This window comes from Crotalus tigris, unplaced genomic scaffold (assembly GCF_016545835.1).
Source record: "Crotalus tigris isolate CLP2741 ecotype Arizona unplaced genomic scaffold, ASM1654583v1 scf7180000017916.3911339, whole genome shotgun sequence".
Classification (NCBI taxonomy): Eukaryota; Metazoa; Chordata; class Lepidosauria; order Squamata; family Viperidae; genus Crotalus; species Crotalus tigris.
In genome coordinates, this window is record NW_024096718.1 from 2,993,045 (window position 1) to 3,281,402 (window position 288,358).

General features: G+C 39.9%; 1 protein-coding gene across 6 annotated transcripts; it reads right to left on the reverse strand.

Annotated features, from left to right (window-relative positions):
• Positions 1-5,772: 5,772 nt before the first annotated feature.
• CNOT2 (CCR4-NOT transcription complex subunit 2) lies at positions 5,773-122,110 on the reverse strand. 6 transcript variants are annotated; one of them, XM_039344488.1, is made up of 17 exons: positions 121,703-122,109; positions 72,963-73,030; positions 42,157-42,279; positions 40,421-40,487; positions 37,138-37,285; positions 36,077-36,259; positions 34,373-34,452; positions 31,852-31,977; positions 29,864-29,988; positions 28,734-28,854; positions 28,488-28,644; positions 19,787-19,848; positions 19,628-19,677; positions 18,280-18,380; positions 17,533-17,677; positions 10,747-10,854; positions 5,773-9,989 (listed from the first exon to the last, which is right to left on the reverse strand). In XM_039344488.1, exons 3-16 carry the CDS (start codon positions 42,265-42,267, stop codon positions 10,768-10,770), a joined length of 1,563 nt encoding a protein of 520 aa, XP_039200422.1. In that variant the 5' UTR covers positions 42,268-42,279; positions 72,963-73,030; positions 121,703-122,109; the 3' UTR covers positions 5,773-9,989; positions 10,747-10,767. The 6 variants fall into 6 exon arrangements, with proteins under 6 accessions (XP_039200422.1, XP_039200423.1, XP_039200417.1 ...); XM_039344489.1 differs by having other exon boundaries at positions 9,706-10,854; positions 40,463-40,487; positions 121,703-122,110; XM_039344483.1 differs by having other exon boundaries at positions 9,706-10,854; positions 121,703-122,108.
• Positions 122,111-288,358: the final 166,248 nt, after the last annotated feature.

Sequence of the window (288,358 nt, forward strand, 5' to 3'; positions counted from 1 at the left end):
AAAAGGACTTAAATAATTGGAAAAAATTACAATTATCGTTGTTGGGGAGAATCTCGGCAGTTAAAATGAATATACTTCCAAAGTTTCTTTTTTTATTTCAGATGATATCTATTTTGAAAAAAGATGCTAATCTGGAGGAATGGCAGAAGGGGATTAACAAATTCATTTGGGCAGGGAAAAAGCCAAGAGTTAAATTCAAAATTATGCAGGATACACAGGAAAGTGGAGGACTAAAGGCGCCTAATTTAAAATTGTACTATGATGCGGTGGCTTTAACGTTGATTAAATATTGGCTCAACTTAACAAATAAAAATATTGTTTCTCTTGAGGGATGGGATTTATTATATGGGTAGCATGTGTATTTAATTTATGATAAAAAAGTTGATCAGGTTTTTAAAACCCATATTTTGAGAAGTGCCTTGTTGCGTGTCTGGAAGAAATATTATTATAGGTTAAATTATAAAATCCCAATTTGGGGGATTCCTGGACACGTGATAGAGGGAGTATCTAGGGGAGTAAATTTGGATAAGATTTCTTACAAGGAATTACTTAGTTTGGTTGGGCAGCATTGGCAATTAAAGCCCTTAACCGAGTTGAAGCAAGAAAATATTGTATATTCTTGGTTTTATTATAATCAATTGTTAGTGAGGTGGAGTATAGATCAAAAGGTTGGTATCACTTTAGAGGATGTGAATTTGGTAAAACAGATTAAAGATCAAAGTCGAGCTCATATAAAAAGAATTTATAGTGCCTTAATAGAATTGGACTCTGAAACAGAGTTAGTTAAAGATTGTATGGTCAAATGGGCTCAAAATATTCAAGATGTGATTTTATTGGATACATGGGAGACAATTTGGGTTAGAAATGTAAAATTTACTCAAGCACAAAATTTAAGAAAAATTTTTTATAAAATGTTTTATAGATGGCATTTGAATCCCCAAAAGTTGTCTTGCATGTATCCGAATTTACAGCCCAAATGTTGGAGATGTGGAAATTTAGATGCAACTTATTTTCATATTTGGTGGACCTGTAGAGATATTAAAGCTTTTTGGATTAAGATTTGGTGGAATATTCAAAAGAGTTTTAAGAGAAAGATAAAGTTTACTCCGCAATTATTTTTGTTGGGTATTATTGTAGATTTTGATGTTAAAGAAATCAATTTGATGTTGAATCTTATAACAGCTGCAAGATTATTGGTGGGGCAATATTGGAAGAAAAACTCACTGCCTACTTTGGAGGAATGAATACTTAAGGTGTCTAATTTAGCAGAAATGGCAAAAATCTCCGCCTACTTGAAGGACCATTCACAAAATAGATACATTATGGTCTGGAGAAGATGATTGATTATATTCAAAAGAAATATGAAACTGAAAAGTATTACCTTGCTTTTGAGTAGATTTTAGATAATTATTAATAGCTTTAATTATATTATTATTTTTGTTTTAATTGGTTAGTATTTGTTTTGAGAAGGAGTTAAAGTGTGTTATGGTTTTGATTGATAGTATAGTTGGTTTATGTTAGTTAGATTATGTTTGTTTATTTGTTACCCTGTAATCAGCTCTGGGAAGTGGGGGAGGGGGGAAGGGGCGGGGGGTTTATATTGTAATAAATTTGTAAAACTTTTAATAAAAAAAAGAACTGTAGGGACAGTGTTAGATGACGTATGAATCAATGGTAAATATAGCCAGCTCCTTTACTTTTATCCACGGTGGTGAATGTAAGTTGTGTCTCGGTCTTGTAAGTTGTGCTGGTCTAGAAATCAGGAGGTACCTCCATTAGGTATGAAAACCAGCTGGGTGATATTGGGCCAATGACTCTCAGTCCAATGCATTGCATGGAGTTTTTGTCGTGGGAAATATAGGAAAAGGAAGGGGTATTGGGTATGCTCACCACCTTATAAAAAAAATGGCAAGATAGAAATTTAACAATAAAAAAATTATCCTATGTATTCTGTTCTTTGTATAGTTATTTGCTATAATTGACTGGATTAAGGAAAGAGACCATGCCCTTATTTGAGTAAAGAGTAAATGCCACCTGTAATAATAATGTTCTTTAATACATTTAAAGAACATTCAGGGAGATATGAATGCTTTTATATTTACTGCTATAGCAATCCCTCATTTTACTTGTGAATGTTTTGTCCTTTTGATATTCCAGGGATGGCACAGAAATCCAAGGTACCTATAAATGATCCATGGAAAGAAGTGCTATTGTTTCTTATTTTATTCAGCACATTAATATTGATACATTTACACCATCAAAATCCATGTCTTCAATCTTCAACACAAACAGAAAAAGTAATATAGCTTCACTGATACACTTCTTGATATGCAGGTCTTCCTAGAGCCTTCTCAATCTTCTGTTAGATCATAGGTCCTTGTCTACTTCTAACAGGTAGTGTATCATGACCTAACTGGTCTTTAAAAGTAGAGATATATAGCAATGCACCTGGAATGTAGAGACTGAACTATAGACTTTATATACTCTAGTGTCATCTCATTAGGATGTGGGGCAGTTGGAGTGGAGTGATGGAGTGACTGAATCTCTTTGAACTCAAATAAGTGAAAATAATTTTGGTAGCATTACAATATGCCAACAACAAAGGGGGATTTACAAATAAATCCCCTTACCATCCAGACAGTATAACTATGGAAAGCTCTGTAATAATGAATAGCATTACCATAATACTTTATCTGATGTCTTACTGAATTCAGTAAATTACCCAGCAAGTTCCTCCAGATTTAAATGAATAAACCTCTATAGCAGAAAAATACCATAAGGAAATTGAGTTGCTCCAAAGAACCTTTTATAAATACAAAGGTATTTATAAGTATATATTGAATGTGCCTTTAAGTCAGTGATGAAGCCGAAAAACTGCCTGGACAAGTCCCTGGAGTTTCCTTGGCAAGATTTCAGAAGTGGCTTGCTCTTGTCTGCTTACCACAGCTGAAATAGTGACTGGCCCAAAGTCACCCACCTGGCTTCATTCCTAAGACAGGACTAGAACTCAGTCTGTAGGCTTCTACTCCCGAAGACTTAACCACTACACTAGGGGTCTTCAAACTTGGCCTTTTATGACTTGTGAACTTCAACTCCCAGAATTCCTCAGCCAGGCATGAGGAATTCTGGGAGTTGAAGTCCACAAGTCATAAAAGGGCCAAGTTTGAAGACTCCTGCACTACACCAAACTAGCTCTTAAATACAAATGCGTCTATACAAAATTGTGCAGGCAGAAATTTTCGAAGAGCTTTTTATTCCATTTTCCCTGACAATCCTCAGCAACTGCCCTGTTTTTGAATTGAGTAGGATTGTTGGTTACCTAACAGGTTGGCATGTCTTCCATACATTGCTATTAAGAACATGAGTATGAATACCTTGTTTTAAGAAACATGTTCTTTAGGTCAACTCCACAAATTGTAAGATTGTATATTGTGGAACAACTGTTTTTTTTGCTGGTTATATACTGTAAGTTATAGAAAAACTTCAGGTTTTTGCTGGCTTTATTATGACCAATTAAAACTGTTCTGCTTTGAGAAATATTTAAAATCAGTTTTAGAATGCTACTCTTCATGAAAATATGGATCTTATATGTTTTATGACACTCTGTAAGTGAAGTCCAGAGAAATGAAGTATGTTTAAGTCCCATATAAATCAATGAGATAAAAGTCCACTGCTAATTGACCAGAAACAATTTAGAATTAAACCCTGTTTCCAAATGTACTGGAGAATCTTTTCCATCAACTACAGCAATTCTTAGTATGTTCTACCCAAAAGGCAACATTACAGCTTATGGCTGTTTGTATAATGAATATTCAAAGTCATGACAGACTTTTAAAAAGCTAATTATAACTCACCCTCAATTTAGGATGCCCCACAGTCACATGATCACATTTCAGATACCAACTTGGATCTGTGACAGACTGTAATGTTCCGCAGTCACATGACTAGGGTTTGCAATGGGTTGTTTGTTTTTTGCCATTTTCCAGCAGAAAACAGAAAAAGAAACCCATCTACTGAAAAGGCTGAATGAAAGTTCAGATGGTTCACTTAAGAACCATGTGATTTGCATAACAACCACAGTGACTTACTTTACAACCACCATAAAAATGGTAAAAAAAAATCAAGTCTATTTGTGTGGTATCTCAACTTATGACTGCAACAACTTATGATCAAAATTCTGGGCTCTATTGTGGTCTTATGTTGAGGATTATCTGTATTTACTCCTGTATAAAATATTTTGTTTCCCATTACCCCAGTTATACTTGCTACGTTACAGATGTTTTACTGTAATAAATCTCTATGAAATTTACCAAATACATTATTGAGGTTTTGAATGTAATACAGAAAATCTTGTTTGAAAAAAAATGATAAATCAATAAGGTTTGATATTGTTCAGGTAATTTTATTCAAAATTGATTTTTATCTCAAAATTGCTATTTTGATTCAAACTTTTTTTAAAGAAAAACAAATACTGAAATACAGTATTTTGCATTGCCTCATGAATACTTTAAGAATTCAGTGAATATAATCCCCAAATAGCTTTAGTTCCTAAGTGAAATTATGAAGAAATACTTTCAAAACATTGTTTATTGCATACAGCCTTTTCATTTATTATAAATGACATTGAGACATGAATGTCTGATTCTATAGTTTTAAGTGCAAAAGGCAGGTGTGATTCCATTGATAAAATATGTTCAGTGTAGAATATAAATAATCCAGTTTTAGGTCAAGCATAATAATCTAACAGCTAGCTTCTTGCCAAGCCTTTTGGTAAGATCCATGTCCTTCTATTGTTTGTACAACTGATACAACTACAATTTGGAGAACTCCTTGCTCAGCTCTTGATAGTTTTGCCCTCCATCCAATCCCCTTTTAAACCCAATCATTTTATGAACATTATTCTGTTTAATGGTATGAAGGATACCTTGTTTCCTGAATTTATTTTAATTTCCTGCCTGAGCAAAATCAGCATGGCCTATCTCTAGCTTACATATTCCCTTCAGGAAATAAAGTATTAATTGATGCAATTTCTACATCATCCTTAAGCCTCTCTTTCACTTCAATATTATTTAACAGTCCACCCATTTTCCTGATTTTTTTCTTGAAATTATAAGTTTCTCATTGTTTCCTTCTTTTTTGGCCATATACTTCTTGTTTTGCATTCCACTGTGACACTTCTGTCAATGCTTTGTTCTTCTTGTTAAGATTGATTTTCTTGGGGAAGGGCTTAACATTTATAATCTCTTTAAAAATACTTGATGGCTAGGTCTCTTTACAAACTTAACATCCTTTCTTACACAGTGGAATACCTTCCAACTGACCTTGTGTTATTGTGGTTTTCAATAACTTTCAGACAATCTAAATATATGACCTTTTTCAATCATTTTTAAAAAGTCTTTTCTGACATAAATGTGACAGTGTTGGACTCTGCTAGCATTTTCTCTTGAAAATAAGCTAAAATGTAATAGCATTATGCAGTTACAATTCCACAATTTTTACATCTCAGATGATAGATAATTCATCTATTGATCTACAGTAATGTATATTTGTCACTGGGTATTATGTTGATATCATACTCTTTTATAAATAGGAACAAATCTGCCCGTATGCTTTTCTGTCTCAGAATGGGACAACTCGCCACAACCAACTCACTGTGACTAACTCGCTGTGGTGCAACATGCCACGGTCAACTCACTACGGGACAATCAACCATTCCATTAAATTATTTAAAATAATTTAAAAAATATTTTAATTTTTATTATTCATATTTCATTTTGTTTCTCCTTCTTCAGCCTTTCTTTAACGATTCTATTCCATTTCTTCTACATTAGTGTAACTCTTGTCCTGTGGCAAGTTGTTCCACAGCGAGTTGGTAGCACCAAGATCCTCTCTGTCCTTTCCATTGTTTAAAATGATGGACACAGAGTAGAAAACACTAAGAACAGGGGTGTCAAACTGCCGGCCCTTGGGCTGGACACGTCATGCGGAAGCCACGCCCACCCCATTGCTGGCAATGGCAAAACACTCCCGATATATTGTGCGATGTCATGTCACGTCGCAAGCTTGACATGTCTAAGATCAACACTAAATTGATAATGGAGCTTACATGGTAACAGTTATTTGGTGCAGTAATTATCTCTAACTAACCACCATTTACAGGGCTGCTACTATTAGAATAAAGTAAGGGAACATGTAGAAGAATCAGTCTCTAGCCAATGAAATGCAAGATATAATGTATAAATATGGCAGTAAGGTGTTTTTCAGAGAAAGGGGAAATATAAGGTAAGAACAAACTGAAATAAAGGACCATACATACAAAACTGAGAGACACAAATCTTCTGATTTATCTATCCCAACATATGTTTTAACAACATTTACCCACCAAATACCTATCCAAAATACCACAAAAAAAAAAAATGTTGTAGAAAGACAACAATCTAGAGCAAGAGACAAGCACACTTCCTATTTTGACCCAACTATAATCTCAGATCTTAGCCATAATCAAAACTACTATCTGGGAAATATGCCCCCACAAACTCAAATGGAATTAACTTATGCAGATCCCAAAGGTGCTTTTTCACAAGGCAACTGTACTTTGTTTTTCTTTGAAGGCATTTCGTTTCTCATCCAAGACGTTTCTTCACTATACCATCACCAACAAGCAACTACCAAACGATCAAACTATAGGCTAATTGTGTTTATAACTGCCAATTTCCAAATTCATCCCAAATTGAGGAGGAAGAATTAACTTTCCCTTGCTATCTTGATTTTGAAAGAGGAAAAAAAACACAAGTGTTTTCTGAACCAGGTTTTTTCGTTATAGATTCTGGCTCTGACTTCCAAACACTGGGCTGGACTCCTCTACATTAATTAAAAATATAGGAAGGCACATGAATACTTCTCAAAACATAAACACACATGCAATATTTTTTTAAGTCTTGAAATTATTAGAAAGCACTGTAAACTAAAATACACAATTTAAAGAGGCTATGTGAATATCTCAGCAGTTCTATTCTGAAGATATGCCAACTAAAATATTTCCTTGGAAAAAAGTGATTGTTAAGAAAAATCAGCTTGCAAAATGCTGTGTAAATTCCCTTTAAAGAGAAGAAATGTCATCCATTCCTCTATGCTGCATAAATGTGAGGATAACAATAAAAAAGAGATTGTAAGGATAGAGAGCAATATAAAATAACTATAGGATTTCTTTAGAGCCCTGGAATTAAATGCACCACCCTAGACAGTGTCACTGGCAAGCTAGTGTATACAGTGACTCTTTTGCATCAGATTAAAATGTTTGTATCTTGTGAAATATGTTTACATACAGAATGAAATAAAAACATAAGGGAATGTTACAATGAATTGGAAATAAAATTATTTACTAATCTGAGAATATATATTTTAAAAAACTTACTTGAGGTATTTCAACTACTTACTTGGATTAATGCAATGTAACCTATATAGGGATGACTCTGAAGACTGCTCAGAAACTGCAACTGATATAAAATGTAGCAGGTCCTAGCTTAGCAAATCAAATTATCTATATTCTTACAACATCTGTTCTATAGTCACTACAGTGGTTACCAATGTTTCCTGGTGCAATTCAAAGTGATGGTTTTAACATATAACCATGGCAGCAAGGAAGAACCATCTTCTTCACACAGAAGTAGCCTACCTAACTTACCCTTTGCACACATTCTTCCACCATCTTTTAATGATGCCTCAAATACATGAAGAGACAAGAGTGCAGGTAACATTTTTGCTTAGAACCCTCATATTCCAGTTTTCTTCTGGAAATTAGGCTGATGCCTTCTTTGTCAGCCTTCTGGAAGCTATTAAAGATAAATCTTTTCCAAAGTGTCATTGGATAATGAATTGCAATCTCTGTGCCTAATGTATTATGGTAGATTTGTGTTTTATTTAGATATTTTATTTTTACCTTATCTTTTCATGATGTAAGCTGCCTTACCTTGCTTTCTCAGTCCAGGGGATACAAATGCAATAAACTATTAAAGAAATATTAACCCTTATAAAGTTAAGGAGCCATGGAAATCACTATGGAATTATTACTTATTTGCTGTAGGATGCAGTTTCAGTATAGCCTACTAATGCTATTAGAGCTATTCAAGAATAAATGGATTGTAAACACTCTCTTACTTCAGTAAAAAGGATTAGTTTAATTAATATGGCTTTATAGAATGCTTCCAATTTAATTGTATTTTTCATGCAAAAACCTAGTCTTTTCTGAAATTTTCATAAAAGATTGCTAGAACAGCTCAGTAAATACTATTTTTCTTATACATACATATTATTCACAAAATTATGAAATTCAATGTTTAAGTAGATCACATGTAATAGGTTGAAGTGCATGGTTGTTTGATAAATCACCACTGTCAATTCCTGACTCCATATTAATGACAATCTAGGTAGAATTTCTTTAATTGATAGCATGTAATGCTTTATTTTGTTAGCATTAACATATAATGGATCCTGTTCTTGTTTTATTTAACCAAAAGGTTTGTAAATGTACAATATTGCAAATTAGACCACAATAAAGTGCATCTAAAGTTGTATTTCTTTTTTAAAAAGCCATGGCCTTTTGATATAGCAACATTCTTAATTAAGATACATTGCTTAGTTGGGTATGAACTTGTCCTGCAATCATCCCATAACTTTAATTTTAAATAGCATTTGACTACAAAGCATACAATGTAAAAAATCAATTTAAGAGATCACAGCTGTATTAACAGAATTTTGATGACTTATCATGTTTCTAGGTCAAGGTTGTAAATATGAAATTTTGAATATTTTTTGGTCATTACTTTTGAAAAACTTATAAATAGTAAATTTATTTAAATAATGGAGCATTTGCATGATATATGTTACCAGAAATAACTGTGCTCAGACTGAGGAAGTGTTTTGCTTTAAATAATAAAATGACAGTTATCGTTTTTATATTTTTATGTCTGCCAGTTAACCCAAAATACATATAAAATGTAGAATTTTATTTGCTGTACACCTGATATAGAAATATAATACTAGCAGCTGATTTCCCAAAGTTTTTTTTTTAAAAAATCCAACAATTTTCTTTTATACTACATAGAAAAAAAATTAAAATTAAACATTTCACTGACATTATTCTGCTGTATTTTCTTACTTTGGTAATGTCAGCTAAATTGCACCAACTTTTAAGATCTGATTGCAATATAATAGCTGACTTAAATTTGCAACAGTAAAGGGATATACACTTTCCTCTACCCACAGTCTAAATAATATAGTTACAATGCCTTTCACAAATAGAATGTATTCATGTTGGTTTGGTTTTGAACCTCCAGGAAAAAAAAATCAAGCATCTAATGAAATGGTTCTTCTCCTCTCAAAAGTTTAAAACAACATACCGACACAAAGTTATTTCAATGTGAATTTTTGGACCTCCCTTAATTGCCCAGATAATCTATCCCAACTGCTTAACATACATTATTTTATTATGCTAATCTGTTTGGACATGACAATGTTTAATCAAGCATTTAGGCCACAGTGGAAACGTATGCAGCTCTTATTCATGAAATGTCTGTAGCAAAACTACTCTTCATATTAAGTGCCACAATCATCTTATAGCTTTGCATTTTTAATACTTCAACTTTTTATATATTTTCATTGTTGAAGAAATGATATCACAATTTCAAATCAAAGTCAACACTGCAGTGAGGAGAGCTTTTCTACTTTATTACAAAGAGAAGAAGCCTTTATGTGGTCAGAAAATACAAGATTGATCTTTTTTTTTTTTTTCTCTTCCTATGAAACGCTGCTGTTCAAACAGCCAGAGTGAATTGTCTCAGTTCACTTCGTTAAGTCCCATCACATTCACTTGGGTATGGATGTCCTTGGCTGCTGAAATCTGGCCCTTTAGTGCACAGGGCGACATAGACGTCCCCTGACCAGCAGTTCCAGAATGTCCCGTTTTCATATATTGCATCCATGCACACCTCCTAAAAATGAGGTACAGCAGGGCAAACATTTTCCAAAATAGATGTCATATATATAATATATACACATTCGTACATACATACCTTTATTCATGTGATGTCCAAAAATTTAAAAAAAATGTACACATTTATTACAAAATCGTAACAAAGACTGGACAGTGTTTTGCTCATTCTGGAAAGATGAAGCTCAGTTAACACACAACTTTGGAAATGAACCATAAGTTGTGGCAATATCTTTCTTCTAAACAGATATTCTTGCATTAAGTTGGCGAAAACTGCCTTTTCAAAAACTGAAGGGGAAGTAAAATGAAGGAAGCAGACCTTGCTCATCTTTCCAAATGAAATACGAGAAGGATCTTCACATAAAAATGCACAAACATTTTTTTTTATTACCAAGAGTGTTACAATGAACAATGCAAATTTTATTGTCTATTTTGTTTCTTTTTTCCTTTTTTTTTACATTTTGGAAACTAGTAAACTTTTGTCAGTGTACTTGCTTGTCTTTACAGACCCAAGCTTGTCTGCTGGCAAAAAAAATAAAATAAAAATAATATAAAAAAAAAATCCGACCCTGCACAAACTAAAGGAAAACAAATTATAAATTTAGTTGTTGGGCAGCACATAATTAGTAAGGCAGGACTTCAAATGGTGACCCTTTTGCATGAACCAATTGCCAGATCCTCAAAAGGAATTAAAACCGGGATGCCTGAGCCACTTCAGTTTTGCAGTTATGTTGAGTATTGTGCTGAGACAGCCATACCCCAAGACAAGAGGGAAGTCTTCAGAAGGCTTGCTGAGCAGGGTTGTAGTTGAAAGTGGATGGCAGATGAGGCCGTTCTTCTAGTTTATCATATTCCAGATGGAACTCCTACAACCCAAACAAAGGCAATTATTCTACTATGGGCCAACAAGTCATTAGAATGAATGATTTTGCACATTTAACCAAAAGAAAACACTGTTTCTTTCAAATAAATAAAATAAACTTTCCCTTAGGACAGCCTTTTAGAAATTAAATTTAATTTTAAAAAGTCACCATTTTCGACTTCCGGTGGTTAAGCGACGATGATGGCGGCTACTTTGTAGCCGTCCGCCTGAGACGGTGTCAGATCTGCGGAGCACAGCGTTCATCAGCTGGCCCGCAGTTCGAAATCCCCTTCCCAGGCGAAGGGAAGGGGTAGAGACTGCAGGAATAGAGGTAGAACCTCCGAACCTCCTCTGGATTTCTTCTTTGAGGGGGCAGAAGGAGTGCTCCCTCGGAGTTCCTGCCTTCTCCGCCTCTCAGCTGTCTTTGTTTCTTCGGAAGCAAAGTGAAACGCCGCTGCCATCTCCGCACTTAAAGTTTTCTGGTGAGTGATTTTTAAAGCGGACAGAACTGTTTAAAGGATTTTACTTAGAGTTAGAGATTTATTTTTTTTTTTAATTCTTTTCTTAGCCTATGCTGATTTTTTTTTGATTTTTTTTTTTTTTTTGGGCGGAAAGTGAGAGTGAAAGTAAAATGGCGCTTTGAAAGTTTTTTTTTTCCTATCTCCGGAAAGAAAAGACGGACTGAATGAAATGCATGTTTAGCATTGCTCTTTTTTTTCCCTTAAGTTTCTTTTTCTTTTTTCTTTTAAAGTGCTTTGGAAGTTTTTATTTTTATTGCACTTTTCTTGGTCTTTTTTCATTTGTAAAGATTTAAGCATTTTTTTTTCTTTTTAAGAAGAAAGAAAGAGAGACTATTTTTTTTTTTAAAAAATGGCGGAATATTCAAAGAATTTTTAGAAGGAGGGTAAAATTTACCCCGCAATTGTTTTTATTAGGTATTGTTACTGACTGTGATGCTAAGGAAGTTATATTGATGTTAAATTTGATTACAGCCACAAGGCTGCTAATAGGACAATATTGGAAGAAGGAATCTTTGCCTACTTTGCAAGAGTGGTTTTATAAAGTTTATTATTTGGCGGAAATGGCAAAGATTTCGGCTTTCTTAAAGGAGCAATCTCAAGAGAAATTTTTTGTTGTATGGGAAAAATGGATAAATTTTATACAATATAATCTGGATATGGAAAAATATCATTTAGCTTTTTTATAGCTTGTATAGATTGTTTTTTCTTTTCTTTTTCCGTCTTTTGTTTTTTCTTTTTTATCTTTTTTTTCTTTTCTTTCTCTCTCTCTTTCCTTTCTTTCTTTTTTCTTTTTTAAGTATTTTTTTATTAATGCTTACATATATTTTATTATTATAAGATGTAAAATTTGTTTAGATATTTTAAAATTTTAGATAAGCCTATATTCAGTTCTGGGAAGTTCGGGGAGGGGGGAGGGAGGGGTGGGCTTGGGAGGGATGGGGTGAGGGTTGATTTGTTTATATTTGTAAAACTTAAAAATTTTCAATAAAAAAAGTCACCATTTTCCAAAGTTTGCAATATATCTTACATTTATTTTATACCAACAACATGAGATCTAACTGCAGCTAGATTAAGTTTTTAAAAATGAAGAATTCAAATAGGAAAGATTCATGTTAGTATTATCAAAATACAATTCTGTTAAGAATGCATTTTCCTGTTCGATTTTCTGATTTCCTGCATATTTTTGCCAATGAATGTTATCAGAATTTAATGTGGGTCCTATAAAGAACTAAATGTTTGGAGCTTATTTCAAGAACAAGACAATCCAATATGATATGTGGCAGTATGAAAAGTAATCACACCCTTATATTAACTAACTGGTTATACCACCTTTAGCTGTAAATATTACTTCCTGCAATTGGTGATCAGTCTCTCACATCACTATATCCTATTGGCCTGCTTTTTATTTTTTTTTAAATAGAGAAATATTTTAAATTAGTGACATGGGAGTTTTCTAGCATGAAGTCCCATTTCAGATTGTGTCACAGTATTTCTGTGATGCTAAGGTCTGGATTTTGACTTCATCATTCCAACTCACTGAATTTATTCTCTTATTCCATTCCACTGTAGCCTTGCTTATTCATTAGGTATCACTGTCTTCCCTTGGCAGCCTGGCCCAGCACTGGGAGGCAGGGCATGTTAGTGGCAGGCGCACACACATGCACATAGCTCCATTTGTGCAAGCGGTGTGCACACAGAGATTCGCGCATAAGCGGAGGGCACTTGAGCATAGGGCTCTTGTGTTCACGCGCAAAGCTCCACTCATGAGCAGAGGGCGCTCATGCGCAAGGCTCCATTTGCATGAATGGAGCTTTGTGTGTGGGCACAAGCACTCTCCACTCGCACGAATGGAGCTTCATGAGTGCAAGGGCCTTCTGCTAGTTTGAGTGGAACTTTGTGTTTGTGCACGCACTTGCCCACCACTTGCATGAGTGGAGCTCTGCATGCATGCTTGCCCATTTCTCCCGAAGCCTGGTTTCAAACAGGGCACGCTCGGTAATGGGCCACAACCCAGGGGTTGGGGACTCCTGTTTTACATGACTCACCAATGGACAGAATTCTTTGTGGAATTCTGACCAAATTTTAAGGTTTCTGTAATAATGATAAATTCTTCAAATTCTGAGGCAGTAAAACATACTCAAACCATGGCAGGTCCACTTCCATGCTTGACAGCTGTGATATTTTTATTATAGAATACAGTATTTCATTTCTGCAAAGTGTAACTGAATTGACTGAACCAGGGAGGCAATTATTTTTCATATTTGTAATGCATATTGGATTATGTTATTTATGAAATAAAAAAATCAATAGCAAACAACCTTTAATTAACAATAATCCCCCATGAAGCTTGGATAATATTTAGCAGCAAAGATTTTATAAAATCCAAGATGGATGACTATTTTCTCACAGAATTGTATTTATAAGTCCAATCAACACTTTTAAAAATACCTAGAAAAAAACAATCAATAAAAATATTAATTGCTAGAAATTAGACAGAAGATGATGCTTTCTGAATGCAAACATTTCTCTCTTTACTTCGGAATCAGGGATGAATTTCAATAGTAGATAATACTTGTAGCTTAGGTTTGAACTTTGGAGTCCTTGCTGAAAGCTGATTGGCTCTGGTAAGATTTATTTTTGAAAAAATCTCTGGTTCATGAAAAAGAATTCCTCCCTATGTTCAGTGACTCTTGTGATAGATCAGTCAACAAGTAGTGAATGGTACATATTATGCAACTATTTGCAGTATTGTTTTTACACATTTGTTATGCAAAGAACAAAATCAATTCCATCTTTTCTTCCTAAAAGTAAAGTAAAACATTTATCTTGAGTCATACTTGAAGAAGCAGAGAAAGGTTCTAATTATAGTTGAATATCGCCCTATTAAGAGGCATAGCTCTGAATGGTAATTAAGTAAAATGGTTTTCACTATTATGTTGTTTCAAGAATATTACTAATTTTCTCCCCTTGACAATACTACATTTTTATTACTTACAATTTATTCATTTTATTAGCACAACTTATATGCCTCTCTATTTCCAGAAACTGAATGGCGTATGGTAGTAAGTAATAAAATAAAAAACAGAATTAAATTGATCCAATTACAATAATTCAATCCAATTGATCATTATTTAGGAGTAGTGTGATCTTATTAATTTCCAAATTGTTCTCAAAGAGCCATGTTTTTTACAATTCTCCAAAAATGTAGTAAGGAAGCAGTGGACCAGTATTCCTTAGAAGAAAGGAGGCCTTCATCAAGAAGGCTGAAATTCAAAGTCCCTGAAGATGGCATTCTCTTTCTCCCAGATATTGCCAGAACAGCAAATTCAGTTCAGAGATATCCTAGGCCCTAAGCCAGTGTTTCCCAAACTTGACAATTTTAAGGTATGTGGACTTCAACTCCAGAATTCCACAGACAGCTTTGCTGGCTGTGGAATTCTGGGAGTTGAAGTCCTCATGCCTTAAAATTGTCAAGTTTGGGAAACACTGCCCTAAGCCATTGGTGGCGAACCTATGGCATGGGTGCCAGAGGCGGCACTCAGAGCCCTCTCTGTGGGCACGTGCGCCATCGTCCCAGTCCTAGGCCTTCAGCTGGGTTTTATAAAATCTTTTCGCTTTAGGCCTCTGCCACCGTGTGCAAAAAAAAAAAAAAAAGTTCAATCAATCAGTCAATTTCAACTTCTTGTGGAGGGAAAAAAGATCTTGCAAAGTTGGAATTGACTGATTGAACTTTTTAGTCCCACCCAATCTGCAGTTACCACTGCAGCCACGCCCCAAATGAGTCACACCCAGCCAATGGGCCACACCCAGCCAATGGGCCACACCCACCCGACACCCGACGATGCGTAAGTGGGTTTTGGGTTGCAGTTTGGGCACTCGGTCTCTGAAAGGTTCACCATCATTGTCTTAAGCAATGTAAGGCTTTGTGACAATTCAGCATATTAACTTTCATCCAGAAAGTAACTAATAGCAACACAACTTCCACAATACTGCTGTGGCATGGACACTCATAACCACCTAATCCAAACTGTTTTCAAGGTAGCTCCATCTACAGTTAATTGTAATAATCCAGCTGGTGACAAAGTGGCAAGAACATGAGGATGCCATGGTTCTGACTAATGGAACACTTCAAAGAACTTCCAGGCATTGTTTATCCTAAAAAGTCTTTAATCAGGTAAATACAGTGTTGGCAGGGCATGAAGGATGCCAAGATCTGAATTCCCCTCCCCTGCACATAACATTCCAGCCTATTCCCCTCCTCTATTTTGCAGTCATAAATCACGTTCTCCAATCAGCCCAAAGGGGAAAGGTTCACTTCCTTCTGTAGCCAGTATTCCTTATCTTAATTACTCCCTACATACATTCTTTCTCCTCCCCTCCCAGCATCATCTAAGTTAACTCTAAAAATGCCAGACAGTTCTGCATATTTTGTCAAAGCAAGAATATCCAATATTAGCAGCGTTGACAGAGTGGCTACAAAAACTACTAATCGAGGAGAGACCACAATTAGTAAACAAGATAAAAATGTGCAGTTTCTCCTGGCCATAAAATACATATGTTCCAACTAGAAGTTATGATTCCAAGAGGACCAACAACTTGTAGGCCAGTTCTATCAAAGGCAATCCAGAATAAAAAATGAACTATTTGTATATTCTGTCAGTTTCAGTCATAACCATTCTCTCTTTGTAGGATTTAGTCCAAGACTATTTTTCCTCCTATTTTTCCCCTAATAATCCTCAAGCACTGATCAGAGCCTTTGGTCACTACATCTCTTGCCTGGCTGAGGTGGAGACACATAATGGCATATTATCAATATCAATTTATAACTTTTTTGAAATGCATTTTTTGTTGTTATTCTGTCTCTCACTGTTAAAATAAACCTACCATTAAAATTATAGACTGAACAATTCTTTGTCAGTGGGCAAACGTACAAAATCAGCAGGGGATCAAAAATTTTTCCTCTCACTGTAGGAAGGATGATACCCATTAAGGGCATGATAAATGATACCAAAAGCTGCTGAGAGGCCCATCAAAGCAAGTCATATCCCTCTATCCCGATCCTACCAAGGCAATATAGTTTCAATCTCACATGGCAGTCTGGCTTGAATCCTGACTGAAATTAGTTGATTTGATATAGCCAGGTTCTTCGTAACTATGGTTCAACCACTTCTAATAAATGTTTCTAAAAAGAGAATGGCCAATGGTGGTCTAAAATTGCTAGGTTGAGCTATGGTTTCTTGATATATCATCCCCTCTTTCAAGTTGGAGGCACCTTCACTCAAGGATGCATTTACCCAGCATTTTCTCACCTTCCTACATTCAGCAAGAAACTAATATATAGGTGGAAGCTAAGAGCACAGAGGATCCCCTTTACTTATTCAGGGCTCACAGGTGCAAATCAATCCCTGGTAACTTCACAACACAAAGCTTCTATTACCTCAGCTGAATTTGCTCATCCAGTATCTGTTTAATTTTTTTAAAAAAACCAAAGCAAATTGAAAACAAAAAAACAAGCTTCATTTACTAGGGAGTCATGACATGTTTCTGACCCATAGAAATAAAAGATCAGTTACAGTTGAAATAAAACACAATTAATGGGAACTCACCCAAGGCAACTGACATTAAATAAATTTAAAACATTTTTCTTCTACCATATATACACCTTCATTCACCTGGTATGAATTTTTAAGTCTCAATAAATAGAGAAGCCCGCAGAATAGCAGTAATATTTTGCAATTATCCATGTATTTTCTAAACTTCAAGCAAGTTTACTAATCCAAAAGATTTCATACTCCCGAATAAGAATTTGTAATGAAAAAACCCTATAGTAATAAAGAACATGCATTTTAAAGATCTATCTAAATATATATATATATATATATGTAGGTCTTTGGTTATTCGGGTTTTCTCCTGTGTCAAAGTGGAAGTGTCTTGGCGACATTTCGACGAAGTCTCATTCGTCATCTTCAGGCTGGTGTTTTTGGCTTCGTGCTTCTAGAACGAAGCCGAAAACACCAGCCTGAAGATGACGAATGAGACTTCGTCAAAACGTTGCCAAGACACTTTCAGTTTGACGCGGGAGAAAACCCGAATAACCAAAGACCTACATACAAACACCCGTGAAAACCTCAGAAAACAAATATATATATAGATATATATACCTTTGCTACTTTTCTCCAGTTAAGACAATCAAAGAAATAGTATGTTCCTCTCTCATATGTATTGGTTTTCATTGTTGGCTCCATGCCTGGTGCTCTGGTAATCCATACTCTCTCTTCTTTGTGGTATCTCCAGTCTCGGTTAAATCTTTTGTCATCCAATCAGGAAAAAGAAGATTCTATTAGTTGGACTGATTTAAATTTTTTAAAAAGTAAAATTAGAATTAACAAAATACCTTTGCCTATAAAACTATATTATGTGCTTTTATGTGCACATAACTTATAAAAATATTTTTATACTGTAATTTTCGTTGTAGCAAATAACCTAAATTAAATGGTAGATTAATTGAAGGAAATATTTACGTATTCAAAGTGAAGTTGCTTGCCTTACAGTATTTGGGAATTTTATAGAAAAAAGAAATACTTATCAAAACTGACCATTAATAAATAGAGAAGCCTGCTGAATAGCAGTCATTTTTTGCGATTATCCATAATAATCTTTTCTAAACTTCAGACATGTTTACTAGTCTAAAAGATTCCATACTCCTGATGTAAGAGTTCTGCACCATGTAAAGCATGAGAGAAGAAAGTCCAACTGGAAGCTTTTTTTTTTTTTTAAAAAAATGAATAGTTGTTGCTTGAACTTCCCCTTCAGATAGCATACTATGGTTATTTGTTTTTAAAACGGAAGCTATTCATAATTTTAAAAACCATATATTTTCTTATAAAATCCACTAAAAAATGACATACAGCTCTACTGCTGCTAATAGTTGTAATACATCTCCTCCATTCATATAATAGAGATAAAAGAGTAGATCTTCCCCATAGCGACCAAGCTTTATTGCAGCCAACTGAAAAGGAAAAAAAAAGACTTTCAAAATCCAATGTAAGTTTTATTTATATTGATAATAGATGATTAACAAATAAAGATCTCAGAAATGAATTAATTCTTTGATGTTACACATATACATCCATGTAGTTGGTAAGAGAGAGAATGGTTGCCAGCATTTTTAATTGGCTTCCCTAAATTTTCCCAAATGTTTATTCTGACATCTACATCCAGTAAGAATGGTAAAACAAACCAGGAATTCTCTGCCTATTAGCATTAATCCTAAACCAGAAGTACTATTTCTCAATAAACCAGAATTATGACCATACATACAACTTAAAATTCTTGACAGTTAGGAGATTGAAACCAAACCTCTTAGTACTGATATAATAACAGACAAACCAATGGTAAAGACTTCACAGTCTGTTTAGCTATTCTTCTGTCAGGCATAACTAAGTAGAGGTGACTAGCAGCCTCCATACTTGTATTATATTTGAACAGGATCAAAGAGAATGTGGATTATAAACCACTGTCCAGGTGTATATTTTTCTTGTAGGACAATAATATAGTCATTAGAGTGCGAAGTATCCTATTATAATTTACCTATTTAGGAGAACTGAGTGAAGAATTAGAAAAAATTTACTTTAGAATTTGTTTTCTATCATATGCTTATAATTCTGTATTCTGTATGTAATTAGAATTCTGGCTTTTGATAAAATAAATCTTCTGCAAATAAAATTGTTTTGAGCATTCCATCAGACTGCCATTTTTTTTTACAATCATGCACACTTCCAAAACATAGTAACACTTTTTCAGAGAAATACAAAAACTGTACAATATATAGATTGATTATACTGTTAAAGTAGAATTTATTATGTTAATAAAAATGTCCATCTATCCTCCCGAAATATAAACTGAGAACTGTAGTGATTTTATTTAATAAAACTTTTAAAATATGTAAAACTATTTATTAAGATACCTTATATTTTAAACAAACTTTTCTAAAATATAAAATAAATGCATACTATAATGGAGAAATGTGTTTCAGAAGGAATAATAATATTTAGCAATTATATAGATTTTTTTTAGCATTTTATATATCTTCAACTGAAAAATAACTCATTAAATTAATATTACTGTAGAATGACACTTCATTCAAGCAATCTGATGTTAATACCACTATATATACAGATTGTCAAAAATATAACAGCCTGAGAATTTTTCTTTAGTTCTATTGTATTCTGTTAAGGGACCATAAAGTATACTCACCTTATCCCTAATGTGAATATTTGTTAAGTATTCAGAAGGAACATGGAAGTCTGGATAAGGGAATGAGACGTGATTTAATTCTTAATCCATGATACTGATTTTCAAGAATATTAAGAGTATAGTAAGTTAAATATAGATATATTAATCGATCAACCTTACCTATGTCTTGAGGTCGACAGGGTGAAGAAGCCCAAGGTGATGCAAATTTGGGGTAAAGATTTCTGTACAGAAAAAAAAGATACTTAACTGCGAAAGATTATTCCTTCCCAAAATGCTGTTATTTCAAATACAAAAACAGAGGCTGGTTTGTACACCGTCTAGCTTAAATAAATTACCTGGATCTAGATTAATACCAAGAATTAGATAATACAATAAAATAAACACAAAACATTGTTTAGAAAATGTGAGAAAACATTTTAAAATATGCAGTACTAGAAGAAATCTGTGATGATCTTAAACAATATAGAATATTATAGCAATATTTACATAACATTAAATTAGAACCTAATGCCCAGTATACAAAGATATGCCAACACGTCTTAATTATTTTCACTAATTTCTATATACTGTAATCCTCTCTTATCAATACTACCAATACTTTATTAATAACAAGTAATTTTGTTAAATCCAAAGTAACCCAGACGAAGCAATTAAATATAATTCTACATTTTGGTGTAATGTTGTCATTGAAGAAATGATGCCATTATTCATTTGCCTCAATACAACATAATGCCAACTTTTGGCAATCATAATTGTCACAAATAATGTCATATTGTTTTGATTGTAACTGAATTAATATTTCAATATTTGAAAAATGTATATGCTTGCATTAACTATCAAAACATGAATGAAATTTGTGTTTATTAATCTGATATAAATTTAATTGGATCAAAGGAATGCTGCAAGCATACCATACATGTGCAAAACCTTTGATAGTCTCATTTTATTCATAAAATGATAAAATATGAGCACAATAATTTTTGCTGGGCTCACAAATGGCTGAGACACAGAAAGTGCCCATTAATAGCTTCATTTTAACTTGGAAGAAAGTCTCCAAGTGCTACAGGACTATTGCTTGGGTCCTGTACTATTCAATATTTCTATTAACTAACTTGGATAAAAGAGATGGGAAAATACTTAGCATGTTTGTAGATCATACAAAGCTAGAATGACCAGAGCCAGAGAGTAAAAACTACAACTTAGATGCAATATTACAAATAACTTCCTGACTGAATATGTTGTCAGCTAGTGAAAAAGACTGCATACATGACTTGGTGATTTCTTTTTCCCTACAAATCTTCAGAGACTACATAATCAACTGTTAAAAAATGTTCTAGTGGATTATGCACTGAGTAGGGAGGTGGGGTGGCTCTGTGGTTAGAATGGGGGAATGACTATTGGCAAGCCCAAGTTCGAGATCTGAGTACTGCAGAGCAGGATAAGCTCCCACCACTTGCTCCAGCTTCTGCCCACCTAGCAGTTCAAAAGCATGTAAAAATGCAAATAGATGAACAGGTACTACTTTAGTGGGAGGTGAGCTTCCATTTGGGCATCCCCTGGCTAATACCTCAAGACACGAAAGTGTTTTGGTAGCTGCTTCTGAGTCCCATCGACTGCCAAACATCTACTGTCTCTGATGCAGTAGACTCTTGGCTTTCTGTAAAATTGCCATTTGCTAAATACATAATGCATTGAGTAGAAAGTTAAGCTAGATGATTTCTAAGTTCCCCACCAAATATTTTGATTTTATGTTTGGGGATTTAAAAACCTTTCTGTGATCAGGAATTACATGGCTGAAAATCACACAAAATGTAATAAAGATGTAAAGCAATATTACTGTGGTTGAATTCCCAGCTTTCCCTAATCCCGTGTGGCGAACCTATGGCACGCATGCCACAGGCGGCATGCAGAGCCATTTCTGTGGGCATGCGCACTGCTGCAGCCAGCAGCTCATGCAGGTCCATTAGGCTACTGCCGCCCAGAGCGGCAGTCCCGCCCAGCACAAAGAGGTGAAGCAGCTGGCTAGCAAGCCCTGTGTAGAGGTGGTAGAGCACGCCCACGCCCAGCAGGCAAAAGGCCACCTCAAGCGGGGAAAGCCAGATCCCCATCGGCATCACGGCCGCCCAGGCCCAGCAGAGATAGGGGTGAGGCACGCAATCCTGGCAGGGACTGGGGGGCCATGGCGCCAATAGAGATCCGGCTTTCCCCACTCAGGGTGACCTTGCTGGGCATGGGTGTGCTCTACCACCTCTACGCGGGGCTTGCTAGTCAGCCATTTTGCCTCCTTTGTGCTGGATGGGCCAGGCACTCTGGGTGGAGGCGGCAGCCTAATGGACCTGTGCGAGCTGCTGGCAGCGCCAGCCTGAGGCATAAGGGGGGAGGGGGAGGCAAGCGGTACAGACTCCCCGTGCATGAGACTGGGATTTCCCCCCGCTATTGAATTTTCGCTACCAGACTGTTTAACTTGATGCAGAAAGAAAAGGATATACATTCTACATCAAATAAATTTTTAAGAAGTTAAAGAGTTTAGCAGTGAAGATTCTCCTCCTCCCCCATGCCTTGGGCCGGCGCTGCCAGCAGCTTGCTCAGGTCCATTAGGCTGCTGCCTCTGAGAAGAGTGGTGAAGTTTTGTGCCACCTGGCCAGGCAAAGAGCAGGTCAGGGGATGGTGGCTGGCTGGCTGGCTGGGGAGAGGGAATCATGGCTGCTTGGGGGGGGGGGATTTGCTAAGCCTCCGGGCAGCAGCATTGGCAGCTCCCCCACCCGGACCATTTCCTCGGCTCCATTACCGGCAGCAGCTCCCTCAGCAAGTGCTCCACAGTCCTCACCATCAAGGTTTCATTGCACAGGCTTCCTGGAGCTGAGAAGTGCAGTTACCATGCCGCCAGGCGAGTCTGGTGGGCGGCATTGCCTTCCGCTTTCCCTGCTGCAGCATTGGCTGCTAGTGTTGCCCTCCTCTTAGGTGATTGGTTGGCGGCCATGCCACAAATGGGGATTGATCATCCCCCAAGCCCCACCACTGGCAGAAGAGAAGGAAGAACAGGGAGAAGAGGGAAATTGGCTAAGCCGGCCAGGCACTGAAACCCCGACAAAAAAACTGAAGTCTCTTTGTGAGCCGACCTAGCCCGCATCTGCCTTGCTCTCCACAGCACGCTGCAGCTGATCTGAGGCATGGAGAGCACGGCTGATGGGTAAGCACATAGCAGACACGCTGTTTTTGGTGGCGGCGCTTCTGATCAGCTGTAGCACGCCATGGAGAGCCTGGCTGATATGGACAAGGCAGGAGCGCACACAGACTCCAGTTTTTTCCTTTGACAGTGGTAGGGTTAGGGTTGCACTCAAACAATAAGAGCTCGGATGGAGCTGAGGAGCTGCTGGTGGCCGCTTGAGTGGGGAGGACAAGCTTTGCTGCTGCTGCTGCTGGGCTACGCCCTGCTACTGCCTCCCAAACTCCACCTTCACCACTGGGTGAAGCAGTGGCGGGGCACTCCATTCTGGGGGGAAAGCAGTGGCGGCCTAACCCTAACCCCTGCCCTGCCCCCTGCCTCGCCTCACCCCGCAGGACAAGCCTCCTGCCCACCGCCCCACCTGCCACAGTCCCTTTGGATCTCTCCCAACCCTGCCAGGCCCCCACAGGCATCCCTCCCCACAAGCAACATCAAGGTGGCCACGCCCACCCAGTCTGCCGTGACCACTGCAATCATGCACACCCAGTGGGCCACATCCACCCGGCGATAAATAAATTGCTTTTGGTTGCAGTTTGGGCGCTTGATCTCTAAAAAGTTCGCCATCACTGCCCTAATCTGTCCATTTAATGGAGTTTTGAGAAATGCAAAGGCAATTTTTTTTTTTAGCTTCTCTGGACTCCAACCTGCAGAAAACTTGTATTATTGGTCAGTTAACTATTAAATATCAACTGCACAAAGTTAGAGATTTCAGAAAGTATATGTGACTTGTGGAACATAAACTTTCCCCCATTATATGTAAATTGGATTATATAAGCACTCTTTTCTCAAATTAATGAAAACTAAGCATTTAATCATGGTGCCATAATGGTTAGAATGCAGTATTGTAGGCTAATTCTGCCAGAAGTTTGATTCTCACCAGCTCAAGGTTGACTCAGCCTTCCATTCTTCCAAGGTCAGTCAACTAAACCCAGATTGTTATAAGATTGTATAAACCGCTTAGAGAGGGCTGTAAAGCACTGTGAAGTGGTATATAAATCTAAGTGCTATTGCTATCTGTATAGGAATGAGGGTGGATTTGATTTAAATCATGATTTAAATGATTTAAATTATGATTTAAATCACTAGTAAAAAGGCTTGATTTAAATCAACTCGATTTAAATCATAATTTTTAAAGAGCAACTGTTATCTCTGTCCTGCAGCGGCTCCTCCTCTGACCCGCTATTGACTCACTGATGGTCCCATTCACGTTAATGGGACAGCTGGTGATGCGGCAATGACACAACAAGGTGAGGGACATGGCAGGCAGCAGGTGAGTGGATGCCCGCTAACAGGCACTGCCATGATGGATCTGAAATGACAGGTGCTCTTTAAATATAAGGACTCATTCTTGCTGGTAATTAGAATCTTTAATATTATTATTTGCAAACAAAATGAAGGTTTCCTATTTAGAATAATAAACTGTCAGGTTAGTAAAACAGTGATATCAGAACTGAATTTAGGTTAATCACACATACTGTGTTTCCCCCAAAATTAGACCTACCTCAAAAATAAGATCTACCCTGATTTTTTGGGGGGTGAGCCTAATATAAGCCCTATCCCCAAAATAAGCCCTAGTTAGGACCCAGTCCACTCCGTCCCACCTCACTGCCACAATGGGGTAGGAGAGCGTGTGTCACGACGCTGCTGCCACAACAAGGCAAGGCAGGTGAGGGAGGAGATGGAGCTGTCCCATACCTACTTATTTCAGGGCCCCCCAGCCAGGTCACTCCTTGCTCGGCGACCTTCCCTTTCACTCCCCTCCCAAGCCAGACTATCATGCTATGGAGGTTGGGCGTGATAGGCCTGGTCCCCCTCTGCCGTTTCGGAGCCAGGGGAAAGTGATGGAGAAAGGCTCTGCTGCCGCTGCACTTCACACTTTGCCCAACAGATCATCTGCCCAACAGCAGCCTCCTCCTCCTACTCCACCAACTCTCCTGTGGCCAGAGTTTGTGGGACTAAAAAAAGTTCAGTCAGACCTTCCAACTTCTCAGGGACAAAAAAAAAAAGATCTCGCGTTTCCCTGCAGGAGAGAAATGCGCCAGAGCTATAAAGCAGGTTAGTTAAGAAATGCTTTCGGGAAGAGAGAGGAGCTGGGCAGTGGTGCGCCAAACTCTATTTCCAGAATGGAAAAAGGAGACATGGGGTGATGTGGGTGGCAAGCAAGTGCTCTTCTCTGCTCTGCATTGCTGTGCAGAGCCACTCTCCTCCCCGTTCTCTTTTCTCTCTAGTGGTGGCGATGGAGGGGTGGTGGAAGAAGGCGGCAGGGGAGGTTTGTGCTGCCCAGTCACAGTGCAAGCATGGGAGAGTTGGTGGTGGATGCCGCTGGGCAGATGCTCTGTGGGGGTGACACACGAAGAAAGCACAAAAAATATTCCCCCAAAATAAGACCTAATGACACTTTTGGAGGCAAAAATAATGTCAGACTGGGTCTTCCTTTTGGGGAAACATGATAGTTGGAGAACTATTCAAATTCTTTTATTTAATTAAAACACTTAGAGCCTGGTACAGATGCATTTGTCTTCAAATCATACAGTTTGTAGTGTACATAGATTTGCAAAACAATAGGTTAAAAGAATATTCCTGAACTTTTTTTTTATGATTTATCTCATGGTTACTGTGAAATTGTGTAAATGCATCAATGCAGTGCATGTTATCTTAGCTTGTAAAGCTTGGATTCATTGAACGAGTTACAAAATATATTGCCTCATGCTACATAATTAAGCTCCATTTCATGCTGAATAAACTAAATTATTAATGTATCTTAAATAGAAAACTATATTTAGATAGAGTTTTACTCCAAAAAGCATTTTATTAAAATAAATTTGATAAAAATAAAAAAAATCTGATTTAAATAAAAAAGAAATCATTTTATTTATTTTTAAAAAAATCATTGATTATTATTCACCAATAGGAATATGATATAAGACTGACTACTTTTCCATTCCAGAACAGCTTATTTAACTATTTTAATTGGTTTTTTCCATATACCAATATGATTAGGCAATTCATACTGTTATCTGATAAGTAATATGAAATTCAATGTAAACCAATAAAACAAATATTAAAACTAAATATGAAAGATGTAAGACTTTATAAAGTTTTTCTGCAATGCAAATAATCATAGACTATACTGTCAACAGCTGCAGAGATATATCATAAATTTGTGGTTTTTCTGATGTGTTAAATTATTTTTATGAATATTATTATTCATAAAATAATATTATTATTCCTGATTTGAATAATATATGAGCCGAGGTGGCGCAGCAGTTAGAGTGAAGTACTGCAGGCCACTTTAGCTGACTGTTCAGCAGGTCAGCGGTTCAAATCTCACCGGCTCAAGGTTGACTCAGCCTTCCATCCTTCCAGGGTAGGTAAAATGAGGACCCAGATTGTTGGGGGCATATATATATATATATATATATATATAATATATATATATATATATATATATATATATATATATATATGTCTTTGGTTGTTCGGGTTTTCTCCCGCGTAAAATTGGAAGTGTCTTGGCAACGTTTCGACGAAGTCACATTCGTCATCTTCAGGCTGGTGTTTTTAGCTTCTTGCTTTGAGCAGCAATGTGTGGTTTTAGCTGTTTCTTCCTTTTAACTGCCAGTGAGGGTATGAACTGATTGGATGGGAGCTTGGCTGTGTTCTGATTGGGTGGAGGTGTGTTCTGAATGGTTAGGGGCTTGGCTGTGCTCTGATTGGCTGGGGGAGTGTTCTGTTTGGTTGTGCTCAGGTTAGTCTGAGTTGCAGAGGGGTTTAAGATTTTGGGGTTAGGGAGTCGTTTGTCAATAAGGGCAGGTTTCCAAATGGCTGGTAGGCGGGAGGTATCATCTCGCTTGTTCATGCTGTGTGGGCGTTTTTCTATCTCGATGGCTTCTCTGATTATTCTGTTATTAAAATGTTCACTTTTGGCAATGGTTCTGGTATTTTTAAAGTCAATTTCATGTCCTGTGGCTTTAAGGTGTTGGACCAGGGAAGATGTTGGTTCCTCTTTTTTGACTGAGTTCTTATGTTCTTCAATGCGTGCACTTATTCTTCTGTTGGTTTGTCCGATGTATGTGGTGGGACAAGTGGTGCATGGGATTTCGTATACTCCTTGATTTTCTAATTCAATTTTATCTTTGGGGTTTCTAAGGATGGTGGATATTTTTCTGTTTGTGCAGAATGCTGTTTTGATGTTGTGTTTATGGAGGATCTTACTGATTCTGTCTGTGGTGCCTTTTATGTATGGGAGGAGGGCTTTGCCGTTTTCTTGTTCTTTGTCTTGGATTTTAGTGGGGGTTTCTTTTTGGATTAGGTTTGTAATCTTATTTCTATGGAATCCATTGGATGTTAGTACATTGGTGAGAGTCTACACACTCTCACCAATGTACTAACATCCAATGGATTCCATAGAAATAAGATTACAAACCTAATCCAAAAAGAAACCCCCACCAAAATCCAAGACAAAGAACAAGAAAACGGCAAAGCCCTCCTCCCATACATAAAAGGCACCACAGACAGAATCAGTAAGATCCTCCATAAACACAACATCAAAACAGCATTCTGCACAAACAGAAAAATATCCACCATCCTTAGAAACCCCAAAGATAAAATTGAATTAGAAAATCAAGGAGTATACGAAATCCCATGCACCACTTGTCCCACCACATACATCGGACAAACCAACAGAAGAATAAGTGCACGCATTGAAGAACATAAGAACTCAGTCAAAAAAGAGGAACCAACATCTTCCCTGGTCCAACACCTTAAAGCCACAGGACATGAAATTGACTTTAAAAATACCAGAACCATTGCCAAAAGTGAACATTTTAATAACAGAATAATCAGAGAAGCCATCGAGATAGAAAAACGCCCACACAGCATGAACAAGCGAGATGATACCTCCCGCCTACCAGCCATTTGGAAACCTGCCCTTATTGACAAACGACTCCCTAACCCCAAAATCTTAAACCCCTCTGCAACTCAGACTAACCTGAGCACAACCAAACAGAACACTCCCCCAGCCAATCAGAGCACAGCCAAGCCCCTAACCATTCAGAACACACCTCCACCCAATCAGAACACAGCCAAGCTCCCACCCAATCAGTTCATACCCTCACTGGCAGTTAAAAGGAAGAAACAGCTAAAACCACACATTGCTGCTCAAAGCAAGAAGCTAAAAACACCAGCCTGAAGATGACGAATGTGACTTCGTCGAAACGTTGCCAAGACACTTCCAATTTTACGCGGGAGAAAACCCGAACAACCAAAGACCTATATACAAATACCCGCGAAAACCTCAGAAAACATATATATATATACACATACATACATACATACATACATACACACACACACACACACACACACACACACACACACACACAAACATACATTGCTTACTGGTGTATACCACTTAGAGAGTGCTTGCACTTAAGGCGATATATAAGTCTCATAAATAAATAAATTTATTAAAATCTTGTTGAATTACATATTAACATCCTGAAGCTAACTGCATAAATGCGTATTTTACAATAATTACATTTTTAGTTTACTTTAGTACATATTTTGGAATATTCAAAGATACTATAGCTAGTAATTTATATTAAATAATGATATTAATTTGAAAACACTTACTCGGGAGAATTGAGATTGAGACCTAAAGTTGTCAAGTCACTTCCTAATGCAAGATGTACCATGCCAGGGTCTGTCTCTGCTGCCCTGATGAATGTTAACAAACCAATCATTCCAAACTGGTCTGTCACCATCCCTTGTGGAATGTTGGTAACCCGACCTACAGAAACATAAATCAGAGTATTATCTAAATAGAGAATCAGTGTCTTCTGAAACATTAGTAAAAAACAGCAGGTTTAACAAACATACCATCAGGTAACACCTGAATCCCCTTTTTCTGCTGGTTATTGTTTTGCGTTGTTGAACTTTTATCTCCCGGAAATTTTGGACCATCTGCACTAGAAGATGTTTTGCCTGATGTATTCAAATTCTTAAGCGGTATAAAGAAAAAAAAATCAGTATAAAAATATTTTTAAAAATACATGACCAGCTAATTTAGTTATCTGGTGTTTACAAAAGAGCATCCTCCAAGAATTCTCTCCCTTACGTTGGTATATTTATATAGACTTGTGAAGTGAGATCATTCATGTATCAATACATTATTAGTAACAAACAGCTTGTCCATTATGTACAATTCAAGCGGGACAGCAGATAAAAAATATTGTCTGGGATCACTAATGGTTTTAACGACAATAAACCTCAGTCCTCCCAATATTAAAGTTCTGTTCAGGGAGATGGTGTACAACCATTTGACATATAGGTTTCTAATCTAGGTTCTGTGCAAAGCCATGCACAGCTAAGGTAGACATGCCAAACATGTCTTAAATTCTTAAGTATGATTGCGGACTCTGAAGACCTTAGATTTACATGGGTTATATCTACTAACAGTACTGTATTAGAACTTAAAATTAAGAAATATTAATATATTTATTTGACTTTGCAGACCCCAAAAGGGTCTTGGGGACCCCCAGAAGTCCCCAGTCCATACTACGAGAATTGCTATCCTAAAGTATTTCTCTGAATGCTTCCCTTTAACCAGAAATGAAGCAAATGGAAATTGGGCAATTTCCATTAGCAAATATAGCACTGCATTTGAAGAATGTTGTCCCTAATTTTGCTAATTACTTGTTATTTGATATGGATGGACAAGAAGGACTAGTTTGCTTTATTTATTTATTAATTTCCCATCATTATTTTTACAAATAACTCAAGGCGGCAAACAGGTCCAACACACTTTCCTCCTCCTATTTTCTCCACAACAACCTTCTGAGGTGGGTTGGGCTGAGACAGAGTCAGCGGCCCAAAGTCACCCAGCCGGCTTTCATGGCTAAGGCTCTCACCCATGATCTAACTGCCTTCTTAAAGATAAATACATAGATACATACATGTGTGTGCGCGTGCGTGTAAATTGTTCTCTCTTTAAATTAAGGCAAACTTACAGGTTTACTGTCATCATTACTTGATGTTGGATCTTTGTAGTTGGAGCCTGGTAATGCTGGAAAATCTTCATTGTGTATTGAAAAGTCCTGGGTTTGCTCATTTGTTGGTTTTGTTACCATCCCAACTATATTGGAAGATAAATACACCACACTGAATTATTTAAATTGTAATAGTTTTCATTTTCATTTTATTTCAATTTATTTGTATTATTTTATTATTATAGATTTTAATTTTCATGTTGAAAGTAAGCCTCAAAATATTTGTAAATTAAAAAGACAGAAATTGAGTAAATAAAAATGTACAATTTGATAGTTAAAGTTTTTACTAGCATATGATTTTACTTTAATAAATATAGAAAAAGTAATATCCATTTCAAACCTTCTGTTTGTAGAAACAATAATGAATTTAGATACATAGATTGACTATTTAGTTTTTTATTTCTTTGAACAGTCAAAAACATTATTATAATCTTTAGCTATGAAGCCAACAAGATTTTTAAAGAAAAATATACAATTAATGTAAATGTATGAATTAGGTTTTAAAAAGCACTAGCAGTTAATTATTTTTCAAAATGGTTTTGTTATATTTGTTACATTTTTACTCAAATATACTCAAATCATTTGTAATATTCCAAATTGCACTAATGATTTATAATAACTAAATACAGGCATAAAACTGTAAGAAAATAAATAAATAGTTGAACTACTAAAACTAAGTATATCTAAGACCAAAGGTATAGTTTGTGCATGCATATGGGATATACAAGATAGAGCTGGACAAAAGGCTATATTAGCCTAGTCTCCTTATGCTGAACCTTTGTAAATTCAGAGGACTGTGTGATTCTTATTCTGAAATTAGCTTGTTCCTTATTCTAAGTCTTTGCCTTCTGTTACTGTTCCTTGAGGAGAAAAAGAAAAACTATTTATATTTACCTTTTAGTATTTCATATGCTTTACAATAGGATCTTAATATATTCTGGGCTCCTACTTTTATCACCACTAGTCAATATAGCTATGCCATGATAACATCTAGATTTCACTCCTATTGTTTCTCTAACAAGTCCCTGCAATTTTTTGGGCACAATTTCAGAAGTGGTTTGCCATTGCCTCCTTCCTAGGGCTGAGAGAGAGAGTGACTGCCTCAAAGTGACTCAGCTGGTTTTGGGCCTAAGGTGGAAACAGAACTCAGTTTTCTGGTTTCTAGCCTTGTGCCTTAACTACTACACCAAATTAGTTTTCTAGGTGCTGGGGTCACCTTTAAAGCCCCACATGGCTTGGGGGTGAGTTACTTACCAAACCATTTCTTCTTTCTACGTGTCCTACATTCCAGGAGAAGAGACATGCTGGGCACCATCGGCCAAGGAGTGTCAGACAGCAAGATCTTGAAAAAGATCCTTTTATGCCATGGCATCTGACTCTGGAACATCATTCCTTATGAGATTAAGTTGGCCTCCACCCTGCTGGCCTTTTGTAAGGCCTGAAGACATGGTTCAAACTTGAGGCACCAGGTATGTGACAGAGCCCATGCCCTGGTTGTGTTGAAGGTTTTTTATGATTCTCTGACAGCTGTATGTTTTATTTTTGATACATTTTTAGAAATGTATGTATATATTTTTATTTACTTAAAAGTTGGGTGCTACCCAGAGTTACGCATATGATGGGAAACCGTATAAACCAAATAAATAATTGGGTTATGAAAATTTTGAGAAAAGGTGAAAAGAATAAAGATACTAAAATAAACCCTCACCATTTTATTCATGTCTGTTCCAAATTCCACTCAGTTCTATGTGTTTACTATCGGCAAACAGATTTTGGGTGGCAGCTGAAAAACCTACAGACAATTTTCTTTTAGGAACCTTCATTTCTCAGGCAAAAGACAGATTAAGTAATAACAACATGAGGCCAAAGTTTAAGTTCAGCAAGAGCTGTTTTTTATGCCTAAGATATCATATGATCAAATTCTGCAAAGCCACCAGATTCACACTCACCATAGGGTGCCCTTCCAGCTAGAGGGTTTATCAATGGAGTTGGATTTCCACTTCCTTCCCTTCTATTTCTGTCTGCTAGTGCTGGAAAATCTGAAAGATCCAGTCCAGTAACATTTTCACTGCCATCTAAAAGAAAATACATGTTGTTTTCAAGTTTATAAACGTCCAATAATATATTTGTAGAACCATGCATACATATCATAAACAGACAATTCTGTAGAAACTTAATGATAATTATATTCCATTTCTTCCAAGTTACGATACTTGTAGCTTGGGAGAAAGATGGGTTAAAGGAGAGAGAAGGAAAGAATAAGTAGCGTTTTAGTCCTCTAAAACAAGCTTGAAAGGTGAGTATTACCTTTTGTGTAAGCAGGTGAACAAAAAAGATGCACATGATATGGAAAACAGGAGAGTTCAAATATGCTTATATCTGCTAGAAATCTATCTATGCCAAGAATCAGAGGTCCAACAAATCCCTGTCCTATCTTGCTGCCAACTTCACTTGTCAGAAGATGGTATAAAGAACAAAGGGGTATGATATCCCAGATATAATCCTTACCAACAGAGAGGAATTGAAGAAGTGAAGGTGACAGGAACTTTGAGAGAAAATGGCCATGTTATCCTTGAGTTCATGATATCAAGGGGAGGAGGAATAGAGAAGAGTCAGACTTGTATACTGGATTTCTTGAATTCAGACGGAAGGTAGGAGGGATCAGGCTTGAAATTCTGAGGAGAAAAGTGTCTGGAAAGAATGGGAAATCCTACTAAACAAGATACCGAAGGCACAATTACAAACAATTTGTACCAGAAGGAAAAACTGGAGACATCTTAAGAGTACATGTGGATACATTTATACTTTCTAAATGTTGAAAAGAAAAAGGGATATGGATAGAAAGTGGAAGGGATGGCAGTAAGGAAGGATACAAGTCAGTTACCAGAAACTGTAGGGAATGTGACAGAAAGGCTAAAGTGCAGAATGAATTGAGACTTGCAAGGAAATACTTCAAACAACAAAAAGGGAATGGGTTATACATCGGAAACAAAAAGGCAAAGTTAGGTCTGCTGTGAGCAAGATAAATTGGTGATGGATGATGGAGAGAAGGCAGAACATCTTAGCTCATATTATGTATGTGTCTTCTTTCAGAAGGGAAATTAGGCCTTCATTATGTCTATATTAGATTGGAGTGTAGTATCAAATAGGCTCTGTGCTGGACAATGGGCTTTTCAACATTTTTTAATGACTTAGATGAAATTGAGGGAATGATGATCAAAATTTTAGATATCACAAAACTAGAAGGAATGGCTAATACTTCAGAAGAGAAAGAGAAGATCTAAACAGGTTTGAACACTGAATAAGAAATAAAGAGGATGAAATTTAACAGGAAGAAATGTAAAAACTTGCATCTGAGAAAGGCACAAAAATGTAAGATGGGAAAGTTTCATGTGAAAAAGACCTAATAGATATATTACATAAGCTAGCTGTGTGATGAAGTGTGGCTGAAAAGGTAAATGCTATTTTGGAATGTATTAACAAGAGCATGTAGTCCAGATCAGGAGAAGTACACTATTATATTTTGCACAGTTTTGGGCGTCACAGTTTTTTTAAAAAAGACTGATATATGGGAGTGCATCAGAGGACACTAAGATGATGAAAGTACCAAGCCCTGTGAGGAACAGTTAAAAAAAACTGTGCATGTTTAGCCCACAGAAGGGAAGACTGAAGTATATAATAACAGTCTTCAGGTTCCTAAAGAGGAAATCTATTATCCCATATTCAGACACGATCTGAATCAATGACTTGAAAGTACTGGAAAGGAGAGTCAGATTAAATATTACGAGAAATTCCCTGGCAGTAAGAACTGTGAACCAGTGGAATAGTTGCCCCAGTAAGTTGTATGTTCTCCTCGCTGGAGGCAGGATAAGCATCTGTCTGAAATGCTTTAGCAGATCCTGCTCTAAGCAAGCATAGGAATAAATGACCTCAATTATCCTTTCCAAATCTATGAAAACCAACAAATAGTTGTAATCCAAAAACTACACGATATACACTCTAGGCCTCTCTGTTCCTGACTAGTGTGAGAATATCTACTGGTTGGGAATAAGCAGACACTTTTTTTGCTTAAATTGTAGGTTTTAATTGTAATTTGAATTTGCCTTTGGTTTTATTATTGTATACTGCCCAGTAACATAATCAAATGAGCTGGGCAGCTATATAGGTATCTAATAAATAAATCTAAAAAGCCTGTGATTCCAGCACTTACATTCTACTTTTTTCAGTTTTGCAGATACTGAACATCTATGACCACATATGAATTAGTGGATTTGGTTCATAATTAAAACTGGAGGGCAAAGGACACAAGGGGCTTTGGAGAAACTGGGAGAATCTCCTCTTTCACTTATGAAAATGAAGTCTACTGAAGACCATGAACATCTATACAAATACTGGGAAAGGAACATAAAATACACACAAAATAAGCTACCAAAGGAAACCCTAAAGAATGAAGATTTAAAATAGGCTTACCTGTTCCATTAAAAATATTACTTGATAAAGAGTTATTCATTCCAAATGCCTGATTCCTGTTCATTCCAAATCCAGACATGCTAACATAAACAAAAACAGAAGAGTAAAGAAAGTTGACATATATCCTCTAAATAATCCTCTAAATAAATATAGATCACCTTATTTTGACCTGCAGGAGATGAAAAAATTATACAAAACTAGCATATTACCCGTGTTGTCTGTTTTTTATATGCTCACTCCTTCTCAATGAATCAGTTTAAACATAACATAAAAGAATAGCTTGGCTTGATAATAGCGCCAACCAGCAATAAGTGGTGGTCATATGGTTGGAAGCAATTGCTTCTCATTTATGAATAAACACTCTGGCTAAAATAAGAAGTGAGTTACTGACTCCAAATGGAAATTAAATTCTCTTTTCTAAACTGGAAATAGGCTGATATGAACTCTTAATGACTATATCCCAAACACAGATAAGAGCCTGATGGAAGAGTCGCCCATAAATGTGATCCAGGAAATATAATCTCACCATTATGACCTCTTAACAGGACATAGCTACATATTGTTATGTTTAATGCACCAAAAGATGCAAAGAAATATAAACTGAATTAGATATAAAGCATTTAAAAAATAACACTGTGTATTCCAAGACCATTGTTTGAAACAAACTGTTATTTAAAAAATGTTGGGCTGATACTGCTGATCTGTTACAAAACAGAATTGAATTGAAGGTAAAATGTAGCTCTGAAGATATGTAAAGCATGATCAGCCCCACAAGCCTTTAAGAATCAAAGAAATCCAAAATTCTTCAGGAAGTTACAACAGTACGTATCATCTTGTGTACCACAATCTTCACATGGTTTGCAAACAATGAAGACACTTTCTTATTGTCACATCTCATATAATTCATAAGCATAATGCTATTTCCACTTTGTCTTTCTTCCTGTTTCTCACTGTCACCAACTGTTTATTTTTTTCATTTAACCCTTTCTTTTTTATATAAAAAACCAATTCAAGAGGAATATACCACTGGTTTATTTGTGCCACCTTTGCTTGTCATTCATAACAGATCAGATGCAACACAAATATTAATTTAATTACTTTAATTGAAAATGGATCTCCAATTGGTAAATTCACAACTTATTAGAGACTCTCGGTAAAAGTATTAAGAAACAAGAGTAACTCTAACACCATTCACCTGTTTCTTAGAAACATTGTATTTGATACAGATATTTTCCTAAACAAATGTTAATAGATGCTATTTTCAGTCAACAAGTAACAAAGACTGATATACTGAGTCAATATAAGGCAGGAAAAACCTGCCTTTTACTTAAGGGATCTAAAAGAAGAAAAATTAAGACCATGAATTCCTATATAATATTTGCCTTTTTTCCCCAAAATTTTTTAAGCTCGGATTGGAAAAAAAAAATAGAGAATCTAATCCAAAACAGGCTTCAAAAGTCACATATGACATAGCAAAAAAAAATTGGAAAGAAGGTTAGTTTGTAAAACATGAGGACTTTGCTCAGAACTAAAAATATATCATTCCAGTGATGAAACCATAGCAAAATACAATGTACCTGCCTGCTGTAAATCTTGAAATATGCTCCGCTTCTTTATCAGAAACGTAGTGTGCATAGGAATGAAAAGGGAAGCTCTTTGTGTGATTGAATGCCCCTTATATAACATGGGATATACTTATCTTACCTGTTCACAGTAAAAGGTTGTCGAGAGGGTTGTTGCTTTGGCATACAGATTATGCTGGGTGAACTTCGATTAGGACTGCCTAAACCTGAACTGCTCATGCTGTTTGTCCTGCTGGGAATTCCAATGCCCTGACCAACCTGAGTGTGGTTCATCATATTTCTAGGATTCATAGGCAATATACCCCTGAAAAATATGATACAACAATAACAAGTATGTCAGCATATCATTATTTTCACTTTGTCCAAGCCAATTTGTTTCTAAGTGGACATTTTATATATACATGAAATGAGTTATTTTATAATGAAGACCACCAGTTGCCCATCTTTATTATTTGTATCATTCAATTGTGTGAATTTCAGATTCACACAATTCCCAAGTTCAATTAGGCTCGTATATTTTTTAAAAAAATTAGTGCTCAAGATTCTTATGTTCTAGGAAAGCTCTATACTGACTTGGAAAAAACAGTATGGGCTTAATAGGCTAATACTGCAGTTCCCAGATTGTGCCCTATGGTGCCCCAGGATGCTGCAGCAAACTCACTGGGATATTTTATTACTTAATAAATAGAACTGTTAATAAGTTCACTGCAGGGCCCTAAGCTTCTGGTAAGAAACCGCCAGGGCCACTGAAATTCAAAAAAGTCTGAGAACCTCTAGGCTAATGCACAAAATTACAATTCCTACTTGAATTTGGAATCCTGAGGAATGAGAGACTATCAAGTAATGCCAACAATAACACTTTTGTTTGCTATATAAAATGTATTTTACTTATTAAATTTATATAGTTGCTCACTCGCCAAGCAACTATTCTATCAATGCTGCAAGATTTTCCTAAAAGGTATCCACCTATCTACCTCAACAGAATGTATACATTATTTTCTGTAGTAGAACCAATACTGCATTAGAAGTTTTTGTCCTACATGTTCGCAAAGCAGAAGCAACAATCCAGGAAACAAACATCTGGTTCATTATTTCAAAATATCTAGAATGCAAACTACTTCTAAGGAAATAAAACAGTATAATAGAAAATGTCCTGGAGAAGTATTTGTTATCAATAAATACCTGCTTGGAGATGGAGGCGTGTGAAGTGACATTGTTGGTACCCCTGTTGTTGGTGTTACGTGGCTTGGTAACTGAGTACCTTGTGATAAGCTGCGATTTAACTGAGGGGTATTGTTACTTATCCCCCTCATTGGAAGGCCTAGTGCACCTATTGAAAAAAAAATCAGAAGAAGGGGAATGGAGAAAATTAAGGCATAATCTTATCTGTTTGCTTTAACAATAAAATATCTTAATAAATATTTAAAAAAAAATAAACAAGCAGACCACCATTTTATGAAAACAGTTTTTAAATTCACTGTTTTCTATTTCCAAACTTTATTTTTTATTAAATGAAAGGATTTTCGAGTAGGAGGATTATGGATTAAATATGTAGTTTAGTGTTTTTTTCCCCAGAAACACTTGAGAATCAAAAATATTTTTTAAAAATAAACGAATCCAAGCTAAATAGTTTCTATGTCTGGAGGAATTCCCTAAACTTCTTAGTCAATAATCTACTTCATACTTTAAATATTGTTTAATTAATTGTTGATTATCAATTATCAACAATCAATTGCTAAAGATAAGGATAGTTTGCAGAGTACAACACAACTTTGCATTTCCAACATTTATTAGTAGATATAACACTTACACTCCAATAACAGTCACAGCTGAAATCTATGCCAACTTACTAAACAATGACAGTAGACTTGCATCAAATGTATTATTTTGTACTAATAATTAATACAATGGGTGTCCATCTCCAAGTGGAATGGATATTGCTGGCATAATGGTTTTTTCTATTTCCCCCTTAAAATAATTCTTCAGGGAGCTTCTGGAGAGGGGAAAGGCAATGGGAGTTATAAGATGGGAAGAAACAAAGAGAAAGGAAGAGAAACAGATGTGAAATTCCTCTTCCCCTATGTTCTCCTGAGTAATATGAGTAGGACAGTGCTGTGTTTTGGTCACAAATATAAACATTTAGTTTTGATGCAAGCTATGTTTTAAAATCTCAATTTACAAAGGCCAAATGAAGATTTCCTGGTGGGATCTGAGATTTAGTAGCTTATGTATCATATAGTCTGCTTTTTTGGAGACAGAAAAATAATAGACAAGGCAATATACATTTGTGATCCAAAACTACATTTGAATTTATGTAACAAATCAAACTATTCATATTAATCAAAAGTTACAGAAATATATAAATTGCTTTCTTAAAATATTTAAAAACATATTCCTTCTTTCAGTTTTTTATGTATTAAATATATGAAAGATGTCTATTTATGTTCATGGATGTGCACCTTTGAGTGTAAGACAAAAAGAAGATCACATGAAAATATTATAGACAATAGTAAATAAAAACATCTAATATATTGCTCATCCTAATATCCAAAACAGGACAAAGAATTTAGAACTAGACTTCAAGAACATATTTCAAAAATCGGCTTATGCAGAATAAGCAATTAAAAAAAGAATGACTTTTTATGCTCTATTTTAAGACAACTATAAAGTACTATTTAAGGTAATACTATAGATATTTATACCAATACAAGCCAGCATACAACAAAGGATAAATAAGATGAAATGTTTATCAATGCTGAGATGGGAAGGACTACAACTATCACTATTTGTCTTGAAATTTTAATATACATATACCCACACGCACATATATATACGTGTGTGTGTATGTGTGTGTGTGTGTTAGTTATTTGGTATAATGAAAAATGTTATGCATATTACCTTCTCTATAAATGAGAAGAGAACACTGCCAACACTGTCTAAAGCAGAGGTTCCCAACCTTTTGGGCACCAGGGACCGGTTACATATGGAGACGTTTTTCCGCGGACCGGAGGGGGCGTGGTTTTGTGTGCTGACTGCGTCCCATGGATGGGGCTTTGCTTCTTTGTGCAACCCGGTTGCTGGTGTGCTGTGGCCTGGTACCAGTCCACGGACCAGGGGTTGGGGACCCCTGGTCTAAAGGGGCAAATTCATTTATCTGTATCTGAGAGTTCAGCTCCCCAACAGCTTTGGATGTTAAGTTCAGCTGCTAGGGATAAGATTATTCTTTGTTGTAAACAATTCTTAGAGCTATCACTTTATACGTCAAAATCATAATTTCCCCTTGAATGCTCTGACCAGACTTTCTATTCTCTGCTAGTCTTCCATGCAGTTCACAGGTCTGAGAGAAAAAGGCAATTTCTAAAATATATTACCATGCTCTCCTACACATGAATATGAACAAGAGAAACAAGGCATTCTGAGGAGCCACTTAACTGGCATTTTGGAATTGTAAGGATTCCTAAAGCACCCTAGTCAAGAGCTGCAATATAAACATACAAATAAGAAAACCTTCAGTTTCACAGTTCAATTAGAGAGCCATGTAGGATAGTTGCAGACTTAATAATGTACACAGAAATTCTTAAACAGAAGCAGAAATAATTTAGGAGCAGTTTAAAATTTACCCATATCTGGAAACATTTCTGAGCCATTTTATTATAAGGAAGGGGCCAGCAAAATAATACCCTAGGTACTGATGTTTTTTATTTAAAATCCAAGAGGATATTGTTCTTCCTGGAATATGATTCATGAATATTCCCTTTGAACTAATAAAAGTTTGCTATTCATTTATAGAAAAAAAATACTGCCAGATATAAGATTTTTTGTGAAATATTGACAACATAAACTGAAACAGCAAGTTAGACAAAGTCTAAAACATAATCTAGTATTATTATTTATTCTCCAGTAACTTAAGTGATAGGAATCTAATATGAACAACTGAATGTTCTGTACAAGTGCTAAAATTAAAAAAGCTATTTATGAATTGTTCATTTTTAATGCCCTCAATTGAAACAATGGCTTGAAAGCATATTATAGGAAAAAAGTTTGCATCATATTTTAAGATGCAGTTATACTGAAATTATTAAGGATGTACAAAGCAATTAAAAGAGGTGTTTTGCAAAGCATGCTAACAAGAGCGAAACACCTGTCTTCAAAGCACAAAAATAGTAGTGGTTTTTGGATCACTTCTGCATCTGCTCTGAAACTTGTTTCTAGTTGTCTGCACGTGTGCACACAAGAACAGTTCTGCTGACAAAGCAAAACAGCTGACTATGATATATATGTACAGATAACTGAAGATAGTTTTCAAAGCAGCTGTGCTGGACTTCCAACACTCTATCTTTTTAAAACACTTTGAACAGCTTTAAAAACTGTATCAATAGAAAAAAGGCTACATTAAATGAATCTAATTTAAGGTAACTTACAAACACATACAACCATTGGCCTATTATAAAAATAGATTTCTTACTTTGTTGCCCATATAAACTTGCCCCAAACTGAGACAGCTGACCTGATGTTGATGGTGATGCCAGCATCTAAATTGGAAATCAAATGTAAAACAAATTAGTCAAGGATAAAATGTAGTGGTTATGAAATATTAAACACTTTAAAGATAAGCACTATAATTTGTTGAACATTGATATTATGGCATTATGTGACAAGGAGGGACTTTTAAATTAAACCAAGGAGTATGGTAGCCATAAAAGCTGGGTGACCTCATTTTCTCTCAGTCCAACTCACTTCACAGGGTTGTTGTTGTGGGGAAAACAGGAGGAAGGAACGTTTGATATGTTTGCTGCCATGAGTTATTTGTAAAAATAATAAAGGTAGGATACAAATAAATAAAATAAAATCTCTTATTATTAAATGGAATTTTGTTCATTATATGCCCACTGCTGTGAAAGAAACTGCAGTTTGTTCTGTCCTTGGGGTTCCCTGAACATTCAGGATGTGAACAACTAGTATCCTGTTATAAATATCACTTTCTTGAGCAAAGTAATAGAAAAAAATGATGGCCAGCCAGCTACATATGCACTCAGAGAAAGCCTATTATAATTTCAGTTTGGCTTCAGGCCTCAAATCATCAGTTCAAGTAACTGAAGAAATTTAATACAGGTAGTCCTCGATTTATAAGTTTATTTAATGACTATTCAAGGTTACAACAGCACTAAAAATGTGTCTTATGACCATTTTTCACACTTACAACCATTGCAGCAATCCCCATGGTTCATGTGATCAAAATTCAGGTGCCTACCAACTGACTCATATTTATGGCAGCTGCAATGTTTCATGTGATCCCCCTTTATGACTTTCTGACAAGCAAAGTCAATGGGGAAGCAACAACCCTAACTTAACAACTGCAGTGATTCAATTAACAACTGTGACAAGAAATGTCATAAAATGGGGAAAAATTCACTTGACAAAGGTTTAGCTTAGCACAAAAATTTGGGGCTCAATTATTGTCTTAAGTCAAGGACTACTTGTAGTGTAAAAATCCTTAGATACCCAAACTGATTAATTTTACACACAGATAATACAAGTGCTACCTTTAGATGTTTTAGATATCTTAAGTTGAATTTGTTACTTGTTACCAATTGTTACTTGCTAAAGTGGGACAGTAGGAAAGGAAATCGAGATGTTGTTTGCAGTCCTATTTGTAGGACTACTACTGGAGAGCATTTGAGTCAAAACTCCATCCCCCTTCTTCCTTGTACCTATACAAAGCCACTGAGGAAAGTTATCCAGTAACTGAGAACATAGTATCTTCAATAATACAACCATGCTATATTTTTACAAATTTGCAGAGTGCTCTGCTGTTGTAAGAGTAAGAGCAGTAACTATGGCACTTAGCAATAGCTCTTAGACTTATATATTGCTTCACAGTGCTTTACAGCCTTCTCTAAGCAGTTTACAGAGTCAGCATATTGCCCCCAACAATCTGGGTCCTCATTTACAGACCATTTTACTGAAGAAAAGAAGGCTGAATCAACCTGGAGCTGGTCAGGATCATACTCCTGGCAGTAGCAGAGTAAGCCTGCAATAATGCATTCTAACTACTGCGCCACCATTCTGTAAAGTGTGTGGTATAGTAAAAGTAATTGTGTTTGTCTGTCTATGTGTGGGGTGTAATTCTGTATATTACAAAAACCTACTCTCATTAAGCCTAAACTTTAAAATTAAATGTAATATGCACAAAAAACTTACATCTTTTTCTGATCGATGTGGGAACATCGATGACTGGCTGTAGTACATATTTTCATCATGGTAGTCACTGTCGACCCCCTCTACAAACTTCTTTCTTGAAGCACCAAACATGCTGTTTGTCACCTAGATGATAATATATACAGCATTGTTCCCTTTAATTATTTATAGAATAAAAAACCTAGGTATTCAAGTTGCATAGATTATATTTGTATACATTTAGGCACCTTTGGTCTAACGTAATGTATTTCTGTATGTCTTAACATTATAGGAACAAACTTTCAGTTTTTGAACTCTGTAACAGTGTAACACCCACAAGGTCTTGTTTTATGTTCAACTAATCAGATTTGCTCATTTCACCTCTCTAGAAATTAGTTTTAATTATAATGGAGATAAGCAATTTCAGACTTCATGATTCAGGCTTTTTCCCCCCCTAAATTATAGTTATATTACCATTGTTCCAGTTTTAAATGTGAACGATAAACCATAGCTAAATTGAAACTAGAAGCAAAACCCCATGAAAAATTGCTCTATAGAACTGTCTATAAGTTTCTTTCAAACCAAATTCTACAGTAAGAAGCAATTTAATTCTTTAGCTACAGTTTTTAAAAGTACTCATACTTGTATGCATTTTTTAAAAACCCATCATATGCAGTTAGTAGGCTATTTGTGCATTTTGTTACTTTTAATATTTGGTTGGTTGTTGGATTTTTACTACTTTTTAACAGCTTCTCTGTATTGCGTTTATATTATAGAACTAATATAACCTAGAACCTAGGTTATTAGACAACAAACATAACATATATACATGTATAAGCATTCTAATCATCTTATGTTCTTATAACATGCTACTGAAGGTAACTATCGCATCTACTTTGCTGATGAGTAATGGAGATACGTGTGCAAAATTTTGCCCAGTTTACCAAGAAGGCTATATGTTAATATATACATCTCTGTAGTACCACAATCAGAAAAACCAAGTCATGGAGCCAAGCCTACAGTAGGATGGCTCCTTTTGTGCCTAGCCACTACGACATTGAGTTTAATTGAAGGTATTGTTCCTTAACTTCCATTTTATAGAAAACCATATTCCCATCTTCCTCCAATGCATTTAACTAATGTTCTCACTTTATGATTACCACATCCCACTGCACAAATGTAATTATTGCCTACAAAAGGAAATGCTTAAGACCACAGGGATTATCTTCTCCTTTATTCTAACTGACCAAAGTAATGAGAGGAGAAATCTTTAATGGCAGGGATGAAAATCAGAAACAACTAAAGTACTATCCTGTATATATTAAGCTAGAGGGAACATTCTGTAACAGGTAACTCTTTCCTATTGCTTGTAATTTGGGAACTATCACAACTAATGCCAAGATAGGAAAAATTATATGATATTTTATTCAGATATCTGAATTAAAAACAAGCTGCAACTGCTCTCATGTATTCAGCCTTGATACATAGAATCCCATTTCCACTCTATCTAATTTGTCAGATTTACTACCCACCTTCCTTCAGAAATTCAAGACATCATATAGTGCTCCGTTCTCCAATTTCTCCCCCCCCCCCGCGCAATTCCTATTAGTAGGTTGGATTGAGACATAATAACTAGCTCACACGCATTCACTCAGTTTCTTTGGCTGAGGGTACACTTCAACCAAGGCCTCTTCAGTGGCAATTTAATATTTTCATCAATAGAACACAATAGCACTTTATGACAGCAGACTGAAACCTATGGCTTAACTGTCAGTCGAGCCCATCATTTTGTCTAACCATTAAGACTGCTGAGACCAGTAATTCTTAAAATAAAGAATGCCACATTATGTTAATTCCAAGTATGAAGTCAGAAATATTACAGATATTATTAAACCAGCTTTTATGAGTTGATTGAGTAATTTATTTATCTATCTTTTTACAATCTATAATGTGTACAAGATTCTTATATGACAAATCGATATTTTCAATTAGTGGCAGAAAAAAATACATTTTTACCATAAAAGTAACTAGACTTACATCTGCAAACAGAATTAAACCTGGATCATGTTTCTAAGAAAACATATGGATTGTGAATCGAATGCACTTAATGTAAAAAAGTTGATCTCTTTTACCTTACACACCTGAATAATATATAAAGAATGCAATTAGTGGGCCCAAAATTATAATTTAATATATGTACAGTGAAGAAAAAATTATTTGATCCCCTACTGATTTTGTATGTTTGTCCACTAACAAAGAAATGATCAGTCTATAATTTTAATGATAGGTTTATTTTAACAGTGAGAGACAGAATTAACAACAACAACAAAAAAATCCAGAAAAAGGCATTTCAAAAAAGTTATAAATTAATTTGCATTTTAATGAGTGAAATAAGTATTTGACCCCTTTGCAAAACATGACTTAGTACTTGATGGCAAAACCATTGTTGGCAATCACAGAGGTCAGATGTTTCTTGTAGTTGGTCACCAGGTTTGCACACATCTCAGGAGGGATTTTGTCCCACTCCTCTTTGCAGATCCTCTCCAAGTCATTAAGGTTTCAAGGCTGATGTTTGGCAGCTCGAATCTTCCCTCCACAGATTTTCTAGGGGATTAAGGTCTGGAGACGGGGAGTTGTCTTACCTGAACGCCTTTTCTCAGCATGATGATGGAGAATCCACCAATGGATTAGCTTCGTCTTCTGCCCAGATAGACTAAGTCAGCCAAATTGCCACGCTCCCTCCCTGGAGCAGGACCCCAGTCTCGATTGAGATGCAGCTGTTGGCTAGGATTCAAGTGTGTTGGCTCAATTATTTCTGACACAGGACCTGACAGACCCTAAGGGTAGGAGTGGATTCTCTATCATCATGCTGAGAAAAGGTGTTCAAGTAAGACAATGCCCCTTCTCCAGCATGACGAGTGGAGAATCCACCAATGGGACGTACCAAAGTCTCACTGTCCCTGTGGGTGGGAAGCAGTCTGGGCCTGTGTCCCACTCTTTGATACTACGCATTGGAGGACCCTCCTGCCAAATGAGGCCTCCGCCGATGTGAACTTATCTAATTTATAGTCTTACAAAAGGGGAAAGCGACGCCCACGTCGCCGCCCTACATATTTCTTCAATCGGCGCCTGAGTCGCCCAAGCTGCTAATGTTGCAGTGCTGCGAGTGCAATGGGCAGTGATTTGATTAAGGATTGGGAGCGATTGCCTCTGGTATGCTCCTGCTAGGCAATTCCTGATCCATCTGCCGATTGTGGATGCTGTGACCCTTCAACCCCTTGAGTGAGACTGGAAGGATACGAACAGGGCCTCAGACTTGCGGAAGGGTGCAGTTCGCTTTATGTAATGCCTTAAGGCCTTGCAAACGTCTAAAGTATGCCATTTGCATTCCAATTCATGGGAAGGCTGAGGGCAAAAATCTGGTAGCACCATTTCCAGCGTCCTGTGAAACCTTGGGAATGAAGGAGGGATCCAGTCATAGGATCACCCTATCTGCGTGGAAGATGCAGAGGTCTTCCCTAACTCATAGTGCTGCGAACTCTGAGATGCGTCTAGCCGAAGTTAAGTGACCAGAAATGTGACCTTAAGTGTCAGGTATTGTAAGGTGCAGGTCCGGATAGGCTCAAATGGAGATGAGGTGATGGCCTGTAGGACCTTGGATAGATCCCAGGAGGGATATCTGTGGACCACGGGTGGTCTGTTGTTCGTTGCGTCTGTTGTTCGTTGCGCCCATGAGGTGTCTGGCCAGTGGTTCAGAATTGCCATACGTGAGGATAGTGGACAGGGTGGCCACCTGTCTGCGAATTGTGTTGGGTGCTAATCTCCTTTTAAGCCCCTCCAACAAGTAGTCTAAGATCCTTGGAATAGTAATTCTAGAAGGATCTAAATGTTGTCTTGCACACCAGCTACAGTAATTTCTCCACGTGCAATCGTAAATTCTGTTAGTTGTAGGCCTTCTTGAGGCCTGGATCGTGGTAATGACGTCTGATGAATAAGACTCCCCTGTTAGGAGGCTCCATTCAAGTGCCAAGCAGTTAGTTGGAGCCACTGTGGCTCTGGGTGTTGTAGGGCCCCCTGGCTGAGGGAGATTCGGTCGTGTGGAATCCTCCACAGAGGAGATACTGAAAGACTCACAAGGTCAGCAAACCACGGCCGTCTTGGCCAGTTGGAGCAATAAGTATCACCTCTGCTTGTTCCTGCAGTATTTTTCTGATGGTTGCTTGCATCAGACGAAGAGGGGGAAAGGCATATAGCAGCCCCCTGGGCCAAGGCCCCCAGAGCGCATCTGCTCTCTCCGCCTCTGGTGATGGGAAGCAGGAGAAAAATCTCGGGAGCTGGGCATTCCTGGGACTGGCAAATAGGTCCAGCACTGGATGGTCGAACCTCTCTGATGCCTCTCTGAAGAGAACTGGATGCAGGCTCCATTCTGAGTGGTCTACTATTGACCTGATCAGGAAGTCCGACTGCTGATTTGCTTCTCCTGATACGTGTTCGGCTCTGAGGGAGACAAGGTTGTTCTCTGCCAAGATTCCTGATTGGGCCTTGGCCATGAGAGATCTGGATCGTGTACCCCCATCGGTTGATATGGGCCTTTGCCGCCTCATTGTCCGTGAGAACTAGAACGTGCTGATCCGCCACTGAGTTGCAGAAGTGGCAAAGGGCCAGGTATATGGCTCTGAACTCTAACCAGTTTATGTTGTGTCTCAGATCTATTTTGGACCATTGGCCCTGTGCCAACTGTGATTGCAGGTATGCTCCCCAACCGAATAAGCTGGCATCTGTGGTCAGGATGACTCGGGTGGGTTCCTTGAACATGTATCCTTTTCCCATCGCTGGGGATGACCACCATTGGAGACTTCAGGACTAGTGGTGGGACCCTTACCTTCTGGTTGGGGGGGGCCTGGTTCCTATTTTCTGAAACGGGAGCAGGAACCATTGCAAGCTTCTGGAATGTAGTCGTGCCCAGAACATGATTGCGATGCATGAGATCATCTTTCCCAGTGTGGTGGCCCGTTTCTTTTGAATCTGACTGACCAGACCTCGAATGCTGGTTCGACGCTCTTGACATAAGTAGACCTCACATTTCAGTGTGTCCATCACGTCTTCCAGATGAAGAAGGCGGGTCGATGGAACTATCTGACTCTTCTAGAAATTTACTGAGAACCTGTAGTCTTGAAGGGTTCTTAGGGTCAATGACAGTTCTGACTGTGCCGCTTGTACGGATGAGGATTATATGAGAATGTCGTCCAGGTAGCACTGGATGCGCACGGGGATGGTTCGTAAATGTGCAGCGAGTATCGCCAGTACCTTTGTGAACACTCTGGGGGCCGATGAAAGTCCAAAGGGTAGAGCCCTGTATTGAAGATGTTGGCCTGCATAATAGAACCTGAGAAACTTCCGATACTCGGGAAGTATGGGGATGTGAAGGTAAGCCTCCGTCAAATCTATGGATGTTAGGAGGTCTCCCCTTCTGATGCCGGCTAATATAGACTGGAGAGTCTGCATTTTGAATTTTCTGTATACCAAGTGATTGTTCAGACTTTTTAGGTCTAGAATTGCTCTCCATTCCCCCGAACTCTTTGGGACTACGAATAAGATGGAGTAGAATCCCTGTCCCTGTTGCCCCGTTGGAACTGGTATAGCCTGAATGTCCAGGAGATCCTGGATGGCCTCCTTGATGAGGCCCCTTTTGATCGGATCTTTGGGTGATGGGCAAGGGACGAAGTGATCCGGAGGCTTGAAGGTGAATTCCAGTGAGAGGCCGAATCTGATGGTGTTTAGGACCCAAAGGTCCGTGGTGATGGCTTGCCATCTGTGTGCGAAAAGGGCCAGCCTGCCACCAATGAGGGAGCTTTCCTGCCGTCACTTGGATTTACGAAAGGAGCGGCCCCCCACTCCTCCAAAGTTCTGCTTTGACTGGAATTTCTGCCTATATCTGTCCCTGTTACCGGATCTGTTGACCTGTCAGTCTGATCTGGGCTGATAGGGACGGGAAAAAGAAGGAGGCTCTGGACCTTGACAGGTGAGCCAGGACCTTGCGTTTGTCCTTGTTTTCTATTAGATAAGGGTTTAGGGCCTCACCGAAGAGTAGGCCACCCTTATAAGTCGCAGCAGCCAACCGCCACTTTGCCTTGATGTCAGCTCGCCATTGTCTGAGCCACAGTAATCTATATGCTGTGATGTTGGACGCTATTGCTCTGACAGAGTAGTTTGCGGCGTGTAATGATGAATCTGCCATGAATTCAGTTGCCGCCACCAACCTCCTTAAATCATGATGGGTTCTCTCCTCCTCTGGGGAAATCCTGGCCTGGAGTTGGCGCAGCCAAAGCAACAAAGCCCTAGCAAAAAAGGAGTTAGATATGGCTGCCCTGATCGCCCACACTGAGGCCTGTTGTGTTCTGTGGAAAGTCAGTTCCACCTTCCTGTCTTCTGACTTCAGGGCCTCCGCCGTGTCCCGGATACCGTGGAGGTTGAAAATAGAGCCGCCAGTGGTTCATCTACTGCCAGGACCTCTATTACCTCTGATAAGTCAGGATCAATGTTGAACAGCTTCTTATCTGTCCCCCCCATTGAAAGGAAAGAGTCTAGTGTCCCCCACTTTTTCTGAATTGTGTTAAAAAAGAGGGGAGGGCAGGGGATATATTGTTGTGTGTAGGTGGGTTCCGAAAATACCCCGCTTTTCATGTCCTGACATGTAGAGGGTCCCTCTTGGGGGATCCTTGGCCTCTTAATCTTTGCCATGCTGCTGGCCTTGTGGAGCAGGGATTTAAAGAGGGTCAGATTGAAGAGGCCTATGAACGGGGGGTCTGGGGATATATCTTCATCCTCTGACAGCCCCAATCCATTTGCTCGTAGTCCCCCGTGGAGGACCTTCTGCTTCTGGAGGAGCGAGATTGTGAAATTGATCCCTGGTATTCCATAGCTTCCTCTTGGGAAAGGTAGGATCGATCTCGTGAAATAACTGACCCGGTTCTGGACTTGTGATGCATTGTAGAAGCAATGCCCTGTGTGACGGCCTGAGATATCAGGGACTGTAAGTGTTCTGATGATAGGGCTCCCTGATTGTCTGTGGGGCAAAGCCTCTCCACTGAGTGTGTACCGGTGCCCCTGGGCTCTCACGCCCCTCACTTAAGGGGGATCTGTCTGTTCTGCCTCGGCCTCTGATTCCAGAGGTTCCTGAATAGACTGCAGCCGGCCAAATATCTCATTCTCTGTGTAAGCAGGAGGAACTAGTCCATCTCTTGCTTTGTTTTGTCTCTTTTTGGCTCTAGAGAATTGTTTCTCCAGAGCCTGGTGTCTTCGTTTGGCCTCCTTATCAGCGGCCTTGGAGGATCTTTTGCCAGATATTGCTTTGGCCTTGATCCTTCCCGCTGCTTCCTGATTGGATAATCTTGGCCTCTTATGTCCAGGAGGACTAATGGAGGAGTCCTGTGCTGCTTGAGCAGCGATGGTATCTGCCATTGACACAAAAGATATCTCAGCATAGGGACTGAGAGGAATCTCGAGGTGAGAGGCCTGGTGATAGGTCAGCTTAGACCACAGAGGAACCTGGTAATGACTGGAATCAATCCAAAGTGGTACGGCCAATTAATGGTACAGCCACACCTCTGTGCTCCTTTAATCCAACCCTCTGTTGTATTGCTGGCAGCGGCAAGATCAAATTAATGATACGACCCGCACACAAATGTTGGGCAGACAGCTCAGATTGTCATGACTCTTCCTCTTCTCTCTGTCTTCCTTTTTTTTATTCCTTTAAAAACATGGCAATTGAATTTGTGCTGGATTGTGAATGGCTCAGCAGGTACGGGGAAATGGCATTATCCTGTACTGGGAAGTTTTGTAGCTGAGGAGGGGCGACACACGCTTCTCTTCCCTTCCCTCCCCCCCATTCAGGACTTCTCCGGCCTGATCCCCTTCCTGGTTCAGTTGGAGAGAGAAAATTGAAATCATCCACCTTGTGCCGGTCCGAGCCAGCTGCGGCCTACCGGTGCTGTGCTTCAGGGGCAATTGATGTCCAGCCTTTTGGAATCTGAGCGGGAGCTGGCTAGCCGGTTGTTTTAAATTTTGCGGCTTGAAAATGGCAGCTGCAAGCCTGTCTTATCAATGGTGGCCGCTCTGAATTCGCTCCCTGCGGCTGGGATGAGGTGAGCTAATATCGAGCGGTCTGGCTGTTCTGTGGAGGCTAGGTATGGTTTCTCTTCACCCAGGGGGAAGATTCTTCCCTCCCGCTCTGCAGCCCACGTGGTGCCAAAACGGCGACTGGCTCCTTTGTTATTCCTCTGATGACCAGCGGGGTTTCAATAAAGCCCTGTAGATCCGCTCCAATCGGCTGGAAACAGCAGCGAACGAACGGCTGCTCGTTTTCCACTCCCCGCCTTAGGTAAAAAGCAAGAAAACTTAAATATGACCTGATCTAATGATCTGATCCTAGAGCCAAGTTGTGTGTCCTCTCGGGCGAAAGACCAAGTCGAGACTGGGGTCCTGCTCCAGGGAGGGAGGTGTGGCAACTTGGCTGACTTAGTCTATCCGGGCAGAAGACAAAGCTAACCCATTGGTGGATTCTCCACTCGTCATGCTGGAAAATGGCTAGGCCACTTCAGGACCTTAATGTGCTTCTTCTTGAGCCACTCCTGGCCATGTGTTTTGGATCATTGCCATGCTGGAATACCCATCTACGACCCATTTTCAATGCCTGGTTGAGGGAAGGAGGTTCTCACCCAAGATTTGATGTCCCTTTGATGTGATGAAGTTGTCCTGTCCCCTTACAGAAAAACACCCCCAAAGCCTAATGTTTGCGCCTCCATGTTTGACAGTGAGGATAGTGTTCTTGGGGTCATAGGCAGCATTCCTTCTCCTCCAAACACAGAGAGTTGAGTTAATGCCAAAGAGTTCGATTTTGGTCTCATCTGACCACAACACTTTCACCCAGTTCTCCTCTGAATCATTCAGATGTTCATTGGCAAATTTCAGACGGGCCTGTACATGTGCTTTCTTGAGCAGGGGGATCTTGCGGGTGCTTCAGGATTTCAGTCCTTAATGGCGTAGTGTGTTACCAATTGTTTTCTTGGTGATTATGGTCCCAGCTGCCTTGAGATCATTGACAAAATCCTCCCGTGTAGTTCTGGGCTGATTCCTCAGCATTCTTATGATGACTGAAACTCCACAGGGTGAGATCTTGCATGGAGCCCCAGACTGAGGGAGATTGGCAGTTATTTTCTATTTCTTCCATTTGCAAATAATTACACCAACTGTTGTCACCTTCTCACCAAGCTGCTTGGCAATAGTCTTGTAGCCCATTCCAGCCTTGTGTAGATCTACAATCTTGTCCCTGACATCCTTGGCAGCTCTTTGGTCTTGGCCATGGTGGAGAGTTTGGAATCTGATTGATTGCTTCTGTGGATAGGTGTCTTTTATACAGGTAACAAGCTGAGATTAGGAACACTCCCTTTAAGAGAGTGCTCCTAATCTCAGCTCGTTACCTATATACAAGACACCTGGGAGCCAGAAATATTGCTGATTGATAGGGGGATCAAATACTTATTTCACTCATTAAAATGCAAATCAATTTATAACTTTTTTGAAATGCATTTTTCTGGGTTTTTTGTTGTTGTTATTCTGTCTCTCATTATTAAAATAAGCCTACCATTAAAATTATAGACTGATCATTTCTTTGTCAGTGGGCAAACGTATAAAATCAGCAGGGGATCAAATAGTTTTTTCCCTCACTGTAAAATTTGCTTTATAAGGTAGCCACTATGCAGTCTGTACAGTATTTGAAAAGTGGTATAAGTAAAAAAAAAAAAAAGTATGGTTTATCTACAAAAATATGATCAATTACAGCTTTAATTCTAAGAGTTATATGTTGTTAATCCTTTAATCAAGCTTTGTGATCTTCAAGTTTTATTCAATCTACTCTTCTAATTTAGACAATTTGTTCAGATAATTTATAACCAGCTCAGTAACCAAATATGCATATTTACTTATGAGGTCTTTCAAAACTCATAGTGAGAATTCAAATCTGGTACAAACCTGATATAGATACAATAAGAAACCACTATCATTTGTAGGAATAACCTTACTTGAAGGGAAGAAAGTATTTTCCTTGTTATATACTTTGCTTTTGTTTCTCTTCAAATAATGTTTAAGCTACATTAAGGTAGCTTACGTACTCAGCTACCTAAGTCAGGTCATGTTTAATGTGAATCCAAATAATACAATATTTGATTTAGTGCAAATTATAAATTGATACCAGGTCACTCTTCTCCTTTCCTTCTTCCCTTCCTTTATTTCATTTATGGAGCCCCCATCTTGTCAAGAGACAAGTTTGGACAGCTTACAAACATTAAAGCCACTACACATTAAAATAATAAAGAAAAAAACCCCTAACAGTAATAAATATTGTTGAATGATGGGGAGAAGGGGAACACAAAGTACATTTAATAAAAAAAATCAGTTAATGAGGCTAGCACGTGCACAGTCATATTTGGGATTTTGGACACTGCTAATCTTCATATGTGCAAATTGGAGAAGATTCTTTCAGAGAAAAACAATACAATTTAAAAAAAAGAAGCCTAGAATGTTAGAGCAAAAATCTGATAAATTGAACAAGAACGTGTTGTTAGGAACACTAAAATAGAATAAAATGTTATAATGCCTGACTGCAGTTTGTTGTTCAGTTGCTAGGTTGTGTCCGACTCTGCGACCCCATGGACCACAGCACATCAGGTCTCCCTATCCTCCACTTTCTCCTTCACTTTGTTCAAATTCATATTCCTTGTGTCAATGATACTATCTAATCATCTCATACTCTACAATCCCCTTCTCTTTTTGCCCTAACTACAGTAGAATGTATTTATTTTAATTTGGCTTTCTAGAACTACTTTGCTAATAATATGTTTAAATTATAAGTACATTATTGTTATCCTTTATTGTAAAATTTCATTAATATAAATATAAAAATGTATGCCTAAAACTTTTCATTGCTTATTTTTAACGAGCTGGAACCAATTACCGTATTTTCCATAGAAATATTACTTTGAATAATGCAAATTTCAATAGTGACCATTTCAAGGGATTTATTGTTTTTTTTTTCAAAGATAATTTTTATTAAATTTTCAAAATTTTACAAAAACAAAAACAAAACAATCTCCCCCCCCACCTCCCCAACCCTCCCATTCCCACCCCCGATCTTCCCAGAGCTGAATATAGGCTTACTTAAAATTTGACCAAAAAATCTTAAGAAAAAATATAAACCATAAATGAGTCTAACTTTAGTTAAAAATCTAAATACATTAATTAGAAAAATTATAAAATAATTAACAATAGTATATAAATAAAAAAAACAAAAAATAAATGTTTAACAAGGAAAAGAATAGAGGAAGAGAAAAAATATAAATTATTAAAAAACTAAATGATATTTTTATATCCAACTTATGTTGTATAAAATTTATCCATTTTTCCCATACCGCAACATACTTCTCTTGCGATTGATCCTTCAAGAAAGCCGAAATCTTTGCCATTTCCGCCAAGTAAGAAACTTTGAGAAACCACTCTTGCAAAGTAGGCAAAGATTCCTTCTTCCAACATTGCCCTACTAACAACCTTGCAGCTGTAATTAAATTTAACATCAGTGTAATCTCCTTGATATCACAATCAATAACAATACCTAGCAAAAACAATTGTGGGGTAAATTTTACCCTCCTTCTAAAAATTCTTTGAATATTCCACCATATCCAAAAGGCTTTTATATTTTTACACGACCACCAGATATGATAATAAGTAGCATCCAGACATCCACATCTCCAACATTTAGGCTGTAAGTCAGGATACATACGAGACATTTTTTGTGGATCAAGGTGCCATCTGTAAAACATTTTGTAAAAATTCTCCCTTAAATTCTGAGCTTGTGTAAATTTAACATTTCTCACCCAAATAGTTTCCCAAGTATCTAATAAAACTGGTTCACCAAAATTTTGTGCCCATTTAATCATACATGCTTTAACTAATTCTGCTTCTGAGTCCAATTCTACTAACACCCCATAAATTCTCTTAATGTGTGTTCGTCTTTGATCTTTTACTTGTTTAAAAAAATTCTCATCTTCTCTAAGCAAACCCACATTACAATCTACCTTCCATCTATGCACAATTTGTCTGTACTGAAACCATGAATATATAACATTTTCTTGTGCTAAATCTTCCAGAGATTTTAACTGCCAATTTTTACCATCCCATCTAAGTAATTGTGCATAAGAAACACTATCTATCTTAACTCCTCTCCTTATCCCATCTATCGCATGCCATGGTATGGCCCATAATGGAATTTTAGAATCAATTCTATAATATTTCCTCCAGACCCGAAGTAGAGAAATCCTTATAATATGAGATTTAAAAACCCTGTCAACCTTTTTATTAAAAATTAAATAGGCATGTCATCCAAAAAGTAGATCCCACCGCTCCAAGAGGAGTATTTCTACATTTGTTAAGTTAATCCAATCACTAATTAATGTTAAGACCACAGCATCATAATACAATTTCAAGTTCGGTACCTTGAGTCCACCTCTCTCACAAATATCTTGCATAATTTTAAGTTTTACTCTTGGTTTTTTCCCTGCCCAGATAAATTTGTTGATACCTTTCTGCCATTCATTTAAGTTAACCTCATTCTTTAAAATAGGTATCATTTGAAATAAAAAAAGAAACTTTGGCAGAACATTCATTTTAATCGCCGCAATTCTTCCCAAGAGGAATAATTGCAACTTCTCCCAATTTTTCAATTCTCTTTGTATCTTGACCCACAGCTTTTCATAATTATTTTTATACAGTTTTGCATTAGAGACAGATAAAATAACCCCCAAATATTTTACCTTATCAACAACCTCGAAATCTGTCAAATTAACCAAGGTCTGCTTATCAAGATTGGTCATATTTTTGGATAATATTTTAGTCTTATTGTTGTTAATTTTAAAACCTGAAACCCGTCCATATTGATGTATCAATTGTAGTAACTCTACTACAGAATGAATAGGTTGTGATAAGGTAACCACCAAATAAGGGATTTATTAACCACACTAATCAAGACTTACCTGTATCTTATTTTTATAAATTTAATCTTTACAATCAAAGATAATTTTTTCAGTGAAAACTGTTTTTTAACCTCCCAGTTTTTATATGTTGTTTTGGGCTGGCTTTTCTTATTTTTTTAACCCTATATGCACAATATTTTCTCAAATGCACTGCAGATTAGATTCTCTTTTACAGTGCAAATAGACAAATAACAAATAATCCCTGCAAATGATAAAACTAGACAATAGTTGTATGATTAGATGGTCAATAAAATGAAGCTGAATCCTAACATGGTAGAGGCATTGTGAACTTGTAGTTTATGGGTCTGGAAAATTAAAGGGCCTTTGTCTTTGAACAGGGATGCAAGTGTACAGACAGGGTAAATTTCTGAATGTATCTTTATTACTCAAGGTCTAGGTGACATACATTGTCTGGAATACATTCAGCAAACTTCCCTTGACAGGGATGGTCATGTTTTGGATTCTTGTACTAATACATTCTACATACATTTGTCCTTGAAAATTATTTGAAAATTGCAAGAAATACAGAATGTAGCTGTGAAGTTATTTCTAGAATACCCTTCAGAAACCATATAGCACTGGTTTAAAAAAAACTCTATTAGCTCATAAAGACTATCAGTTTGACTTCACAGGTCTAGCAGTGACGTTTAACAGTTTACTTGAAGATGAACCGACCCAGAAGTTAAGCTCTGCAATGTAGGCATCCCTATTTCTCACAGCTAGAAGAAATATGTCACTCTTTTGTTCTGCTACCCTGGCCTTGAAATTCCCTTCAACAGTAACATTCTATTCCAGATGAAATGGGGCGTTGTCTTACCTGAACGCCTTTTCTCAGCACGGAGATGGAGAATCCACCAATGGGTTAACTCTGCCTTCCTGCCCATTAGACCAAGTCAGCCAAATTTTCCACGCCCATCCTCAGGTGACCACTCCCCATTCTTGACGAAGGCGAAGCGGCTGACTACAATTTGACATGTTGGTTTCTTAATATGAACTAATCATTTTTAAGGGTGGGAATGGATTCTCCATCTCCGTGCTGAGAAAAGGCATTTAGATAAGACAACGCCCCTTTTCCAGCAACGGAGATGGAGAATCCACCAAAGGGACACACCAAAGCCTCTCTGTCCCAATGGGGGGGGGGGAACAGGAGAGGACAATGTTGCATCCCCAGTGATTACCTGCTGGAGAACCCTCCTTCCAAAGGAGGCATCCGCCGATGCAAAGCGGTCTATCTTGTAGTGACGGATGAATGGAGAGGGCAAAGACCAACTCACTGCCCTGCAAATCTCCTCGATAGATGCCTGTGTGGCCCACGCTGTGGAGGCTGCAGCACTGCGAGTGGAGTGTGCTGTAATCTGCCCTGGTGCTGGCAGAGAAAGCGATCGATACGCTTCCGCAATGCAAGCCCTGATCCACCTGCCTATAGTTGAGGCAGACACCTTCTGTCCAATAGAGGTGTGGTGAAAGGAGATGAAGAGGGCTTCCAACTTGCGGAAGGGCTCCGTTCACTTGATATAGCGTCGCAACGCCCTACGAACGTCCAGTGTGTGCCACTGTCGCTCCAGGGCATGGGACAGATTGGGGTAGAAATCCGGTAGGACGATTTCTTGGGCCCTATGATACAGAGTGTTGACCTTGGGGACGAAGGTTGGATCCAAGCAGAGAACCACTCGGTCTTGATGAAAGGAGCAGAGGTCCTCCCTGACCGACAGTGTCGCAAGTTCAGAGATGCGCCTGGCCGAGGTGACCGCGAAAAGGAAAGTTACCTTGAGGGACAAGTCCCTCAGAGTACAAGACTTGATGGGCTTGAATGGTACCTTGGTGAGGGCCTGGAGGACCCGTGGTAATTCCCAGGTGGGTTTCCTGTGGACTACAGGTGGTTTTGTGTTAGTGGCTCCCTTGAGAAAGGCGCGGATCCTGGAGTGTTGTGCCAAGGGAACTGAGTTGGCGCATGTAAGTAAAATGGATAGCGCCGCAACTTGTCTGTGGATGGTATTGGGAATGAGGCCCCTGTCCAGGCCATCGAGCAAATATTCTAGGATGTTTGGGACTGTCAGGTTCGAGGCATCAAGTAGCCGCCTTTCACATCCAACTGCAGAAGTTCCTCTATGTGGAGTCATAGATGCGGTTTGTCACCAGTCGGCGGGGTGCCTGAATCATGGAAATTACTCTTGACGGGTATGATTCCCTGCTCAAGATCCGGTGTTCAAGTGCAAGGCGGCTAGCTGAAGCCATTGAGGTTCTGGATGTTGTAGGACTCCTTGGCTGAGTGATATTTGGTCCGGGGAAATCCTCCACGGGGGAGATCTGGAGAGATTCACCAGGTCCGCAAACCACGGTCTTCTTGGCCAATGTGGGGCCACGAGTATGACCTCCACCCGTTCCTGTAGTATCTTGCGGATGGTTGCCGGGATCAATAGAAGGGGAGGAAACGCGTAAAGTAGACCCCTGGCCATGGGCAACGCAGGACGTCCACTCCCGGCAGTGGGAACCTTGAGAAAAACCTTGGTAGTTGGGCGTTCTCCGGAGACGCGAACAGGTCTACTACTGGCTGTCCAAACTTCCTCATGTCCACAAATAGGTCTGGATGCAGATGCTATTCAGCGTGGTCTACGGTTGACCTGCTTAGGAAGTCCGCTTGTCTATTCGCTTCCCCTGAGATGTGTTCGGCCCCGATGGAGGTGAGGTTTGTCTCTGCCCAGGATCCCAAGGCTTGGGCCTTGGACATGAGGGATCTAGACTGGGTGCCCCCTGTCGGTTCATGTGTGCCTTTGCTGCCACGTTGTCTGTGATGACTAAGACGTGTTGCCTCGCTACCCTTTTGTGAAAGTGGTGAAGGTCCAAGTGTATGGCCTTTAACTCCAACCGATTGATGTTGTGTTCCAGATCCACCTGGGACCATTGTCCCTGTGCCCACTGAGACTGCAGATGCGCTCCCCAACCAAACAGACTGGTGTCCGTCGTATGAGCCAGTCGGGTTCCTTGAAATGTGACCCTCTGGCTACTGCTGGTGATGCCCACCATTTGAGGGACCGCATGGTTTCGGGTGGGACCCTTACTTGCCTGTTGGAAGAGCTGAGTCTCAGCCTCTGGAATGGAAGGAGAAACCATTGGAGTTCCCTGGAGTGTAGCCTGGCCCAAGGACCTATTGCAATACATGATACCATCTTCCCCAGGAGCTGGGATAGCATGACCAGTGGAACTGTTTGGTCCCTGCGTACCCTTAACATTAGAGACCAGATGCTGTTGCGACATTCCTGTGATACGTAGACCTGCCCCGATAGTGTCTATAATGGCACCCAGGTGTAGGAGATGGGTGAATGCATTGGTCTGACTCTTTCGGAAGTTGATCAAGAACCCATGTTCCTGGAGAACCCTGATTGTCAGCACTAAGTCCGATTGGGCGACCTGAAGGGAGGGGGACTGGATGAGGATGTCGTCCAGATAGCACTGAACGCGCACAGGTATCTTTCGTAGGTGGGCAGCCAATACCTCCAAGATCTTGGTGAAAACCCTTGGGGCTGACGATAGGCCGAATGGGAGGGCCCTGTACTGGTAGTGATGTCCCGCATAGCAGAACCTGAGGAAGTGCCGGTGGGTGGGAGTGATGGGAATGTGGAGGTACGCTTCGGTGAGATCTATGGACATCAGGAGATCCCCGTGTCTTATGCCACCCAAGACTGGAGGGATTGAACTTTCTTGAAGAACTTTCGATAGGCGATATGATGGTTCAGACCCTTGAGGTCCAGAATCCATCTCCAACCCCCTCCCGAGGTCTTGGGGACCATGAAGAGGATGGAGTAGAATCCCCGCCTCCGGTTTCTGGCCGGAACCTGTTGTATGGCCTTTATCTCTAGGAGGTGTCGGATAGCCTCTCGCATGAGGTTGCTTTTGGCGGGATTCCTTGGGGGGGCAAGGGATGAAGTGTTCTGGGGGACTGGATACAAACTCCAGGGGCAGGCTGTAACAAATAGTTTGGCGAACTCAGGAGTCCGTGGTGGTGGCTTCCACTGGCGGGTGAAGAGCGCCAGTCTGCCACCTATGGGGGGAGGTTCGGGAGTCATTTGAACCTTCTGTAGGGGCGCCCCCTCCCCGAAAAGGCCGTTTTTCTGGTGCCTGGGTACGGGCCTGTCTGGTTGGCAGTCCTGCCTAGGTGTGGGGGCCCGGGTTGGTTGAGGAAACCCTGTGCCCGTTCCAGACCGAAAGGGCTGTCTACAGGTGTACAGGTTTGAGGGTCTGTCGGCCCACCTGCTTGAGTGGGCCAATACCTTATGTTTGTCCTTGTTTTTGGTCAAGTAAGGGTTCAGTGTCTCTCCGAATAGCTGTCCACCCTGGTAGGGGGCCATGGCTAGACGCCACTTGGCCTTTGGGTCGGCTTGCCAGTGTCTAAGCCATAGCATCCTGCGCGCTGAGACGTTGGATGCTATCGCTCTGGATGAGAACCTGGCCGCATGTAGCGTGGCATCCGAGACATATTTTGATGCTGCAGCAAGCTTGCTCAGGTCTTGTTGTGTATGTACATCCTCCTGGGGGAGTCTGGCTTGTACTTGGCGAATCCAGAGCAAGGAGGTTCATGCAAAGAAGGATGCACAGGTGGTGGCCTTTACTGCCCACGCCACTGCCTGGTGGATCCTGCGGAATGTGAGTTCCCATCTCTTGTCATCAGACTTTAAGACTTCCGCCATGTCCACCGACACTGGAGATGGGGAGAAAAGGAAACCGAAAGGTTCGTCCACCTTTGGCACCTCAAGATCCTCTGACTGTTCTGGTGCTGCGCTGAACAGCTTCCTGTCTGTTTCCCCCGGGGGGGGAAAAGGTGCCCGGTGATGACCATTGTTTCTTGATGGCATTCTGAAAAAGTGTTGGATGGAACGTGGTAGTGAGCCACAACGGGTTCACAGAACAATGGGTCTGCACCGGGCAGTGGTTCTGGCTGTGGGGTATGGTCCGGTCCAATGTTGGCCATAGCACTGGCTCTATGGAGCAGGGGAAGGAAGAAAGACGGGTTGAATACCCCTCCGAATGGAGGGGTGTCTGGAGTAGGGTCTTCCTCCTCCCACTATGACAGGTCCTGTTGGTCATCCTCTGTAGGGGAGGAGCCCCTGCTTTGAAGAGACCGTGGTGTCCAGTTTCCCCTGGTTGGAAGCAGGTTGGGGTAATGGCCGTCACGGATTCGGTCCTCGACCCATGGTTAGCCCTAGTGGTCAGTATCCTGTTGAGTGCCTGCTCGATTAGAGTTTGGATCCGATCCTTGGAGAGGAGACCTTTGGTCTCCGCCCTCCTTAGCCCTGCCGCTGTGGGGGTGAAGGTGGCCTCAGGTGTGGTTGCTTGGGCTTGTTCCTCCTCAGGGACCTGGAAAGTCCCTTCCGGGAACGATACTCCTTGGCTAGAGGGTCCCAAGGGCAGATCAAAAGGTGCCTCCTCCATTTGCTCTGCCTTTGTCCTGGCCTGCTTTTGTGCTTTGGAGAATTCCCTCTTCAGAGCCTGGTGCCTTCTGTTAGCCTGTTTCTCTGCCAACTTGGAAGGCTTCCTTCCAGAAATGGACTTAGCTTTGGCTTTCATCCTGCCTGCTGCCTCCTGCTTGGAGGATTTCTGTCTTTTGCAGCTCGTGGGAGGGGAGGCGTTGTTCTTGGATTGAGACACCATGGGCTCCTCCATCCTGAATTGAGCTTTCTCAGTGGCATCGAGAGGGCACTCTGGCAGGGGATCAGTTGGCAAGATAGGCTGAACAGGTACAGCAGGGAGCGGTCATCCTGTTCTTCTGACCACTTGACCGGTGGTAGCAGGTTGTCCGGTCTGTCTACTGTTGCGGCAATCCTGCTCGCTGTAGACTGCAGATATGCTTAATGTGGTCAGGTTAACAATTTGCACCAGATTATTGCGCAGGCGTTTCTAAGAATGGATTGTGTAAGACTGAGTAGATTTTATTTATTTATTTATAAATTTTGTTATTAATTAATTTCCTATTAATTAAATATCTGTTATTATCTATTATCAATTACTACGTCTTTATTATTTATTGTTAAAGAACAATAGGAACTAAGGAGGGGGGAGAAGGAGTGGATTGTGTGTTAAAGGAGAACACCGGCAACGAGGGTCGTTTCTGTGCAGCTCTCCCCTGCTTATATGAGAGGGGGAGTGAAGGCATAAAGTTAGTTTAGGAATCCCTGTGAAGAATGGGTTAAATGATGGAGTGGCTGCCGTGTCTTTTTTGGCTTTAAAATGGCAACCAGAACAGTTCCTGGAGAGAAAGAGGGGGTGGTGCTTGCCTGGCTGCAGTTTCCGTGGCAGGAAACTTGAGACGGAAAAAAAAGGTTGCCTCCTGCGGCGTGCTCCGGTTTCCAAAATGGCAGCCGAAACAACAAGAAGCAACAGAGGAATGATCGCTCCGTTTAATCCAGCGATCACTCAGGACATCTCACAAGCCGAAGATTCTGTGTGCCACTAGATAACTCCCCCCCCCCGTAACTAAAAACGAGGAAAGAGAAAAGAGAAATCCCGGAATGGCAGCTGCCGCTCTGACGGGTGAGCCCAGCCAGCTGCCACGCTGAGCCCAGTGCTTAGCAGCTGATTCGCTCCTTCCCGAGGATTTTCCCTTTTCCCTGGTTGCTGTGAGCCCTGCCGGCTGCCATGCTGAACCTAGCACTTAGCAGCTGATCCGAGCCTTCTCGGGCCTTTCCCTTTTGGCCTGGCTGCTGTGAGCCCTGCTGGCTGTAGCACTGATTCTACTGCTTAGCAGCTGATCAGGGCTTTCCACAGGGCTTCCCCTTTCCTGAGTTCTGAATTCCTAGGGACTCCCTCCGGTGAAAACAGCTGCTGCGCTGGTCCCAGTGCAGGCAATTGATCTGTGTCTTTTTTCCCCTTCAATCAATTAATATCTACTACCTGCCTTAGACCGGGAGCCAAATTTGTCATGTCCGTCTGGGCGAAGACCAAGTCAAGAATGGGGAGTGGTGACTTACGTTGGCACACGATATCGTCTTAATACAATTTCAAAAGCACTATTTTAAAAGGAAGTCCACCACAATCTCCAAGATCAAAAAAAGATGAGAGCAAGGCAGAAGCACAGTTGGCTGTAGGTTCAATGCCATTACTGGTTGAATTACTGGTTGAATCTATGCAACAGAATTTGCAAATAATGGAAGACCCACGGGAACAGAGAATTATACGTGCTGCTCATAAAAGCAGAGAAAGACAACAACAACAACAACAACAACAACAACAACAACAAAAGGTAGCATATCCGAGAAGGAAGGAGAGACATTGAACAGCTTCTTTTCCGCGCTATTAGGTGCCGGTGGGCTTGCAAGGAAAGACCATTGTTCCTCTACCGTGGTCGGGAATACCTCCGGACAGGGAATGTATTTGTCCTGTGGAACTTTTTTGGCAAATAGAGGATTGGCCTCCTTGCTTGTAGAAGGATTCTCTTCCTGTACTGATGTCAAGTTGACCGTAGAGACTGCCTTTATCAGAAGTGATTTGAGTAGCCCTGGATCAAAGAGGCCAGAGCTCGTCGCCTGTTCAGGTGCGGTGCCCTCATCCTCCGAAAGGGGCATGTCTGACATGTCAAGGTCTAATGAGTCTCCCTCTCCTATCTGAGAGGAAGTCTCAGAAATGTTAGTAGGGGGCGGCCTAATCCGTCCCTTATGGGGTGTGTGGAAGGCCATCTGTCCCCTAGAAGCCATGAACTGGGAAAAGGCATCCTGCATGAATGCCTGAAATTGTGCTGACCATATGTCCTCCTGCGCTCTGTCACTGGACGTGGCTGCAGTGGGAGTATGATCAGATGCTGGTGAGGAGGGATTGGAGGAATCCAACTGTTCGGTTTCCCCAGGAGGAGACCAAGTTTTGAGAACTTCCTGGGCAGAAGGTTCTGCCGTGGATGCGGCCAATGGGACAGGGGAAACCATACTTGTCACATTGGAGTTGGACCTCTGTGCCCTGGCAAATTGTCGTTCTAGAGCCAAATGTCTCCTCGAGGCCTCTCGCTCAGCCGTTTTAGATTGTCCCTTTTGAGTCAGGTGTTTTGTTTTAGCCTTCTTTTTTCCCCCCACCTCCGGCTCAGAGGATCTGCGTTTTTGTTGTTGTTGTGGAGGGGATAATTGAGGGATCTGTATGGCTGAATACGAGACATTGTCTGCCATTGTGCCAGGTACCCCGAGTAGGCAATACCTGGAGTGGGGGAATAAGATACGCAGATCAGTTGCAGATAATTGGGACTAATGTCCTCTTCTGCATGCACAAACAATGGCCGGACAGACAGGATTCTTTGGACCGGAGATCCTGCAAGGCAGTGAATAAAGGTCACTATAGGAACAGTTAGAGAGAAGTTCTTCCTCCTCACCTCCTCACCTAATCCAAGGACAGTGTCCGGACCTAATATAAACGCGATATAACTGGTGATTTTGTCTCCCCCAATCTGTGACTGTGAAAACAGACCACGCTCAATTGATGGCAGCTTGTCTATTTCCCCCTCTTCCCTCTTTGTCTGTGATCTCCGTCAATTGTTAAGATTTTTTCTCTTCGTAATCAAGGGAAAACAACTCCGGGCGTAAAGCCCATCCACAAGGGAACGGCGGGATGAGTCCGCTCATTTAAAATGGCGAATTAGCGGAAACCACGCCCCCCAACCGTAGCCGATGGAAGCCACGAGGTTCAAATGGCGGATCTTAACTGCCGGCTCTGTGGTCTTTCCTATCCTCCCTGGAGCGCCGGTAGGAGAGGGGAAAAAGATGCCGGTTAAACGGCCCTTTCGGGCTTTAAAAGGGCAGACCCTCTCCGCTGAATCGGCTAACGGCGCCGTGGCTCTGTCGGCCGATCAGGCCGCCAATTTCTCGCGCCGATCCGCTGCTGTAGGTTTTTCGCGCCGATCAGCTGTTTGGCGCCGAGCGGCGCCGCGGCTCTATCGGCCGATCGGGTGTTTTAGCCTTCTTTGATTTTATCTCTCCTGTGATCCCCGCACCGCTCAGCTGATCAGCGTGCTGGGGATTGCGAGCGATCCGGTGAGTAACCCGAACCCCTTGGCTGGCCGCCCTAGCCCCTGGGGATACGCTCATCGCTCCGACGATCCTCCGGTGGATGGAGATTCGGCAATGGCTCGGAGCCCCGAGCCAGCTGTTAAGGGAGAGATTTTCTATCTGCCAATTTAGTGAAAACTAGGAAGAGGGAGAATTTGTCTTTTCTATGATGGAATTTTTCAGGAGCTGATTCTCGCAATGCTATCGGGCTCGAGACTGAGTCAAAACTGGGGTCACGCCCAAAGGAAGGGGTGTGGCCAAAGTTTTTACCCAGTCTGCCGGGCAGGAAGGCTGTCATAGAACCCATCCATTGGACTCTACAGCCATCCTGCTGGAGAACTAGAGGTTTTGTTCCAGAGGCTTCAACCTGCCAAGAATGGCAAAGCTTCTAACATGGAGTGTTAATGGGCTTAATTCACCACAGAAGAGAAAGAAAATCTTTCATTATTTGAAACAACACAGAAATGATACTATTTGTTTACAAGAGACTCATATTATTTCTAAAGATCAAAAATATTTGTTTAACCCCTGGCTGGGGATACATTTCATAGCTCCTGCTTTGCAGAAAAAAGGAGGTGTAGTTATCTATGTGAGAAAGGAGCTTTCACCGAAGTTAATTGATTCTGATCGACAAGGAAGATGTGTTATTTATTTATTTATTAATAAATGATAAGAGAACTCTTCTTGTCGGGTTATATGCTCCCAAACAACAACAAAAATATTTTTATAAGATGATTCACCAGAAATTAACTTCTTTGGATTACAAGTCAGTTATTATGATGGGAGATTGGAATGGTGTTTTAGACTGAAGCAAAGGTAAGAAGGGTTCTTCTAAAGTTTCTAATCATGCAAGACTTCCTAAAGCTTTTTTTGATTTAAAGGATGATTTGGAACTTAGAGACATTTGGACAGAACGGAACATTGAGGAAAAAGATTTTACCTTTTTTTCAGATAGGCACCAATCTTATTCTAGAATTGATTTTTTTTTTGGTTAATGATTTCCTTTCTAGGGTGAAGAATATCAAGGTATTTCCTAGAATAATTTCAGATCATAGTCCTGTATGGTTGGAAATTTCGTTGGAAGAAAGGACTAGAAGGTCTTGGAGATTGAACGAGAACTTATTTAGATATAAAGAGAATATACAGAGATGTAGAGGTTATTTAAAGGAATTTTTTGCTTGGAATATGAATAAGGGTACCTCGATGCCAATGGTATGGGATTCTAGTAAAGTATATATGAGAGGGATTTTGATTTCTATGAACAATGCCCATAGACATAAACAGACTCAGAAACGTAAAGATCTTGAAGATAAGATTAAATGTAAGAAAAAGATTTTAATATCAAACCCAATGGATAATAATTTAAAAGTTTCTATTACTCTGCTGAAGGAGCAATTTAATATGTTATTAGCGGATCAGATGGCAACTAATTTGAGGTATGTGAAACATAATACATAATGCAAATAAACCTGGTAGATGGTTGGCTTATCAATTACGTAAGAAACAGAAATCGAGGATTATAGATAAAATAATTTATAAAGGTAAAGAAGTCTATCAACAAAATTTGATCAAAAAGTCTTTTTTAGATTTTTATTCAAAGTTATATGCTAGTGAAATTATACAAACTTCATATATAGAAAAATATCTACAGGAAGCATATTTTCCTAGACTTACGAGTTACCAACGTGATGAGATTAATGGTTTAATTACCTCTGAAGAGATTATTTCTGCAATTAAACAATTGAAGGTTGGTAAGACTTCAGGTACTGATGGGCTAACGGCAATTTATTATAAGATGCTATCTGAAGAAATGATAGAACCATTAAAGGAACTCTTTAATGATATCTTGTCCAGAGCAGAGTTACCTCCATCTTGAAGAACGGCCTTCATATCATTGATTCCAAAGGAAGACCAGGATCTGTCCCAACCTAGAAATTACAGGCCTATATCTCTTTTAAATACAGATTATAAGATTTTTGCAAAGATATTTGCAAATAGATTAATGCAGGTTTTGAAACAACTGATTCATACTGACCAATCTGGATTTATAATGGGAAGATATATGAAAAATAATGTAAGACAAATTGTCAATTTAATAGAGTATTTGGATAAGAACAACCAAATCCCTGCTGCTTTAATATTCATAGATGCTGAGAAAGCTTTTGATCAATTAGATTGGAAATTTCTATTGAAAGTCGTAGAGGAAATGAACTTTGGAGATAAATTTTTGTGTGCTCTCAAGGCCATATATCAGCAACAATCGGTACAAATTATAATTAATTGGGGATTAACAGACGTATTTAAAATAGGAAAAGGTACAAGACAGGGTTGTCCTTTATCCCCCTTGTTATTTGTATTAACAATGGAGATTTTACTTATTAAAATTTGAGATTCATCTAGATTAAAAGGAATAAAAATAAGTAAGATTGATTACAGGCTGAGAGCTTTTGCTGATGATTTGGTTGTGACGTTATCCCATCCAACAGATTCGGTCAAAGATTTGGTTGAAATTTTAGCACAGTATGGACAGGTCTCTGGTTTTAAGGTGAATAAGAATAAAACTAAAATATTATTGAAAAATATGTCTATGAAGGGAAAAGATTTTATAGCTGAAGCAACAGGTTATGAAGTAGTTAATAAGGTTAAGTATTTAGGAGTATATATTACAACATCTAATGGAAATTTGTATAAGAACAATTATGAACGCTTATGGGTTAAAGTTCAAAAAGATTTAAATGAGTGGCAAAAACTGCAACTATCGTTACTGGGGAGAATTTCAGTAGTAAAGATGAATGTTCTACCAAAGTTTCTTTTTTTGTTTCAGATGATACCTATTTTAAAGAAGGATGCTAATTTGGATGAGTGGCAAAAGGGTATCAATAAATTTATTTGGGGTGGGAAGAAATCAAGGGTTAAGTTTAAGATTTTACAAGATGCTCGAGAAAGAGGTGGACTTAAAGCACCTAATTTGAAATTATATTATGATGCGGCCACTTTAACTTTAGTAAGTGACTGGCTTAATTTAACAAATAAAGATATTCTTGTTCTTGAAGGGTGGGATTTATTAGATGATTGGCATGCATACTTAATGTTTGATAAGAAAGTAGATTGGGTCTTTAAGTCACATATTTTAAGATATGCTCTACTTCGAGTTTGGGAGAAATATTATTATAAGTTAAATTATAAAATACCTATTTGGGGGATTCCTGGACAAGCAATTTAGGGGGTCTCTAAGGGGGTGAATTTTGATAACATTTCGTACAAAGAGTTACTTATTTGGTCGGATACTGATTGGCAACTAAAGTCTTCAGATGTGTTAAGGCAAGAAAATATTTTACAATCGTGGTTTCAACATTTGCAAATAGTGCAGAGGTGGACTTTAGATAAGAAAGTGGGAATTACTTTAGTAGATGAAAATTTGGTAATTCAGATTAAGGATCAGAAACATGCTCATATTAAAAGAATTTACAATGAGTTAATAAAATTGGATTCGGAAACAGAGTTAGTAAAAGATTGTATGATTAAATGGGCCCAGAATATTCAAGAACCTATTTCATTGGACCTATGGGAGGTAATTTGGATTAGAAATGTTAACTTTACGCAGGCTCAAAATTTGAGGGAAAATTTTTATAAAATGTTTTATAGATGGCATCTGGATCCTAAAAAGTTGTCTTGTATGTACCCGAACCTGCAACCTAAATGTTGGAGATGCGGTTGCTTGGATGCAACCTATGTTCATGTTTGGTGGACTTGTAAAAATATTAAAGCCTTCTGGATTATGATTTGGTGGAACATTCAAAAAGTTTTTAAAAGGAAGATTAAGTTTACTCCCCAGTTGTTTCTTTGGGTATTTTTGTGGATTTTGATGCTAAAGAAACTATTTTAATGTTGAATTTAATAACAGCAGCAAGATTATTGGTGGATCAATATTGAAAGGATACTCTGCCTTCTTTAGAAGAATGGGTATTTAAGGTTTCTAATTTAGCAGAAATGGCTAAAATTTCTGCTTATTTAAAGGACCATTCACAAGAGAGATATTTTAATGTATGGAGAAGATGGATAGAATATGTTCAGAAAAAGTATGGAACTACAAAGTTTCATTTATTTTATGAGTAATGAATTTGTTTATAAACTTATGATGTTAAAGTTTGAAGAGAGTTAAGGGTTAGTATGATTTTGGTTATTGTATAATTAGTAAACTTAAATAGATTATGTTTAATGTTTGTATAACCCTGTACTTGGTTCTGGGAAGTCGGGGGGGGGAGGGGATGGGGGAGGATGGGTTGAAGTATAAGTAGTTCAGATAAGTAGAAATATTGTATTGTATATAATATTGATGTTTCAATTTGGAGAGAGGAATTGCTCGGGCATTTCCCCTGGATCGCATCCGGAGCGAGAAGATAGAAGAAGGGGAGAAGTAAGTAGGAAGGTTGAGGAGAAGGAGGAGAGGGGGAGAGTGAGGAAGAGGAAGAAGAGGGAAAGAGGCAAGTTGGTTAGAGGGTGGATGGGGTTTGTGGGGAAATGGGTGAGCAATACCGAAAGTTGTGTGTATCAATTTGTTTTATTTTTTATCTGAAGTATTTTTAAGAATGTAATGTATTGTAAAATTGAAAATAAAAACTTTTTACAAAAAAAAAGAATGGGGAGTGGTCACCCGAGGACGGGCGTGGAAAATTTGGCTGACTTAGTCTAATGGGCAGGAAGGCAGAGTTAACCCATTGGTGGATTCTCCATCTCTGTTGCTGGAGAATTAGCTTTTTATCCTTGCACTTGGGATTTAGCAGAGTTTTGCCCCTGAAATGCCTCTCTGTATTATTGCTTGACTATTTTTAATTAGTTGTGTATATTACAGAATTTTATTGTTTTTATGAACTATAACTGTAAGTGCATTTATATATACTGTTCAATGGAAAAACTCTCCTCTCTATAACTGTAAGTGCATTTATATACACTTTTCAATGGAAAAACTCTCCTCATTCTAGAGAAAAACTAAGATTTCAACAAATCTATTAATTGTATTGGTGAGCAAAGCTGTCATAGCCTTCAGTAATCTTTTTAATTCCAGATTACATATAAATGGATTATCAATCTTTGTAAACAGGAAAAGTCCCTGAAAACCTAAATATCAGTAGAAATTATCCAACCATATTAAAGATATATCAATACACCAATACCTATCAGTTCAATGAAAAGACACTAGTCATGATGGCAATGAAATCCTGAACTACACTAGATAATACAGTTCTGGAATTGGTACCGATTCCTTAGAAACTATGGGAAGAGAGAAAGGGAAATGAACCTGTCAGCTGGACCCTGAAACCCAACCAAAGACATCTCCATCTCTGCACCTACTTGATTTGACTTATATTCTTTTATTTTAAAAGTACGAAGGAAACTACCATGCTGCAAAGCACAAACACAAAGAATACTTTTTAAATATTATTTTCAAGAATAGGACTGGATCCCCAAATACAGTTGAGGCATTTTAAAAAGACAGCTATGACGAGCCTGTGGCCCAGTTTTATACTTGAACTCTAATCTCCTGCTGCACCCCCAAAATGAATTTAAAAAGCATCCAACAAGAATCAAGGAAATGATGGGGCATAATCTTATTATTTTTCTGGTAAAAAGCCATCATATGACTTTCATCCAATCACAGCAATTGTTTTGTGAGAATGTCTGTAACATGTTATCAACATTTCAACTACAGTCCCCAAATGTTAGCCAGAAAAGCTCAAATACATTGACCCCAAAATCCTGTATCAATCTCAATCTCAAAAATTTTACGATCCAATAAATGTTTGCATTTTGTGGCAATTGTGACTTACACCCTCACCACTAAAGAGGATGGACTAGGTAATATGCCACACATTGATCTGTGTTTAAAAATTACTTGAAAACTATAATTAATTTAGACTGATGTTGCTCATGTGCTGGTGGACAAAGACTGCCATAACCATGTGACGATAGTAATACTAGTTTTATTTAATTATTTCAATTTTTTATTGTTTTCTTTATAATTTTTGCTATAGTGGAAATATCTTTAATTGCCAAATGTTGCTCTTCAGTTAGTGCTACCCAAATAATGTAATAAATGCATACAATCAAATTACATATATTCTGAATTGATATTTGTCCAGATCAGAGACCCAGAGCGATTGAAAGAGCCAACATGGATGATCATAATTTTCTTCCCCAGCTTTCAGGCTACTGCATTAAATATCCAGGTAACTATAGATAGAAGAATCTTCAGCTTCAGTATTGGTAAGCTAAACTCTCAAATCTACAGTTACAAAGATGGATTTATGAAACAACAAGTAGATTGTAACAGGGCTTTTCAACCAGTGTACACATTATCACTTGTGGTACTTTGACACATGGCAAGTGATACACGACCATCCTAGAGAAGTGTAGTGGGGGAGGGGAATGAGCCGAAGCTACCCAAGCCTGAGGTAGAGGCAGCTGCAGGACTGTCTGGGCTCGGCAGAGGCCCCAGGAGCCGGCAGGGCTCCAGCTGATTGGCGCTTCCAGAAGCAGCTCAGAGCTGGAGGTGAACTGAAGAAAGGGGGGGAGGAGAGGAGAGGCTATAAAAGGTGGTGGTTTGGACGGGAAAGGGGGGAAAAAGATAACAGGGAAAGTTTTAATCCCTTTAAACAAATGTAATTAATTTTACCCCCTTTAATTGAGTCTGTCTATAGCAGGCGTGTCAAACTGCCGGCCCATGGGCCGGATGCATGATACTGAAACCGCGCCTACCCCATTGCCGGCAATGGGGAAAAAGTTGTGATACATTGTGCAACGTCACGAGTTTGACATGCCTGGTCTATGGCTTTTAGAAAGTTTTCTTTGAAGGCAAATAGGCTTAATTTAAAGCTAAAGCTTTTTGCAATTGCCAGAGCCTTTCAGTTTCGAATTGCAACACTGTGACATGTGACTTGCTTGAGACAGCTTAAAGAAGAAGAAAAAACAGAGTTTATTTTGTGAGCCTTTTTTGCTTTGCACTTGATTTCTGTGTCTTTAAGGGTACAGGGAAGGGTATACGTATGTGCGCATTCTTACTATACTCAGAAGGGAGAGAGGAAGAAGGGCCGACCAGCTAGCTCAGGGGTCTACAAACTTAGCAACTTTAAGACTTGTGGACTTCAATTCCCAGAATTCCTCATCCAGCCATGATGGCTGAGGAATTCTGGGAGTTGAAGTCCACAAGTCTTAAAAGTGCCAAATTTGAAGACCCCTGAACTAGCTGGTAGTGGTGCATATTAAAAAAAAAAATGGATAAATTCATCATACATTTGTCAGTGCAAAGGGAAAGTGATTCAGCAAAGGAACAGCCACCAAAGAAATTAAAACTGGTACTTTTTCCCTTTTTTCTATAGTTTGTAATATTTTATTAGGTTATAGAATAAAATACAAAAATACAAAAGCAAATAGCAGGACACAGTAGGGAGGAAAAAGGGGGGGAAGTGAGGGGGAAAGGGAAAAAGAACAGACTTCCTCTGTTGCAGTAAAAGGAAACATTAACATTGAATCTCAAGTTCTTACTTTTCTATAATATTATAAACTAGCCATTTCTATAACAACAAATGAATCTTATCAGTAAACCCCAAAATCCCCCCCCTTTTTTTTAGTCATCAAGTTTCTGAAACCTTGCTAAAGCACTGGTGGTACTCAAATATTGTCATGTCCTAAAAATGATACAAGCTATGAAAAGGTTGAGAAGCCCTGGACTATAAGACAACCTGACAAGATAATTATGAAACAGCCAATAGAGAGACGAGATGCAAGATTTTCTTTCTCCATAATTCTCCAGATTATCTAAATCATTCAGTCAAGGATTAAAGATCCAGTAAAAACAAGTAACCACTTTGGAAGTAGCTTCTCTAGCATTGGACTTGTCAACCAAGACAATGCTTCTTTCAAGGTACTATATAAAATATGTAATATAACTATTAAAAAGCCAGGATATTTCTTGAAAATGCTGTCACGTCTGGACTGCTTTGGAGGAAAAACTGTTTATACATCGTGACTCTCTCAGAATTTACAGATAAGAATCCACATTAAATACAGGGTGCTCCAATTAGAGAAGAAAAACTAGTATCACATGATTGCAATGTTAATTTCCATTCCCAATCACTCTTTCCTGACCAACTATGATGTGCAGTATGAAACTGCTATTCTATTGGGCAAAATATATAGGGGAGGGGAGACTGTTTTTTAAAATTTTGATACTGATTTTACAATTTACCAACTCCCCTGCAATAAAGAAATCATCAACTCAGGAATTTTAGCAAATATGACTAGACAATTAAATGTTAAGATTAAAATAAATATTCATTATCTTGAAAAATGGGCATTCGGGAAAGTTTAAGCTTTTCAATATATTGTACAAAAAATGCTGTAAGTTAAAATTATTATAAATATTACAATTAATTGCCATGTATGATTCATTGAGAATGCAAACAGCAGCAAATAAGATATTGCCAATTCAATTTAAAGAGAACTAAATTTTAGTATCATGGCCTTACATTAAATCTATTTCAGGAGCTACATTCCTATTTAGACATTATTTTTTCAACCTTACATATATTTAACACAAGAAATAAATATACAACATATCTATCTTATTATTCCTAAACTTCTTCAAATATTTAGCAAAGAAATACTTTATCAACCACTTAAAAATCTTCCTTAAAAAAATCACCTAACACACACTAGGAAAATATCTACCTACCTAAAAACCGTAATTTTGCCCATTAATTTTTTTGTCTGTTGAAGCAAGCAAGCTTTGATGGATACTTCCTGTAAATGAAGTAGATTGAGTTATTAGTAAAGTTGTGTGAATTCACAACATTATCAAATACATTATCAAATTATTAAAAAAAATCAAACATCAAACTAAAATCAAAGCCCAATTTATTTGTTATAGGAACTCTGAAAGTACAACTCAAACACTGTAACAATTTCAAAAAATATGCTATCTATGAATTTGTCTTTATCAGTCTCTGTTCCAAATTTAATCACCAAAGGTTAATTATACTTTTTTTTTTTAAATCTAATTTAAAGAACTCTCAGACTTCTAAATCTGTTACTTAGGATGTACTCTTACTATCACTGTTAAAAAAAAGCTATTCTCCAATCTTACAGTATACTGAGGAATAAGTGTATACGTGTTGCCATAATTTATAAATACATAAACTACAAAAATATTTAATGCAGGTAGTCCTTGACTTAACACTTCAATTGAGCCCAAAATTTCTGTTGCTAAGTGAGACATTTGTTAAGGGAATTTTGCCACATTTTGCGATCTTTCTTGTCATAGTTGTTAAGTGAATCACTGAAGTTGTTAAGATAGTAAGATGGTGGGACTTCCAGTGGTTCCAGCGACGACGAATGGCGGCGTTTTACAAAGCCGCCCGTTCCTGGTGCGTGTAAAAGCCGCGGGACTTTGACAATCAGCTGTCCTGCGGCTTGAATCTCCTCCCTGGGAAAAAGGGAGGAGGAGAGCTCTCAGGTAGAGGTAAGAGTTCCCCTGGATTCCTGTTATTTTGGGGATCGGAGGGTAGAGCTCCCTCAGAGCCTGAGCAACTCCGCGTTCCAGGGAGACTTCATTCTGAAGCTTTTGGGATGAAGCAAGTTGCCGCTTCCACATCTGCTTTTTTTTTCCAGCTGCTTGTGAGTATTTGAAAGCAGACGGAGCAGACCAGGAGAGACTGTGCTCAAGTTTGATGGTGCCTTTAACCTCGGCAAGTTTCCTCTTCCTCTTCTTTTGTTCACTTTCCCTTTAGAAGAAAGGGAAAGTGGAAAATAAAATGGCGATCGTCTTTCTTGCCTGATTTGCATTACAAAGTTAAACTTGGATACAGATTAACTTTTTAAACACAGAAGTAAGAATTTGGTTTTTATCCTTTCTTCTTTTTTCTTCTCTATTTTTTTTTCTAAGAATATTTAAAAGAACTGTGTCTTTTTTTTTCAATAAGAATCTTTCTTCTTGGAACTTTAGAAAATGGCTTCAAAACATCTGCCTCCCGCCCCTAAGGTTCCTATTTCTTCTCCAATGCCTCAGCCTGCATCTCAGAAACCAAAATCACCTCCACTTTCTCCTCCTCCTCCTGCAATTTCTCTTAATGATTTACAAGATGCTTTAAAACAGCATGCCTTGGATATTAAGGAGGAGGTAAAAGATCTTATAATTGCAGAGAGGGCTAATACAGAAGAATTATTGGAGAAAAAGAACAAACAAGTAAGAGACCATATCCTTCTGGCCTTTCAGGGCTTAGCCCTGCACATAGAGAGGATTGATGACCAGATGGAAAAGATTACTGAAAATGCATCAAGGATGGAATTTAGAATGCAGGAGGTAGAGAACAAGATAGAAATTACACAGGATGAACAAATCATTTCACAATATAGGGAAATGGAACACGCATTGCGTATCAGAGGCCTGAGAGAGAACTCTCAGGAGGACTTAAAGATGCTTATTGTGAAAGATATTGCTCCTAATATTGGCTGGCGGCCTGAAATAATTGAGAAGGAGATAGAAAAATTTTTTAGAGTTAATTCACGGGTTGCTAGACAGAGAAATCTACCAAGAGATGTGGTTATTTATTTTTCCAGAAGATCTATCCGTAATGAAATTATACAGGCTTTTTACAAACAAAAGTTTCAAATTGCTGATCAAGATGTGATTATTTTAAAAGAGATACCTCCCAAAATTTTAAGAGCCAGAAAAGATTTTACTTTCTTGTCTGATGAGCTAAAACATCGTCAAATTTAGTTCAGATGGGAGATTCCAAGAGGAATAATAGTAAATTGTGAAGGGATACGTCATAGATTAACTACTGTTTCCAAAGCAAGAGATTTTTATCAGTCTATCTTAAAAGCAAGATTGTCACCACCTCCACAAATAAGGATGACGGATGAGTCTCTTATGGCAGGAGCCTCATCAATGATGGTTATGGAACAAGCTGCACAGAATTCTGACATAAAAGAGCAAAGGATGACACGAGCTGCCCATAAACGTAAAGAAAAAGAGCAGTTGCAGAAGAGTGGTGAAAGTTTGGTTGCTACAGAGCCTGTGGGAGGAGCAAGACCAAAAAGATCTTCGACAGCAGATTTGCAGGCTATGCTCCAGAGGCTCCAGGCCAGTGGAGATGGTCAGGTTCCTGACCTGGAATGTTAATGGCTTAAATGTGCCACAGAAACGAAGAAAGATATTCCATTATTTGAAACAACATAATAATGATTTGATATGTTTGCAGGAGACTCATATAACTTTAAAGGATTCTAAATTCTTGATGAATTCCCGTCTGGGCTCACATTTTACTGCTCCAGCCCCTGGGAAAAAAGGGGGAGTGGTAATTTATGTGAAGAAAACTTTTTCAGCTAAACTAATTGAGGCTGACTCTGAAGGAAGATATCTTTTTGTGGAATTATTATTACAAGGCCGAAAGGTTCTTATTGTTGGACTATATGCTCCCAATCAACAACAGAAACAATTTTATAAGTTGCTGCATGGCAAGATATCTCAGTTGGATTATAAATCGGTAATTTTGATGGGTGACTGGAATGGGGTTCTAGACCCAACCATAGACAAAAGAAGTTCCTCTAAAACTTTTATTCAAACTAAACTACCTATGACTTTCTTTGATTTGAAGGAAGAACTGGAGCTTATTGATATTTGGCGAGAAAGGAATACAAGTGACAGAGACTTTACTTTTTATTCTGATAGACACCAGTCATTTTCAAGGATTGATTTTTTTTATTACTAGTGACTTCCTCCCTAGAGTGAGGAAGGTGAAAATTTTTCCCAGAACATTGTCAGATCATAGTCCTGTGTGGATGGAGTTATATTTGGAAGATGGGAATAGAAGATCTTGGAGACTGATTGAGAACTTATTTAATCGGGAGGAGTTCGTACAAAAGTGTAAAGAACATTTAAAGGACTTTTTTATTATAAATATGAATAAGGGAACATCGATGTCTATGGTGTGGGACGCTAGTAAAGCATATATGAGGGGAATCCTGATTCAATTGAATAAAGTTTTTAGGGAAAAAGGGTTACAAAGACGTAGAGAAATAAGCCGTCCTCCTGGGTAAGTGTTTGAATCGCTATGAACAGCGGCCATCAGCTGTTCAGCAGTTCAAAATCCCCCTCCCGGGCAAAGGGGGGGGAAGAGGGTTGTCTGAATAGTGATAGAGCCACTCTCATGCACCCCCAAGGCTTTTTGGGGGGGTGAGAGGAGTGCTCCCACGGAGTTCAGACTGTCTCCGCTTCCCAGCTGCTTTTGTCCCTAGGGACAAAACAAGCCGCTGCAACCACCTCCGCGATTAAAGTGAACTGGTGAGTTTTTTTTAGAGGCGGACAGAGCTGAGTAGAGGATTTAGCTTTTGCTTTCTTTGATTTTATTTGGATTTTAAGTTTAAAGATTTACTTTTACTTTTATATTCCCTCTTTTTATTTTTTTTCCTTTTGTTGAAAGGGAAAGTAAAATGGCGATCGGCAAGCCTTTCGGTTTTTTGTTTTTTTCCTTTGGGAAGGTAGAATGGCGATCGGCAGGCTTTTTGGTGTTTTTTTTATCCTTTTCCTTTTTTTAATGATTGGAACGGAATGTGGATTTGATTTTGATGTTGGGTTTGGATTTTAGAAGCATTATTATTTTTGTTTAACTTTTTTGTTTTGTTTTGTACTTTTAAAAAAATGGAATGGATTTTTTCTATTTAATTATTTTTTTCTTCTTCCCTTTTCTTTTTTTAACTCCTTTCTTTTTATTATAATGATCTCCTTTTGAAGGATTTTTTGATTTTTTGGAGTTAATCTCTCTTTTTCTTTTGTTTAATTTTTGTAACTTTTAAGAAGGAGTAAAGATTTGTCTAAGATGGCTCCAAAGCGTTCAGTATTTTTTTGTTATAATGATCTCCTTTTGAAGGATTTTTTGAATTTTTTTGGACTTAATCTCTCTTTTTCTTTTGCTTAATTTTTGTAATTTTTAAGAAGGAGTAGAGATTTTTTTTAAGATGGCTCCAAAGCGTCCAGTAATTCCTACAGCTCCTAAGGTGGTTTCTTCTTCGGTGTTATCATCAGTGCAACATCCTAAATCAATAGCTTCACCCTCTTCCTTGGTACAGCCAATAATTGTGAAGGATTTGCAAGATATGATGGGAAATGTTATATCTCAAATTAGGGCAGAAATGAAAGAGATTTTAGAGGAAAATAATAAGATTTTGAGGCAAGAGATAGTTTTGGCTCTAAAAGGAGTTGCCTCTGTTCTTGAAAAGCTGAACTCTCGTGTAGAAGAGGTAGAGAAAAAGTGGAATTGATGGAGGGAAAATTTGAAAGCATGGAAAAAGAAATGGAAAATGAGATTCTTATGCTTCAATATAGACAAATGGAATATGCCTTAAGAATCCAGAGGTTTGGGAGAGTCTGTGCAAGGAGATCTGAGAGAGATGGTTGCAAAGGACTTTGCTGTGATTTTGAATAAAGAAAAAGAGGAAATACTTAGTGAAATTGAAAAATTATTTAGAGTTAACTCTGTGGTGGCAGTGCAAAAGAATTTGCCAAGAGATGTGGTAATTTACTTTGGGAAAAGATCCCTGCGCAACGAAATTATACAAGCTTTTTATAAGAAGAGATTTCAAATTGCTTCACAAGATGTTATAATTCTAAAGGAGATCCCATCTAAAATTTTAAGAAGAAGAAAGGAGTTTGCTTTTTTAGCAGATGAACTTAAAAAGAGACGAATCTTGTTCAGATGGGATGTTCCGATTGGAATGGTGGTGAATTACCTGGGGATATATTATAGACTTAATACTGTTTCTCAAGCAAAAGACTTTTATACTTCGGTCCTGGGGGTATGCTCATCGCCATCTATTAAGTTTAAAGCTTTGGAAGAAAAGAAGGTAGAATTGCAGTCTGAAGAGCCTATACTTATGAAAATTGGGAAACCTCAGTTTGAGGGGCCTCAACAAGTTGAGATGGAGGAGCAAAGGATAACCTGTGCAACATATAACTGTAAAGAAAAGGAGCAACAGAAGAAGGTTAAGGAAGCCTCACAACTATTGGTTTCTGAATCTGCGGGAGAAGTAGGATTTATAAATTTTTTGGAGCAACCTTTAAGGGTAGAATTGCAGTCTGAAGAGCCTATATTAATGATAAATGGGAAATCTCAGTTTGAGGGGCCTCAACAAGTCAAGATGAAGGAGCAGAGGACAACTCGTGCAACATATAATCGTAAAGAAAAAGAGCAACAGAAGAAGGAGTTTAAGGAAGCCTCACAAGTATTGGCTCCTGAGTCTGCGGGAGAAGCAGGATTTATAAACTTTTTGGAGCTACCTTTAAGGGCAGATTTCAAAGCACTTCTTTCGAGATTTATGGATAAGAGAGACTGACAAGGATGGAGATCGAATGACAATTCTAGATAAGAAGTTTAAATTTAAGTACTTAGTTTAAGTATTCAAAAGAGTACTGAGTCTGTGGGAGAAGCAAGATTTACAAACTTTTTGGAGTTAGCTTTAAGGGCAGTTTTCAAAGCACTTCCTTTGAGGTTTATGGACAAGAGAGACTGATAAGGAATCTGTTTATTGTGGATGGAATTTGTTATTGGTAAAGATTTAAATGTGTATAAGGGAATTTTAATGGTTTATGGACAAGAGAGACTGATAAGGAATGTGTTTATTGTGGATGGGATTTGTTATTGGTAAAGATTTAAATGTGTATAAGGGAATTTTAATGTTTTAAGTAATGTTTAAATTTGTGTTTTGGAGGGAGTTTATAAAGAATGATGGATAATAACATAAGTATGATATGAAAAGGTTCAGAGTATATTATAATGTGTTTAATGATTGGGTTTATTATTATTATTTTTAAGAGAAGATAACTTGTTTAATTAAATGTACCTAGATTTGTTTAGGATTTATATGTCTTTTAAGTTTTTTTTTTGATAGGAGAGAAGATTATGGAGATTGAATGAAAATCTTAGATAAGAAGTTTAAGTTTAAGTATTTAGTTTAAGTATTCAAAGAGTATTTAGTTTTAATGGTATAATGAAGGTTTATATGTTTATTTTTGTGTTCTAGGATAAAGAAAGAGGGAGAGATTAGATTTTATATTGTAGGTATAGATATTCAAAGAAAGTAATGTTTAAATTTGTGTTTTGGAGGGAGTTTATACAGAATGATGGATAATAATATAAGTATGATACTAGAAAATGTTTAGAGTATATTATAATGTGTTTAATGATTGCAATTATTATTTTTTAGAGAAGATAACCTATTTAATTTAATGTATTTAGATTTGTTTAGGATTTATATGTGTTTTAAGTTTTTCTTTCCTTTTTCTGAAAAATTTTAATTAAGCCTGTACTCAGCTCTGGGAAGGTTGGGGGAGGGTTTGGGAGGTTTGGGGAGGTGGGGGAGGGTATGGGAGGGTGAGGGGGTTTGGGGAGGGGATTTGTTTTGTAAAATTTAAAAAACTTTCAATAAAAAAAAGACGTAGAGAAATAGAAGAGATTAAATTAAAAGAACAAGAGTTGGTTGTTAACCCTACTGATAATAATTTAAAGGTATCCATAAAGATGCTTAAGGAACAATTTAACATGTTGATGGCAGATCAGGTGGCTACCAATCTGTCGTATATGAGACATAATACTTTTTCCAATGCGAATAAGCCTGGGAGGTGGTTGGCTTATCAGTTACGAAAGAAACAGGAAGCTAGAATCATAGAGAAAGTAAAATATAAAGGTACTGAGGTTTTTCAGCAAGATTTGATTAGAAAAAGCTTTTTGGACTTTTACACAAAATTATATTCAAGTGATAACATAAGGGGTTTGGATATAGATAAATATTTACAATCAGTACATTTTCCTGGACTTTCAGAGGAACAACAAAATGGGATGAATAGTTTAATTACTGTGGAGGAAATTGGTTTAGCTATTAAGCAGTTAAAGGTTGGAAAGTCTCCTGGAACAGATGGACTGACTTCTAGGTATTATAAGATCTTATCTGAAGGAATGATAGAGCCATTAAAGGAACTTTTTAATAGTATTTTGTTGGGTATGCAAGTTCCTCCTTCTTGGAAAAGAGCCTTTATATCACTGATTCCGAAGGAAGATCAGGATCTTACAGAGCCTAAGAATTATAGGCCAATTTCATTATTGAATGTTGATTATAAGATCTTTACAAAAATTTTGGCTAATAGACTAATGCAGGTTATGAAAGACTTGATTCATAGTGATCAAGCAGGATTCATAATAGGGAGATATATGAAACATAATGTTAGACAAATTATTAATTTAATTGAGTACTTGGATAAGAATAATCAGATTCCTGTGGCTTTTATCTTTTTGGACGCTGAAAAAGCTTTTGATCAATTGGACTGGCAATTTTTATTTTCTTTGGTAGAGAAAATGAATTTTGGGGATAATTTTTTACATGCACTTAAAGCTATATATCAGCAGCAATCTGCACAAATTCTTGTAAATGGGGGATTGACTGAGAATTTAAATATTCAAAAAGGGACAAGACAAGGATGTCCATTATCCCCATTGTTATTTGTTTTAACATTGGAAATTTTATTGATTCAGATTCGGGAATCAAAGTTAATTAAGGGTGTAAAGATAAGGAAGAATGAGTATAAATTGCGGGCATTTGCGGATGATTTGGTTTTAATTTTGGAACAGCCGAATCAGGCGATTGATGGTTTATTAGAACTTATAACACAGTATGGGAATGTTTCTGGTTTTAAAGTTAATAATTATAAGACTAAGATATTATCTAAGAATATGTCAGTTAAAGATAGGGAAAGTTTGATTAAAGCCACAGGTTTTCAGATGGTAAAAAAGGTTAAATATTTGGGAGTATATCTAACTGCTTCAAATGGAAAATTGTATAAGAACAATTATGAACCACTATGGGCAAAAGTCCAAAAGGATTTAAGAGATTGGAAAAAATTGCAATTGTCATTGTTGGGGAGAATTTCAGCTGTAAAAATGAATGTTCTACCAAAGTTTCTTTTTTTGTTTCAGATGATACCTATTCTTAAAAAAGAGGCAAATTTGGAGGAATGGCAAAAGGGTATCAATAATTTTATATGGGCCGGGAAGAAACCAAGGGTTAAATTTAAGATATTACAGGATGCTCGAGAAAGAGGGGGACTTAAGGCAACTAATTTGAAATTATATTATGATGCAGCCGCCCTAACTTGGTTAAGTGATTGGCTTAATTTAACAAATATGGATATTCTTTTTCTGGAAGGTTGGGATTTAATATATGGTTGGCATGCATATTTAATTTTTAATAAGAAAGTTGATCGGACTTTTAAATCACATATTTTGAGGAATGCCTTACTTCGTGTTTGGAAGAAGCATTATTATAGATTAAATTATAAAATACCTATCTGGGGGATTCCCAGACATGCAATTGAGGGAACTTCTAAGGGGACAAATTTTGACAAAATCTCATATAAAGAATTGTTAATTTGCTCTGGTTCGAATTGGCATTTGAAATCCCTAGACCTATTAAGGCAGCAAAATATTCTACAGTCATGGTTTCAATATTTACAAATAATGGATAGATGGACTGTAGACAAGAAAGAGGGAATAACACTAGAAGATAGACAATTGGTCATTCAGATTAAAAACCAAAGTCCGGCTCATATAAAAAGAATATACAATGTTTTATTAGAGTTAGATTCGGAAACAGAATTGGTTAAAGACTGTATGATTAAATGGGCTCAGAATATACAGGAGCCGATCTCATTGGATTTATGGGAGACAATTTGGATAAGAAATGTTAAATTTACACAAGCTCAAAATTTGAGAGAAAATTTTTATAAAATGTTTTATAGATGGCATTTAGATCCTAAAAAATTATCTTGTATGTATTCCAATATACAGCCCAAATGTTGGAGATGTGGCAATAATGATGCGACATACTTTCATATTTGGTGGAATTGTAAAAAAGTAAAGGCTTTTTGGATTATGATTTGGTGGAACATTCAAAAGATTTTTAGAAAAAAGATAAAGTTTACACCTCAACTATTTTTACTTGGTATTTTTGTTGACTTAAATGAAAAAGAAACTACTTTGATGTTGAATTTATTAACTGCAGCAAGGTTACTAGTAGGTTTATATTGGAAGAAAGATTCCTTGCCTACTTTGGAAGAATGGATATTTAAAGTATCTACTTTTGCAGAAATGGCAAAAATTTCTGCTTATTTAAAGGATCATTCACAAGAAAGATATATTACTGTATGGGGAAGGTGGATAGATTATATTCAGAAAAAGTATGGAATTAAAAAGTTTCATTTATTTTATGAGTGAATATTAAATATTATAGAGAATTGTTTTATAGGTTATGGAGTTAAAGGTTAATTATGATATTTTTTTCTTCTCTTTTTTTTCTTTTTTTCTTTTTTCTTAATTATTATAATTTTTTTCTTATTATTAACCCTGTATTCTGCTCTGGGAAGTGAAGGGAGGGGGGCTGGGGGTGGGAGGGAGGGCAAGGGGGGGGTTTTCTACTTTAAAATTTTATTGTATTTTTATAAATGATTGTATGTTTTAAAAATAAAAAAAATTTAATAAAAAAAAAGATAGTAAGATGGTAATTAAGTGAATTTGGCTTCCCTATTGATTTTGCTTGTCAGAAGGTCACGAAAGGTGATCACATGACCCTGGGACACTGCAACTGTCATAAATATGAGTCAGTTGCCAAGCGTCCGAATTCTAATCTCACGACCATGGGGATGGTGTAACAGTTGTACAGCACTTTATTCAGTACTATTGTAATTCTGAATGGATGAACTATTATAAGTCAAGGATGACCTATACTGGATAATTTACTTTCTCAATTTTTCCCTTTTTAACTCTCCATTTATGAAAAATGTTAAAGGTTGTACTATCATGTTTCCCCGATAATGAGACCGGATCTTTTTTTCTTTTTTTTTTTTTTGCCTCCAAAAGAGGCACCAGGTCTTTTTTGGGGGGGTATCTTTTATACTCACCTCCAGCGACAGCCCCGCCCAGCCAGTCCACTTCTAGGGTTGAAGGAGCAGTTTCATTCTGCAGCTGCATTCCAGCCTGCATTTTGTACTCAGGCCTTTCCGGAAGTCCTCTGCAGCCGAGTATTGAGCTATGCTGAGTACCAAGCTATGGACTGAATCCATAGTTCAGTTCTCGGCTGCAGAGAAACTGAGAAATGCAGGCCTGGCTGCAGAAGCTGGCGAGGAGAAATGCAGGCCTGGGCTGGCAAGGAGAGGCTGCAAGGTAAATGGGTGTGGGGCATGTGGGACAGCTCCACACCCTCACCCCAGCTTGATTTTTAGGTGTGTGCCTCACCTCAAAGCCAGGGCTTATTTTTGGGATAGGGCTTATTTTCGGGGAAACACGGTATGTTCCTTACATGTCTTAAAAAGCAGATTCTAAAGCAACTCATTTCTGACAGCTCTCTGATATCAATTCTATCACCACAGAACTGGATCTTTTTTAGCATAAACAAGTGAATCAAATTCACTTGTTTTAATCTTTTTAACTGCATACACAGGGAATGCAGGCCATAACCCAAAAATAATTCACACTGCATAGAAAGAGGCCATAAACTCATACACAGTTAAGGTTGATTAAAGCCTAGGGAAATTGCATCCCAATTCTACTGATATAAAAATGTAAAATCTTCTTCCAGGTGAACTCAGTTCCTGATAATTTCATACATATGTCAATAAATATCCATTGGTAACAATAGAGAACTGATTTGCTAAAGCCTCATTTATGATTACAGTATGATCACCCTTGTGACTTGATGCCAGAAAAAATGGCTACTCTTCTAAAGTGCAATTGTTGGAAAACTTTTTTCTATTCTTAATACTTTTATGTTTTATGGATTAAAAATCGCAAACATGCACATACACCAACTTTTGGGACAAGTTACATTAACTTTTTCTTTTTCAAACAACTTCCTAGCTTGACACTTGACACTCATCATTTTCCAAAGCAGAGTACTTTGGGAGTTATACAAGTACTGTCCTATCACTATCACTATTTATTTTCTAATTCTGAACTTTTTTCTTCAGTAAAAAAGACATCGTGAATATGATTATTACAGCAACAGTACCATATTGCTGCAACAAACAAACATGACTGACAATTTTCCAAGATACTTATATTAACAGACATAAAGAAGTTTCATTTCTTGTTTCTTGTCATTTTCTCTTAATGAGGAATTGTAATTTGTGGATTTATTCCACAAACTCCTAATATCATTCAGACAGCAGAAATAATGTACATTAAAAAAAATGGAAGGACATTTTAAAGTAGTAAAAAACTGAAACAGATTCCCCCCTCCCTTTTTTGTAGAGCTGAATTCCCTCTTAATTAAATTTTGGAACATATTGCTAAGGCAGCTTGAGTCAAGAAAGCTAAACTATAGGGGTGAATATATAACGATGTAAATTTGAGAATTCTGAAATTAGTTAAATAGTTATATGAGAAAAACAGACACAAAAGTGATAAACTCATAGCTGAAATAGCTTACAACTGAAACAGCTAAGTAACAAACATCCATGCTAGAAGGTTGAGCTAAAAGGTCAGGAAAAGAAAGCTAATAAAAACTAGCTATGCCAAGTAACTATAAGAATAATAGGCAATTTTAAATTATGTTAGACTTCCAAAAATGGATGTGGGGGGGAAGTCAAATATTTCATGTATTTAAAAATGATGATGATGATGATAGTTGGAAGGGACCTTGGAGGTCATCTAGTACCAACCACCTGCTCAGGCAGGAAAGCCTATACCATATTCACACACTAGATCTACATAACAAGTAAACTGAATAAATTAGCAATGCAGAGAGCCCATTTGGTGCAATTGGTTAAAGTGCTGGTCTAGAAACCATGAGACTATGATAGTTCTAGACCAAACATGTCAAATACAAGGCCCATGGGCTGGATCCGGCCCAGAGAGGGCCCAGATTTGCCCCCCGGGCTGTCCCAGAAATGGCAAGGGACTGGCTCCCGCTGCCCCAGCCCTGGCCCACCCCAACCTGGCTGGGCACCTTCCTGGTGCACGCACAGGAAACAGCAAGCGCTCAGGGGCTGGTGGTATGCAGCAGCAGCTGCAGCTCATTTGCCTCAGCCTACCCCTCCCAGTCTAACCCATTATGCCTGGCCATGCCCCACTTTGCCGGGCCTCTCCTTATCCGGCTCTGCTTTGCCGTGCCACGCCACGCCTTTCCTCGCTTGGGCCATGGCATTCTGTAAGCCTAGCACCCATGGCACGCCCGTCCTGTGGGATGAAAGGTGTGGAGATGGGAGTGCGCGGTGGCACAAGTCGAGCATTGGTTGGCTCCCAGTCGCCCTCTCTGCCATGTGCTAGGGCTGGAGAGAACGCAGCAGAGTCGCAGCCTGGAACTGCGGGAGCCCAGTTACCTGTGAACCTCTGTCGTGGCTGGAAAGAAAGGGTGAGGAGAACGCAGGAAGGGTTTCTGTGTGTTTGTGTGAAAGAGAGAGAGGGGGGGGAGAGAGAGAGAGAGAGAGAGCGCCAGGAGGGGAAGAGGAAGCCAAGGTGTTACAAAAAAGGGGAGCTTCCCCCTTTCTCCCCTTCTCTTTTTTTAACCTCCTCCCACTCCGTTCACGTGCAGCTAGAGGAAAAGGATAAGAAGGGAGAGAAAGCAGGGAGAGGGAGGGATGGAGGGAGGGAGAGAGACTGAGCTAGTACGGAACGAAAGTATAGAGAAGGGGCATTGTCTTACCTGAACACCTTTTCTTAGCATGATGGAGAATCCACGAATGGGTTTAGACTGTCTTCCTGCCCAATTAGACTAAGTCTGACAAAGTAGCCACGCCTCCTGCTGGGTCCTGTGCTTCCCAGACATGATGAAGGCAAAGCTATTGATAATGACAGTCCAATGTGTTGGCTCCCCTACCCCTAACACAGGCCAACGGACCTAAAGGGGTGGGTGTGGATTCTCCATCATCATGCTGAGAAAAGGCGTTCAGGTAAGACAACACCCCTTCTCCTGCATGAGGATGGAGAATCCACCAATGGGACATACCAAAGTTACCCTGTCCCTATGGGAGGGAATCGGTCTGGACCTGTGTCCCGCTTGATGGCACCACTTGCTGGAGCACTCTCCGGCCGAAGGAAACTTCCGTGGAGGCAAATCTGTCCAGCTTGTATTGCCTCACGAATGGGGAAGGTGTGGACAAATATCCCCAATGGATGCCTGTGATGCCCACGCTGCTGATGTTGCAACGCTGCGGGTGGAGTGAGCGGCGATATGGCTTGGAACTGACAGGGAATGCGACTGGTATGCTCTTGCAATGCATGCTTTGATCCACCTGCCTATCGTTGAAGACGAGACCTTCTGTCCCATGGAAGAAGATTGAAAGGAAATAAAGAGCGCTTCTGACTTCTGAAAGGCTGAAGTCTGCTTGAACGTCCAAGGTGTGCCACTGGCGCTCCAACGCGTGGGATGGGCGAGGACAAAAATTTGGAAGAATCACCTCCTGTGATCTGTGGAACAGAGACTTTACCTTCAGTATGAAGGAGGGATCCAGTCGCAGGACCACCCTGTCATTGTGAGAAACGCATAGGTCCTCTCTGACAGAGAGAGCACCAAGTTCCGAGATGCGTCTGGCCAACATGATGGCTATGAGGAAGGCTATCTTCACGGTTAAAAACCGTAGTGAACATGTCTTGATGGGCTCAAACAGTGGCAAGGTTAGGGCTTGCAAGACCCGCAGGAGTTCCCAAGAGAGATAACGATGAACCATGGGTGCCCTTGATAATGGACCACATCATTGGGTGCTGAGCCAATGGCGTTGAATTGTCACATATAAGCATCATGGATAAAGCTGCCACCCACCTGCGGATGGTATTGGTGCCAAGCCTTTGTTGAGCCCCTCCAGTAAATATTCAAGGATTTTCGGGATGGTGATGGTCGATAGATGAGGTGGTTCCTTGCGCACCAGTGGCAAAAGTTCTTCCACGAGGAGTCGTAGATCCTGTTGGTTGAGGGGCATCCTACGGCCTGAATCATGGAGATAACGCCCCCTGGATAGGACTCTCATGACAGGAGCCGCCGTTCAAGTGCCAGTCAGCTAACTGGAGCCACTGAGGGTCCGGGTGCTGAAGGGCCCTCTGAGTGCCACACGATCTGGAGGAATCCTCCACTGCAGAGAGATGGAAAGGCTCATGAGGTCAGCAAATCATGGTCATCTCAGCCAGTGTGGAGCAACTAATATCACCTCTGCCCGTTCTTGTAGTATCTTCCGGATAATGGCCTGGAGCAAAGGGAGAGGGGGAAAGGCATAGAGCAGGCCCTCGGGCCATGAACTGCGGAGGGCGTCTGCCTGCTCTGCCCCTGGAGATGGGAACCGGGAGAAAAACCTCAGGAGCTGGGCATTCGACGGGGAGGCGAAAAGGTCCAACACTGGGATTCCAAACCTCTCCGAGATCTCCCTGAATAGATCGGGATGTGGCGCCACTCTGAGTGGTCCACTATCAACCTGCTCAAGGAATCTGCCTTCTGGTTTGCCTCTCCTGAGATGTGCTCTGCTTTGAGGGAGGAGAGATTGGTTTCTGCCCAAGAACTCAGCAGTGGGCCTTGGTCATGAGGGACCTGGACTGAGTACCCCACTGCCGGTTCACATGGGCTTTCGCTATCACATTGTCTGTGAGCACCAGGACATGTTGTCTCGCCATCGTCACTGAAGTGACACAGTGCCAGATGTATGGTCTTGAGCTCCAGCCAGTTTATGTTGTGTTTGAGGTCCGATTGTGACCATCAGCCCTGAGCTAGCTGTGAGTGTAGGTGTGCCCCACAGCCAAACAAACTGGCGTCCGTCGTTAGGGTAAGTCTGGCTGGTTCCTTGAATAGGGATCCTTTGGCTACTGCTGGGGAGGTCCACCACTGAAGAGACTCTAGGGTTTGAGGGGGAAAAATTACTGTCTTGTTAGAGGAGCTGGTGCCCTGTCTCTGAAATGCGGGTAGGAACCATTGAAGGACTCTGGAGTGTAATCTGGCCCATGGCACTATCCCCATACAGGAAACCATCTTTCCTAACAGTTGGGAAAGTGTGTCCGTACTTGATTGTGCTGAGCACCCAAATATCTGTGGTGGTGGCCTTCCATTCGCGAATGAAGGTGAGTTTGCTACCTATGGGGAGGACCGTCCTGGAGTCACTTGTTTCTTCGAGCGGGGCGTTCCGATTGGCGGTCAGGTCTGGAGTGGAAAGTGTGAGGAGACTGAGCCCATTCAGATCCTGATCGAAACGGCGGCCTATGTGAATACGGGTTGGACCGCCTGTCCGCCCTTCTGTCAAGGTGGGCCAACACCTTACGCTTGTCCCTGTTTTCCATCAGGTAAAGGTTGAGCGCCTCTCCAAATAGTTGCCCGCCTCAATAGGGGGCGGTTGCCAGAAGCCACTTTGATTTTAAGTCCGCTCGCCATTGCTTGAGCCATAGGAGACTGCAAGCTGTGACGTTAGAGGCTATGGCTCTGGATGAAAATCTGGCAGCATGTAGTGATGCTTCTGCCATGTATTCGGATGTGGCCACTAACTTTCCCAGATTCTGATGAGCACAAACCTGGTCCAGAGTAATCATGGCTTGGAGCTCTTGGAGCCATAAAATGGAAGTCCTGGCAAAGAAGGAGGTGGAAGTGGATGCCTTCACCGACCATGCCGAGGCTTGGTGAGAGCTGCGTAAGGAAAACTCAGATTTTCTGTCCTCTGCTTTTAAGGCCTCAGCCATGTCTCCTGACACCATGGAAGAAGAAAAAATTGGTGTTAGTGAATCATCAACAGTTGGAACTTCCAAGAGTTCTGACAAAGCCGGGGCAACATTGAATAACTTTTTGTCCGTCCCACCCAGTGATGGGAGGGTGCCAGGAGTCCCCTATTGCTTTTGAATGGTGTTCAAGAAAAAGGGGGGACAAGGGATATGTCTTTCCGTAATCGTGGGCTTGGAGAAGAGGGGCTTTGAGTCCTGGCTGGTGGAAGGAACCAGTTGGGGTTCCTGATCAGGGGAAATCTTGGCCGAGGTAGTTGCCTTCAGTAGAAATGACTTAAACAGGCCTGGGTCGAATAGGCCAACGAAGGGAGAGGGGTCCGGAGCAGACTCATCTTCGGATAATTGGATGTCCATTGACCCGTATTCCTCTGGGCCTGAGTCTCTGTCTTAGACGAGTAATCAGACGAGACAGATTCAGGATACCCCGGGGTTTCCACCCGGTAGTGCTGAGGAGTCATGTGAGTCGATTGGACCCTGGGTGAAGAGGCCACACACTGGGGGCTTGTCCCCTGATTGAGAGGTGGGCCTTCTCCTTGTCTGGCCTCACCTACCGGGGACCAGGCCCGTTGAGCTAGGGAGCTGGATGGGGCCAGCTGGGGTTAAATATTGAACCATCATGTGGGACCTGGGGAGCATGGACCGTCTCACTGGTGTTCAGTTGTTGAGCCTTGGAGAATTGCTTCTCCATGGCTAGATATCTCCTGCTGGCTTCCTTCTCTGCTGCTTTAGATGGCTTCTTGCCAGGAACAGCTTTGGCCTTGGCCTTAAGCTTTCCTGCAGCCTCCAACTTGGAGGACTTGGGATTCCCTGAGGTGCCACGTTGTCTGCCATCGCAACTGAGATCCTTCGATGATGCTCTGAGAAGGATCTCAGGATATGGGAGCAGAGCGCTGGGTATAGTTGTGATCACAGATACTGGCAGAGCCAGTAATTGCTCTAGTCTATGGTGGACGCTGGACTGGTAGGCCTCTCTCACACCAAAATGTTCCTGATGGCTTTTTATCGATGCCTGAGAGCGCACTGATAGTGCAATGATCAGGTGGACGGGGTGGCCAAAACCACAATTTGGCGAGCACCGGTACACACGTCCCTTGTTAGTGGTAGCAGATCACCCTGGTGATAAGTGTCTGCCCTCCTTTGATGTTGTGAGGTTTAGATGTGGCAATTTAATAATACTGATTTATTTAATATTAATTTATGTAATTAATTTAATTATTAAATTTATTTGATATTGTTAATCTAATACTGGCCTGACTAGCTGAAGATCAGGCTGGCTTGGGGCAGATCATCTGATTTGGACCGAGGGCTAGTGTCTCCATTGCTAATTCTTGCCGATCAGCTGGTCTCCAGTTGAAGCGGCAAATTTGAAACTACAAAACTGTGCTGGCTGCGTGGTCCAAGATGGCAGCCATGAGCCAAAGGCGGATGCGCAAAGGAGTCCTTAGGGCTGAGGCTCAGCTGTTGAGCCTCCTCTGGCCTGAAGACTAGTGTCCCTGCTGTTGATTCTGCCGATCAGCTGGCCTCCAACTGAAGCAGCAAGTTTAAAAACAGCAAGGCTGCATCGGCCACGTGCTCCAAAGTGGCGGCCGCGTGCCAAAAACGGGAGCGCAAAAGAGTCCTTGAGTCCCCTGGCAAGCCTCCTCTGACCCAGATATATCACTCCCGTCCCTCCTGGTCTCCTGCAGGCGTTGGCTAAGAGGGGGCTAACCATGGAGTTCAAAAAGATGGCGGCCGTGATTGGCGCGCCAAAACGGGACCGCCGCTGCAGCCTGATGCTGTGCTTAGCCGGTCAATTCTCAGCTGTCTGGCCCTCAGCTGGCTTGGCAAGGGCCTCCGTTCCCTGCCGGGAACGCTGAGCCAGGGCTTTAAAATTTAATGAATTTTAAATTAAATTAAGTATAAAACTAAAATTTGGATTAAATTTAGTCCTGATCTGGTTGGGAATAGGAGACCCTGGGCGTTGGGGCAGCGCTTATCCCAGCGCTGGAATTAAGGAAGAGAATCCACGAAGGGGAAAAAAAGAAAGTTACAACCTGTCCAGAAGTCTGATAAGGGAGCCAACCACAATCGTGTCCTACTGGGCTGAAGACTAAGTCATGTCTGGGAAGCACAGGACCCAGCAGGAGGCATAGCTACTTTGTCAGACTTCGTCTAATTGGGCAGGAAGACAGTCTAAACCCATTCATGGATTCTCCATCCTCATGCTGGAGAACTGGGATCATTGCAGAGTAAGCAAACTTACAAAGAGGGGATCTCTCTGTCTGTCTCTCTCTCACCCACAAATGTGCTGCATCAGGGAGATGGTGTGCAGACAGGCAAGAGCAACCTTTGTGGTCTATTCTTGCCGCCTTGCCTCCCTAAAATCCAGGCAATAATAGAAGTCTTTGGATTGAATGGGAAGTTAAGAGGAATTGGTGTCAGTTGAAATTCAAAGGCTGAGTCAACTCCCTCCCCCCAATTATTTTGTCAGAGATGTGGAAAGTGTTTCTTGCTCCTACTTCCCCTCATCAGCTCTTTTATCATTTAATCCAGCCTTACCCAAACTAATGTCTTTTGGGTGTCATGGACCACAGTTCCCATCATCCTGTAGCTATGCTGGCTAGAAATGCAATGCTTTCTCTGCAGTATGCACCTAGGAGGCAGTAAGTCTATGGGATTTAGATGTATTTAACATTTGTTTCTTCTGCCTAATTTATTAAATCAACATCTAATTCAAAATTAAGTTTCTGAGAAATCCAGGGTAGTTTACAAGAACACTCTCAAAGACAGCTGATGTAAAGCATCACTAGCACTGCTTAAAACAATAGTTTATTTTAAGTGTGTATTTTAAGAAAGAAAAATAATAGTAGTAATTTACTTAGTGCTGTTTGACCATAAAATGTGTTGTTGTTCTACATATGCTTGGCTGAACAGTGTGTTTGGAGTTGCCTCTAAATGGGTGAGGGATGCACTGTTCAAATTTTCCTTGGGAGAAAGTTCTATAATTGGGGTGCTCTGAGAAGGCTCTGCTGGTGGCCACTGTTCTATAAACCAAACCAGGGGGACCATCTGTTCTGAATAGATGGTAAACAAAGATGATTAGGGGGCTGGAGGCTAAAACATATGACAAATGTTTGTAGGAACTGGGTATGTCTAGCTTAGTGAAAAGGACTAGGAGTGGTGACATGATAGCAGTGTTCCAATATTTGATGGGCTGCCACAGAGAGGAAGGGGTCAACCTATTTTCCAAAGCATCGGAAGGCAATAATAGATGGAAACTAATCAAGAAGAAAACCAGCATAGAACTAAGGACTTGTGAAAACAATTAACCAGTGAAAAGGCTTGCCTTCAGAAGTTGTGGATGCTCCATCACTGGAGGCTTTTAAATAGAAATTGAATATTCCATTGTCTGGAATGGTATAGGTCCCCTGCTTGAGCAGGGGCTTGGACTAAAGACCTCAAAGGTCTCTTCCAACTCTTTTATTCTTTGAGAGAAGCGCTATCAACCTCTCCCCTTCCTCTCCTCCCTTCCTGGACACAGAGAGAGGGAAGGGGGAAGGAAGGAAGGAGGGGAGGGAAACAGGAAGAAAGGGAAGGAAAGAAGATAAGAATGAAAAGGAGGGAGGCAGGGAAGGAGGGGAGGGAGGAGAGAAGGAAGGAAGGAAGGAAGGAAGGAAGGAAGGAAGGAAGGAAGGAAGGAGATTGGAATAAGAGGGAGGGAAGGTCTGAGGAAAGTCCTGCCTTACCACTTGACCACCAGCAGCCATGCTGCCCTTTCGCCATCCCCTGGTGGTCTCCCATCCTATTGCTGCGGATGCTTTGGTTACAAAGCCAGGTCTCCTCGCATGGAGGAGTGGGCCTTCCTCTGACCCACGCACTTTGCCCTCCTGCACCCACCATGAGCAACCTGGCCATGGAGAGCGAGCACAGCAGCAGCAGCAGTCTTGAGGAGGAGGTAAGCACAGCTGGGCATCCCCTCGGGGAAGTGCGGCTAGGCTAGGCAGGGCTGTGAGGTCCTGGTGCCATAGGAGCTCAAGGGTTGAGCTGAGCGCTATACCTCCGCTATCCAGGGCTCCGGGCAGTCCATGCCACCATCCAGGGGCCCCCTGCACGGCCTGAGGCTCAGTGAGGCTCCTCCAGTGGACCATGCCCCGGTGCTCGACCCAGTCCCACCCTTCTGCCAGAGACCCTTGGATCTGTCCCATTCCTGCCAAGCCCTGCACAGTGCCCGACGCAAGTGACGTTGAGCTGGCCACGCTCACCCAGTAGACCACGCTCATGCCAGCCATGCCCACCCAGCCCCCAGAGGGCAACTACAATGCTGATGCGGCCCTCAATGAAATTGAGTTTGACACCCCTGTTCTAGACCTTTCTTAGGCGTTGAGCCAGTCATTCTCTGTTTTCATCTTAGCTTCAGAGAAAATCATAGTGCTGTAAATATTGTGACATACAGAATAGCATTATGTAATACAGTTATAGTATGGTAAGAATATTAGAGCATTAAACATGGTGGAATTATATTTAAGACACTGTAATAAGAAGTATTTAGGGGGGAAGTGTTCCGAGTTATCTCTAGCTGCTATATGATCTGAACAAGGTCATGCAATTAAACTAAACAAGGTATGTTATTTTAAAAGAATTTCGAATTGACGCATTTAATTGATTTTGCTAACAGGTTGTAAAACCTTTATATTCCTCTGAAAGAAATTACAATTCATCCATTTTATACTGATTTCCTCAAGATATAAATACAAAACATAAAGTTTAATGTAAATCAGTATGTTAGATTTACAATTTTAGGAGGGAAAATCCCATGATTAGGATAAGTAGAAATGTTACTAAAAATAAAAATGCCAATTTTATAATGCTCTTTTACAAACACATGGTTTGGCTCAGGGCCTAGGTGGGCTGTGGATGTGACCTTGCGGAGCAAGGTGACAAAGAAAGAAGGATTGAAGAGACCACTGAACGAGGGGGCTTCTGGAGTAGGATCCTCCTCCTCAGACATTGGAATCCCCTGTTCGGTGTCATGTGCCTGAAGGGAAGAAACCTCAGAGCAGGTGGACCCAGACGGGGAAGATGGAGCATAATAGGTCTGCGGGACCGAGTGGTGTGCAGTAGGAGGAGGGACAGTCCCTGAACCGGTAGCTTGCGCCCTGGCATCGAGAGCGCGGTCTACTGCTTATGCTATCAATATGGCGAGGTGGTCCTCCATAGGGAGGAGAATGGGCTCGCTTGGTCGGAGGCTGGCCGCAGTGGAGGTGAATGTCGCCTCTGATATTCCATGAGGAACCCGTGAAGCCGTGGTTTGGGAAACCGACAGAATTCTGCCACTTCCACTCCGCGCTGGAGACTGTAATGAATCCCCCGTTAACCATATACCCAGGGGGGAGGTTGGGGGACCTAAAGGTAGTTCCAAGGCCAACTCCTCCACTTGGGAGGCCTCTGTCCTGGCCCTCTTCTGTGCCTTTGAAAACTCTTTTTCCAGGGCTTGGTGTCTCCGGCTGGCCTGCTTTTCTGACCTCTTTGAAGCCTTGGTGATAGTTTTGTCCCTGCTTTTAGCCATAGGCTTGTCAGCGTTCACCAGGCCAGGAGAGATAGGATTCAAAGGAGTCACAGAGGATGGTAGAGTGCCCTTTGAGGTTGACATAGACTCCTCCATTCTCTGATACTGCAGGGACACGATAGGGGGCCCCTGAGATGCAGAGAGAATTAAACACTGGATAAGAACAGGCGCACTAATGGGGACGCCTGGAATTCAGGTAAGTCAGCAGCGTGGATAAGAACAGATGTACGATGGGGGACGCCTGGAATCTGGAAAGGGCTGTTATGGGTAAGCACAGGCACACGATGGGGTACGCCTGGAACCCAGATAAATCTGTGAATGATTTGGAGATTTCTAATCCAATGAGTCAGTGTCAGCAGAGCGGCCAGGAGACACCAAGCTTGAACAACCCCTAAAGGGCAGTGAAAACAACTAGGCCAACAGTTTATCATATATAATAATTTTTATTTATTTATTGTTATTACTATTATTTATTTATCTATTTCACAAAATAATAATAATCATCATCATCATCATCCCTGTGTAACTCCGAGTGGGTCTCAACAAGGAGCACCTGGGAAATTATCCGGATTAAATGTGAAACTGAAACTAAATCAGGATGGCAGCCGTTCCCAGGTTGACGGCCTGTTTAGTGACGGTAAACCTGAGTGCTCCCTTGTAGCATGTCTATCCAATTCCACCAGTTTTAATTTAATCCTCTTGTGATGACTATGTAAATTTAGTGTGGAGGAAGAGGGAGCCCCTTCCTCCAACTCAATAACTAGAATTCCACCAAAATTTGGGACGTGGTCCAAGATGGCCGCCGCGCATGAAAAATGGGCGCCTGCCTCGTTTCGGGAGGCTTCGTGGGAGGAGAATCGCTTGGCGCAAGAGCGCTCCTGCCTTGCGATCAATGTCTCCCAAAATGCAGGAAATTCAGTGAAATTGAGCTGGCTGCCTCCCTCCTATGCCGCCTACCAGCTGATTGGCGGCAGCAGCTGGGCATGCAAATGCGCCTGCGGCCCGAGAGGAATGGAACGAAGAGAACAAGCCACCGAGACAAAGAAAGGAATTCCGGCTTGAATAAGTTTCAGAGCTGCAGCCGCAGCTCCCAAAATAGCAAGGTTCTCTAAGGATTGCCTCGAGCAAAGGGGAAAGGAAATCCCCCCACCTACTTTGCAATAAATCACCAGAGCTGCAAGCACTCTCAAATCCCAAGGGAGACCGATCTGAGGCCAGTTTAGAAATTAACCCCTAATGCACCGGAGCCTTCTTAATTCTGGGGCCCTTGGGTAAGAATTATTTCTCAGTTTGGAAGGAGGAAGGAAAGGAAAATGGAGTTCCCTCCTGGGAATTCAGTTTCTGTTCCCCCCCCCTCCTGAATTTTTGGGATTTAGGATGTTCCTGAACAGATTAATTAATAATAGGAAACACAATTCTATACTAAGTACAGCCTAGCTCAGCAACTGTGAGAAAAATCCACCAATGGAGACTGTGTACTTGCCTAAGAGCCAAATCTGCACGTCTGTCCAATGGACGAGATCAAGTCAAGAATGGGATCTCTATGGTCCAGGGCGGGCGTGGCAACTTTGGCTGACTTGATCTGATTGGGCAGGAATACAGTCTAAACCCATTGGTGGATTCTCCATCTCCAGTGCTGGAGAACTGGTAAAATAATGAATATTTGACAGAGCTCAGCCTCAATCTTATCTTACACTTCTAAGTATTAATTGCAATGGAACAGTAAAAAAATATGACTCCATCTCCTCCTTTTGAGCATATGAGAAGCGCATGGGTGGCCACTGTGAAACAAAGTGGTGGGCTTAAAATAGGTCTTGGCTGCATCTAATGCAGCTATTCTTATGTACTTCATTTATAAAACAGTCACATTCAAAACCACAAATAAACAAAAACTCAGGAACTGAAAAATTATTCAATGAGAAAATATTACAAAAATGTTATATCTTTTGTAACATTTTCCTTCTGTTCATCCTTATGTTTGAAAATTTAAGCTGTGTTTCTAAAATCTGCCTATTCCTTATTTTGAAAAAAAAAATGCTAAAATATACTAATTACTGTAGAACCACCAGAAAAATATGAGCATCAGCAAAAAATATCTGGAGGAATCTTATCACTTATTTTGCAAAATTCAAGAGACCAGGATTTTTTATTTTTTTAAAGTTTTTATTGAGTACAAAGGAAAAAAGGATTAAAAACATTGAACATGGTAAATCATCTTTGACTGACATCTCAGTCCATATTGTACATTAATTACATATATCTATATACAACTGTACATTTTTGGCCTCTATCTTATCTCTTTGCTGTGACCTCCAATTTTTTTCCTTCCATCTATAAAATTTATTCCATATTCGATAAAATTCTGTTTCTTCCTGATTTTTTAATCTTTTAGTTATCCTATCTAGTTCTGCGCAATACATAATTTTCTTTATTAGTACTTCCCCACTCAGTACTTCCATTGCTTTCCACTTCTGAGCAAATAGTATCCTTGCCCCGTAACCATGTGAATAATTAGGTATGTGTCCTCTTTATTTACATTTTTCTCTAGTATTCCTAACAGTAATGTCTCAGGTTTGTATTGAATGTTTTGCCTAGTCATTTCTATTGCCCAATCCCAGACCATACACCAGTACATCTGTGCTTCTCTACATGTCCACCATACATGAAAAAGGTGCCCTTTTCTTTTTTACACTTCCAACACATAGGTGAGTATCCGTTATACATTTTGGCTAATCTGGCCGGAGGGAGATGCCATCTGTAAACCATCTTATACAGGTTTTCTTTATATGAAGTCGCCAATGTGATTTTGTTATTCGCTCCCATACTTGCTGCCATTGATCCATATTTATATTGTATCCTATATCTATAGCCCATGTCACCATTGTTTCTTTAACCTGCTCCTCATATAGCTTATATTCCAACAGGTATTTATAAATATTCTTTGTTTTCTCCGGGCCTAGCAATATTTTATCTAACCCCGTATCTTGTCTGTTAATACCCCATTCTTGCTTATCCTTCATGTATCTGGAGATAAGAACACCACTCCATGTCTATTCCTGTTTTAGTTCTTGTTTTTGTTTTAAATAACCTTCTTCTGTCAAGATGTCTATATATATAATAGCCTTGTCTTTCCTATACACATTGGGATAAGTGACTGCCTTCAATGGCGATAGCCATGTGTAATATTGACATTTGACTATATTCCAGCTTTTTATTAATTCTTGCCAAACCTTATGTCTTAAAAAATATTGGTAGTTTCTGCTTTTTCCCGTCCATATGTGAGCATGCCAACCCTGCTGAAGGTCATAACCCTCTAAATGTAAACATCTTTTATTTTCTAAGGTTATCCGGTCTCTAATCCCTGTCAGGGACACTGCTTGGTAATATAGCTCCCAATCTGGGAAACCTAAACCTCCCCTCTCTTTGGCATCCTGTAATGCCTTTAATTTTATTCTTGCCTTCTTACCGGAGAGACCAGGATGTTTTATGATAGGAGGAAGACTCAGCTTGCTTCTGAAGTACAAGGTTGACTGTGATTCTATTATCTTAATATATCAAAAACAATGGAAGAGGGGAAAAATGAAGAGCTATATAGGAGGATCCACAGAACAAATGTTATGTGTATCTATGTTACAAAAGCCCTTCAAAATTTACTGGTTTGTGCTAATCTGTATAATGGAAAGCTAGCAATTTATCATAACTTCAAACTAACAAAATGTTCTAAAAGGGGCGTTGTCTTACCTGAACGCCTTTTCTCAGCATGGAGACGTAGAATCCACCAATGGGTTAACTCTGCCTTCCTGCGCAATAGACTGGGTCAGCTAACTTGCCACGCCTGTCCAGGGGTAGCCACTCCCCCATTCTTGACGAAGGCGAAGCAACTGACTACAATTTGACGTGATGGCTCCCAGTTTTCTAATATGAACTTTAATGATTTTAAGGGTGGGAGCGGATTTTACGTCTCTGTGCTGAGAAAAGGCATTCACATAAGACAACACCCCTTCTCCAGCACTGGAGACGTAGAATCCACCAATGGGACATACCAAAGCCTCACTGTCCCAATGGGTGGGAGACAGAAGAGGATGAAGTTGTGTTTGTGGAGATTACCTGTTGCAGGACCCTCCTTCCGAAGGAGGCGTCCGCGGAGGCGAAACGGTCTATCTTGTAATGTCGGATGAAAGAGGAGGGCAAAGACCATGTCACCGCCCTGCAAACCTCCTCGATAGAGGGCTGTGTGGCCCACGCCGCGGAGGTCGCAGCGCTGCAAGTGGAATGTGCTGTGATTTGTCCTGGTGTTGGTAGAGAAAGCAATTGATACGCTTCCGCAACACAATTCTGATCCACCTGCCTATGGTTGAGGCGGAACCTTCTGTCCACTAGAGGTGTGGTGAAACGAAATGAAGAGGGTTTCTGATTTGCATAAAGGTGCCGTTCGCCTGATGTGTCTGGACATCCAGTGTGTGCCACTGTCATTCCAGGGAATGAGACGGGTTGGCACAGAAGTCCGGTAGGACGATTTCTTGGGCCCTATGGAAGAGGGTATTAGCCTTGGGGATAAAGGTTGGGTCCAATCGGAGGACTACCCGGTCTTGATGGAAGATGCAGAGATCCTCCCTGACCGACAGGGCCGCGAGCTCAGAAATGCGTCTGTCCGAGGTTATGACGACCAGAAAAGTAACTTTGAGGGATAGGGCCCTCAGAGTGCAAGATTTGATGGGTTCGAATGGTGCCTTGGTGAGAACCCGAAGGACCCGTGGTAGTTCCCATGAGGGATACCTGTGGACCACGGGTGGTTTTTCCTGGGACGCGCCCTTTAGGAAGGCACGAATCCTGGGGTGCTGTGCCAGGGGAACTGTATTGGCACAGGTGAGTAGAGTGGATAACGCCGCTACCTACCTGCGAATGGTATTTGGTGCTAGGCCCCTGTCCAGGCCGTCGAGCAAGTAGTCTAGTATATTAGGAACTTTAGGCCCAAGACATCGAGTGTCCACTTCTTGCACCAGTTGCAGAAATTTCTCCATGTGGAGTCATAAATGCGGTTGGTTGCCAGTCGGCAGGATGCTTGGAACATAGAGATTACTCTTGGCAAGTACGGCTCCCCGCTCAAGATTTGGCATTCAAGTGCCAGGCAGCTAACTGCAGCCATTGGGGTTCTGGGTGTTGTAGATCCCCCTGGCTGAGTGACACCTGGTCCGGTGGTATCCTCCATGGCGGGGACCCAGACAGATTCACCAGGTCCGCGAACCATGGTTTTTGTGGCCAATGTGGGGCTACGAGTATGCCCGTTCCTTCAATGTCTTGCGGATGGTTCCGGGATCAGCGGAAGAGGAGGAAACGCGTAAAGTAGTTCCCTTGGCCATGGGCAATGTAGGGTGTCTGTTTCCTCCATCCCCGACGATGGGAACCTTGAGAAGAACCTTGGGAGTTGGGCATTTGTCGGGGATGCAAACAGGTCTACAACTGGTCACCCGAAGCTCTGTGTTATCTCCGCGAAGAGGTCCAGGTGCAGACCCCATTCGGTGTGATCCACAGTCAACCTGCTTAGGAAGTCCGCTTGTCTGTTTGCCTCCCCGAGATATGCTCGGCCCTGATGGAGGTGAGGTTTTCCTCTGCCTAGTCTTCCAGTGCTTAGGCCTCTATCATGAGAGCCCTGGATTGGGTTCCCCCCTGCCTGTTCAGGTGTGCCTTTGCAGACACGTCTGTGAGGACTACTATGTGTTGTCCCGCTACCCCGTTGTGTAAATGTCGGAGAGCTAGTTGATGTTGTGTTCTAGATCCCTCCGGGATCATTGGCTCTTACCCACATGGCGTCCGTCGTGTGAGACGGTTGGGTTCCTTGAAGTGTGATCCTCTGGATAGTGCTGGTGAGGACCACCACTTGAGGTACTGTAATGTTTCTGGAGGGACCATTACCCTTCTGTTGGAGAAGCTGAGTTTCAGCCTCCGGAATGGAAGGAGGAACCATTGAAGACTCCTGGAATGTAGTCTCGCCCAGGGCACTATTGCTATGCATGATACCATCTTCCCCAGCAGCTGGGAGAGTACGACCAGGGGAACTGTTCGTTCCCTCATACTCTGAGAACTAGGGACGCAATGTTCCTGTTACAGGTAGACCTGCCCCAAGTGTGTCTATGATTGCGCCTAGGATTAATATGTGGGTGGCTGGGAAGGTCTGACTCCTTTGGAAGTTGACCGTGAATCCGTGTTCCTGGAGGACTCTGATTGTCAATGCTAGGTCCGATTGTGCTACTTCTGGGGACGGTGATTGGATGAGAATGTCGTCCAGGTAGCACTGAATGCGCACCGGTATCATTTGCAGATGCGCACCAAGTACTACCAGGATCTTGGTGAAGACTCTTGGGGCTGACGAGAAGCCGAATTGTAATGCCCTGTACTGGAAGTGGTGTCCCGCGTAGCAGAACCTGAGGAACCGACGGTGACTGTGGGCAATGGGAATGTGGAAGTATGCTTCCATGAGATCTATGGATGACAGGAGGTCACCGTGTCGTATGCTGCCCAAGATGGAGTGGAGGGTTTGCATTTTGAACTTTCGATGGGCGATATGATGGTTCAGACCCTTGAGGTCTAGGATTGCCCTCCATCCCCCTGAGGACTTGGGAACCACGAATAGAATGGAGTAGAATCCCCGTCCCTGGTTTCCAACTGGAACCTGTTCTATGGCTTTTATTTCTAGGAGGTGTCGAATGGCCTCTTGCATGAGATTGCTTTTGGTGGGGACCCTTGGCTGAGGGCAAGGGACAAAACGTTCTGGAGGATTGGACACGAACTCCAGGAACAAACTGAGACATATGGTTTGCCGGACCCAGGCGTCCATAGTGGTGGCTTCCCACTGGAGAGTGAAACTTGCCAGTCTGCCACCTATGGGGAGGGTTGTTAGGGAGTCATTTGAACCTTCTGAAGGGACAGCCTCCTCCTCGAAAGGGCCGTTTGCTCTGGTTTTGGTGTCTGGACTTGGGTCCGGACATGTCCGGTTGATGGTCTTGCCTGGGAGTGAAAGGAGTGTAAGGCCGGGATGGCTGGGAGGGGTGAGAGAAGCCCGAGCCCGTTCCTGACCGAAAGGACTGCCTGCAGGCATATGGGGTTGAACGCCTGTCAGCCCACCAGGTGTGGGGAAAGTGCCTGGAGATGCCTATTGTTTCTTAACGGTACTCCGGAAGAGTGTCGGATAGGGAACGTGGTGTTGGGCTATAACGGATTCTAAGAACAATGCGTCTGAACCGGGCAGTGGTTCAGATTGAGGGGTATGGTCCGGGCCAATGTTTGCCGTTGAGCTGGCTCTGCGTAAGAGGTAGGAAAAGGTTGGGGTTGAATACCTCTCCGAATGGAGGAGGGTCTGGGGGAAGAGTCCTCCTCCTCCCACCATGACATGTCATGCTGATCATCCTCCGTAGGGGAGGACTCCCTGCAGCGGAAGGACCGTGACGGGGAGGAGGAGCTCTGGAACATGGCTTCCCCTGATTGGGGCCTGGGTGGGGCCCTGTCCATCACAGGCTCAGTTCTCGGTCCGTGGTTAGATCTAGCCGCCATCATTCTGTGGAACATCTGCTCAATTAGAGCTTGAATACGGTCCTCATAGGGGTTGATCTCGGGTTCCGCCCCGGAGTCCTGCTGCTGTGAGAACGTGGCCTCAGGTGCAGGTTCTGTTATCCCTACTGTAGGAGAGCCCCTCTCTGGTGCCTGGGGGAACCCCTCTGGGAACTAAACTCCATGGGTAGAAGGTCCTAAGGGAACATCAAAGGATATTTCCTCTATTTGTTCCGCCTTTGCCTTGGCTTGTTTTTGTGCCTTGGAGAATTTCCTCTCCAGGGCCTGGTGTCTTCTGCTAGCCTGTTTCTCAGCCAACTTGGAAGGTTTTCTTCCAGAAATGGACTTAGCCTTTTCTTTGATCCTGTCTGCCACCTCCTGTTTGGAGGATTTTTGTCTTTTGCGGTTGGTGGGAGGGGAGGTGATGCTCAGGGATTGAGACACCATGGGCTCCTCCATCCTGGTTGAGCTATCTCAGTTACTCGAGAGGGAATTCTGGCAGGGGATCAGTTGGTGAGGTGGCAAGCAAGGATAGCAGGGAGTGGTCTTCCCGCTCTACTGACCGACAAAGAGACTGCTGTTTTCCCACCCCTTTGGGGTCCGGTCCTTCTTGCGTCCAACCGGTTGTAGTGGGTGGTTCTGAGATACTGGGGGGGTATAGTCAGGGTACAGCACACCAGGGTTGGGCCTCAAGCCTTTCTTTACTTACTTACTTACTTAATTAATTTTATTTGTTTCTGTTGGAGCCCCAGCTGATTCCGTGTAAAAACGAATCCCGTTGTGGAATCAAGAATGGTAATGGAAGGGTGGTAGGGGGAGGTCGCTGTCTGAGTGTGCCCACAATTGAGTTTCTCTCCTTCCCCTATCCGGTGAGGAGAAAGAAACCGAAGAGACCAGGCAAGGCAAATAGAAGAAAAGGAACAGAATTAGACTGTTCCCTCTGTGCCTAGGTCTTCACATGTTCACAACCTGTAATCTCTCTCTCTCTTGGTAAGAGGGTACAAAAATGGCAGCCGGGAGCTGCCGGACGCCTGGAGATGAGGGAGATGGAAGCACGCCTACGATCTGCGCTTCCTGTCTCTTGGCGGGAAATTCAATAAGGAAATGAAGACGGAAGTCCCCTCTGGAACCTCCATGCGTCCTGGTGTCCCAAAATGGCAACCTGTGCAGGAGAGCTAGCGCGGTCCCCCGGTGCTTTGAAGCCCAAACTGCCTTGGCGTCTATTGCCCTGATGCCTCAGCCAGCGTTTTCGCCACGGCCAGAGCTGGCGCTCCATCAACTCTCTTGCTTGGGGCCGAAGAGAGACCAATGGGGATATCCCCCCTCTGGAATGGTGTGGGAAGTTTCAGCTGCAGCGTAGAGCCGCGACCGGTGCTCAGCTGATTCTCCCTACTTGCGAGCGTAAGAAGAACAACTGGGGAAAAAAACCCCGCTCCCCTCCGGAGATGCGGAAAGACTCAGCTGCAGCGCTCATCTAACGCTATGCTGGGGATTCCCCTTTGAAAACCAATCGTAGGAGAGGCTGTTTAGGAATGATGAGCCTGAGAGCGTCCTTAGGACCCCGGCTGCAGTTATCTCTGGTCAGCTGAACCCCAGGTCTGGGGAGGGAAGTCACCCCCTACCCCAGGCCTTCCACAAGCTAATCCTCCCGGTGCTGGGTTCAGCGCTGTTAGGGTAGTTGTGATAGAAATAATGGAATCCACCAATATTTTATCTCTATTACCTGCCTTAGACCGGGAGCCAATCTATCATGTCCGTCTGGGCTGAGACCGAGTCAAGAATGGGGGAGTGGCTACCCCTGGACGGGCATGACAAGTTAGCTGACCCGGTCTATTGGGCAGTAAGGCAGAGTTAACCCATTGGTGGATTCTACGTCTCCAGTGCTGGAGAACAACAGAGTCCTTCATTGCTGAATACAGTATACCTACAACTATCTCTAAAAGATGCTACGATTACAAAGCTACATTTGTCATAAATAAATAAATATATATTACTGGCCTTGAAAACTTTTTACAGCAGAAAGTATTGGAGGGATGTGCATTATCTTAGAGCAGCGGTTCTCAACCTGTGGGTCGCAACCCCTTTGGGGGTCAAACAACCCTTTCACAGGGGTCGCCTAAGACTATCGGAAAACACATATTTCCAATGGTCTTAGGAATCGATTGCCGTGGCTCGAGCCCGATTTTTGAAAAGCACTCAAATCAAAGGTGGCGACGTCACGAAAGCAAAGGTGGCGGGGGCTGGGAGAGGAAGAGTCAGCGAGCCCCAGCCAGCGAGTAAGCCGAGCCAGCCAGACGGGCTGAAAAAAAAGAGGCAGGGTCCCCCGAACCCCGATTTTTTCTCCCTCCCCTCCTTTCCTTTGCAACTTGCAAAGGAAAGGGACCCCCAGACTGAAGCCGGGGAAGGCTGAAGAGCTTTGCACGGGGTCCTGATTCCCCTTTGCTTCACTACCAGCACTGCCGCCAGACCAGCCAGTTGCTGGGGAGAATTTCCCTTTTTTCCCTTCCCTCTTTTTTTAGTGCAGAAAAAGTCCTAGTCTCTTTTTTTTTCTTTCCCTCTTCTCGGCTTTTTAAAAATAGCAGCCGGGGGATCTTCAAGCCAATAGTTGTTGCTGGGGCATTTAAAAAAAAAAGTCCTTCCCAGGCGGGAAATCTTTCTGCGCTTCTTCGGCTTTTCTGAGCCAGGGGAGGGGAGAGCTGATTGGGGGGGGGGGTCCTAGGAAGAAGGGAAAGACTCATCAGAGAGGTTCAGCTGCTTTTCTTGCAGCCGGCAAGGAAAAAGCCCCGGAGGATCGGGTGTCCGGGTTTTTCAATCCCTTATTAAATAGGCAAAGGCTTGGCCATTTAATAGTTTGCTCAAACTTTTTAACCTCCCGGATTTATTACCTTCAAATATCAATGAATAAATGGCATATTAAAAAAAAAGAAAGAAGTAAATCATAAGAGCCCGTTTAGGAACGCGAGAGAAATAATATTCAAGAGAAGATCGGGTGAATTTGATGCCCCCTAACAGAAGGTGGGGGGAGAAAAGTTGGAAAGCGACTTGTTTTATTTGCTCAAAATGCTTTTCAAAGGCTCCAAAGAAAGAAGGGGGAAAAAAGAGATGTAGAGGCCTAGGACGGCTTTGCAGAAAGAAAATCTGATCACCTATATGCCATCGCCCTTAGTTACAGCCCTTAGTTACACATCTACAGGAAGCAGACAGAAGGTGCAGATCTGGTGATTTTGATTGACAGCTCCTCGCATTGTTGGGCAGCTTTAATAAAATTTATCCCCGGCCCCTCCAATACGCAAAAGAGGGGAGGGGGGGTTGTCAAAAGAAGGAAGCATACCCAGACTTCTGCCAGATTCAGACAGTGTGATCCCCCTTGTTTTTTCCCATCCAGGCTTTCCCCACCTTACTTTTTCTGCAGAGAAAAACCAAGCCTACTTTTTTTAGAACATAGTTTCTTTCCATCAGGAAGAGAATGTAAAATGAGAAAAAGATCTCATTTCAGGAAAAAAAACCCTTTGGAGAGGTCTGAGGGTTTAAGATTGGGAGGCTTTTGTTGAAATTCCCTCTCCAACCCCCCCCCCAGCCAAATCTATCCCACCTGGAGATCTATACCTAAGGCAGAATCTCTTTATCCTTGAGGATTCCCTGGTAAAAACTGTCTTTCACATTAACCCAGTTGGTCTCCATCCGGGACAGGATCCTGCTGACTCTGTTTGTGTTATTTGCTAAAGTTATTGGCCATCATTTTAGGCTTTGGGGTTTTTTTCTTTTGCAGGGAGGGGATTAGATGCCTTGCAAAGCCAGCCCCCTCCCCTGCTTTAGTTTACTGCTGGATGCATTAAACCAGCGGTTCTCAACCTGTGGGTTGGCTTTTTACGCATACTGTCACAAAATGTAGCAATGTAGTTTACTGTTGTTATTATATTAAGACTGTTACCCATGCTATACCATGTTTCAAGACAAAATTTCATTTATTTGTAATTAGAAATAAATATTTCACAATATATAATTACATACTGGTTTTGTGATTAATCACTATGCTTTAATTATGTTCAATTTATAACAATGAAAATACATTCTGCATATCAGATATTTACATTACGATTCATAACAGCAGCAAAATTACCATTATGAAGTAGCAACAAAAATAATTTTATGGTTGGGGATCACCACAACATGAGGAACTGTATTAAAGGGTCGCGGCATTAGGAAGGTTGAGAACCACTGTCTTAGAGTCATATTCTTCCTATCTGAGGGTTCATTTTTGTTTAGGGAAATAGATTAAAGCTTCATAGGAGCTTTAATATTGGATGTACAAGAATTGGCACTTTTCTTGCTGTACAAATACTTACATGAAGCTGCTTGGAGAGGTCCATCAGCATGAGGTGAAATATCATCAGTATACAGATGATACTCAATTATATATTTCCATCTTAAGCCAAACAATGATGCAACAGTGGCCCTGATCTGTTGTTTGGGAACTATGAGAACCTGAGTGTTGGAAAATATATTCTGGCTAAAACATAGCAAAATGGACTGAGCTGGAAATACTTCCACTCTAGATGGAGGAATCACAATCCTGGGAGTTCTTCTGGACTCAGAGCTAGCTTGTGGAGAGCCTTTGCACAATTACGTTTTATGTGCCAGGTCTGACATGGTCACTCATGTCGTTATCAACTCACAGCTGGACTACTGTAATTTGTTCCACATGGGGCTGCCCTTGAAGATTATTCATATTGGATAACTTCAATTTTCATCTCCCAGCCTCCGGAATTTGCTTCACTAGTGGGTTCATGTCGTCCATGGCAACCATGGGCTTGCCTTAGATTACATGTGCAGTCATAGTTTGGACCTTGTTTTTGAGCAAAGGTGGGTTCAAAAAGTCTGAGTAAGAAAAAAAGGTAAACAGGAGACCCTATACCATTTTAGATAAATGACTGATCCAGTCCCTTCTTTAAAGCCTCCAGTATTGGAACACCCACAACTTCTGAAGGCAAGCTGTTCCACTGGTTCAGATGTCATAATGTGTCTACATCTAGTAATATCAGAATTGTGCAAGGAATGATATTCCCTGGGATAGTCTATGGAAGTGAAAGTTGTATTTTGAAGAACCAGAATATTGACACTTTTGAACTCTGGCATTGATAGCATCCTGAGATGGCCACGGACAGTCAAGAAAATAAAATAATGGATCATCAAACAAATTAATTCATAGTTCTAAGTCAAGGCATAAATGACTATCTTGAGCTTTTATGGCTGACAGTGGATTAGAACCTGGGGCTTCCTGTTTTAGTCCAGCATCTTAACCACTATACCATTAATTACTATAACCATTAAGATGCTGGACCAGAGCAGGAAGGTCCAGGTTCTAATCCATCCTCAGTCTTGGAAGTTCATTGTGATCCTGGGCCAGTGACTACCTGATAGAATTGCTCTAGTAGAGATAAATAATCCTTTCTCATTTTTTTCCAGTCCACCAAAGAGATAAACTGTTTATTTTCAAACTATTAGACACACCTATTCTTATTGTAGTAGATCTTCTAAACACCATGGCCTCAATAATGATCATTTATATGTGAACTTGAATCTAGGTTTTCAAATCAATATTCACAATTATAAAAGTTTTTTGCTTTGAAATAATCCATTCTGCTTTGTTTTATTTTAAAAACTATAAATAACACAAATATTTTGAGATGAAAGGCTGTTTTTTTAAAAAAAAATAGGAGAAAAAACAGTGTTAAACTGGCAAGACCTCATATTCTTCACCGCACATTACAATGGCACAATTTAAAATTCTGTCATACAAGACATTCAGGTGTCTTATTCATTTTTTAGCTTCTTTGAAATAGAATATGAAGTAAACTCTTCAGAACAGTACTGAAATTTATCTTCCTAATTCCACTGCTAAAAAGCAGTTTTAAAGAAATTTGCAAAAAATAAATTTCATATTACACAAATAACAATTACATTAAGTCTCTCTTAAAATACTAAGAAACCACTTTTTACATTTAAAAAAAATTACATCAGCATTACCTTAGAAAGTAAAATAAGATTCTCTTGTGTTGCAAAAACATTATAGTCTTTTTCTCTCTAGATAAATGGGAACGAAATTCTATAAAGCAGTTTACAATGCTGTTTTCTATCTCTTTATGGAAGATAATTGATCAGGTTAAAAAAAAGAATAATTACAAAGTTATTATGCATCCCCTTTGACATCATGGGAGGGTCTTGACTCTACATTTAGTCACAACTCTACAGTATTGGATTTCTACTGTACATAAAAGGCTACAAGGTACATTTAGCAGATATTGGGACAGAAGTGTAATTTTGACCTTTGCTCACGAGATAAAACTATCCCTTGGGACAGCCTGTGCCTGAAAATAGCACTGGGGAGAAGAAAATCCAGGATAATTAGTCATATATATTTGTATTATGAGCTTATTACCATTGTTTGCTAACCATATGATTTATTACAAGAGGAATTTGGACTGCATAAAATTTTAAACCAGATCTTTATTATTGAATTTATCATACCTTGATTTCACAATTCGGTCTTAATGCAGTAGCAAAATTTAAAATTCTTCAATTAATATTAATATGATTCTGAAGAATACTGTGATTGCATATATAGATAATACTCATCTCACGGCCACAACTGAGCCTAGAATTTTGGTCATGTCAAGAGACACTTGAGTTGACTTGATTTTATGACCATTTTATAATGCTTGTTAAGCAAGTCATCACAGTCATTAAGAGAATCATGTGGTTGTAAGTCCAAATCCAGCTTATTTAATGGCATGTTCTGCCAGAAAACAGTAAATATCATCACAAAATTCAGTCACATGACCAGGAACATTACAATCAGTTGTCAGTTGCCAAGCACTTGAAATGTGATCATGTGACTGGCAATGGGGCAGCAGTCTTAACTTCCAAGTCCACTGTAACTTTGAATGGTTTTTAAGTGACCAATCATAAACTGAAAACTACATGTATTATCTGCAGGTAATCCTTAATAAAGAATTAGAATATACATATTAACAAATCTATGGCTAAATACCTTTAAATTATTAATAATGTTCTTTATGATCTAGAGGAGTCTAATTCAACTATTTTTTCATTGTTTAGCCATATCAGAAAATGTTTTAAAAGGACTTGTTATTAATTTCATTATGCGAAAGTATAACATGGTTAAGGAAGCACTTTCTTATAATATGGGCTTGTATTATAATTACCCTATTCTGATTTGAAATTTCATTAAAATTTGTTAATATGGTCTTAAAATGATTGATACAGTTTAAATAAATGAAAGTATATTTAAATTATATACTGTGTTTCCCTGAATATAAGCCCTAACCGGAAAATAGCCCTAATACATCTTTTGAAACAAAAATTTATACTGTATAAGACCCGGTCTTATTTTCGGGAAACATGGCATTAAAAACTTTTACCATATGAATAATTACTGGTTTATAAAGCACAGAAACAGAAAAATAATTACTCTTCAATGTTGGAAAAATAATTTGCAATTCCAGGTTTACATCCTGAATCTCTGGTGCGTGTTCATTTTATTTTTTATGAGTTAGTTGTCTATCAATGTAATACAAGACCAATCAATATTATTTTGTGTGGTCATAGTTTAATGATGTGTTAAAATACTAAACTGAATGACTTCTTGTAGGTAACATGTTTTTATTATTTTTTTTCTTTTTTCCTTTCTTTCTGTACATTAAGATGACAAACAGCAAAATTAGAAGATTCTTAATAACTGTAAGATAAAAATACTATTTCCCTATCTATTTAAATTTCACTGAAGAAGAAGGGAGGTTATCAAATAGAACCAAATGAAGAAATCTGCTCAAGACCAGAACTGATAGATGCAGGTGTTCTGTTCCACATGGAAATGAGAAAGACAAGGAAATTAAATTTGATGTTATTGGGAATGTAACATAAACAAAAGTTTTATTAGAGGTAATGAGGCAGTCAAAACATAAAAGGAGAAAACTCAGATATTCATTTACAATTTGTATTATTATTAAATGGATTATCATTTAATTCAACAACTGCCTCAATAATTATATATAAAATTAACTGACTTTATTAATACCCCACTTCATTCCAGCAAGCAAAATTTGCTTATTAAAAACTAAATAAATGTAAATAAAAATTTCTAGTCTAATCAGATTTAATAAGTTTAATACATTTTCAATTTTGAACTTCTGCTAAGAATCATCTTCAGAAAGTTTCCTGCATTATTTTTTAATCTTTTGATCATATAAATTTTATCTTTGAATTCCTCCATTAGATGAAAAAGATATAAGTACCTAAAAAATGAAAAGCAAGAAGAGATTCTGCTACACATGTGCTTTATTATCATGTTACTGAATGTTTGGCAGATTTCCAGATTGCACTTGTAGAATCTAAATATATTTATAATTGGCAATTTTATTACTTTTTTCCAATTTTTACAAATGTTACTTAATAGATCCAGTGACAGAATTACTACAGCATTTGGATACCATTTCTGCTTTAGATCTAAATCTTCAAAGATATCTGCAGCAATATAAAAGATATGCAATTTTAAAAGTCACTAAGTATTTTACTCTTCAGAAGTGTTTTTTTCTTTTATTTTTTACACTTTGGGCCTCAAATAAAAAAATAGAATATTTCCCTCCTTATTCTCATATTTCAAATATTTACTGAGAAATCCTTAAGAGATAGTATTTACTTTCTTGGAAAATGTACTCGTTTCTACAGATGAAACATTATATTTTCAACTATAGTTTCAAGATTCCTGTTTATAATAATGGTTTATATCACTTTTAGCTCAGAAGATAGAAAAACAGAAAACTGACAGCAGAAAAACTGACAGCAGTCCATCGAGTCTGCCTTTGAGTTTTATGTAATTTTTGTCAGATGATGGACATGTGTGTTTATCCCGAGTATGTTTAAACTCAGTTACTGATGATTGGGCCATTACCTCCGCTGGAAATTGGTTCCAAGCTTCCACTACTCTTTCCGTGAAGTAATACTTTCTAACATTAATTCTGAACTCCTGTCAATTTGAGGTTATGTATCTGAATACTTCTTTAGAAATAGCAGGTCACAGGATTCCAAAGATAAACACATTTAAGTACAATCAATTTTAATATGAAAGTTAAGGATATTCTTACATATCATTACCTGAAATATATATACACTTGGCTCAAACATGTTAATATTACAAATCAATGTTAAAGTGTAGATGTGTGTAGAACTGTGTAGAAATATAGAAAAATGAAGATTTTTAAGCCATTATATAATTTATACATACTTATATAAGGGTTTTCTATATCGCTCTAGGACAGTGGTTCTCAACCTTTTTCATGCCGCGACCACCAACCGGTCGTAAGTCAAGGACTACTCAACTGGTGCAGCACCGTTTGCAGAATGGCCCCCTTTTACTTACATTTTTAATAGTTGCTCAGCAGGTAGGGGTGGAAACAGCTCGCCTTCGCTGCAGACAACTTGCAGCACCGTTTGCAGAATGGGACTTTTGGCGGGCTCAGCAGGGCAGAGACAGCCTGGACAATTCCTATTGGCTTTTGAAAGCCAATAGAATTAGACTCTATTCAAGAGAGTCTATTCTATTGGCTTTCAAAAGCCAATAGAATAAAAGGGAGTAGCGCAGCTAAGGAAAAGGGGAAAAAAATGGCGGACTGCGTTGTTTGGCGATCCCCGTGAAATGGTTGTTCGACCCCAAATGGGGTTCCGACCCACAGGTTGAGAACCACTGCTCTAGGAAGTCAAGGTTCATACTTATTGGATATACATTTTTAGATCTCATAAATATATTCAACAAGATTCTGCAATACATCAGTTTCAATTCCAAAAATATGTTTTAGAGTGTGGGAACACAAATGTAGCACTTATCTAAACTCTTCAGTTTTAAATTTCTCAATATTGTACAGTAACCTGTGGAAATCAGTCATTTTATCCTGGGAAAAAATGTAGCTACTTCAAAGAATCAGGGTAGAATAAGGTGCTCTAAAACAAAACCCTATTGATAATATCAATGAGAAACAAATATAAATAAGCAATTAGTTTATTTCTATGAGAAATGTCTCAACAAATCAAATGCTTTCCTAACTACTGTTCATAACAACTACCTTTCACTAAATTAGCAGATTTATTTAATTATTTTTGTTGAATCCATTCTTAATTCAAGATCTTATGTAATTTACAAAAAGTGCTATTTTAATTAATTAAAATTTTAACCCAACAGCACTCTCTGGGTGATTTACAGTAAAATCTACAGCATCAAATCTGTGTTGTGCTTCATATACCGTGTTTCCTCGAAAGAAAGACCAGGTCTTTTTTTTTTTGCCTCCAAAAGAGGCACTAGGTCTTATTTTGGGGGGGGATCTTTTATACTCATCTCCGGCACCGACAGCCCTGCCCAGCTGGCCCACTTCTTCTGCAGCCGAAGGAGCAGCTTCATTCTGCAGCTGCATTCCGGCTTGCATTTCAGTCAGGCTTTCTGGAAGGCCAATGCAGCCTTCCATAGCTCGGTTCTCGGCTGTAAAGGCCTTCTGGAAAGGCCTGTGACTGAGAAATGCAGGCCTGGCTGCAGAAGACACTACAGAAGAAGTGGGACAGTGAGGCCTGGCTGTGAGGTAAGAGGGTGTGGGGCACGTGGGGCAGATCCACTCCCCCACCCTGGCTTGATTTTTGGTGTGTGCCTCACCCCAAAAGTAGGGCTTATTTTCAGAGTAGGCCTTACTTTGGGGAAAACAGGGTACTTTCTTGGATATAAGCAGGGTTGTCAGCTATCTTTACTAGCTGATTTTCTATAATTTACAATGATTTGATCAGCAAATGGTAATATATATGTAAAAAGCTCTTCCTAATGATTACTTCAAATCAAAAGAAGTGAAAAATGACTAGGCAGGTGGTGTCCTATGGCAACTCATCTCTCAGCCAAGATAAGGCAATCATTTAACCTACTGAAAAAAAGTTCTCATCAAATAGCATCCAGGCCCTACAATATTTTTTTTTAGTTCAGAAAGAACATCCCTTCATCATGGCCACCTTTCAAACAATTCCTGTAGAAAGTGTAATAAACTTTAATAAATTAAATCAATCAATTTAAATAAAATGCCCCAGATTTACAATATTTTTTAAAAAAGAATGAATAAACTTACTTTAAAGATACATTTCCTCTTTTTTTTAAATGTAGCTGTGCTCAATTTTAGGTTAGCTTTTTGAAAAATACTCTGATTTTTTAGTATTGAAATATTACCAGATAAAATATGAATATTTTAATAAGTAAAAAGGAAGATTTGAACTATAAAAGTAGGATACGCGTATACTGTAGTTACCACAGGATCTGCCAGAGCTTTGTAAGCTAAATTATTAACATATAGATAACAGTCTTCAACAGAAATCTTTTAGATAGGGAAACTACATATGCACTTGATTGTGTGCAGAACATCAAATCACATATTTTTCAACTATCTGCAAATCTAGAGTCAGCACAGAATACCTAATCATGAAGTTTAATAATATTGCTTCAGAAACTCATCAATAAATGTTGTAAGATCTGTTAACCAGTATCTCAGACTACAATCCTAGACTGAATTACTTGAAACTAAGTTCCATTTAACTACCTATAGCAGTGGTTCTCAACCTTTTTAATGCTGCGACCCCCAACCGGTCGTAAGTCGAGGACTACCCAACTGGTCATAAGTCAAGGACTACCCAACCGGTCGTAAGTCAAGGACTACCCAACCGGTCGTAAGCCGGGGACTACTCAACCGGTTGTAAGTTGAGGACTTTCCCTGCCCGGGAGCGACGTGCATGCGTGGTGCCGCCCCCTGCGCCGGCCGAGGCATAGCTGGCAAGGGGCAGCAACGGCGCAGGGCGACCACCGGCTGGGCCACCAGCTGGCCCAGCCCAAGGGAGGTAAGGCACCTGCCGGGCCCCACGCGTGCCAGCAACCCTCCCTGCAACCGCCGGCCTCCCACCTCCCACCCCTGGCCCTCTTTTACTTACATTTTTAGTAGTTGCTCAGCAGGCAGGGGTGGAAACAGCTCGCCTTCGCTGCAGACAACTTGCAGCACCGTTTGCAGAATGGGACTTTTGGCGGGCTCAGCAGGGGAGAGACAGCCTGGACAATTCCTATTGGCTTTTGAAAGCCAATAGAATTAGACTCTATTCAAGAGAGTCTATTCTATTGGCTTTCAAAAGCCAATAGAATAAAAGGGAGTAGCACAGCTAAGGAAAAGGAGGAAAAAAATGGCGGACTGCGTTGTTTGGCGACCCCGTGAAATGGTTGTTCAACCCCAAATGGGGTCACGACCCACAGGTTGAGAACCGCTGACCTATAGGATTGTACTACTAATTCTTTAAAACTCAAAAAATACAATATACTTGATCAGCTAATGTACTCTGGCAAATGCAACTAAGAGAGAAGCAATTTAAAACATTAAGATATTCCGGTGGCGACAGCCACGCCGATGGCTTTTTTTTTAAGCCGTCCGCCCTGGGATGTGTCAAAGCCTGCTGAGACAGCGAGCAACAGCTGTCTCGCGGCTCGGAACCTCTCTCCCCGGGGAAGGGGAGGACGTGAGCTTTCCTCAGATAGTGGTAGAGCTCCCCGAGACCCCAAAGGTTTTTTTGGGTGGTCGGAGGGTGAGAGCTCCCACAGAGTCTGAGGTGTTCTCCACATTCCAGGATGCCTTTGCCTTGATTTTTCTTCAGGGCAAAGCTAGACACTGCTTCCACATCTGCGCTTAAAATGAATTTGTGAGTAAAATTTAAAGCAGACAGAGCTGACCAGGAGCAATTAAAATGGTGATTATTTTGAGACTTTAACTCTGGAAAAGAATTTATCTTCTCCTTTTTTTCAATTAAGAGTGGTAAAAAATGGCGCTGAGATGTTGATTCTTTGAGTGAAAGGACTGGAAACAATGTAAAAGATTTTGTATTTATATAAAATGCAAGAATTTTCTTTTAAGGGGGCTTTGTCTTTTTTCCTCCCCTTTTTTTTCTTTTTTTTGGTATTTGTTGATTTATAAGATTTTAGCAGATTTTTTAATAAGTGGTCTTTAAAAATAAAATGGCTTCAAAGCGTCTCAGAGCTTCTGTTGTTTCTAAAGCCTCGATCTTCCCGGTAATGCAGACAGCTCAGCAAGCTAAGTTTAAGGTACCACCACTTTCTCCATCGTCATCAGCATGTACACTTAAAGATTTACAGGATGCCTTGGGAAATATGGCACGACAGATTAAAGAAGAGATGGAGGAATTTTTTGAAAATAAAATCAGAGAAATGAGAGAGGACATACTGTTTGTGTTTCAAAAGTCCGTTGGTCATATAGAGTGTCTGGATGATCGTATTGATGATGCTGTGGAAAATTTTGAAAAACTGGAAGATCAAATTGACAAAGTAGAAAATAAGGTGGAAAGAATACAAGATGAAATTACTATATTACAATATAGAGACATGGAATTTGCTTTAAGAATAAGGGGAATGAAGGAAAACATGCAAGAGGATTTGAGACAAGTGGTGGTAAAAGATATAGCTTTCATTTTGGGGGCTGAGCCTGAAGAAATACTGAGAGAGAGACGGAAAAAGTTTTTTTTTTAGGGTTAATTCAAGGGTTGCGAGGCAGAGGAATTTGCCACGAGACGTGATTATTTATTTTTTTAGGAGATCACTTCGTAATGAAATTTTACAGGCTTTTTATAAGCAGAGATTTCAAATTGCAGCTCAAGATGTTATAATTTTAAAAGAAATACCTTCAAAAATTCTTAGAAAAAGAAAGGATTTTGCTTTTTTGGCTGACGAGCTCAAAAAACGACAGGTCTGGTTCAGATGGGAGATACCAGCTGGAATAGTGGTGAATTATGCGGGGATATATTATAGACTTAATACAATTTCAAAGGCTAAAGATTTTTACACTTCTGTTTTGAAGGCGGGCTCTCCATTATCTTCACGACCTGAGATAATAGAAGAAAAGTTGGAAGAGCAGCCGGCTGATGTAGAAGACATACAGGGTGAACCTCTGCAACAGTCTCTTGTGACAGAAGATTTTTTAAAGAAACCGAGAATGATTCGTGCAGCCTATAGACGTAAAGAAAAAGAACAGCAGAAGGTGGATGTTGGAATAAAGAAAAGGAAATGATGAACTTTTGTAGTAGTTTTTTGAGATAGAAGATGTTTTAAAGGAATAGTGAATGATTTGTGTAATATGTAGACGTAAAGAAAAAGAACAATAAATGTTAGTTTAGCTGGTAGTTTGATTTAGTATGTTTTAAAGGAATAGAGAATGACTTGTGTACTATGTAGATGTAAAGAAAAAGAATAATAGAAGGTGTTGATTTAGTGGAAAAGTTTAAATATTTGGGAGTATATATTATAATTTTTTTAATTTAAAGTGTATAAAAATAATTATGAGATATTATGGGTAAAGGTGAAAAAGAATTTAAATTCTAATGATCTCTGTTGGTGAGAATTTTAGTGATTAAGATGAATGGTTTGCTAAAACTTTTTAAGTAGGAGGGTATTAATAAATTTACTTAAGGGTGGGAGGAAAAAAAGCAAAGAGCCAAGTTTATTGAATGTAAGTTTGTTGGGGGGGTTATATTGGAGGGAAAATCTTGTGTTTATTATGGATGAATGGTTGTTTAAAAGAAATATACACCTTGGCATGGAGAAGATGGATAAATTACATGTAGAGTAAATATGGGATTTAATGGATAAATTATGATTAGAGTTGATATGGGATTAAAAAGTATTATTTAGGTTATGAATAATTTTTAGTTTTTAATTTGGAATTGCTTATATTATTATTTTTGTTTTTTTTTAAATTTGCTTAAATTTGTTTTGTATTCGAGTTAAAGCACATTATTGATTTTGTTATTTGTATAGTTGGATAAGTTTATTTAGAATTTGCTTGTTTATTTGTAACCCTGTAACCAGCTCTGGGAAGTGAGGGGGGGAGGGAGGGAAGGGGTTATTCTAGGGGGGGATATCGTTAAAAACTTGTATAAAACTTTTCAATAAAAAACATTAAGATATTCTTCTTTAATTATATGTTAAATGTTGATATTTCCCAAATTTTTTAATCCCAATATTCAAATAGCCTTATCTGTTTTATACTCAAAATTATCTCTATCACATCAAATGTATTGTAGAACACCCTCAGCAAGTTAGAACTCCTGAGAATCTGGAGAACATGTACTGTTTCCAACTTATATTTACAAAATTTGAGCCACATTAAAAAATTGTATATAAACCACATAGTACAAGCGCCAAATGCATATACAGTACACATAATTGTACTGACAGAATGTAGCAATCTATGTATTAGAAATCATAGTTATTAGATACTAAACTGCCTTAAATCCTTTTTACAAAAAGAAAAAATACAATAGGAGTTTTAGAAAATATTGTGAGGAATTTATCAAAATATCACAGAATCCTGCTTTAACAAACTGGTGTGAATAAGTCCATACTCTTTGCTCATTATCTGCAAACAGAAAAATGAAATAAAAAAAAGCTTCATATGCCAAACAAATCAAGTCATGTTGGTTTTGTTTGTAATATTTAAATATTCAATATTCAATAATTAAATGTCAATGTAACAGAGGAATGCACAGAGAAATGCATTTATGTTGTGTTTCATTAAGCAAACCTCTTACTGATTAGATTCACAACTTGCAATACACATGGTTAAAACAAATCATAGAGTACCATGGTATGTGAGCTAGTTAATATATTCAAGCTTCATTAAAAAAAAATATGTATCTGAACCATTCATATAAAATCAGTTATAGTAACTACATCTTCGTACCCTATTGCAGGGGAAACAACTATTTGGTGTCCCATTGTTACATTAACATTTAGAGCAGTGGTTCTCAACCTGTGAGTCGAGACCCCATTTGGGGTCGAACGACCATTTCACGGGGGTCGCCAAACAACGCAGTCCGCCATTTTTTTCCTCCTTTTCCTTAGCTGTGCTACTCCCTTTTATTCTATTGGCTTTTGAAAGCCAATAGAATAGACTCTCTTGAAGAGTCTAATTCTATTGGCTTTCAAAAGCCAATAGGAATTGTCCAGGCTGTCTCTCCCCTGCTGAGCCCGCCAAAAGTCCCATTCTGCAAATGGTGCTGCACCAGTTGAGTAGTCCTCGACGTACAACCGGTTGAGTAGTCCTCGACTTATGACTGGTTGGGGGTCGCAGCATTAAAAAGGTTAAGAACCACTGATTTAGAGGGACACTGACACTGAGAACCATATTACAAATGGGTACAAATGAGAGTAGTAGTTTTTAATTTAGCAACATTACATTATGCAACACACTTTTTAGGTTGGACCATTTATCACACTAAGTTATGATTTCTTTAACTTTGCTTTGTCAAATTAATCACAACAGGCTAGATTCAAGCAACATACAAAGAAAAAGTATAGTTTACACATAACAGCGCTCCTTCTCTGTTTTGGCACCCATGTTGTAGAATCTTCTCACCCTGGAGTGATAATAGTGATAATAGTCCCATCTCTTCTGAGCTTCTCAAGATCTCCAAAGATGGTTATGTTAGCAGATCTGGGACACCAGGGGACTGACTGATAAAACTAGTGAAGTGGCTCTATTATTATTAAGGTGTCTTTATTATTAATGCTTTAGCTCTGTTCTTATAGTTTTTAAATGTTTTTTAATTATTTAATGATAAAGGTTTTAGATATTTATTGTTTTGTTGTACACTGACCAGTCTCGTTCATGAGATGGACGGTTGTATAAATTAGATAAATGAATAAATAACACAGAAAACCAAAAACAAAGCAATCTACTATATATTGTCTTAGCATGAGCCTGTATTTAACAAAAAACTTAATGATATGAGTGTTCTATCAGTATTAACACAAAATGTTTAAAATACTAATCAATCTTTGTACAGTACTAAACCATTCCTCATATTTCCAACAGACTAATTTTATAAAATGTAGCACACAGTAACAGACAATACATTGCACTCAAGTATCACAGTAAGCAGAAAGATAATAAATTCTGACTATAGATTCCTCAAGGTAAGACTTGGTGGAAAAAATCATGTACTCAATCTACAGAAAAGCCTCAAAGAAAAATCTATGTTTACAGTATAAAAATTTTAAAATGTAAGAACAGCCTAATCAATAGTTGACATTCACTAAAAATTTTCTGCAATGTTAGGTTGATAGTTTTTCATGTGTTGTTTAAAATTATGAGCTTTACATATTTTTAAATTCTTATTTAATTATATCTTCATCCATGTAAACAGTAATTCTAATTACAGATATGTAAGAAATATAAATATTGCTGAACTGCCATTGAAACTATACAATTAAGAAAGACTGGTTAGATTTCCATCCTGGCTTTATTTTGTTCCAACTCAAGGCAGAATATACAATCCTTCTTTCCATTCTCCTCACAACTATGTGAGATGAATTGATTTGAGAAACAGTGCTCAAAGTCACCCAGCCAGGTTCCATGCCTAAGGCAGGATTGGACTCACATTTTCTCATTTTCTTGTCTAGTACATTAACAACTACAACTAAACTGCTTTTAAACTATTAGAAGTCTAAGGAAGGGTGCTTAACTGTTTAGTTCAGATACTGAAAATCCGTACACCTTACAGCTGAAAAATAATAGTAACCACAGAGCCTCTGTACCTGTCCTAAAAATAGATTTTCTCAAGCTGTATGTTCACAGATTAAAAAATAAATTCCAAATGATCAACCATCATTCCCATTTTCCACTACATAGTACCAGAACTGAACAAAGTTTTAAAAACTGGTGGTGTGATTTTTAATCAGTTTTTCAATTTGACATTATGGGGAAACCCTGTTTGTGGTTTAGCTATGGGGGGGGGGGAAGAGTTTGAGCAACTAAAGAAGAGATGACTACATTTCTTACAAATGCTTTGCTAAATATTTACAAACCATAAAGCAATTCATATTTAATATTATTTATACCTCACACTTCCTGGAAATTTCAAACAATAAAACAAAGATAGGGATACTACAAATTGCTGTTAAGAATACAGCAAGCTCCTACAGGCACTTCAGAATTATACAGTTTACATTTACAGGGTACAAGGTTTTGTGAACTGCAATTCACTTCTTCATTTGCAACAATAGTTTCTTCCCCCAAAAGCAAAAAAAAAAAAAAAAATGTTCACAGCATTAATCAGTTGTCTAGGATATTTTGAAAATATATTTTGACTCTTTGAAAACTTTCCAAGAGTTTAAGAGGCAAAAACTAACAAGAACACTACATGACATACCTACTTTTAATTTTAAAAGGCACCTTATTATTTAAAAAGCAGGGAAAGAGTGGATAAAGTTTGTATAAAATACAGTAATACGTACAGTTGTCCATAGAACTGCAATGTAGAGAGTAAATTTCTGTTATATACAGGGTATTAACCTTTACTTACCTGCCACATAAGAAAATGATTACATCACGTTTTAACCTGAGTGGATGCACTGAACAATCTATCTCACCAAAATTTAACTCCTATTCCCTAAAATGTGACATGTCTGATCACGTCTCTATATGCAACAACAATGCAAACAAAGGATCGCTTTACATTTTGCAGCAAGCAAGAAAATGTATTAAATTTGGCCATTTAAGCGTACTCCAGTATCAGTTTATCACCGAGGAGCTGCAGTGCTTATTGCAGAACGAATGCTTTCAAATCAAAACAAGACCTTCAACACCTCGTCCCGAATAAGAAACCGAAACCGATCAAATAGAAGTTGTCCTGCAAACATCGCTGGGCCGGAAAGAGATTTTTTACAGCTGTCCGACGAAGTTCTTGAGGCAACAGGGTCTAAGGGCAACGAGTTAGGGGCCTTCTTCACTGGGAAAGCAGGCCCTGAAAGTAATAGTCCACCTACGAATCAACTCTCTCTCTCTCTCTCTCTCTCTCTCTCTCACACACACACACACACACACACACACACACACACACTTATAAGGAGAAGTAGATTCTGCGCTATCTGTTCCTTACCCCGAGTTTCAGGCATCAGGGGGAACGCGATGCTCCGACGCGGACCCCGCACGGCGCTCGCACCCCGGAGGCATAAAGGGCAAGGCGAGATACAAGTAGGCCGAGCGCTGCTTCCGTAAGCGATGCAGACGAGGGGAAGCTTGTGGCGGGAAACGCAGCTGGGGGGGGGCGGAGAAGGAGCTAAAGCAGGACCACAACCCCAAAGAGCGCGGCTCCCCTGTACTGCCTCCCGCGGCGGGGCCTCCCCCTTGCTCCGAGCGCCGAGGAAGGAAAGGCGGGAGGACGCAAGCGGGCTGGGCCTCGGGGATCCTGCACTCCCGTGCTAAGCGTCGCGCCACCGCCGCGACGTGTTCTTCCCCCTCCTATTTCCCTCACACATCTCCCCCCCCCTCACTCCCTCACAGAGACAAAAGCAAACGGAAACCGAGGGGATGAGACAGACCGCAAGGAGCCCAAACCGCGCCGGACCCAACCGAAGCCCTTCCCCGACCGACCGCGGATTCCCGGCAGATTCGAAGTTGGGCCTCAGCAGAAGAGGTAGCGGGGGAAGAATAATAGGGCCGAACTCACCGCATGAATTTTCTTGTCCCGAGGATCCAAGATGGCTGAGCACCCCGCACGGAGGATGCTGGGGGAGCGACCTTTACCCTCTGACCCCACCACTGCCGTCGTGACCCCGCCGCCGCCCGGCAGCGGCTACGGGACAAGGGGGAAGGCAGATGCGGTAGGCTGGTCTAAGAACTGCTTCCCCGACCGAAGACTCTCTCCCGTCGGGGATCCTGTGGGAAACGAGACCTCCTGCGTGCCTGTTTCGCGCGCGGCAGGATTCGGGTCTCGTTCTCGCCGAGCTTTGTCCTGCCGGAGCGGCTGGAAACGGCAATGGAGCCGCCACCGCCGGGATCTCGGGGCCCAACTTCCGAGAGAGCGGCCTTGCATGAACCGCGAACTGATTCTGAGACATCCGGGGAAAGGGGGAGGGGGACTTTTTTACACGGTGGAAGGAGGAAGCTGCTGCACTTAACGCGCACACGCTCATTCGGGCCGTTTGGAAGGCATAGACACGGTGTCCGTAGTTTTGAACCATGTTTACAGTTGAAGTTGGGGAGAACTCTCCTTTCCCCCCACCGCCAAGCTGTAATGTTTTGCAGTTCCTATTCCGCAATCACTTGGGGATGTTTTCCAAAGTGACATTTCTGAACATATAAATAATGATCCTGGACTCCCTACAGGTGTATTTCAAGAGGCGTATAGGCTGCTTCCTCATTTTTGTTGTGTGAGAATGTGACCACGTTGTGCAATCCTCAGAATAACAGTTTGTTAATCGAAGAATGTGTATTTTCTATTTCTAAATACAGGAGGGATAGATTTATTTTCTAACTAAAAATACAGCAAGTCCTGTAATACAGGGGTCCCCAACCTCCGGTCTATGGACCAATACCAGGCTGCAGCATGCCAGCAACTGGTCCGCACAAAGCCCCATCTGTGGGATGCAGGCAGCACACAAAACCACGCACAATCCGGTCCATGGAAAAAACCTTTCTCCACAGAACCAATCCCTGGTGCCCAAAAGTTTGGGGACCTCTGCAGTAATATGCTTTCAGCATTGATTAAAATAGAAGAATCTCAAAGCTAAGTCACTGTTGGGGATAAGTTCCCTGTGCCAGTCTATTTTTCACCTCTCACACCATTGGTATTTGTTGTGAGAATAAGAAGGACAGGAGTATTAAATATAACATCCTGGGTTTGGAAAACCTTCAGTAAATAATAAAATTCTAGAATTGGGTATGGTTCCCTGACACAGGACATCAGCTACAACACTATATACCCTAGAAGTTGTATTTAAACTAAGGTCTTGGGGCCCATGTATGTGGTGATAACATTTTAGTTCCACATAACTGCTAATACTAAAAGCAAGCAATTTAATTTTTTTATTATATCAGGCATCTCTATCACATTCTTCAGTTCATAAGCTGACATGTTTAAATCTGGCTTTCTTTCCCAATGAAAATAAAAATAGTGCACAAATCTATAACTGCAGCATCTCTTGTACAGGTAATCCTTGACTTACGACAGTTCTTTTAGTGAATGTTCAAAGTTACAACAGCAGTGAAAAATGTGACTTATGACCATTTTTCAGAGTTACAATCTTTGTAGCATCTCCAGAATCATGTAATCAAAATTCAGATGCTTGGCAACTGGTTCATATTTATGACCTTTGCTGTGTCCCAGGGTCATGTGATCCCCTTTTACAACTTTCTGACAAGCAAAGTGAATGGGGAAGCCAGATTCACTTAACAACCAGGTTACTAACTTATCAACTGCAGTCATTCACTTAACTGTGGCAAGAAAAGTCGTTAAATGGGGCAAAACCCATTAACAAATATCTCACTTAAGAACTTAAATTTGTTTGGAATTGCAGATTTTAACTGCTTGAATTTTATTTGTGTTATCCATACCAAAATCTTTGCATCAAATTAAAGTCAATATTTTTTATAAAGGAAATTCCTTTCAAGTCTCATGTAAGCATTCAGCTTTTAATATGTGTACAAAAGATCATCAGCTGCCAAAAACACATTCAAACGATTTTCTAGTGGTGTTTCATCCAAGTATTACTGGGTCTAATGTTGCTTTTGAGATTAGCTAAAAGTATTGCCACACCCTATGTAGAAAATGTGTAGTACTAGAAATAGCATTAATTGACAATTATGTTGGGAAATTCCCTTACTGAATTTACTTTTTATGGAATTATAACTTGTTCTACTTGAATTAGGAATCACAAGCCTTTTTTTACTAGACAGTTGTGAAGCACTACCTAACAATTGGCAATAAAGACAACAGCACTTAATTGACCATGGCTCAATTTCCAAAAGCTGAACAGTGTATGGATGAGAAATCACCAGGAAATAAGACTGTAGGCTAGACAGATGTTGAAAAATATAATAATAATAATAATAGTAGTAGTAGTAGTAGTAGTAGTAGTAAAGTTGGAAGGGAGCTTGGAGATCATCTAGTCCAACCCCCTGCTCAGGCAGGAAACCCTACACCAGTGGTTCTCAACCTGTGGGTCGGGACCCCATTTGGGTCGAACGACCATTTCACGGGGGTCTCCAAACAACGCAGTCTGCCATTTTTTTCCCCTTTTCTTTAGCTGTGCTACTCCCTTTTATTCTATTGGCTTTTGAAAGCCAACAGAATAGACTCTCTTGAATAGAGTCTAATTCTATTGGCTTTCAAAAGCCAATAGGAATTGTCCAGGCTGTCTCTGCCTTGCTGAGCCTGCCAAAAGTCCCATTCTGCAAATGGTGCTGCACCAGTTGAGTAGTCCTCGACTTATGACCGGTTGAGTAGTCCTCGACTTACGACCGGTTGGAGGTCGTAGCATTAAAAAGGTTGAGAACCACTGCCCTACACCATTTCGGACAAATGGCTGTCCAGTCTCTTCTTAAAAACTTCCAGTGTTGGAGCATTTACTGCTTCTGGAGGTAGGCTGTTCCATTGATTAAGAGCCGAGGTGGCGCAGCAGTTAGAGTGCAGTACTGCAGGCCACTTTAGCTGACTGTGTTCAGCAGGTCAGCGGTTCAAATCTCACCGGCTCAAGGTTGACTCAGCCTTCCATCCTTCCGGGGTAGGTAAAATGAGGACCCAGATTGTTGGGGGCAATGTAAATATATATATATATAATTGCTTACTGGTGTACACCGCTTAGAGAGTGCTTGCACTTAAAGCAGTATATAAGTCTCATAAATAAATAAATAAATAAATAAATAAATAAATAATTGTTCTCACTGTCAGGAAGTTTCTCCTTATTTCTAGGTTGCTTCTCTCCTTGATTAGTTTCCACCTGTTGCTTCTTGTCCTGCCTTCAGGTGCTTTGGAAAAAAGCTTGATTCCCTCTTCTTTATGGCAGCCCCTGAGATATTGGAATACTGCTATCATGTCCCCCCTTGTCCTTCTCTTCGTTAAACTAGACATACCCAATTCTAGCAACCGTTCCTTATATGTTTTAGCCTCCAGTCCCCTAATCATCTTTGTTGCTCTTCTCTGTACTCTTTCTAGAGTCTCAACATCTTTTTTACATCGTGGTGATCAAAACTGGATGCAGTATTCCAAGTGTGGCCTTACCAAGGCATTGTGGAGTGGTATTAATAAAGTAATAATTATACATGACATTGACAAGCCATTTCTGTGCTACCCACAAAGAAACTATGTAGACTTGTCCTTGTTGCTTCCAAAAACTGAACTGAACTTGAGTCTTAATTCCTGTTTTGTTGCTTGATCATCCAGTTCTTTATAATTCTTTGCATACAGTGAGCTAGTGCAACATCGTAAGATGTGGAGAGAACCAATCCATGGAATTGCCAAGAGTGAGATACAACTGAAGAATAACATCACCATCCTACAGTTAGTAGCAATTTTTCAGGTTTGTCTGTCATTATCTGCTTTTCTGAGTATTTGTGAGCTCATGCTCATGATATTAATGATAATGTCTAGCCATCTTTTCATTTGCTGGCTTCTTTCTAAATTGCCTTTAATTTTTCCAAACATCACAGTCTACTCCAAAAATTCTTGCTTCTGTGTTATGAATAAAAAAAAAAACCTTACCTTCACTATCAGGTTATATATGTATGCAACGAAATTTCATTTTAATGTATGCCGATTAGCGTACATTCAAAGTGACAATAAAGTTATTATTCTATTCTATTCTATTTTCTAATTTAATCATTCTAATGAATGATTTATTCATCATGCTATTGAAAAAAAATCCTCTCAGCAGTTTTCTCCAGCACCACTGAACAAAGGCATCAATTTGTAATTTTTTCAGATTTCAGGTTTATAACTGGAAAGACCATATCTTTAGAAATCATTGCTGTCAGTATATTTTTTGAGCAGATTTCTAATGGTCTTTCTCTCCAAAAAGCAGATGTCACTCTGTTTCGTGGGTACAGTTTCTGTGGCAGCAATTTTTGAGCCCAGGAAGATAAAGTCATCTCTTCCATTACCTCTTCATGTATTTGCACTGGGCTGGTAATAATAGCTAACTTTGTTTGCCTTCAAGTCAATCTTAAAAACTGCCTGGACATGTTCCTTCAGTTTTCTTGGCATCATTTTGGGAACTGGTTTGATATTTTAGGTCTGAGAGAGAATGATTGACCCAGTCACCCACCTAGATTTCTGTCTAAGGTAGGACTAGAACTCATGGTCTCTGAGTTTAACCATTACACCAACTGACTCTCAACAGCTGACATGACCCTATTTAAAAAAAATACTGAACTTAAGAGCATCTTTTGTAACTTCTACTTTGATCTTCAATAAGACATTACTTCAACACAGTTCATCACAATCTTGAATTATTGTTCCATGTTCTATTGCTTCCTAATCAACATACATATAGATGAAGTGCTATAGTCTGATAACATCTGTTTTAAAGAATAATTTACAATACATTATAGACTGCAACACCTGCAATTTAAATTTTTAGTGTAATCAATACAGCAAAAATAAATATATTTTAAATCTTTTACCTTTTTAACATTTACTTTTTACCATTACCCTGTGGAAATTTGCAATGTGATCATGGGTACCTCTGCTTTCTCTGAAATCTTTTACTACTAATAGTTCTTATTTCATATGTTGTTTATATATGTGCAATTATTTAGTAGTTGAGCATTCTTTAGAAGTGCCTTTCACTCTTGAACTATATAAATTAGTCTGTTCCAGTTGTTTGGTCAACACTGTTTTCCATAACTGCTTACAAACTATAAGTAGTGCTTCAAAACACTTCTACCAGTATTTTAGCAACTCCTATAAGGAGTTTTTGTTAGCAATATTTTCTAGAGCTATTTAATTTACTTTTCAAAATGCCTGGTTCTAGATTGGAGCTCCAGAATTCCCTCAAGCCACAACTGGATATGTATCTATGATACATCTATTCACTTCATATGCTAAAACTTGTATTAATTCTAAATAAAAGTATTTATTGGTAGTGTTTTTTTCTGACCCATAAGTTTTAGACTAAATTTTGTTATCTCAGATGTTCACTTCAAGTCTTTCTTGAAATGTCCCATTTTTCCATGCTTGAAGCATTGAAGGGCTGGTTTGTCAGGAAATTAGTCCCTGGTTGCAGATTGGGTAGAATCATAGAATCATACAATGTAAACCTGAATAAGTCCACCATGCAATGTGCAATAGAACCAATTAAAAGTCCTATGAGAGGTGATTGTTCAGACTTTTAAAATTCTCCAGAGTTGGAATCCCCACCTGCCTATCTAGGTAGGCTGTTATACTTTGTACAGGTGTCATTTTCTTTAAACAAATCTAGTACAACTTATATCTCTTATTTTTGGTCCTAGTTTCTATGGCTATAGGAAATAAGTAGTTCTTGACAATCTTTCTTGTAATTTCCTTTATGTGCTTGAACATGACTGTTGTATGTCACCTCAAGTTGTCCTTTCTCTACACTAAGAATTGTTCAGCTTATTGTCACAAGGTATGTTCTGACATCCTTGTATCAGTTTTGCTGCCCTGCCTCTAACCTGTCAATATCTTCCTTGAAAACTGGTACATGGAATCTACAGTGTTCTCCATTGTCGAATATAGAGGAACATTAACTTTGTATTTTTCTGATACAGTGCTTCTTTTAATGTAGCTAGATTTATGTTAACCATTAACAATTCTGGCAGCTGTCTCATACATCTTGTTGTCAATGACCGCACCACATCTTTTTTGAGATAGCATTTTCAGGCCACTACTCCTTCTTATTGAAACTCAACATTAAGAAAACCAGAATCATGGCATTCGGCCCTCTTACTTCCTGGCAAATAGATGGGGAAGAAATGGAGGTAGTGACAGATTTTATTTTTCTGGGCTCAAAGATCACCTCAGATGGGGACTGCAGCCAAGAAATTAAAAGACACTTGCTCCTGGGGAGGAAAGCTATGGCAAATCTAGACAGCATACTAAAAAGCAGAGACATCACCCTGCCAACAAAAGTGCGTATAGTCCAGGCCATGGTTTTCCCAGTTGCAATGTATGGCTGAGTGCCAAAGAATGGAGGCCTTTGAACTCTGGTGCTGGAGAAGATTCCTGCAAGTCCCTTGGACTGCAAGGCGTTCAAACCGGTCAGTCCTAGAAGAGATCAATCCCGACTGTGCTTTAGAAGGCCAGATCCTGAAGTTGAAACTCAAATACTTTGGCCACCTAATGAGAAGGAAGGACTCACTGGAGAAGGGCCTAATGCTGGGAAAGATTGAGGGCAATAGAAGAACGGGACGACAGAGAATGGGATGGCTGGATGGAGTCACTGAAGCAGTAGGGGTGAACTTAAATGGACTCCAGAAGATGGTAGAGGACAGGAAGACCTGGAGGAACGTTGTCCATGGGGTCGCGATGGGTCGGACACAACTTTGCAATTAACAACAACAATAACAATCCTTATAGCAGTCATAGTATGGATCCCACTTGATAAAAAGTGTCCACAAAAGAGACCTAAAACAAGATGGATGGACGACATCAGCAAGTATTGCGGGCCCAATTGGTAAAAGAAAACTCGACACCATATTAGTTGGAAACATATGGAAGAGGCCTTCATCCTTCAGTGGACAGACAATGGCTAAAATGATGAGGATGATGATGATGATGATGAATCCCTCTTATATACATGTCCTTCATTGTTTTCTCACTGATATTTCCCCTTGTTAAATGACATCCTATTCATATGAGCCCAATCCTCCAACCTGTCCAGGTTGCAATATTGCTATCTGATCCTGGGTTTTGGCCAGATTTCCCAATTTTCTGCAAACTAGAAGTTTAATAAGCAGCCCATCAAATCCATCATCCAGATCCCAGAAGAAGCATGAAGATAAATATTCTGCAGCTTGATGTAAAACCATTTATGCTTATTGTTTGAGTCCTATTAGCTAGTTGTGGACTCACTGCAGTGCATTTTAAACCACATCTTATCTATTTTGTCTACAGCTTATTAATAATAACATCATTGTGTAGAGAACCCATGGTATGTCCTGGAGGGAAATGAACAAAATCAAGAAATTAGCAAAGGAGACTGAAACATTCCTTTAAGATCTTGGAAACTTGGTAGTATTTAGAATAGATTTAGGTAGGGTTCTCCCTAATTGACTGAGATATATGAGGGAAGGTAGGTAAAGCACAATCAGACTTGGCAGATTCTGTTGTAGCCTACCTCAAAAAGTAGTTTTATTCTTCCCTATGGAATCTTATTGATCTGGTCTGATACATTTGAAATCTTGTTAAAAGTTTCCTGAAATCAAGGTAAGTTATATCCAGAGCATTATGGCTATCTGCTAGAATAATTATGCTGTCAAACAAGGAGATAAATTTTTTTTACAAAGCCATATTACCAGGGTGAGGGACAGAAGGATAAAGAAAACATGAAATTTAATTAGTAAGAAACAAACTCTAAAAAAATTCCTTTTAGTTCTAAATATTCAAATGAAGGAAATCTGTTGAAAAACATAATTTACACTGCAGTTCTAATATGAAGATCCAACAATTGCAAGTGAACAAGAAAAAAAGTTCCAAAATAATATATAAAAGTAAATGCTAAAAATTAGATATGAGATATGAATTCCAAGAGGAGGAAGATACTGGACTGAAAACATGGAGACAAACAGAAGTAAAAATCAGAAAAGCTAAAAGTCCAAGAAAAGAAATTATATATCCCAAAAATCCAAATCTACTATTAAGGAATGTGAAGAATAGATTATTCAGCATGAGGGAATCGTTGTTGTGGGCTTCTGTAAGAATCTGAGGATTAATCAAAATTATAAAATATGATGCAAACTCCTCCCCAATACAATGTTTGCATAACACACATTTTATCATTTGCAGTTATTATTATTGTTATTAGAAAGTTATCACATACACACACACACACACAAAAAGAATTATGAAAGGAAAAATGAGTCAACAACCCATTCAATTTAAAAATGAATGAAAAGCAAAAGTGAAACAATTTAATCCTTGAAGACTATACAGAAAGCATTGTTATTTAGTAGAAGAATAGCATACTATTCAAGTGAAAATGGAAAATAATGGAAGAGAAAACGTGATCATAAAACATGGTTATTAATGTTCCCTGTCAATCTTGGAGATCAGGATGGCGATTTAAGGAACCACTGGATGTTACGCAATATAGTGGGTGATCCTAAATTATCCAGAGATGTAAGAATTAGCTTATGGGCTAGAAGAACAAGTTTTTTATGGATATTTCTACTTCTCAAAACAACTTAAGTGCCAATCAAGATGGACACATGTTGAATATAATTTTTATCCACCTTATTAAAAATGATTACCTAATCCAGAAACATGGACAGGAAATAATTATATTGAATATTTTAAATAACAGTAATAAGAAAGTTTTTAAAGAATAGAATGTAATACTTTATTTGGCCAAGTGTGATTAGACTTATTAGCAATACATTTAGTAATTAGTAATAAGTAAGTGGTAATAAAAGTAGAAATATTATAAATTGTGTCTTGATTCCTAAAGGGCTAAATATAGTATGTGACTTGATTATTTAATCTGTTATTTTTTTATTTCAGTTTATCTGCCATGATCCTTGTAGAATTAGTACATCAATGTATTCTTATTTTAATATATTAATATACCCATATTACACAAAAGTTGTCAATGTTTTACTGATTTCATGACACACAGACCATCTTTTTTTCCACTAATGCTACATAATCCATAAACTCCTTAACTAGCTATTTAATTAAGGTTCTAGGGCAGTGGTTCTCAACCTTCCTAATACCGTAACCCTTTAATACAGTTCCTCATGTTGTGGTGATCCCCAACCATAAAATTATTTTTGTTGCTACTTCATAACTAATTTTGCTACTGTTATGAATCGTAATGTAAATATCTGATATGCAGGATGTATTTTCATTGTTACAAATTGAACATAAAGCATAGTGATTAATCACAAAAACAATATGTAATTATATATTGTGAAATATTTATTTCTAATTACACGATCCATGGTTTTAAGCCCCTGAAATGGAGCCAAACCATTCACTTCTCACTCTTAAATGGAGCCAAACCATTCACTTCTCACTCTTAAATTGACTACATATGGGCAGCCCATGATTTATGGAAAGGGGGAAAGAAATCTCCAATCACTACCACTGAGTGATTGTTATGCAATCCTAACTGTATAAAGAAGGTATTATGTGATAGTTCATAATATAAAGCATTTCTGGTAAACTCTGTGCTGCAGTGACCAGAACCACACAGGAAAAGAAGGCAGAAACAATTTAAAAGTGGAGCCTTCAAACTACACTTGATAGTGAAAACATATTGAATTCAAATCAATTATTGAATTGAAAAATAGCCACTTTGGTTTGGTAGTGAAGGCATCAGGCTAAAAAGCAGGAAATGGCGAGTTCTAGTCCTGCCTTAGGTGTGAAAAACCAGCTGGATGACTTTGGACCAGTCACTCACTCTCTCACAGCCCAGCCCACCTCAGAGGATTGTGGTTCTGAGGAAAATAAGAGGAGTATTAAGCACGTTTGCACTTTTCGTATCCTTTTTTTCCTCTATGCATCGTGGACTTATCATCTTCATGTGGTTACTTAATGTTCGTTAATCACCTTTCAATCAAACCCCCGGGATTCAAGCCAGCGCGGCCGAATGGGCAGCCTTCCTCCCGGGCAGCTGCTGTGGCGGAGTGGGCCGCAAGGCTGCCAAATGCCAGCCTGGATTCGGTGGCATTTCCACCTCCCTCAAAACGGGCAATGGGAGCCAGCCCGCCCGGCTGAGGGAGAGCTGGGGAAAGGGGGAAGTCCTTGCGGGGGTCCCCAAGAGCCCCCCAACAGATGCCCTTCCCAGTGGGAAGGAGACGCGGCTTCCGAGGCCGCCTGAAGAAGCTCGAAGCCGCCGGTTAGTCCGAGGGGTGCTGCGACCAGGTCCCTAACCCCCGCAAAGACGTCGGGGAAGGGAGCTGCGGGGGGCTGCAGGGGTCGCTCGCCCCTCGTTCTCTGAACGGCTCCCCCTCCTGTCTGGGGGGGCGAGCGGGCAACGCGGGAAGTTGGGCTGGTTGGCTGCTCCATTCGCCTGGTGCGCCCGCTTGCCTGGTGCATCTGCCGGTCCCTTCCCTGCAGCGGTTCCTGGGCCGGCTGGGCAGGCGAAGGCGCTCTTGCGGTGTGGTGCCTCGGATCATTGGCCCGGAAGGGCACCTCGCATAGCTCGAAGTGGGCAGGCCCGACGCTGCCCTCCCTGCTCCCTCCTTCCGTCTCGGGGATGCGCGCATATGGGGCTCCTCACCCTTCCTGCTCCCTTCCCCTCCTGGGCCTAGCGGCAGAGGCAGGCAGGCGAGGAGGGAGGAGGGGGCACGTGATGAGGCAGTGGCGGTCTCGGCAGTGGCGGTCCCGCTCGCGGACCTGGAGAGCTTTTCGGCTGGAAAGTGACTCCAGTTCCCGGCACTAGCTCTGCCCTCTTAAAGCGCCGGTCCGGCAGGAAATGGGAGCATGGCAGTGTAAAAGGGCTCCGGTTGCTGGAAAAGAAAGCGGGGCGGGGCGTTATCGGTTCCTAAGACCCATCAGAAATATGTGTTTTCCGATAGTCTTAGGCGACCCCTGTGAAAGGGTCGTTTGACCCCCAAAGGGGTCACGACCCACAGATTGAGAACTGCTGTTCTAGGGTTTAGTTCTGCAATTGAGATTTGTGTGTGTGAGAGAGAGAGAGAGCGATTACTTGCAAGAACGTTTTTGTTAGCAAATTAGTATTTACTCATTTAGTGACTATTAGGTAACCTGAAGTAAGATTGTAAGCACAGTTGCAGGTTTTGCTTAGCAGCGGCTTTGCTTGACAATCAAGTTGCCAGTCCCAATTGTGATTGCTAAAAGAGGACTACCTGTATTGTCAAACCTCATGCAACTGGACAAGATTAAGGAGTCAAGAGCAACACAGACTTCAGTAAGGTATGTTTAGTGCTTGTGAAAGATTAATATAGATTCCTAGAAATTCTTAAGAAGAATTTTCCAGTTTCATTTATAGTAAATTAATTAAGGTAGAATCTCTTTGAGAGACTTCTTCTTTCCAGATTTCTCACCACTTAGGTAAAGTTGCCATTTATGAGATAAATGAGAACAAAAGATATCTACAACAATGTAGAAAATAGTTCATGCTATGGCATGGTCTTAAAAGAAAAAAAACGTTATGGGTTGTGAGACGGATTTAACAGCAAATAGTGACAGTACGATTATATTTATAGCATAAACATACAAACTTCTCAAGAGGCTTCTAATAATCCTATATGAACAGCAATATTGCAGAAGGTGTACCACCATGCAGCTAAAACAATAAGTGTGATAAGTACTTTCTCAGATACTCAAAAGGTATAAAACACTGGAAACATAAAATTATAATCTTTTATTGGAATACAGATACTTAAAAATAAGCTACTTTGGTCATGAAGATAACAGCACAACAGTGCTTTATAAATCTCTACAATAAAGAACAAATTCAGGAAATTTGGTCATTATTATATTAAGAAACATTTTTTCCAAGACTTCATTGTATCATTTTGGGAATTAATATTGAATATGGATGTTTAAAATGTATTTCTTTCCAAGAATACTATTTATATTTACATATTTGCTTTTATTAATTTGTTGCTTTTTAGCTTCCTATTTAACTAATGATGCCTTAATGATTGTTATAAAGTAAGAATTTTCAAATTCAGAATGTCCAAAAACACAAAAAGAACCAAGACAAAACAAACTTACTATTTTTTCCCTTATGTTATAAACTTAATTAACGTGAATGCTTCTAATATAAATATCTTCAAAAGAAAATTAAATTATAGCTCATGGATCCCACTGGCTATTAGCAATCATGACAGTTTTTCCTCAAACAAAAGGCCATATAAAATCCTGCAAGCAATAATATTTCCTGCATGAAAGCAAAAGTTGGATTTTGAAGAAACAGGATAGTAAGATGATGATGATGATGATGATGATAGTTGGAAGGGACCTTAAAGGTCATCTAGTCCAACCCCCTGCTCAGGCAGAAAACCCTATACCATTTCAGACAAATGGCTGTCCAATTTCTTCTTAAAGACTTCCAGTGTTGGGGCATTCACCGCTTCTGGAGGCAGGTTGTTCCACTGATTAATTGTTCTAACTGTCAGAAAGTTTCTCCTTAGTTCTAGGTTGCTTCTCTCTTTGGTTAGTTTCCATCCATTGCTTCTTATCCTGCCTTCAGGTGCTTTGGAGAATAGCTTGACTCCCTCTTCTTTGTGGCAACCCCTGAGATATTGGAACATTGCTATCATGTCCCCCCTCGTCCTTCTCTTCATTAAACTAGAGTTACCCAATTCCTTGTAAGTTTTAGCCTCCAGTCCCCTAATCATCTTTGTTGCTCTTCTCTGTACTCTTTCTAGAGTCTCAACATCTTTTTTACATCATGGTGACCAAAACTGGATGCAGTATTCCAAGTGTGGTCTTACCAAGGCATTGTAAAGTAGTATTAACACTTCACATGATCTTGATTCTATCCCTCTATTAATGCAGCCTAGGCTGTGTTGGCTTTTTTGGCAGCTGCAGCACACTGCTGGCTCATATTTAAGGACTCCCAGATCCCTCACACAGTTACTATTATTGAGCAAGGTACCTCCTAAACTATACCTGTGCATTTGGTTTTTCTTGCCTAAATGTACAACCTTACTTTTTTCACCATTGAATTTCATTTTGTTAGATAGTGCCTAGTGTTCAAGTCTGTCCAGATCCTCCTCTATCCTAAGCCTGTCTTCTGGAATGTTGGCTATTCCTGCCAGCTTGATGTCGTCTGCAAATTTGATGAGTTCCCCATCTATCCCCTCGTCCAAATCATTTATGAAGATGTTAGATAAGAAGAAGAAGAAGAAGAAGAAGAAGAAGAAGAAGAAGAAGAAGAAGAAGAAGAAGAAGAAGAAGAAGAAGAAGAAGAAGAAGAAGAAGAAGAAGAAGAAGAAGAAGAAGAAGAAGCTGTTGCAAGAAGATTGCACAGACTGACTACAAGCAGCGGCATGACAAAGTAGCAACAATGGTGCATTGGAAGATCTGCAAAAAATATCATTTGCCTGTAAGCAAAAACTGGTGGGATCATAAAATAGAGAAAGTCATAGAAAATGATAAAATTAAATTGCTCTGGGACTTCAGAATTCAAACAGACAAGCACCTGCAACATAACACCCCAGACTTAACAATTGTCGATAAGAAAGACAAAAAAGTCTGGATAGTGGACGTGGCAGTGCCTGGAGATAGCAGAATAGAAGAGAAAGAACTGGAGAAGATAACAAAATACAAAGACATAGAAATAGAAAGACTGTGGCAAAAGCAAGCAAGGGTAGTACCAATAGTCATAGGCTCCTTGGGTGCAATCCCAAAACAACTGGAGCACCACTTGAACACCATTGGCATTGACAAATTCGCTATTAGTCAATTGCAAAAGGCGGCCTTATTAGGAACTGCTTCCATCCTGCGACGATATCTGTAATACCATCAAACATCCACATCTGCCTATCCCAGGTCCTGGGTAAGGACTCGATAGGTAGACAAAATGCCAAATCCAGTCTGAACATCTGGCTGACTGTGCGATGATCGATAATAATAATAATAAAAAAGTTGGGAGGGACCTTGGAGGTCATCTAGTCCAACCCCGTGCTCAGGCAGGAAACCCTATACCATTTTGGACAAATGGGTATCCAGTTTCTTCTTAAAAACTTCCAGTGTTGGAACATTCACCACTTCTGGAGGCACGTTGTTCCACTGGTTAATTGTTCTAACTGTCAGGAAGTTTCTCCTTAGTTCTAGGTTGCTTCTCTCCTTGATTAGTTTCCATCCATTGCTTCTTGTCCTGCCTTCAGGCACTTTGGAAAATAGCTTGACTCCCTCTTCTTTGTGGCAGCCCCAGAAATATTGGAACACTGCTAGCATGTCCCCCCTCATCCTTCTCTTCATTAAACTAGACATACCCAATTCCAGCAACCGTTCCTTATATATTTTAGCCTCCAGTCCCCTAATCATCTTTGTTGCTCTTCTCTGTACTCTTTTCAGAGTCTCAACATCTTTTTTACATTGTGGTGACCAAAACTGGATGCAGTATTCCAAGTGTGGCCTTACCAAGACATTGTAAAGTGGTATCCCTAGGGAATTGGGCAGCATATAAATTTTACTAATAAATAAATAAGTATTAATACTTCACCTGATCTTGATTCTTGTTGTTATTGTTAATTGCGAAATCGTGTCCGACCCATCGCGACCCCATGGACAACATTCCTCCAGGTCTTCCTGTCCACTACCATCTTCTGGAGTCCATTTAAGTTACACCTACTGCTTCAGTGACTCCATCCAGCCATCTCATTCTCTGTCATCCCCTTCTTCTATTGCCCTCAATCTTTCCCAGCATTAGGCCCTTCTCCAGTGAGTCCTTCCTTCTCATTAGGTGGCCAAAGTATTTGAGTTTCAACTTCAGGATCTGGCCTTCTAAAGAGCAGTCGGGGTTGATCTCTTCTAGGACTGACCGGTTTGAACGCCTTGCAGTCCAAGGGACTCACAGGAGTCTTCTCCAGCACCATAGTTCAAAGGCCTCAATTCTTTGGCGCTCAGCCTTTCTTATGGTCCAACTTTCACAGCCATACATTGCAACTGGGAAAACCATGGCCTGGACTATACGCACTTTTGTTGGCAGGGTGATGTCTCTGCTTTTTAGTATGCTGTCTAGATTTGCCATAGCTTTCCTCCCCAGGAGCAAGTGTCTTTTAATTTCTTGGCTGCAGTCCCCATCTGAGGTGATCTTTGAGCCCAGAAAAATAAAATCTGTCACTACCTCCATTTCTTCCCCATCTATTTGCCAGGAATTGAGAGGGCCGGATGCCATGATTTTGGTTTTCTTAATGTTGAGTTTCAAGCCAACTTTTGCACTCTCCTTCTTCACCCGCATCAAGAGGCTCTTTAGTTCCTCTTCACTTTCTGCCATTAGAGTGGTATCATCTGCATATCTTAGGTTGTTGATATTTCTCCCGGCAATCTTAATTCCAACTTTTGATTCATCTAGCCCTGCCTTTCTCATGATGTGCTCTGCATATAAGTTAAATAGGCAGGGCAACAGTATACAGCCTTGCCGGACTCCTTTTCCAATTTTGAACCAATCAGTGATTCCGTGTCCAGTTCTCACTGTTGCTTCTTGACCCGCATATAGGTTTCTCAAGAGACAAATGAGATGGTCTGGTACTCCCATCTCTTTAAGAACTTGCCACAATTTGTTGTGATCCACACAATCAAAGGCTTTTGCATAGTCAATGAAGCAGAAGTAGATGTTTTTCTGGAACTCCCTAGCTTTCTCCATGATCCAGCGTATGTTGGCAATATGATCTCTAGTTCCTCTGCCTCTTCGAAATCCTGCCTGTACTTCTGGTAGTTCTCAATCCACATACTGCTGGAGTCTAGCTTGTAGGATTTTAAGCATAACTTTACTAGCATGTGAAATGAGTGCAATGGTGCGATAGTTTGAACATTCTTTGGCATTGCCTTTCTTTGGAATTGGAATGTAAACTGACCTTTTCCAATCCTGTGGCCACTGTTGAGTTTTCCAAATTTGCTGGCAAATTGAGTGTAGCACTTTTACTGCATCGTCTTTTAAGATTTTGAATAGCTCAGCTGGAATACTGTCACCTCCACTAGCTTTGTTGTTGCTCAGATTTTCTAAGGCCCATTTCACTTCACATTCTAGGATGTCTGGTTCGAGGTCAGTGACCATCTCATTGTGGTTATCTGGGATGTTAAGCTCATTCTTGTATAGTTCTTCTGTGTAGTTTTGCCATCTCTTCTTAATCTCTTCTGCCTCTGTTAGGTCCCTGCCATTTTGGTCCTTTATCATGCCCATCTTTGCATGAAACATTCCCTTCATATCTCCAATTTTCTTGAAGAGATCTCTGGTCCTCCCTATTCTGTTGTTTTCTTCTATTTCTTTGCACTGTTCATTTAAGAAGGCATTCTTATCTCTTCTAGCTACTCTCTGGAATTCTGCATTCAATTGGGTGTATCTTTCTCTTTCTCCCTTGCCTTTCGCTTCCCTTCTTTCCTCAGCTATTTGCAAAGCTTCCTCAGACAGCCATTTTGCTTTCTTGCATTTCTTTTTCTTTGGGATGGTTTTAGTTGCTACCTCTTGTACAATGTTGCGAACTTCCATCCATAGTTCTTCAGGCACTCTGTCTATCAGATCTAATTCCTTAAATCTATTTGTCACCTCTACTGTATATTCATCAGGAATATGATTTAGTTCATACCTGAGTGGCCTAGTGCTTTTCCCTACTTCTTTCAATTTAAGCCTAAATTTTGCAACGAGAAGCTCATGATCTGAGCCACAGTCAGCTCCTGATCTTGTTTTTACTGACTGTATAGAGCTTCTCCATCTTTGGCTGCAGAGCACATAGTCAATCTGATTTCTATGTTGATCTTGATTCTATCCCTCTATTAATGCAGCCTAGCCTGTGTTGGCTTTTTTGGCAGCTGCAGCACACTGTTGGCTCATATTTAAGGACTCCCAGATCCCTCACACAGTTACTATTATTGAGCAAGGTACCTCCTAAACTATACCTGTGCATTTGGTTTTTCTTGCCTAAATGTAGAAACTTACTTTTTTCACCATTGAATTTCATTTTGTTAGATAGTGCCCAGTGTTCAAGCCTGTCCAGATCCTCCTTATCCTAAGCCTGTCTTCTGGAGTGTTGGCTATTCCTGCCAGCTTGATGTCATCTGCAAATTTGATGAGTTCCCCATCTATCCCCTCATCCAAATCGTTGATGAAGAGGTTGAAGAGCACTGGGCCTAGAACAGAGCCCTGGGGCACCCCACTACACACTTCCCTCCATGTAGATGTGGTTCCATTGACGACCACATGCTTAGTACGGCCGGTCAGCCAGCTACGAATCCATCTGGTGGTGATCATATCTAACCCACATTTTTCTATCTTATTGAGTGGTAGGTTGTGATCTACTTTATCAAATGCCTTACTGAAGTCCAAATAATTATATCCACAGCATTCCTCTGGTCCACTAATTTTGTCACTTGGTCAAAGAATGCAATAATATTTGTCTGGCATGATGCTTTTGAACCTTGGTATGGAAGAAAACTCACAAGAATAATGTAAATAGCCAAGCAAACAACCAAATGAATCATCAGACAAATCAACCCAGAGTTCTCAAATGACCAGGCCCAAATACTTTGGACACATTTTGTGAAAACTTAGCTTCCCCAAGAAGGCTTTAATGCTGGGAAAGGTGGAAGGAAAGAGAAGAGGTGACCAGTAACTAAGGATTTGGTTAAAGTGATGATGGGTGTGCCACTGAAAGATCAGGTTATGGATACATCATCATGGAGAAAATCTACCTATGAGCTCACTAAGACAGTGACTTGATAATAGTTTTAAAAAATCATACTCAAAAGCAATGATATTTTTAATTTAATAATGCTCACTGTTGCTGATCAATTTTGCAATCCAAAATCTCTGCAGAAGGGTCCACAAAGGCACAAACAGACAATTTGGCAGTTTTTTTTTTATTGAAAATTTTTAAAATTTTACAAAATAAGAAAAAACAACCCTCCCCAACCCACCCCAACCCTCCCACTCCCTCCCTCAACTTTCCCAGAGCTGAATATAGGCTTAATTAAATTTTCTTGAATTCTTAAAAAAAAAAATATAAACCATAGATAAGTCTAAATACATTACTTAAACTACTAATAGAATAATTAACAATAATATATATATAAAAAAGAGATAACTATTAGAGAAAAAAAAAGAAAATACCTAAAAAAAGAAGAATAAAGAGAAAGAAGAAAAGAAATATAAGAAAGTAAAATAATAATAAAACATATAAAGAACAAGAAAAAATAATACAATCTATAAAATATTAAACTTTGTATATAAATTATTGATAAACTAAATAATATTTTTATATCCAACTTATGTTGTATAAAATCTATCCATTTTTCCCATACCACAAAAAACTTCTCTTGCGATTGATCCTTTAAAAAAGCCGAAATCTTTGCCATTTCCGCCAGATAGGATACTTTAAAAAACCACTCTTGCAAAGTAGGCAAAGATTCCTTCTTCCAGTATTGCCCTACTAACAACCTTGCGGCTGTAATTAAATTTAACATCAATATAACCTCCTTAGTATCACAATCGGTAACAATACCTAGCAAAAACAATTGTGGGGTAAATTTTACCCTCCTTCTAAAAATTCTTTGAATATTCCACCATATCTTAATCCAAAAGGCTTTTATATTTTTACACGACCACCAAATATGGTAATAAGTAGCATCCAAACAACCACATCTCCAACATTTGGGCTGTAAGTCGGGATACATACGAGACATTTTTTGTGGGTCAAGGTGCCATCTATAAAACATTTTATAAAAATTCTCCCTTAAGTTTTGGGCTTGTGTAAATTTAACATTTCTCACCCAGATGATTTCCCAGGTATCTAGTAGAACTGGTTCACCAAAATTTTGTGCCCATTTAATCATACATTCTTTAATTAATTCTGGTTCTGAGTCCAATTCTACTAGCAACCCATAAATTCTCTTAATATGAGTTCGTCTTTGATCTTTTACTTGTTTAACAAAATTTTCATCTTCTCTAAGCAAGCCCACATTACGATCTATCTTCCATCTGTCCGCTATTTGTCTGTACTGAAACCATGAATATATAATATTTTCTTGTGCTAAATCTTCCAAAGATTTTAACTGCCAAATTTTACCATACCATCTAAGCAATTGTGCATAAGAAACACTATCCATCTTAACTTCTCTCCTTATCCCCTCTATCGCATGCCAAGGTATAGCCCATAATGGTATTTTAGAATCACTTCTGTAGTATTTTCTCCAAACCCGAAGTAGAGAAATCTTTATAATATGGGATTTAAAAACCCAGTCAACTTTTTTATTAAAAATTAAATAGGCATGCCATCCAAAATATAAATCCCAACCCTCCAAGAGGAGTATTTCTACATTTGTTAAATTAACCCAATCACTAATTAATGTTAAGGCCACAGCATCATAATACAATTTCAAATTCAGTACCTTGAGTCCACCTCTCTCACAAATATCTTGTATAATTTTAAGCTTTACTCTTGGTTTTTTCCCCGCCCAGATAAATTTATTGATACCTTTCTGCCATTCATTTAAATTGACCTCATTCTTTAAGATAGGTATCATTTGAAATAAGAAAAGGAATTTAGGCAGGACATTCATTTTAATCGCCGCAATTCTTCCCAAAAGAGATAATTGCAACTTCTCCCAATTTTTCAAGTCTCTTTGTATCCTGACCCACAACCTTTCATAATTATTTTTATACAATTTTACATTAGAGACAGATAAAGTAACCCCCAAATATTTTACCTTATCAACAACTCAAAATCTGTCAGATTAACCAAAGTCTGCTTATCCATATTAGTCATATTTTTGGGTAATATTTTAGTCTTATTGTTATTAATTTTAAAACCCGAAACCCGTCCATATTGATATATCAATTGTAATAACTCTATTATGGAGTGAGTAGGTTGGGACAGGGTAACCACCAAGTCATCTGCAAAAGCTCTTAGTTTGTATTCTTTATTGTTAACTTCTATTCCTTTTATTTGCTGTGATTCTCGAATTTTAATCAACAATATTTCCAAAGTTAAAACAAACAGCAAACGTGACAATGGACATCCCTGTCTAGTCCCCTTTTCTATTGTAAAAACCTCTGACAAGCCCCCATTAACTATAAGTTGTGCCGTTTGTTTTTGATAAATAGCACCAAGAGCTTGTGAAATTTTTTCTCCAAAGTTCATTTTATCGCTTAGTCTTAACATAAATTGCCAATTCAATTGGTCAAAAGCTTTCTCAGCATCTAGAAATATCAATCCTGCAGAGACTTGATTATTTTTATCTAGATATTCTAATAAGTTAATAATTTGTGTGACATTATTCTTCATATACCTTCCAATTATAAAACCCGTTTGATCCTTATGTATAATCTGACACAAAACCCTCATAAGCCTATTAGCTAATATTTTTGCAAAAATCTTATAATCTACATTTAAAAGAGATATAGGTCTATAATTCTTTGGTAGAGTAAGATCTTGATCTTCTTTTGGAATTAAAGATATAAAGGCTCTGCCCCATGACGGGGGAATCTCTAAACCCTGTAATATATTATTAAAAAGCTGTCTTAAAGGTTGAATCATCTCTTGTACCAAAGTTTTATAATAAATAGATGTCAAACCATCCGTACCCGGTGCTTTACCTAATTTTAGTTCTTTAATCACTGTCTCAATTTCCTCACTAGTAATTGGACTATTAATTTCTTGTTTCTGATCTTCTGTTAATTTAGGGAAGTTGGCTTCATTTAAATAATTATCTATATCTGAGACCTGTATTTTAGTACTCTTATATAATTTTTGATAATAATCTAAAAAAGATTTCTTAATCAACTCCTTCTGATATACCAATTTACCATTATGATTTATTTTATCTATAATTCTCTGTCTCTGTTGCTTTCTGAGTTGGTAAGCCAACCATCTCCCTGGTTTATTAGCATTACAAAATGTATTTTGTCTCATATACAGTAAGTTAGTTGCAGTTTGATCAGCCATCAACATATTAAATTGTGATTTAAGCAATTTTATAGATTCTTTAACCTTTTCATCTGTAGGATTTGAAATCAAATTTTTTTCTTTTAATTTAATCTCATCTTCCAAATCCTTACGTTTCTGAATCTGCTTTTGTCTGTGAGTATTATTCATTTGTATCAAGATCCCACGCATGAAGGCTTTACCTGCATCCCATACCATTGACATTGATGTTCCCTTATGCATATTTAAAACAAAATAATCCTTTAAATGCTCCTTTAATTTTTGAATATTCTTTTCTTGTCTAAATAAGTTCTCATTAATCCTCCACGATCTCCTCTCCTCTTTTTCATCCGCCAACTCCATCCAAACTGGACTGTGGTCCGTCAAAGTCCTAGGAAAAATCTTAACATTCTTTACCCTAAAGTATAAATCAGTTGTAATCAAGAAAAAATCAATTCTTGAAAAGGATTGGTGTCTGTCTGAAAAGAAAGTAAAGTCTCTCTCCTCCTGATTGCGTTCCCGCCAGTAGTCTCTCAGCTCCCAGTCCTCTTTCAAATCAAAAAAGGCTTTAGGTAGTTTAGCCTGTTTAAAAAAAGTAGAAGATCCTTTTTTGTCTCTTTGTATATCTAACACACCATTCCAATCACCCATTAATATCACAGATCTATAATCCAACAAAGTTAATTTCTGATGTAACAATCTGTAAAATTGTTCCTGTTGTTGGTTTGGTGCATACAACCCCACTATAAGTATTTTCTTCCCATATAAACCAACCTCAATCATAACATATCTCCCTTGAAGATCAGATTCTACCAAACAGGCTGATAAGTTTTGCTTAACATAAATGACTACTCCCCCTTTTTTCCCAGGAGCAGAAGATATAAAATGAGATCCCAAACGAGCATTGGCTAAATGTTTTTGGTCTTTAGATAAAATATGTGTTTCCTGCAAACAAATAATATCATTATTATGTTGCTTTAAGTAATGAAAGATTTTCTTTCTCTTTTGGGGGGAATTAAGGCCATTAGCATTCCAGGTCAGGAGCTTTACCATCTCCCTTAAGCAAGAGCCTGGAGAAAACTGCTTGAAGATCTGCCATAGAAGAATATGCTACAGAACTCTTGGATCTTGCTCCTCCCACCGGCAACGAAGCAATTTCTTGAAGAGATTCTTTAACTTCTTTCTTCTGTTGTTCCTTTTCCTTAGGTCTATGTGCTGCACGGGTCATTCTTTGCTCTTTGATCTCTGTTTGTCGCGACCACTCCACCTGTGGCTTTCCAGCAACCATCACACCTTGTCCTTCAGACTGTTGTTCCACCTCTTTACCATCCAAAGCTTTCTGCATCATAAATGATGGTGAGCCTGCTCCCAGGACCGAACTGTAAAACTCCTTTGCTTTAGTAACTGTATTGAGTCTGTAACGCGTCCCCGCATGGCTCACAACAATACCCGTCGGAATCTCCCATCTGAATGGCATCATTCTTGTTTTAAGTTCATTAGCTAGAAAAGCAAAATCTTTTCTCTTTCTTAAAATTTTAGATGGGATCTCCTTTAAGATAATGACATCTTGAGCAGCAATCTGAAACCTCTTATTATAGAAAGCTTGTATAATTTCATTACGCAGAGATCTCTTTGCAAAATAAATCACCACATCTCTTGGTAAATTCTTCTGTTTTGCGACTTCCGGTGGTTAGCGACGATGATGGCGGCTACATTGTAGCCGTCCTCCTGGGATGGCGTTAGATCTGCGGAGCACAGCGGACATCAGCTGGCCCGCGGCTCGAAATCCCCTTCCCGGGTGAAGGGAAGGGGTAGAGAACTACACGAATAGAGGTAGAACCTCTTAACCCCCCCTGGAGTTTTTTTTTTGGGGGGGAAGAAAGAGCGTTCCCTCGGAGTTCGTGTTCTCTCCGCCTCCCAGCTGTTTTTGTTTCCTCGGAAACAAAGTGAAACGCCGCTACCATCTCCGCGCTTAAAGTGTTCTGGTGAGTGACTTTCAAAGCGGACAGAGCTGTTTAAAGGATTTTACTTGTAGTGTTTCATTTCTCTTTTAGTCTATGTTGATTTTTTTTCTTTTGTCTTTGCTGGTGCGGAGAGTGAAAGTAAGATGGCGATTTGAAAGTGCCTTTGCTTTTTTTTTGTTTGTTTTTTTCCGGAAAGAAAGCATTGATTTAAACGGAACGTAATGGACTATATAGTTCTTTTCTTTTAAGCTTTTCTTTTTTTTCTGAAAGTGCTCTAGTGGCTTTGAAGCTTTTTTGCACTCTCCTTTGCTTTTTTTTTCTTTCAAACTTTGAGGATTTTAGTACTTTCTTTTTCTTTTTAAGAAGGAAGAAAGAGAGAATAAGATTTTTTAAAAATGGCTTCAAAGAGGCAACCAGCTTCTACAGTTTCTAAGGTGGCTTCTTCTCCTGCAATTCTACCAGTACAACAATCTAAAGCTACACCATCAGTACAGCAACCTAAAGTTACACCCCCACCTTCTCCTCCTTTGCCAGTATTATCTGTACAAGACATGAAAGATATAATGGGAAATGCTGTATCCCAAATCAGAGAGGAAATGAAGGACCTTCTTGGACAGAATAAATCTGAAAGTAGAGAGGAAATGAAGGACCTTCTTGAACAGAATAAATCTGAAAGCAGAAAGGAAATGAAGGAGCTCTTAGAGGAGAATAATACTATTTTGAGAAAAGATATAGTAGCAGCTTTATCAGGATTGGCTTCTGTGGTCAAGAAGCTTGATTCCAGAGTGGAAGAGGTTGCAGATAAAGTAGATCTCTTGGAAGATAAATTTGAAGATATGGAAAAAAAGATGGAAATTTCACAAGATGATATTCTTATGTCTCAATACAGGGAAATGGAATATGCCCTGAGAATCAGGGGTTTGAAAGAAGATATGAATCAAGATTTGATAGAGATGGTGGTTAATGATCTTGCTCTTGTTTTGAATAGGGATAAAGATGGATTACGTAGAGAAGTGGAAAAAATTTACAGAGTTAACTCTTGGGTTGCGAAGCAAAAGAATTTACCAAGAGATGTGGTGATTTATTTTGCCAAGAGATCTCTGCGTAATGAAATCATACAAGCCTTTTATAATAAGAGGTTCCAGATTGCTGCCCAAGATGTCATCATTCTAAAGGAAATCCCATCTAAAATTTTAAGAAATAGAAAAGATTTTGCTTTTTTAGCTAATGAACTAAAAACAAGATTGATGCCATTCAGATGGGAGATTCCGATGGGTATTGTTTTGAGCCATGCGGGGACACGCTACAGACTTAATACTGTTACTAAAGCAAAAGAGTTTTATAATTCGGTCCTGGGAGCAGGCTCATCTTCACTCATGATTCAGAAAGTTTTGGATGGCAAAGAGGTGGAACAGCAGTCTGAAGGATTAGGTTTGATGGTTGCTGGAAAGTCACAGGTTGAATGGTCTCGACAAACAGAGATCAAAGAGCAAAGAATGACTCGTGTTGCACATAGACGCAAGGAAAAGGAACAACAGAAGAAAGAAGTCAAAGAATCTCCTCAAGAAAGTGTCTCGTTGCCGGTGGGAGGAGCAAGACCCAAGAGCTCTGCAACACATTCTTCAATGGCAGACCTTCAGGTAGTCTTCTCCAGGCTTTTGGTTAAGGGAGATGGTAAAGTTCCTGACCTGGAATGTTAACGGCCTTAACTCCCCTCAGAAGAGAAAGAAAATCTTTCATTACTTAAAGCAACATAATAATGATATTATTTGTTTGCAGGAAACACATATTTTACCTAAAGATCAAAAATACTTAGACAATTCTCGTTTGGGATCTCATTTTGTATCTTCTGCTCCTGGGAAAAAAGGGGGTGTAGTTATCTATGTTAAACAAAACTTACCAGTCTGTTTGGTAGAATCAGATCCTCAAGGAAGATATGTTATGATTGAACTTGGTTTATATGGTAAGAAAATACTTATAGTGGGATTGTACGCACCAAACCAACAACAGGAACAATTTTATAGACTGCTACATCAGAAATTAAGTTCGTTGGACTATAGATCTGTGATATTAATGGGAGATTGGAATGGTGTTTTAGATACACAAAGGGATAAAAAAGGATTTTCTACTTTTTTCAAACAGGCTAAATTACCCAAAGCTTTTTTTGATTTGAAAGAGGACTGGGAGCTGAGAGATTATTGGCGTGAACGTAACCAAGAGGAGAGAGACTTCACCTTCTTTTCAGATAGACATCAATCCTTCTCAAGAATTGACTTTTTCTTGATTACAACTGACTTATATTTCAGGGTAAAGAATGTAAAAATTTTTCCTAGGTCGTTGACGGATCATAGTCCAGTTTGGATGGAGCTGGCTGATGAAAAAGAGGAGAGGAGATCGTGGAGGGTGAATGAGAACTTATTTAAACAAGAAAAGAATGTTCAAAAATTAAAGGAGCATTTAAAGGATTACTTTGCTTTAAATATGCATAAGGGAACTTCAATATCAATGGTATGGGATGCAGGTAAAGCTTTCATGTGTGGGATTTTGATAAAAATGAATAATGTTTATAGACAAAAGCAGATTCAGAAACGTAAGGAACTGGAAGATGAGATTAAATTAAAAGAAAAGTCTTTGATTTTAAATCCTACAGATGAAAAGGTTAAAGAATCTATAAAGTTGTTAAAAACACAATTTAATATGTTGATGGCGGATCAAACCGCAACTAATTTATTGTTTATGAAACAAAATACATTTTGCAATGCTAATAAACCAGGGAGATGGTTGGCTTATCAATTAAGAAAGAATCAGAGACAGAGAATTATAGACAAAATAAATTATAATGGTAAATTAGTTTATCAGAAGGAGTTGATTAAGAAATCTTTTTTAGATTATTATCAAGAATTATATAAGAGTACTAATGTACAAACTTTAGATATAAATAATTATTTAAGTGAGGCCAACTTCCCTAAATTAACAGAAGATCAGAAACAAGAAATTAATGGTTTAATCACCAATGAGGAAATTGTAACAGTTATTAAGCAATTAAAATTAGGTAAAGCACCGGGTACGGATGGTTTGACATCCATTTATTATAAAACCTTGGTAGAAGAGATGATTCAACCTTTATGTGAGCTTTTTAATAATATACTACAGGGTTCAGAGATTCCTCCGTCATGGCATAGAGCTTTTATATCTTTGATTCCAAAAGAGGATCAAGATCTCACTTTACCGAAGAATTATAGGCCCATATTTCTTTTAAATGTAGATTATAAGATTTTTGCAAAAATTTTAGCTAATAGGCTTATGAGGGTTTTGCATCAGCTTATACATAAGGACCAATCGGGTTTTATAACTGGTAGGTATATGAAGAATAATGTTAGACAAATTATTAATTTATTAGAATATTTAGATAAGAATAACCAAATTTCCGCAGGGCTGATATTTTTAGATGCTGAAAAAGCTTTTGATCAATTGAATTGGCAGTTTATGTTAAGATTAATTGAGGAAATGAATTTTGGAGAAAAAATATCACAAGCTTTTGGTGCTATATATCAAAAACAAACGGCACAACTTATTGTTAATGGGGGTTTGTCAGAGGTTTTTACAATAGAAAAAGGTACAAGACAGGGATGTCCATTGTCACCGTTACTGTTTGTTTTAACTCTGGAAATTTTGTTGATCAAAATTCGAGAGTCGCAGGAAATAAAAGGAATAGAAGTTAACAAAAAAGAATATAAATTAAGAGCTTTTGCAGATGACTTGGTGGTTACTTTGTCTCAACCTACCTATTCTGTAGTAAATGTATTACACTGATTTACCAATATGGACGGGTTTTAAAATTAATAATAATAAGACTAGAATATTATCTAAAAACATGACTAATTTGATTAAGCAGATTTTGGTTAATCTGACAGACTTTGTGTCACAAGTTCCGACTAATGAAGCACTTCAAAGAACTTTCAGGCATGTTTCCTAAAGTCTTTATTTGCAGAGCTACAAATTATGCCGGTCACCATTGGACTAATTGATGCCAGAATCTGAACTTCCGGGCGCTGGCATCAAGCTTTCCTTGCTCAACCCCTCCCTTCTCATGCAGTCACAGGTCACATTATCCAATTAGTGAGAAGGTCAAACGTTTACTTCCTCTTTCTTTCCCGGGCTTTTTTCCCCCGCCCAGTCTAAGCTAAGTATTAACCCAATAAATGCCAGACAGTTTTGCATATTGTCAAAGCAAGAATATACAGTATTTGCAGCATTGACATCCGGCCCCCCTTACAAGAAGGACAGATCCTGTAAGGAAACAAAAGCATATGTTAAGGGTTATCTTTCGGTTTGCTGGGGTGTTTCACATGAAACTTTTCGATCAATCTGTCAGCGTTCACTTCACTAGATTTCACCCAGGTGGCTTCAGACAATGGGTATCCCTTCCATTGTACCAAGTACTGTAATTTCCCTCTAAAGATTCTGGAGTCAAGAATACGTTTCACTTCATAGTGGGTCTGCCCTGCCACTACGAGGGGTCCAGGTGCCTTCTTTGGAGGAGGTCTCAAAGTGGAGCCCCGATAAGGCTTCAACAAACTACAATGGAAAACTGGGTGAATTTTCCCTAACAGTTTAGGGAGTTTTAGTTGTACTGTGACTGGGTTGATGACCTTTACTATGGGGAAAGGCCCCAAGAATTTTGGTCCCAATTTCTTGCTGGGCAATTTGAGGCGTAGATATTTAGTTGACAGATAGACCTTTTCCCCAACTTGGAATGTTCTTTGGGGAGCCCTCTTTTTATCAGCCTGCTTTTTATAGGTTTCAAAAGTCTTTTTTAAAGCAGTTTTTGTGTTTTTCCAAACTTCTTCCCATCCTCTCACCCATTGATCAAGTGTCTGTGAAGCGGAGGGCAACTGAGGATATTCAGGTATTGGGTTGAATTCTTTCCCTGTGGCTACTTTGAAAGGCGTGTAGCCGGTGCTGCTGTGCACGGAATTATTGTATGCCACCTCCGCAAAAGGGAGGAGATCAGTCCAGTTCGTCTGTTGGTAGGAAACGTAGCACCTAAGATATTGCTCCATCATTTTGTTAGCGGCTTCAGCGGCCCCATTGGTGGCTGGATGAAAAGCAGATGATAACCCTTGAGATGATCCAATCAATGTAAGGAAATTTCTCCAAAACTTCGCTGTGAATTGCACCCCCCTGTCTGAGATTATTCGCTTAGGGGCACCATGCAGCCAGTAGATATGTTTCAGGAACAATTTGGCCAGGCGTTGGGCGGATGGGAGTCCTTTGCAGGCGATGAAATGAGCTTGTTTCGAGAACAGGTCTATCACAGTCCAAATGACAGTATTTCCCTTACTTTCAGGTAGGTCCACTATAAAGTCCATAGCTATTTCTTCCCGGGGTTGAGAAGGGTCTCTGGCTGGCAAAGGCAGGGTCTGACAGGCTTCCTGCTGGGCTCCCCATCGCTCTTGTGGCCACCCTGGCTGCAGATTTATGCCCAGGGGTTGCACGTTTGGGGGCTGTGGCCAACCTCCTTGCTGTGGCTGCTCTCCCCCCAGCTGCTGATTTCCTGGCTTCTGTACCACCCCAAGACATTGCAAGGCCTCTATTGGCTGTGGTAAGTTCAGAGGACATGGATCAGCCACTTGCTGGGGAACCCAATTTCCCCTTTGTTGCAGAGGATTCAAACTGGGATTCTCTCTCTTAGGGATGAAGGTTTCACTTTGTAGGGACTGTTTTCTGTTTCTCATTTCTAAGTTTTGAAATCTTTCCAATGACTCACCCATAACTGTGTTATCTGTCCATTCTGCTTTTGAAGTCTTCGCTCTCAGCTGGGAAATCTGCCAAATATCTCTCTCCCCCGACTTGCTGGCTGTCGCTTTCCCCCCCGGGGAAACTGCTGCAGCTACGGGGCTGGTTTCAGGCAATTTTTTTTTCTCCATAATGAGATCTCCCCCGAGGCTGCTGTTGATAAATCGGGACGTAGATCGTTTGAAAAGAGTGCGGATTCTGGCATGATGTCACAAGTTCCGACTAATGAAGCACTTCAAAGAACTTTCAGGCATGTTTCCTAAAGTCTTTATTTGCAGAGCTACAAATTATGCCGGTCACCATTGGACTAATTGATGCCAGAATCTGAACTTCCGGGCGCTGGCATCAAGCTTTCCTTGCTCAACCCCTCCCTTCTCATGCAGTCACAGGTCACATTATCCAATTAGTGAGAAGGTCAAACGTTTACTTCCTCTTTCTTTCCCGGGCTTTTTTCCCCCGCCCAGTCTAAGCTAAGTATTAACCCAATAAATGCCAGACAGTTTTGCATATTGTCAAAGCAAGAATATACAGTATTTGCAGCATTGACACTTTGAAGTTGTTGATAAGATAAAATATCTGGGGGTTACCCTATCTGTTTCTAATGTAAAATTGTATAAAAACAATTATGAAAGGCTGTGGGTCAGGGTACAAAAAGATTTGAAAAATTGGGAGAAGTTACAGTTATCTCTTATGGGAAGAATTGCAGTGATTAAAATGAATGAACTGCCAAAATTTCTCTTTTTATTTCAAATGTTACCTATTTTAAAGAATGAGGTTAACTTAAATGAATGGCAGAAAGGTATCAACAAATTTATTTGGGCAGGGAAAAAACCAAGGGTAAAGCTTAAAATTATGCAAGACTTCCGTGAGAGAGGTGGACTCAAGGTACCGAATCTGAAATTATATTATGATGCTGTGGCTTTAACACTAATTAGTGATTGGGTTGATTTAACAAATGTAGAAATACTCCATTTGGAGGGTTGGGATTTACTTTTTGGATGGCATGCCTATCTAATTTTTAATAAAAAAGTGGATCGGGTTTTTAAATCTCATATTATAAGGATTTCTCTACTTCGGGTTTGGAGGAAATATTATAAAAGTGAGTTTAAAATACCATTATGGGCTATACCTTGGCATGCGATAGAGGGGATAAGAAGAGGAGTTAAGATGGATAGTGTTTCTTATGCGCAATTACTCAGGTGGGATGGTAAAAATTGGCAGTTAAAATCTTTGGAAGATTTAGCACATGAAAATATTATATATTCATGGTTTCAGTATAGACAAATAGCTGATAGATGGAAGATAGATCGTAATGTGGGTCTGCTCAGAGAAGATGAAAATCTTTTTAAACAAGTAAAAGATCAAAGGCGAACTCACATTAAGAGAATTTATGGGGTGCTAGTAGAACTGGACTCAGAATCAGAACTAATTAAAGAATGTATGATTAAATGGGCACAAAATTTTGGTGAACCAGTTCTACTAGATACCTGGGAAACCATCTGGGTGAGGAATGTTAAATTTACACAAGCCCAGAACTTAAGGGAGAATTTTTACAAAATGTTTTACAGATGGCACCTTGATCCACAAAAAATGTCTCGTATGTATCCTGACTTACAGCCTAAATGTTGGAGATGTGGTTGTTTGGACGCTACTTATTATCATATTTGGTGGTCGTGTAAAAATATAAAAGTTTTTTGGATTAAGATATGGTGGAATATTCAAAGAATTTTTAGAAAGAGGGTAAAATTTACCCCACAATTGTTTTTGTTAGGTATTGTTACTGATTGTGATGCTAAGGAAGTTATATTGATGTTAAATTTGATTATGGCCGCTAGGCTGTTAGTAGGGCAATATTGGAAGAAGGAATCTTTGCCTACCTTGCAAGAGTGGTTTTTTAAAGTTTCTTATTTGGCGGAAATGGCAAAGATTTCGGCTTTCTTAAAGGAGCAATCGCAAGAGAAATTCTTTGCGGTATGGGAAAAATGGATAAATTTTATACAATATAAATTGGATATAAAAAAATATCATTTAGCTTTCTAATAACTTGTATATAAATTTTAATATTTTATAGATTGTACTTTTTATATCTCTTTTCTTCTTTCTCTTTTTTTTTCTTTTTTATTATCTTTTTTTTTCAAGTACTTTTTCCTTTTAATACGTATGCTTTTTTTACATATATTTTATTGTTAATTACTTTATAAATTGTTTATGTAAGGTATTTAGATATATTTATGACTTATATTTTTTCAATTTTTTTAAGTTTCTTAAAAATTTTAATTAAGCCTATACTCAGCTCTGGGAAGACCGGGGGGGATGGAGAGGGAGGGTTGGGGTGGGTGGGCGAGGGTTGGTTTTTTTTTTTTTTTTTTTTTGCTTTTTGTAAAAATATCTAAAAATTTTCAATTAAAAAAAAATTCTTCTGTTTTGCGACCCAGGAATTAACTCTGTAAACTTTTTCCACTTCTCTAAGTATTCCATCTTTCTCCCTATTCAGAATAACAGCAAAGTCATTTACCACAATTTCTGCCAGATCTTGTTGCATATCCTCTTTCAGACCCCTGATTCTTAAAGCATATTCCATTTCCCTATACTGAGACATAACAATGTCATCTTGTGAAATTTCCATCTTTTTTTCCATGCCTTCAAATTTATCTTCCAGGGTATCAACCTTTTCTGCAACCTCTTCAACCCTTGAATCAAGCTTCTCAACCACAGAAGCCAGTCCTGATAGAGCCATAACTATATCTTGCCTCAGAACAGTGTTATTCTGCTCTAACAGGTTCTTCATTTCTCCTCTGATTTGAGTTTTATTCTGATCTATAAGCTCCTTCATTTCCCCTCTAATTTCAGTTTTGTTCTGATCTAAAAGGTCCTTCATTTCCTCTCTGATTTGAGATACAGCATTTCCCATTATATCTTTCATGTCTTGTACAGATAATACTGGAGAGGAGGAGAAGATGGTGGTGTAACTTTAGGTTGTTGTACCGGTGTAGCTTTAGGTTGTTGTACCGGTAAGATCGCAGGGGAAGAAGCCACCTTAGGAACTGTAGAAGCTGCTTGCCTCTTTGAAGCCATTTTTTAAAAAAGGAAAAATCTTATTTCCTCTTCTTCCTTCTTAAAGAAAATACAATAAAAAATCCTCTAGAAAAAAAATAAAAAGCAAAGGAGAGTTTAAAAGCTATTTCAAAAACACAAAACCACCTTCTAAAAAAAAAGTTTAAAAAGTTTAAGTAGAAAAAACTAAATAGTCCATAACATTCCGTTTGACTCGCTTTCTTCCGAAAAAAAGGCACTTTCAAATCGCCATTTTACTTTCACTCTCCACACAAGCAAAAAACAAAGAAAAAGAAAAGAAAATCAGCCTAAACTAAAAAGTAAATAAAAAATCAATGTCCAATCCTTTATCCAGCTCTGTCCACTTTTAAAAATCACTCACCCGGTCCTTTTAAGCGTGTGGAGATGGTAGTGGCGTTTCGCTTTGTTCCTGAAGGAACAGAGACAGCTGGGAGGCGGAGGCAGCCCGAACTCCGAGGGAGCTCTCTTTCTACCCCCCAGAAAAAAAATCCTGGGGGGTTTAAGAGGCTCTACCTCTATTCAGGTGATTCTCTACTCCCTCCCTTCACCCAGGAGGGGGATTTCGAGCCGCGGGACAGCTGATCTCTGCTATGCTCCGCGGTTCTCACGCTGTCCCAGGAGGACGGCTACAATGTAGCCGCCATCATCGACGCTATCCACCGGAAGAGCAATTTGGCAGTTTTAATATTGTGACTGAAGCCCTACTTTGTTGTACATATAAAGGGGTATGATTTTTATTGTAACAGAAAAGCCTGTATGTTCCATGTTTTGACATTCAATACTGAACCCAGTGTTGTAGGACACATGGTTCAAGAAAACTATATTAAGTGTTCAATGCCTATCTTAAAAAAAAAAGAGCTGTTCTTTGGGAACCTGTGGCTAAACTCAATTGAAATAGAATGCTGGACTAGCCAGATTTGATGAAATAAGGGTAGACAATCTAGCTCTCCAGATTTGAACTTCCATATCTATTGGCCATGAGGATTGTAGATAACAAGCATAACATTACAATCCCAACATATTTCCATTAGGACATTGATTGAGAATATTTGATAGGATAGAATTTTTAGGCAATACCCTCTAGAGCCCATGTACATGGATATGGTTTAGAATCTGGCATTTGTTAAAAAAAGAAAATTGTAAACTGTTTGATTCAATAAGTATTTTTTAAAGTACTGCAAAGCCTTGATTTCACAGGCCAAATGCAAGTGGCATTATTAATGGGGATTTGTGCTATTTGCAAAATGGAACCATAATGCAGATGAAATAATTTGCATCATTTGCATAATGTAATTATGTTAATAATTAAAATTACTGCAAATTATGTAACATTAACATCTATTTAACTACCTCATTAAAGTTATTTCAGATTCAACAGATTAATCTGTTATGGGGGAAGGGGAAAAAACAGAAAAATGATCCCTTGCATCTAAAGTCTAAATGTTTTCTGAGGTTTTCGCGGGTGTTTGTATGTAGGTCTTTGGTTGTTCGGGTTTTCTCCCGCGTAAAATTGGAAGTGTCTTGGCGACGTTTCGACGAAGTCCCATTCGTCATCTTCAGGCTGGTGTTTTCAGCTTCGTGCTTCGAGCAGCAATGTGTGGTCTTAGCTGTTTCTTCCTTTTAACTGCCAGTGGGGGTATGAACTGATTGGGTGGGAGCTTGGCTGTGTTCTGATTGGGTGGAGGTGTGTTCTGATTGGTTAGGGGCTTGGCTGTGCTCTGATTGGCTGGGGGGTTGGCTGTGCTCTGATTGGCTGGGGGATTGGCTGGGGGAGTGTTCTGTTTGGTTGTGCTCAGGTTAGTCTGAGTTGCAGAGGGGTTTAAGATTTTGGGCTGCCTTGCTATTTTTTGGCTTCGCGTTCGTGGTCGTGCCTCCTCTTCATGGAGGGTGTCAGTTTGCTTCATGTATGGATTGGAGGGGTTTAAAGTGGCTAATGATGCAGCTGTGGTCTGGCTTCTGGTTTGTGGTCGTGCCTCATCATCGGTGTGGCTTTGGGTTTGTTTTTTGCGTGGATGTGTGGTGGTGACATCCTGTGTGGTTTTTGTGAGTGTGGGTCTGGTATCATTTTTTGTGTTAGGGAGTCGTTTGTCAATAAGGGCGGGTTTCCAAATGGCTGGTAGGCGGGAGGTATCATCTCGCTTGTTCATGCTGTGTGGGCGTTTTTCTATCTCGATGGCTTCTCTGATTATTCTGTTATTAAAATGTTCACTTTTGGCAATGGTTCTGGTATTTTTAAAGTCAATTTCATGTCCTGTGGCTTTAAGGTGTTGGACCAGGGAAGATGTTGGTTCCTCTTTTTTGACTGAGTTCTTATGTTCTTCAATGCGTGCACTTATTCTTCTGTTGGTTTGTCCGATGTATGTGGTGGGACAAGTGGTGCATGGGATTTCGTATACTCCTTGATTTTCTAATTCAATTTTATCTTTGGGGTTTCTAAGGATGGTGGATATTTTTCTGTTTGTGCAGAATGCTGTTTTGATGTTGTGTTTACGGAGGATCTTACTGATTCTGTCTGTGGTGCCTTTTATGTATGGGAGGAGGGCTTTGCCGTTTTCTTGTTCTTTGTCTTGGATTTTAGTGGGGGTTTCTTTTTGGATTAGGTTTGTAATCTTATTTCTATGGAATCCATTGGATGTTAGTACATTGGTGAGAGTGTGTAGTTCGGGTTTTAGGTGTTGTTCGTCAGCTAAGCGTTTTGTTCTGGAGATGAGTGTCTTGGCTACAGAGTTGATCTGTGCTGGGTGGTGGTGTGAGAGAGCGTGCAGATAGCGGTTTGTGTGTGTTTTCTTCTGGTAGATGGTGTGTCCTAGGGAGCCATTGGATTTCTTGTAGACTAAGACATCCAGGAAGGGAAGTTGGTTGTTAGCTTCTGTTTCCATGGTGAACTGTATTTTGGGGTGTAGGCTGTTGAGGTGTGTGAGGAAGTTGTCCAGTTTTTCTTTCCCATGTGGCCAGATTATGAAGGTGTCGTCTACGTATCTGAGCCAGAGTTTGGGTTTGTGATCCGATTTTTCTAGAGCTTGGGTTTCAAAGTGTTCCATGTAGAGGTTGGCAATGACAGGTGAGAGGGGTGATCCCATGGGTGCTCCTTCTGTTTGTTTGTATTTTTGTCCATTATAGATGAAGTATGTGTTGGATAGGCAGTGGTTGGTCAGATCTAAGATGTGTTTGGGGGGGTTATATTTGTTTTGAATAGCTGTCAAGGCTTCTTTGATAGGCACTTGGGTGAAGAGGGATATGACATCGAAGCTCACTAGTAGGTCGCTGGGCTGTAAGTTTTGTTTCTTTATGATCTCTATAAACTGGAATGAGTTTTTTACGTGTGAGGTGATGGATTCTGCATAGGGCTGTAGTTGTTTGGCGAGAAATTTGGCTAGGTTTTGTAGAGGTGAGCCTATGGAGCTGACTATAGGTCTGAGTGGGGTTCCTTCTTTGTGTATCTTGGGGAGACCATAGAGTTTGGGGCATCTGGATGATTTCTCTCTGGGAATGATTCTTTGCTGGATCTCTTCGCTAATGGGGGAGGCTTTTATTTTGGATCTGGTGGTTTTTTCCAGGTAGGTGGTGGGATCTGTATTTAGGGGTTTGTATGTGGAGTCTTGGAGTAGGTTGGTTAATTTGGTTTGGTAGTCAGATGTGTTCATAACCACCGTGGCGTTGCCCTTGTCTGCTGGTAGGATTATTATGCTGGTGTCTTCTTTCAGGTTACGTAGTGCTGTCTGTTCCTCTTTGGGTAAGTTGCTTTTGGGTGGCTTGCTGGTGCAGAGGATGTTGGTGATTTCGAGTCTGATTTTGTTAGCGTCGTCGGGGTTGATTTTGGTCAGGCTGGTTTCAACTCCACATATAATGGTTTCAGTGGGGATATGTTTGGGAGCGACTGCAAAGTTGAATCCTTTGGAAAGGACATTGGTTTCGGCTTTGGTGAGGATCCTATCTGAGATGTTATGCACTGTTTGTTTCATGTGTGGCTGTGAGGGAGGAGGGGTTTGTTTCTGGCGTTCTTGTAGTCTTCGGAGTTTGTTGGTGTGTGTATCTGTCTTGAGGGTGGTCTGTGTTTCGGCTCTCCAGACGGCGAGTTGTTTGGATTTGTCCCAAAGTGCGGGGTGGATCTTGTTGCTGAGTTTGAGGTGGAGTGTGAGGAGATCTTTGTTAATTCGGTCTAGGAGGAATCTTTTTGTGTGAAGTTCATTTCTGATTAGGGCCAATTCTGTTCTTTTCAGGATCCGTTTGGTGGCTGCAGAGTTGGAGTGGAATTTCAGTTGGAAACATGTGGGGATTAGATTTTGATCTCGGCAATTGCATAGGAACGCGAGGTCGCATAAAATGGAAGCTCTTTGGACTTCAAGTTTTTCATAGGTCCTGGTCAGATGGTGGATTTCCTCCCCGTAGAGGTTCGATATTGTTTTCTGAGGTTTTCGCGGGTGTTTGTATGTAGGTCTTTGGTTGTTCGGGTTTTCTCCCGCGTAAAATTGGAAGTGTCTTGGCGACGTTTCGACGAAGTCCCATTCGTCATCTTCAGGCTGGTGTTTTCAGCTTCGTGCTTCGAGCAGCAATGTGTGGTCTTAGCTGTTTCTTCCTTTTAACTGCCAGTGGGGATATGAACTGATTGGGTGGGAGCTTGGCTGTGTTCTGATTGGGTGGAGGTGTGTTCTGAAGATGGGAAGATGTTGATTCCTCTTTTTTGACTGAAGACACGCATTGAAGAACATAAGAACTCAGTCAAAAAAGAGGAACCAACATCTTCCCTGGTCCAACACCTTAAAGCCACAGGACATGAAATTGACTTTAAAAATACCAGAACCATTGCCAAAAGTGAACATTTTAATAACAGAATAATCAGAGAAGCCATCGAGATAGAAAAACGCCCACACAGCATGAACAAGCGAGATGATACCTCCCGCCTACCAGCCATTTGGAAACCCGCCCTTATTGACAAACGACTCCCTAACACAAAAAATGATACCAGACCCACACTCACAAAAACCACACAGGATGTCACCACCACACATCCACGCAAAAAACAAACCAAAGCCACACCGATGATGAGGCACGACCACAAACCAGAAGCCAGACCACAGCTGCATCATTAGCCACTTTAAACCCCTCCAATCCATACATGAAGCAAACTGACACCCTCCATGAAGAGGAGGCACGACCACGAACGCGAAGCCAAAAAATAGCAAGGCAGCCCAAAATCTTAAACCCCTCTGCAACTCAGACTAACCTGAGCACAACCAAACAGAACACTCCCCCAGCCAATCAGAGCACAGCCAACCCCCCAGCCAATCAGAGCACAGCCAAGCCCCTAACCAATCAGAACACACCTCCACCCAATCAGAACACAGCCAAGCTCCCACCCAATCAGTTCATACCCCCACTGGCAGTTAAAAGGAAGAAACAGCTAAGACCACACATTGCTGCTCGAAGCACGAAGCTGAAAACACCAGCCTGAAGATGACGAATGGGACTTCGTCGAAACGTCGCCAAGACACTTCCAATTTTACGCGGGAGAAAACCCGAACAACCAAAGACCTACATATATATATATATATGTATATGTATATGTATATGTATATGTTTATGTATATATATATATATATATATATGTGTGTGTTTTCTGAGGTTTTCGCGGGTATTTGTATGTAGGTCTTTGGTTGTTCGGGTTTTAGTTTAAGTATGGTTGATGAAAGGCAGGAGCAATATGTTAATCAACAGGTGGGAGGGTTGAAGGAAGGGGGGGAAGGATGACAGGAATGGATAACAAAGGGTGCATGAATCGGCAGGCTGGGAGAGGAGGGGGGTTGGAGGAGGGAGTTGAAATAGGAACCGGCAATGGTATGCAAAAACGGCAGGCAGATCAGCAGCCCAATAGGATTCGTGTAGTGCCGAGTCGGAGGAGGCACCTTGCATTGGATAAGGAGGAGGGATTGGGGAGTGTGTTAATGATAACAGCGCAGGGAGGGGGAGACAACACAAGGATGACAAAGCAGGAAAATACAATGTTAGAGTGCAAAAAAGAGAGGGCGGAACAGGCAAGGCAGTCACAGGCAATCAGGAAGAGTGGCCCTGTCACGAGGGCAATGAGTAGGCAATTGGATCAGCAAGGGGATAAAAAGAACTTCCCACCCCCTAAGCCCCACTCTGAGGACGCTGGCAGAGGACCAGCGAAAGCTAAGTTGTTTTAATTTTTGTATATAACTGTTTTTATTGTTTTAAATGTTATTTTAACAATAAATAACTGGAGTATACTCTTCCCGGAGATCGAAGATTGCATCATTGAACAATATGCCCGGGAATCGTATTTTTATAACCATTAAGGACATATATATATATATATATATATATATATATATATATATATGTATATGTATATGTATATGTATATGTATATGTATATGTATATGTATATGTATATGTGTGTATGTATGTATATGTATATGTCTTTGGTTATTTGGGTTTTCTCCTGCGTAAAATTGGAAGTGTCTTGGTAACGTTTCGACGAAGTCCCATTCGTCATCTTCAGGCTGGTGTTTTCAGCTTCGTACTCCTCAAAGCACGAAGCTGAAAATACCAGCCTGAAGATGATGAATGGGACTTCGTCGAAACGTCGCCAAGACACTTCCAATTTTACATGGGAGAAAACCCAAATAACCAAAGATCTACATACAAACACCCGCGAAAACCTATATATATATGTGTGTTTTCTGAGGTTTTCAGAAAACACAGACATGCACTGCTTGTCCCAACACATACTCGGATAAACCAACAGAAGAATAAGTGCACGCATTGAAGAACATAAGAACTCAGTCAAAAAAGAGGAACCAACACCTTAAAGCCACAGGACATGAAATTGATTTTAAAAATACCAGAACTATCGCCAAAACTGAACATTTTAATAACAGAATAATCAGAGAAGCCATCGAGATGGAAAAACGCCCACACAGCATGAACAAACGAGATGATACCTTCCGCCTACCAGCCATTTGGAAACCCGCCCTTATTGACAAATGACTCCCTAACAGAAAAAATGACACCAGATCCACACTCACAAAAACCACACAGGATGTCGCCACCACACATCCACGCAAAAAGCAAACCCAAAGCCACACCGATGATAAGGCACGACCACAAACCAGAAGCCAGACCACAGCTGCATCATTAGCCACTTTAAACCCCTCCAATCCATACATGAAGCAAACTGACACCCTCCATGAAGATGAGGCACGACCACGAACGCGAAGCCAAAAAATAGCAAGGCAGCCCACCATCTTAAATCCCCCTGCAACTCAGGCTAACCTGAGCACAACAAAGCCCCCACCCAAACAGAACACTCCCCCAGCCAATCAGAGCATAGCCAACCCCCCCAGCCAATCAGAGCACAGCCAAGCCCCTAACCAATCAGAACACACCACCCAATCAGAACACAGCCAAGCTCTCACCCAATCAGTTCATACCCCCACTGGCAGTTAAAAGGAAGAAACAGCAAAGACCACACATTGCTGCTCGAAGCATGAAGCTGAAAACACCAGCCTGAAGATGACGAATGGGACTTCGTCGAAACGTCGCCAAGACACTTCCAATTTTATGCGGGAGAAAACCCGAATAACCAAAGACCTACATATATATATGTATCAGATAAAAGAAAAAACTAACACCAGGATATAATAAACCAGCCTTTTAATATAAACAAGACTGTGGTTAAAAAGAGTTACTAAGCTTTTGGGATAGCGCCAAATTCTTGGGAGGAACTGAACTCAGTATATCCAGACATCTGCTTCAATGATCATCTGTCAAAGATCATCTGTGGTTTACAGAATTAATTGCAAGGACTGTGCAAGCAATTTCATTGGGGAAACCACTAAAAGACTGAGGACCAGGGTTCATGAGCATGAACTGGCTATTAGAAGGCAGGAGCGATGCTCACAAGTGTGGGCTCATATGTCCAGCTCTGGCCACACTTTCAATCTAGCTAACGCAGAGGTTATAGCTTGTGAGACTATCAAGGGTGGCTGCCTACTTAAGGAAGCCTGGCTCTCTAATGAAAATTCCATCAACCGGCATATAGACCTTGTGCCGGCCTACCAGACGCTTAGGAGATGGGAACAACAGCACCACAGCCTACTGAGAAGACATTTAACTCTTTCTTGGCAGGATTGGGGTGGTAGAATGATGGATGAGACAGGCACGATCTCCAAGGAAGAAGATGACAGCGTTTTACATAATTGGGACGATGGCTCTATAGATGGGATGACCACGACTCACATGGACCGAGATGATGGACCAAATGGCCTTAAGCCAGGGATGGAAGTGCTGAGGCAATCTGGAAGGAGGGGGAGGGAGGGGGAGGGAGGGGGGGAAGACAGAGAGCAGGAATTCCGGAACAGCTGCTTGTTGCAGGACTGGGGTGGAGGAATTACGACAACGGCTTTGGGAGTGGGGGAGGATAATGGCCCTAGGAGGGAGGGGGACTGGGCACAGGGACGGATTGACAGCTGCCCTCCAAGTGCTTGCACACACTCAAAAAAAGCACTTGAGGATCGTAAAACAACCAGTGGAGTCAAAGACAGTTTGCCTGATGCGGAACAACTCGGTGTGATAAGGATTAACACAATCAATGGGCCGATGACGCACTCAAGGAGCCGGGCACAGAGGCAGGAAGCTATATGAGCTGCCTTCCCAATCTCCTGCTATTCTAACTCTGATGACGCCGGCAGTTTTTTGGCCGGACGAAAGCTTAGTAACTCTTTTTAACCACAGGCTTGTTTATATTAAACAGGCTGGTTTATTATATCCTGGTGTTGGTTTTTTCTTTTATCTGTTAGCATAATGCCCAGGATTGCATTTTTAGTATTTTAAAAGACACATACACACACACACACACACACACACATATTTGTGTAATTATGTAGTGTTTGGGAATAAAATGAAAATCATTATGTATTGGAATTGAAAAAATGATGACTGTTTAGATTGGATGCTGCCAATAATTAATGGAGTGTTTTAAATTACTAGGATGACTTTTCTGTATGACAACAAAGATGTGATAAGGCATGATAAGTAATTGGAGAAAATTTGAATTTTGTTTGATGAATCTGAATGAATTAAGGTTTAATATTATCTAGTTATTTTAAAGAGATGGATTGATTCTGGGATTACATATGTATAGGGCTGATTAATATTTTATTGCTATTAGGATAACTAGTGTCTAGTGGAAGAAGAAATAAATGAGATTGGTGATAAAATGAGGAATGTGAGAGATTAAGAATTAGAATTAGAATTGATAATTTATTGTTTTAAACTTAAACTATGGTAATTGTAAACTGATAAAGTTATAAAACAAGTTTAGTAGTAATAGAAATTTAAAATAGAAATGGAATATTTAAATGTATTATGTTAATCGAGGGAAATAGAGAGGGGATAGTGAAATGTATTGAGTTGAGTTGTTTATATATGTTTTTTACTTTTGAATGTTGGACCACCCAACCACCACGGTGGGTCCTGAGTACTTTTTCTTAAGAATTTAAAAAAACCAATAAAATGTGTTAAAAAAAAAAAAGAAAGGTACACTATAATCACCAGAGTTTCCTACCAGCTAAAATATAGAGTTTGAGTAAAATTGTAGATGGGAAGTGAGAAATGCATTCAAAATTACACTTGAGTATTTGAATCAGGTTAGTTATCATATAACATATAAGGCTTTAAAACAAATTTAAGCTTTATATGTTATACAGTAATTTATCTGATTACTAAGAGGAAGGAAGTGCAATGGTATTTGTATTAGTGGGGCAGCCATTAAATCACAGCTGTTTTAAATTGAGTGCTCCTGGTTAAATGGCCAGGGATACCTGTTTAGTTATACCTGTTATAAAACTTCCAACATCATCTTTATAATGCCTAATACAACTGTATTTTTGTTACAAATATATATACTGAGGGCAGCATTGTTCCAAACTATTTACTATTGTAATGCTGATGTTTTAATATATGTCAGTATAGGCAAAGATTAACATCCAAAGCATGAGCTTTGCTTGTAGAAAAAGGAATCAGATTATTTCAATAAATTTCAACAAATTGATATCTTGCACTAATCTGCACAGAGCTTGCATCAAATAAAAATATGTCATTGGCTAAATGTGAGGTAAAACACATTTCCATTGTACTGAGAGAGAAACAGGAAGAAATGGTAAAACACATTCCCCCATTCAAGTTTAATTTTCAATAGTTCTTTCAGCATCCTATGGGATCTCAACAATTGCACATTATCTCTTGTTTGACAGTTTGATACAGAGATTATTTCATAATGAGAGTGTAAATTATGATTGTTAATAAACCATATGTTGCCACTTAGTACATGTATGAATTGAGGCCATGTCTTGTTATATGCTTGGTTTTGTTGCCTAACATAATAGATAGCATAGTATCTATAGTATGTTATGCTTTCATAGGTAGATAGTAAGATGGTCACTGAGCTGGAGAACCACATAAACAAGGAAATGTTCCAAATATGATTGAAGAAAGATCAAGACCCAAATAACTGGAGATAATACAAATGGGAGCGCTGACTACACTATGCAAGAGGCACACATGATTTTATTCTTTAAATATTTCTTTAAATTGTTTTTATAGTTTTGGAGTTATAAACTGCCCAGAATCATTGTTTGAGATGGACAGTTAATAGAAAATGAATGTTTGAATGAATGAATGAATGAATGAATGAATGATGCAGCATCTACCACTAGGTATACATTGAATTTTAGGGAAAGGCAGACCAAACCTGAACTTATGAAGCTGTTTCTGAATCAGTAAAATTGTACATTTTAATTGCTATGTTTGAAGCTCTGCCTAAACCACAAGTCCTTAGATTATATTTGAACTTCAAAGCCATTCATCTTTTGAAAAAAGGGAGAGAGAAATACGAGTTCCATTTTTTGGTCCACCATCTCACTTGCTAGTGTCTGCTATAAAACCCCACTTTTCTGAAAATGCAAGTTTTATTGCCAAATATATCTTAACATCTTGTAGTTCTATTTGTTTGGAAGGGTGTGTGGTAAATCATTCTTCATGACAAAATGTGACCATGTGAAATGTTTCACTCAATCATTTAACTCCATAACATTTCCTTTCTTTCTTCTCCCATCTGTAGACATAATATACCCCCCCTCTACAAACACAAACAAACACATACATGTTCATTATCAATGGTACCATCTCAACAATTATCTTCAGCCTTTCTTAACCTTTCACATTTAGAGTTGCTGTTCTTTTGGCTACTTAAGCAATGATGTTCTTGCCTGTGTGTCCAAATCAGAAAGAAACCAAAAGCCATTCAATTCCTCAAGTTCCCACTGCTACAATACAAAAAGCCCAATTCTGATTTATGGATACACGAGTAGTTGTACTAACATTGTGTAGTTTGGAAATAAGGATAAAGAGCCAAGAGATCAGAACAGTACTGTAGTGCACTATTCAGTCAATAAATGAAAAGTGTGCTGCTGCTATGCCATATGAAGACTGACTCGGAATCCATCCACATGGAGCTTTTGAAAAAGACAAAAGGTATTTGATCTCCTTCCAACCCTGCAATAGAGGCAGGGGGATACAGCTGCTGTTCTGTATAAACCATGAATTACATCATCTCTGCTATTGCTCTATATCACCAGAGAGAAATTTGCAGGTTATAAAGAAACAGAAAAACATGCAGCTGCAGAAGGAAGAATGCCAGGACAGATGGAGTAATTTCTGTTTCATTACTATGAACCTATGTTTCAGCAAAGATTGCTTTCTGTATACATAACATCAGGGCTTTTTTTCTCATAGAACGCCCAGAACAGAGTTCTGGCACCTTTTTGGGATGGAACCTTGTAGGGTGGGCAAGGCAGGTTGTATGAAGTGTGAGTTACGGCACTTTTTTTTTTTTTTTTTTTAGAAAAAAAGCACTGCATAACATGTCAAGCCAAACCCTATTTCAAAGGACTTTCTTCATTGTGCCCCATTTGATGGGAACAGTACTGCTCTCAGAGTTGAACAAATGGCTGAACCTCTGTGTGGAAAATGAAGGATTATCTCTATATGTGTCTGTTGTGTTGGTTTCCAACTGTTTCACTAATATAGGGCTCTGAGTTACCTCCTGCCCGGTCTGTCTCTGCCTTCTTTTAAGGATGCTTTAAAAAGTCCTTCCCTAAGATTGTGTATCAGATGCAGAGGGGAGCTTCATAAACCCTGGAAAAGATGCAGTTATGTTGAGATGTTCTTGAAAAGATATTGTGTGGGTATTTGAAAATGCCTTTTGCCCATGGAAGACTTCTGCACAACCCGAATTTTATTTGACATGCATATACTCATACACTAACATTAAAACTTAATCTATTGTTAATAAAATTTCCCTTTCTATGCAGCATTAGTGCACTTTATGAGACCACAATTCCACACCTATAGTTTATAGGATTGGAATAAAAATACCTAATAAGGCTTCCTCAGTACAATACATTTCTAATGGTACCCCCAAACCTGGAAGCTAGTTAACTATTGAAAAGTTATAGTTCTAATTTACACAATAACAGGATTCTGGTTACAAAAGAGGGTAAAGAATGTTATATCTTAAACTAATCAGCAAGTTCACACCTAGGATTTATGCCACAATAAGCTATGTCATGTGAAGGTGGAAATACCATCTGATTTTTGTTCTTTCATTCTCTGTTGGCTTGTTTGCTAACTTCATCAACATTTGCCTTTAGTGTGTCTTTAGTAGTTGCATAAACAATGAGAAGGGAATATCAGGCAGTTCATGAGCTTTCTAAAGATATGTGTGATATGCATAATAAACAAAAGAAGTGTCAATGCTACTAACTTTGGATGTTCTTGCTTTGACAATATATGAAAATGCAGCCATTTCCCCCTTAACTTGTGTGTTACTTTTAGAGTTCAAATTAGATGATGCTGGGGGGGGGGGAGAAGGAAGAATGTGTATGGAAATTAGTTAGACATAACAACCTCATAGAAGAGTGTTTTTTCAAGGCTGTTTGAAAGAGGAGATGATAAGGAATGGTAGGTTGAAGAACTGGAGGGAAGGTTGGCATTTCAAACTAATTGGAGAATGTGATTTATGACTCTTAATTAAAGGAGGGAATTGTGCTTTGATATTATGTGTTTAGGGGAGGAGAATTCAGATTTTGGCTTCGACCATGTATGTGCGGATTCCATGCAACTTGAATAAAGATTCTTTAAGGTAAACAATGCCTCAAAGTTCTTTGAAGAGTTTCATCTGTCGGAACCATGCCAGGAAGTACATTAGAAAATTCCAAATATTTGTCCAATACAAGAAAAACTTGCTCATGTAAATAAAGTATAAAGATTCAATTCAATTCAGAATAGAGCTGGAAGGTACCTTGGAAGCCTTCTAGTGCAACTCCCTGTTCAAGCAGGAGACCCTGTACCATCCCAGACAACTGGCTGTCCAGTCTCTTCTTAAAAACCTCCAGTGATGGAGCACCCACAACTTCTGAAGGCAAGTTGTTCCACTGGTTATATGTCCTTGCTGTTAGGAAGTTTCTCCTTAATTCCAGGTTGCTTCTCTCCTTGATTAGTTTCCATCCATTGTTTCTTGGCTTCTGATGCTTTGAAAAATAAGTTGACCCCATCTTTGTGGCAGCCCCTTAAATATTGGAATACTGCTATCATGTCACCCCAAGTCCTTCTCTAGACTAAAGAAAAGAAGGACTAGTGGTGACATGATACAGTATTCCAGTATTTGAGGGGCCTAGTGATGCCTGTATTGATGCCAATATTTGAGGGGTCTAGCAATACCCTAGTGATGCCTGGTGATCACATCTTTTACTTTTCTGGCAGTGTTATGAAAGTGGTTTGGCACTGCCTTTGCCTGTTTTTTTTTTTTCTTCACAGACCAGTCTACAACTGAGAAATATTCCCAGCTTGTATACCATCTAAATTCTAACCTGCTTAGCTTCCAAAGTCAGCCAAGATTGGCAAAGAACTGCCACTTACAGGGGTAGTATTATAAATAGAATAGCTCATTTTCATTAAGATTAGCTCAAATGTCATTAAGGAAATGACATTTCAAAAGTTTAACAACACAATCTGATGTACTGCTGTTGTATTGAGTTCAGTGAGAATTACTGACATCTTATTAACATTAGGAAATACACTAAAGAGTTCAAGTGTATTTAGGTACATTTGTATGGCTTAATTGCATACCATATTTAAAAAATACTTTTTCACCAACACTAAATCGAATAAAATCTGTACAGTGCTTTTTTGGATCAGAACTGAAGTGCTGGACATTGTATACTAAGTTCTGGACATTGTATACTTAGTGTGATATCAGAACTAAGTCAGTCTTGAGTGGAAGGACTTCACAATGACAGATAACATGTGCTAAAGGGGTTTAATTTCCTGCAAAAATATAAAACTGGGTAACTGCTTGATAGCACTCATCGTATTGCTTCTTTTTGTCACATATTCTAACTTGAGTGAGGTAATCATTTGGGGGAAAAAAACTATCTATAGCCTAGAATAATAAATTGCACAATGTGATATGTGTCATAGTCGCATTGATTCAGATTATTTAAAAATCCAAGTTAGAGTATTTCATGACAAGAAATATTTGTCAACCTTTAATTAGCATTGAATAGAACTGAAAGCGGCAATTAATATTTTTCTTGTTTCTCCACAAAGATTAAATTTTCTTTTGCTTTTCAAAGGTTTCAGAGTGTTTTGCTTTTGTTTCATTCTAAAAGTGAATGTTAAATTGCTTTAACAAGCACTATTTGTTATTATAAAGTGTATTTGATTATGATAAATCAAATTGCCACATCATATCATGTATATATTATCATGCTAAAGAGCAGCCCAAAGTATTAAAGGCAGAATAGTAAAGAAAAGTTTGTTAATTTGGCATGTTGAATGCAGGGTGGGGTGAAGATTAGGATGGTACTCACTTGTATAGGGTCTGAATGCACAAGACACAAATTACGTGTATGCTTTGCTTCTACTAATATCTGCAGATCTGCAGTGTTTCCTCCATTCTATGCACTTTCTCCTCATATGATAAAGGCAGAGTTTTTTTCACTGTATTAAAAAGCATGAGTCCTGTGGAGCTAGGCACAGATCAGACATTATTGCATGTGAAAATAAATCAGAAATATTACTTTAGGAATGTTTCCAAATAGATGCTACCAATGAAGAAGCCATTCTGCAGCTATTCCATTTATTTTTCCTTCAAGTGATTTTCAATATTTTAAAAAAAGAATGATAGAAACACAGTAGACTTATGAATGGAAAATGCTGACATTAAAATAAATAAAACTTCTGCAAACCTCTATGTGAATTTAGCTTATATGCTATTCCAGTTCATGATGAATTCTGAATATAAGATATCTGAAATAAAGCAGGTTTGCTACAAATAGTCAATCATTAAGATTCCCCCAAATTATACATGGATAGTATACCATTAAGCTAGAATAATATAGAATAATGTGGGATAATAATAATAATGAAAAATCATTAAAATAATGATGTGTCTGCATTATTACTGGAATAAAGCTGTGTTAGCAATCTGTGACTAACCAAATGCACATTGCACTTGGAAACAATGTAACTGTCCATTGTATGCCTGTGAGAAACTAACCTAAAGTAATACAATGTCTATCACTAATGTGTGCCCGTGAGAATGAATCTAATACGTGAGAAATGGATCTGATGTATTACAATGTAGATTTGTCCTTCTGTCCTAAATAAATCTATTGGCAAGCAATCAAACCAGACCATCCAAATTCAGGGAGTATCTGGAGATACTCAATCCAGACCACTCCTGGAACCCCTAACATGCCAAGTGGGACAAGGAATCATTAAACATCAATTTCTATATGCCCCAGACTGCCCAATTCCATTACCGGGGAGGGACTTGCTTACCAAGTTGAAAGCAACAATATCATTTGACCATAGGAAACAATTAATGCAAGTGCACCACCCAGTGGAAGAAATATGGCATTTGATGATAGTGACAGAAAAAGAGAAGGTAGAAGATAATACGTGGCAGCAGCTTAATGTCCCACTCCTGTGGGTGGAGGATAACCCCCCTGGATTTGCAAAATATGCCACACCTGTTATGGTGGAACTGAAACCCCAGGCATATCTTGTTAGAATACCCCAACGATATTGTACTTCAGAGGCTGCAATTGCCATTCAAGAATTAATCCAAAAATACTTGATAGCAAAAATCATTAGAAAAATTCAGTCACCCTGGAATATTGCAATTCTACCTGTTCGTAAGCCCAATGGACAGTGGAGACCAGCATAAGATCTCCGCCCCAGTAATAAGTTGATCTTGACCCTACACACGACTGTTCCTAATCCATATATTCTTTTGAGTACAATACCTGCATCTGCTAAATGGTTTTCAGTTGTGGACTTAAAGGATGCATTTTTCACCATACCTTTAGCTGAGAATTGTCAGCCAATCTTTGCATTTGAATGGGCTAATCCAAAGACATAAGTTAAAACTCAATATACCTGGACTAGACTACCACAAGGCTTTAAAATTCACCTACGTATTTTGGTCAAGCTTTATCCCAAGATCTTGCATATTTGAAGTTAGTCAGACAAGAGGACTGTTGCCTTCAATATGTAGATGATATTCTGATAACTGGACAAAGCAGGGAGGATTGCTTTAAAAACACATCCAGACTGCTTCAAATATTACAAGACTGTGGCTACAGAGCATCCAGAAAGAAAGCACAATTAGTTCAAAAGACTGTAATGTATTTAGGCTATGAACTGTCACAAGGACAAAGAACTCTGGGCCCCCAGAGAAAGCAAGCTGTGTTACAGATTCCCATCCCCAAAACAAAACAGGAAGTTAGAGCCTTTTTGGGAATTACAGGCTTCTGTAGAATTTGGATTCCTAACTTTGGTCTCACAGCTAAACCATTATACCAAGTTTTAAGGGGACCAGAAAAGGAACCTCTTTTGTGGCAACAAGAACAGACCATAGCAATGAGACATCTTCAACAGGCTCTTACCACAGCACCAGCTCTAGGTCTACCTGATATATCTAGGCCATTCTCACATGTGAGACAGAATGTGGCTTTAGAAGTCGTTACCCAAAAGCAGGGAAATTGGAACCACCCAGTCGCTTATCTGTCAAAACAACTAGATATGGCCTCACAGGGTTGGCCACAATGTTTAAAACTTCTAGCAGCAGTTATACTGTTACTACAAGAGGCAAATAAGTTAACCTTTTCAGCTTCAGTGGCTGTTTATACTAGTCATGCCCTGCAGACAATTATTGACAATAAGGGACATTTATGGATCAGCAATCAGAGGATGCATAAGATACAGGCCCTTTTATTAGAAAATCCACAAGTTACACTGCAACAGTGCTCAACTCTCAATCCAGCCACTCTAATGCCAATACCAGATTCAACTATGCCTGTGCATAACTGCATGCAAACAATAGAACTACAATATTCTTGCAGACCTGACCAACCATTGCATAATCCAGACTTTCAGTGGTTTACTGATGGATCTAGCTTTATGGATCAAGGAATTTAGATACTCTGGTTACGCAATTGTTTCTCAAACTGCAACTATAGAGTCAGCACAGTTACCTAGCCAAGCAAGTGCACAATTTGCAGAATTATATGCCCTGACACGAGCATTTGAAATAGCTGCAGGAATGACTTTAAATGTATATACAGACAGTAAACATGCATTTTTGACAATCCACGCACATGCAGCAATCTACAAAGAGAGAGAATATTTGGACTCCACAGGCAAGATCATCCAATATGCAACTTTGATTAAAAGACTTATTAAGGCAGCTCAATTGCCATCCAAAGTTGCAATAATCCATTGTCCTGGACATCAAAAAGACTCAAGCCTTATTACCCAGGGCAATAGGAAAGCAGACAAAGAAGCCAAAAGAGCTCCATTGGAAGGGCCCCCACTCCAGTCAGATGTCACCAGGTTCATGTATGTAGATACTTAGTTAGAACAACTTGATCCTACATATACAAAAGAGGAAAGCCAAAAGTTGAAGCAGGATGTACAAGCTGAACTAGTTAAAGGCTGGTACACCCTTCCCGATGGGTGCATTGCTGTTCCTCTGGCGCTTGCTCGCCCCCTTATTTTTCAAGCCCATAAGCAACATCATCTGGGAAAAACTGCATTTTTACAACAGCTTGAACAATTTTTCTATCTTCCCTTTGCTTCTTTGCTAACAGTTCAAGTATGTTCTCAATGTTCCATTTGTGTCCAAACTAATGCACACCAAGGACCGATAGTACCACCTGGTTGACAACCAATCGTTTATTTTCCAATGGACTATGTCGTTGTTGATTTTACTGATATGCCTAGGAGTAAGAAATATGTAGCCCTGTTAGTAATAATTGATACCTATTCAGGGTGGATTGAGGCCTTTCCAACTGTAAATAAGAAAGCTATACAGGTTGCCAGAATATTTCTAAAAGAAATTATTCCTAGATTTGGTTGCCCTTCTAGGACTTCATCAGATAATGGCCCTGAATTTATACACCAAATTAACAAGACTTTAGCCCAGGCATTAGGAATCAAGTGAAGATTTCAGTGTGCCTTTCACCCCCAATCGGCTGGAAGGGTGGAACGTGCTAATCGCACAATTAAAACCCTCATTACGAAATTTTGTTTGGAAACTCATCTCCATTGGCCAGATGTTTTGCCTATGATTTTGTATGCAGTCCGACTGCCCCCCCACATTAAATTATAACTTAGTCCTTATGAGCTCATGTTTGGGCGTCCCCCTTGTCTATTTAAACCTGATAGTCAGGGCTGGCTGGACTTGGCTCGTAAGGAGGGAATAGACCAACATAAATTGTTACATCAGTTACAGCTTCATAATTTAGCTGTTTCAAATTTGCGCCATTATATGATGGAACAACAACCCCCTCCAATGGTCACGGCAACACATGGGTTCAAACCAGGAGATAGAGTATGGGTGAAACACTGGAAATCAGACCCCTTGAGCCCAAGATGGAAAGGACCATGTACTGTTGTTATGTGTTCTCCTCTGGCAGTGAAAACCTTGGAGGGAAAGTCCTGGGTCTACTGGAGTAGATTGAGAGCAGCTCCACCTGCCGATCCAGTAACTTACAAGGTGGAGAAAACTGACAAACCTTTGGTGTTGAAATTTACAAGAAATACACCCTGCCGAACCCTACCAGTAACGGGTTCTCAACACACGGTGTGAACAACGAACCCTGCTGAGACACCCCGGAAGCTGTCTCTCTACGCATGGTGGAAGATATGAGGATTCTACAGCTCGTAATATCTGTTAATTATTTAATATGGGGAACATACACACACAAAGAAAGAACAAAAACACAGGGGAACCAGGGTTGTCGAAACTGCATCAAAATTACAAAACAAGGAAACCAGATAACTAAGACTTTGATTTATTATACAATGAAACCAGAAGGGTGCCAAGATAGTTCCCCTAGCTCCTGTACATACAATAGAACTACATATAAAGTTTGTAGAAAAGGGGTCCAAGATCAGTGTTATAACCCGAAGTCTGATCCTGACAGCTGGGCCTTGCAGATCTGAACACATAGAACAAGAAGTAGCTCTAGGGACCAGGCACTATTAGGGATCTCCCAATGGAAATCCAACCCACACTCCAGTTTTAGCGTCACCTTTGATGTTTGTAAAGCAGCTAATTATTGGGCTGCAATATATGGTTGTGAAGGGATCGTTCATATCCACAGCTATATCCCAAACCATAAGTACTTGTGCCCACCGGATGGATGTGCAGTCTCCACAGTCAAATGTAAGTGGTGGTCATATATTAAGTGGCATACCCAAGACCCGAAGGAGATGGAACACATCTTGTTTGAAAAGAATAATACAAAAGCAGACTCCTGTGGAAGGGACAACTGTAATTTGGTGACGTTCACAGTCAAGAATGGCAATTGGTTCCTGGAACAAAATAGATGAGAAAGAAAAAACTGGATGTTTGTGATTGGAATAGATGCCAATAGCTACGACCCAATATCAGAGGTAGAAATCAAAATTATAACTGCAATCAAAAGATCAGAACAAAAATCATTATTCTGGTCTTATTATGAGGAAATGGAGAAAACAAATATTCCTGAAATACCTAGACAGGTAGTCAATACCTTTGTCAAGTTAGCTGAAGATATTGCCCATACTTTAGGCGTGTCCAACTGTTTTGTGTGTGGTGGAACAAATATGGGAGAAAAATGGCCATGGGAGGCACAAGAGTTAAATTATACCAAGGTACTAGAAATGTCTGAGAATAATAGTTTAACCTATACAAGTGGGAAAGATGGTGATTGGACTCTCACTTCCAACTTGGTAGGACATGTATGTTATTCAAGAAACAAAACAGAATCCTGCGTAGCAGTAGGTGACCTCCTATGCACAGGGACTTGGGAAAACAGTAAATGGTGGTCTGGAACCAACGAAACACTACTATGGATTGTTATGCCCTTACTAACGTATCTGGGATGCCATATCTAAAAGACCCCACAAATACCAGTCTCCTTTGGCTAGCCCCAGATGGAATGTACTGGATTTGTGGAAAAATGGCATACAGACAACTACCTAAGAACTGGTGTGGATCTTGTGTATTGGGAATAATTCGACCAGGATTTTTCCTGTTACCATTAAAAACTAAGCAAATTCTTGGAGTTCCCATCTATGATGAAGTTGGCAATATAAGACAAAGAAGGGAACCAAGTATATACACCCCATGCGCAGGAGTCACTTGGCAAGAATATGAATGGCCACCTTGCCACATTATCCTAGTTTATGGCCCGGCTACTTGGGCTGAGGATGGAATGTATGGATACCGTACCACTATTTATATGCTCAACAGGCTCATTAGGTTACAAGCAGTGGTAGAGTTAATCACTAATGAGACTGTGAAGGGACTAACTGAATTGGCCAAAGAAAATGTGAAATCAAGGACATATATTATGCAGAATAGGTTAGCCTTGGACTATCTGTTGGCCAAAGAAGGAGGGGTATGTGGGAAATTCAACCTAACAAACTGTTGCATTGAAGTAGATGAAAGTGGAAAAGTGTTGAAGGACATAACAGACAGAATGGTCAAACTAGCTCATGTTCCAGTGAAAACCTGGAAAGGATTTAATCTGGAAGACATATTTTCAGGATGGTGGCCAAAGTTACCGGGCCTACAAACCATCATAGTTATAGCAGTATTGCTAATTCTAGGATGTATTTTGATTCCCTGCTTACTCCCTTGTGTTATAATGATGATTTGAAGAATCTCAGAAAGTACAGCCCAATTAACTGCAAAACATGAAACAATGTTAGCTTTATGGGAATACAAAATGGTGCCCACTAAAGATTCTGAATCAGAGGTAGAATGATGGAAGTTTAAGCAAGAAAACTTCCAAAGGGGGAAATAAGGTAGAATAATATAGAATAATGTGGAATAATAATAATAATAATGAAAAATCATTAAAACGATGTGTCTGCATTATTACTGGAATAAAGCTGTGTTAGCAATCTGTGACTAACCAAATGCACATTACAGTTGGAAACAATGTATGTAGCATAACTGTCCATTGTATGCCTGTGAGAAACTAACCTAAAGTAATACAATGTGTATCACTAATGTGTGCCCATGAGAAATGAATCTAATACGTGAGAAATGGATCTGATGTATTACAATGTAGATTTCTATGTGTGTCCCTTTGTTCCTGAGAAAAGAAATGTATAAAACTGTAGTTTGAACCCTCCCTCGGTGTCCAGAATTGTTTGTCTTCACTGCTTCTGAACCTTGCACAATAAATCTCTCTGCTAAACCCTTTGGAATTTGTAAAAGTCTCTTTCATTTTCTACAAGACCATTATTTGCAAATACTGTAGGACAGATATATCAAACACAAGGCCCAGGGGCCTGATGCGGCCCGCGAAGTGGTTTCATGTGGCCCGCGAAGCCATCCTGGGAACAGTGAGGGAACGGCCCCCGCTACCTTGGCCCTGGCCCAGGCTGGCCGGGAGCCTATGTACAATTTTGTGGTGGCCATCTATGCTGAAATGCATTCAGTCTTAGCTCCACAAGGCCGTCTGGAAACAGTGAGGAACCAGCCCCTGCTGTGTCAGCCCCGCCCCCTGGGTGCATGTTGGGGAGGTGTCACCCTTTGTGAGGAATGAAGAAATGGACCATGCCTTGGCACTTGCCCTGGTCCCACCCCCTTCTGCCAGAGACCCTCAGATCTGTCCCACTCCTGCCCAGGCCCCTACAGGCACCCTTGATGCGAACGATGTAGAGCTGGCCATGCCCACCCAGCAGGCCACACCCACTCCATCCATGCCCACCCAGTAGGCCACACCCACCCTGGCCACACTGCCCGACCCCCCCCCGAGGGCAACCACAATGCTGATGCGGCCCTCAATGAAATTGAGTTTGACACTCCTGCTGTAGGACATTTTAGGATTGGAAATATATTTCTGCTTTGGTTAGATTCAATGGCAAGCATAGAATAAGTCAGTGTCAGCCCAAATCATTTCATCATTTTCTTGTTAATTCCATTTAGTCCCCTGGAAGCTCTTCATCCAGTTTCAAAATATTTTTTCCCATCATGATTATTCTGCATTTTCTTTATCTCTTTCACTCTTAAGCATTCCTTGCCCCATTTGACTTCATCTTCTAAACCCTTTTTTCTTTTGCCACATTATGAAATTTCTTTCTCTCATCCTCATTTTTTTCCAGCTATCATTGGCTCATTTTTTTTCTCCCATATGGCCTCTTTCAATTCATAATTTTACCAAGCATAATTTTTTGCAGTTTTCATTACTGTAACTCCATGTATTTCTACAGCAAAGAGTTTTGGAGCTCTTTGTTGTTACATTACTTTTCTGGTAGGGCAATTAGCGTTCTTTTCAATATTGTATGATCTAGGCCACAGGTCGGCAACCTGCGGCTCCGGAGCCGCATGCGGCTCTTTGAGCCTTCCCCTGTGGCTCCCAGCCTCCTCTGCCTTTTCAGACAGAGACAGAGACAGAGACAGAGAGAGGCAATTGCGCTTCCCTGCTTTTCTCTCTCTCTCTCTTTCTCTCTCTCTCTCTCTCTCTCTCTCTGTGTGTGTGTGTGTGTATAAAAGATAGTGCACTCACAGTGTTCTCTGAGGAGCTGAAAAGCTTACTGTGCGGAGCTCCTCCCTTTGCTGCATCTCTGCAGGAAGCAGGAAGCAGGAAGGGCAGGAGAGAGCTAGCTAGCCCAGCTAGGCTGACTCAGGAATTCTGGGAGTTGAAGTCCATGAGTCATAAAAGAGACGAGGTTTTCTACCCCTGAGCTTGTTGGACAACAGCTTGAAGCTTGCCAGGTGAGCAGCAGATAGGAGAGGGGGGAGAAAGAGAGAGAGAGGGAGGGAGGGAGGGAGGGAGAGAGAGAGAGAGAGAGAGTGTGTGGGGGGGGGAAGAGGAGTGGTAGACCAAGGGCAGATAGAGAGGGAGGGAGGGAGACAGAGAGAGAGAGACCCTTTTGACATCTAAAATGAAGATAACACTGCATATATCCTTTTTTTACCTGTGTGTGTATGTAATTTTATTCTCTTAAAGCATTCTCTTGGTGATCATTGTTTTAATAGTATGGATATTCCCAAGAGTCATATTTTTACTTTTATTTTTAATGTGTGTGTGTGTATATATACATACACACACACACATACATACACAAGACATCAGCATATTCCTGGCAAACAGTCATCAGGTCCGCTGCTTGCCTTTTATTTATGCCAGTCACATGGAGGCCCAGGACATCAAACCAGTCTAAACCAATGAGGCTTGTGCGGTGGCCTTCAACTACTATGATGTTGAGGGAATCTTTAAACTCTTTGAACTGTATTGATAGTATAGCCTCCCCTTTAACTGCTACACAGGAATTTTGAAAATCCGTCAACACTAGATTTGAGTTTGACTCTTTTGCCATTGCGACTGCAGATGTAGTTAAAAGTTCTTTGAGAAACTATGGACAGGGCTGACCCGGTGTCCAATTCCATGGAACATGGAATTTCTTGAAGCTTGACTTTAAGCCTAAGCTTTTCTTTAAGGGGGTGATGGGCTCCTGTTCTAAAAATGCTCCTTCTGCTGGAGCAAAATCCAACTCTGTTTTGCCCTGGGGCCCTGTACCTTTCCTGGAAATTCTTCTTGTACAGCATTCCTCTGGCGACCTTTAGAGATGCTGGTGATGTGGCCTTGTTTGCCACATGCTCGGCACTCTGCTGTATGAATCTACACTCTGAGTGCCGATGTCTGCCACCACAGCCCACACAGCTAAGGAAGGGCACTGCCTTATCCAGCAACCGCCGCCCTCTTTCTGGTAGCTTCTGCAGCCGGTCAACCTCATTGTCCCTGTCTGGGTTGTCGGCTCTTTCCGCATCCTCATGGTGGAGAGCTGCTGGGCTGGGAATATTCTTGTATTCTTTAACAGCTCCCCTGGCAGCTTCTTCTGCTATTACCTTTCAGAGCATCCTGGAACGTCAAGGTCTCCTTCGCAAACAGCTTCCGCTGAAGGTCCTTGTTCCGCAAACCACATACCAGACGGTCTCTTAGCCTCTCTTCTAGGTCTGTGAAATTGCAGAGCCTGGATGCCTGTTGAAGTGCGGCCACAAATTTGGCAGCTGACTCTCCTGGTTGCTGTTCTCTTTGTTCGAAAGCATGTCTCCATGCAATGATGGAGAGCTTAGGCTCGAAATGCTCCTTGAGCTTTTTCTTGAGCTGGGGGTAGGCGATCGACTCTAGTGTAGCTGGAGAGACCAAGTTTTCGGCTATATCGAACATCGTCTGGCCATACACGCAAAGTAGCATTGCAGCCTTTAAGCCATCTTTGCTAACTTGGTTCACTCTTAGATACAGTAGTTCTTGACTCGTGAAACATACGAGCTCCACCTCTCAGGGTGCGACATGTCGAACTCCAACAGCTTGCTGACCTTGGCCATGGTTAGCTGTTGCTGACCTCTCAATGCCTTGTGCTGCTAAGGGCTTCTCTGTTGATCCTAGGGACGGGTCCCTTAGGATGCGATTGCCTCCAACGTGGCTTGCTGGCAGGCAGAGGGGAGAAGGAGGTTCCCACCAGGGTGCTGATGCCTGGTCTTTACCCCTAGTGACTCTTGGCTCTCTCTTCCTTAGCAGTACATCCCATCCTCGTTGCCACTATTATGTACTGGGACCTTTAAGGCATTGAGGAGGCAAAGGTGAAAATAACAACATGTTTATTGGTTAACACAGAAGCGGCTCTAACAGCTGCTTAACTTCTATTTATACAGACTGCCGATAGGCGGCGGCCAATGGAATTAAAACAGTTATTCCTGCCCAAAACACAAACTTACAATTCTGCAGACAGGCAGTCTGGAGTTTAAACGGACACAGCACTGATTCCAAGTAATTTACATCAATACATAACAAGTATATTGCTCATTTTAGATATTTACACTGCTTCTTTTGAATTAAAAAAAGTTTTGCAGGAGCAGTTTATCCTCTTTGTGAATAGTGCGACCTAATGAAAATATTCAACTATTTCCTATTCTAATGGTAACCCTCAATGCACAGTGGTAGCCTTTTTTTTTATTAAATTTTTTATTTTCAATTTTACAATGCAATACAATCTTAAAAATACTTCAGATAAGAAAATAAAACAAATTAATACACACCATTTTCGGTATTGCTCACCCATTTCCCCCCAAACCTCATCCACTCTCTGACCAACTTGCCTCTTTCCCTCTTCTTTCCCTTCCTCCCTCACCCCCTCTCCTCCACCTTCCTACTTGTTTCTCACCTTCTTCTATCCTCTCACTCCAGATGCGGTCCAGGGAAATGCCCGAGCAATTCCTCTCTCCAAATTCAAATCTCAATATATATATAATAAAAACTATTTCTACTTATCTGAACTACTAAAATTCCAACCCATCCTTCCCCCACCCCCTCCCCCACCCTCTCCCCCCTGACTTCCCAGAGCTAAGTACAGGGTCATACAAATATACTAAACATAATCTAATTAAGTTTACTAATTATACAAAAACCAAAATCATACTAACCCTTAACTCTCTTCAAACTTTAACATCATAAGTTTAAACAAATTCATTACTCATAAAATAAATGAAACTTTGTAGTTCCATACTTTTTCTGAACATATTCTATCCATCTTCTCCATACATTAAAATATCTCTCTTGTGAATGGTCCTTTAAATAAGCAGAAATTTTGGCCATTTCTGCTAAGTTAGAAACCTTAAATACTTCTAAAGAAGGCAGAGTATCCTTCTTCCAATATTGACCCAGCAATAACTTTGCTGCTGTTATTAAATTCAACATTAAAATAGTTTCTTTAACATCAAAATCCACAAAAATACCCAAAAGAATGTAGCCTTTTTGATTAATATCATGTCTTCATAGAATATTTTGGTAAAACAACAAATTCTCCAGTCCTCTTCCTGATTCTCCTATTCCTCAATAAGATAATTTAAACTCATCCCCGAGATTTAATTAAAACAGCTTCTTTTGAGATGAAATGGCAGATACAATGTCCTGAATTCAGGATAAGTCTAATATATATGGAAAGCCAAGAATAGCAAAGATATTGCCAGAAAAAAAGCCACCATGTTATGTATTTTGGTAAAACATAGTCTGTATTTGTTGCTGCACTTAATAGCATTAAAAAAACACTCCACTTATATTCAGTCTATAAAATATAATTTTATAGCCCTGTTATAAAGCTGTTTGACCCAGTTAATGATATATTAATAACCACACATTTTAGCCAAATCCCTAAATGTAGATTCTTACACAGTTCCATTATGAACTTGCAAAGGTTGGATTGGTGCTTTGGGAAACTACTGTAAGGTACACAAGAAATGTACATGTTGCAATTTTCCATTTCTGCTAAAAGAATAGGCATATAGAGGCAGTTAGCTAAGGTATTTTTAGGAAAAGAGTTGTAGTAAGCTGGAGGAATAGAGAGAAACTATATACACTAAAAGTATACTTTTAGAATAGTGCACACTATTGTAGAATAGCATATAGCTTATGAATAACATATTATTCAATTTATATGTTATTCTTATTCTTTATAAAAACTGCTTAGAGTTAGTATTTTAAAGTGTAACTATGAACCAAAGTGCAGCCATGTTTAACTGCAGCATGTACTCTGTTACACATATAGCTTCTAGATGCAAAGCAGGCATTCTTATAGAAAAACAAGGGAAGACATAAATCCTTTATAATTGCAATTATTCAGTTTGGGTGGCAATTCACCTTGTAGATAAGGCTATACGCCCCCCCAGTTAGCAGGATGTTATAAATCATGTCATAGAAAAGGGAGTGAAGATAAGACAGGAACAAAAGGGGCATTTGATCTAATAATTGGAGGGTCTAGTAATTGTAATGATTACTGGGTGATTGGAAAGCATGTGACCAATTGAAACCTATCAAATGAGTTTCAGTTGGAAGGATGTGGCGTGAGGGGACAAGGTATAAAAACCTATGCAAACATTGATTCAAGTGTGGACTCTGGGATTTGCCATTACCAAGAGTTCCACCGCTTTTGCAAAAGCTTTAATAAAACTTGTTTTGTTATGCAACACCCTTGGAGTTGAATTTTTATTCCTCACACTACTTTGAATAATGACCCCCTCTCACGCTTAGGGATCATTTAAACATTTTTAATTCAGATTTGCAAAGAGAAAGGCTTATTTCCCATTTGTTTTGGTAATACTAAACAAATAGGGTGTCAAATTTTAAAAGTGAGATCTACAGAAATGCTTTCTGTAATTAGAGAGATGAGTCAGGACTTTTATAGCAGCATGGCTAACCATACATTCACATGGTTAAGAGAGATTTTATAAAAGCAAGCCATTTCAGAAGGTAGAAAAGTCATCTGATTCTGCAATAACCTTGATACCAATAAATTAAAGCCCGAGCAAAACCGAGCGCAAGATGAAAAAGATTACAATGTATGTATAACCGCCACTGAAAATGTATAAAAGAACCCCTGCTGATACAGTTATGATGGTAGATTAAAACAGCCAAGTAGAGTAATCAGAATTTATAGCAAACTCCAGCTGAGGAAAAGAGGGGAAACTGGGTGGATTGAAGAAAAAGAATGCTGACTATAGAACCTTGAAATTTTGTCTAGTCTGAAAAAAAAATCTCTTCAACAACTGGCATTTTTTTATTTTAAAATATATCTTGAAAATAAATTATATTACAACACAATCTGGAATATATGCTATATTATTTCCGGTCTCTTCTGATAAGTGCATTTTAATTCTTTTTTAAGACAGAATAACAGAATTGGAAGGGACCTTGGAAGTCTTCTAGTCCAACCCCCTGCTCAGGCAGGAAACCAGACAAATCCTTGTCCAATCTCCTCTTAAAAACTTCCAGTGTTGGAGCACCCACAACTTCTGGAGCCAAATTGTTCCACTGGTTAATTGTTCTGTCAGGGATTTTCTCCTTAGTTGTAAGTTGCTTCTCTCCTTGATTATTTTCCATCCATTGCTTTTTAGACATAGGATGGCTAACCACATTACATGGTTCATTACTGAACGCCTGTGACATGATACCTGTTGAGTCCTTGGCGGAAAGCAGACACGAGAAGCAGTTGGAGTTCTCAGTTTTCTTTATTCTGCATTCAGCTTACAAGTAGATGGCTTCGGCAGCTCCCAAAACCTCCCAGCTTCTTATATAGACATTTCCCGGGTAAATGCGATACTTTTCCCGCGCCAGCACCCGCGCATGCGCACGGCGCTGGCGACAGCCTGTCTGGTCCCGGGCAGCTTTGCACCTGCCCGGGACTGCCTGCAAACGCCCGAGCCGTTTGCAAGGCTCGGGACATAACACCCCTTTCCCCCGGGCTAAAACTATTACCAACATATAATCATTTACTCTATACAATGTTCCGTTCCCCAGTGCTCCCACTGTTTGCTGGCTTTTGCCTTGCCAGCAATGTTATATAATCCTTTAGGTACTTAGGAGATTTCTTTGCTCTCTGTGACCTTCTCAGCTCTGGGTTACTAGCATGAGTTCCCTGACTGGAGGGAGATGTGAGCCTGTTCTCCTTATTTTGCCTTGGTGCCTTCCAAGGACTGTGCCCCGATGCCTGGCCTGCTTGCTCGCCCACCGGGCTCATCAGGCCAGGGCTTCTGTCACTTTGTGACCTGGTTGACCTGCCTAGCTGTAGACCCTCGGGCCCCTTGAAGTGATAGCCACTGCTGGGCATCTCTGTTGAACCTCCTAGGTCCGTCCAAGACCTGTCAGGAGGCTGTCCATTCCCTGAACCCCGTTCTGTGTCCGGGCTTGTGTGGGTTTCTGTACTTTCCCAAAACTCAGTTACTCCCTGATTTGGGCTAGAGGTGTTGTAGTCGGGACTTGGTTCCTCGACCACCTCCCTGTATGTTTGACCCCCTGTAAGATTTGGGGTAAGGTCAGGCCAACTTTGGGGATTGTGTGCCAGCTCTCTTGCGGGAAATGATTTGTTGGGATGCCCCCAGGTATCCTCCGTGACTGGAGTGCTGTGTGATATGTGTGGAAAGTGAGTATGCCCCCGGGGTGACTCCCTGGCTGGAGTAGGCGTGGATGCCTGGTAGTTGGGTAGGCTCATAGAATTCTTGTTCGGAGCTCTCGCGGAACCCTGGGATGGGCCGTTTGTGGCTCCATCAGTGGAGATGGGCAGCAGCTCGTGCCCTTCCCTTTGCTCCAAAGGGTCCCCCTCCCCCCCTGGAAAAGACCCAGGAGTCTCATCTGAAAGGTCCCGCCTAGGGCGGAGTTGGTCGATGTGCCGACGCAGGACACGACCGTTGTCCAGGGCTACCTCGTAGGAGAGAGGACCTGTGACCCTGGAAATAGAAGCGGGGACCCATGTATGACCAGGCCCGTAATTGCGAGCCCAAACCGGGGCACCCACAAGTAGTTGTCTAGGTGCCCTAGGATGTGAGGTAGATGAAGGCAGTCTGTCCGGATGCAACCGGTCAAGTTTAGTAGTAAGTTGACGCCCCCAACGAAGTTCAGCTGGGCTTCTCCCTGTAGAAGTGGACGGTGTGGTGCGATAAGAAAGGAGAAAGTCAGCCAACCTGTGATGCCAGTCCCCGTAGGTGAGTCTTTTCAATGCGTCCTTTGTGATGCGCACCATACGTTCAGCCATACCGTTGGTGGACGGGTGGAAGGGTGCAGACGTGGCATGACGAATCATGTTTGCCTGTAAGAAAGCTTGGAATTCGGAGGAAGTGAATTGAGGGCCGTTGTCAGACACAATGACATCTGGAAGCCCGTGTGCAGCAAAAATCCCCCTCAGTACCTGAATAGTCTTTGCAGTGGTGGTGGATGAGACAGGTACAACCTCAAGCCATTTCGAATGGCTGTCAACAAGGACCAAGAAGAACTGGCCCTGAAAGGGTCCAGCGTAGTCAATGTGCACCCTAGACCATGGGGACTGTGTTTCCTCCCATCTATGCATGGGAGCTTGGGGCATCTCTGGGCGAGATCGTTGGCACAGGTGGCATGCATGCACCTTAGCCTCAATATCTTTATCTAAACCAGGCCACCACAAGTGGCTGCGCGCAAGGGCCTTCATACGAACAATGCCAGGATGACCCTCGTGGAGGGATTCTAAGACCCTAGTCCTCATTGAGGTGGGAATGACAACTCTGTTTCCCCAAAGCAGACAACCCTGAGAAAGGGACAGCTCGTTCCTTTTGGACCAGAAACTCTGAAACTCAGGACTAGGGCAGTGCTCAGGCCAACCAGACAAAACCCAGGAACGGACACGTGAAAGTGTGTGATCTGTACCTGTTTCAGCGGCAACATCCCTGGCACTAAGAGGGAGCTCGGGCAAGGCTTGGATTGATAGAATGTTGACAGCTGGCGCAGGGTCAGCTTCTACTACTGGCAGAGGCAATCTACTGAGGCCATCAGCATGGCCCATTTCTTTCCCAGGCTTGTGGAGTAAAGAAAAATCATATGCAGACAAAAAATAGACCACCTAAGCATTCTAGGGGAAATGATTTGGGGAGTCTGCTTACGTGTGGTAAACAGTCCCAGCAGAGGCTTATGGTCAGTGAAGACCGTGAAATGCCTGCCATATAGAAAATCATGGAATTTTTTAATTCCAGCAACAACAGCCAGAGCCTCCCTGTCTATCTGAGCGTAGTTGCGCTCAGCAGAAGACAATGTTCTGGAGTAATATGCAACAGGAACCTGAGTTTCATCAGACCTGAGGTGGCTCAGGACAGCTCCAACCCCGTAAGGGGACGCATCACAAGCGATGCACACAGGAAGGGACTCGTTGAAATGTGCAAGTACACTGTTAGAAGTGAGCAAAGCCTTGACTTTGTTAAAACAACCCTCATGCGTTTGTGACCACTGCCACACTGCTTGCTTGTCTAGTAGCCTGTGAAGAGGCTCAGCTACACTAGCTTTTTGTGGAAGAAAAGAATTGTAGAAATTCAGGAGGCCCAGGAAGGCCTGAAGTTCGGCCTTGGACTTTGGCCTAGGTGCTTCTAAAATAGCAGTCAGTTTGGATTCAGCAGGGTGAATCCCAGCAGCATCAATTTTGAACCCCAGAAATTCAGTAGAAGGCACCCCAATCATGCATTTGTCTTTTTTTGAGCTTGAGGCCTGATTTCCTGAATCTTAACAGAACAGCTCTTAGCCTTTCAGCTAGAATGTGTGTGGAGTCTCCTGCAATTAAGACATCATCAAAGTAGGGGCAAACCCCTGGTATGCCCCGCAGTGTGTTTTCCATTACGCTTTGGAAAATCCCAGGAGCGACATTCACTCCAAACTGCAGCCTTTTTACCTTAAAGGCTCCCCTGTGGGTCACCATAGTCTGAGCTATAGCAGCATCATCATCAACAGGCAGCTGTTGATACGCTTGAGCTAGGTCAAGCTTTGCAAAAACGCGCCCCCCCCCTTGAGGGAGGCCAGAATATGACTGACCACAGGAACAGGATAGGCATGTTGCTGCAATGCCTTATTCAGAGTGCATTTGTAGTCAGCACAAATGCGAATGTCCCCATTTGCCTTTAGAGGCGTGACAATGGGGGTCTCCCAAGGACTGGAATCAACAGTTTCTAGGATTCCCTGTTGAATCAGTTTGTCTAACTCAGTGTCAATTTTACTCTTTAAAGCAAAAGGGACCCTTCTTGCTTTAATTCTAATGGGAGTGACAGTGGGGTCTAGCTTTAAGAACACAGGGGGTCCTTTGAATGTGCCCAGCTGGGGGCTGAAAACATCTGCAAATTCTTTGCAGACTTCCTGTAGGTCGAGTGTTTGTAAACTGTTGAGTCCTGTGACGTGTATCCCAGGGCCTCAAACCAATCGAGTCCTATGAGACTCGTTCGTTCACCCCCTACTACTAATACGTCTAGTGGACCTTCAAAACTCTTGTATTGCACGTTAAGGGTGGCCTCCCCCTTAACACACACTCTTGAATTTTGAAAATCTGTTAACACAATGTCAGAAGGCCTTAACTTAGCCTGAGTTCCACTACCGGAACAAATCTTCCTAAATGTATGCAAGGAGATAATTGAAAAGGCAGACCCTGTGTCTAGTTCCATAGATAATGGAACCCCTTGTAGCTTCACCTTGAGTGACAGCTTTTTCTTAATTGGCTTGTGTGTGCCTGTCCTAAGGATGCTTCTTCGCGAAGCGCAAAACCCTACCCTATTCTGGCTGGGGAATCTGGTACCTTTCAGGCGCGGTTCTTCCTGAGGTTGTCCTTTCGTCGGCCCAGACACACAGCTGCAATGTGTCCTTGTTTGCCGCATGCCCGGCAGGTAGCGGAGCGGAACTTGCAGTCGGTTCTCCTGTGGCGACCTCCACAGCCGATGCACTTGAGCGGAGCTGAACAGCTTCCCTTCTGTTTTTCTTCCTTCGTGGGGTGGAGACGGTCGACTTCCTCGTCCGGATCCTCCTCGGAGTTTCTTTGAACGTCTTCCTGGTGCACGGATGCAACCTCTGGACTGTTTCTGATCGGCCGCATGTTCTTGACAGCGCCGCCTGCTGCTTCTTCTGCGGTGACTTCCCTTAAGGCATCTTGGTAGGACAATTCTTCTTTAGCGAACAGTCTCTGTTGTAGATCTCGATGCCTTAACCCGCACACGAATCGGTCCCTCAGTCGTTCTTCGAGGTCTTTGAACTCGCAGTGCTTGGCGGCCTTCCGTAATGCGGCGATGAATTCTTTGGCCGACTCACCGGGCCGTTGATCCCTCTGCTCGAAGGTGTGGCGCCATGCGATGACGGACATCTTGGGGTGGAAGTGCTCCTTCAGTAGCTTCTTCAGATCTGCGTAGCTGACAGACTCTACTGGAACAGGTGCTGCAAGGTTTTCTGCGATGTCGAAGGCGTCTTGACCACAAACACAAAGCAGGGTGGCAGCCTTCAAGCTCTCTTCCCTCACTTGGTTTGCCTTGAAGTAGTTCTCCACCCTGGCTACGTATGACTCCCACTGCTCTGGATGTGAGACGTCGAACTCCGAAAGCCTTCCGATTTTCGCCATCTTCAGGAGACGGGTCTATCAGCCAGCCTACCCCCGAATGCGCACTGGATTGGCGGGTAGCTGCCGAGTCGACGCCGTTCCGCCGCTCAGGACTCACTTGGGTAAGCTTACACTTCTTCCTTTCCAGGCGGTGTAAGGCAATCCCACCTTCGTCGCCAGTGTTGAGTCCTTGGCGGGAAGCAGACACGAGAAGCAGTTGAAGTTCTCAGTTTCCTTTATTCTGCGCGTTCAGCTTACAAGTAGATGGCTTCAGCAGCTCCCAAAACCTCCCAGCTTCTTATATAGACGCTTCCCGGGTAAATGTGTTACTTTTCCCACGCCAGCACCCGCGCATGCGCACGGCGCTGGCGACAGCCTGTCTGGTCCCGGGCAGCTTTGCACCTGCCCGGGACTGCCTGCAAACGCCCGAGCCGTTTGCAAGGCTCGGGACATAACAATACCCAAGGTAGCATTACAAAAAAACAAAACAAACACAAATCGGGGACTTATATAATTTGGCATGGGTGACCAATAAACCCTTCAGAACCTTCTTTGATATTGCAGAAGATTCAATGTCATCTTTATTTGCCTTGGATCCACTGGCTAAGCCCTGTCTAATGCTGCTGTCCTTGAAACTAATGCTAGCAATTTTTATTTGAGGTCTCTTTCACAGCAAGATGTTTGTATGCATCTTAACATATATATGTTACCAACTATGGACATTTTCTATTTGCTATTTTAATGAGAAGATAACAATAAGATGTTTTACACTTACTATGCCCATGGCATTTCTTAATGCATCGTTACTCACAAAATGAAGCTTCTTAAATTCTAGAGTAGCTTGTAGTGTAATTCAATATCTGCAGGTTTTATGAGGCTTTCAATATCAAGGTGATGTTCACACTCCAGAAATGGAATGTGTTAGAACCCGATTTTAATACATGAAACTTTGAAATTGTCATCTAATTATATTTCATTTTTAATAAAACTCTGTGACAAAGCTGCACAAAGTGATGTGTCCTCAGGATCTGTAAATAAGTTTTCCTTCACTATTGACTTAAAAAGAAGCTCATATTTGCAGTAACCATATTTTTCTAATTGGATGGATTAACCAATTTTATTTGCAAATAACTTTTGGCAAAAAAAACAATAAAAGAGAGATCTAATAATCAGAAGAATAATTTTATACTGCAGCAAAAACTTTTGTAAGCATATTTACATACAAATTAGTTTTCTGAGGCCTGTGAATTTTAGATAGAAAAACAACAAAACATTTAAAATATTCTGAATTTAAAAACCAACTTTTGCTGGGCTGGAAAATAAAGCTATAACTTAGGAGTTATTATTCCATGGGAGGCATATCTTATTTATCCGCTGTCATCCACTGAATTCTAAAGTAATCAAATACAATAGTGAACAGAATTTTATAATCATATACTAAAATCCTTTAGCTATAGTGCCTGCTTCCTCCTCTATGAAGGAATTTAAATTAAAGCAACCTGGACTGATGGTTGTCTATCTTCTGCTTGAATTCTTCTAAGAGAGGGAAGACCTTCATCTCTTTAAATCAGGGCTTTTCAACCTTTTCACAGATTGTACCATTTTTAGGACATGACATTTTTTAGTACCACCAGTGCTTAGCAAGGTGTCAAAAACTTGATGACTAAAAAAAAGGGGGCGGGATTTTGGGTTTTATTGATTAGATTCATTTGTAGTTATAGAAATGGCTAGTTTATAATATTATGGAAAAGTAAAAAAGTTGAAGTTCAATATTAAGCTTCTTTCTACTGCAAGAGAGGAAGTATGTTCTTTTTCCCTTCTCCCCCTCACTTCCCCCCCTTTTTCCTCCCCACTGTGTCCTACTATTTGCTTTTGTATTTTCATATTTTATTCTATAATCTAATAAAATATTACAAACTGTAGGAAAAAAAGGAAAAAAGTACCAGTTTTAATTTCTTTGGTGGCTGTTCCTTTGCTGAATCATTTTCCCTTTGCACTGGCAAATGTATGATGAATTTATCCATGTTCACTACCAGCTAGTTCAGGGGTCTTCAAACTTGCTCTTTTAAGACTTGTGGACTTCAACTCCCAGAATTCCTCAGCCATCATGGCTGGATGAGGAATTTTGGGAGTTGAAGTCCACAAGCCTTAAAGTTGCTAAGTTTGTAGACCCCTGAGCTAGCTGATCGGGCCTTCTTCCTCTCTCCCTTCTGAGCAATCCTTCCACAGTGTAGTAAGAATGCACACACCCCCAATCCCTTCCCTGTATCCTTAAAGACATAGGAATCAAGTGCAAAGCAAGAAAGGCTCACAAAATAAGCCTCCGTTTTCTCTCTCTCTCTTTTTTTTAAGAACAAGTTTTATTAGTTTTTTTAACTCTTACAACAAAGTGCTCGAGACGCACCATGGTGCTAGGGAAATCAAACATCCAACAACAAAGCCACATAAAATAACCCAAGTAAATACATTAAATATTCCCTCTCTATTTCCCTCAAACAATATAACATATTTAAAACAATCCATTTCTATATTAAATTTCTATAAATCCTAATCCTGTTTTTAAACTTCATTAATTTACAATTACCATAATCCACTTAAGCATTAAATAAACATATTATCACTTCGGGTATCCCTTCCAAATGTATTCTAGTTCTTAGTTCCTAAACTTAATTTTATCACACATCTCTCTTGTTTCTTCATCCACTACTCATTATTTGTCCTAATTAAAATAAAATATAATTCTAGCTTATACATATACAATCCATCAACTAGTCTATCCCTAACAAAAGAAAGTAATATCAAACCTTAAATCATTTCAGTCCATTAGGAAAAATTCAATCTCATCCCAATAATTGTTATGTCTAAAAACACCCATATTATTACACAAAGCATCATCTTACTAATTTAGCATACTCAATTAATTGTTAAATCAATCCAAGTCACTATAAAACCTCTTCCATTTTCATTCATTCCATTACAAAATAGTTTTCATACAAATAAACCTATTATTCCCAAAGATTACATTCTTAATCTATGTAATATATATATTCTGGTAATCACAAATTTTACTCTTGCTTTTAACTCTAAATCTTCAACCTTAAATCAATCCATATTTCTACAGTGCCTTTTAATCCATTACATATAGTTTTAAATTTATCTTTTCAGTTTATTCTGGCTTTCTTTTTGTGCCAGACTGGTTTCCATAACAAGGCTTCCATCTCCACAAGTAGATCTCCTTTTGTCTCTTATAATATCATTTGAGTCGATAGAAAACACCCCGTCCTCTGTATTGGGTGTCTGGCTCTTTTGTCATTAAACCCTCATAGCTCCAAAAGTTCCAGTCTCAATCTTTGGTTTTTCTGATCCTCGAGAATATAGATGGAATGCTTGTAAGGTAAAATAGATTCTTCTTTAATCTCAATTAGTTCTTCTTCTAGTATGTTTTGATTTATAGCATAGTCAGATGAGGTCTGGAGATCAGTTTGAAGGTTTGGAGAATTTGGATCAAGGCTTCGGGCTCTAATTTCTGTACTAATCTCTTTGATTTTAGTACATACTTCTTCAGTGGCTTCGTGAATTTTTTCCAGTATAAGTTTACAGTTTAGTTGTAAGTAAGGTTTCTCCATTTTAATAGTAATTGAAGAGAGTTCCTTTTATCTTTTAGTGGAGGCTATATATAAACAATATCCACCCCCACAATTTCCCACAGCTGGATCAGCTTATCTTTTCAAGAAGTTTGAAGGTCAAGCCCACCTCATCTCCAAGGAAAAACAGACAGTTGTTAACTTTTTGCCACAATATGTCCTCAGTGGGTTACAAATTTTTTCCAGACACCATTTTTTCCTTTTCTCTCTCTTTAAAAAAAAAAGATGGAGAAAGAGATATTCTTCCAGTATAAGGTGATAGTGAAGCTCTAAATTTTTTTCTTTTTTTTCTGTACCCCAAAGTAAATGAAAATAAAATATAGTCATTAAAGTTACTTGATCTGTCCTTTTGTTCAAACACCTTTCTTCCCACACATACAAACGCCACTCTTTCAAGGCAGGGAATTGATTCCAAGAAAGCTTTTACAGGTAAAAAATAAATAATAGAGTGAAGAGAGGCGAAGGAGAGGTTTCACCCGGATCATCCGTGGGAGTCTTTCACGCTTAGATGTACCTGTGACTTTCGGCTGGTGCAGCTAAGGAATCAGCCATCTTGCAGGACGATCTTTGCTTCGTTGGCCCTAAGGAGTTAGCTGGAGCTGCGGAAGAAGCTGCCACCCTCCCGTGGTCACCGGCAAGCCTCCTCCTCAGTGGTCACCTCTCCAGGGTGACTTTCGACCCTCCAGGAGGTCTACCGGTGAAGAAAACACAGCCGGTGGAGAGACGAATCTCTTCACATGACTGGAGTTGCCATGAACCGGAACTGGAAGTCCATTTTTTCTCTTTAAGCTACCTCAGCAATGTCACATGTCACAATGTTGCAATCCAAGACTGAAAGGCTCTGGCAATTGCAAAAAATTTTAGCTTTAAATTAAGCCTCTTTACTTTCAAAGAAAACTTTCTAAAAGCTTATGCCGAGCCCAGACAGTCATGCAGCTGCAGCTGCCTCTCCCTCAGACTGCTTAGGCTCATTCCCCTTCCCTGCTACACTTGGCTAGCAGTCGTACCACCTGCCACGTGGCAAAGTACCACCGGTTGAAAAGTCCTGCTTTAGATCACTGTCAAAATCCTCTTACATTAAGAAGTTCTTTACCACCAAACATTCAGTAGTATCTGCCTTACTGCAACCTAAATGCACTATTTTATGACCTGCACACTGGAATGAAACAGACCTTGATCTTCTTCTGTATGAACAGTGCTTTTTTTGAAGAAAAAAAGGTGCCGGAACTCACACATGTCATACAACCCGCCTTGTCTATCCTACAAGGTTCCATCCAAAAAAGATGCCGGAACTCCATTCTGGGCGTTCTATGAAAAAAAAAAAGCCCTGTGTATGAATAATTTCAAGTGTCTGTTATATCATTAGTCTTCTTATAGATAAACATGCCCAACTCAATAACATTTAATTTCTAAATTGTCATTTTAACCTGTCTCAGTTCCTCTGAATCAGCGGATTTCCCAAGCTAGATACAGCAATTAATTAGGCCTTGATCAGTTCAAAATTAATGGTTGAATAGAAATTCTAACCCAGGGCAGCTACTTTTCTTTTCTTTTTTAAACTAATACGTAGAAGTTTATCAGCGAGGGACAATTTCAGATTAATGTTGGTCATTGACCAGTCTTATGCAACTTAAAAGATAAATATAAGATAAATGGAATAAAAGATAAATTAAACATAGCTAGCAGAGATGAAACTTTCTAAGTTCTGCTAAAACATTTTGAAAACTAACACTATTAATATTAAGACTTCAATAAAAAGATCACTGAAAATAGAACTAAAAACAAATAAATGGGAGATTTAAGAGTTATTGTTATTATTTAACTTGGAGCAAAGTCAAGTGATTCTAAGGGAATTGTTCAGACTTGTGTTTTAAGATAGAAGATCATAAAAATCTTTTAAATCAATCAATAAATAATGTCCTGTTGAATCTTGTTGGTTATTAAACAAAACTTAAAAGATGATAGAGTGAATTATTATGGTCAAATAAAAGATAATTGTAAGAAAAAGAATCAGGATTTTCTGGATATTGAACAAATGTATGATAATTTTGCATTTCAGATCTCTGTAGTACTGAGATTAAAGAAACACTTGATTATTTCAATGGCTAATAATTACAATCTTACTGTTATCCTTCCTCTTAAATATTTTACTCCTCACCCTCTTATTTAGTACATATCATTCTTAAACTTCATAAATCATCAATTTTTTTATTTCAGCAAAGAGTCCATATAAATTTTCCAGTCTTTCAGAAATATTTTTGTTGTTTGTTTTCTGACCAGAAAGGTCAGTTTTGCTGTTTCTGCAAATTCTGACATCATCCATTTCTCCAACGTGGGAATTTCATTATTCTTACATGCTTCTCAAAATATGGTATAGTGATAAGATCAAGAAGCCTGGCAAGAAACTGGTAATTTGATTGCCTAAAAAGACATCAGTAGATACTAGGCTATTCTCAATTTGATGTGCCATATCAATTATTCACTGTCTGAGATTCTTCCTGGATAAGTATACCCCACAATGTTCTCACTTTTTTTCATTTTGACACAAAGGGGTCATCCAATGGTTAGCCAACTATTTGTAGCTAAACTTACACAGAAAATAACAAATTTTAGTTCAAATTCAAAGATTTAACCCCTGTGCCACCTTCAACTATAAACAGTCTTACTTTCATACAATAAACTGCACTAGACATCCAGGCACTTGAAAAATATATCTTAGGAACTATATTAAGCACATTCAATGCTTGAGAACTTGAAATAAATATCAAATTGCACTTTATAAAGACATGAGCCTTTTCTGAAAGGAATTTTACTGCAATAGGAGTGAATTAGGCACCCTGAGAACAGTAAATGGCTTGAATAGCTGAAGCAAATTTAAATGCATTTCGTGTTATATAATGTCTATAGACATACCTTACCCAATACGTGGAAGATTATTTCAAGATATTTAAAGCAGTTTACTTGTTCTAACTGTGCTCACTTAGTGATCAATTTAGCATCCTTGGCCTTTTAGTGCAGGGCTTTTCAACCGGTGGTACGCGTACCACCTATGGTACTTTGCCATGTGGTAGGTGGTACAACTGCTAGCCAAGTGTAGCAGGGAAGGGAATGAGCCTACGCAGCCTGAGGGAGAGGCAGCTGCAGCTGCATGACTGTCTGGGCTCGGCAGAAGCTTTTAGAAAGTTTTCTTTGAAGGTAAAGAGGCTTAATTTAAAGCTAAAGCTTTTTGCAATTGCTGAAGCCTTTCAGTCTCGGTTACAACATTGTGACACGTGACATGCCTGAGGCAGCTTAAAGAGAAAAAAAGGAGGCTTATTTTGTGAGTCTTTCTTGCTTTGCACTTGATTCCTATGTCTTTAAGGATACAGGGAAGGGTATGGGGGGGCATTCTTATTACACTGTGGAAGGATTGCTCAGAAGGGAGAGAGGAAGAAGGCCCGACCAGCTAGCTCAGGGGTCTACAAACTTAGCAACTTTAAGACTTGTGGACTTCAACTCCCAGAATTCCTCATCCAGCCATGATGGCTGAGGAATTCTGGGAGTTGAAGTCCACAAGTCTTAAAAGTGCAAATTTTGAAGATCCCTGAACTAGCTGGTAGTGGTGCATATTAAAAAAAACATGGATAAATTCATCATACATTTGTCAGTGCAAAGGGAAAGTGATTCAGTAAAGAAACAGCCACCTAAGAAATTAAAACTGGTACTTTTTTTTCCTACAGTTTGTAATATTTTATTAGATTATAGAATAAAATACAAAAATACAAAAGCAAATAGTAGGACATAGTGGGGAGGAAAAGGGAAAAAGTGAGGGGGAGAAGGAAAAAAGAACATACTTCCTCTGTTGCAGTAGAAGGAAGCTTTAACATTGAACCTCAACTTTTTACTTTTCCATAATATTATAAACTAGCCATTTCTATAACAACAAATGAATCTAATCAGTAAAACCCAAAATCCCTCCTTTTTTTAGTCATCAAATTTTTGACACCTTGCTAAGCACTGGTGGTACTCAAATATTGTCATGTCCTAAAAGTGGTATAATCTGTGAAAAGGTTGAAAAGCCTTGTTTTAGCAAACACCATTATTTTGCTTTTGTCATAATTAATCTCTAAATATTGGTTGTCATAGTAGGAAGCTGTTCTTAAACCTACTGGGATTTGAGAGAGAATCATCATGTCATCTGTTGAAAGAAAAATCTTCATCAGGGTCCAGTCCAATCCGGGAATAAACAAAATGGAGGCTGCTTTAGAAAGAAGGTTCCAGTTTATTGAATTGCAGAACGAGACAGAAATATGGCTCTGGGGCAGCTGATCACATGGACCTGGGAGTGGTAGGTTTTTATACCTTCTTGGAGTTTTTCCTGTTCCTGTGGCATGAACCTTGACCTGAAATTCAATGTGCCCTTTTTGTATTCTGATGGTGGTGGGTTAAACCTAATATGTTCTAAAGGTCATGTCCTGCTTCCCTGGGGCTGTGGCTGATAGCTATGTCCTGGATTGGATTTTTGGGTGAGGGGTTCTAGGGGTCTTTGTCTTTCTAATCTTATCAACTCCAAGCTTCCTGGCTCCAGTCTTTCTGAAAGATTGTCAAATCTGCATTTCTACAGAGCTGGTTTCTGCTTGGGGCAGACAGACTTGAATGGTGGTTGTTTCTCCATTATTCCTTTGGGGAAATATAATATTCTGCCTTTTTAATATTCCCCAAAATATTTCTTTCTCTGGGGATGTTTGCTGCCTTCCTATACATCCATGTAATTAGTATATTAAGAGGTTTGCTTACCTGTTTTGGATAATCATGCATAAGAATGTCCATGGTAAGACCTTCTGAAAACCTTTAAATGTAGCAAACAACTATAAAAGAAATATATTCTGGAAAATATAAGTATTTGTATATAATATACTGTATATTAACTACTGTCTTTAAAGGCATACTAATTGTGTGGGAGCATTTCCCTAGAAAGTTTAAAAATGAGAATAAAAATAAGATGCATTTTTAGTTAGTTTAGAAATTAACAATCTATTTATTTATAAATAAAAACATCTCCCAAAATGAAATTAGTTTTTAGTTTGGTATATTGTAGACAGAACAGGAAAGAACTCATTGGCCTCAATTTATCTATCAGCTGTTAATTTATATAGTGAATTAATGTCAGCTCTCAGCAAATTATAATGAAAGTGTATGATATAATGCATAATCCGATCTAGTTATAATATGGCATCTATTATAGCTTTCAGTGATTTATGGCTCAATATTACATTTAAACTAACTTAAATATAATGGTTTACACAAGCTATGACTATGGTTGCAGACAGTGGTGGAATTCAAATATGTGAACAACCAGTTGTCTGTGTAGATGCCACTTCTGGAAGTCCATTCTGGGCCTGGGCAACAAAAAAAATTAGCTACTGGTTCTGCGAACTGGTGCGAATTGGTTGAATCCCACTACTGGTTGCAGACTAGATAATATGAGCTGATAATGGACGAACAATGATAGGTTTCAAAAACTTGAGAAAAGGGCTAGAAATATGTGACATGTAAAATAAATTTTGGGCTGTGTGTACAGGCATATATGGGTGTGAGAGACAAAGAATGAATGAATGATCAGGTCCATTAGGGCTAATCAGATCTGGACTTGCAAAAACCAGGGGGATTGCTAAATGGCAACAAAGAAATATCTCTTTGCAGCCTTCTTCTGGGTCTTATAGCCCAACCTGATGTTGGGGGGATTTCCGTGCTCAGTCTGCCTGGTCTTCCTGCCTCAAAGCCCTATCAGTCTCTTGACTTTGCTGCTTGAAATCACAACTAGATCTGTTTATGACCGCGGTTCTCAACCTGTGGGTCATGACCCCATTTGGGGTCGAACGACCATTTCACAGGGGTCGCCAAACAACGCAGTCTGCCATTTTTCCCCCTTTTCCTTAGCTGTGCTACTCCCTTTTATTCTATTGGCTTTTGAAAGCCAATAGAATAGACTCTCTTGAATAGAGTCTAATTCTATTGGCTTTCAAAAGCCAATAGGAATTGTCCAGGCTGTCTCTGCTCTGCTGAGCCCACCAAAAGTCCCATTCTGCAAACGGTGCTACAAGTTGTCTGCAGCGAAGGTGAGCTGTCTGGAAGTTTCTACCCCTCCCTGCTGAGCAACTACTAAAAATGTAAGTAAAAGAGGGCCAGGGGTGGGAGGTGGGAGGCCAGCGGGTGCAGGGAGGGTTGCTGGCACGCGTGGGGCCCAGCGGGTGCCTTACCTCCCTTGGGCTGGGCCAGCTGGTGGCCCAGCCGGTGGTCGGCCTGCACCGTCTCTGCCGCTTGCCAGCTACGCCTTATGACCGGTTGTTTAGTCCTCGACTTACGACCAGTTGGGGGTTGCGGCATTAAAAAGATTGAGACTGGTTTATGAGATCTATTTCAACAGATAACAGATCAACAATTTGATCTTAAAACAGATGCATCTTGTCTATTTCCAAGGTTAGCAGAATTGCAATGAAGCAGAGAAATTCATAACTCTTGGCTGCATTCATACTCATAAGAGAGCCAGTTTAGTGCAGTGATTAATGCACTAGGCTAAGAACCATGAGACTATGAGTTCTAGTCCTGCCTTAGGCATGAACCTTGGACCAGTCATTCTCTCAGCTTTAGGAAGTGGGCAAAACAAATTATTTCTTGAAATCTTGCCAAGAAAACTGCAGAGGTTTGTCCTGACAGTCATCTGACTTGAAGCCACAATAATAATATTTCATACTCATGGCTGTCCCATCTGCCCATTACTGAGCAAAATGCATAAAAGGCTAGAATCAGCCCTTCACAAATATCCCAGTCTTCCTGAGGAGCTGGTAGCAATTGCCCTCTCTACCTTCCCTATTTGGAAAAAAGGGAAATAAAACCACAAGTATAAATAAAAAATATATGTGCAGAAATGGCCTAAAGTAGCTGAGCTGTTGAGCGGCTCTACATTTTTATGTACTGCAGGGAACCAGAAAAGAGAATTAACCCTACATTAACCAACACCTCTTTTCCATTTTTCCCTGGTATGATGGACCAAGAAAAAAGACAATGTTATTTGAATCTGATGTTAGTTTGAATTTAAAAGTACCTTCTCCTACCTTGTGTGTCTGATTTTATATTTGCAACACATTAGCTCACCCTTGAGAGCTCCGTATGTTGTGGATACATAGCTATCATTGACCAAATAGATGTTCTGAGAATTAAATGCAGCAAAAAGTAGAAGACAGAAAAGCTTTCAGGTAAAATATACTGTTAGCTTTCTTCCTTTTCCCATTCCATGTCTTTCATCTTCTGCCACACTGACTTTATCTCATAGTTGAGTTTTAACCTGTGGCCCCCTGAATATTTATAAATACCGTGTTTTCCTGAAAGTAAGACCTTCCCCGAAAATAATCCCAAGCTTGATTTTTTATAAGTGGGCCTAATATAAACCCTACCCCAAAAATAAGCCCTAGTTATGGGGCAAAGTGCACACCTAAAAATCAAGGGCAGGGTAGGGGGTGGAGCTGCCCCTGCTTACCTTACAGATAGGACCGCCGCAAGTAGGCCCCCTACACCCTGACACTTGTGCTGCATGGCTTGTTGTGCCGTTGCTGCTCCTTATGGCAGGAGGCCACATGGTGCTTCATGCCGCTGCCACTGATCATGACAGGATGCCGCATGGCACTTTGAGCTGTTGCCACCGAAGTACCATGTGGCCTCCTGCAAACGGCCCGAAGCACCACACAGCCTCCTGTCATGAGGAGCGGCAATGGCCTGAAGTGCCATGACCAGCGGCACCAGTGTGAAGCACCATGCAGCCTCCTGCTGCAGCCGACAACAATGGCCCGAAGCACCATGCAGCCTCCTGCAAATGGCCCAAAGTGCCGCGCAGCATCCTACCACAACTAGCAGCACTGGCGTGAAGCACCATGCGGCATCCTGCCATGACCGGCGACACTGGTGCAATGTGCCATGTGGCATCCAGCCACAAGTGGCGACAAGTGACTGCTGAAGAAGTCAAGCAACAGCGCGACAGGTGTCGGGGCATGGGACGCCTGGCTGCGGTGGTCCTAAGGTAAGCCATCCCCTGAAAATAAGACCTAGTGCCTCCTTTTGAGGCAGAAAAAGTATAAGACTGGGTCTTAGTTTGGGGAAAACACAGTAGCAGATCTGAGCTGCTCACCAGGATGGTCCAGAAAAAACTGGAGACTAAAGTTCAGCACCAGAGTATCTTCTTTGACACTGTATTATAGTATATATTTCAGGATACTGTGGTGTGGTAATAGACTGCCAGTGCTAACATAGCATTGCTTATTGTTTTATAGCTTTTGTTGATTTGTTTTCAGGAATGAATTTCCTCTTTTCAACTACCATCACATTCATGAAATTGAACTGCTTATGTCCAAATTTCTGCTTTCTCTTGTCCTATAATTCCCCATTCTCCCTATCAGCGTTTTTGTCCCCCTTTATCTTTAGGTCCCATCCCCAACCAGTAGCATTAGTGGATCTGTCCTTTAACTTAAATTGGTCCTAGTTTGATGTTCTAGGACTGTTTTGTCTGTTGTAGCAGTGAAGCCTTATTTTGAAATCAGCAGACTTAAAATGTGAAGATCATTCTTCTGGCTGAAGATCATAATTTTCTAGAAGGACATCAATATAATTCCTAAATAACATCAACGTAGGAATTCCACACTCATATAGATTGTAGTGGCACATTAGATGTAGTCGTAAAGCCTAGATGTAGTCATTTAAACTCATTACCAAAGTTATGTATTTAAGTTGGAAGGTTATATAAAATTTACCAATAAATAAATAAACTTTGCAAAAGTCACAGAGATAGACATGAAGTGAGATGCTGGACTCATGGGGAGTCTTGAGAGATTGGTTGGGAGGTCACCTGTCAGTGAATGACACAACTGATACTTTAAAACAGATATTGGAAATCTATGATTAGACAAAACTAGAAAGCAATGTTCAGATCAAATAGCCCTAAGCCATGATTTGTCTGTGTTGGCTGGATATGCACAAGATGCTAATCCATTTATTATAATTTGGATTAGATTAATGCTAATTTATTAAATTTACATGCTGCGCAACTCCCAGTGACTTTGGAAATTGTATTGGTTGCTAAAAACATTTAAAATCAGAAATCAATACAAAAACACATTAAAAACCCAGTACACAATAGAATAATGAATGCAAAGAAAACAAATCCAGAGGGGAACAAAAAAGAAGAAAGACAGATCAGCCATGCTCACGAAGGCCTGGGTGAAGAACCAGATCTTTAGGGTTCTTTGGAATAGCAGGAGGCTCATTCTAGAAGAGACTCATTCTGGAAGACAGAGAAGATGCTACCGAGAAGATGCACTTCCAGGGTCCTGATATATGGGGTTGTTTAATTATAGAACTTGAAGCATGCCAATCCTGCTATACTGAACCAGCTGAGCAAATATTATGAGAGACAGGCAGTCCCTCAAGTAACCAGTCTCTGTGCCGTGTAGGACTTTATAGGTGGTGATAAGCACCTTGAATCATACTTGGAAGTGAACTGGTAATGAGTTCAGGTTGTGAAGCAGAGCTGTTACATGGGCATATATACTAAGGCATGCCCATTACTGTCACACAGCTGTGTTCTGAATCAGCTGAAATTTCTAGTTAGTCTTCATGGGAGCTTCATGTTGCATGCATTGCAATAGTCAACCCTTGAGTTACCAATGACTGAAGGGCTCCCCATTTTAGAAAAGGACACAACTGGTGGACCGGATGAGGTTGGGCAAAAGTCTTCCTGGCCACAATGAGCAGGAGATGTGAGTCCGGGAGGACCCCCAAATTGCAAACCAATCTAGGGAAAGTGAACCCTATTTAAAGTCAAAGTTGTAATATCCCTAGATCTGTGTACTCCAAACACACACAGCCATTCAGTCTTAGCAGAATTGAGTTGAAGAAAGCTCTTCCCCATCCAAATCTACAACACCTCCAGGCACTGGGACAGAACCTTGATATTACTTGGATGGCCCAGATTTGAAATGCATAATTGGGCATTATCACTGTACTGATGATAATGAAACCAAACCAGCAGATGACCTCATCCATGTAGATATTGAAAAAAAGGGAAGAAGAGAAAAACCCTGCAGCACCCCATAAATTAGGGGCTAGTGCATGGCTTTTCCTTGCTAACCAACACACACTGGAATCAGTCCCAGGGAAAGGAAGAAAACCACCATAAAATGGTACCTCAAATTCTCAATCTATGGAGCCAGCTCAGAAAGATACTATGATTGATGGTATCAAAAGCTGCCAACAGACCAAGGATCACAAGGATGGATGTACTACCATCATCTTAGCTCTGCCATAGGTCATCAATAAGCATGACCAAAGCTATCTCACTAATGAATCTCAACCTGAAGTCTGACTCAAATGGATCTAGAAAATTCATTTCCTTCAGGGTTCTCATTGGATGCAAACCAACTACCTTCTCCGCCACCTTTCTCAGAAAGGGAAAGCAAGCTGTAGGGCTTGTTGATAGTTATCAAAACTGTTGGTTCCAGGAATAGCCTTTTGAGAAAGGGGTGCATCACCTCCTCTATAAAGAGGCTGACATTATTGCATGGACCTGACTGTGGGACATCTCCCTAGCCATTTTCATGATCAAGGAGAGAATCCAGTAAACACAGAAAACTTTGTCCACTTCCTTAGGGTTCACCAGTTCAAATTCATCCCAAATCATACCACCAGACTATACCCCAGGCACTTTGACCTGCTCTGAATCCAAGACAGAATGACTTTATCTATCAGATAGTCTGAATAATCAGATGGCCTGGGGATATCACAGCAAATTCACACAAGTCACTAAACCAAAACAAACACACAATATTATGGCTGTGAATCCAGCCACTTAGTAGATCCAACCACAATTCTGCAGTATGGTGGACAAGACATCCCATTTTTTATTTGTTGCCACTTTTATTAGCTGCTGTTATTACTTCTCAACATTGCCGAAATATTCAGGAAATTCATCAGCAAAGAAAGGGACAGGATTAGTACAATGGCATTTTCCTATGTAAATTCATACATTTAGATAAATAATCAGTGTAATTTAAATAGAAATATATTTCATCATATCAAAGGAAACCATCCAAGTGAAGAAATGCTGTCCAGTCTGCTATCCAGATTCAGACTGTTGATGAACATGTTCATAGCTCCTATTTTCCTTTCTTATGAATAATTATCTGTATAAGGGCTGTGAGTCCTTTAAACAAAAGTTTGTGGTTCCAAATTTAGAAGATATTGTGTATTACAAAGTAACCAACCCAGCCAGCCTGTTGTTTTTCCTCATCTCAGTTGCTGTTACTTCTTCAGGGAACAAGACCAGAAGGGAGTGAGAAGAGAATGACATCATCCATTCATATTCATTCATTCATTCATTCATTCATTCATTCATTCATTCATTTTCTATAGCTGCCCAACTTAACCAATTGTTCCTCACTGCTGTTCATTTGTCTCCTGCAGTCTAAAGAACAGATCAGGCCAATCTAGAACGTTTGTGTAGAACAGAAATAAGTTCCTGGTGGTGGCCCTTGAAGGTATTGATAGAAGCTCCCCACTAGTATTAAGACTGGTATATGAAAGGCAAAAGGTAAAGACTGCCTTGAGTTGTGCTTCACTTCTGGTAACTACAAACTACCCATGTGGGTTTCTTGGCCAATAGTATGGGCAGTGATTTGCAGGGCCATCTTCCAGGATATTTTCCTTCTCTCTTTTTAAAAACTTTTCAGTCTAACTGACAACCATAGTGAACTCTCATCCAAGTACTAACCAGGTTTATCCCTGTTTATTTTTTCAGAATCAAAGTTGGCTAGGTGCTGCCACCTACCTTGAAGAAAGCTACATACAGCCTTTAAAACCAGCATTTTGAAATGTTTAATAAACTTCAATTAAGTCTCTCCAGGTACAAACTAATTTTGATGAGGGCATCTTGTTGGATTTATAGTATCATGATTTAAAAAAAAAGTTGTTCAAGAAAGGTTTGTAGGGTTTGTTGGGTATTTGATTTCATCTTTGAGGTAAGTTTTGCATGTCCAGATCTTAGATCATTTTCTCCTCAAATTTTATCAGAAAGCTGATAGAAGCAAATGAAAACTCATTTAATCAAGATTTCTCCTAGATTATATTTTCTTCTGAGGATTATAAACTCAAATCCTCTAAGATCCCTTCTCTTGGCAGCAGGATGCGGCCTAAATGAAAGCCAGAAATATTTATAAATATAGATCATTTGCAGGAAGATCCATGTCATTCGCAGTAGTAGAAGACACAATATAAGGTTAATTTCAAAATGAATAAAACTAGATATTGCTAGTAAATTTCAATAAATTGGTGAGAAGGATAAACAGCTGAATGCCTAGCAAAAAAAATTACATTCTGAAGTTATAATGTATTTTTCTTTCAGGAGAACAAAACATAATTTGGATAGGAACCATAAAAACATAAGAACATAAGCAGTGCTCTGCTGGATTGGACCCCTGTCCCAACCAGTCCAGCAATCTTCCTTCACGGTGGCCAACAAAAGGGGAAAAATATTAAAAGTTGCTCAAATAGTTCAGATATCTATCTTGGTTCCAATCAGAATTTAATTCTTATAAAGAAAAACTCTTACAGAACACATTCTCTCCCCCCCCCCCGGGAATAAGTGTTTATCCACAAATATTTTCTATTTAAGGTTATTCCAGAGCAATTGTATTTCAAAGAAAAATGGACTGAGGAAGCTATGAAAGCACATCGCCAAGTTCTATTGTCAGTATGTGTAATCTAAGAAGACATAGAAAAACAACATTCTGTTACATCCCCATGTACTCAACACTCTCTATACAAAAAGAATTTTCACTTTGTGTGGAAGGTATGCATCACAGCAGGTGGCAGCACTTAGCCAATGTTGACTTGGTTCTGAAGCCAAGTAGGGTCATACATAGTTAGCACGCAGGAGATTTCCAAAAATACCAGGTCTGCAGGTGATGGGAAAGTTGTTTTTTTTTTTAAAGAAGGAGGAGGAGGAGGAGGAGGAGGAGGAGGAGGAGGAGGAGGAGGAGGAGGAGAAGAAGAAGAAGAAGAAGAAGAAGAAGAAGAAGAAGAAGAAGAAGAAGAAGAAGAAGAAGAAGAAGAAGAAGAAGAAGAAGAAGAAGAAGAAGAAGAAAGCAATGGCAAACCACTTCTGTAGTGCTATCAAGAAAATGACATGTATATTTCAATTTAAATCATAAGGTGTTGAGTGTTACATGAAGGAATCAAAGGCTAGCATGTGAGGATCAAGGACATCACTGATAAGGTAGTTTATGGAACTTGCTGGGATATGTATTGATAGCAAAGAAAACCAGTTACTGCAAATTGTAAGATTCTTATCATATATATCTCAGGCCCAAGGTTCAAATCTTAGTTTCTTTCTCTCACCGATGTTTGTAGTTTCTTGATGAGAGATTTGTCTTAGATTCTTTATTTTCAGCCTTACACATTCAAATCAGAAGGTCTCCAACATTGCATTTCTAGGCAGGGTGCAGAGCCATACACAGCAGCAAATACCATAAGGCTGCCTTTTCTCTCTCTTAATCACTCTCAACTATGTTGCCCACTACTGTAATTTTTTAAATTAGTATTCGAGTAGCACAAGACTTTTGTGTTACTGATGCCAACCTTGCGACAAACTGAACTAAAACCATTTTTTATTTTGTCTTCATTGCCACAGTTTAGTTTTGAGATTTTAGATGAAGGTGGAAGGAGGGGGATGTTAAGTTTCTCAGTTAGCCATAACAATACCTCTGTGTGAGAATTAAGGTCAGTCCTGATAAGAGTTTTGGTGGGCTGAAAAGCTGGCATTTTGAAATAATTGGTGAATGTGATTTATGACAGCAATTTGGGGTGGGAATTGCAACTTGTTACTTTGTATCCTGAGGAAGGGGTTTTCAGTCTTAAGTTCAAATACGTAAGTGCCAATACTTTGTTTCCTAAATAAAATGATCTTTAAGGAAGAAATCTTTGCCTTGAAGTTCTTTAAAATGGTTTCATCTATTGGAACCATGACATTAACCCAAGATTCAAAATCACTTTAAATCCATGGGGTCCTAAGCTCCAGTTGCCTACCCAAAGCCTTGGGAGGACGACGAAGACTCAGGGAAGAACCCATGATAAAGTAAAAGGAAGAACCTGTCACCTGCATCATAACCACAATTGCTACATTGGTGGTTGGAGCACAGGCCATCACACTGATAGAGAGTGTGGTTTTGGAAACTCCAGCAGCAGGTGCGAGACCAAAAGTGCGGGAGCACATTTGGTCATCAGAATGGGCCTTGCCCAGCAGAGACTCTTGGTGTTCAGAGGTGGCCCAGCAGAAGAAAAGTTCTACAAAGGCCACTGAAGCTGAATGTCCATTGGCTGCCCCCCACGAGTCATGCTCTCCTGATTGAAGAGGCGCTAAGTATGTGGCACCTTTGGATGACTCAGGTGAGTAGAAATACCTGACAGCAAATCGAAGCCAGTTTGTCGAGTGTTTGAGGGAGAAATTTGAATTGCTGGACATGGAAAGCAAGGAACAGATCACCTGTCAGTTACTGACCAGTGAGCGGGATGACAAACATCTCCAAGATTGTCCCCAGTCCAGGAGGAGCCCCAGTCCCATAGCTGGAGCCAGGGCCACCTCCCTGCGTCCAAAGTCACCAGCTTTAACTTCAAGTCCAGTACGGAGGCAAAGCCCAGATCATCATCAGGGACGGACTAGCCCTGACCACTATCGACATCATAGGTCAGAATGTTAGTCCTGAATGGTGGCACATCTACACGAGCCCTGACCGGTACTCACACCATGTTAGTCCAGACTGCATCGGTGCAGGGCAAGCCCTGATCATCGCCAATATCCTGATAGCCTTGAGCAATACTCATGTCAGGCTAGTCCAGACCATTATTGATGTTGTGATTCCTTGCCAGTCAGTGGATCTGGCAGCTGAGTCTGAGGAATCAGATGAGGAGGAGGGGCCTGGAGTGACATTAGAGTCAGAGGAAGGCTCTGAGGAGCTCGCGCTCAGGCTGAGACACAGCTGTGCTGGGAGCCTGAGTTGGATAGTGATGAAGAACAGTTGGGACAAATCCAGGATGCACAAAAGTGCAGGCAAGAGAAGCAAGTAGGACAGAGGAATGCAATGGGGCAGCTCCAAAGGCAAAGGAGAAGGCATTAGGAAGCCACGCCTTGGCTAAATTATAAAAGGGAAGGTGTGGGAAGTGCTGGTTGCCGAAGACAACTGTTTGTGTTGAGGATCAAGTTTCTGTGAACTATGTTTGTTTGCCTTGGACATTGACACAGGTCTGTGAGAATAAAAGGGGTTCCTGCCTGTTTCTTGGAAGAAGGGTTTCTCCTTGTGAGCATAACAAGGACTTACATAGGCTGGGACAGAACAATCGATACCAGGCCTATTCCGATCGCCGTTCCAGATACCACACCAGTCCAGGGCCCCTGCCAAGGATTGATCAGGCAAGAGGAATCCAGTGTGACCTAGTTCAATAGTATGGGTAGCTGCACGCTCTCTTAGACAGACAGCAACCCATAGCAGCTCCTCCCTTCAAACCCATGTTTGATGGAGACCTCGAGAAGCTAACCTTCTTTCTGAACCAAGTGTGTTCCTACATGAACAGAAATGCCAATGCTTATCCAGACCCTGCCGTTATGGTCGATGTAATAGCGGCGAACCTAGAGGGAGAGGCATTGGAGTGGTTAAATAGCTTGCACAATGAACAAGCACCTGAGCTGTGGGACTACAATCTGTTCATCCGAGGCTTGAGAACCAGATTCAAGGATGAATCCATAGCTTTATAGACTGAGCAGGACATCCATGAAGTCAGATGGGGCTAGACCAGCAAAACAATATGTGTGTGAATTCTGAAGAGTAGCAGGCCGAATTGAGCGGTGGCCAGAACGATCCCTGGTTCACCATTTCAAGAATGGCCTAGACCCAATCTGTTCCAAGCCTGTGTCTACCAAGGAATTCCTGACCAACTTCAGGAATGGTATCATGTAGCAAGATGACCTGCTACAAGAAGCCTGACTCCTGCACCTGGACTGAGACCAGACTAGGCAAGGCAACCACTGACCTGATGAACCCCAGTGACTGGGATGAGTGAACCCCCAAAACCATCTTCGGAACCACCAATCAAGTGTTTTAGATGTGGCCATCTGGGTCACAAATTGGATTACTCAGCAGTAAGCTACCCAAGTCATCTCGCCTATTCAAGAGAAAGTTGAAACCCCTGCTACAGCTGCCATCACACCTGCTCTATATGACAGCAATAATGAGGGGGAGAATGACCCAATGATGAATAAGCCTATTCCACCTTTTTCCCTCTCTGCCAAACATATAGTGGCTAAGACAGGCACCCAAATGGACTTCTGAGTGTTGGTAGACTCAGGGTGTTCATGCTGCCTAATCAGCCTCCCAATTGTCCTTAAAATAGGCATCAGAGTGAGGCAACTTTCCAACCCCATGAAATTTGAACAAGTAGACGGATCTTTAATGGGAGGAACCTTAATTACCCACCTAATGGAGCCAGTGCAGCTAGAAGTGGCTGAACAATGGGAAATCATTAGATTCATGGTGGCTCCAAAAATGACTGAAGCAATAATTCTCGGGCTAGCTTGGTTAGACAAGTGGAAACCCTTTATATGGTGGGAGAATGGAATGAGAACTTTGAAGTTACCCATAGGGACCTCCCCTCCCAGCTCCTCCCATGACATTAGCGGAGAAGTAGGCATCTGAACCAATAAAGACAGTGGCTATCCCCTACCAGGAGTGCCTCTCATTCCCAGAGAATACCGGGACTTAGCAGAAGTGTTTAGCGAGGCAGAATGTGATGTCCTACCACCCCACAGAACAAATGACTGTACCATTTAAATTTTGTTGGGGGCCAAATTACCAAAGCCAAAGATGTATGCCATGACCCCCCTTGAGGTGGAAAAATTATGGCAGTATATCAACAAGAGTTTAGCCATCGAGCCTACCAAATCCCAAGTAGCAGCCCCATTGCTATTTAAGGAAAAAAAGATGGGTTGCTTAGGCTCTGCATGAATTTTAATGGGATTTCAATGGGGTGAGTGCGGAGAATATGTACTCTTAATGAAAGAGTTCTTAACTCATCTGGCGAAGGGGAGAATCTTTACCAAATTAGACCTAAGAGAGGCATACTACCGCATAAGGATTAGAGAAGGTGATGAATGGAAAACTGCTTTCAACAGCCCTCTGGGTAGCTATCAATTTAAGATCATGCCATTTGGATTTCAGGGAGCACCTGCTGTGTTCATACAGCTGATTAATTAGGTGCTACACGAACATTTATACAAAGGGGTTTTGCTGTATCTTGATTTTAATCTATACAGAGACTGTGGCTGAGCATATAAGTTTAGTGCGAGAAGTATTGAAAAAACTGCTGAACGCTAAGCTCTATGCCAAATTTTCTAAATGTGAGTTCCATCAGGCATGTTTGGATTATTTGAACTATAGAATCTCTAGCAAAGGCATTGAAATGGACCCAGGCCATTATAGAATGGCAGCCCCCCCCCCAAAACTTGGAAACAACTCCAGAGTTTCCTGGGGTTTGCTAATTTTTAGCGTCAGTTCATTCCTTTGTTTGCCAAAATCGCTTTGCCCCTAACAGGACTATTAAAAATGGGTAAGGATGGGGGAAAACCACAACCCAGTCAGCCTCTACACTGGTCTTTGGAATGTCAAACCACTTTTGAGAATTTAAAAAGACTGTTCGCAGCGGAACCAATTCTAAAACACCCTCACCAAGAGGAGCAATTTGTAAGTTAAGCAGATGCTAGTAATGTAGCTGTGGGGGCAGTACACCTGTAGAAGAATCATAAGGGAGTTTTATAGGCTTGTGCTTATACTTAAAAAAAAATCACCAACACAGAAAGGAGGTGGGCCATTTGGGAGAAAGAAGCTTTTGGAATTAGATGGGCTTTACTAATGTGGCATCGTTTGCTAGAAGGGAGCAAGGTGCCTTTTGAAGTATGGACTGATCACAAAAATTTAGAGCCACTGAAAACTCCCTGTAAACTGTCTCCTAAACAAGTGTGCTGGGCACAATATTTTAATCATTTTAATTTCGCCCTGAAGTATTTGCCGGGGAGAAAGAATTTCTTAGTTGAAGAAATTCTCCAGATTACCGCAGTACAAAAGCCAACGTGAGCAAGTTATAGAATCTATTATGCACCCACCTCAAGTTATTTCTTAGATAACTCCCCAAAGTTACCAATGTGCAAGGACTCTTAATCCTGATGTTCCTTTGACAAAGAAGTTAAAAGAAGAATTGATTACTGACTTCAAAGACAATCAAACCACCCTTACCCATAGGGATGGGCTAGCTTGAACAGGGGGAAAGTTGTATTTGCCTGAATTCCTTAGACTCCAAGCGCTCCAACGCAGTCATGATGTAAAGCAAGCTGGTCATTTTGGCTACCTAAAGGCATTACATCTAATCTGGAGGCAGTTTTGGTGGCCTAACTTAAAGAAGGATGTAGAGAATTATGTAAAAAGCTGTGCAATCTGTACTACCATGAAAAGAATCCCAGGAAAACCTCCTGGGCTGTTGCAGCTTGTTGCAGACCCTTCCCAACCATGGGAAGATATTGCTATGGATTTTATTGTCAAGTTACCTGAGTCATAGTAATATGGACTGTGATTGATCTCTTTTCAAAGCAGGCTCATTTTATTCCTTGTTCAGGCTTCCCTTCTGCCCAGAAATTGGCTAAGCTGTTCCTTAAGCATATTTACAGTCTGCACGGTGTGCTAAAGCAAATAATATCCAACGGGGTGCAGTTTACAGCCAGGTTCTGGAAAGATTTTTTAAATTTAATTGGTTCCATGCAAGGACTGTCATCGGCTTTTCACCCATCTATGAATGGGATGGCTGAAAAAGCGACTGCAATGATGGAGCAATGTCTTAGATATTATGTGGATTACCAACAGACAAATTGGACTGATTTCCTCTTGCTGAGGTGGCTTATAACAACACTGTACACAGTAGCACCGGATTTACGCCGTTTAAAATAGTCACAGGGCATACTTTCAAATTCAATCATGATATATGAAGGATAAAAAAGAATGTGGAATAAAATTAGAGCATACAGAATTAGATAAAATTTTATTAGGAATGGAGAAAAAAGAGATAAAAAGGATGTATCAATATTTATTGGAATGGGATATGTTGGAAGAGCAAGTAAAAGACACAATGTTAATTTGGAGTAAAAATTTTGGCTATGGTATTGATTTAGATAATTGGCAGGACTTATGGGAAAGGAATAGGAAGCTCACATTAGCTACTGCATACAAAGAAAATTTATACAAGATGTTTTATAGGTGGCACTTTCCCCCTGTGAGATTAGCCAAAATGGACAAAAAAAAAACCTCACCGAAATGTTGGAAATGCAAAGAATCGCTAGGGACCTATTACCATATGTGGTGGGAATGTTCAAAAGCACAAAAAAATTGGCATTTAATAAAACAGTGGCTAGAAGAGATACTAATGCAGAACATTGAGCTAAAACCAGAACTCTTTTTGTTGGGTATCACTAAAGATAGATATAATAAAGGATCCTTATACCTAACATGCTAATAGCATCAAGATTAGTCTTTGCACAGAGATGGAAAGACAGTGAGACACCCTCAGAAGAAGAGGTAATAAATAAGGTCTTATCCTGTGCTGAAATGGATAGGTTGATGTTAGAACTTAAGGATAAGAGTGAAACAGATTACTATGAAATCTGGAACAAATTGTATGATTGGTTGGGGGAAAATAGAGGGGAAATGCTTTGATTCAGTGAAATACATTGATGATGCTGATTAAAGGGAAAATATTTAAATATTAAAGTAAAAATTAAGAATATTGATGACGGGAACTATCAGAGAGAATATCTATGGCAGACATGTCAAACACAAGGCCCGGGAGCCGGATGCGGCCCACGAAGTGGTTTCATGTGGCCTGCGAAGCCATCCTGGAAACAGTGAGGGAACGGCCCCTGCTGCCTTGACTCTGGCCCAGGCCGGCCAGGAGCCAATGTACAATTTTGTGGTGGTCATCTATGCTGAAACACATTCAGTCTTAGCTCCACAAGGCCGTCTGTAAACAGTGAGGAACGAGCACCTGCCGCGTTGGCCCGACCCACTGGGTGCATGCTGGGGAGGTGTCACCCTTAGTGAGGAATGAAGAAATGCACCATCGCCTGGAAGTGGCCAGTAAATGGCCCTTGCCTACTTTACATGTCTGGCTTGATGGGCTCTGGGGAAGGGTTTCGGCAGGCAGCGGGGTGCTCTCCTCACAGCACCGAGAGGCTGAGCTGGATGGCGCAAAACTGATGAGAAGTGCAATGCTGCCTAGCCCCCAGCCTGCCCAGTTTCAGCAGGAAGCAAGGTGCAAAGCTGGCGAGCTTCACACTGCCCTCTCAACCTCTCGGCACTGTGAGGAGAGCGCCTCACTGCCTGCCAAGACCAGGCAGGCTGGGGGCTGGGTGGCGTTGTGCTTCTTTCCAGATTCATGCCCCCTGGCTCAGCCTCTTGGTGCTGTGAGGAGAGTACCCCACTGCCTGCCGAAACCAGGCAGGCTGGGGACTGGGTAGTATTGCACAGGTAACATTGACTCTCACAGTGCTCATGGCATCCTCTCCCCCAGAGCCCATCAAGCCAGATATGTAAAGTAGGTGAGGGCCATGTGATGGCCACTTCCAGGCAATGGTGCATTTCTTCATTCCTCACTAAGGATGACACTTCCCCAGCTGCGTTTCTTGCCTGCTTTTCTCCCTCCCTCATCTCAAATATTTTCCCACCACTTTGTACTTAGGAAGGAAGGAAGGAAAGAAGGAGAGGGAGGGTCTGAGGGAAGTGCTGCCTTAGTCCTGCCCTGCTGCCCTTTTACCATCCCCTTGCCCCCTCCTCCTGGCCTATCCTGGGGGTCTCCCATCCTATTACTAAGGAAGCTTTGGATACAATACCGGATCTCCTCCCACGGAGAGGGAATGGGCCTCCCTCTGACTTTGCCATCGTACCCATCATGAGCAACCTGGGTAAGGAGAGCAAGCACAGCAACAGCAGCAGCCTTGAGGAGGAGGTATGTGCAGCTGGGCACCCCTTTGGGGAAGTGAGGCTGGGGATTGGTACTGCGGGTGCTCGAGGGCCAGGCTGGGCATTTGACCTCTGCTGCCCAGGGCTTCAGGCAGCCCGCACCACCATCCAGCAGCCCCGCATGGCCTGAAAAGAATGGTGAGACTCCTCCAGTGGACCATGCCTTGGCACTTGTCCTGCTCCTACCCCCTTCTGCCAGAGACCCTCAGATCTGTCCCACTCCTGCCCAGGCCCCCACAGGCACCCTTGACGCAAACGATGTAGAGCTGTCCATGCCCGCCCAATAGGCTACACCCACTCCATCCACGCCCACACAGTAGGCCACAACCACCCTGGCCACACCCCCAGCCCCCCCAAGGGCAACCGCAATGCTGATGTGGCCCTCAATGAAATTGAGTTTGACACCCCTGATCTATGGGAAAAGAAAAAGAAAAAAGAAACATTTGTGTGAATATGTGGATTATGGATTATAGATATTAATTGTTGATGATTCTCCTTTGTAAATGTAAGCCAGGCAAACACTGTTAATCAACTATTATGTGATTTATGTTTTAAAAACCAATAAAGTTTATTTAAAAAAATAAAAAAATAAAATAGCCACAGGGAGAGATTTCATCCCGATGCCTGAATACCTCCAGGAACCACCTGCCTCTCAGACTTTAGATCAATGGGTGTCTGTTTGGAGGGAAGTGTGGGACAATGCAAAGAAAGCTTTAAAGAAAGCCTCAGAGACTTCCAAAAAACAAGTGGATAAGAAAAGGGCACCTCAAAAGTCATTTTGTGTGGGAGAGAAGGTTTATCTTTCCACAAAATGTTTGAGACTCAAATTACCTAGCAAAAAATTGAGGCCAAAATACTTGGGACCATTTCCCATAGTGTGGATTTTGAACCCGGTAACTGTGAAACTAAAATTTCCTTGACTTTTAGGAAAGATCCACCCAGTATTTCACTGCAGTTTGTTGAAGCCTTTCAGAGATTCCACCCTGAGGCCCCCTCCCAAGAAAGCACCTGGGCCGCTTGTGGTAGCTGGAGAGACTCATTACGAAGTGATGAGTATTCTTGGTGCCAGATTGTATAAAGGGAAAATGCAATATTTAGTGCAGTGCAAGGGATATCCTTTATCAGAGGCTACCTGGGTGAAGTGTACTAATGTAAAGCCTATAGACTCATACATAAATTTTATGATAAACATCCAAACAAACTGAGGGGGATTCCTAACATTTATTCTTGTTTGATTTGCAGGATTTCTCCTTTCTTTTAAGAGGAGCCGAATGTCAACAGTGCAACAAACTGAACTGAAACCATTTCTCACTGCCACAGTTTAGTTTAGAGATTTTAGATAGAGGAGGAGGGAAGGGGATGTTAAGTTTCTCAGTTAGCCATAACAATACTTCTGTGTGAAATCAAGGTCAATCCTGATAAGGGTTTTGGCTGGCTGAAAAGCTGGGAGGAGAGCCCGTGTTTTGAAATAATTGGTGAATGTGATTTATGACAGCAATTTGGGGTAGGAATTGCAACTTGTTACTCTGTATCCTGAGGGAGGGGTTTTCAGTCTTGGGTTCAACTATGTAAGTGCCGATACTTTGTTTCCTAAATAAAATGTTCTTTAAGGAAGAAATCTTTGCCTTGCAGTTCTTTTAAATGGTTTCATCTATCGGAACCATGACAACTGGAAATGAAGGTCTTCTTGTTTATACTTAGGAGAGAATACAGCATGAGTCTTGTTCTTTATGTTTATCCAACCAAATAGTAAAGCCTGAAGGGAAAAAATGTTGCTTTTTTAAAAAAAATATAAGCAATCTAATTCTTCTTACTGTGCAATCATTTGAATATAAAACTTCACCGACTTTAAATAATTAAAAAAATTAAAAACATTAAAATTCTTTGTCATAACTATCTAGATAAATATATGCATTGGGGGTTCATATTATGCTATGACTTATTTATTTTGGTACTACAATTTCCAGCAAACCTTCTCAACTAATAAGTTTGAACTTATCCTTTTTGGTACAAATGAAAGAAAATATAGACAGATGATAAAGACATTCTTTAAGTACTTGTGATAAAATAGACATAATTCATAGCTGATTTTGATTTTATGAGATCTTTTCATGCTATTACATCTCTACTACAATATTTTAATGAGTTTACAAGCTATTAAAGGTATTTCTTTAGCAAAGATTTTCCAACAGTTGTCACTGTATTTACAATTATGTGTAAAGGTGTAATTAATTTTCTACTACATGCTTTCAGATTCAAGCACTGGGGATACATTCTAGCATCAATTACTATCTGGAAAGGGGAACTTCCAAATTCACCTCCTCTTGTAGTTGAGAGGTAGTAACTAAGTAGTCTCAGATCCTAGTATGAATTGGGATCCCTGCTGGTTAGGAACCAGTTTTCATATGCACTTAATGCTTTAAGGCATATAGAAAACACTTGGCATTTCAAATATAACTTTGACCTATTTACTCCTAAGAAGCTTACATTGTGGGATAATTGCAGTTTAAAAGTGGTGTGTACATCTGTTTGGGGGATAAACTGGATCTCTCACAGCATTATTTCTTTATTATACAACACTGGAAGGAGAAATTTGTAGCAATATATTGTTAATAGACGTTGTTTGTCGACATTGAAATAACGATAGTGTGTATGTTTGTTAGTTTTTATAGTCTTTGACAAAACGACAGGGAAGAAGACTCCTAGCAACATGATGAATGTTTGTGGGGGTTTTATAACAAAATTTTCAGCTCTACTTTTTTCTCCCTTTTCTTACATTCTTTATTGCTATGCTTATCATTTCTAAGGTTCTCCCTTTAATTCTATTACATTTCTGCCTTTATTGTGTTTATTAGTTTAGCCCAGGGGTAGGCAACCTTGGCTCTTTTATGACTCGTGGACTTCAACTCCCAGAATTCCTGATCCAGCATGGCTCAGCTTGGAAACCTCTTCCTTTCCCCTCAGCATGGCTGGCTCAGGAATTCTGGGAGTTGAAGTCCACAAGTCATAAAAGAGCCAAGGTTGCCTACCCCTGGTTTAGCCAGTTTGGTCTAGTGGTTAAGGTACCAAGCTAGAAAGACAGAGACTATGAGTTCAAGTCCTCCTGTAGCCATGAAAGCCAGTTGGGTGACCTTGGGCCAGTCACTCACTCTCTCAACCCAACTCACCTCCACAGGGTTCTTGTTGTGGGGAAAAGAGGAAGAGGAAGATGTGTTGGATATGTTCACTGCCTTAAGTTATTTATAAAAATAATAAGGTCAGAAATATTTCTCCCTTCCATCTCAAATGGTGGCGCTTGCCACGCCAATGGCGGCTTTTTTCCTAGCCGCCCGTCTTGGGAATGTGTAAGAGCCGGCAAAACAGCGACCATCAGCTGTTTTGTGGCTTGGAACCTTCATCCCAGGCAAAGGGAAGAAGGTGAGTCTTTTCTGGATAGAAGTTGAGCTCCTCTAGTCTCCCAAGGATTTTGGGGGGGGGAGACGAAGGGTGAGAGCTTCTTCGGAGTCTGGATTAATTCCGCACCCCAGGACGCCTTTGTTCTCCGTAACGGGAGAATGAAGCCAGACGCTGCTTCCACATCTGCTGCTAAAGATGAACTGTGAGTAAAATCTAAAGCAGACGTAGCTGTTCAGGAGGATCAGAACTGTGAGGATTCTGAATTTTAACTTTAACTCAAGAAAGAATTAACATCTTCTCCAATTATTAATTTAACCTATGGAGTGAGGAAAAAATGGCGGAGGAATCCTGTTTCTTTGTCTGAAGACTTTCACTTTTACTTGGCAACAAAGTTTCAACAATGTAACAGACTTTGCCTATTTAAAGAGTTTTTTCTTTTTTTATGTAAGTGGAGTGGTTTTTATCATCCCCTTATTTTATTTTGTTATAAGAAGTGGCTTTTTTATTTTTTTATTTTTTCTTTTCATCTCTTTCTTTTTAAAATGGCTTCAAAATGCCCTGGAATTTCTTCTCTTCCTAAAGCCTCAATTTCTTCTCCAGTAACTCATACTACACAGCAACCTAAGCCTAAGTCTCCTCCACCATCTCCTCCATCTCACCCACTCACACTTAAAGATTTACAGGATGTTTTAAAGGATGCTTTGGAGAAAACTGCACAAAAGATTAAACTTGAGACAGCAGGGCTTTTGGAGCAGAAAAATAATGAGATGAGAGAAGATATTGTAATGGCTCTTCAGGGGCTTGCAGCTCATATAGAACGCCTTGATGACAGAGTGGATGAAGTGGTTGGAAATGTTGAAAGATTAGAGGATAGAGTTGAAAAAGTTGAAAATAATGTTGATGCAGCACAGAATGAAATTATAATGTCACAATATAGAGATATGGAATTTGCTTTGAGCATAAGAAGGTTGAAGGAGAATGTGCAAGAGAATTTGAAAGAAGAAATTGCAGCAGAATTAGCCTCTATCTTGGGATGTGAACCTGAAGAAATGTTGAGAGATATAGAAAATTTTTTTAGAGTTAATTCATGGGTGGCAAAGCAGAGAAATTTACCAAGAGATGTGGTAATTTACTTTTCCAGAAGATCACTTCGTAATGAAATTATACAGGCTTTTTATACGCAAAGATTTCAAATTGCAGCTCAAGATGTTATAATTTTAAAAGAAATACCTCCAAAAATTCTTAGAAAAAGAAAGGACTTTGCTTTTTTGGCTGAGGAGCTTAAGAAATGACAGATTCAATTCAGATGGGATGTACCTGTTGGCATAGTGGTGAATTATGTTGGCACACATTATAGACTTAACACAATTTTAAAAGCAAAAGATTTTTATGTTTCTGTTCTGAAGGCAGGTGCACCATCATCTCCAAGATTTAGAAAAAACAAAAGTAAGTCTGAAGGACAGTTGGCTGCAGGAGCAATGCCATTAGCAGAAGAAGAGTTTTTGGTTGAATCTATGCAGCAGTGTTTGGAGATAAGAGAAGATCCAAGGGAACATAGAATGACTCGTGCAGCCCACAAACGTAGAGAAAAAGAAAAACAAAAGGTAGATGTTGGAGTTACAACACAAATGGCTACCTCTGAGCCAGTGGGAGGAACAAGATCGAAGAGGTCATCACTGCAAATTTAAATGCAATGTTCCAAAGGCTTCAGGCCACTAAAAATGACAAAGTTCCTGACATGGAATGTTAATGGTTTGAATTTACCACAGAAAAGAAAGAAAGTATTTCATTATTTGAAACAATATAAGAATGATGTTATATGTTTGCAAGAGACTCATATTGCTTTAAAGGATCAAAAATATTTGATTAACTCCCGGCTGGGAGTACATTTTACAGCCTCTGCTCCGCAGAAAAAAGCAGGAGTAGTTATTTACGTGAGGAAAGATCTATCACCGAAGTTAATTGACTCTGATCCACAAGGAAGATATGTTATTATTGATTTATTACTAAATGGTAACAGAACTCTTTTTTTTTATTAAAAAGTTTTATAAATTTTACAGAAAATAAAAGACAATACAAAAACAAAAAACAACATATACAAATAAAAAACAAACATTACCCAACAAAACCCCCCTTCCCCCACCCCTACCCAACCCCCCCCTTCCCCCCCCAGGGCCTCCCAGAGCAGAATATAGGCTTAATTAAAAAAAAGTTAAAAAAATTTATATTTATAAAAAAAGAGAATATAAAATAGAAAATATATATATAGAGAGAGTTAAAAATTATGAAAAAACTATATAGTATTTTTTATATCAAATTTAAATTGTATGAATTTTATCCATTTATCCCAAACAGCAAGAAATTTCTCTTGCGTTTGTCCCTTTAAGAAAGCCGAAATCTTTGCCATTTCCGCCAAATGAGACACTTTAAGAAACCATTCCTGCAATGTAGGCAAAGATTCCTTCTTCCAATATTGTCCTACTAACAGCCTCGCAGCTGTGATCAAATTTAACATCAATATAACCTCCTTTGTATCACAATCAATAACTATACCTAACAAAAATAATTGTGGAGTAAATTTTACCCTCCTTTTAAAAATTCTCTGGATATTCCACCATATCTTAATCCAGAATGCTTTTATCTCTCTGCACGACCACCAGATATGATAATAAGTAGCGTCCATACAACCACATCTCCAACATTTAGGTTGTAAGTCAGGGTACGTAAAAGACATTTTTTGTGGATCAAGGTGCCATCTATAAAACATTTTATAAAAATTCTCCCTTAAGTTCTGTGCTTGTGTAAATTTGACATTTCTCACCCAAATAGTTTCCCAGGTGTCCAATGGAACTGGCTCGCCAAAATTCTGCGCCCATCTAATCATACAATCTTTAATTAGTTCCGTTTCTGAATCCAATTCAACTAAAACCCCATAAATCCTCTTAATGTGGGTTTGTCTTTGATCCTTCACTTGCTTAATAAGATTTTCATCTTCTCTGAGAAAACCCACCTTACAGTCCATCTTCCATCTATCTGATAATTGTCTATATTGGAACCAAGAATAAATAATATTTTCTTGTGCTAACTCTTCCCGTGATTTTAACTGCCAGTTTTGTCCATCCCATTTAAGTAACTGTCTATAAGACACCATATCCATTTTAACCCCTCTTTTTATTCCTTCTATTGCATGCCAAGGTATAGCCCATAATGGTACTTTGAAATCACTTTTATAATATTTTCTCCAAATCCTAAGTAAAGAAGTTCTTAAGATATGAGATTTAAAAGCCCAATCCATTTTTTTATTAAATATTAAATAGGCATGCCACCCAAAAAGTAGATTCCATCCCTCTAAGTGGAGTATATCAGAATTTGTCAAATTTACCCAGTCACTAACTAATGTTAAAACCACCGCATCATAATATAATTTCAAATTCGGCACCTTGAGTCCTCCCCTCTCACGGAAATCTTGCATAATTTTAAACTTAACCCTTGGCTTTTTCCCTGCCCAAATAAATTTATTAAGGCCTTTCTGCCACTCAGTTAAATTGATCTCATTCTTCAAAATCGGTATCATTTGGAACAAAAAGAGAAACTTGGGTAGAATATTCATTTTTATCACTGCAATTCTTCCCATGAGGGATAATTGCAACTTTTCCCAATTCTTCAAGTCTCTCTGTACCCTAACCCACAACCTTTCATAATTATTTTTAAATAATTTTGCATTAGAAACAGATAACATCACCCCCAAATATTTTACCTTATTAACAATTTCAAAACCCGTCAAATTAACCAAAGTCTGCTTCTCCCGACTAGTCATATTTTTAGGTAGAATTTTAGTCTTATTAACATTAATCTTAAAACCCGAAACCAAACCATAATTATGAATCAACTGTAATAATTTTACTACAGAATAAGTAGGTTGCGACAAAGTGATGACCAAGTCATCCGCAAAAGCTCTTAACTTATACTCTTTTTTATTAACTTCTATTCCTTTAATTTCCTGCGACTCTCGAATTTTGATCAACAATATTTCCAGTGTTAAGACAAACAGCAACGGTGATAGTGGGCAACCCTGTCTAGTACCTTTCTCTATTGTAAAAACCTCTGACAAGCCTCCATTAACGATAAGTTGTGCCGTTTGTTTTTGATATATTACCATAAGAGCTTGCAATATCTTTTCACCAAAATTCATCTCTTCCATTACTCTTAACATAAAATGCCAATTCAATTGATCAAAGGCTTTTTCAGCATCTAAAAATATCAGCCCTGCAGGAACTTGGTTGTTTTTATCTAGATATTCTAATAAATTAATAATTTGTCTGACATTATTTTTCATGTACCTTCCAGTTATGAACCCAGATTGATCTTTATGCACAAGGTGGTGCACAACCCTCATAAGCCTATTTACTAAGATTTTTACAAATATCTTATAATCCACATTTAAAAGAGATATAGGCCTATAATTCTTTGGTAAAGTAAGATCTTGATCTTCCTTTGGAATCAATGATATAAAAGCAGTACGCCATGAGGGAGGAATCTCTTGACCCTGTAAAATACCATTAAAAAGATCACCTAATGGTTGAGTCATCTCCTCCAATAAGGCTTTATAGTAAACAGCTGTTAACCCATCCGTACCCGGTGCTTTCCCTGGTTTCAATTGTTGAATTGCTAACGAAATTTCCTCCTTAGTAATTAAACCATTAACTTCATGTTTCTGATCCTCTGTCAATTTAGGGAAACTAACCTCGCTTAGGTATTTATTTATCTCTAAAATTTGCACATTAGTAGATTTATATAATTTTTGATAATAATCCAAAAAAGATTTCTTAATCATTTCCTTCTGAGAAACTAATTTACCCTTGTAATTTATTTTATCTATTGTTCTCTGTCTCTGTTTCTTTCTCAATTGATAAGCCAACCATCTCCCTGGCTTGTTAGCATTACAGAATGTGTTTTGTTTCATAAACAATAAATTGGTTGCAGCTTGATCTGCTAACAACATATTAAATTGTGTTCTTAACAACTTTAAGGATTCTTTAATACTTTCTTCAGAAGGATTTAAAATCAGACTTTTCTTTTAATTTAATTTCATCTTCCAATTCTTTACGTTTCTGAATCTGTTTTTGCTTATGACAGTTATTCATTTTTATCAAAATCCCACGCATAAATGCTTTCCCTGCATCCCATACCATTGACATTGAAGTCCCCTTATACATATTCAAAGCAAAATAATCCTTTAAACACTCCTTTAGTTTCTGAACATTTTTTTCTTGTCTAAATAGATTCTCATTCACCCTCCAGGATCTTCTCTCCTCTTTTTCTTGAGTCAACTCCATCCAGACTGGACTATGATCCGTCAAAGACCTAGGGAAAATCTTGACATTCTTTACTCTATTATATAAGTCCGTTGTAATCAAGAAGAAGTCAATTCTTGAGAAGGATTGGTGTCTATCTGAAAAGAAGGTAAAGTCTTTCTCCTCTTGATTGCATTCCCGCCAATAGTCCCGTAATTCCCAGTCCTCTTTCATATCAAAAAAGGCTTTAGGTAATTTTGCCTGCTTAAGAAGAGGAGAGGAACCTTTTTTGTCCCTTTGTACATCTAAGACACCGTTCCAATCCCCCATTAGTACCACGGATCTGTAGTCCAGCAGATTTATTTTTTCATGTAAGAGTCTGTAAAATTGTTCCTGTTGCTGATTTGGTGCATATAGTCCCACTATAAGTACTTTCTTACCATATAAGCCCAATTCAACCATCACATATCTCCCTTGGGGGTCAGACTCCACCAGACAAACTGGTAGATTTTGCTTAACATAGATAACAACTCCCCCCTTCTTCCCGGGAGCAGAAGATACGAAGTGAGATCCCAAACGGGCATTAACTAAATATTTCTGATCCTTAAGTAAAATATGAGTTTCCTGTAAGCAAATAACATCATTATTACGTTGCTTCAAATAATAAAAGATTTTTTTCCTTTTCTGAGGAGAATTCAATCCATTAACATTCCAGGTCAAAAACTTTGCCATCTCCCTTGGCCCGCAGCCTGGAGAAGACACCTTCGAGATCTGAAATTGCAACATGTGTTGCATAACTCTTGGGTCTTGCTCCTCCCACCGGCGGTGATACATTTCCAGGAGAAATCTCTTTGGCCTCTTTCTTACGTTGCTCCTTCTCTTTACGTTTATAAGCTGCACGAGTCATTCTCTGCTCTTTAACCTCCGTCTGGCGTTGCCATTCAGCTTGCAGCATCCCAGCAGAAACCAAACCTAATGCCTCAGACTGCTGCTCCGCCTCTTTGCCACTCAGGGATTTCTGAACAGGTAAAGTTGAGCCTGCACCTAGGACTGAAGTATAGAATTCTCTAGCTTTATCAACCGTATTCAATCTATAACGTGTCCCCGCATGGCTCAAAACAATACCCATCGGGATTTCCCATCTAAATGGCATCAATCTAGCTTTAAGCTCATTAGCTAAGAAAGCAAAATCTTTCCTGCTTCTTAAAATTTTTGATGGGATTTCCTTTAGTATGATGACATCTTGGGCAGCTATCTGAAATCTTTTATTATAAAAGGCTTGTATGATCTCATTACGCAGAGACTTCTTCGTAAAATAAATCACCACATCTCTAGGCAAATTCTTCTGCTTAGCAATCCAAGAGTTAAGCCTGTACACTTTTTCGACTTCTCTGCATAATTCTCCTTTGTCCATATCCAAAACCACAGCCAAATCAGTAAGGACCACCTCCATCAGATCTTGATTCATATCTTCCTTGAGGCCTCTAATCCTCAAGGCATATTCCATCTGCCTATACTGAAACATCAGAATATCTTCTTGTGAAGTCTCCACCTTCCTTTCCACATCTTGAATTTTATCATCAAAGGAGTCAACTTTATCTTCAACTTCCTCGAGTCTTGCATCCAGCTTAACCACCACTGTAGCCAAACCTGAGACTGCTGCAAGTATATCTTGTCGCAAAATATTATTGTTATTTTCCAATTGATCCTTTATCCCACTTATCTCTTCTTTGAAGTCAGATTTAATTTCTGATTTAAGCTGTGTAGTAAATTGCTTCATTTCCTCTCTCATTTGAGCTACAGCCTCTCCCATTATACCTCTAGCCTCTTGTGCTGAAAGTCCAGGCAAAGGAGGGGAGGGTGGTGGCTGTGCCGGTGGTGCGTGTTTAAGTTGTTGTTGTGGTTGTGCAGTAGAAGTTATAGGGGAGGAAATCACCTTGGATGTTGTAGAAGGCGGCTGTCTCTTTGAAGCCATTTTAAATGACACAGTTCTCACTTCCCTTTCCCCCCCAAAAAAAAGAGATGAGGGGGAAAGAGAGAAAATTTTGCTTTTAAAAGAGGCAGCAAAAACACTATAATCCTTAAAAATCCAGAGAAAAAAGACCAAGAAAAAAAAATCAAAAAAGAGAATTCAATACCAAAAGCAAAAGTAAAGTCCAGTCCTTAAAAGGAGAAAGTGAAACAAAAGACAAGGGAAAAAAAACTCCGTCACTTTCAAAACGCCATCTTAATTCCTTCTCCACAGTAATAAAAAAAGGAGAAATAATCAGAACTAAATAAAAAAAAATAAACACCTAAATTATATAAGAAAAAATCCTTTAAACTGCTCTGTCCGTTTTTTAAGAATTACTCACCAATTCTCTATAAGCACGGAGATAGAAGCGGCAGTTTCTTTTGCTTCCTTGGAAGCAAAAACAGCTGGGAGGCGGAGACAGCAAGAGCTCCGAGGGAACACTCCTTTCACCCCCTCTAGAATTAAATCCAGAGAGGGTTCAGGGGTTCTACCTCTACTCTTGCACTCTCTGTCCCTTCCCTTTGCCCGGGAAGGGAATTCCGAGCCGCGGGCCAGCTGGTGCGCGCTGTGCTCTGCGGCTCTGACACTTTCCCAGCTGGACGGCTAGAAGATAGCCGCCATCGCTGTCGCTCCGTACCGGAAGCCCAATGGTAACAGAACTCTTGTTATTGGACTATATGCTCCTAATCAGCAACAAAAATGTTTTTATAAGATGTTACATCAGAAATTAATTCAGCTGGATTATAAATCAGTAATTATGATGGGAGATTGGAACGGTGTTTTAGATTCAATTAAAGACAAGAAGGGCTCTTTTAAATCTCCTAATCATGCAAAATTACCTAAAGTTTTTTTTATTTGAAGGATGATCTGGAACTTAGAGACATTTGGCGAGAACGGAATACTGAAGAAAGAGACTTTACCTTTTTTTCAGACAGGCATCATTCATACTCCAGAATTGACTTTTTCCTAATTACTAATGACTTTTTTTCTAGGGTGAAGAATGCCAAGATTTTCCCTAAATATTGTCAGACCATAGTCCTACACGGTTGGAGTTATTTATTGAAGATGGGAAAAGAAGGACTTGGAGACTGAATGAAAATTTATTTAGATATTATGGGAATATACAGAGATGTAGAGGTTATTTAAAGGAATTTTTTCTTTTGAATATGCATAAAGATACTTCGATGCCAATGGTATGGGATGCCAGTAAAGCATATATGAGAGGGGGTTTGATTCATATGATAATGCGCATAGACACAAACAGATGCAGAAATGTAAATAGTTGGAAGAAGAGATTAAATATAAGGAAAAGACTCTTATATTAAATCCATTGGACAATAGTTTAAAGGTTTCTATAACTTTGCTTAAGGAGCAATTTAATACGTTAATAGCTGATCAAATTGCAATTAATTTGAGGTATATGAAACACAATACATTTTGTAATGCAAATAAACCTAGTAGGTGGTTGGCTTACCAACTTCGAAAGAAACAGAAATCAAGGATTATAGAAAAAATTAATTATAAAAGTAAAGATGTATATCAACAAAACTTGATTAAAAGGAGTTTTCTAGATTTTTATTCAAAGTTATATGCTAGTGAAAGTATACAAGTTTTAGATATAGAAAAGTATTTACAGGAAGCACATTTTCCTAGACTTACTACTGATCAACGAGATAAGATTAATGGTTTAATCACTTCTGATGAGATTATTTGGGCAATTAAGCAATTAAAGGTTGGTAAGGCTCCAGGTACTGATGGATTAACAGCAATTTATTATAAAATGCTATTTGAAGAAATGATAGAACCATTGAAGGAACTTTTTAATAACATTCGGTTGGGAGCAGAGGTACCTCCATCTTGGAAAAGGGCTTTTATATCACTGATTCCAAAGACTTGACTCAGCCCAAAAATTATAGGCCTCTCTTTTGAATACAGATTATAAGATTTTTTCAAAAATATTGGCAAATAGATTAATGCAAGTTTTGAAGCAATTGATCCATAGTGATCAATCTGGATTTATAACTGGAAGATATATGAAATATAATATAAGACAAATTGTTAATTTAATTGAGTACTTGGACAAGAATAATCAAATCCCTGCGGCTTTGATATTTTTAGATGCTGAAAAAGCTTTTGATCAATTAGATTGGCAATTTTTATTGAAAGTAGTAGAGGAAATGAATTTTGGGGATAAATTTTTGTATGCTCTTAAGGCTGTATATCAACAACATCTGCACAAATTATAATTAATGGGGGATTAACAGAAGCATTTAAAATTGAAAAGGGTACAAGAGAGGGATGTCCTTTATCCCCATTGTTATTTGTTTTAACAATGGAGATTTTACTTATTAAAATTTGTGAGTCACCTAGATTAAAGGGAATAAAAATAAATAAGATTGATTATAGGTTGAGAGCTTTTGCTGATGATTTGGTTGTGACACTATCTCAACCGAAAGACTCGGTTAGGGATTTGGTAAAAATTTTAACTCAGTATGGGAAGGTTTCTGGTTTTAAGGTAAATAATAATAAGACTAAAATATTATCGAAAAATATGTCTATGAAGGAAAAGGATGTTTTGACTAAATTAACAGGTTTTGAAATAGTGAGAAAGGTTAAATATTTAGGAGTATATATTACAGCTTCTAATGTTAAATTGTATAAAAATAATTATGAGACATTATGGGCAAAAGTGCAAAAGGACTTAAATGATTGGAAAAAACTACAATTATCTTTGTTGGGGAGAATTTCGGCAGTTAAAATGAATATACTTCCGAAGTTTCTTTTCTTGTTTCAAATGATACCTATTTTGAAGAAAGATGCTAATTTAGAGGAATGGCAGAAGGGGATTAATAAATTCATTTGGGCAGGGAAAAAGCCAAGAGTTAAATTTAAGATTATACAAGATATACGGGAAAGAGGAGGACTTAAGGCGCCTAATTTAAAATTATACTATGATGCGGCGGCTTTAACATTGATTAGTGATTGGCTCAACTTAACAAATAAAAATATCCTTTCTCTTGAGGGATGGGATTTATTATATGGATGGCACGTTTATTTAATTTATGATAAAAAAGTTGATCAGGTTTTTAAAACCCATATTTTGAGAAGTGCCTTGTTGCGTGTCTGGAAGAAGTATTACTATAGGTTAAATTATAAAATTCCAATTTGTGGGATTCCTGGACACGTGATAGAGGGAGTATCTAGGGGAGTGAATTTGGATTTCTTATAAAGAATTACATAGTTTGGTTGGGCAAGATTGGCAATTAAAGTCTCTGATTGAGTTGAAGCAAGAAAATATTGTACACTCTTGGTTTCATTATAATCAATTGTTAGTGCGGTGGAGTTTAGATCAAAAGGTTGGTATCACTTTAGAGGATGTGAATTTGGTAAAACAGATTAAAGATCAAAGTCGAGCTCATATAAAGAGAATTTATAATGTTTTAATAGAATTGGATTCTGAAACAAAGTTATTTAAAGATTGTATAGTTAAATGGGCTCAAAATATTCAAGAGCCGATTTTATTAGATGCATGGGAGACAATTTGGGTTAGAAATGTAAAATTTACTCAAGCTCAAAATTTAAGAAATTTTTTTTATAAAATGTGGTGGACTTGTAGAGATATAAAAGCTTTTTGGATTAAGATCTGGTGGAATATTCAAAAGATTTTTAAGAGAAAGATAAAGTTTACTCCGCGGTTATTTTTGTTGGGTATTATTGTAGATTTTGATGTTAAAGAAATCAACTTGATGTTGAATCTTATAACAGCTGCAAGATTATTAGTGGGGCAATATTGGAAGAAAAGGGGCGTTGTCTTACCTGAACGCCTTTTCTCAGCATGATGATGGAGACTCCAGTAGTGGGTTGTCTTAATCTTGCTGCTCCAATAAGACTAAGTCAGAGTTAAAGTCCCGCCTCTACTGTGTCCCCATGTCCCAGTTTGAGACTGAGTCGATGTACAGACATTAGCCCACGCAATTGCGTTTCCATTATTGGAATCAGGACCAATTTGACCTTATCTGAGAGGGGGTGGAGTCTCCATCATCATGCTGAGAAAAGGCGGTCAGGTAAGACAACGCCCCTTCTCCAGCATGATTGGATGGAGACTCCACTAGTGGGACTTACCAAAGTCCTGTGTCCCTAAGGGAGGGAGTCAGTTTGGGCCTGTGACGTTCTAGATGGCAATACTTTCTGCAAAACTCTGCGGCCAAAGGAGGCATCCAAAGATGCATATTGGTCAATTTTGTAATGACGGATAAAGGACGAAGGGGAAGACCACGTGGCCGCCCTGCAAATTTCCCCTATAGAAGCCCGTGTCGCCCAAGCTGCGGAAGTAGCAGCACCCCTGGTGGAATGGGCCGTAATATTTCTAGGGACCGGTAATGACTGGTTCTTGTATGGCAGGGCAATACAAGACCTGATCCACCTCCCTATAGTTGATGAAGAGACTTTCTGACCTTTGGCCAAAGGTTGGAAGGAGATGAACAAGGCCTCGTACCTTCGGAAAACTGAAGTCCGCTTGATCTAACACTGCAATGCCCTGCGGACGTCCAGTGTGCTCCACTGGCTCTTAGTGTCCTGGGATGAGTCAGGACAGAAATCTGGTAAAACCACTTCCTGGGACCTATGGTACAGAGAGTTCACCTTGGGAACAAAGGAAGGGTCAAGCCTGAGGACTACCCTGTCTGGGAAGAAAATGCATAGGTCCTCTCTGACGGAAAGAGCGGCCAGCTCCGAAATACGCCTGGCCGATGTGATAGCCACAAGGAATGTCACCTTCATTGATAACAAATCAAGTGAACATGTCTCCATAGGCTCAAAGGGGGGTGCAATCAGAGCTTGTAAGACCTGTTGTAGGTCCCACAAGGAGTATCGGTGAACTGGTGGTGGCTTGGCATTGTTAGCTCCCTTCAAGAAGGAACGAACCAAGGGATGGTGAGTCAGAGGGGTGGCATTTTTGCACATGAGGACAGTAGCGAGAGCAGCAACCTGTCTACGGATTGTGCTCGGGGATAGCCCTTTATCTAATCCATCTATCAGGAATTCCAGCACAATAGGAACTGAGACACCCGAGAGTTCCACCTTATGTCCTGTGCACCAATTGCAGAAACTCTTCCAAATGGCATCATATATTCTATTCGTCGAGGCGCGCCTGGATTGTTGAATCACAGCTATCACCCTTGACGAATATGAGTCATGGCTCAAGGCCTGCCTCTCAAGTGCCAAACGGTTAGATTGAGCCACTGCAGGTCTGGGTGCTGGATATCCCCTTGTGTGAGGGCAATACGACCTGCCGGAATCCTCCATGGGGGTGAGACAGATAGCTCCACCAGGTCCGCAAACCATGGTCATCGTGGCCAATGAGGAGTGACCAGGAGAACTTCCGCCCGCTCGTGTAAAATCCTGCAGATCGTGGCTGGAAGGAGCGGAAAGGGAGGAAAGGTGTACAGCAGTTCCCTGGGCATCTGTCCCCTCTGCTGATGGAGACGGGAACCTGGAAAGGAACCTTGGTAGTTGTGAGTTGGTTGGGGAGGCAAAAAGGTCTAAGGTTGGGGCACCAAACCTGTCCACAATCTCCCTGAACACTCCCGGGTCCAGACGCCATTCACCATGGTCCACCGTGGCTCTGCTTAACGAGTCCGCCTGGTGATTTGTCGCCCCAGATATGTGCTCCACCTTGATGGAAGCAAGGTTCAGCTCTGCCCAAGACCCCAATCATCTGGCCTCCTGCATAAGGGGTCTGGACCTTGTCCCCCCCCTGTCTGTTTAGGTGGGCCTTGGCAGCTATGTTGTCCGTAAGCACTAATACGTGCTGACCCGCTATCACATTTTTGAAATGTTGTAGTGCCAGATGAATGGCCCTGAGTTCCAGCCAGTTGATATTGTTTAATAGGTCCTGTTGGGACCACCGATCCTGAGCCCATTGCGACTAGAGGTGTGCTCCCCAGCCGAATGGGCTGGCGTCTGTGGTGAGGACAGTTCTGGCTGGTTCCTTGAACTCTGTGCCCCGTGCCAGTACCGGAGAAGCCCATCATCAAAGGGAGTTCAACGCCGACTGCGGAACTCGAACCTTCTGCCTCGAAGCGCTGATGCGTAGTTTCTGAAAGTGAAGAAGGACCCACTGCAGTTCCAGGGCATGAAGACGGGCCCATGGTACAATGTGCACACAGGATACCATTTTCCCTAACAGCTGGGATAATAAGGCTAAGGTGACTACCTTGTCCTGGCCAATTCTCTGCACAAGGGCCCTGATGCTGTCCTGTCGGTCCTGGAACAAATAGACCGTGCAGTTGCTAGTGTCTATTACTGCCCCTAAATGAAGGAGCCAGGTTGAAGGTATAGTATGGCTTTTCTGGAAATTTACAGAAAACCCATGCTCCTGAAAGGTCCTAATAGCGAGGGCGAGGTCAGACTGGGCCCTCTGGAAGGAGGAGGACTGTATTTAAATGTCATCTAAATAATATTGGACATGGACCGGGATCTGCATTTTGAACTTCCTGTACATCAAGTAACAATTTTATTTCTTTAAATCAAGGATTGCCCTCCAGTCCCCTGAAGACTTAGGAACAACAAACAGTGTTGAGTAGAACCCCTGCCCTGCCTGGTCTTGCGGGACTGGTTCTATGGCCCATATTTGTAACAGATGGGAAATAGCCTCTGACATGAGGGCCGATCTACTCCTACTAATGGGGGAGAGGCAACTCCGGAAACAGTCCGGAGGATGTGCCCGAAACTCTAACACTAAACCTTGTGATATAGTTCTGAGAACCCAAGAATCTGTAGTTGTGGCTGCCCATGCATTATACTAAAGGGACAGCCGGCCTCCTATGGGAGGTATGCTTGTGGGATCACTTGCCTCTTCTGAGGGGGCGAGCTCCCTGGCCTCAAAATGGTCGCTTGCCCTGGAATTATGGTTGGGTTCTAGGCTCAGGACGATCTTGATGTCGCTCCGACCTCTGATAGGAGTGATTGGACTGAGGCCAGTCCCAGCTAGGGTTGGACCGAAAGGACTGTCTGCGATGGAAGACCTGGGTCGAACCGGCCCCTGTGCACTTGTCTTCCTTCTTATTAGTATTAACTAGACTTGTGCTTATCCTTACCTTCAATCAGGTATGGTTCTAGGGCCGCACCAAAGAGATGACCCCCCACATAAGGCTTAGTGGCGAGACGCCACTTGGCTTTGAGGTCTGCCCACCAGTTTTTAAGCCACAGGAGTCTGCGGGCTGAAACATCCGCTGCAATGGCACGTGCGGAGTACCTGGCGGACTTTAATGAGGTGTCAGCCAAGTACTGAGAAGTGGCAACTAGCTTGCCCAAGTTCTGATGGACGCGAAGCTGGTCAGGCGGAACCAAGTCCTGAAGCTCGTGCAGCCATAGAACCGAAGCTCTGGCGAAGAAGGCCATGGATGTTGAGGCCTTAATTGCCCAGGCCGTCGCCTGATGTGATCTGCGTAATGCCGTTTCAATCCTTTTATCCTCAGCCTTAAGCACCTCAGGTATGTCCCCTGGTATGTTGATGTTGGGGAACAGTGACATCAGAGGCTTAATCACCAGCGGGACCTCCAGCAAGGAGCCGAGGGCAGGGGCTACATTGAACATGCTCTTCTCAATGGATCCCGGACTGGGAAGTGAACCCAAATTATCCCATTGCTTCTGCACCGCGTTGAGGAAGAAGGGGGGACATGGAATGTGGCACCACTGGTTCAGCATATATGGCATTTGGGCCCTTTGAGGTGGAAGGGGCCGTGGCCCTCTGTTCTGGTGTAAGGTTGGCTGGGGTGCAAGCCTTGAGAAGCAAGGAATTGAAGAGGGAGTGATTGAAGTCTTGTGGAAAAATAAAGCCTTAAAAAAATAAAGGGCTTTTACGAAATTCCATGGGTGAAAGAGAGATCTTTATTTTTGCGCAAAAAGGTTCAGAAGTGACTTAACAATCAGCAAATTTCTGAACAAGGGGGAGGGTCTAAACTAAAGCTTTATAGGTTTCTTTCTCTCAGGAACAAAGGAAGCATAGATGGAATCTTACATTGTATATGGAATCTACTTTGTGTAACATTCAGATAGTTTCTCACACGTTAGGTCCATTTCTCATGGGAATACAATGAAGGCAGTTTTTACTTTTATACAATGTTTCTAAATATGCATTAGGTCATTCACGTACTGTTAATACAGCTTTTGGCTAACACAGCTTTCTTTCAGAGATTATGCAGACACATGATTTTTGCTTTTAGTGATTTTTCATTATTATTATTATTATTTTACTTTATTCTTCTTTATTCTATATTATTCTATTTCTTTCCCACATTACTCCCCCCTTTTGGAAGTTTTCCAGCTTAAACTTCCATTATTCTACCTCTGATTCCAGATCTCCTGAAGGTACAATTTTATATTCCCATAAGGCTAACATTGTTTCATGTTTTGCTGTTAATTGGGCTGTACTTTCTGAGATCCTCCGAATCATGGCTATAAGACAGGGGATCAAGCAAGGAATTAAAATACATCCTAGAATTAACAAGACTGCTATAACTATGATGGTTTGTAGGCCGGGTAACTTTGGCCACCATCCTGAAAATACATCTTCCAAGTTAAATCCGTTACAGGTTTGCACCGGAACATGTGCTAACTTGATCATTTGATCTGTTATGCCTTTCAGTACTTTTCCACTTTCATCTACTTCAATGCAATAGTTTGTAAGGTTGAATTTTCCACATACCCCTCCTTCTTTGGCTAAAAGATAGTCCAGGGCTAACCTATTTTGCATGATATATGTTCTGGATTTCACATTTTCTTTAGCCAATTCAGTTAGTCCCTTCACAGTCTCATTGGTGATTAACTCTACCACCGCTTGTAACCTCATGATCCTGTTGATCATATAAATAGGGGTACGGTATCCATACGTTCCATCCTCAGCCCAAGTAGCCGGGCCATAGACTAGAATGATGCGACAAGGTGGCCATTCATCCTTTTGCCAAGTGATTGCTGCACATTGGGTGTATGCACTTGGTTCCCTTTTTTGTCTTATATTGCCAATTTCATCATATACAGGGACTCCAAGAATTTGCTTAGTTTTTAGTGGTAACAGGAAAAATCCTGGTCGAATTATTCCCAATACACAAGATCCACACCAGTTCTTAGGTAGTTGCCCATATGCCATTTTTCCACAAATCCAGTACATTCCATCTGGGGCTAACCAATGGAGACTGGTACTTGTAGGGTCTTTTAGATAGGGCATCCTAAGAATGTTAGTAAGGGCATAACGATCCATAGCAGTGGTCTCATTGGTTCCAGACCACCATTTACCATCTTCCCATATCCCTGTGCATAGGAGGTCACCTACTGCTACACAAGATTCTGTTTTGTTTCTTGAGTAACATATGTGTCCTACCAAGTTGGAATGAGAGCCCAATCACCATCTTTCCCACTTGTATAGGTTAAATTATTATTTTTTAGACAGTTCTAGTACCTTGGTATAATTTAACTCTTGTGCCTCCCATGGCCACCTTTCTCCCATGTTTGTTCCACCACACACAAAACAGTTAGACACGCCTAAAGTATGGGCAATGTCTTCTGCTAACTTAACAAAGGTATTGGTTACATGTCTAGATACTTCAGGAATATGTAGGTTCTCCATTTCCTCATAATATGACCAAAATAATGATTTTTGTTCTGGTCTTTTGGTTGCAGTTATAATTTTGACTTCTATTTCTGACATTGGGTCATAGCCATTTGTATCTATTCCTATCCCAAACATCCATTTCTTACTTTTCCCACCTATTTTGTTCCAGGAACCAACTGCCATTCTTGACTGTGAGAGTCACCAAATTACAGTTATCCGTTCCACAGGAATTTGCTTTTGTTTCATTCTTTTCAAACAAGATGTGGTCTATCTCTTTTGGGTCTTGGGTATGCCACTTAATACATGACCACCACTTACATTTGACCGCACATCCATCTGGTGGGCACAAGTACTTATGTTTTGGGATAAAGTTGTGAATATTACCGATCCCTCCGCAACCATATGTTGGAGTCCAATAATTAGCTGCTTTGCAAACATCAAAGGTGACGCTAAAACTGGAGTGTGGATTGGATTTCCATTGGGAGATCCCTAAGAGTGCCTGGTCCTTATAGCTAGTTCTTGTTCTATGTGTTTTGATTTGTAAGGCCCAACGATCAGGATCAGACTTCGGGTTATAACACTGATATTGGACACCTTTTCTACAAACTTTATATGTAGTTCTATTGTATGTACAAGAGTCAGGAGAACTATCTTGGCACCCTTCTGGTTTAACTGTATGGTAAATCAAAGTCTTGGTTATCTGGTTTCCTTGTTTTGTAGTTTTGATACAGTTTTGACAACCTTGGTTTCCCTGTGTTTCTGCTCTTTCTTGGTGTGTGCTACTCAATAATTCTTTATTAGAGGGTTTCTGCATTATGACCTCTCGTGTAGCCATTGTACTGATTTGTGTAGGAATGTGTGTGCATATTAAATAATTAACAAATATTACGAGCTGTAGAATCCTCATATCTTCCACCGTGCGTAGAGAGACAGCTTCCTGGGGTGTCTCAGCAAGGTTGTTGATCACACCGTGTCTTGGGAACCCGTTGCTGTATTTCTTGTAAATTTCAACACCAAAGGCTTGTCAGTCTTGTCCACCTTGTAGGTCACTGGATCTGCAGGTGCAGCTGCTTTCACTCTACTTCAATGGATCCAAGATTTTCCTTCCAGGGTTTTCACTGCCAAAGGAGAACACATGACAACAGTATACGGTCCTTTCCATCTTGGGCTCAAGGGATCTGATTTCCAGTGCTTTACCCACACTCTATCTCCAGGCTTGAACCCATGTGTTGCTGTAACCACTGGAGGGGGTTGTCGTTCCATCATATAATGGCGCAATTTTGAAACAGCCAAATTATGAAGCTGTAACTGATGTAACAATTTCTGTTGATCTACTCCCCCCTTATGTGCCAAGTCGGGCCATCCTTGACTGTCAGGTTTAAACAGGCAAGGAGGACAGCCAAACATGAGCTCTGTCAGAATCCAATTATATTTCATCTTTAATTATCAAATATAGAAAATCCCAATTCTGCCTTCTCTGGATTCTGCCATAAGAGGGAGAGAAGGGGGAGAACAAAGGGGCTTTATGGCCCTCACTTCCTTCAGTAGACTTCTAAGGAGCTGAATGTGTTTATTGCAACCTCAAAGAGTTTGAACCTTACCATAACAAAGGGGGCTATTTACCTTTCATGTAGTTTATCTGAAGTCTCCATCCAGATGGAAGAAAGGAGTAAAGGGGTGGATTTGTGATGCCTGAAACTACCACTGGAAGGGGGGGGTGATTGGGTGGGACTACTGGGGAACCCCTTAAAACCTTGAATGGGAGATCTTGGACCCCAAGTCCTGTCTAGCACGCCTGCAACCACTTCTTCTTAATAAAGGATTCCTGTTGGAAGAATTATTCCAAGAGTTCTGTCTTCTTAAGATGCAAAGTGAGGTGGGTCCTTACAAGCTCATAAGGACTAAGTTGTAATTTAGTGCGGGGGGGCCAGTCTGATTGCATACAAAACCATAGGCAAAACATCTGGCCAGTGTAGATGAGTTTCCAAACAAAATTTGGTAATAAGTGTTTTAATTGTTCTATGGGATCTTTCCACTCTAGCAGCCGATTGAGGGCGGAAAGCACAATGAAATCTCCACTTAATTCCTAATGCTTGGGCTAAAGCCTGATTGATTTGGTGTACAAATTCAGGGCCATTATCTGATGAAATCCTAGAAGGGCAACCAAATCTAGGAATAATTTCTTTAAGAAATATTCTGGCAACCTGTATAGCTTTCTTATTTACAGTTGGAAATGCTTCAATCCATCCTGAATAGGTATCAATTATTACTAACAATGCTACATATTTCTTACTTCTAGGCATGTCAGTAAAATCAACAACAACATAGTCCATAGGAAAATAAGCGATTGGTTGTCTGCCAGGTGGTATTACTGGTCCTTGGCGTGCATTGGTTTGGGCTCAAATGGTACATTGAGAACAAACATTTGCTATTAGCGAAGAAGCAAATGGAATATAAAAAAATCGTTCAAGTTGCTGTAATAATGCAGTTTTTCCCCAAATGATGTTGCTTGTGTGCCTGAAAAATAAGTGGGCGAGCAAGTGCCAAAGGAACAGCAATGCGTCCATCAGGTAAAGTATACCAGCCTTTAACTAGTTTGGCTTGTACATCTTGTTGTAATTTTTGAGTTTCCTCCCTCGTATATGTAGGATCAAGTTGTTCTAAGTAAGTGTCTAGATACATGAACCTTGTGACATCTGATTGGAGAGGGGGACCTTCTAATGCAGCTCTTTTTGCTTTTTTGTCTGCCTTCCTATTGTCCTGGGTAATAAGGCTTGAGTCTTTTTGATGTCCAGGACAATGGATGATTGCAACTTTGGATGGCAATTGTGCTGCCTTGATAAGTCTTTTAATCAAAGTTGCATATTGGATAACTTTGCCTGTGGAATCCAAATATCCTCTCTCTTTGTAGAGAGCCGCATGTGCATGTATTGTTAAAAATGCATATTTACTATCTGTATATACATTTAAAGTCCTTCCCGCTGCTACTTCTAATGCACGGGTCAAGGCATATAATTGTGCAAACTGTGAACTGGCTTGACTAGGCAACTGTGCTGACTCAACAGTAGAAGTTTGAGAAACTATTGCATAACCAGAGTATCTACATCCTTTATCCATAAAGCTAGAACCATCAGTAAACCATTGATAGTCTGGATTATGCAAGGGTTGGTCTGTAAGGTCAGGTCTGCAAGAATATTGTAGTTCTATTGTTTGCATGCAGTCATGAACAGGTTTGGTTGAATCAGGAATTGGCATTAGAGTTGCTGGGTTTAAAGTTGAGCATTGTTGCAGTGTAACTTGTGGATTTTCTAATAAAAGAGCCTGTATTTTATGCATTCGTTGATTACTTATCCATAAATGTCCTTTATTGTCAATGATTGTCTGCAAGGCATGACTAGTATAAACAGTCACTGGAGCTGAAAAGGTTAACTTGTTTGCCTCCTGCAATAATAGCATAACTGCTGCTAGAATTTTTAAACATTGGGGCAGCCTTGTGAAGAAATGTCCAGGTGTTTTGACAGATAAGCGACAGGGCGGTTCCAACTTCCCTGTTTTTAGGTAAGGACCCCTAAAGCTACATTTTGTCTTACATCCACATAAAGTGAAAAGGGCTTAGATATATCAGGTAGTCCTAGGGTGGGGGCTGTGGTGAGAGCCTGTTGCAATTGTCTCATTGCTTGGGTTTTTTCCTCTTGCCACAACAGAGGTTCTTTTTCTGGTCCCCTTAAAGCTTGGTACAATGATTTAGCTGTGAGAGGGAAGTTAGGAATCCAAATTCTACAGAAGCCTGTAATTCCCAAAAAGGCTCTAACTTCCTGTTTTGTTTGTGGGATGGGAATCTGTAACACAGCTTGCTTTCTCTGGGGGCCCAAAGTTCTTTGTCCTTGTGAAAGTTCATAGCCTAAATACATTACAGTCTCTCGAATTAATTGTGCTTTCTTTTTGGATGCTCTATAACCACAGTCTTGTAACAATTGGAGCAGTCTGGATGTGTTTTCAAAGCAATCCTCCCTGCTTTGGCCAGTTACTAAGACATCATCGACATATTGAAGGCAACAATCCTCTTGTCTGAATAACTTTAGATAAGCAAGATCTTGGGCTAGGGCTTGACTAAAGCATGTTGGCGAATTTTTAAATCCTTGTGGTAGCCTGGTCCAGGTGTATTGAGTTTTAACCTGTGTTTTTGGATTAGCCCATTCAAATGCAAAGATTGGCTGACAACTTTCAGCTAAAGGTATTGTGAAGAATGCATCTTTTAAGTCTACAACTGAAAACCATTTAGCAGATGCAGGTATTGTGCTCAAAAGAATATATGGATTAGGAACAGTTGCGTGTAGGGTTAGGGTCAAGTTATTGACAGGGCGTAAATCCTGTGCTGGTCTCCACTGTCCGTCAGGCTTACGAACAGGTAGAATTGCAGTATTCCAGGGACACTGAATTGTTCTAATGATTTTTGCTACCAAGTATTTTTGGATTAATTCTTGAATGGCAGTGGCAGCCTCTGGAGTACAATATCGTTGAGGCACCCTAACAGGATATGCCTGTGGCTTTAGCTTTACCATAATGGGCGTGGCAAATTTTGCAAATCCAGGGGGATTATCCTCGGCCCACAGGAGTGGGACATTAAATTGTTGCCAATTAGAATTTCCCATTTCCTTTCCTGTTTCTGTTACAATCATTAAACACCATATTTCTTCCACTGGGTGGCGCACTTGCATTAATTGTTTTCCGTGGTCAAAAGAAATGGTCGCTTTAAGTTTTGTGAGTAGATCTCTGCCTAATAACAGGACGGGGCATTCTGGAGCGTAAAGAAACTGATGTTTAATGACTCCTTGTCCCACTTGGCATGTTAGGGGTTCCAGGAGTGGTCTGATTTGAGTTTCTGCAGATACTCCCTGAATTTGAATAGTCTGCTTTGATTGCTTGCCAATAGATTTATTTAGAACAGATCTGGTGGCTCCCGTGTCAACTAGCATCGGGACAACCTGTCCTCCCACCCTTATTTTAACAATGGGCTCTGGGGGTGGGGCAATAGAACCCTGTCCTCTTCAGTCTTCCCATTCCATGTCAGCTAAGCCGATCATGTTTTCTTCTCTTTCCTCTGTCTGATTGGGATAAACTGGATGCCCTCTTCCTTTGAAGCTCTTTCTGAAGCCTCTCTGGAAAGTCCCTCTAAATCCTCTTCCTCTTCCTCTTCCATACTGGTGAGATTGTCCCCTGGGTTGGCCATTCCTCTGGGGGCACTCCCTTTGCCAGTGTCCTTCTTGTTTACAGATGGCACACTGGGTCCTAGGCATGTTCCTCCCAATGCCACGGCTAACATTTCAACTTTCTTTTTTCTTTTTGATCTGATTTGCGTTCCTCCTCCCTGTCATGGTTACAGAACACTTTCCTTGCGATTTCCATAATCTCTGCTATATTTTTCCCTAAGGCCCCTTCTGTCCGCTGTAGTTTCCTTCGTATATCTGGGGCACTCTGGGTAATAAATCTTTCGATTAGGAGCGGGCGATTTTCAGCCGTCTCCATATCAAGACCTGTATTTACTTTGTAAGCTTCTATTAATCTGCTAAGGAAAGCAGTTGGGGATTCATTTTTCTCCTGCCAAACATTGGTTACGGCAGAATAATTAACTGGGCGGATGGCTGCTTCCCTGAAAGCTTCTAAACATAACATCTGATAAGCTTTTAACAAAGTCTGATGTTGGGCATTATTGGAATTCCAGTCTGGTCTCTGTTCCACAGCGTCTGTATTTCTATGTGCCTCACAATTAACTCCTCCTTCTGGATGTCTCCTGGCTAAAACTTTGATTTTTCCTAATTTATATTTTTCTCTGTCTTCAACATCTAGTAAAGTAGCGATAAGCTGTTGGATATCATCCCAATTAGGATTATGAGTTTGAATGATATTTCCAAATAAATCAATTATCTCTTGGGGTTTTTCTGAAAATGATCCAAAATGTAATTTCCAATTCAAAAGGTCTGTGGTTGTAAAAGGAACATATTGTAGCATTGAAATGTTAGTGTTATCTGGTCCAGGAACCAACACCTCTCTTAGAGGGGCAATATTTTCTTCTGTTTTTATTTCTAACTTGCTCCTGGTGCGGCTAGAAACTGAGGTTTCACTTTCAAAGTTATTCAAGCTTTTATCTGTTTCTTGAAGGGATCCAGCTGTTGCTAATTTTCCTTCCTCACCGGCTTCTGGCTGAAATTGGGCTTCTCTTTCAGGCAGAGGGAGTGGAATTTGCTGATTTATTCTCCCTTCTTCTCTTCTAGGAATGTAGGGGGGTGGTCTGGCAATTTCCTCCCTATCTTCCTGGCTGAAAATCTTAGCTTTTGTTTGAGGTTTGGCTTTTTGGCTTGCCAAATATATCTTTGCACACTCTATCTGACATTTTGCTAACCATCTCGGTTTTTCTGCAATGTTGATTTTCCATTGGTCAATATAGGGATACTGGTCCCAATAACCATTTCCAGTCACAATTTGATGAACCCGTGCAACGAGTTCGGGATTCGCCGATCCCATTTTTGGCCAGCCTACGCCCAGGGCAGTCCATTCACAGAATCTTTTTAACATGGCTGGATTTGGCTTTGGATCTCCATAATCCCCAGAAAAACCCTTTTTGAAATTCTTTAACATGCACTGGAGTGGCGTCTGGTCAACACTCTCCTTTGACTTTTTCCCACCCATTTCTCTAATACACTACCATTGATCACTCAGCTACAATTGTTTAACCTCCCACACAATCCTGCCTATTGAAGGCTTAAGGAACCACCTTTGCCTTCTCAGGGGGTGATCAGTCCCCTCTTCCGATCCAAAAGGGATCAGGTTTCCCTTGTTTTACAATACTTGCCTGCAGGCATTTTCCAGACTCCTTTGTTGATTTAAGATCTGTCTGTCACCCTCATGGATCCTCAGACTGGAATGCTTCCTGATGGGTTAATTCCCTTTCCTCCCGTCGAAGTCTCCTCATAGTCAAGAGCTACGAAGCCGGCTTTAGAGCTGTCGTCGTTTAGGAGAGGGCGGGCCCCACCAGGGCAATCCGTCTTGGAAGGTTAAATCCTTTTTCTTAAAAACCCTTAAAAATGTCCCGGCGGTGAAGTCGCCATAAATCTTGTGGAAAAATAAAGCCTTAAAAAAATAAAGGGCTTTTACGAAATTCCATGGGTGAAAGAGAGATCTTTATTTTTGCGCAAAAAGGTTCAGAAGTGACTTAACAATCAGCAAATTTCTGAACAAGGGGGAGGGTCTAAACTAAAGCTTTATAGGTTTCTTTTTCTCAGGAACAAAGGAAGCATAGATGGAATCTTACATTGTATATGGAATCTACTTTGTGTAACATTCAGATAGTCAGTTAGGTCCATTTCTCATGGGAATACAATGGAGGCAGTTTTTAATTTTATACAATGTTTCTAAATATGCATTAGGTCATTCACGTACTGTTAATACAGCTTTTGGCTAACACAGCTTTCTTTCAGAGATTATGCAGACACATGATTTTTGCTTTTAGTGATTTTTCATTATTATTATTTTACTTTATTCTTCTTTATTCTATATTATTCTATTTCTTTCCCACATTAGAAGAGTCCAGTAGGTGGTACTGGATCCAGTGCTGGAGTGACCTCATCATCCAATAGGATCAGACGAGAGGAGTCGTAATCCTCTGATCCTGAGTCTGATGAGGTGTCCTCTATGAGGTCTGGCGAGCCTGGGCGAAGCGGAGGCTGTGAGGCTGGTGCTTGAGGCAGATGGTGTGGGACAGAAGTGGCCATGAACTGAGTCAGAGCCTGAGTGATCATGGCTTGAACCTGTTCCTCTCCTAAAGGTTGAACCTCTGTGGAGCGGAGTCCTGCTGCCGTGGGCGTAAGGGTGGCTGAAGGCCCAGCCTTGCACTGGCTAGCAGACCCCTGCATCATTAATTCCAATGCTGCCCTGTCAGGATCAGACTGCACTGTTTCTCTAGGAGGAGACCAGGCCCCTGGGGCAGAATTACAGTGAGCTGACAGAGGTTCAAAAATGGACCCTCCAGAAGGGATGGTGTCCATGGCCCCAGGAATAGTTGGCCTAGACCTAGATGAATCCTGTTCCAAAGATTGCTGAGGGGCAGGATTCTCTCTGCTACTGCTTTTGGACTTCCTGGAGGACTTTGCCCTGGGTTTGGATGTGTTCCACCGTGTTGCCTCAGTAGAGGCTTTTTGTCTCCTCTTGGAAGGGGGCTCTGCATTATCTTGTGAGGATGAGGGATAAGAATTGTCCACCATAGTCCTGGGCCTATCTGCTGTTAAGATTAATAACTGAAGTAACAGGCCTCAGGTAGATCAATTCAGTGGTGAAGCGCCCCCCCTCGAGCGTTGTAATCAGCCACTGCAGATCCGATCCGATGAACGTTGCACCCAGGTGGGGGGGTGATGGGGGTCAAATAAGGCACGTGTCCCTACAGGGACGAGCTTGCCCTCCCCAGGCCGGACTGCAGCCGATGACTAGGCCCGAATACAAAATGGATGCTGCAAACAAAATGGCAGCTGTAAGAATCGTGCCAAAACTTCTCCAGGCCAAACTGCCTCAAACTGTGAAACATAGCTCAGATGAGGCCAAAACTTCTCCAGGCCAAACTGCCTCAAACTGTGAAACACAGCTCAGATGAGGCCTTTAGAAACGAGCCCTGCTCCAGCAGGAAGCGTCTGGGCTCCTTTAAATGGTAATTGGAATCTGACCTGAATATCTCTATGTCCCTCGAAGCTGTTGCTGCACTGGTCTCTGGATGAGCTCGATGCTCTACTTTCCCAGGCCTAAGAGGCCGAGGCCTCCTTGCTCATGAGGAGCCCAATTTGTCCCGGTTAAGATTTAACTGTAGGGCAGAGGCTAAGTGGGAAAGAAAGGAATAGTTCTCTCTCGAATAGATAAGAATTTTATCAGAATAGGCTAATTGGGAAAGAAAGGAATAGTTCTCTCTCCAATAGATAGAAGTTTATCAGAAATAGTCTGAGCTACGAAAAAACGTGTCTTCGGAGCAAAAGACTAAGTCTAAAACTGGGACATGGGGACACAGTAGAGGCGGTCAAGTGGGAAAGAAATAGAATAACATAGAATAAAGAAGAATAAAGTATAATAATAATAATAATAATAATAATAATAATAATGTATTTCCTCCATTGAGTTTGGATTTTAAGATCTTCTTCACTCTCTTGATGTATTCACCTCTAATCTTTTTCTTGACTTCAGTGTGCTTGATGTTGTCAGCTTGAAGGATACCCAAGTATTTGTAGTACTCTTCCTCATCCAGACTCTTAATGTTATTTTCGTGGGGCATCTTGATTCCTTCAGTTTTCATTAGGTACACAGCTGGAATAGTGGACTGGACTCAAGCAGAACTAAAAGCAATGGATAGGCAGACCAGAAAAATAATGACAATGAATCATGCCCTTCATCCACGCAGTGACATTGATAGACTTTATCTACCAAGGCAAATAGGTGGGCGTGGAATGCTACAAGTACATCAGATGGTTGAAGAAGAAAAAATGGCTTTGGAAGAATATCTGAAGAACAATGATGAAGATGCACTGAAATTAGTATATCAGGAAGGCTTACTAACTACTGGAGAGACCAAACTGGCCTACAAGAAAGACCAAATGAAGAACAGAATAGAGGCATGGGAAGACAAAGCACTACATGGCCAATACATGAAAAAAATAGCTGGGAAAGCAGATAATAATAAAACCTGGCAATGGCTAAGAGCAGGAAAATTGAAGAAAGAGACCGAGGGACTAATTCTGGCTGCACAAGACCAAGCCTTAAGGACAAATGCATACAAAGTCAAAATTGAGAAGACAGCAACAGACAGTAAGTGCCGCCTATGCAAAGAAGCTGAAGAAACAGTGGACCACTTGGTAAGCTGTTGCAAGAAGATTGCACAACTGATTACAAGCAGCGGCATGACAAAGTAGCAACAATGGTGCATTGGAAGATCTGCAAAAAATATCATTTGCCTGTAAGCAAAAACTGGTGGGATCATAAAATAGAGAAAGTCATAGAAAATGATAAAATTAAACTGCTCTGGGACTTCAGAATTCAAACAGACAAGCACCTGCAACATAATACCCCAGACTTAACAATTGTCGATAAGAAAGACAAAAAAGTCTGGATAGTGGATGTGGCAGTGCCTGGAGACAGCAGAATAGAAGAGAAAGAACTGGAGAAGATAACAAAATACAAGACCTACAAATAGAAATAGAAAGACTGTGGCAAAAGCAAGCAAGGGTAGTACCAATAGTCATAGGCTCCTTGGGTGCAATCCCAAAACAACTGGAGCACCACTTGAACACCATTGGCATTGACAAATTCGCTATTAGTCAATTGCAAAAGGCGGCCTTACTAGGAACTGCTTCCATCCTGCGACGATATCTGTAATACCATCAAACATCCACATCTGCCTATCCCAGGTCCTGGGTAAGGACTCGATAGGTAGACAAAATGCCAAATCCAGTCTGAACATCTGGCTGACTGTGCGATGATCGATAATAATAATGAAAAATCACTAAAAGCAAAAATCATGTGTCTGCATAATCTCTGAAAGAAAGCTGTGTTAGCCAAAAGCTGTATTAACAGTATGTGAATGACCTAATGCATATTTAGAAACATTGTATAAAAGTAAAAACTGCCTCCATTATATTCCCATGAGAAATGGACCTAACTGACTATCTGAATGTTACACAAAGTAGATTCCATATACAATGTAAAATTCCATCTATGCTTCCTTTGTTCCTGAGAAAAAGAAACCTATAAAGCTTTAGTTCAGACCCTCCCCCTTGTTCAGAAATTTGTTGATTGCTAAATCACTTCTGAACCTTTTTGCGCAAAAATAAAGATCTCTCTTTCACCCATGGAATTTCGTAAAAGCCCTTTATTTTTTTAAGGCTTTATTTTTCCACAAGATTTATGGCGACTCCACCGCCGGGACATTTTTAAGGGCTTTTAAGAAAAAGGATTTAACCTTCCAAGACAGATTGCCCTGGTGGGGCCCCCCCTCTCCTAAACGACGACAGCTCCAAAAGCCGGCTTCGTAGCTCTTGACTACGAGGAGAACTCGACGGGAGGAAAGGGAATTAACCCATCAGGAAGCATTCCAGTCTGAGGATCCATGAGGGTGACAGACAGATCTTAAATCAACAAAGGAGTCTGGAAAACGCCTGCAGGCAAGTATTGTAAAACAGGGGAAACCTGATCCCTTTTGGATCGGAAGAAGGGATTGATCATCCCTTAGAAGGCAAAGGTGTCATCCTTAAGCCTTCAATAGGCAGGATTGTGTGGGAGGTTAAACCATTGTAGCTCATGCTGAGTGATCAATGGTAGTGTATTAGAGAAATGGGTGGGAAAAAGTCAAAGGAGAGTGTTGACCAGACGCCACTCCAGTGCATGTTAAAGAATTTCAAAAAGGGTTTTTCTAGGGATTATGGAGATCCAAAGCCAAATCCAGACATGTTAAAAAGATTCTGTGAATCTGAGTGGACTGCCCTGGGCGTAGGGTGGCCAAAAATGGGATCGGCGAATCCCGAACCCGTTGCACGGGTTCATCAAATTGTGACTGGAAATGGTTATTGGGACCAGTACCCCTATGGAAAATCAACATTGCAGAAAGACCGAGATGGTTAGCAAAATGTCAGATAGAAGGTGCAAAGATATATTTGGCAAGCCAAAAAGCCAAACCTCAAACAAAAGCTAAGATTTTCAGCCAGGAAGATAGGGAGGAAATTGCCAGACCACCCCCCTACATTCCTAGAAGAGAAGAAGGGAGAATAAATCAGCAAATTCCACCCCCTCTGCCTGAAAGAGAAGCCCAATTTCAGCCAGAAGCCGGTGAGGAAGGAAAATTAGCAACAGCTGGATCCCTTCAAGAAACAGATAAAAGCTTGAATAACTTTGAAGAAAACAAAACAGTTTCTAGCCGAACCAGGACTAAGGCAGAAATAAAAACAGAAGAAAATATAGCCCCTCTAAGAGAGGTGTTGGTTCCTGGACCAGATAACACTAATATTTCAATGCTTCAATATGTTCCATAACTGTGACAGGGAGGAGGAACGCAAGTCAGATCAAAAAGCAAAAAAGAAAGTTGAAATGTTAGCCGTGGCATTGGGAGGAACATGCCTAGGACCCAATCAGTGTGCCATCTGTAAACAAGAAGGACACTGGCAAAGGGAGTGCCCCCAGAGGAATGGCCAACCCAGGGAACAATCTCGCCAGTATGGAAGAGGGAGAGGAAGAGGATTTAGAGGGACTCTCCAGAGAGGCTTCAGAAAGAGCTTCAAAGGAAGAGGGCATCCAGTTTATCCCAATCAGACAGAGGAAAGAGAAGAAAACATGATCGGCTTAGCTGACATGGAATGGGAAGACTGAAGAGGACAGGGTTCTATCGCCCCACCCCCAGAGCCCATTGTTAAAATAAGGGTGGGAGGACAGGTTGTCCAGATGCTAGTTGACACGGGAGCCACCAGATCTGTCCTAAATAAATCCATTGGCAAGCAATCAAATCCTTGTGGTAGCCGTATATTTAAAAATTCGCCAACTTGCTTTAGTCAAGCCCTAGCCCAAGATCTTGCTTATCTGAAGTTATTCAGACAAGAGGATTGTTGCCTTCAATATGTCGATGATGTCTTAGTAACTGGCCAAAGCAGGGAGGATTGCTTTGAAAACACGTCCAGATTGCTCCAATTGTTACAAGACTGTGGTTATAGAGCATCCAAAAAGAAAGCACAATTAATTCGAGAGACTGTAATGTATTTAGGCTATGAACTTTCACAAGGACAAAGAACTTTGGGCCCCCAGAGAAAGCAAGCTGTGTTACAGATTCCCATCCCACAAACAAAACAGGAAGTTAGAGCCTTTTTGGGAATTACAGGCTTCTGTAGAATTTGGATTCCTAACTTCCCTCTCACAGCTAAACCATTGTACCAAGCTTTAAGGGGACCAGAAAAAGAACCTCTGTTGTGGCAAGAGGAACTAACCCAAGCAATGAGACAAGTGCAACAGGCTCTCACCACAGCCCCCACCCTAGGACTACCTGATATATCTAAGCCCTTTTCACTTTATGTGGATGTAAGACAAAATGTAGCTTTAGGGGTCCTTACCCAAAAACAGGGAAGTTGGAACCGCCCTGTCGCTTATCTGTCAAAACACCTGGACATTTCTTCCCAGGGCTGGCCCCAATGTTTAAAAATTCTAGCAGCAGTTATGCTATTACTGCAGGAGGCAAACAAGTTAACCTTTTCAGCTCCAGTGACTGTTTATACTAGTCATGCCTTGCAGACAATCATTGACAATAAAGGACATTTATGGATAAGTAATCAACGAATGCATAAAATACAGGCTCTTTTATTAGAAAATCCACAAGTTACACTGCAACAATGCTCAACTTTAAACCCAGCAACTCTAATGCCAATTCCTGATTCAACCAAACCTGTTCATGACTGCATGCAAACAATAGAACTACAATATTCTTGCAGACCTGACCTTACAGACCAACCCTTGCATAATCCAGACTATCAGTGGTTTACTGATGGTTCTAGCTTTGTGGATAAAGGATGTAGATACTCTGGTTACGCAATAGTTTCTCAAACTTCTACTGTTGAGTCAGCACAGTTGCCCAGTTAAGCCAGGAGATAGAGTGTGGGTAAAGCACTGGAAATCAGATCCCTTGAGCCCAAGATGGAAAGGACCGTATACTGTTGTCATGTGTTCTCCTTTGGCAGTGAAAACCCTGGAAGGAAAATCTTGGATCCATTGGAGTAGAGTGAAAGCAGCTGCACCTGCAGATCCAGTGACCTACAAGGTGGACAAGACTGACAAGCCTTTGGTATTGAAATTTACAAGAAATACAGCAACGGGTTCCCAAGACACGGTGTGATCAACAACCTTGCTGAGACACCCCAGGAAGCTGTCTCTCTACGCACGGTGGAAGATATGAGGATTCTACAGCTCGTAATATTTGTTAATTATTTAATATGCACACACATTCCTACACAAATCAGTACAATGGCTACACGAGAGGTCATAATGCAGAAACCCTCTAATAAAGAATTATTGAGTAGCACACACCAAGAAAGAGCAGAAACACAGGGAAACCAAGGTTGTCAAAACTGTATCAAAACTACAAAACAAGGAAACCAGATAACCAAGACTTTGATTTACCATACAGTTAAACCAGAAGGGTGCCAAGATAGTTCTCCTGACTCTTGTACATACAATAGAACTACATATAAAGTTTGTAGAAAAGGTGTCCAATATCAGTGTTATAACCCGAAGTCTGATCCTGATCGTTGGGCCTTACAAATCAAAACACATAGAACAAGAACTAGCTATAAGGATCAGGCACTCTTAGGGATCTCCCAATGGAAATCCAATCCACACTCCAGTTTTAGCGTCACCTTTGATGTTTGCAAAGCAGCTAATTATTGGACTCCAATATATGGTTGCGGAGGGATCGGTAATATTCACAACTTTATCCCAAAACATAAGTACTTGTGCCCACCAGATGGATGTGCGGTCAAATGTAAGTGGTGGTCATGTATTAAGTGGCATACCCAAGACCCAAAAGAGATAGACCACATCTTGTTTGAAAAGAATGAAACAAAAGCAAATTCCTGTGGAACGGATAACTGTAATTTGGTGACTCTCACAGTCAAGAATGGCAGTTGGTTCCTGGAACAAAATAGGTGGGAAAGTAAGAAATGGATGTTTGGGATAGGAATAGATACAAATGGCTATGACCCAATGTCAGAAATAGAAGTCAAAATTATAACTGCAACCAAAAGACCAGAACAAAAATCATTATTTTGGTCATATTATGAGGAAATGGAGAACCTACATATTCCTGAAGTATCTAGACATGTAACCAATACCTTTGTTAAGTTAGCAAAAGACATTGCCCGTACTTTAGGCATGTCTAACTGTTTTGTGTGTGGTGGAACAAACATGGGAGAAAGGTGGCCATGGGAGGCACAAGAGTTAAATTATACCAAGGTACTAGAACTGTCTAAAAAATAATAATTTAACCTATACAAGTGGGAAAGATGGTGATTGGGCTCTCATTCCAACTTGGTAGGACATTTATGTTACTCAAGAAACAAAACAGAATCTTGTGTAGCAGTAGGTGACCTCCTATGCACAGGGACATGGGAAAATGGTAAATGGTGGTCTGGAACCAATGAGACCACTGCTATAGATCCTGGAATTAACAAGGCTGCTATAACTATGAAGGTTTGTAGGCCTGAAAGTTTTGTTAATTCTAGGATGTATTTTAATTCCTTGCTTGATCCCCTGTCTTATAGCCATGATTCGGAGGATCTCAGAAAGTACAGCCCAATTAACAGCAAAACATGAAACAATGTTAGCCTTATGGGAATATAAAATGGTACCTTCAGGAGATCCGGAATCAGAGGTAGAATAATGGAAGTTTAAGCTGGAAAACTTCCAAAAGGGGGGAGTAAAGTGGGAAAGAAATAGAATAACATAGAATAAAGAAGAATAAAGTAAAATAATAATAATAATAATGAAAAATCACTAAAAGCAAAAATCATGTGTCTGCATAATCTCTGAAAGAAAGCTGTGTTAGCCAAAAGCTGTATTAACAGTATGTGAATGACCTAATGCATATTTAGAAACATTGTATAAAAGTAAAAACTGCCTTCATTGTATTCCCATGAGAAATGGACCTAACGTGTGAGAAACTATCTGAATGTTACACAAAGTAGATTCCATATACAATGTAAGATTCCATCTATGCTTCCTTTGTTCCTGAGAAAAAGAAACCTATAAAGCTTTAGTTCAGACCCTCCCCCTTGTTCAGAAATTTGTTGATTGTTAAATCACTTCTGAACCTTTTTGCGCAAAAATAAAGATCTGTCTTTCACCCATGGAATTTCGTAAAAGCCCTTTATTTTTTTAAGGCTTTATTTTTCCACAAGAGTGGGACTTTAACTCTGATTTAGTCTTATTAGAGCAGCAAGATTAAGACAACCCACTAGTGGAGTCTCCATCCAATCATGCTGGAGAAACTCTCTGCCTACTATGGAAGAATGGATACTTAAGGTGTCTAATTTAGCAGAAATGGCGAAAATCTCTGCCTATTTGAAGGATCATTCACAAGAAAAATATATTATGGTTTGGAGAAGATAGATTGATTACATTCAAAAGAGATATGAAACTGAAAAGTATTATCTTGCATATGAGTAGATTTTAGATAATTATTAATAGTTTTAATTATATTATTATTTGAGTTAATAATTTGTTAACATTTGTTTTGAAAAGGAGTTAAAGTGTGTTATGGTTTTGATTGATAGTATAGTTGGTTAATGTTAGTTAGATTATGTTTGTTTACTTGTTACCCTGTAATCAGCTCTGGGAAGTGGGGGAGGGGGGGTGGGGTGGGAGGGGTTTATATTGTATTAAATTTGTAAAACTTTTAATAAAAAAAAGAAAGTTTAACTTTGCCATCTGATGCTCCTGATTTTTCATATGAGAAGTTTGCAGTGTACCTTTGAGGTAACAATTTGTAATTTCATTAATCTGATGGTTTCTTTTTTTTTTTCAATGAAAGTTTTTTATTTTTTCCATATAAACATTATAAAAAAACAGTATACAATACAATTTTAAGATAAAATAAACATTATTACGACCTGCGTACTCCCCCCAGGCCGCGTCCACCCTCTCTTAAAACATTCCCTACTTCCCTCCTCTTTCTCACCTCCCATCCTACTCTCTTCCCCTCCCCTTCTCCTCTCACTACCTTACTTCCTCTCTACACTTGCCCACCTCTCATCCCTCTCAAACCCATGAACGCAGCATAAGGGGAGTGCCCAGGCCGCACCCCTATAAGCAACCATTATCTATATTACACTTACCCCCCCCATTACCTCCCTCCCACCCCCAACCCCCCTCCCTTCACTTCCCAGAGCAGAATACAGGGTTAATAATTAAAAGAATTTATAATAATAAGAAAAAAGAAAAGAAAAAGAAAAAAGAAAAAAAAAAGAAAAAATAATAATAAAAAAGGGGAAAAAAATTATCATACTTGACCTTTAACTCCAATAGCCTCTAAGACAATTCTCTGTAATATTTACTATAATATTCATTCATAAAATAAGTGAAACTTTTTAGTTCCATACTTTTTCTGAATATAATCTATCCATCTTCTCCATACAGTAATATATCTTTCTTGTGTATGATCCTTTAAATAGGCAGAAATTTTTGCCATCTCTGCAAAACTAGATACTTTAAATACCCATTCTTCTAAAGTAGGCAAAGAATCTTTCTTCCAATATAAACCTATTAATAACCTTGCGGCAGTTAATAAATTCAACATCAAAATAGTTTCTTTATCATTTAAATCCACAAAGATACCCAATAAAAATAGTTGAGGAGTAAACTTTTATCTTCCTTCTAAAAATCTTTTGAATGTTCCACCAAATCATAATCCAAAATGCCTTTACCTTTTTACAATTCCACCAAATATGAAAATATGTCGCATCTTTATTACCACATCTCCAACATTTGGGCTGTATGTTAGGATACATACAAGATAATTTTTTAGGATCTAAGTGCCATCTGTAAAACATTTTATAAAAATTTTCTCTCAAATTTTGAGCTTGTGTAAATTTAACATTTCTAGTCCAAATTGTCTCCCATAAATCCAATGAAATCGGTTCCTGTATATTTTGAGCCCATTTAATCATACAGTCTTTAACCAATTCTGTTTCCGAGTCTAACTCTAATAAAACATTGTAAATTCTTTTTATATGGGCCTGACTCTGATTTTTAATCTGAATAACCAATTGTTTATCTTCTAATGTTATTCCCTCTTTCTTATCTACAGTCCATCTATCCGCTATTTGTAAGTATTGAAACCATGACTGTAGAGTATTTTCTTGCCTTAAAACATCTAGGGATTTCAAATGCCAATTCAAACCAGACCAAATTAACAATTCTTTATATGAGATTTTATCAAAATTTGTCCCCTTAGAAATTCCCTCAATTGCATGTCTGGGGATCCCCCAGATAGGTATTTTATAATTCAATCTAAAATAATACTTTTTCCAAACACGACGTAAGGCATTCCTCAAAATATGTAATTTAAAAATCCGATCAACTTTCTTATTGAAAATCAGGTATGCGTGCCAACCATATATTAAGTCCCAACCTTCCAAAAACAAAATATCCTTATTTGTTAAGTTGAGCCAGTCGCTTAACCAAGTTAAAGCGGCTGCATCATAATATAATTTCAAGTTGGGTGCCTTAAGTCCTCCTCTTTCTCGAGCATCCTGTAAAATCTTAAACTTAACCCTTGGTTTCTTTCCGGCCCATATAAAATTGTTGATACCCCTTTGCCATTCATCCAAATTTGCCTCTTTTTTTAAAATAGGTATCATCTGAAACAAAAAAAGGAACTTTGGTAGAACATTCATTTTTACAGCTGAAATTCTCCCCAACAATGACAATTGCAGTTTTTTCCAGTCTTTTAAGTCCTTTTGTACTTTTCCCCATAATGGTTCATAATTATTCTTATACAATTTTCCATTTGAAGCGGTTAAATATACTCCCAAATATTTAACCTTTTTTACCATCTGAAAACCTGTGGCTTTGACCAAACTTTCCCTATCCTTAACTAACATATTCTTAGATAATATCTTAGTCTTATAATTATTAACTTTAAAACCAGAGACATTCCCATACTGTGTTATAAGTTCTAATAAACAATCAATCGCTTGATTCGGTTGTTCCAAAATTAAGACCAAATCATCCGCAAAAGCCCGCAATTTATACTCATTCTTCCTTATCTTTACGCCCTTAACTACCTTTGATTCTCGAATCTGAATCAATAAAATTTCCAACGTTAAAACAAATAACAATGGGGATAATGGGCATCCTTGTCTTGTCCCTTTTTCAATATTAAAATTCTCAGTCAATCCCCCATTTACAACGATTTGTGTGGATTGTTGCTGATATATAGCTTTAAGTGCATATGAAAAATTATCCCCCAAATTCATTTTCTCTACCAATGAAAATAGAAATTTCCAATCTAATTGATCAAAGGCTTTTTCAGCATCCAAAAAGATAAAAGCCACAGGAATCTGATTATTCTTATCCAAGTATTCAATTAAATTTATAATTTGTCTAACATTATATTTCATATATCGCCCTGTTATAAATCCTGCTTGGTCATTATGAATCAAGTCCTTCATAACCTGCATTAATCTGTTTGCCAAAATTTTTGTAAAAATCTTATAATCAACATTTAATAATGAAATTGGCCTATAATTCTTAGGCTCTGTAAGATCCTGATCTTCCTTTGGAATCAGTGAGATAAAAGCTCTTTTCCAAGAAGGAGGCACTTGTGTACCCAACATAATACTATTAAAAAGTTCCTTTAAAGGCTCCATCATTTCTTCAGATAAAGTCTTATAATACCTCGAAGTCAATCCATCTGTTCCCGGAGATTTTCCAACCTTTAACTGCTTAATAGCTAAACCAATTTCCTCCACAGTAATTAATCTATTCATCCCATTTTGTTGTTCCTCTGAGAGTTTAGGAAAATGCACAGATTGTAAGTATTTGTCTATATCCACACCCTTTATGTTATCACTTGAATATAATTTTGTATAAAAATCTAAAAAACTCTTTTGGATCAAATTTTGCTGAAAAACCTCAGTACCTTTATATTTTACTTTCTCTATAATTCTAGCTTTCTGTTTCTTTCGTAACTGATAATCCAACCATCTCCCAGGCTTATTCGCGTTACAAAAAGTATTATGTCTCATATACGACAGATTAGTAGCCACCTGATCTGCCATCAACATATTAAATTGTTCCTTAAGCATCTTTATAGATACCTTTAAGTTATTGTCAGTTGGATTAAGAACAAACTCTTGTTCTTTTAATTTAATCTCTTCTTCTATTTCTCTACGTCTTTTTAACCCTTTTTCCCTAAAAACATTATTCAATTGAATCAAAATTCCCCTCATATATGCCTTACTGGCATCCCAAACCATGGACATCGATGTTCCCTTATTCATGTTTATAGCAAAAAAGTCCTTTAAATGCTCTTTACATTTTTGTACAAACGCTTCCCGAGTAAACAAATTCTCATTCAATCTCCAGGGTCTTCTATTCCCATCTTCCAAATGTAATTCCATCCACACCGGACTGTGATCTGACAAAGTTCTAGGAAAATTTTTTACCTTCCTCACTCTAGAAAGAAGGTCACTAGTAATCAAGAAAAAGTCAACTCTTGAAAATGATTGGTGTCTATCCGAATAAAAAGTGAAATCTCTATCACTTGTATTCCTTTCTCGCCAAATATCAATAAGCTCCAATTCTTCTTTCAAATCAAAAAAAGTTTTAGGTAACCTAGTTTGGGTAAAAGTTTTAGAAGAGCTCCTTTTATCTATAGTTGAATCTAGAACCCCATTCCAGTCACCCATCAAGATTACAGATTTATAATCCAACTGAGATATCTTCCCATGCAAAAACTTATAAAATTGTTTCTGTTGCTGATTAGGAGCATATAATCCAACAATAAGAACTTTTTTACCTTGTAATGATAATTCCACAAAAAGATATCTTCCTTCAGAGTCAGTCTCAATTAATTTAGATGGAAAATTTTTCTTCACGTAAATTACCACTCCCCCTTTTTTCCCTGGAGCTGGAGCAATGAAATATGAACCCAAACGAGGATTCATCAAAAGTTTGGAGTCCTTTAAAGTTATATGAGTCTCTTGCAAACATATCAAATCATTGTTGTGTTGTTTCAAATAATGAAAAATCTTTCTTCGTTACTGTGGCACATTTAAGCCATTAACATTCCAGGTCAGGAGCCTGGCCATCTCCACCGGCCTGGAGCCTCTGGAGCATGGCCTGCAGATCCACTGTCGAAGATCTTTTGGGTCTTGCCCCTCCCACAGGCTCTGTAATAACCATGCCTTCAACTTTATCTCCACTCTTCTGCTGCTGCTCTTTTTCTTTACGTTTATGGGCAGCTCGTGTCATCCTTTGTTCTTTTATCTCAAAATTCTGTATAGCTTGTTCCATAACCATCATTGATGAGGCTCCTGCCATAACAGGCTCTTCCATTATCCTTGTTTGTGGGGGTGAAGACGATCTTGCCTTTAAAATAGAATGATAAAAATCTCTTGCCTTCAGAACTGTAGTTAATCTATGACGTATCCCCTCATAATTCACTATTATTCCTCTTGGAATCTCCCATCTAAACTGGATTTGACGATGCTTTAACTCATCAGACAGAAAAGCAAAATCTTTTCTGCCTCTTAAAATTTTGGGAGGTATTTCTTTTAAAATTATCACATCTTGATCTGCAATTTGAAACTTTTGTTTGTAAAAAGCCTGTATAATTTCATTACGAGTAAATCTTCTAGAAAAGTAGATGACCACGTCTCTTGGTAAGTTTCTCTGTCTAGCAACCCGTGAGTTGACTCTAAAATTTTTTTCTATCTCATTCCCGATTATTTCAGGCCTCCAGCCCAGATTAAGAGTGATATCTTTCACAATAAGCATCTTTAAGTCCTCCTGAGGATTCTCTCTCAGCCCCCTGATACGCAAAGCATACTCCATCTCTCTATATTGTGACATAATTTGTTCATCCTGTGTGATTTCTATCTTATTCTCCACCTCCTCCATCCTGGATTCCATTCTTGCTGCATTTTCATTAATCTCCTCGATCCTGTCGTCAATCCTTTCTATGTGCAGAGCGAGGCCCTGAAAGGCAAAAAGTATGTCCTCCCTTATTTGCTTATTTTTAGCCTCCAATAGTTCTTCTGTAACTGCCCTCTCTGCAATTATAAGATCTTTTACTTCCTCCTTAATATCCAAAGCATGTTTTTTTAAAGCTTCTTGTAAATCTTTAAGAGAAATTGCAGGAGGAGGAGAGGGTGGAGGTGATTTTGGTTTCTGGGAGACAGGCTGGGTCATTGGGGAAGAGATAGTAGCTTTAGGAGGAGGAGGCAAACGTTTTGAAGCCATTTTCATTAAGTTCTAAGAAGAAAGATTCTTGTTTAAAAAAAAATAAAAAAAGGAAAAGAAAAAATCACAGTTCTTTTAAATATTCCTTAAAAAAGAAAAAATAAACAGTAAAAAGACAAATTCTTGCTTCTATATTTGAAGCATTAGTCTGTATCTGGATTTTAACTTTGTAATGCAGATCAAACAAGAAAGACAATCGCCATTTTGCCTTTCACTTTCCCTTTCTTCAAAAGGGAAAGTAAACAAAAAAAGAGGGGGAAGATGCTTGCAGGAGTTAAAGTCACAATAAATCTTAAATCCACTTTCTCCTGGTCTGCTCCGTCTGCATTTGAATACTCACAAGCCTCCAAAAAAAACAGATGTGGGAGCGACGCCTTGCTTCATCCCAGAACTTCGGGACAAAGACGTCCTGGAGTGCAGAGTTGGCTCAGGCTCCGAGGGAGCTCTGCCCTCCAATCCCTGAAATTATAGGGATCCAGGGGAGCCCTTACCTCTGCCTGAGCAGCTCTTTTCTTCCCTTTCTCCCAGGGAAGAAATTCAAGCCACAGGACAGCTGATTGTAAAAGTCCTGCTGCTTTTACACAACCCAGGAACGGGCTGCTTTGTGAAAAGCAGCCATCGTAGCCGCTTGATCCACAGGAAGTCAATCTGATGGTTTCTTAAAATAAGTTTATAAAATGAAAATATATGAATGGCAAAATATTTCATACTGGTAAAAAACGTAGCACAAAAGAGCAAGCTAATTTTTATTTTGTATATCAATATATTTTGTGAAGTTTCCTTTAGGTCTTTGCCTTTATTTTTGTCAGTTTTGTTTTTACTATATCTGTCTACATCCATTTTCTACCAATCCCAGACAATTCAGCATTTTTACAATTTTGCTTTGCTTTGAAGGAAAATTATAGTTGTGAGACATCAGGAATTTTAGCCAATTCTGTCCAAATCTCTAGACCAGTCATCCTATTAACTTCCTATGTCAATTTTTTTAAGGCCAAGGAACATTAGTGGTCTTAGAGCAGCATGATCATTAATTAATACACCTCCTGCTACCCCCCCCACACCTTCAGAAATAGGTCATTTTTGCCTTCTCCCAAAAGATTGCCCACCTGTATAATTTCTGAAACTTGAATATTGTCAGGTAAAGCCTTCAGGCCTCTGTCATGATGTTGAGCAAGCTAATAGTGACCTCAAATGCCTATTTCTAAAGTGAATCAAGATTCATTATGAGAAAGGGTGCACTAGGAATGGATGCATTTATTCAAAATTCATGGGTGGTTTTACATGGTGGAAGAAATGAAAAACAGTATCACTAAGTATGTTTTTCTACATCACTGGTTTGTTTCCCTTTCAAATTATCCAGAGGCAAGTTTTTGCATAATCAGAAGCTCCATTATGAGACAATCAAAATTTTCTAGTACTCCTTTGTGAGCTTTTCTGTCATGCTCACATATATAGTTAAATATAGGATGCATGAGAGAACATGTGTTGGATCCCAGAGAGTCTGTGCAAAGCTGTATTATTTCACAGAAGATCTTCCATCTGTCACTATATTCAGCTACAGAAACTGACCTTAATGGCACTAAGGAGTCCTGACAGATTAAAATTTAATGATACTTTCAGCCTAAGCCCTTATAATTTTTCATTTTCCAGGAAACTGACACAGCACAAAAGCATATTGCAAAACTGGATTAATCATTAAGGAAACTAAGCATGTGTTTAGGAGACTGAGGAAAGGGGGCACTCACCACACAGTTTTACCCCTAGCTATTAACTCTTTCCTTGCCAAACTTGACTTTAATTTTCACTATATTTTTGTATTTGCATACAATTCTTTAATAAAAAAAATATTAAGACTTCCGGTTTGGAGTGCGATGGGATAGGTGGAAGAAGTCGGGGCTCCGGCTTCCCAACCCAATTTCGGTCAGCCCAGCAACCCCAGGGGTCAGAAAGTTGCCCTGGAGGGGCAATGAAGAAGAAGGGATATTCAGAAGCCTGGACCAGATGGCAGTCGGTTCAGGCAGACTGAAGAAACCCTCTGAAAGGACGGAGGAAAGGCTGCCTGGCTTGCCCAGGCAGCCCAAGTCGTCACCAACCAGAGGGAAAGTGAGGAGCCGCGGTGTTCCGCCAAACAGCTGACTGTCAACAGCGTGCTGAAACTGGGTGAGCCAGCCCTTTTTCCTTTTCCTTTTGGAATTACAATTAAAACTTTGATCCCCTGACTGGGCAGAGCTAAAAAGCAAAGACCCCAGAAGGACTAGAGGAGAAGTTAAAAGCGGCAAGCAAGTACAAGGGGGAAAGTCTCTTAAGGAATATAAAAAAATCTTTTAAAATTGGACTCAGGTTGATTAGAAAAAGATTACCTGTTTTGCAAGAGGTGAAAAATTTTTCTTAGCTACAATCCTAAGAGTAAATAACCTACAAAGAATTTTAAAAGAAAAACTTTGCAATAACTTTCTAACTAGACATTGACTAAATAGCAAACAAGGACATCTAATGGTGGAAGAAGATATGACAGCACTTTAAAACAAAAAAATAAAATATTTTTGAAAGACTGTGACCTTGACACAGTCTAAACAAAGTGTCTTGGTGTAAGTTTTTAAATGAAAAGACTTTCCACAACTAGATTTGTTGACTCTGGATATAACTAAACAGAAATTATTTGGAAACAGCGAAGGTTTTACATCTGAGACCTGACTGGAGGAGTTGGATTTGGCCTAAAGTAGTTGGCTTGTTTTTTTTCTTTTTTTCCTTTTAATTGGATTTTAATCGAAGATAGCTGGCTTTTTTACTTCTTTTTCCTCTTTTTTTCTTCTTGCTTGCATTATTCTGTCTTCTCTCCCTGAGATACTGGACTTAGCCTAAAGTAGTTGGCTCCTTTCACAGTTTGGATTTAAGCCTAAGATATTTGGCTGGAAGAATGAGTGCACCAAACCTTACTAGACTTATGAAAAAGATCTCCTCTGCACCATCTGTGGGAACACCTAGTCCAACAACCCAGGGATCTATTGAAACAATGTTGCAGCATGAAAAAATAAGCATTGCTCAAAATGAGATGCAAACTACATTAAAATTGATTCAGGAATTAATGCAAAAAAATAATAAAGAGACAAAAAGTAAATTTGATAAACTAAGTGAAGAAATTTTGGATGTAAAGACACACTTTGAAGTACATCATCAAATGTTGCTTAAAAATGAACAAAGAATTCAGAAAATGGAAAATAAATCAGAAGATGGAAATACTATTGTAAGAAAATGAGAAATTAGAACAAGCAAATCAAAACCTTGAGGGAGGACGGTCGCAATCCTAGAAATGGAAAAAGTGGAACACTACTTATGATTTCAAAATATCCCTGAAGATAGAGAAAAAAACATAGCAGTTGTGATCATCGAACTCTTGGCAGAGGCTTTGAAAGCTGATAGAGCAGAGATGCAAATGGAGATAGATGAAGTATTTTGAATGAATTCAAGCTATGCAAGGAGATTTAAATTACCCAGAGAAGTGCACATGAGATTCATAAAGAAAACAACATGAGATGAAATATTGAGGAAAGTTTGAGAGGAACCATTACAATATAAGAATAAAGAAATTGTGGTTTTAAAGCAGATACCTAAGAGAGTAAAAGATACTCAAAGACATTACCACTTTTTAATGACAAAGCTGATTGCAAAGGGCATAAACGTTAGATGGTTAATGCCAGAAGGGATTTTAATCAACTGGAATAGTACAAGATACCGACTGGATTCAATCTGGAAAGCAGAAGATTTTGAGGAAAAAAACAGAGCGTTCCTAAATGAAGGCGTGCAACATCGACAAGAGGAGAGAATGGAACAGAAACAAATGGAAGAGACATCTGGAGAAGCAGCTACACTATCAGGTGAACAGAAGGAGAAATGTGAGCAAGAGAATGAAGGAGCGGCTAGAGAACAGAGGGTCACGAAATCTACTAGACCTAAATATAAATAACTGAAATGGAGAAAGAAAATGGATTTTTTTTCAGTGAACATAAATGGACCATCAAAAAGAAGTAAAATTTTTAGGAAACTGCAGAAATTAAACATAGACATAATTTGCTTGCAAGAGACACTTATAAAAAACAATTTCATAAGCTTTTGGAATACCCAAAAATTGGGATACTTTACCATGCATCAGCGCAACAAAAAAAAGAGGTGTTGCTGTATATATTAAAGAGACAATAGACTCTAAAATGATCTATTCAGATGAAGATGGAAGAATTGTGATGGTAGAAATATATTTTTATCAAAACCAAATATTGTTGGTAGTAATTTATGCGCCAAATAATAACTAGGAAGAATTTTATCAAAATCTACACAGAAAAATAATAGAACTGGAGTATCAAAATATTTGTCTAGTAGGAGATTTTAATGCGATTGTGGATGGGACAATAGATTATAAAAGCAGTAAAACAGGAAAAACTGGAAGAAGACTATCTAAGATTTTTTTTTAGTATGATAGAAGAGATTGGAGTACAAGACAATTGGAGGGAAATTAATCCAGAAAAATTACAATATACATTTTATTCAAATAGCCAAAATTCCTGGTCTAGATTCGATATGATTTGGATGGCATCGGAACTAAGGATGAATATGCAGGAAATTGAGATAGAACCAGGTATATGGGCAGATCATAACCCTTTAAAAGTGATATGGAGAGGAATACAAAAAAAACCAAGATGGACTTTGAATCAATCTATATTAAAAGAAAGAGAATTTATAGAATTAGCAACAAAAGAAATGGAGTTTTTCTTTAAAGAAAACAAAAAAGAAGATACAACATTACAAGATGTATGGGATACAGCTAAAGCATACTTTAGAGGCATAGCCATAATATATGTGGCAAAGAAAAATAAACAAAAAAGACAGCAGTATGTACTACTAAAAGAAAAAATTGAAAAATTAGAATCAGACCTGCAAATGAACTCACAAAAGAAGATTTTAAAAAGAGAAATGAACATAATAAAACATAAATTAAATTTGTTGGACTCAGAAAAATTGGCACAGCAAATAAAAAGAGCAAAACATTTTTTTTGAAAATGCAAATAAACCAGGCAGATGGTTAGCCCATAAACTTAAAAAACAGAAGGAGAAGAAAATGATAAATAAATTGGTAGATGAAAAAAGTGGTCTACAATTTAAAAATTAAGAAATAAAAAAGACAATCAAAGAATATTATAAGAAACTTTATGACACAGAAGAAATTCCAAGAGAAAGAATGATTCAATATTTGGAAGGAAATAATCTTCCAAAAATTCCAGAAACTTATAAGATTATGTTAGAGGAAAAAATAACAATGATGGAAATAACAGAGGCCATAAAGAGACAAAAAAATGAAAAAACACCGGGTCCAGATGGATTACCAGTGGAGTTGTATAAAACCTTACAAGACAGGAAGAAAAATGTAAATAAGAAATAACAGGGCTATAAGGACAAATATTCTAAAGAAGAATAAGAGGGGAAATGTAAACAATAGAATACCATTACGCAATTGCTGTTAAAAAAAGGAGGAGTATATATTGTGTGTCTATGTGTGTTATGTTTTGCTTTGTTTTGTTTTGTCTTGTTGGTTAAAAATAAAAATAAATTAAAAAATAAAAAAACCTTACAAGATATATTAAGTGAACCGTTGAAAGATGTTTGCAATGAACCTTTGTTGGAGGCTAAACTTCCAAAGAAATGGATAGAAGCAAATATTACTTTAATACTAAAAGAAGACTCAGATTTTTTATATAAATAATATTTTATTGGTTTTTCAGTTTTACATTTAAGTATTTGGAAAGTAACGTGGTGATTGGGTTGGTCAATAGTTCAATAACAAAATCTTTAGTACATATCTCAGGTTACATCATCAAATATTTCTTCTCTATTTCCCTTAACATTTGCTATCATATTTAAGCTAATAAATTTCTAATTGTATAGAACTCAGTTAAAACTTCATTATCACATTGATCAATACATTTTTTGCTTATACATATCCATATCCTGTTTTAAAGTTTTACCTAATTTTTAGTTTTTAATTACAATACTCCAATTTACTCCTTCATGGATTACTGTCTTATCATGGTGAAGGGGCTTGTGTAACTCAATGAAGCTATGAGCTATGCCGTGGAGGGCCACCCAAGATGAACAGGTCATAGCAGAGAGTTCTGACAAAATGTGATCCATTGGAGAAGGAAATATATCTTTGCCATGAAAACCCCATGGACAGTATCAAAAGGCAAAAAGACATGATGCTGGAAGATGAGCCCCTCAGGTCGGAAGGTGTCCAATATGCTACTGAGGAAGAGCAGAGGGCTAGTATTAGTAGCGCCAGAAAGAGTGAAGTGACTGGACCAAAGCCAAAAGGACGTTCAGCTGTTGATGCATCTGGTGATGAAAGGAAAGTCCAATGCTGTAAAGACCTTTTCTCCATAGGAACCTGGAATGTAAGATCCATGAATCAAGGCAAACTGGACATGGTCAAACAAGAGATGACAAGACTGAACATCGACATCTTAGGAATCAGTGAACTAAAATGGACAGGAATGGGTGAATTTAATTCAGAGGACTAACAGATATATTACTGTGGGCAAGAATCCCTCAGAAGAAATGGAGTAGCCTTCATAGTCAATAAAAAAGTAGGAAAAACAATACTGGGATACAATCCCCAAAATGACAGAATGATCTCAGTGCGAATCCAAGGCAAACCATTCAATATCACAGTAGTCCAAGTCTATGTCCCAACCACTGGTGCTGAAGAGGATGAAATTGACCGGTTCTATGAAGCCCTACAGCACCTTATAGAATCAACACCAAAAAAATGATGTCCTTATCATCATGGGGGATTGGAATGCTAAAGTAGGAAGCCAAAAGATAACTTGAATAACAGGCAAGTTTGGTCCTGGAGTACAAAATGAAGCAGGGCACAGGACGATAGAATTTTGTCAAGAGAATATGATGGTCATAGTGAACATTCTTTTCCAACAACCCAAGAGACGGCTCTACACGTGGACATCACCAGACGGTCAACATAGAAATCAGCTTGACTATGTGCTCTGCAACCAAAGATGGAGAAGCTCTATATAGTCAGTAAAAACAAGACCAGGAACTGACTGTGGCTCAGATCATGAGCTTCTCATTGCAAAATTTAGGCTTAAATTGAAGAAAAACACTAGGCCACTGAGGTATGAACTAAATCATATCCCTGATAAATATACAGTAGAGGTGACACGTAGATTTAAGAAATTAGATCTGATAGACAGTGTGCCTGAAGAGCTATGGATGGAGGTTTGCAACATTGTACAAGAGGTAGCAACTAAAACCATCCCAAAGAAAAAGAAATGCAAGAAAGCAAAATGGCTGTCTGAGGAAGCTTTGCAAATAGCTGAGAAAAGAAGGGAAACAAAAGGCAAGGGAGAAAGAGAAAGATACAGTGTGGGATTAATTGCACAAATACCCATAGACATCTCCCACAAGGTCCTTGAGATAACAAACGGACCGCTCTAGACACAGGATGCATTCATCAACCATTTGGACAGACTCTGATAAGAACACCTGCTAGCCTTGCATCTGGAGAGTGTCTGTTATTTGATATATTGTAACCACCCCTATATATGTCTTTTGATTACGCTGTGTGATGTAAAAACCTTAGTAACAATAAAAGAGGGTGCTGGAGTCAGCTCTGGGCTCCCATCCCGAGATACCTGTGTGCGTGTCTCATTTTCCATGGGAGACCACCTCAATACAGCCAATTGAATGCAGAATTCCAGAGCATAGCTAGAAGAGATAAGAATGCCTTCTTAAATGAACAGTGCAAAGAAATAGAAGAAAACAACAGAATAGGGAGAACCAGAGATCTCTTCAAGAAAATTGGAAATATGAAGGGAACATTTCATGCAAAGATGGGCATGATAAAGGATCAAAATGGCAGGGACCTAACAGAGGCAGAAGAGATTAAGAAGAGGTGGCAAAATTACACAGAAGAACTATACAAGAACGAGCTAAATGTCCCTGATAACCACGATGGGGTAGTCACTGACCTCGAGCCAGACATCCTAGAATGTGAAGTGAAATGGGCCTTAGGAAAGCTGAGCAACAACAAAGCTAGTGGATGTGACAGTATTCCAGCTGAGCTATTCAAAATCATAAAAGACGATGCAGTAAAAATGCTACACTCAATTTGCCAACAAATTTGGAAAACTCAACAGTGGCCACAGGATTGGAAAAGGTCAGTTTACATTCCAATTCCAAAGAAAGGCAGTGCCAAAGAATGTTCAAACTATTGTACCATTGCACTCATTTCACATGCTAGTAAAGTTATGCTTAAAATCCTACAAGCTAGACTCCAGCAGTATGTGGATCGAGAACTTCCAGAAGTACAGGCAGGATTTCGAAAAGGCAGAGGAACTAGAGAACAAATTGCCAACCTACGCTGGATCATGGAAAAAACTAGGGAGTTCCAGAAAAACATCTATTTCTGCTTCATTGACTACGCTAAAGCCTTTGACTATGTGGATCACAACAAATTATGGCAAGTTCTTAAAGAGATGGGAGTATCAGATCATCTTATTTGTCTCTTGAGAAACCTATATGCAGATCAAGAAGCAACAGTGAGAACTGGACACGGAACCACTGATTGGTTCAAAATTGGGAAAGGAGTCCAGCAAGACTGTATTCTTTCGCTCTGCCTATTTAACTTATATGCAGAGCACATCATGAGAAAGGCAGGGCTAGATGAATCAAAAGTTGGAATTAAGATTTCCGGGAGAAATATCAACAACCTAAGATATGCAGATGATACCAGAAAGTGAAGAGGAACTAAAGAGCCTCTTGATGCGGGTGAAGAAGGAGAGTGCAAAAGTAGGCTTGAAACTCAACATTAAGAAAACCAGAATCATGGCATCTGGCCCTCTCAATTCCTGGCAAATAGATGGGGAAGAAATGGAGGTAGTGACAGATTTTATCTTCCTGGGCTCCAAGATCACCACAGATGGGGACTGCAGCCAAGAAATTAAAAGATGCTTGCTCCTGGGGAGGAAAGCTATGGCAAATCTAACACATTGTATTGGTTTTTTTAGATTCTTAAGAAAAAGTACTCAAGACCCACTGTGGTAGTTGGGTGATCCAACATTCAAAAGTAAAAACATATATAAACAAGTCAACTCAGTACATTTCACTATCCCCTATTTCCCTCGATTAACATAATACATTTAAATATTCCATTTCTATTTTAAATTTCTATTACTACTAAACCTGTTTTATAACTTTATCAGTTTACTACCATAGTCTAAATTTAAAACAACAAATTATCAATTCTAATTTTTAATCTCTCACATTCCTCATTTTATCACCAATCTCATTTATTTCTTCTTCCACTAGACACTAGTTATCCTAATAGCAATAAAATATTAATCAGCCCTATACATATGTAATCCCAGAATCAATCCATCTCTTTAAAATAACAAAATAATATTAAACCTTACTTCATTCAGATTCATCAAACAAAATTCAAATTTTCTCCAATTACTTATCATGCCTTATCACATCTTTGTTGTCATACAGAAAAGTCATGCTAGTAAAACACTCCATTAATTATTGGCAGCATCCAATCTAAACAGTCATCAGTTTTTCAATTCCAATACGTAATGATTTCCATTTTATTTCCAAATGTTACATAAATACAAAAATTCAGTGCATTCTTAATCTGTTTAAAAGATCTATTCTAATAATCATGTTTATATATATATATATATATATATATATATATATATATATATATATATATATATTCAATAATGATGGTGAAAATGCGACTTGAAAACTTTTGAAAACTCACTTCCACGAACACAAACTGGCCATAAAATGAGGCGAACCACACTCACAACTTTGGATGCATATGGCACAACAAGGCCATCAGTTTGACTTCGATAACACCCTTATCGTAGCCAGTGATGCCATCAAAAGAACCTGGTTCTCAATAACACACACAATCATACATATGACTTACACCCAGCACAACAAGCGCTACGAAAATGGAACTCAAACCATCATCCTTTATATCACAAACCTTACAATCAACATCTACAACATTCTAAACCAGGAGCTACACCTCCTCCCTACCAGGAACGATCTGATATAGACTATCCAGACACCTCCCAACAACATCAAGGGGAACCCACACTCCCTTTGATTGGAGGAAACAACAATAATGACATTGGAGCACTTAAGAAATTTGAGGATAGAACCACTAAATTTAGCACTACCCATAATAATAAAGGTGAATATCCCATACAGAGAGGGGAGAAAAAACATGTGATGACGACCCGTTCGCTTGATAAAAGGGAAAGTAACATGAGCGGGGAATCTGCCCAAATACCATCAGACTTTTGCTCACAGAAAGGGGGGGGGGATTTAACTTGAATATTGACCTACGAGGGAAGATGAGCATGGAGGACACCATGATGGAGGAGGAGGATGATTCAAACATTGAAAAATACCATATCCAGTTGATGCTTGTACATGCGAGCGAAGATAAATACGGGAGCACGCAGCAGAGGAAAGATGTTAAATTGCAGCCGATGAAGCCCCGCCTCCATCGTAGGATACACAATGACATCGAACTAAATCCCCCCGCTGCAACGAGAGCCAGTGCTGCCAGGAGAGGGCAGAACATAGGTTTAACAATACCCCCTGAGATCGACGGGATGTGAACAAAAGTGCTCGAGAGAACGACAAGAAATCTTTACTCCGATTCCCCCTCCCACCTATCAGCTGTTCAGCGGGGAATGCTAGCACGGTCTAGGAGCCACGCGCAGACGTCTATGGAACTCGTTTAAACCACCTTATTAGAAACGATCTCTCAGCCCTGAAGATGTTGGGGAGTTTTCCCAACAAAAGCTTGGCAACCTTTTAATATAGTAAAATACTTTAATTAAAGTATTTTAACTTTAAACTCTCCTGGTGAACGCGCTTTATTCATTCTATTTATAATTATGCCCGGGAGTTGCATTTTCACCATCATTATTGAATATATATATATATATATATATATATATATATATATATATATATATATATATTAAAAATTGAAGAATAGCGATTCCTGGGTATGTACATTTCAGTAAAAAAGGAAGCGATCACCAGGAAATAAAACACCAAGGTTTTAATAAATAAAATCAAGCTTTCGATGGCTAACATCTGCCATCATCGTCAGGATACAAGCCAGCTAGTGAGGACACCTGCTTATAAGCATAGCCACACCTAAACTCTACGCATGGACCTTGTAACAGGTCCAAGCCAACTAATCCTTACTTCACTTACAGCCTTCAGTGATTCTTTCTTTTAGCTCTTACTTACATCCACCTAGCTTTCAATGGCTAGCACCTGCCATCATTGTCAGAATACAAGCTAGCTAGTGAGGAAACCTGCTTATAAGCATAGCCACGCCTAAACTCTATGGACCTTGTAACAGGTCCAAGCCAACTAATCCTTGCTTCACTTACAGCCTTCAGTGATTCTTTCTTATAGCTCTTACTTACATCCACACAACCACCCACTTCCTCCCTCCCTTTAGTTCCTGAGTCATATAGGCAATGTGTGTTTCTCAAAATGAAAGGGTCCTCTGCACTATTGAGTTGATTCTTCTTCCTGTGTTCCTTGGGACGTTTCTCTCCTCCACTCCTCCGGCATGCATCGCACTCATTTGCATTCTTCAATCCTGTCACTCCTTCAATTCCCCCCACAATCCTTGCCACTAATCTCATCCACACTTTTATTTCCCCCCACTGTTGCCAGCATATCGCATCCTCCGTGCTCCTCCTTCGTGCCACCCGGTGCAACTCTCAATCCGGTTGCCTCTCTTTCAGTCTTCCGTAACGCCGCTCTCCGGGAGCACGTGACCACCCCCATAATGGGGCGGCTGTAAGTATTGATCTTCTATACATCCATTGAAGGCATATCTCTGTCTCGGTGGCTCTGATCGATGTGGCCGCATAGCAAAGGTGTTATTCTGCCATCGCTCATAGTAGGTGTTGCCTTTTTTGAATTCCTATCCATTTCCAAGGCACCGGCGACCAGGTGCGTTGTAGCGGGGGCACCATTGGGGACAGTGGAGCCGATATAGTCACTGGGGTAGTGAGTTTGTTTTGTGTTAATTGGGACACTTGTTGTTCTTATTCTTGAGTATTGGGTACAATGCAAGGAGGTGTCTGGGGCATCCGAGGATGGGCTACTAATATCAACAAATTTCTTAATTAATGGCGGATGTACACACGAATCATTAACTAAAGGGGGTCTAGATTGTAGATGTCTCTCTTCTTTGTTGCCAGTTTCATCTAATGGACACCCAGAGTTTTTGTTACTCAGATGATTTTTCCCAGGTCGTCTACGCATTTCCCACGCCTTCATGGTCTGATATGCCGGGCGTAGGTCCACATGTCGATTGATTGACATGCTGTCTGAAAACCAGGCTTCTTTGAGTAACCTACCACTCTTGGAGGTGTCACTGGCAACCACCCTTACGTCGTCAAAATTAAATTTATGACCAAACTCCTCCATGTGAGTCAGTATTTGGGAGTACTGCTCACCTCTTCTTATTGCCAGCTTGTGTTCCTGCATTCTTGTTCCGACCCTTTTGGAAGTTTCTCCCACATAATTGCCTGGACAGTCATTACAGTTGATCCTGTAAATGACTCCAGATCTCTCAACTATGGGGAGTGGGTCCTTTGGTCTCATAATGCAGGAACGCAACGTCCGGTCAGGTCTATGTGCAACCCTTACACCATAGGGTACCAATAGTCTGGTGGTGGCTTCCGAGACGTTGCTAATGTAAGGGAGGGTAATATGAGTTGTCTGTGATGGTACCATCCCACTTGATGGATTTTGGGATGGTTTGGACAGAGTACTGTGGCGTCTGATGAATTTCATGGGGTACCCATTCTACCTACAGAGACGGGAGTCGTTTGTCAATAAGGGTGGGTTTCCAAATGGCTGGTAGGCGGGAGGTATCATCTCGTTTGTTCATGCTGTGTGGGCGTTTTTCTATCTCGATGGCTTCTCTGATTATTCTGTTATTAAAATGTTCAGTTTTGGCGATAGTTCTTGTCTTTTTAAAGTCAATTTCATGTCCTGTGATTTTAAGGTGTTGGACCAGGGAAGAAGTTGGTTCCTCTTTTTTGACTGAGTTCTTATGTTCTTCAATGCGTGCACTTATTCTTCTGTTGGTTTGTCCGATGTATGTGGTGGGGCAAGTGGTGCATGGGATTTCGTATACTCCTTGATTTTCTAATTCAATTTTATCTTTGGGGTTTCTTAGGATGGTGGATATTTTTCTGTTTGTGCAGAATGCTGTCTTAATGTTGTGTTTGTGGAGGATCTTACTGATTCTGTCTGTGGTGCCTTTTATGTAAAGGAGGAGGGCTTTGCCATTTTCTTGTTCTCTGTCTTGGGTTTCAGTGGGAGTTTCTTTTTGGATTAGTTTGGTAATCTTATTTCGTTGGAATCCATTGGATGTAAGTACATTAGTGAGAGTGTGTAGTTCGGTTTTTAGGTGTTGTTCATCAGCTAAGCGTTTTGTTCTAGAGATGAGTGTCTTGGCTACGGAGTTGATCTGTGCTGGGTGGTGGTGTGAGAGAGCATGCAGATAGTGGTTTGTGTGTGTTTTCTTCTGATAGATGGTGTGTCCTAGGGAGCCATTGGATTTCTTGTAGAGTAAGACATCCAGGAAGGGAAGTTGGTTATAAGCTTCTGTTTCCATGGTGAACTGTATTTTGGGGTGTAGGCTGTTGAGGAGTTTTTCTTTCCCGTGTGGCCAGATTATGAAGGTGTCGTCTACGTATCTGAACCAGAGTTTGGGTTTGTGATCCGATTTTTCTAGAGCTTGGGTTCAAAGTGTTCCATGTAGAGGTTTGCAATGACAGGTGAGAGGGGTGATCCCATGGGTGCTCCTTCTATTTGTTTGTATTTTTGTCCATTATAGATGAAGTATGTGTTGGATAGGCAGTGTTTGGTCAGATCTAAGATGTGTTTGGGGGGTTTATATTTGTTTTGGATAGCTGTCAAGGCTTCTTTTTTTAATTGAAAATTTTTAATTTTTTTTACAGTAAAATCCCCTTCCCCAGTCCCTCCCAACCCACCCCAAAACCCTCCCCTAATCTTCCCAGAGCTGAATACAGGCTTAACTAGAACTTAAAAGAAAAAAAAAGAAAAAAAAAATTTTTAAACCCAAATAAACCTTAAACAAATATAGTTACAATCAGTAAACAAATTGTAAAATACTTTAACTCCATTATATATAAAGAACAGAAAGAGGAAAATTAAATGTAAATTATTCAAAAGCTAGATGGTATTCTCTTGTATCATACTTATATTGTATAAAATTTATCCATATCTATAATTCAAAATTTCCGTTTCTTTCACAATTAATAAACCAATCATCTCTCTAACTTAATAACATTACAAAATATCATATTGCATATAAAGTGAATTAGTTAGAATCTAATCCACCATTAAAATATTATAAACTTTAAGTATAAATTATTCAAAAAACTAAACAATATTTTCTAATATCATACTTATATTATATAAAGTTTATCATCTTTCTTTGTTATCACCATCAAAAACGCACATATAAACATTGCTTGTACCATTAAAATTCCCTTATACATATTTAAAACAAAATATTCCTTTAAATGCTCCTTAAGTTTCTAAGCATGCACTACTTATCTAAAATTTTCATTCAATCTCCCTAATATCATACATATATTATATAAAATTTATCCCTCTTTCTTTGTCATCACAATCCAAAATACACATATAAACATTAATTGTACCATTGAAATTCCCTTATACATATTTAAAACAAAATATTCCTTTAAATGCTCCTTAAATTTCTAAACATACACTTCTTATCTAAAGTTTTCATTCTACTTCTTATCTAAAGTTTTCATTCTCCATAATCTTCTCTCCTCTTTTCCAATGACCAGTTCCATCCGCAATGGACTATAATCTGTCAATAACCTTGAAGCAATCTGTACATTCTTTACCCATCTCTCTTAACCAATAACCTCGAAAAAACTGCTTGAAGATCTGCCATTGAAGATTGCACCAAAGAACTCTTAGGTCTTGCTTCTCCCATAGACTCAGAAACAAATTCTTGTAAAACTTCCTTAACCTCCTTCTTCTGTTGTTCCTCTTCCTTGCGTTTATATGCTGCCCGAGTTATTCTCTGCTCCTTCATCTCCATTTGTTGAGACCCCTCAGTCTGTGATTTTCCAACTTTCATCAATACAGCTTCTTCAGACTGCAATTCTACCTTCTTCACTTCCAAGACTTTAAACATTATCGGTGATGATGAGCATGCTCCCAGGACCGAAGTATAAAACTCCTTTGCTTTAAGAACAGTATTGAGTCTATAACGTGTCCCCGCTAGCTCACCACTATTCCAATCGGGATATCCCATTTGAATGGCATCTGCCTCTTTTTAAGCTCATCTGCTAAAAAAGCAAACTCCTTTCTTCTTCTTAAAATTTTAGATGGAATCTCCTTTAAAATTATAACATCTTGTGCTGCAATCTGAAACCTCTTATTGTAAAAAAACTTGTATAATTTCATTGCGTAGGGATCTTTTCCCAAAGTGAATTACCACATCTCTTGGCAAATTTCTTTGCTTTGCAACCCAAGAGTTAACTCTAAATATTTTTTCAATTTCTCTGAGTATTTCCTCTTTTTCTCTATCCAAAATCACAGCAAAATCATTTGCAACCATCTCTCTCAGATCTCCTTACAGATGTTCACTCAAGCCTTTGATTCTTAAAACGAATTCCATCTCTCTATATTGAAACATAAGAATCTCATCTTGAAAATTTTCCATCTTTTTTTCCATGCCATCAAATTTTCCCTCCAAGACCCCCACTTTATCTGCAACTTCTTCAACACGAAAATCCAACTTTTCAACAACAGAGGCAAGTCCTTTTAAAGCCAAAACTATATCTTGCCTCAAGATCCAGTTATTTTCCACTAAAATCTCTTTCACTTCTCCCCTAATTTGAGATATAGCATTTCCCATTACATCTTGCAAATCTTTTACCGTTAGTGACTGTGCAGGAGAAGAGGGTAATAATGTTGATTTAGGTTGTTGCACTGGTAATATCACCGAAGAAGAAACCACCTTAGGAATTGTAGAAATTACTGGGTGAAGAACAGAATTGGCCCTAATCAGAAATGAACTCTGAAGACTACAAGAACGCCAGAAACAAACCCTTCCTCCCTCACAGCCACACATCCATCCCACCACCTACCTGGAAAAAACCACCAGATCCAAAATAAAAGCCTCCCCCATTAGCGAAGAGATCCAGCAAAGAATCATTCCCAGAGAGAAATCATCCAGATGCCTCAAACTCTATGGTCTCCCCAAGATACACAAAGAAGGAACCCCACTCAGACCCATAGTCAGCTCCATAGGCTCACCTCTACAAAACCTAGCCAAATTTCTCGCCAAACAACTAGAGCCCTATGCAGAATCCATCACCTCACATGTAAAAAACTCATTCCAGTTTATAGAGATCATAAAGAAACAAAACTTACAGCCCAGCGACCTACTCGTGAGCTTCGATGTCATATCTCTCTTCACCCAAGTGCCTATCAAAGAAGCCTTGACAGCTATCCAAAACAAATATAACCCCCCCAAACACATCTTAGATCTGACCAAACACTGCCTATCCAACACATACTTCATCTATAATGGACAAAAATACAAACAAATAGAAGGAGCACCCATGGGATCACCCCTCTCACCTGTCATTGCAAACCTCTACATGGAACACTTTGAACCCAAGCTCTAGAAAAATCGGATCACAAACCCAAACTCTGGCTCAGATACGTAGACGACACCTTCATAATCTGGCCACACAGGAAAGAAAAACTCCTCAACAGCCTACACCCCAAAATACAGTTCACCATGGAAACAGAAGCTTATAACCAACTTCCCTTCCTGGATGTCTTACTCTACAAGAAATCCAATGGCTCCCTAGGACACACCATCTATCAGAAGAAAACACACACAAACCACTATCTGCATGCTCTCTCACACCACCACCCAGCACAGATCAACTCCGTAGCCAAGACACTCATCTCTAGAACAAAACGCTTAGCTGATGAACAACACCTAAAAACCGAACTACACACTCTCACTAATGTACTTACATCCAATGGATTCCAACGAAATAAGATTACCAAACTAATCCAAAAAGAAACCCCCACTAAAACCCAAGACAGAGAACAAGAAAACGGCAAAGCCCTCCTCCCTTACATAAAAGGCACCACAGACAGAATCAGTAAGATCCTCCACAAACACAACATTAAGACAGCATTCTGCCCAAACAGAAAAATATCCACCATCCTAAGAAACCCCAAAGATAAAATTGAATTAGAAAATCAAGGAGTATACGAAATCCCATGCACCACTTGTCCCACCACATACATCGGACAAACCAACAGAAGAATAAGTGCACGCATTGAAGAACATAAGAACTCAGTCAAAAAAGAGGAACCAACTTCTTCCCTGGTCCAACACCTTAAAATCACAGGACATGAAATTGACTTTAAAAAGACCAGAACTATCGCCAAAACTGAACATTTTAATAACAGAATAATCAGAGAAGCCATCGAGATAGAAAAACGCCCACACAGCATGAACAAACGAGATGATACCTCCCGCCTACCAGCCATTTGGAAACCCGCCCTTATTGACAAACGACTCCCTAACACAAAAAATGACACCAGACCCACACTCACAAAAACCACACAGGATGTCAGCACCACACATCCATGCCAAAAGCAAACCCAAAGCCACACCGATGATGAGGCACAACCACAAACCAGAAGCCAGACCACAGCTGCATCATTAGCCACTTTAAACCCCTCCAATCCATACATGAAGCAAACTGACACCCACCATGAAGATGAGGCACGACCACGAACGCGAAGCCAAAAAATAGCAATGCAGCTCACCATTTTAAACCCCCTGCAACTCAGACTAACCTGATCACAACAAAGCCCCCACCCAAGCAGAACACTCCCCCAGCCAATCAGAGCACAGCCAACCCCCCAGCCAATCAGAGCACAGCCAAGCTCCTAACCAATCAGAACACACCTCCATCCAATCAGAACACAGCCAAGCTCTCATCCAATCAGTTCATACCCCCACTGGCAGTTAAAAGGAGGAAACAGCCACAATCACACATTGCTCCTAGAAGCACGAAGCCGAAAGCACCAGCCTGAAGATGACGAATGAGACTTCATCGAAACGTCGTCAAGACACTTCCAATTTTATGCGGGAGAAAACCCGAATAACCAAAGACCTACATACAAATACCCGCGAAAACCTCAGAAAACAAATATATATATATATATATATATATATATATATATATATATATATATATATATTCTCGCTTCCAATTCTAAATTTTAGTCCTTGAAACAGTCCATAAATCCAACATTGCCTTTTAATCCATTACACAATTTTAAATTTGTCTTTTCAGTCTAATTCTGGGTTTTCTCCTGAGCCAAACAGGTTTCCATAAACACGCTTCCCTTTCAGTCAGTAGGTCTATTTTTGTTGCTTGTCTTTGAAGAAGTAAAAGTCCCATCCTCTGCATTGAATGTCTGTTTCTCTCTTCCTTAAAGTATCATTGCTTTGTAATTTCAAATCTCAATCTTTCCTTCTTCTGTTCCTCAAAGTTACAAATGAGAATTTATAAGGTAGGATGAGTTCCTCTTTTTTCTCTGTTAGTTCCTCTTCTAGTATATCTTGGTTTGTAGAATAGTCAGATGTAGTCTGAGCATCCGTTTGAATGTTTGAAGTGAAATTTCTGGATCTTAGTTCTGTAGTAGATTCTTTCAATATGGCACAAATTTCTGCAGTGGCCTCATGTATCTTTTCCAATATAAGATTATAGTTTAATTGTAAATGCAGTTTCTCCATTTTAATAATAGTTCGACATATTTTGTGGAGGCTGTATTTGATGGAAATTGGTCTATATCCACCCCCACAGTTCCCACAGCTCAGCTTGTCTTTTATCAGAAATAATTTGAAGGTCAAATCTAGTCTGGTTTCAAGAAATAACCAAAAAGTGCAATATTAAATTTTCACCACTAGATGTCCTCAGTAAGTTAAGAAAGAGTCTTTTCCAGGCACCATTTCCTTATTTCTGTCTTTAAGAGTATAGTGTGAAAGAAGAAATAATCTTCCAACACCAGGTAATAATACAGTTCTTTAAAAAAAGGAGAGAAAGTTTTCTGTATTCCCAAAAAATATGAAAGTAAAATTTAATCTTGTAAAACGCCTTCCTTCCCAAAAACATAAAAGCTGCTTTCTTTAGCCAGGGAAATAATTCCAACAAGGCTCTTACAGGTAAAAAGCAAAGTCAAATAGAGAGAGTAGCAAGGAAAGTTCTCACCCAGATTCACCATGGGGGCTCTTACAGCTTAGATGTTCTTGACTTGCAGTTTGAAGCAGCAGGGTGATCGGCCATTTTACTGGCCGATCTTCTTCTCCGTCAGCCCTCAGAGATCACCCAGACAGCTGGAGGAGCCGCCGCTCCTCTGCAGCTGAGCTGAAGCCTCCCCGATGGAAGTCACACCCTCCAGGGCAACTTTCGACCCGTATAAGTGTCGACTGGCAGAGGGAAGGCTAGCCGACAAGGAGACGAGTCTCCTCGTGCGACTAGGAACGCCGCGAACCCGAACCGGAAGTCGCAGCTATGGCAAATCTAGACAGCATACTAAAAAGCAGAGAGATCACCCTGCCAACAAAAGTGCGTATAGTCAAGGCCACAGGTCGGCAACCTGCGGCTCCGGAGCTGCATGCGGCTCTTTGAGCCTTCCCCTGTGGCTCCCAACCTCCTCTGCCTTTGCAGGAGAGAGACAGAGACAGAGAGAGGCAATTGCGCTTCCCTGCTTCTCTCTCTCTCTCTCTCTCTCTCTCTCTCTCTCTCTGTGTGTGTGTGTGTGTGTGTGTGTGTGTAAAAGAGAGTACACTCACAGTGTTCTCCGAGGAGCTGAAAAGCTTACTGGGCTGAGCTCCTCCCTTTGCTGCGTCTCTGCAGGAAGCAGGAAGGGCAGGAGAGAGCTAGCTAGCCCAGCTAGGCTGACTCAGGAATTCTGGGAGTTGAAGTCCATGAGTCATAAAAGAGATGAGGTTGCCTACCCCTGATCTTGTTGGACAACAGCTTGGAGCTTGCCAGGTGAGCAGCAGATAGGAGGGGGGGGACAAAGAGAGAGAGAAAAAGAGAGAGGGGGGGGGAGAGAGAGAGGGGGGAGAGAGAGAGAGAGAGAGAGGAAAGAGAGAGAGAGAGAGAAAGAAAGAGAGTGGGGGAAGAGGAGTGGCAGACCAAGGGCAGATAGAGAAGGAGGGAGGGAGAGAGACAGAGAGAGAGAGACCCTTTTGACATCTAAAATGAAGATAACACTGCATATATCCTTTTTTTACCTTTGTGTGTATGTAATTTTATTCTCTTAAAGCATTCTCTTGGTGATCATTGTTTTAATGGTATGGATATTCCCAAGAGTCATATTTTTACTTTTATTTTTAATGTGTGTGTGTATGTATGTATGTATGTGTGTGTGTGTGTATTACACACAAACACACACACACACACACACACACACACACCTATAATAAAGGTAAAAAAGGATATATGCAGTGTTATCTTCATTTTAGATATCAAAAGCGTTTTGCGGCTCCCAGTGTTTTGTTTTTGGTGGGAAACGGGTCCAAGTGGCTCTTTGAGTGTTTTGGGTTGCCTACCCCTGGTCAAGGCCATGGTTTTCCCAGTTGCAATGTATGGCTGTGAAAGTTGGACCATAAGAAAGGCTGAGCGCAAAAGACTTGAGGCCTTTGAACTATGGTTCTGGAGAAGAGTCCTGCGAGTTCCCTGGACTGCAAGGCAATCAAACCAGTCAGTCCTAGAGGAGATCAACCCTGACTGCTCTTCAGAAAGCCAGATCCTAAAGTTGAAACTCAAGTACTTTGGCCACCTAATGAGAAGGAAGGATTCACTGAAGAAGAGCCTAATGCTGGGAAAGATTGAGGGCAATAGAAGAAGGGGACGACAGAAAATGAGGTGGCTGGATGGAGTCACTGAAGCAGTAGGTGTGAAGTTAAATGGACTCCAGAAGATGGTAGAGAACAGGAAGGCCTGGAGGAACGTTGTCCATGGGGTCGCGATGGGTCGGACACAACTTTGCAACTAACAACAACAACTCCAATTTAACCTTTAACATCCATAGTATTTAAGTTTCGGGTAACCCAAATTTCCTTTATCTCTCTACATAAAAGTTATAATATCTAAAATATACATATTACTTACTTAAATATATTCTTATTTTAATTCACAAACAGTTTCTTTTCTCATCCTAGTACATCATTACTTAATAATGGAGTATCCTTTGTTATTTCAAGTCCATCATCTATATTGTCTGGGCTAAACAATAATTCAAAATTATTTCCCAATAGTTAGTTTTCATTTCCCCTTATAAGTTTAAGTCCTCAATATTATGCCAATTAATCCCTTATTTTTTATTATTTTCCAACAATTTTTAAATCTAATAATCAAATTTCCCCTCATCTTAAAATCTCCCTTTAGCCCATTAGTTAAGACTTTAGGATCCTCTCTAATAAATCAAATGACCCCATTTTTTAAACCTAACTCTAGCTTTCTTTTTATGCCAACCAGGCTTCCATACCAATGCTTTTAGATCATCAGATAGATCTCCCTTCATTCTTGTACATGTTACTTGAATTAAAGGAGACCATCTAGTTGTCCATTTTCTGGAGGGACTGGCCCATTTATAATCATTAAGTTGTGCCCTAGTGGCTCAGATCCCCATATTTGCTCTAGTATATTGTCTTCAATTCGATCTGGTTTCTTCTTCCTCAGGTTTCTTCCAGTTTAAGTAGCAAGTCATGTTCAATTTTGTAGTTGTTATTTGATTGTGTAAGTTTTCAGTAAGCTGTACTTGTTGATCTTCAAGGCCCTCCATCTTGGTATTACTTTCTTCTGCTTCTATTGTCTTTTGGGTTGTAGGTTCTTTAGTTGCAGTCAGGGTTTCGCTTTATAGATTTAAGCTGGCACCTTGGTCTTTCAGTCTAAGTATGATTATCTCGGTGGCTTCAAGAATTTTTTCAAGTATAAGTTTTTAATCAAGTGACATCTGTTGCTGGTCTTCCTCCATTTCTGACATAGTTATGGATGGTCCTTTAGTGAAGGTTATTTATTAAAGAAGAGTCAGTAAGTGTTTACCTCCACAGTTCCTAAAAACTAACTTCACTATCCAGCTGCTCTTTCAGTTTATAATCTCTCTTAGATAGTGCCAAGGTCAGATCTGGGCTGTGAGCAAGTCACTTGTCAAGAATAATAAAAATAATAGATTGCTGTACCAAGCATCGCCACCAGATGTCCCCAATAGCATTTGAAGTCTTTTCCAAATCCTGGGCTAGGTTTTTATCCAATTTAAGTTCTTCCCTTTTTTCTTCTTTTTTACAAGTAAATAAAATAGCAAGTCCCAGTAAGAATAGGAACTTTTTGGGTCCCCAGATTCCCCAAAAAATGTAAATCCAATTATATTGTTATTTTTTTCAATGCTTTGTTTTTCCAGGTAGTTTTAGAGGGGGGGGAGTTCCCTTCCCTCTCTCCTCAGAAGGGGAAGAATTTCAAAAAGTTTTTAATAGGAGAGTTTTTTGGCCTCAGCTGGTAGCAGCTTAGTGACGGGCCATGTTGATGGCCAGTCTTTTCCCCATCAGTTAGAAGAGCTGCCCCAGATCAAACGGGAGGGCTGCCACCCTTCCACAATCACTCAGTGGTCCTCTTCACACTCATTGGCCCTCCAGGGTGACTTCCGACCCTTTTCAGGGTCCCCCAGCAGGAGAAAACCAGACGGCGGGGAGAGCGATCGTCCCGCACATCCACCTATGCTGCAATTGCAAACCGGAAGCCAAAAGAAGACTCAGATTTGACTCAGATAAAAAACTACAGACCAATATCATTATTGAATGTGGACTATAAAATTTTCATCTCAATAATGGCTGAGAGACTGAAAAGATACTTAACTGAATTTATACATTCAGACCAGAATGGTTTCTTACAAACAGACAAATTAAAAATAATTTAAGAGTGAGATGATTCCTAAACTATTGGGAAAGATAGAACAATATGGAGAAATGGCAGGACTGAAAATAAACAAAGAGAAAACTAAAGTAATAATTAAAAATCTTAGAGATAAACAAAAAAAACAGAGATCAGAAAAAACAGAATTACAGATAGTTAAAAAGGTTAAATATTTGGGAATACAATTGACAGCAAGATGTTCAATGATAAAAGAAGACAATTATATAAAATTATTAAATCAAATAAAACAGGACTTGGAAAAATAGAAAAATTTGCAATTGTCAATATTAGGAAGAATTGCTACAGTGAAAATGAATTTATTACCAAAAATCTTATTTTTATTTCAAACAATACCTATAAAATTGGAGAATTTTTTTTGAAGATTTGAATTCACTAATTTTGAAGTTTATTTGACAAGGAAAGAAAGCTAGAATTAAGATCAAAATATTACAAGATGCTAAAGGAAATGGGGGACTTGGCCTACCAGAGTGGGTTCTATTTTATCAAGCATCCGTATTAACATGGGTAAAAGAATGGATAATTCTTAAAAATAAAAGCTTATTATATCTGGAGGGACATGACTGGCATGCTTTTTTATGGCATGGGAAAAATAAAGTTCATAAATATTTCCAAAACCACTATATAAGAAATGTATTGTTAGCAACATGGGAAAAAATAAAAAGCAAAATATATTTGAAAATTCCAGAGTAGTTGTCAAAAATGGAAACATTTGTACACCCAAATTTAGTGGACTTTGAAAAAAATCTGGACATATAGAGATATTCTAAACTCTGAAGGACACTTAAAATCTAAACAAGAAACAAAGTTAAAATCTAAACAAGAAACAAACTCTGAAGGACACTTAAAATCTAAACAAGTCAGGCACATATTATCATGTTTGGTGGACATGTGATATAGCAAAGAACTATTGAAAAAAAATACATACTTGGTTAGAAAAGATGTTAGGAGAACATGTTGATTTTAACCCTAAACTTTTTTTATTAGGTATAATGCCAGAAAAAACTAATAAACAAAGTATCAGAATCCATTTATATTTCATTTCTATCTATCTCCTCTGATCTAAAACCAAATATCACCTTCCCCTGGATTCTGCCATATTTCCAAGGGGGAGGGGGGATATGCCTGTGTGGTATGACTTTCACTTCCTCTATTAGCTACAATGTAACCTTTTGTTTATTGCCTGCTGGGTCTACTGCCCATTACAATGTAACAAATTGCCTCCTGCACTATGCATCTCTCTGAACATTCTTCTCTCTAACCTGGCAGTTAGGCAAAGGGAGGGGGGACAAATGCGAATATCCAGAACCTGGCTTATTTCTCCGGTCTCAAAAGAAGCTGTGGAGCTGTGGAACATCGTATTACAAACAGAGCTGGATTGATGTTATCTTTCCTTTTCCATGATGGACTTAACAGATTGGGCAGTCTGAACCATCCGGATGAACTGTGGGATGGGGTTTGCTTAGGGACCCTTTAAAGTATCGATCTGTAAAGAATCCCCCAGATCCTATCTATTATGCCTGCTATCAACTACTCTTAATAAAAATTCCTGTTGGAATAAATTGTTTCCAAGAGTTCTGCTTTCTTAAGATGTGGGATTGAAGTGGGTCCTTACATTAGACAGGATCTGCAGTAATAGTCAACCTGGAAGGAAGACCCTTACCGGGAGACTTTGCAAAAATTACAATGTCTAATGACGAGGTAAGGAAGGGAGAAAACCCAGTAGAAAGGGAGCCTTCCCACCGACCAGGATCCGCCAGCTATTGGGATCCAAGATGTCATACTCCTCAGGAGAAGAAGTGGTGGAAACATGCAACCATAAACCTCGATAGGCGTTGGCAAGAAAGACGAGTGGGAAAAGAGATTGATAAAGGTGACCCTGAGATGAGGCAATCACCAACCCAAATGGAAGCAAGAGATGGAGAAATCCCTGCATGTTAGCGAAGAGGAAGGAAGTTGTGCACAACAGTCAAACTAGATCCTAGAGAAAGCTATTGACCTGATGAAAAAAACCCTCAGCTCTCTAGGGGGGGAGAAACCTGAACCCCACATCCGCACCATCACCTGGAGCTGCAGCTGGAGAGATACCTAGGGGGAATCGGAAACTGTAGTCCTGGGGACATCCATTGAAACAGCAGCTACCACCTTGGCAGCCCCAATTCCCCGCCAACCCACAGATGGTGACCAGGATGGGAGACAATACTATCAGCAGCGAAGGATTTATCCAAAGATTCCTGCCACTGGATGCAAAATTCAGGGGTGAGCCACCACGCTTGGGGTTCTTCCTAACCCAAGTCCTCAGCTACATGGAAGAATATGGATGGGACATCCCCAGTGATAAAGCCTGTATCCGTATTGTGCAATTCTCTCTGGACGGGGCAGCCGCAGACCGGATGGTGAACTTCCATGATTCCAACACCCCAGAGCTCAATGACTTCAACCACTTCATATCCTCTCTGAGAAGGTGATTCGAGGACCCCCTGGATGATCGAAAGGCCTGTGAGAGAATCAAGACGGTGAGGCAGAGCAGATGCCCGATAGCCAAATATACACAAGAATTCCGGGCCATTGCCAACAAGCTGAACTGGCTGGAAGACATCCTCCTTAGCCATTTCAAGGACAGCCTAAACTATGACCTATATGATGCTTGCCTGCCTTGAGGGGACCCACGCCAACTCGATGAATGGTACGTTCTGGTGGAGGAAGCAGAGATCTACCTACTGAAGAGGCACTGCCGAGGAAAACCATGGGGCCACTTGCCTCCTGAGCCGATGTGTGAGCCAGTGAAACCACTGGCTATGGCCAAGAAGTCAATGGGCTGTTTCAATTGTGGGAGAAAGGGACATCGCACCGTAGAATGCCGCTCAAAAGCCCCTCAGCGCAACCCAGGCCGATCACCGGCCAGGAAATCAGGGAAGTCCCCAGCCATGAGGGCAATAGAAGCTGTGGAATCCCCAACCCCTGCCCAACATGGGGAAAGAATTTCAGCCTACACTGCAGGGCTGGCAGACACCTCGGACGACAGCTCAGAGGGCAGCTCAGTGGACCCATCGCACCCCTCCTCAAGACAGTGACTATATTAGCTCCTCCATGCCCGAAGCTGTCAAAGTGAAAGCCTTAATAGATTCTGGCTGCACCTGCTGCCTCATTAGCCCGACACTAGTGGGGAACTTGGGCATTCCGGTGAGGAGGCTGAAACAAGCAATCTCATTTGACCAGTTAGATGGGTCCATAGCATGGGGGGGTGCCAGCTACTCTAGCCACTTTGCCAGTCCACCTATCCCTGGGAAACCATGAGGAAGACATAATGTTTGTAATGCCCAGTGATCCTAGGGCTGGAATGGTTAAAGAAATGGAACCCCTGGGTAAATTGGAGGACGGCAGAAATCAATTTCCTAAAGGGGGGCCCTACAGACTTAAAAACCCAAGGAGTCCTACCAAACGTAAGAATGGAAAAAGCATCCATGGGAGAAGAAAAGGGGCTACCTGAAATACCAGAGGAGTACCAAGACCTTGCTGAAGTTTTCAGTGAGGAGAGGGCGGATGAGCTTCCCCCTCAGCGACCCACAGATTATGTCATAGAATTCAAGCTCGGAGCAAAACTCCGGAAGCCCAGACTTTACTCTATGAGCCCTAAGGAGAAGGAGGAAATGGAAAGATTCATAAATAAAAACCTAGAAAGGGGGTTTATCGAAACTGCCAAGCCTAAAGTAGCCGCCCTGGTCCTCTTTAGAGAGAAGAACAGCACTTTACACTTGTGCATGGATTACCATGCCCTGAATGGAATCAGTGAAAGCAACCTATACCCCCTACCCCTTATGAAGGACATGTTATCCCACCTCTCGAAAGGAAGAATTTTCATTAAACTAGATCTAAGAGAAGCGTATTACCATGTTAGAATTAAGGAAGGGATGAATGGAAAACTGCATTTAATTGCCCAATGGGGTGCTACCAATTCAAAGTTTTGCCATTTGGACTACAAGGGCCCCCGCAGTATTTATGCAATTAATCAACAAGGTACTCAGGGAGCACCTATTTAAGGGGGTCCTAGTTTATCTAGACAACATCCTTATTTTCACCAAATCTAAAGAGGAAAATGTCAACCTAGTCAGAGCGGTTTTAAAGAAACTGCAAGCTGCCTGCCTATATGCCAAATTATCAAAATGCAAATTCCACCAGGAAAGAATAGACTACCTGGGTTATCTCATATCCCCACAGGGCATTGAAATGGACTCTGAGAAGGTCAGAGCAGTACTAGAATGGGCACAAGAAAGCAGCTGCAAAGTTTCCTGGGTTTCACAAACTTTTACCACCAATTCATCCCCTCATTTGCCCAAATAGTCCTGCCCCTCACAAACTTACTAAAAACGAAGGGAGAATCTGCAGTGAAACCTAGCTAGCCACAAAAATGGATAATGGAATGCCAAGTGTCATTTGAGAGGTTAAAGAGACTTTTTTCTACCGAACCTGTACTGAGGCACCCAGACACAGATAAACCTTTTGTAATACAGGCGGATGCAAGCAATGTGGCAGTGGGGGCTGTACTATTACAAGAAAATGGTGAAGGGGTATTGCAACCGTGCATGTATATGTCCAAGAAACTCACCGAAATGGAACAGTGCTGGGCCGTGTGGGAAAAAGAGGCATACGGGGTGCATTAGTCATTACTTACATGGTGCCATTTCCTTGAAGGGAATAAAATCCCTTTTCAGGTCTGACGGACCATAAAAACCTGAAAGCCTTAAAAACACACAAAAAGCTCACTCCCAAGCAAGCCCGCTGGTCCAGCATTTTTACCAATTCCGTTTTACGCTCAAGCACTTGCCGGGGGGGGAATAACTTCCTGGCAGATGCACTGTCTCGCATACCCCAATATAACAGCACGCGAGCCACCAATTCTAAACCATTCATGCCTGAACCACAACTGGCAGTGCCAGTAACCACCAAAGCCCAAGCTAAATTAAAGCCGCAGCTGAGTAGCCAAACCGGAATCGAATTCCGGAAAACTTTGGAAACAGATTAATGGTTCCAGAAAAATAGACATGTGTGAACAATGAGAGACGGACTGCCATGGGTGGAGGAAAAGTTATATATACCAATCACCCAGAGGGTCACTTTCATGCAGCTATGCCATGATACAAAATCAGCAGGGCATTTTGGATTTGTAAAAACATTACACTTAATTAAAAGGCCATTTTGGTGGCCGTCCATGAAAAAGGATATAGAAAGTTACGTGGCCAGCTGCCCAAGTTCACAACTTCTAAGAGGTTGCAAGGGAAATCATCGGACTGTTACAACCAGTGGTGAATCCCTCAGCCCCCTGAAAAGAAATATCCATGGATTTTATAGTGGAATTACCAGAAAGCAATGGAAACACTGTCATCTGAGTGGTTATGGACTTGTTTTCCAACCAAGTGCACTTTATCGAAAAGATTCCCACCACAAAAACCTTAGCAAAACTATTAGCGCAGCACATCTGCAGACTGCATGGGGCACCCCAAAGCATCATTTTGAATTTTGGAAGGAATTTTTATCCCTCTTAGGAATCACTCAGGGACTGTCATCTAGTCATCATCCTCAATGTAATGGACAATCCGAACATTGTAACTCAGTACTTGAGCAATACTTAAGATGCTTTATTAATTTCCAGCAAATGAATTGGACAGACCTACTCCCATTCGCAGAAGTTGCTTACAATAACGCAGTCCACTCCAGCACAGGCTACATTCCCTTTCAAATAGCCACCGGTCAAAGTGTCAACCCTACGCCAGAACTAATCCCAAACAAACCAGCAATCCCATCACGGAAAGAATGGATAGCACAATTACAAAACACCTGGTCAGTTGTTAGGAAAGCCTTAGATGAAGCTAGGCAAGCATACAAAGCACAAGCTGATAAAAAGAGAGTCAAACCTATACCATTCATTGTAGGAGAAATGGTATATTTGTCTACAAAATACCTAAAATCCCTACAGCCTTGTAAAAAACTTGGCCCAAAATATATAGGACCTTTTCCAATTAAAAGAATCATAAACCCAGTAACAGTAGAATTAGAACTACCCAAAAACCTCAGGCAAAAACAACCAATTTTTCACTGTAGCTTGCTGAAAAGAGAACAACAGTCACCTTTACAGCCAAAAATCCCCCCACCCCAATCACAGTTGAAGGAGAACAACACTTTGAAATAAAATAAATCCTAGATTCTAGGAAGTATCATGGGGCAACTCAGTACCTAGTAGCATGGAAACACTTTCCCTCCTCACAAAACGAGTGGGTCCATAAATGTCACATCTCAGAGTACTGAAACTGCTAAAGAAGTTTCATATGGAATATCCCAACAAACCAGACTAACCTCTATACCTATTTTGCTTCTCTACAGGGGGATCTCTCTTATTTTTAGGGGGGGCAGAATGTTAGAATCCATTTATATTTCATTTCTATCTATCTCCTTTGATCTAAAACCAAATCTCACCTTCCCCTGGATTCTGCCATACTCCCAAGGGTGAGGGGGGATATGCCTTCAGGATATGGCTTTCACTTCCTCTATTCGCTACAATATTACCTTTTGTTTATTGCCTACTGGGTCTACTACCCATTACAATGTAACAAATTGCCTCCTGTACTATGCATCTCTCTGAACCTTCTCTCTAACTTGGCAGTTAGGAAAGGGGGGGGGAGAAATGAAAACATCTGGAACCTGGTTTATTTCTCCAATCTCAAAAGGAGATGTGAAGAGCTGTGGAACATCGTATTACAAATGGAGCCAGACTGATGTGATCTTTCCTTTCCCACAATGGACTTAACACCTGGGGATTGGGCGGTCTGAACCGTCTGGATGAACTGTGGGGTGGGGTTTGCTTAGGGACCCTTTAAAGCAGTGGTTCTCAACCTTTCTAATGCCACGACCCCATAATACAGTTCCCCATGTTGTGGTGACCCCAAACCACTTATACATCACTGGGTGCCAGGGGCGTGGCCAAAGAAAAGAGGAAAAAATGGTGGACAGCCTTGTTTGGCGACCCCCGTGAAATGGTCGTTCGACCCCAAATGGGGTCCCGACCCACAGGTTGAGAACCACTGCTTTAAAGTATTGATCTGTAAGGGAATCCCTCAGATCCTGTCTATTATGCCTGCTATCAACTACTCTTAATAAAAGTTCCTGTTGGAATAAATTGTTTCCAAGAGTTCTGCTTTCTTAAGATGTGGGATTGAAGTGGGTCCTTACACAAAGCTTATATTTAACTTTGCACATTATAACAGCAGCAAGAATCACATTTGCACAATATTGGAGGAATGAAGGAGTACCATCAGATAAATAAATAATTTTAAAAATACTAGAATGCACAGAGATGGACAGATTGACTATGAGATTGAAAGAAAAGGAAGAAACGGACTATTATCAAACCTGGAATTTATTTTACTATTGGCTAGAAGAAAGAAAAAAGTATTAGGAATTAAATATGTATTAACATATGTAAACTCAGACAGCACGTTGGTTGAAAAATTATTATTGCTTGTATGGAAAAAATGAATAAAAAGATTATTTTAAAAGAATTTTATTAAAAAATGCATTGAGACATGAAAATTTGCAATTTTTTCTGTTGTCCTAGATGTAAATAAATACTTTGCTTATATTATATATTGTTATTTAGTGCTAAATAGATTAAAATATTTAATCTCGATGGACTGGAGAATAAATTAATTTTTAATCTCTGATTTCACTTTCAATATTTATTGTGTCTTAATGTCTTGTCAGTGGAAAGGCCAATAGGCACCATAGTTGATTTAAGTTGGCTTTTATTCAGCCTGGCATATTTTAATAGGGCACTAGGACACACTTTTGCCATTTCTGCCATAGAATCATGAATCATTTTTAGCTAATTTGATAACTTAAAGAAAAATGTGCTATCTACTCTTTAAGAGGGAGTCTCAGTAAGCAAGCAAAGTAAAACAAAACCATCCTTCTTTATACTATGAAAAGTCAATGATTGCCTCAACATTGTCTCCCAAGATGCCTGTGTCTGTCCACACCTATAATGACTTCCCTTTCACTCATTTTACGATGTTCAGTCAATTTATGAATTATGAACTCTCCCTTTCAAATGTTATTTGTGTCAACGCTGCTAACATTGGATGTTCTTGTTTTGACAATATATGAAGATGCAGTCTTTTTCTTTCTTATGCTTTACTCTTAGAATTAGATGATGCTGGGGAAGGAGGTGGAATGTGGTGGGAGTTAGTTAGACATAACAATATTGTACTAGCGTGTGAATTCAGAGCTTGAAATAAGAGATGATAAGAATTGGCGGGTTGCAGAACAGGAGGGAAAGCTTGCATTTCAAACTAATTGGAGAATGTGATTTATGACTGTTAATTGGAGGAGGGAATTGTGCTTTGATACTATGTGCTCAGGGGAGGGGAACCCGGTTTTTGGCTTTAACTATGTTAGTGCCGAAGCTATGCTATTCCCATAAAGATTCTTTAAGGTAAACAATGCCTCGAAGTTCTTTAAAGAGTTTCATCTGTCAGAATCATGACAATTTGCTCTAGGATGCCCACTGCATGTTCTAGAATGCAATAGAAATAAACTGTTCATTCATAGCTTTCACATTGACTGCAGCTTCTTATTTAACATTGTGAGTCTTTGTTCAAACTGGAACAGAGTGTATGAAATAAGCTCAAATTATATCACATTAAGCCATAGTTTATATTAATTCTGATTTGTTGAAAAATCCAAAATGACCTGATTGTGTAACAGCAGCCCTAACTGGTGTTACAATTAGCTTCATGTTTCAGATAAGCCCAAACTAAAACAGTCATACTATGATTAGGTTATTGTGAAGAATACATATAATAAGTAGTTATAGTTGATAGCAAAAGTATCTTCTTATTATGTTTTATTGCACATTTAGCCAAATGCTTAGGTGGGATTTGGCATTTTTATCCACCGCTAGGTCCTTCCCAAGGGCCTGGGATAGGGAGATGTTGTTTTTTGATTGTGCTAAAGATACAGTATCATTGCAGAATGTAAAGTGTTCCAAGTGAAGCTGCTTTTTGTAGTTGACTGATGGTCATTTTGTCAATCCTGATGTGCTCCAATAGCACTTTGGATGTTTGGGGATTGGTACTATCTTTGCTTACTTCTTATACTTATTTATTAAACTTGTATGCTGCCCAGATCTCAATGGGCACTACCTAGAATTACTGAATGATCGTATACACAGTCATACTTTTCAATGGAAACCTCAGTGGACCATAGTCTGAGTATAATATGTGGTCCTTTTTCTAGTAACAGCAGGAAAAAAAATAGTAGAATTAGATACCACTACATTATAGCATGTTAGTTTTTAAACTAAAAACAGGGATTAATTTGGATCCAATTATAATTTCTAAACTCCAATTATTTAATAATCTCTGCCCTAAAAAAACTTCCAAAAATTAAGGCCTTCATTGGTCTGTGTGTGAAATAATCGTAAGAATCATTCAAGTTTCACCACAAAACCTTTTGTCTTTTACAGCCTCTAGATCAGGGGTGTCAAACTGCTGGCCCACGGGCCGGAAGCATCATCTGGAAGCCATGCCCACCCCATTGCTGGCAATGGCAAAACCGTCCCGATACGTTGTGTGACGTCACATGACGTCGCGAGTTTGACATGTCTGCTCTAGATAATTTTAGTGTAAAAGAGGGCACAATTACATTTGGTGACAAACAATTTTCTTTAATAGAGTAATTAATGGAGACTTTTATTCCAGTTTTTTAAATTGCCATGGTAATGTCATCTCCTGCTAGGGAGATTGCAGCAACTTTAAGATGATCTGACAGAAACTGAAAAATAAATTAAGTTTTATATCCTACTTTTTAGGATAACAGTCTTCCCAAAATTGGCTAACCAGCAATTCAACTTGTAATTAACTTAAATAATTATTTTCTTTAGTTCTCTAAATTAAAAAAGCTGGGTATTTGACCTCCTATGGAGTTCTAGAAATGATCACAGTGTCCATCACATTAATCCTTTTTTCTTTTCATTAATGATCTAGAATTTACATAGTGCACCACTTCAGATTTTCTGCTGAAACACTAATATCCCATTAAAAGACCATTCCTTGAGAACTTCCCAAATTAAATGCTGCATTTAGCTCTAACCAGTAGCATTTAATCTACTGTATTTCAGAATTCATGTAACATACAAGTTAAAACCAAGCACAAGCAGCCTGGAATCTCTTAAATAAATAAAAAACATTATCATATTCAGGTTATATTAGTTTAATTTGATTTATTGGATGTTAGGCAGACAGAAACTATGATTTGTAAATCATGGCTTAAAGCTGAATGTATTGTAAAAACTATTTTAAAGAAACATGATTCAACAAACCATGGCTTATTGTAAATGTGCAAATCGACTCTCTTTCTTGTAAGATTGTTTAATAAGACAGATTCTAAAAAGATACCATCACCAAAACTCCTACAAAAACCTCTTTGTTTAAACCTGTTTGTTTATACAGTGTTTGTTAATTGATCTCACTCCTTGACTCAAGCAATGATATCACAGCCTACAACTGTGGTGGTGAACCTTTGGCACGTGTGCCACAGGCGGCATGCAGAGCTATCCCTCTGGGCACACATGCCATCACCCCAGAGGGATGTGGGGCTGGGCGGCTCCCCTCCTCCTCTCCAAGTGCACCAGCACTCTGGCTCTCTTTCTCTCTGCACTGGGAGTCAGGAAGCAGCTGCAAGAGCTGGGCAGGAAGAGGGGAGAAGCCAGAAGCAGCACAGAGAAAGAGGTGTTGAGACAAGCTCAAGGGCTGGGGAGGGAATGGGGAAAAAGATTGCTCTTGCCACGATCTCCCTTCTGCTGGCCACTGGGAAGCCTGGTGGCATGGCTTGGCATGGCTACACCGGGAAACTCCAGCACCCCAGACATGCAAGTGGGTTTTGGTGTTCCCCAGGTTTTAGTGCA

What these genes read in the sequence shown, in the direction of transcription:
- CNOT2 (XM_039344488.1), bottom strand. Translation starts at nt 42,267, where the DNA reads ATGTTTGGTGCTTCAAGAAAGAAGTTTGTAGAGGGGGTCGACAGTGAC. An exon ending in CACATCGATCAGAAAAAGAT is followed by an intron (nt 40,488 to 42,156) that starts GTAAGTTTTTTG and finishes TTTCCAATTTAG; the next exon opens with ATGCTGGCATCACCATCAAC. An exon ending in CTCAATCTCAATTCTCCCGA is followed by an intron (nt 19,849 to 28,487) that starts GTAAGTGTTTTC and finishes TTTTCTGTACAG; the next exon opens with AAATCTTTACCCCAAATTTG.